Below are 288,358 nucleotides of genomic sequence, written 5' to 3' on the forward strand. Positions count from 1 at the left end.
ATCGTAGAATTGTCAATATTTTGGATTGCATAAACGATATGATCACAGAATTACCACACACTACCGCTAGAAAGTTAGCGGCCTTTATAGGTAAAATTATTTCCTTGCTACCTGTAACTGGGCAGATCGCACAGTTGAGAACTAGATTTTCTTCAATTGCTGTTGCCTCATGCAAACACTGGGACAAAGAAATTAATCTATCCACACGAAATGATATCATAAAAGAACTGTTCTTCTGGAGAGATAATGTGAAGTCTTTAAATGTACGAAATATCTTGCATTATTCTATACCACAGATACTTGTCTTTTCAGACGCCAGCCACATCGGGTGTGGAGCTTGGTCAGCAGAGTGTGGCGGACTCAAATTCCAACACATCTGGTCAGAAGAAGAGCAAGGTAAAAGTTCCACTTGGAGAGAACTTAAAGGTGTTGCACTGGCAGTACATGCATTTGGAAAGAGTATAAGAAACCAGACAGTAAAGATATTCACCGATAATACTGGAGTAGAGAAGATCATAAAGAAGGGCAGTATGAAAAATGATCTTCATCAGCTGAGTATTGACTTAGCAGATTACTGTAATCAAATGAATATAGTAATGGAGGTACAGTGGATACCGAGAAATCAAATTCAAGAGGCAGATGCCTTGAGCAGAGAAATAGATTTTGATGATTGGGGTGTTTCAGAAACCTTTTTCTCTTTTATGGATAAACTTTGGGGACCACACACAGTTGATAGATTTGCAGACGATCACAACGCTAAGATTCCGAATTTCAATTCCAAATTTGCATCCCCTAAGACTAATAAAGTAGATGCATTTTCAGTGTCCTGGGAACATCACAATAATTGGTTAGTTCCCCCAATCAAATTGGTGCCAAAAACTATCAGATACACTAAAGCAAGCAGAACAATAGCTACTCTTGTGGTTCCTAATTGGCCTTCTGCACCCTTTTGGCCTTTACTTTTCTCAAGAAATAGTAAATTTTCACGCATTATCCGTCAGATCATCAAGTTTTCTGATCCAACTAAAATTTTCGTTCAGAGTCGAAATAGAAATACAGTTTTCGGATCCGATAAATTCAAAAGTGGAGTAATTTGTCTACGTTTAGACGGTAGATAGAATGAGTGACAGAATCTCACTGGAGATGATTATGAATGACACTGTCTCACTGGAGAATGTGTAAAATTAAACACTGGTTTTCCTTAATTGTGAAGTGTTGTCTGATTGCATCTGCACTGGCAGTAGCAACATGGATATATATATATTATTGGTGATTGCACTGGCAGTTTTTCATGGAAAACTCATCTTCACAGAGGAGGATGTATCCTCTTTGCTTTCATTTTGTATTTTATACAGGACATTGACTTCAAAGACACACTCACGAGAGTTTTAGAAGCTTCCCGGGCAGAGAGCACGGTCAAGAAATATAAACGTGCAGTAGAAGCATGGAATGCGTGGTGTAGAAACAGTGGCACGTCATGTCAAGACTTATGTCAAGAAAGCATTGCAAGGTACTTTATATTTTTGTTCAATGGAGGATCTCCATATAGCAAAATAGAGACAGCTTTTTATGCTTTAAAATGGCAAGTTGATTGTTCAATTAATACAAGGAACAGAAGTAACCCTTGTGAATCTAAGTTCTTGAAATTGATTTTAGAAGGGATCAAGAGGATCCTAGCAAGACCGGTGAATAGGAAAGAACCTATTACCCCTGACATGCTTTTGAGTATCGTTCATAAGTTTGACTCTGGATCTGTGAAAGATCTTCCTAATTGTTCTATGTTATTGTTAGCATATGCAGGTTTTTTAAGATTCGATGAACTTTCCAACATTAAGCTTAGTGACATTGAATTATTTGACTCTCATATGAAAGTTTTCCTTGAGAAAAGTAAAACTGACCAATTTCGAGAAGGAGCCTGGGTAATCGTTTCTACCACTGGAAAAGCGACATGTCCAGTTAATATGATGCGCAGATATTTAGAGAGTACACAATCTGTATCTAGAGATGAAAATGATTTTGTGTTCAGGCCTCTTACCTTTTGTAAATCTCAAAATTGTTACAAACTCAGAAAAGGAAAGATGTCCTATTCGAGATGCAGGGAGATTTTCAAAGAAGTTCTAGAAGCTATCGGGGTAAACTCGAAACAGTTTGGGTTACATAGCCTGAGGGCGGGTGGTGCTACGGCAGCAGCCCAAATCGGAGTACCAGATCGCCTATTTAAAAGGCACGGCAGATGGGCATCAGATTCTTCTAAAGACAGATATGTAAAAGAATCTCTTAAAAATAAGATGTTTGTTTCATTAAATTTGGGTATTTGAAATTTATGCAAATCATTGTAATGTTTTAAAGTTGATCTCAACATATCATTCCAGCATTGATACCCCAGTAATAAATTACTGGATAACTTGATAATTTTGTTTAATGATTATTTATATGAATTAAGAATGAATAACTAGCAATATTGATATCCTTTATACAACATACCCGTTCTTTAGTCTTGACTTAGAGAGAGCAGAGAAAATGTCTTGTCCCTGCAGCTGAAGTACGGTGCCTCTCAAGGTAATATAATTCTAATTTATTAATTATATAATGTATGTTTCTTTTGCAAAGAAAGAGGCTCAATAGGAAAATATTTATTTCCGGTTGAGCTAGCGAATTAGGAAATAATGATGTTTCCTATTGTTGGTTACGTGCTTTGCATTCCAAGTATGCAAATCAGTTGGAGAGGCGGGAAAGTTAAACTGTGTGCAGTCATGTAAGAGTAGTTTGAATCATTGACCGTTTTCAGCACGCAGCGGACAAGTCACGCTTCTAAAAAGTCATTTACAATTTCCCTTCAGTTTTTACACGAAATTCGTAACATTTGAGTGAGTACTGATGAATTGCAGTTACGTGGTTTGTTATTGCTGCCGAGATCAACTTTAAACGTATTTTTCCACAAAGTAGTGGATAAATGAATGAGCCTTATTGTGTAGAATGACTTCTTTAAGGTAACTGGAGATATAATTTTTATGTCAAAGAACATTAATAAACCCATGACTATGAATTAACCATTTTTGATAATCCAGATATATAACTTCCTTTTTTCTGATTCCTGTTTTATTACAAATGTAAGTCAAAGAAGAGAGAGAGAGAGAGCAGAGAAAATGTCTTGTCCCTGCAGCTGAAGTACGGTGCCTCTCAAGGTAATATAATTCTAATTTATTAATTATATAATGTATGTTTCTTTTGCAAAGAAAGAGGCTCAATGGGAAAATATTTATTTCCGGTTGAGCTAGCGAATTAGGAAATAATGATGTTTCCTATTGTTGGTTACGTGCTTTGCATTCCAAGTATGCAAATCAGTTGGAGAGGCGGGAAAGTTAAACTGTGTGCAGTCATGTAAGAGTAGTTTGAATCATTGACCGTTTTCAGCACGCAGCGGACAAGTCACGCTTCTAAAAAGTCATTTACAATTTCCCTTCAGTTTTTACACGAAATTCGTAACATTTGAGTGAGTACTGATGAATTGCAGTTACGTGGTTTGTTATTGCTGCCGAGATCAACTTTAAACGTATTTTTCCACAAAGTAGTGGATAAATGAATGAGCCTTATTGTGTAGAATGACTTCTTTAAGGTAACTGGAGATATAATTTTTATGTCAAAGAACATTAATAAACCCATGACTATGAATTAACCATTTTTGATAATCCAGATATATAACTTCCTTTTTTCTGATTCCTGTTTTATTACAAATGTAAGTCAAAGAAGAGAGAGAGAGAGAGCAGAGAAAATGTCTTGTCCCTGCAGCTGAAGTACGGTGCCTCTCAAGGTAATATAATTCTAATTTATTAATTATATAATGTATGTTTCTTTTGCAAAGAAAGAGGCTCAATAGGAAAATATTTATTTCCGGTTGAGCTAGCGAATTAGGAAATAATCAGTTCTCTCTTCTGGGACCTGTCTAACAGAGTTGCATTTGATCTGATCAACCACAACTATCGACGGCCAGCAACGTCAACATCTAAAATACATGTTTGTTCATAATATTTTCTATATACTGTATATCTACAATATTTATCATTGTCTTCACAAATCAGTGTGCTTCCTCTTCGTTTGCGAAGGACATTTTTCAGTCATAGGCCCGTATTCTGAAGTCAGGTTTAAAGTTGTGGTTTAAGTATGGAAAGCCAATTGCTACATAAATCACTAATAGTAAAGATATCATAATCAGCTCATTTGGCTCTCGAATCATTCATAATTGTCTAGGAAGTATAAATAGATGATTGTCTTCACCATTGAAGAATCAGGAAAGAGCACAGTGAAAAATTAGAAACATACAACTTAATAAAAATTTTGTCACTTTTGGCTTCCCATAATTTTAGCACAGAGTGAGACCATGGTCTAAATTAAACCTGACTTCAGAATACGGGCCAGAAAAAATTATGACATGGATGGATTTCCATATAGTTGAGGTTGATTGGATCAATCACAACTCTTTGCAAGACAGTGTAATGTTTGGTCTTCAGACAGAACTCTGTATTCAGACCAAACCACAAAATATGGCCATTCTGTCCCATAAGTCACCACATTAGCGTTTTGACAAGGCCTGTTGCAATAGAGTCCACAACAACAAGCTTGGAAGTGCATTCCTTCAAGAATACAATAATTTCATATTACAAGGCCCTGTATAACCTTTTCACTGCCCTTCGTGACCGCGTACTCCAGTGGTTGATGACGGAGGTGTGACACCAATAACCTAACACCTACAACCAGTTCGAACTACCAGTCATCGCTATTCAATGTCTGTCAAGAATACAATAGATTCATATAACATAGTCCTGTATGACCTTCTCAATGCCCTTCATAACTGTCGGTGTGTAGTCCTCCAGTGCTAGACTCAATAGAAGAGGCTTGGAATGGGTCTTTAATACATGTTTGGCAATGTTCCTTGCAAAGACATGCATCACAGGCTGTTAAAAAGAGAAAATTAAGAACAAGACATTTAATAGATGCTCCGGCCTGAAAATATTCATATGTAAATAAATGGAATAAAACTCACAGCACAAAATGCTGAAAATGTCATCAAAACCTGATAACAAATAGCGAAGTTATTGAATTTAAAAGTTAAGCAATATTTTGTGAAAACAGTGATATGCACATCATCATGAATATTCATTAGGTGGGCTGATGATGTCACATCCCCACCTTCATACTAGTATTTGAAATCATAATTGTTCCATCATTTCATACATGTGTGAATGATATGTCTCTCTTATAAAGAAATAAGTTGCAGTAATGAATATCTAATGCACTTAATCAATTTTCAATCCAAAAGTTCATGAAGGAAAAAAATATTGAATAAACCTAATTTCATATCATGAAATACAAAAGAACAAGTGGGGATATGACATCGTTAATTTGCCCATTGGATATTTTATTTGATTCATTGATTTCTGTTTCACAAAATAATTATGATACATATAACATAACAAGGTCAAAAATACTGCAAGACATAATAAAATGTATAAGTAACACAATCTTAGATTTAAGGAAACCAGTTCAATAAATAAAATTACCTAAGATAAAATTTGTTTTAAAAGTAAAACGGAGGGTCTTGCCGAAAAAAATCAAAGCTTGTACAAAAGACAAGCCCCTGACTCAGTTTCATTACAAAATTACGACAACAAAACAATATTGGGTCGTAATGATATATAGAACTTTTGTTCAAATATATATACAAACAATGAATACAAACAATATTCTTGAAGACAAGCCTTGAACTATTTCAACGGAATAATGCAAAACTTTAAAATGTCATAACTTTGTTATTCCTTGTCCGATTTTGATAAAATTTTCAGTGTTTTGTTTGTCTGATTTTTATTTTTCTGTTCAACTCATATTATACTCAGTCTGGAGTATCTCTTTAAATAAAGTCTGCAGGAAAGAAAGTATAACTGCAGGACAAATCGGCAAGGGCAAAGATAGAGGCAAAGATGACAATGTTCTTAGATTTTATATGAATACTCCATGCGCAATTCTCAAAATTTAGTGGGATGTGCGCCCCTTGTGAGCCTGCCACTGATAAAGATGTCTTCAGCTCTTCAAATGTGCATAGAAAATTAAACTTTTATTTCATTATCAAACTCAGAAATAGATTTATCACAGAAATGAATTTGTGAAAGTATGATAATGAAAACATTGCTGTAATCCATTTCAAACCATTTTTATCGAGATTTTCCTGCTTCTGACATGAAAATTCATGCCCATCGCCCGTTCTCTTCACATGCTAACTAATGAGCTAGACTTCATCCCAGTATGATCATCTCATCAATGCTATTGACCGTGTTATATTGTTCATCTCTGAAGAGTGGAGGATTAAAATTGAGAGAATATTGCATTCATTCTCCTTTAATGCCCCCATTACACCTAGTAACAGGGCTGTAATGGGGTTTTGTGTGACAAAGTGACCCCCCCCATCAAAAGCTGGTAGATGCTTCAAGAATGTTAGGGAAATGAAATAATCTTTTCATTCTTTCATGGAACCATGTAGTAAAAGGATAAAAAATACATGTATATGCACACTTAAAGGGGAAGTTCACCCTGAAAAAAACTTTGTTGTGAAAATAGCAGAAAAAATAGTAAAATATGTTGGTGAAGGTTTGAGGAAAATCCGTTAAAGAGTAAGAAAGTTATTAGAGTTCAAAATTTTGGATTTGTGACGTCATAAACGAGCAGCTGCCCCATGTGTTATGTAATATAAAATGTATGAATTTCAAATTTTGTATGGTTCCTGATGACTTAATTTTGTTTTCTTTTCATGATCGGGTATGAAATGATTTGTCTATTGATATACAAAAGTTACAGTGAAAACCATTTTCAATTTTCTGAGAAAATGACATTTCATTGATATTTTACCATTCGCTATGTAGGAATGCTGCTCAATTTTTCTCAAACCTTCGGAAATTTTTATTATTTTTTCTACTATTTTTACAATAAACTTTTTGTCAGGGTGAACTTCCCCTTTAAACGATTAAACTCTAATCAAACTATGCTTTTTTCCACGAAAAACTACTTGTAATAATAATAATATGGTCCATTTATATAGCACATCTACTCTATTTGCAGATTTTTTTATACTCTACTGCACTTGATACTTGGTTGGTATCATATTATTACCCCGGCTGAGCTGAGCCGCCATATAGGTGCTAAAGCATTCAAGGAATAAATCCTACCAGAGGAAAACATGTCATGGCTGGGATTCGAGCCCACGTCTAACGTCCCTCTGATTGAAAAACGAATCATAACCACCAAACAACGATGCCCCCCGGACTTGTAGGACAATGACAAAATGTATGCCTATCAAAATTACTTTAACTTTCATTTATTCATACAGTTATGTACCCGTATAAAAAAAAACACTGTCAAATGGATTATTCTGAAACATCTCAGCAGCAAATGGACCTTGTTTAAAGGACAAGTCCACCCCAACAAAAACTTGATTTGAATAAAAAGAGAAAAATTCAACAAGCATAACACTGAAAATTTCATCAAAATCGGATGTAAAATAAGAAAGTTATGGCATTTTAAAGTTTCGCTTATTTTCAACAAAATGAACGAGCCAGTTACATCCAAATGGGAGAGTTGATGACATCACTCACTCACTATTTCTTTTGTATTTTATTATATGAAATATTGTTATTTTCTCGTCATTGTCATGTGAAATGAAGTTTCATTCCTCCCTGAACACGTGGAATTCCATTATTTTAACATGTTGTGCTTCAGGCAAGGAGGTCCTAATCGTCAAATTCGTAAAAAATGAAATATTGTATAATTCAAACAATAAAAAACAAAAGAAATAGTGAGTGAGTGACATCATTGACTCTCTCATTTGGATGTAACTAGCTCGTTCATATAGCTATTTTGTTGAAAATAAGCGAAAATTTGAAATGTCATAACTTTCTTATTTTACATCCGATTTTAATGAAATTTTCAGCATTGTGCTTGTCTAATTTTTCTCTATTGATTCAAATCAACATTTTTCTGAGGTGGACTTGACCTTTAAGAGGCCAACGTAATAAATGTCAAACTAAAAAAACTTAAAGAAATGTGTACCTCATCATTTCCAAGTAAGACCTGGGTTGAGTATGTTTCTTCCCTCTTGTCTAAGGGGAAATTGTCTCTAGTAACATGTACCTACATACAATGAAAATGCAGAAAAAAGAGTGTAATAGGCAGAATCCATGCTCATGTTGTCAGTCTCTTGTCTCTGTAACTCAGAGTTATGATGAAATAGAAGTAGTTCATACATACAGAGTACAATTGAATTCATTTATGACTTATATAGAAAGTAATTGACATTGTAATTGACAAAAGCAACTGGTAATTGTAATTTAAAAAAAAATAATTTAATTTGAAAAGTAATTGTAATTAAACATTTCTTCAATTACGTAATTGTAATTGAAATTGAAGAGAGTAATTGAGCCGAACTCTGGTGACATCAACTGCAAACGACCTTTCTGAGTTAAGAAAGAAGAGCATATTCTTCATTTTGTAGATAGTTTCAAATTAAATCAAAACAATTTCAAGGAAATGTGGAAAATAGATGGGCAATTCATGGATGTAAAGATGTGAAATGTTTAAATTTCAGAAACTTCCTGGGGAAGGTTTTATTTTATTTTCTTCCCCACCGGCTAACCCAGAACCCTAGCTTATTAAATAAAAGTGCCAAACATTTTCAAAACACAAAGACTCAGCTCCAGATGTCAAAGAGATGACATTTCTGATAATAAACAAAAACCCACTTACCAATGTTCCAAGCTTTTGATACTGGGTAACAATGAGTAACAATCTATCTTCAAATGTTGTCATGGCAACATCAACATGCTTTCCATTAAGTAGAACAGCTCCCTAGATAAAGTAAAAAAAAAGAAGAATATTTTCTAAAGGAAAGCATTACAGACAATTCATATATTCACAGAGTAAATAACAGATTGTAAGACAAGATCTAGAAAATGCTATATGATTTGTACGTAGGCTTAAGTAAAATGCAAATCACATAGAGGATAAAATAACAACCCCTGCCGGATCTTGCCAGGCCTTGCAGACAGTTGATCCACAAAATAAAGAGAATATCTACATTTTCCCTACAAAAAAAAAATTAAAGGTCAAGTCCACCCCAAAAAGTGTAGATTTGAATAAATAGAGAAAAATCACACAAGCATAATGCTGAGAATTTCATCAAAATCGGATGTAAAATGAGAAAGTTATGACATTTGATTTCAAAGTTTCACTTATTTTTCACAAATAAGTGAAACAGTGATATATGCACAACTCAGCCTTATGCAAAAAGATGGCTGATGTCCCTCACTCACTCACTCACTCTTTCTTCTTCTTTTTTTATTGTTTGATTATATGCAGTTTTGATTTTTTACAGATTTTTTTTTTTTTTTTTTTTAAACGTTTTTATTAAGTATAACCATCTCATACACATCACAAACAAGTTTAATAACAATATAAAATAACAATGTACAGTATGGATAAGTTACATTTTGATAAAAAAATACATACAAAACCAACAAAAGGAAAAGAAAAGAAACATAGAAAAGCAATACAGGTCTGTTCGTCTACATTACCCAAAATCTAATAGATTCCATTTTTTAACAAATCTATACATAGAAGTGTCCCTAGATTTGACAATTTTTTACTTTGACTGAACATGAACCATATAGTATCGAACAATGCTAATTCCTCATGCTCAGGGAGGAATTAATTGTTGTTCCACTTGATTATGAAAAATATTTTTTTTTTTTTTTAAATATATGAAAGATATTTCGTGTTTCATAAAAACAATAAAATAGACCCTAGACTAGTCTACAAAAGAAAGTGTGTAGATGACGTCATCGGTAATGTCAGTCTCCTCCGGATGTGCATAGAACTATTTTGTGAAATTAAGCCAAACATTGAAACGTTATAACTTTTATTCATATCAACTTTCTGTTGGGGTGGACTTGTCCTTTAATGTCATTGAGCTTTCATTATTTTCAGTTTCTTTAACATGGTTAAAGGTCAAGTCCATCCCAGGAAAATGCTGACTTGAATAAATAGAAAAAAATAAAACTAGCATAGTGCTAAAAATTTTATCAAAATTGGATGTAAAATAAGTTAAGTCAGTCGATGATGTCCATCACTCACTGTTTCTTTTGTTTTTTATTGTTTGAATCATACAATATTTCATTTTTTATAGATTTGACAATAAGGACCAACTTGACTGAAACATAGCATTAAACAATGCTAATTCCACATGTTCAGGGAGGAATTAATTGTTGTACCATCTGACAATGAGGAGAAAATCAGAGTATTTAATATTTCATATAATAAAATACAAAAGATATAGTGAGTGGATGATGTCATAGTCTCCTCATTTGCATACAAGCCAGGATGTGCATTTTTTATAGGTTGTATTGTAAAATTAAGCAAAGATTTAAGATGTCATAACTTTCTTTTTACATCCAATTTTGATGAAATTTCACTGTTATGCTTGTTGGATTTTTCTCTTTTTATTAAAATCAACTTTTTGTTGGGGAGGATTTGTCCTTTAAACTTGGGTGATTTAATTTACTATATCTATCTGAAAATATTCACTTTAAGTTAACCTTGATGTTGGGCATATACAGTATTGCCCCTAGATCTAGATCCATTCTAGAGCAAAAAAGGCACAATGACAGCCAAAATCACTCATCAGTGACAGTGACATAAATAAATTGCTAAATCAGCAGATCTGCTGCTTGGTTATCATCATCATCAATTTTTTCATCAGCATCATTGTCATACTCATAATAAAAAATGTCAATGAACATGATGAATCATATATATTCACATATATTTGGTACCTGTATTCTTTATTTCACGAATCACGTAGACCCAACTAGATCTACATTAACCCAGGGAGCCCAGGGGCTTACCGTGCATTTGACTATACTCAAGGGACTAGCGTGATTTATGGTCTAAATATTTCTCCAAATGAATTCTGAAAATAGAAATTATGCACTTACCATGATTATATGGATGAAGGTATAACGAGTGGCAGTTTCCTGACATCTGGGCACAAACTGGAACCTCAAAAAACCGATAAGTTCTCTCCTTCAACCCCTGTCTCGATCGGCCATTTTTGTTATGAATCATAACTAACAAAATGGCCGATCGAGATTGGGGTAGGAGAGAACTAGTAGTTTGTGTCCTGATGTCAGGAAACTGCCACTCGTTAGACCTTCATCCATATAATCGTGGTAAGTGCATAATTTCTATTTTCAGAATTCATTTGGAGAATTATTTAGACCATAAATCACGCTAGTCCCGTGAGTATGGTCAAATACACGGTAAGCCCCTGGGCTCCCGCCCGCGGGAGATCCCTGGGATAGATCTAGCCTAGACCCTACATGAACAGAGATGCTCAAGTTCAAAGACCAGCTATGCGTGAGATTTTCTGTGAATCTGAGTGAGATCACAGACATTGTGTACAATGTATATGGGGATAGGCTGTGATAGTTGTGTGTATAAGCTTGTAACCGATTTTGCAATCGGCAACCGATTCCATTCGATTTCACAACAATCGGCGATCACCTGCCGATCTTCGATCATGCCCCTTGAAGGAAAAAATCGGATATAAAAAATCGGCGTAGATCTAGTTACAGCGCAGTCAGAACATATTTCAAGATTGTTCTATTTAGAGCTTGTTAACAATGGAATAGTTCGAACAATCAGATTCCTGGAATGTCAGAAAAGACTCGCAACAAGTTGACCTACTTATGACCTACCGGTAGCTGCGCTGACTGGTATGGTGGGAGTGGAACTTTAGATGAATGTATTGTATAATACAAACAAGGAACATGTACTTGTACTGGGATTGTCATTTATCCCGCCCATGAGTGCACACAAAGGCCAATAGCAATGAAGTTTGAGAGCTGTGTGTGACCGCATGGGTGCATGAATATTACATGCATTATGTATGCTAGTGCTTATGCTGATAAATCCCGCCCATGAGTGCACACAATGGCCAATAGCAATGGAGTTTGAGAGCTGTGTGTGACTACATGGGTGTATGACTGCATGAATGTGTTGTACGCATTATGTATGCTAGTGCTGATAAATCCCGCCCATGAGTGTATACAATGGACAAATAGCAAGGGAGTTTGAGAGTTGTGTATGACCGCATGGGTGCAAGAATAAAACATGCATTATGTATGCTAGTGCTTATGCTGATAAATCCCGCCCACGAGTGCCCACAATGGCCAATAGCAATGGAGTTTGAGAACTGTGTGTGACCGCATGGGTGCATGAATATTACATGCATTATGCTAGTGCTTATGCTGATAAATCCCGCCCATGAGTGCACACAATGGCCAATAGCAATGGAGTTTGAGAGCTGTGTGTGACCGCATGGGTGCATGAATGTGTTGTACGTATTATGTATGCTAGTGCTTTCGCTGATAAATCCCACCCATGAGTGTATACAATGGACGAATAGCAAGGGAGTTTGAGAAAAGTGTATGATTGAATGCTGTGTTGTATATATGCTAATAGGTCCATGATGCTAGTGATTGCCCTGCTTAAATCCCGCCCATAAGTGCACACACGACCAAGGGACGAATAATTGCAAGGGAATTTGGGAGCTGTGTGTGTATGGGGCGCCAAGTGTCCGCCAGTATATTCTGTGCAATTCAAGCAATTCCGTACACAAAATGTGTTTTTATTCAGACAAAAATCTTTTCGTCATGATGCTGTTTTATTGCGTACACGAAATTTATTTTGTGTCACACAAAATTAATTTTGTCTCAACGAAAAAAATTTCGTCTAGACGAAATGTAATTGCGTCCACAAACTTTTTTTGGCGTGCCATACTCCGTCCAATTCACGCCATTCCGTACACAAAAGTTTTTTTGTTCATATGAAAATGATTTCGTCATGATGCAATTTTATTTCGTATACGAAATTATTCTTGTCACACAAAATAAATTTTCGTCGAGACAAAATGTAATTTCGTCCACAAAATTTATTTCGTACACACGAAATGAATTTTGATCTAACGAAATGGCACCCCAAGTGTTCAAAGGAAAATTCTGTAGGAAAATTTGTGTTTCACTCCAACGAAATTCATTTCGTCATGATGCAGTGTGATTTCGTATACGAAATTTATTTTGTGTCACACTTATAATCAATTTCGTCGAGGTGAAATAAAATTGCGTCCTCAAAATTCATTTCGTTGCGATGCGAATATCTATTCCGTCGATGAAATGATTTTGTGTCACATCACAAAAAATTCCGTCGACGAAATGATTTTGTGTCACATCACAAAAAATTCCGTCCATGTAAAATAATTCTGTCTCCTCTTTCTGGCAGGGTATATGAGATCGTCGCTGATTGGCTGCACCTTGCTCAAGCCGATCTTCGATCGATCGATATCCGGCCGCGGGACGGTCACACTCACAGGTCGGCATGTTGGTGAACCTTTCCTGTTTAGCTTAGATTTCACGTTATCATGGTTATTCATGCCAACAAGAGCTGCAAACAACTTCTCTAATTAGTAGAATGTGGACGGACATTGCATTCGTAAGTTCAGCTATGTTTGAATTACGTTGAAAACAAAATGGGAAATCGTAGTGGTTGCCATACGTGCTACTTTCATTTGCAAGAAGCTGTGTACTGTAAAAATTATAGTCCCATGTATTCAAGTTTGTGTACTGTAGTCAGACAAAGGGGGGGGGGGGGGGATTGGTCTTTTCTGCACACCTAAAATGGTGAGGAATTATACAGGCTGAAGATATTTTGGCCTAGAACTTAGCAAATAATGTAAAATTCATACAGAGCAAAATGCTGAAAATTTCATTGAAATCAGATGACAAATATATTTTTTTTAATTTGAAATAACAAATTTATTCAACAGTTTGGGCATGTTGGGCGGGCTTGGCCGCAACTTGGCGCAAGTTTACCCAGCCTCACTAACCTCGTACCCCGGGGCCGGGGCACTTGAACAAAAAAGTGGTGGGGGTGTGCCGCAGGAGAGACAAAAACGGGGGCCTTGGGCTTGGAGCGGGAGTATTGTAAAAAGGAGGGTCCTCGGAATGGGGTTTGGAACTAAAATTTTGTGAAATGGGGGTCCTTGGAAGTTGGAACGGATCGATCGCCAGCGTGTGAGTACGTGCGTATGCATCCCTATGGAACGGGCATCCGTGATGCAGCTAGCGCAGCCTCCGCCGGGTGCGCTCGCTCAGAGACGATGGTCGGACAGCGCTCTGTGGCCGCTTTTCACCAAAATTGCAGCAGATCAATGGGACCGGAATGGCGTAACGAAAAATATGCGAAGCTTTGGAGCGAATTTCTTCTTTTTTCTAGATAAGAACAAAATGCTTTGCCTTGGAGCAGCTTTCTTTGTTTTTTTCTCAATAAGACAAAAATGCTATGCCTTGGCTTGGAACGGAAATTTGGGTGTAAAAATGGGGGTCCCCTCCGCGGCACATACCCACTATGCATTATATACTGAGTGCCCCCCCCCCCGGGCCTCGTACTAGTGTGAGTGCCCTAGCCTAGGCTACTCCACTTACACGTATTGCGATGTTTCAGTCTTGATTCAGGCCCTCTTCAAATTCAGCTCCTCTGTAATTATGCTCTCGCAGACAAAGTCTGGAGGGGGCATTAAGCGTTCCACCTGTCCATTGATTTGCCTGCCTCCCCCCCCACCCCCACTTGGTTTCAGTGCAATAAATTGAAATATATTTGATTGTTTTTTTTTAAATTTAGGTGTGTTGGTAGATGACACTCTAGGCACCGTGCCTATTAATTCCTGTGTTAAAAAAGTGAGTGCACGCGAATTAAAAGTTGGACTTAAATTACTAGATTTTAACATGGAACTCCATTAAGAAAACTATTTTTAATTAGTCCCTAGATACTACTTCTTTTCTTGGGGTATTGAAGCCTATTCGTCCAGAACTTGCTCAACTTTTGCGACTAGCCTTGTCGCCATAGGGTTGTACACATCCTCGTTTAATACTGATTGTCACGTGACACGGCAATGTGTGTGTGTGTGTGTGTCGTTAGGCTGTTTGGCCTGTATTCAAGGCGTTCTATCCGTTATGATTTTATATTGAAGCAGAATACATCAGGTATAGGCCCATGTCAAGTCAAATCGATACAGGGATCGAGGAGGGGGGAGGGGTAGAGCAAAAAATTCCCAGTCACATGGTATGAAAATGATATTTTTTAATGATTGTTCATGCATTAGGGCAAACCCCTGTGTGGCAGGAGCATGATGAGTAAAAAAAATGAAATAGTAGAAAGAAAGAGGCCGAAACATATGGCACGTGGGAATAAAGTTGCTTTATATGTTCCAAGCGAATGAAGCAAGCGAGAAAAAACCTTTCGTGCAAATCTAAATTTGAGACAGATATCTTACCTTACACTTTTCCTAATTTTGGTTTCTTTAATTCCCTTCATTTTTTTATATCTTGGTTGTACGTAGAACATTCGGGGGGCATGCACTGGGCATAACCCTGGCTTGTGTACCCCAGTGCTAAATCAGCAGGTGGGTTTTGATATCTCTGGGTCTTTAGCAATTTTAAAACTTTTTATAGAATGGATGAGAAAATCCCTGCAATCTGATTGGTTGAGAGCAATGCAAAAATTTTACTGGGCTGCATGAACGATATCCCGATAATCAAAACGCAACGATATCCACTGTAAACAAGCAATCGCCCGAAAAGGTCATTGTGATGTCATCGCGCATGTACTGTTACCGTCACTTGTTTACGTCAAAATTTGAATTTCGATCAAAGCAGAATGAATCAAAGGATGCAAAATGATCTGTAAGTACAAATACGGTACCGTAATTGTCATTGGGATTAAAACTGCCCACATACTCGTTAGTTGAGAAGTCCAGACATACATGTACGATCTAACGTTAGATCTATACTGCCCTGGGCTGGCTGTGCACAGCGAAATATCCACTGCAGGCCCAGGCAGGCGCTGGCCCCCGGCGCGGCCCGCATACACACACACAGCTACATGTATTGGAGGTCGGAGGCTGCCTCAACTGCTCAAGATATAGTCAATGCAAAGCTGTATCTGGCATTTTGGGTATAACAATATCTTTGTGGCAACATTATCCAGTTAAGCCCATATTTATGTTGTCCAGGGTTATCAAAGTGTCTGCGCTCTGCATTAGATTTTGGAATTTTCATGCATCGATCCGGTAAATAAATCATGCGTCCAGTAAATAAATCATGCCTCCGGTAAAAAAAATCATGTGTCCGGTAAATTAAATTTACCGGACGCATGAAATTATCATGCATCCAGTAAATCATTAATTTTTGTGGTTTATTAAAAAAAAAATTCCATTCTATAAAACAGATGATGCATGGATTTCTTTCGTGGGTCAGTGGAACTGTGTGCATGTGGTTACCCACTCATTCAATGAACAAGGTTATAATATAACCTTGTTCTCAGTTATATCTCCATGTGTGGCAAAATAAGGGTGGCAATGTTTGGCTTATTTTCTCTTTTTCTTTGGGGCAAATGCTTGATTTTTTTACACTGACAGTTTTCATTACATCTATTATTCATACTACTTGGCTCTTATTTCAATTTGATTCTTTAAATAATTTTTTTCTTAATTAAAAATAGAGATCAAAAAATGAAAATTTTCTTGCCATATTACTTTCCACCAATAGAGGGCGTACACAAAAATATGCCCAAAATTCAAGTTTTTGAGCGCTCTGGTGAATACAAAAATTATTCCCAAGTTACTAATGAAAAACAAATTGAAACTGTATGAAAATTAGTAATTTTGGTCACAAAAGTGATATTTTAATGATTTTTCAAAGTGTGTGCTCTGTACAACATTGGCATACCATAGTCCTACCTGTAGATTCACCACAGGCAGGGTGGTAACAGTGAACAAGTGTGGTTACCTTGTACACAGAGTTCCTACTGACCCACTCTAACGCATCATTTGTATATAGATGGCTACTATTTTTTATTAAATCGCGAGTGTAGACCTAAATGTAATTATAGAAAAACATTTCGTTAAGGTTTTTATTTTTTTGACCCCCCCCATAAAAGAAGGAAAAACAATTATAAATGAAGTTATAATATACACCCCTTTAATGATTTCGCTTTTTCTTCTCTCTTTTCCCCTCCTTTTTTTTTGGGGGGACCTTTTCGTTTATTTCCCAGTCTTCCCTTTCTCCCCCCCCTCTCTCTTTCTTTCTTTCCTTTTCTCTTATTAGGAGTGGGCTATACATGGGTCAAAAATACTTTTTTTGTAATTTCAATATGGGAACAGTTTTTTTTTATTCCTTGTAATGTATCTCAACATGAAATGACAATACTTTTTGTCTTGGGTCCGAGAAAAAAGTGTGCCGGGCCAAAATCCAAAATGGCCGCCAAAACCACCCAAAATCACAGTTTTGGCCACAACTTCTTTATTTGGTGGTCTTTTTCTTTGGTTTTGGTGTCTATTCATATGTATTTGGGGGCAGGCAATTTGTTTTTCCTATAATTGATACTTTTAAACCATTATTTGTAGAGTTAAAAGGTAATTATACCTAATTTTTTCAATTTTTATAGCCTTTTTTCAGCCAAAAAGTAGATTTTATCGTCCTGGGATTCTTCAATATTAGATGGTACGAGGTCAGCAATAGCAAGCAGCTTCATAGAGCTATATTGCTTTTATTCCTCTACTGAGGATTTACGGATATTTGTGAAATATATCTTAAATAAAAAAAAATGTTAATTATCCATAGCGGCTATACAGTATACAATGTACTGTACATGCTGCACTGCATAAATGCATTGGCCACCATGACAAGGCATGTATAAACTATAGTGTTATACATGTAGAAATCAGTGAGCTCTTAGGTTTAGAATTAGATGCCTTAGAAATTGAAGATATGCTTTGTCTCAGAAACTGAGGACATGTTTTGTCAAATATGCTAATTTAGGGGGCGGAGAAAGGTAATTAACCCCACATCATGGCATTTACACTGTAGATATTCTGGGTCCCGTTGCATAAAAATTTACCATTATGTTAACTTAATGGTAACTTACATGGAATCCTTGGTTCTGATTGGCTGTTGATCAACATTACCATGATTATATAGTTACCTGACCCTATAAACATACGCCAGTTAGACACCACAACCAGGTAAAAAAGCCTCCAAATGAAGATATGGCTACATGTAGATATGTGATGTACGTATATGATATGTGATATTTTATGTGCATTCACGTTGCTGGTTTCATCATGTACATCAGCTGACAAGCAATCAAATTCACAATTCACAATCTAATTTTAAACCTTAAGAGCTTATTTCTATGACACTATAGTTTATATACAGGCCTTGTCATATGTCATGGTGGTCAATGCATGGAAATATGCAGTGAAGTATGTACAGTAACAGTACTTGTATACTGTATTGCCCTATGGATAATTAACATTTTTTTATGTTATAAGATATATTTCAAAAATATCCGTAAAACCCACAGTAGAGGAATAAAAGCAATATAGCTCTATGAAGCTGCTTGCTGTTGTTGACCTTGTACCATCTAATATCCAAGAACTCCAGGACGATAAAACGTACATTTGTCTGAAAAAAGGCTATAAAAATTGAAAAATTTAGGTATAATTACCTTTTAACTCTACAAATAATGGTTTAAAAGTGCTAATTATAGGAAAAACAAATTGCCTGCCCCCTAAAACATATGAATAGACACCAAAACCAGAGAAAAAGACCACCAAAAAAAGAAGTTGTGGCCAAAACTGTGATTTTGGGTGGTTTTGGCGGCCATTTTGGATTTTGGCCCGGCACACTTTTTTCTCTGACCCGAGACAAAAAATATTGTCATTTCATGTTGAGATAAGGTAAAAGGAACACAAAAAAACTGTTCCCACAGTAAAACCAAAAATCACCCATTTATAGCCCACTCCTACTCTTATCTGGATTTTTTTTCCGGTGAAATCCACTAGGGATCAAGGGCCAGCCTGCATGCCCCTGCAGCGGTTTACGCCTCTGCCGTGGTATACGCATGATCTTAACCCTAAAAAGACTGAATCAGCCCCCCCCCCCTCGACATTTTTCGTGATAAATCCGCCGCGCAAATCTTTTTGACCGCGTTGCTCGCCAACTTTTTACTTTCAAGTCTCGATCGCACAACTTTTGAGACCAAAATTGTGACCCCCGGGTACACAGTTTCGAAAGTACGCAACATTTCGTTCGTGCATGCAGACCCAAAATTACTCAAAAACGTGAATTTGTGTACAAATCCAATACAAATAGTGTTTTTAGCCAAAATTCATAAATGTATTATTATTTTTCCTTTTACTGCTTAAAATCAATTTATTTTATCTTTTTCATGGTCAAAATAAAGTCCCTGACAATTTCCATTGAAAAAACAATGAAAAACAAAGTCGAAAAACAATGAAATACATAAGAAATTTAGAAAACAATAGAATACATAAGAAAATAAACATGATGTTGAAATTTTTTTAAAATAAATTTGATCAGATGCCTATCTAGAGTAGGTGAAACAAAAATTAGCATTTCAGGGGCATTATTTTATTAATTAGAGCAAACTAATGATTTTACGCAAAAATTAGCATAATTAATGAAACATGAGATTTTTTGCATAATTTGATGTGATAATTTGGTAGATTATGCCATGGGTAATGTGTGCCAATTTTCGTCGCGATCGCGCAATCGACGTCCGAGATCATAAGGGGGCGCTGAATCAGCCCCCCTCCCCAGTCTTCTTAGGCATCGAAATAGCCCAGTCTATTTAGGGTTAATCATGATTAAAACTAGAGGTAAATCCAAGATTTTCCAAAGTAGGGGGGGGGTGGGGTGAATTTTCTCAAGTACAATTAGACAACTCCCAAAAAAGGTTCTCACTTAAAAAAAACCGGTCATTTTGTCTCACGTAAAGTGATGGTCACTAAAAATGAAAGTCATTTCGTTCGCGTGATATTCGGCAAGCTCCCCCCAAAAAAATAAATAAGAAAAGGGAAAGTCATTTTGTCCATGTTATATTTGGCAACCCCCCCCAAAAAAAAAATTAAAATTAAAAAAAAGGTTTTAACTGTAATAATGATCGAAGGTAATTTTGTCTTGCGTAAAATTTGACAAATGAAAAATAAGATTGTCACTAAAAAAATGAATGTAATTTTGACCCACATAAAATTTGGCAAGCCCCCCCCCCAAAAAAATGAAAAGGTTTTAACAAGCAAAAAAAAGGCTAAAAAGAGAAAGAAGAGACAAGAATATGAACGAAATATATCCCCATTACAAATAATGCTGTGATCATCATGAGGGAGGGGTCGCATAACTAATATAATTCCAAAATATTTACTATAAATCTCAATAGGGGGATCGTGTAGAAATGCTCACCAACAGTGAGCATTAATATAATCCATTTTAATTTCAACTAATTTTATAAAGTATTAAATGTCTTCCCACCAAATGAAAGTCATATCGCATAACTCCAATTTGTATTAAGGCGTACATTTACCAAAGTCTTGGGTTTGAAATCAGATTCAGAACAGCATTGTCCAACCGGCAACCCATATTTTGGGTAATGTCGCCTATGAGGTCCAAACATTAACATTAATCATTGGTACTAGGAGTGTGTGTGTGTATTTGAGTTTTTGACAGACGTATATCAATCAGGTTTGATTATTTACGTCTGGGACCGACCTTTAACGTCACAATCCGAAAGACGTGATCAGGGCTCGAACCTCTGCATCAATGTGTAACTTCCCCACAGCTTGGAGTGGGTGACACCATAGGAGTGGATGACACCATAGTAATAATAATAATAATCCACATATTTATATAGCGCTTAATGCATCGGAACGACGTCTCTAAGAGACTAAGCGCTTTCCAGACTCAGTATTACCATGGTCATCAGAACCTTGTATGCCTGCGTACAATGTATGCACCTTCTCCACTCCCTGGGGAGCACTCCAACAAGAGTTCCAAGACTCAATTGCTAGGCATACTACATTATACATAGGCTTTCACATCCTACCAGGTACCCATTTAACACCTGGTGGAGAGTGGCAAAGTGGATTAACGCCTTGCCAAAGGACGCTAGTCCATGGCGGGATTCGAACACACGACCCTCTGATAGTACAGGCCAAGTTTGAATTTGGAGTCGGCAGGTCAAAACACATTAAATATGCAATTTAGTTTCCGCATGATAATGTCTTTTTTATGAGTTATGAAATATTCTACTTAATATTTGAACAAATTTGGGTGTGTAGGTAGATGATACCAATACAGGCTAAGTTCGAATTCGGAATATGCTGGTCAAAGATCACAGCTCATTAAATATGCGAGTTGGATTCCTCACGATATCTTATCAAAAGTCATCAGATTTTTTTAAAATTTGGGTGTGTTGGTAGATGATGATGCACAGCATTTATATAGTGCCATATATCTGTTAAAGACATTCCAAGGCGTATTGGAGGAGCCAGCCAATCTGGGTCGCCTACAAGGGTGCGCACACAGAACTGTGACCCGCAGGTATCTCCTCCCAATTACTGGTTGGGGGTATCCGGGTGGACCACTACACTGGGTCATTAAATATGCGAGTTGGTTTCTTATAAAATAACATCAATATGAAATAATCACGTAGGCCTTATATAAAAAGTGCAAAGGCAAGCAATTTTTTTCTTACTTTTTTTGGAACTTTTATATATGTATTTAGGATGTATTTTGTCCTGAAAATTTAACATTCTAGGCACCGTTTGTGATCCTGAACAAGATGTGTGTGTTCTAGATAATTACTGAGAATGCCAAGCACGAACATAAATTTTAATAAGTGTTCTAGCATGATCCTGTTAAGGACTGTTTAACCATGAGGATGGTACATATTTCAATAATGGGAATGCGAAGCACGAGCTGAAAATTGTTGACATTCCGACCTAAAAAAAATGGTCATTTGTTCTATGCACTAGATCATAAAATGATAGGTACGTAACTAAATAATTGATGCGAGTGCAAATTGGGAATTTGAGTGTGGCAAACTGATTCTGTTTGGTTCTGCTTGCGTAGACTGGGGCCCGTTTCTCAACACCGTTAAGTCTTCTAACTTCTTAACTAAATTGGAAATAGTTAGCTACCTGTTAGCGAACTGTTTCACGAATCCCTCTTTGCCAAGATCGGGGACAACTTGACCAAATAGTTATGACATCTCCAAACCTGTCATAACTTACTTCTTTCTTAAGGGTCAAGTCCACCTCAGAAAAAATGTTGATTTGAATCAATGGAGAAAGACCAGACAAGCACAATGCTGAAAATTTCATCAAAATCGGATGTAAAATAATAAATTAATGACATTTCAAAGTTTCGCTTATTTTGAACAAAATAGTTATATTAACGAGCCAGTTACATTCAAATGAGAGAGTCGATGATGTCACTATTTCTTTTGTTTTTTTATTGTTTGAATTATACAATATTTCATTTTTTACAAATTTGACAATTAGGACCTCCTTGCCTGAAGCACAAAATGTTAAAATAATGTAATTCCACGTGTTCAGGGAGGAATGACACTTCATTTCACATGACAATGACGAGAAATAAAAATAATTCATATTTCATATAATAGATTACAAAAGAAATAGTGAGTGATGTCATCAGTTTCTCATTTGCATATCGACCGAGATGTGCATAACTGTTTTGTGAAATGAAGCGAAACTTTAGAATGCCATAACTTTCTTATTTTACATGCAATTTTGATGAAATTTTCAGTGTTATGGTTGTTGAATTTTTCTCTTTTTATTCAAATAAAGTTTTTGTTGGAGTGGACTTGTCCTTTATGTAGTGATATCATGTGGATAGACTGTGACATTCAAATGAGCCTCGAAATTTGAAAATTTTATTACGTAATAATTTAAAGAAAAATGAATTATATAGCAAACAAGTGGGATAAATCATTCAATAGTAATTGTAATGCACAGAAATTATAACAAGTGTTAATTTAAGGTAGTAAAATAATTGAATTGACAAAGATTCTACCACTTCAGGTCATCCATAATTGGACTCGTTTTCAGACCCTTATCAAAATTTTAATAAATTCTTCCTCTAATATACGCATAGCATTCATAAAATTGTGCGTTTAGGTATCTAAAGAGTTTAACAATCCATGATAATATATTTTTTGATGATGTTTGGAATCCTGAAAATCTGTTTGATTATCATCATGTTAAAGGCAAAAAGAAGCTGCTGAAAACTGCTTATCTAAAAAAAAAAGAGCCAATGGAGTAAATTAGAGAGTCAAAAGGGGGCCTAAGCTTTCGATCCTAGCAGAATCTTCGTCGGAGGCAAAATGACAAACATATAAAGTGGAACAACCATGATATAGACCACAAACATCCAACAGCAACACTAGAAACCATCATGTTAGGAAGAAAGCCTTATGGTTTACTTACGTAAACTATTCAAATTTTATATCTTGGGATAAATATCTCAATGTCCACTTACATGTGATTTTTTTTATCATGATATGAATTAGTGTTAATTTCATTTCCTCAGAAATTTAATGCCCATGTCTGCATGTTTAAGTACTTTTTAAGCATATTTTGCCTCTATTTTTTGCAACTTTTGGAAAATTTGCTATTTTGTGACTAAGGCTACGTCTGGTATGTACTTTCCACCAATAGTATCAATATGATATTAATGGATTCTAGTTAATCCTTTTGGGTAATTTTGGAACTAATTCTGTGTTTGGTAGATAAATAGGACTAACTTGTCCAGGTGTTGAGAAACGGGCCCCTGCTGATGAGTAGGCCTAGAGTTTTTATGCCCCTGCAGATGAAGCCCGGAGGGGGCATTAAGTGTTGCCCCTGTCAGCCCCCCCCCCCTTGGTTTCCGCGCAATAACTTGAAAAACATTCAATGGATTTAAAAAATTTGGTGTGTAGGTAGATGTCACCAAAATACAGGCTAAGTTCACAGCTCATTATGCAAGTTGGTTCAAAATTTATTTTTTTTATTATATTTATATGCGTATTGATTTCTGCATGATATTAAGTTCAATCATATTGAATGGATTTCTGATCGCGTTAACTGGGGCCCGGGTTGGCACGTTTTAACCAGTGTGTTTTAAAACACATTTTTTTACTTGTGTGTTATAAATAAATCCTCTTTCTCTTCCCCCCTTTACTCTTTCTTGATTGCTTTGTCATGTTCCTCTTCTCCCTGTTCAATCTTGCACAGCAATCAATATTAAGAATATCATTTTAACAAACAAATCTATGTGATTAGCTCACTTTTATCTACAATAAATTCGTAAACATGGCAGGGCCACACAACATTCAAGACTATTTTTGGAATGCATGCATGGTTACGCAGTTATGATATACACAAGTGCATATTATCAGATCCCGAATTGCTTAAAAACTTGATTTCATGTACAACTCAATGTGAGTCATTGCCAAAATTTGTATCTGTATCATTATTTTCAGAAATTGCTGAAAATTTCTATTAGTAATAAATTTGAAAATCTGTACATAAGAAAAATGAAAAAGTAAAAAAAAAAACATTACCAGTAACCTACATAGACTGGGCTATTTCATTTCCTAAGAAGACTGGGGGGGGGGGGCTTTATGATCTGGGCAGTCAATCATGGGATCACAGCGATGATTGGCAAACGCATTACCCATGGTATATTCTAAAAAACTATAATCAAATTTTGCCTAAATCTCATTGCTAATTTATGCGTAAAATCAAAAGTTTGCTCTAATTAACTAAATAATGCCCCTGAAATGATCACTTTTGGTTCACAGACTCAATATATTTCAACATCACACTTATTTTCTTATGTGTTTATTGTTGTTTCAATGGAAATAGTCGGGGACCATATTTGACCGTAAAAAAGTTGAAATTAATTGATTTTAATCAGTAAAAGGAAATATAATGGCACATTTATGAATTATGGCTAAAAACACTATTTCCATAGATTTGTACGCAAATTCACATTTTTCCAGCAACTTTTGGTCTGCATGCACTTCCAAAATGTTGTGTAATTTCGAAAGCACATACCAGGGGGTCGCAATTTTGGTCTCAAAAGTTGCGCGAGACTCGAAAAAGTGAGTGAGTGATGCTGTAAGTCTGTGAGTGATGCGGTAAAAAAAATTGTGCAGTGGATTTATTGCAAAATATGACAAGGGGGTAAATCAGCCCCCAGTCTCATAAGGGTTAAAAACATATAGGCCTACTGATTGTTTTTAATATACATTTGATCAGAATTCCTGAATTAAAAAAATAAGTAGTTCAAGGGCTATATTTATAGGTTTGAATTGAATTTGTATTTTATGCCCTAAAATTGGTATAATTAATTCAAATGAAATAAAGCATATTGATTTACCCGAAATGAAATTAAGCTTTGAAACCCAATGTATATCAATTTTTCCATTGTGCAAATTCTCCTCGCCCCCCCCCCCCTCGATTGACAAGACTCAGGACACCTAGGGACAACACGTATATAATCATGTATTAGGAATGAAATGTCATATTACTTATAAAGTGTTTTTTTTTGTAGGCATTCAATTTCCATGATTTAGTAATTTGGGGGGAAATATCAACTTTTCTGTTCAAAATTCATAAACAAAATTGTGGTAATCTCTTATTAAAACATCAAGAACTGAAATCTTATTTTATTTAGTGTATAGTTTAATTGATTTACAGAAAATTGCATCATAAAACAATAAAAAAACATTTTGTACTACAATTCTGCGGGGGCATCTGTTTCCTTTGGACACGTCAAACTTTCTTAATTATGTGTAATTGATTCTATGACATGTGTTTACATTTGCTGCAGATTCCCATTCAGCCATTGGACTGAACCGGTACCAAGACCGGAACTGTAACACAGTAAGGATGGTCAATATGAAGCGAGCTTCATTGAATTCCTCCAAGAGCTCTGTACTCTGTTCTGATCATTTTGAAGATGCTTGCTTTGACCTGGGCAGACGATACGTCTTAAACAGGATGCTGTCCCAACCATATTTGATTTCCCGCCTCGTCTTCAGAAGGTACAGTGGATCTATATCATACATGCGTTCTAAAGAAATATATATTCTGTTTTATCTACCTTTGTTTTGATAGAACATTGCTTTAATTATTCAATTTTCAGTAGCAAAATAGAGATGAAAATTATCCTAATCAGGAGGATAACCATGGACCGGGGCCTATACTGTGTATTTACAGTAAACTACTAAATAAATATATTTTTTAAAATTTGGTTTAACTCATAATCCTGGGCTACTTTGAGATTGCATAGCCCAGGGAGGGGGAGGTGGGCTTTTTTGGTCCCCCTCTTCAGATCTTGCCTCTGATCAAAACGAAAACCAATGCACACATCAACATCAATGTAATCTGCAAGCATGGAACTAAAGGTTACAGAATTCATTAAAATTTATTGTTAATAAATTATTTATTGTTAATAAATTAGTAATGCTAATTTATGCGTAATAGAGAATTCTTTGTTTTAAAGGTTAATCTCTAAAGAATTCCCGAAATTCTATGATTTCTAACAAAGTTGCTCAAAAATAAATGGTAAAGACATTTCTAATCTTATGTATTTTATTGTTTCTATAATTCCATATGTATTTCTTTGTTTTGGGGCCTTATGTATTTTATAGTTTTTTTAATGGGATCTGTTCATGGCACTATTCTGATTATAAAAAGCAAAGATTTGATTATTTTCAACCAATAAGTGCAAGAATAATGATAAATTTGTCAATTATGACTGAAAATAGAATTTCCATTGGATTAAATGTGTATACAAAATAATATTTTTGAGCAATTTTTGGTCCGACATAAACTCATAAAATGTTGCGTAACTGAATATCCGGGTGTCTCAAAAGCTCTGCAGAATTGACCAAAAAGTAATCATGGTACCTCATTTCTCATTGTGGACTTATCATGAAAAATGTGGATGGGGAGGGGAGCTTATTAAGCCCCCCCCCCCGGGCTAGATAGGGTTTATATATCATCATGTATATTTTTAAAAAAATTATCTTGTTGCAAGTCACTGCAAAAGGTTTGATTTCTAAACGAATATTGTTCTTCATGGATAATCGAATATTTGATTGAAAAATTATCTTTGAATAGTTATCTTTTCATTCTTGTATCTGTTTTTGTTCAATATTCTTTTTTCTTATTTTTTATTAATTCGTCTCCTACAGAATTCACCCAAACCAAGGTATTTCCCAAAAGACTTTTCGATTCAGCAAACAACCTCCCAGATACTGCAAAGACACCAGTGCCAAAGTCTTCAGCACCTTAATTTCTCGAAGACCACTCCTACTGAATACCAGAAAGTCCAAGAGGGGTAAAGTGGAAGTCAACAACAATAATGGACTGTATTAAAACTTGGAGAAGAGGCTGAAAACCACACAGAAGTCCTACCTTATACATTACTTGCTTTTAAGTTTGGACAAACATTGATTTGCACAACTTTACAACAAAAAATTTACGCTGTGTGGATTCTGATTATTTAAAATAGCTCAATGAAAACGTTTATCACTGGGCATGTAACAAAAATGAATTCATTGAATTTGAAGATGTCTTACAGTATACAGTATATTCATTCTGATTTGAATGTCAGAAGAGAAAAAAGTTTGTGAAAAGTAGGAATGACGGCAAGCTGACAGAAGAATAGAATACATGTAGGATAGAACAAGGCCACAGTAATAAATGAGCTGTTGGATAGAGACAAAAAGATGAATTAAGAATGGGGGTGATAGAGAAATAGAGACAGGAATTGGGGAGCCTGTGATGAATGCCTGAGAAAGTAAAAATTACCATATTTTATTTTTTTAAGGATTTGAACAGTCAGGAAGAATGTGGTCTTTTTTCTGTTGTTATTTCTCAAAATACTGGTATGTTTTGTGTACAGAAAGGGGTATAATCCTTTGCAATAATCACTCTCACAGAAAATATTAACTAATCAAAAGAAAAGTCAAATATTTCACTGATTTACAATTGTTCGGTCACTCTCATATCTAAAGTTACCCCCCCCCCCATCATTTCAAGGTATTGGAGAGAGAGGTTGGGCAGGACATGGCTGTCAGCAGAAAAAAATGCAGGGTGGGGCAAAACAATTTTGGGATATGTGCGAGGGAGCGAATGCGACAGAGCAGAATTTTGTGGGGGGGATATATGCGAGAGAGCAAAATGACAGAAGGAAAATGCAGGGGCCAAGAGATTTGAGGAATATGTAAGAGGGAGCGAAGTGACCAAGCAGAAGAAATGTAGAGGACAACAAATTGTTGGGTATGTGAGGGAGCAAAGCAACCAATTAAAAAAGGAGGTTAGTCAAAACGTTCTTGAATATGAGTAAGGAAGCAACTTGTTCACTTCCGAGCAGTAGGACTCGTTTTAAAATAGCTTAGGAAATATGTGTTTCCTAAGCATGGTAAACACATATTGTAGGCCTATAGTACAATTTAGGTGCTCTAAGAGTTAAATTCTGAATGAGCTGCATTTGCTGGTAAATCATGCGCAGAGGATCTTTGTCTTTTATCCATTTCTACACTTTTCTTTAGATTTCAGTTTTAAGGCGGGAAGGATCCCACCCTCCTGTGGATGCTAATATTTTGACTGACCCTGGGTAAATAGAATAATTACAAAAACAAAAATGATGTTTTAATATGAGATTTTTTAATGCCCCTTGAAAGTCCACCATCTTTCTCACTCTCCATCTTTGTTTTTATTCATTTTAACTTTCCAATTCTTTCTCTCTTGATATCTATAAAGTTCAGGTTCACCCTTTTAACTTGCACTATTCCAAGCCCCCAACCAATTGGCATCCACAGGAATGGGGGAGTGGGGCTTCCCCCTAGAAAATAAAGTCAAACAAAAGAAAAATGTGGAAAATAGAAATGGATAAAGACAAATAATCCTCTACGCATGTCTTACCTACCAATACAGTTCATTCACAATTTAATTCTTGCAACACCTAAATTCTACTATGAGTTTACCATACTTAGAAAATGCATATTTCCTATGCCATTTTTAAACAAGTCCCTATCGCTGGGAGTGAACGTGTTGCTCACCAGCACGAATTCGAAAATATTTTGATTGACCTGGGGCCCGTTTCATAAAACATTTGCCGCAGCGGCAACTCCCATTTTCTGCGGCAAATCTCAAAACAGTGGCAAATGACAATTTCTGCGGCAATATTTGATGCAGCTATTTGAGCTGCGTCAAATATTTGCCGCAGATACTTTCAGGGGCAAATGACAATTTCTGCGACAATATTTGATCTATTTGAGTTGCGTCAAATATTGCAGCAGAAACGGCTTTTTCATCAAAATATCAACAATTTGGAGGGCCTAACAACCATATTGCTAAAGTTTTTGATGATATTGAATTGATAAATTGCTTTTTGTCATTCTAAATAGAAAATACAGGTATTTTCACTCATTGACAAATAAAAGTAGATATTTATTGAATCACTAAATTTATTGAATTGAATTTACTGAATTTATTAAAGTCAAATTTATTTCATTAAATAGATACATAGGAACATCCATTGTGTTCCTGCAAATTTACACTTTAAAAAAGTATTTCTTTATCCTGTAAAAGAATGAATAATTGTCTCAGTTTGTCAAAGATGTTGCGTCATTGGCTTTTGAGTTTCAATTAGATTCATTTCATTATTCATAAGTGTTTTTTTTGCTGCTGTTGGTTTTTTTCTGATGTGTTTGTTGAAACTCCAGCTGAAGCTGTGGTTGCTGTTAACGTTCCCGGAGTGCTTGTTGGACACCTTGATGTTGTTGAGGTTGCCAGTGTGGTTTTTGCATCTCCTGCAGAAATTGTTGATGCTGCTGTAGTTGTTGCTGTTGGTCAATGAACTGTTACATCTCCTGTGTGTTTGCTGCTGTTTTTGCTCCTACTGTGCATGTGATTGAAGTACCTGAAATAGTAATTAATTTATAATGCATATGAGCAAGATACTCCCGGGGGGGGGGGGCACTCGACCAAAAATGTGGTGGGGGTGTGCCGCGGGCGAGACAAAAAACGGGGGCCTTGGAGCGGGCTTATTGTAAAAAGGAGGGTCCTCGGAACGGGCTTCGGAACGACAAATGTTTGTGAAAACGGGGGTCCTTGGAACGGATCGCCAGCGTGTGAGTGCGTATGCATCCCCACGGAACGGTCATGCGTGCATGATGCAGCTAGCGCGGCCTCCGCCGGGGGAGCTCTGCGGCCGCTTTTCACCAAAATTCGACTCGTTCAATGCGATCGGAGCGGCGTAACGAAAAATATGCTAGCTTTGGAGCGGATTTCCCTCTTCTTTTTTCTCGATAAGAAGAAAATGCTATGCCTTGGAGCGGCTTTCTTTGTTCTTTTTATCAACAAGGCAAAAATGCTATGCCTTGGAACGGAAATTTGAGTGTGAAAATGGGGGTCCCCTCCGCGGCACATACCCACTATGCATTATATACTGAGTGCCCCCCCCCCCCCGGGAAGATACTAAACTTATTCCTAATTTCAATTTCATTGTTAACCCTTAATAGAGTGGGGGGGGGGGGGGTGGAGGCACCTCTTGGTACTTTGCAAGATTTATCCAAATGGACAAGATCCTCAGGCACTCCCGGGATGACCTACCAGAATAGCCTCACAGTAAGGTGTATTAACAGGATTTTGTACTCAACATTCAGTTGATTTTGCATGAACTCAATTCATCAAATGAATGTAAAGGGTCTACCAGTAAAAAAAATTCTGTGAGCTTTTTCGGGTAATCTTTCTGAGTCCTTTTACTCCTTTAATGAAATATTAATAATTAAATACATGATGAAGTGAGTTTGACAGTTATTTGACATGTTGCATCTTATGTGCTAGTGGTGGGGTCAATCATTATAGAAATGCAGAATATACATGTACATGTACCAATTTGGCAAGAGAAAGCAAGTCACATTATCGACCAATGATTGATATTGGTTTGTTACTTTTGCAGCTGAAAAAAAAATCATCAACACCTCAAACTAAGAGTTTAATTCTAAAATTTGGATTCCTGACAAAGAGCAAATCAAGAAGACAAAAATAATTCAAATTGTTATTATGACTTACTTTCTATGCCAAAATGAATCAGAATTATAAATAAGTTTAACTTACCTTTAAATCACATTTCTCGGCTCTTTATCTGGCTCTTCAAACCCTTCAGTTGTTGATTCTGGCATGACTTTCTGATACTATTTTGTGTCCTGGAACTGTGGACAAAACCTCACCTGAAGGAATAAATTAAAATTTTCAAAAAATGTTTGGCACTATAATTTTTTTTCTCACATGTATATCAAAAGAAAAGAAAAGAAAAGGAAACTTCATTTGACTATTAGGTTTTTGTCAGGGGGGGGGGGGGTAAAGGGGTCAAGATGGGTCAATATGATGAACAAAAATGCAATAGTAAATAATATATAAGGATCAATCTCTGGTTGAAAAACGTCACTTCATGCAATTATTCCTCATAATTCATCTTGCACACACATATACACATAGTGAGGATGGGTGAGAGAGAGCGAGCATCGTCATCGTACATGCAAAAAGTATTAAATCCATCACTGATGTATAGATGGGGGCCATGCCCCCCAGTCAGACTGCAGGTCCCAAGAGAGTGGCTTCTTTCATCCAAATGATATTCATGACTTGAGATGTTTTGTATATTTAATGAGCTTGACGCGGACCATAACACCTTTTCATTCGGTCATTGCTGCTCTAACTGTGCATCGAATTTCATGAATTTGGTACCATTGTAAAGAAGAAGAATCATTCTTTCATGTCATATGTTTGGATTTATTCAAAGATTTTGTACAATAGGTTCAAAGTTTGATCTAAAATATGCTATAAAATAAATATTTTCACCAGACAAAAGTTGCTATTTTCACACTTTATTTGTGTTTGAGCCCAAATGATTTTTATATCATGATAAAGCTGAATATGTATGCTTTGAAACGATATAGGTTTCAAAATAAGAATTGGTTTAATCGGGTCAAGATCACACTTTTCATTTGCCAAGTACATAAAGCAGTTTGAAAACAAGAATACTGCATTCTGATTGGTCAAATAGACCACCCAGTGGCAAATTCCAACGGTTCCAGTGCCAGGGTTCGTAGGAAGGTCACACTTCCCATGTGGTAATCTCCTCAAATACCCTGTGCCTGTTGTTCTGTGAACCTTATCCAGCCAATCAGAACTCTGGATTTCATGCAAGTACAAAATTACAGAAATCTCGTATTGTACCTTAGTGGGAAAAGTGTGATCTTGACCCGATTAAAAGGTGCCGCATATCAAGAGTGGCATTGTGAGAAAGAAAAGAAGTTCAGCTTTATGGTGATATGGATATCATTGAGGCTCAAAATAAAAAGTTTGCACAATGTGCAAAAGAAAATGGAAGAAGAAAATTAAGTTTTGAGGCACACTTTCAGGCCAGAAATTTACTTATTTAACAAAATATTGTATACAAAATAAATGACCAATATGAAAGAGTAACTTTTACTCTATCTGATAGTGCAATAATATTTAATTTAACTTGAGGTTAAAAAGAAATGCCAGTAGTTGCAGTAAACACTGATTTCATGAGAAAGTCTGGCTTAATTGTCAGTATATCATCGAGGATCTAGATTTGGTAAAGTTACATAAACTGAACTTTGTGAAATCTTGAAATCTACGCTGAAAAATGTTCACACTGAAGATCACCAACACAGATAGGCACACGTGGGACAGTGTATTATTATTGCTGGAATATGAGCTTATTTTGCTTATTTCTCAGCAATTACACAATTTCTTCCAGAATCCTTTGGCACATATTTTTTATTCATACAAACAGACACTTGGGTGGTCATTATATTAGATTCTGTAAAAAGTCATTTTGAGATCGTTACCAATACTGGAATTTCTCTTTAAAACAGGTAAATTCTTAGACTCGAGAAAGAAAATCTCATGAATCACAAGATTTTGCAAGGATTCAGCCACGAGATGATTTGGATGTATCTGGACTTTTTGCTCATTAGCATAGGGACCTGCGGTCTGACTGCCCCCCCCCCAATGTTTAACGACCAAGAAAGAAAAGGAGAAAAAGAAAGAAAGCGAACGAGAAAGGGTGAAATAGAGAGTATTTACTGGATATTATTACGTCAAAATCTTTCCAAATTTTGATTTCTGTATTAAAAAGTTCTAAAATTTTGCACACTCCCTTCGCTCTCTTTGGAGAACTTTTGTTCCATTCGCCATATTTAGCCCTCTCAAAATATTTGGCTCATTACGCCACTGAATTCAATTGTAAGAATTTTATGTTTGCTTAATGTAGACTTAATCTAACCCTAATAAGACTGCCAGGGTATTTTGGAGGCAGGAAAGATGGGCGGAAGGGGAGTGGGGGCCCTCAAGATTGACCGTTAATTGCGCAATTGTGAAGAAATGCAAAATGCCTGCCACAGATGAAAAAATTGTATATTTGATCATTCTAAAATTATTTAGAATTATATGTTTTACTAAATCATGCATGAAATTAGAATTTGGCTGGAAATCTATAAACACAGACCTTGAAGTTTTTGTTCAGACACATAAAAATTAATTGATATCACATACCTTTCATATGTATTTTTTTCCTTTCTTAAGTATTTCTTTGTTTTTTTTTACTTTTTTTATATTGTTGACAAAATTTTCTGATCATAAGCACAATGAAATTAATAGATTTTAATCAGTAAAAATAAACATTAACCGGTACGATACAATTATGAATTCTGGCTAGAAACAGATTTTGCATTGGATTTGTCCATGAAATCACATTTTAGTGCAATTCTGACATGTGTACTTACACAATGCACAATGTTGCATAATTGCAGAACCGGGTACCCAGGTGTCACAAATTTTGTCTGAAAACTCATAAACTTTTTTTAAAAAAGGCTTTATAATGACGCGGCACAATCTTTCACGTTGTGGATTTATCGTGAAAATTTTTGGGCTCCCACGGCCTTTTTAGGGTTAAATCAGATAGCACATCATGATGGGTTTTACTGATATTCATTCTGCAACCCATATTTCAAAGACTATCCATCATATCTGACATTGATTTTTACCTGTGGCAGTATGTTAGTCTCTGCATTTCTACAACTGTGGCCAAATATTCTACTACTAGTTCATTAGATGGGCCCATGGCATTTTTCTTATTGTAGGAGACTGGCAAGCCCTGGCTTTGAAGTTCCTGGTATATCCTTCTCCAGCTGCAATATCTGGTCAGTTGAGGACTTGGGGGCTTTGTGTCAGGAGTGGTCTTGGTAATGGCGGTGGCAATGGTGATGGCAGTGACAGAAGCAGACTTGGTGGTGGTGACTGCAATTGCAGCATTGTTGATGGTGGTATATGCCTCATCACGACCAACATTAGCTCCTGCTGCCATGCTGCTGGTCTCCATCTATTATGTTTTAAATAGAATAAAACATTAAAACAATTGATTATTAACACATCAACTTCAGAACACTAGCATATTGATAATAAAACTTGTAGATTAGCAGTCAAAGCATAAAATGAACTTCCACAGAAGAGTACATGTACCTTCTAATAGAATTTCAGACCACCTTGAGGATGTTATGCTCAAAGCAAGGTTTTTATTTGACAACATTGGTCAGAGGGACATGGATTTAAATGTCAGAATACAACTGGTATCATTGGTTGATCAATCATACTGTACAATACCCCATTTAGATATATGTTGCTGTTATCTTCCACTTTACCCCTCTTAGATTTTTGGCATTGAGTAGTAGTCCCAGGGAAGGTGCTGAAGACTTTGGTACAGGTGTCTTTGCAGTATCTGGGAGGTTGCTTGCTGAATCTAAATGACTTTCTTTCGAGGGTTTCCCTGGTTTGTGTGCATTCTGTACGAGAAGAGTGAATAAAAAAAAAACATTAAAAAAAGAAGAAAAATTGAATAAACCGAGATGCAAGAATGAAAAAATGACTTTAAATTTGTCAAATTAATATTCAATAGTACATTTAGAATAATATTTGTTTAGAAATGAATCCTTTTCAATGGACTTGCAGCAAAATAAACATGTTTAAATATTCATGATGATTTATTAACCCTATCTGGCCCCAAAGGAGGAAGGGGGGGTCTTAAAGGGATGGTCCAGGCTGAAAATATTTATATCTTAATACATAGAGTAGAATCCACTGAGCAAAATGCTGAAAATGTCATCAAAATCGGATAACAAATAATAAAGTTATTGAAGTTTAAAGTTTAGCAATATTTTGAGAAAATAGTCATATCATGAATATTCATTAGGTGGGATGATGTCACATCCCCACTTTCTGTTTGGTTCATAAAATCATAATTTTTTCATTATTTCATACATGTGTAAATGATGTGTCTCCATTATGATGAAATAAGTTTCAGCAATTAATATCTAATGTACTAAATCAGTTGTCAATCCAATTTTTCTAGTTCTTGGAGGATAAAATTTAATAAACATAATTTCATATAATAAAATTCAAAAGAACAATTTGAGATGTGACATCATCAGCCCACCTAATGAATATTCATGACGACCGTTTTCACAAACTACTGTTATAAACTATCAAATTCAATAACTTGATTATTTGTCATCTGATTTTGATGAAATTTTCGGCATTTTGCTCAGTGACTTCTACTCTATTTATTAAGCTACATGTATAAATATTTTCAGCCTGGACCATCACTTTAATAAGCCCCCCTCCACATGTTTTGCAATAATTCCACAGTTAGAAACATGTCCTCATATTTTTTTTGTTGGTCAAGTCTCGCAGAAGTTTAGGGACCAAGTTTGCGGCATCCGGATACGCAGTAATGCAACAATGTATGAGTTCATGTCGGACCTAGAATTGCTCAAAAACATTATTTTTCTTACAAATCTAATCCAATGGAAATTCTATTTTAAATCATAAATGACAAATGCATCATTATTCTTGCACTTATTGGTTGAAATTATAAAATCTTTGCTTTGTCTCAAAATATTATATCTATATTTTGATATTAATAGATGCTCTAAGATCTTATCTTTGAAATGGCATTTAAAAAATAAATTCATGCTTGAGCGAACACGGGACGTTTTATACTTTTAGACTTTTGGCTAATCAGCAGACTTATAATATATTCATTATCTTTGCCATAATTTTCGAAAAATGCTGTCAAATTTCACTAATAAATTTATTCATTTACCTGAATTACATTGGTTTTAATTTGAACTTCTTTTACCTTTGAATTTTCCTTCATAAGTAAGAAGAGACTTTCTTGTCAACCCAAGTGAGAAGATTTGCATTTTTAATTGGGAGAATTTGTAATCATTCAAATCCTTTTTATTATGTGAAACAAATTATGTTATGGTACCTTTGATAATAATTATGTGAAACAATTTATGTAATGGTACCTATAAAAGACATGAATCCTATTTTCAAGGGGTCATTGAATCCTTCACCAAGTTTAATTATGTGCTTGACAGGACAAACAAGAAAATATTCATGTCTTTCAATGGCAATGGTGTATTGAGTCAATTTTGAAGGAGGAAGATATGGCAGATCAGATAAATGCATTAAAAAGTTGTGAAGCGAGCAAGCAAAAATTTCCAGTTTTTACTAAAATATCCAATTTTGTGATTTTGACATAACATTCAGAATAATATCATATTTCACTTTCTATGTTTTCTGTTATTTTTCTTTCCACTTTTTTCCTTGGTCATAATTTTGTATTGGGAGGGGGGGAGCACCCCGAGCCCCCACCCCTCAGTATGCCACTGTTCAAAGGCATCATAACCTTTGCAGAACACAATGAAAGGATTCGAAAAAAAACACGCTCTACCATAATTTGGTTTAAAAAAATGTTCTTGCCTAAGGAAGGAATATTCAAAACTAAAAGAGAACATATTAAAAAGGAACAACACCACAACTATCTAAATAAATAAGTAGATTTGGAAATGAATTTTGACTGCATAATTTGAAAATTATGGCAAAGATAATGAAAAGGTTAAGAGGAATTCTGCTGATAGCAAGAAGTCCGACCATCATATTATGCCATTTTGGCGCAAGCTTCCTTTTTTACCCCAGACAAAACAAAAATTTGTGTTTGCGTAAGCACGAACAAAACCAAATTATTTTAATAGCATTTGAAGGATAAGACTCCATAGCATGTATTGACACCAAAATATTGAGATCATAATTTGAAACAAAAATTTTATAGACTTTTCAAATCTATCCCATTTTTTCATACGCACTGTAGAACTTGGGAACTTATTTAGAGATTTACTTAACTGTACAGCAGAGAATTCTCTATTTATGCATAAAATAATTTATCAAAAATGAATTTTAATAAATTATGAAAAATCAGCAATACACCCTTAGCTTTGCAATTTCAAAGAAGCTCATGCTAATTATGTAGGGCTAAACCAAATTTTTAATTTGTTTGATCATTTAGTAAGCGTTAACTTAAAATACACAGTCCCCTGGTACACAGTATAGGCCGAGGTCCATGGTGACCCTCCCGAATAGGATAATTTTCATTTCTCTTTGGCTACTGAGAATGGAATATTCAAAACATTGTTCTGTCAAACCAAAGGTAGATAGATAATACAGAGATTATATTTCTTTAAAACACATGATATAGATCTACTGTACCTTCTGATGACGAGGCGGCAAATTAAATGTGGTTGGGACAGCATCCTGTCTTAGACGAATCGTTTGCCCAGTCCTGTCAAAGCAAGCATCTTCAAAATGATCAGAACAGAGTTCAGAGCTCTTGGAGGAATTTGATGAAGCTTGCTTCATATTGACCATCCATACTGTGTTACAGTACCAGTTCAGTCCAACGGCTGAATGGGAATCTGCAGCAAATGTAAACACATGTCATGAAATCAATTATATATAATTAAGAAAACTCTAGGCCTACTCAGCAGCGGCCCGTTTATCAACACCTGGACAAGTGAGTCATATTTATCTACTAACCACAGAGTTAGTTCCTATCTTTAGGATTTTTTACAAGAAATAATCCATTAATAACGTTATATTGAGACTATCGGTAGAAAGTACAAGAGATGTAGCCTTAATCACATAATAGCATAATTTTCAAAAAGTTAAATCATGATAAAACTTGCAATTATTGTGATAAATCAGGAAATACATCCAATCAAAAAAATAGCAGAGCCAAAACTAGAACAAAAGCTTCAATCTCTGTTAAAGGGGAATCCAACCCAAATAAAAACTTGTTCTTAGGGGAATAAGAAAAATCAGTCAAGTTGATAGGTGAAAGTTTGAACACTATCTGACAAATAATAAGAAAGTTATTTTTTTAAAGTTGTGAATATTGGTAATCCCTAGATCCACGAGACTGCAAATTGGCCACATATGTGATGTCACAGTGATGTAAGGCAAGGACTACTCTTCCATGTACTCCAATACATAAAATGGCTAATATGTCATTTTTTCAAATGTTTTACTTCAAATTTTTATTTTTCTTTCACATGAGGACATAAAACAATATACTACCAGGGTTATATTTAGATTACTGCCCCAGGGGAAGGGCAGTTAGGAGAAAAACACAAATCCCTGATAATTAAGTACATGGCCTATGGGAAAGTTGTCCTTGCCTCTTGTCATAATTTACTTACCCAGTTGCCACTTTGAAATCTACATAATCATAGGGATTTCAATTTTAAAGCAGCCATAACTTTCTTATTGTTGGTCCGATTTCTTTCAAACTTTCACCATTCTGTTTTATCTAATTTTCTCCTTTCCAACACTATATTTTATGACCAAGGCTGGATTCCCCTTAAGTGTAAAGGCATCCGGCCGAGCGTTGTTGGAGCGGTCGTGGAGCGGAGAGAAAAAAAAATCATCACTGCTCGCTACCGTTTACCATTTTCAAGTTCGATTTTAGTTTTTTTTGTTTTCGATTTTTTCCCCCATTTTGAGAGAAAAATTCTACCCTCTTTCCCTACCGCTCCAACAACGCTCGGCCGGTGTGACCATGCCTTTATGTTGGTTGTTCAGCTGAATTTCGTTGGCTTCACTCACCAAATACAGAAAAAGATATAAAAATACTCCTCGAGACAGAGGGCTGCCAGCTGTCTACTAAAGGCAAAACATGCATCAAACATAATTAAACCATGCAGACTTGGGGATTAAAATGCCGAGAAAAATGAAATCGTCACTAATTCATTTTGAACATGACTAAAAAACAAGGCAAAAGCAATTTTTGTCTCGCCCACTTATGAAAATAACCAGAAATATTGTGATTTGCGAGGGCACGCAAGAATTATATCGAAACTTCATTGTGAAATTACTGGGATGGAATAACACTTGTCATACCAGCCTTGCACGTAAACTTTAATATTGACCTGAAAATGACCTTTGACCTTACCATGTGACATCCGACTGCAGCATAAGTCTGCAAGTTTGGTTGAAAAGTGACTTACGGTTGCGGAGTTAGGTGTCATAAGAGAGTCTTGCATGTAAACTTTAACCTGTAGATGACCTTTGACCTTTCCATGTGACCTCTGACTGCAGCATAACATGCAGGTCCCCCAAGTCCATCTACCATCCAAGTTTGGTTGAAAAGTGACTTACGGTTGCGGAGTTAGGTGTCATAAGAGAGTCTTGCATGTAAACTTTAACCTGTAAATGACCTTTGACCTTTCCATGTGACCTCCGACTGCAGCATAACATGCACGTCCCCCAAGTCTATCCAACATCCAAGTTTGGTTGAAAAGTGACTTACGGTTGCGGAGTTAGTTTTCATAAGAGAGTCTTGCATGTAAACTTTGACGTTGACCTGAAAATGACCTTTGAACTTATCATGTGACCTCCCACTTCAGCGTAACATGTGCAGGTCCCCCAAGTCCATCTACTGTCCATGTTAGATTGAAAAGCGACTTACATTTGCGAAGTTAGGTGTCCTGCATGTAAACTTTAATGTTGACCTGAAAATGACCTTCGACCTTACCATGTGACCTCTGACTGTAGCATAACATGCAGGTCCCCCAAGTCCATCGACCATCCATGTTTGATTGAAAAGTGACTTATGGTTGCGGAGTTAGGTGTCATAAGAGTCTTGCATGTAAACTTTAACCTGTAAATGATATTTTACCTTACCATGTGACCTCTGACTGCAGCATAACATGCACGTCCCCCAAGTCTATCCAACATCCAAGTTTGGTTGAAAAGTGACTTACGGTTGCGGAGTTAGGTGTCATAAGAGTCTTGCATGTGAACTGTAACGTTGACCTGAAAATGACCTTTGACCTTACCATATGACCTCAGACTGCAGCATAACATGCAGGTCCCCCAAGTCCATCTACCATCCAAGTTTGGTTGAAAAGCGACTTACGGTTGTGGAGTTAGGTGTCATAAAAGTGTTGCATGTAAACTTTAACGTTGACCTGAAAATGACCTTCGACCTTACCATGTGACCTCTGACTGTAGCATAACATGCAGGTCCCCCAAGTCCATCGACCATCCATGTTTGATTGAAAAGTGACTTATGGTTGCGGAGTTAGGTGTCATAAGAGTCTTGCATGTAAACTTTAACCTGTAAATGATATTTTACCTTACCATGTGACCTCTGACTGCAGCATAACATGCACGTCCCCCAAGTCTATCCAACATCCAAGTTTGGTTGAAAAGTGACTTACGGTTGCGGAGTTAGGTGTCATAAGAGTCTTGCATGTGAACTGTAACGTTGACCTGAAAATGACCTTTGACCTTACCATATGACCTCAGACTGCAGCATAACATGCAGGTCCCCCAAGTCCATCTACCATCCAAGTTTGGTTGAAAAGCGACTTACGGTTGTGGAGTTAGGTGTCATAAAAGTGTTGCATGTAAACTTTAACGTTGACCTGAAAATGACCTTTGACCTTACCATGTGACCTCTGACTGCAGCTCAACATGCAGGTCACCCACCAGGTCCATCTACCATCCATGTTTGGTTTAAAAGCGACTTACGGTTGTGGAGTTATGTGTCATTACAGGTTTGTGACGGACGGACAGACGACATTTGGATCCCTTAGTCTCGCCTTCACCTCTGGTGGGCAGGACAAATATGTCATACGGACGTTGAGATATGCCGCGAGAGCTTTTCTCGAAAGGGTGGGTTGAGGAGGAAAGTCAAACAAAACACACCTTTTCGGGACAACCGGGGGAACTTTCCATGAAAGGCTGCATGTGTTTAATATTTTTTCTGAACCAATCGTTTCTATGAAAATTAGTCTTGAAATAACAATATAACAGTAATATAGACACTAGACAGAGGTGCATAGATGGGGGGAGGCTTGGGATGCTCTCCCCCCCCAAAAAAAAAAGGGAAAGAAAAATGAAATATAACATTTTCTGAATATTTTTATGTCAAGCTACAAAATGTGATTTTTTTTAATGAAAAGCTTGCTCGCTCACAACTTCTATTGAATTTTGCCTGATATGACACATCTGACTCCCTCAAAATCTTGGGCTCATTTTGTCTCTGATTATTAGGAGAAAAAGAGAGCTTGCAGTTTTTGTGATTCTGAATAAAATTTCATATCAATGAAGTAATTCTGGACACAAAATAATTACACAAAGCCATATGGAATTATGAGAAATAGTAAACAAATATATCAGGCTTTGAGAAAGTATAGTTGAATTATTTATCCGAGGTTGGTCTGACAATTACTTCCTGAGGGGCGAAGCCCCGAGGGAAATATAGTAGTTTTGCCAGTCCAACCGAGGATTAATAATTCCCACTATGCTTTCGAATGAAACGCCTGATATATTTGTTTTTTATCCAACTTTTTATAATTTATAACCAAAATCTATGTGATGAGCTTGCAAAGTCCGGTTACTTGAGTTGAATTACCTACTTTTCTCTGAGCCATCGTGCTCAGCAGAACGCAGATCAGTGCCTGTGCCGACACATCGCTGGACTTGCCCGGGAGAGAGAGCGCGCTGGCCGGTGTGCCTGAGAGTTTAGCTAGATCCAGTTTTGTGAAATAATGATGTCAGACCTCGATATACTAGTATCCAAAAATATATCGAGGTATGACGTCAGAGTTGAAATATATTCGGTCACATGATGCTACTTGAACCAATAGTACTATACATGATTTACTCTATGTAGGATATAATGTATTCTATTCTATAGGCGTAAGTATTTGCATAGAAGTGTGATGAAACAAATCAGTGGCGAAGTGAGCCAAAGTTTTGAAGGGGCTAGATATGAATAATTGGGCAGATCTTTTTTTTGTGAGCGAGCAAAAAAAATAAAAATATTTAACTTTATAAATATCCAATGAAAGCATAATATTCAGAAAAAATATATTTCACCATTTTCTTTTCTACTTTCTTGGTCATAATTTATTTTTGTAGGAGAGGAGAGGGGGCAAGCGCCCGAAGACCCCCTCGCCTCATCTGTGCACTGAAGAAATTACTTTGAAACTGACTTTCCTTTGCAAGCTGCTGGATAATCTTTATATAATAGTTACCATGCAAGGACGGCTGCACTGCCGAGACTATTGAAAATAAATACATGAAAATGCACAAAATTTGTGTTTTCCCTTCTTTCCTTCCGTTTTGTTTCACCTGCATAGGAGAGTAAAATTATATTATAGGCGCTGTTTTTCTGACGGTGGCGGCATCAACACCAAATCTTAACAAAAGGTTGTGTTTTTTAAATGAAAACTTAGAAACCTAGTTCATGAAATTTGGGCATAAGGTTAATCAAGTATTGCTAAACGTCCTGCCTGAGTTTCAGGTCACTCAGTTGTTGTGTGTCCGTACAGGTTGTGTGTCCACACGATCAATGTTAGAAAGTCATTTGAAAAAAGTTAGAAGCGAAGTTTCATCAAATTTTAGTACAAAATGTTGGGAAATATAAAAAACAAAATAGAAGATGATAACAAGTATTGAATTCATATTTTTAGTGTAATCCAAAGACAAAAAGGAAGGCTTCAAAAAGATTGTTTACATTCATAATTCCGAAGCTTCGTTATTCCGAAGGTTTGGATATTCCGGAGGTTCGTTAATCTGAAAGTGAAATAAGGTTCGTTGTTCCGAAGGTCCGACAATCCAAAAATTGAAATGACGTTCGTTGTTCCAAAGGTTCGTTAATCCGAAAAGGAATAATGAGAGTCATAATTCCGAAGGTTCGTTAGTCCGAAAAAAAATGAGGTTCGTTGTTCATTTAGTTTTTTCGGATTAACGAACCTCATTTCGTTTTCGGATTAACAAACCTCATTTCGTTTTCAGACTAACGACCCTTCGGAATTATCACTCATTATTCCTTTTCGGATTAACGAACCTTCGGAATTACGCCACAAATGTTCGGATTAACGAACCCTTTTTCGATTTAACGAACATTGTGGTTCAGGCAATAATGAATTCACGTGTTTTGGAATTACGAACCTTCTGAATTACAAAGTGTAACCAAAAGATAACATGTCCGGACACTGGACCCCCTCCTATATTAGTTTTGTTTTTAAAGATCGTGATGTTCCATGAGTTTTATATTTCCCCATAAAATCCCACCTTTGTCACTCGGAATATCAGATCGACTTAACGGACACGATGTTCAGCCAGATGGAGCGTATAGTAGTGGTGGTGAAGTGGAGCCGGCACAAACATCGCTCGAAGTAACTAAACTTGTACTAGTAATGAGTGGGGCTAGGACCTAGGCCAAACATACTTAGGCTACCACAACAGGCGATAGGCTTTCTTACCCCTCCAAAGATAACTTCTTAAATTGGAGATAAAATTTTACCTTCTAGGGTGACTTTTTCTTGGACTTGCCCTATACCCTGTACCATGAACCGTTTTGGCAGTGGATATCTAAGTCAGTGGGTCGCGCATGGGATCTCATTCTTACTTCTGGTGTCCATACCACATGATTTTTCTGTGCGCGGTGGCGCATCTTTGGGCCCGAGCCGAGATAGGCCTCGACTCTAACATTAGAGTCTACGGACAAGCCCAACTCATAGTCAAGGGTTCATTACATGCAGAAACAGATCTAGAGGGGGGGTTGCAACCCCCCCAAAAAAAAAAAAAAAAAAAATCTGGGGACCATTTTTTTTAAATCTTATCTTTTTTAAAAAACTTGTAATTTTATTTTATTCTATTTCTATGTATTCATTTAATTTATTATTATTATTTATTTGGGGGGAGGGTTGGGCGAACAAATGTCACATACTGACATAGTCCTTTTTGCCCCCCATCAGCTTTTTTGAGGACACGGGCCACCGCGGAAGTGACAATCTAGGCCAGGGTTGCCGATTCTCATCCCCAAACAAAAATCCCCCCATTAAAAAAAAAAAAATGGGGGATTGCAACTTAATTTTACAAATTTTCATGGGGGTTAATTTGGCAACGACCTCTATATCAAAAATAGTGGTGTTTTAGATGCAAGGAAACGCCATTTTCACACACAGATTTTCAAAAATTTTCCCTACGTGGGAGGGGGGACACCCCCCAAACACCCTCGCTTGCTCCGCTCGCTTGGACTCGGTCGCTACGCTCCCTCACATACCACCCCAACCCCCCCTTTATAAAAGCTGGATCCGCCCCTGACATGCCACAGCGCACAGAAAAACCAAGCCATTACTTAGAAGTGGTGTGTTTAATGCCTTATGGACGTGGACATCACTTGCAGAAGTGGGATCGCAGCAAGCCAGCATGCGCGACCCACTAACTCATTAACTGTCAATTCGAAATCCACTGCCAAACATGGTTCAATGGTTTAATTTACCAGTATTAATACTAACCTCGCAATGCGTGTGGGTGCCCAAGCTAAAGCTGTTTTTAATAATCTAAAAATAAAATCACGTCAATCACTGACTCAGTCTCAGACAGTCAATAATTATATAAAATTTGTCATCCAATGAAGTTTCCAATTTCAACATGCATTTTGCTCTGAGTCAGTCTGAGTATGAATTTTACACCATTTATCAAAATCTAGGCCTAAATATCAGCCTGTATAATTCATTACCATTTTAGGTGTGCACAAAAGACCAATCCCCCCTGGCCTGGCATGGGCATGGTCGACTACAGTAGGACCCTACACAAACTTGAATACACGGGACTATAAATTGCACAGCTTCTTGCAAATGCAAGTTTGGCAACGACTAACGAATTCCCATTTTGTTTTCAACGTAATTTTGAAGTCGAAAACATAGCTAAACTTACGAATGCAATGTCCGTCCACATTCTACCAATTAGAGAAGTTGTTTGCAGCTCTCGTTGACATGAATAACGTGAAATCTAAGCTAAACAAGAAAGGTTCACCAACATGCCGACCTGTGAGTGTGACCGTCCCGCGCCCGGATATCGATCGAGCGAAGATATCGGCTTGAGCAAGGTGCAGCCAATCAGCGACGATCTCATATTCCCTGCCAGAAAGAGGAGACAGAATTATTTTACATGGACGGAATTTTTTGTGATGTGACACAAAATCATTTCGTCGACGGAATTTTTTGTGATGTGACACAAAATCATTTCGTTGACGGAATAAATATTTGCATCGCAACGAAATGAATTTCGAGGACGCAATTTTATTTCGTCTCGAGGAAATTGATTATAAGTGTGACACAAAATAAATTTCGTATACGAAATCAAACTGCATCATGACGAAATGAATTTCGTTGGAGTGAAACACATATTTTCCTACAGAATTTTCCTTTGGACAATTGGGGTGCTATTTCGTTAGATCAAAATTCATTTCGTGTGTACGAAATAAATTTTGTGGACCAAATTACATTTCGTCTCGACGAAAATTTATTTTGTGTGACAAGAATAATTTCGTATACGAAATAAAACTGCGTCATGACGAAATCATTTTCATACGAACAAAAAAACTTTTGTGTACGGAATGACGTGAATTGGACGGAATTTACCATCGGACATTTGGTGCGCCATTTTGTATGGCACGCCAAATGAAGTTTGTGGACGCAATTACATTTTGTCTAAACGAAATTTATTTTGTGCATTTCGTCGAGACGAAAATGATTTTGTGTGACACAAAATAAATTTCGTGTACGAAATTAGAAAAGCGTCATGACAAAAAGATTTTCGTCTGAATAAAAACACATTTTGTGTACGGAATTGCTTGAATTGCACAGAATATACTGGCGTACACTTGGCACGCCATAGTGTGTGTGCATGGACGAGTTGCCTGTTGTACATATTATGTAAGCCATACTTGCCCTGATATCATTAATCCAGCAAGTGAGCTAATTCAAAGAATAGCACTGTCAATCAAACCCACCACGTGAACATGCCAAAAGGTAAAGTAAAGAATTCTGCGCTAGCCCGTTCATGTCTGGGCGGTACCAGTTTTCGGCTCTGCCCCAAAACTATCTTGTATTGTGTGCTTGCGCGCATTTGGTAATTCACTGATATTGTTTAGAGGGTGGGTATACAGAAAGATCGATACTGAGGCGTGACTTAACTTTTTCGAGGACTGATTCGGAGAAATGATATACAAGTAAGCTATTTTCACAAAATGGGTGTACTTTGGAATGGTTTTTGGGCGTGGCTGTAATCACATATTATAATGAGCGAACTGAGCTGAGCTCAGCTTAAAAATACTTTAAAAAGATGTCCCGCCGATCGTTCATTGACCTGTGATCTATGAGAATTATTTTCCTTTGCTCGGAAGATGCGTCATTCGGTTATCTTTCTAATAACAATCACTCATTTTGTTGTAAAGCAGTAACACCTCAAAACCCTTTTAAAACATGTTCCAAACGATCGCGCATGTCGGCGACTTCCATTCCTAAACATTCGTCTTTGTGACTTTGTCAAGAAGATGCGCGCGACCGAGAACAAAAGTTTTATGTATTCCTTTATTTTTAAACATCGCCGATTCGATTTTCGATTCGATTTTAGAAGCTTAACTGCCGATCCGATTTTCGATCTGATTTTTGATCCGATTTACAACATTAGTTGTGTGAGACAGAAATTTGAGATGAACGAGAGTCCAAAATGCTTGAGTCACGCTAGACAGCTGGCAGCTGTCTGTTTCGAGTTTTTTAACATTTTTTATTGTTCTCCTCGTACACAGACAGCTCGCTATCGTGCAGCCACCATTAGGGGACTTGCAATGCAAAATCCCCCTGTCCGGGCTCTTCAATTTTTGTCTTTAATGAATAAAAATTTTGAAAATTAACGCAACAAATATGCAAATTAATATTCCCTCTTGGCATTAAGTGCCCAAAAACAGAGAAAAATCAAGTTAAAAGGAACAAAAACAGTGACTTACCTCGCCCTCGGCTGTCGCGCAAATTCACTTCCCCGTTTCGTTTTATCCAATCTTAAGTACATAAACATATGGCCATCGAGTCCCCTGTACAGATCACGCTAGAATTTCGGTCTCTGTATTTGGTGAGAGAAGCCAACAGAGTTCAGCTGAACAACCATCATAACAGAGACCGAAGCTTTTGGTCTACATGTACTAGTACTCAGAGATGCTAACTGATAGCTCAAAAAAATCCTGAAAACCCAGGCCGGGGTCCAGGGGCCCGCCCAGGGCCCCTGGCGGGGTCAAGGGCGAAGCCCCCTGAAGCTGGAACGTTTTCTTATTCTTTAGAGGGCTGAAATCATTAATCTACAGTAGTACATAACAAATAATTAATGACATAATAAACTTCATATCATAGGCAAGAAAGGTGCTCAAAAAAAAAAAAAATCATGTAACCCGTACTCATTACGGTACGGGTTAACCTGCTGCGGGTTAATATGCTGCGGCCAATGGGTGCGACTCGGGACGGGTGTATGTAGCAGCTGGGGTGCCCTTTTTCACTCACTGTACTCATCAACAAGACAATCCTATACTATTGAAAATCCATAAATCACAATTTCTATCAAAATGATGGATAGTTCACACATATGAATTGATGAATACGCACCAGAGAACACATATTTCATGGTAGCAAATAGGTTTTCAGCTGAAATCCCGCGGCAGACAACCAATCACTCACGCAGCAGCAGGCAATTGCAGCCACACCAGGCCGTGCTTCGAGCGGTTCTACCGGGCGATCGCCCGACTGGGATAGCGCTGACACCCGTATCCCTGCAGGGTATAGGGCGGCGTTTGCAACTGCTACAATGTATTGCTCGCGCGTACCGTGCAAGTACAGTACCAGCTAAACTTCATGCTGCGCACAACGCTAATAATTTTCCGTCTGCGCAAATTGGCCATCCAAAATTGAAATTGCGCTCTCCGTAGCGAACTCCGTGACAAGATTTGGAGGGGAAATTTTTACGGATTTCACTTTGACAATCAATTTTTTTTCCGGAATATTTTTCAGCAAAGGAAAAAATCCGGAATTCCGGAAAAATCCGGAAAATTAGCAACTCTGAGTACTGTAGTAGAGTCACGCATGCCGTGAGACTTGGTAGCTCTGCATGAACTACCATACAAAAGTTAAGCCTAAAAGTGTAAATAGACCAAAATGTAAATGGATTTAACTTGTAGGCTAGGCTTCATTTACTCATGCCATATGGCCAAGGGAATATCGAATAGGCATGATCATAGGGTCGAATCTAGCCTATTTCTATTTCCATTTCCAAGCATAATAATGAATGCACGGGACTGGGGCCCTGGCCTGAGCAATTTCTTGCTCCGACTGTATTTTCAAATTATGGATCCATTTCATTGACTCCTAAGCCTTATTTATCAATATTGCATATATGCCATAATCACTTACCTTTTTAGTAACTGGATACGTTGACTGAACTTCCATCATACGGGCTAAATCAAAGACAAAGACTTTTTAATCCACAGGACTAGGACAGCTGTGTGTTGTACAGTTGTCATGTGCCGTAACTGATTATGGGCGGGCGGAGCCAGTGAAGAGGGAAATCCCCGATCGATCGGCACATGTCAGATGCTCTGGGCTATCAACCATTGGCCTCACCGCCCACACTGCTCCATACATCTATCTTTTGGATTACGAGTTTTTACTGTTTCCCTTGAAACATTACCAACATCATTATTTCTTTCATATAGCTCTCTTGCTTAATAAAGACATTTATTTTCGGAAAACGTGACTTATTAATTTTTGTCAAATGTTGTACATGCATACTTACTATAACATTTCCTTCTTTTGGATTCAAATTTATATTTATCTTCTCTCTTCCAAAGACCTTTCTGAATCTGTCTTTCATTTTTCCAGTTTTCTCTCTTCACCCTTTACTTGTTTAATTCATTTACTTTTTATTTCCCTCCAACTTATCACCCTCGCTTATTTCCTTCAGCAATCTTTCAAATGTTTTATTTCTCTCATTCTTTTCTTTTATATTCTATGCCAGCCCATCAAATATCCGTCTCTCACTAGACAAACTATATATTTTGTCTCCTACCTTGTATTCCTCTACCATGCATTTCCATATTCTCTCTTTCTCTCATATCATTTCAATTTTATATGTCTCTTGCAAGACCATTTTATTTCTTCCTTATATACCTCTCCTAAAGCAAATACCTCCTTTCATTCTCCAATTCATTCAAAATCTTTCTCTATTTCTCCAAGAGACACCCCCGTCTTTCTCCATTCTCTCTAAATATGAAAGGTATATTTCATGGTATACAGGATCAAAAACAAAACATGTTTTTTGTGCGTTTTATCATAGAGCTATAGCTCCATGGTTTTATTGTGTTTTGGAGTGCTTTTTCATATTTCATACCAACTACATGTATTCCTTCTCGAATGCAGTCAGAGGAAAATTATCGGAATATATATATATATATATATATATATATATATATATATATATATATATATATATATATATATATATATATATATATATTTATATATTTTTTTTTTTTTGGGGGGGGGGAATTAGAGGGATGCACAGGTCCCCTCCCTTAATTGGTCTTGGTCATATTGGAAAATAGGACCCAAAGGCTTTTAAATAATGCAGTATTTTCATAAATTCATTTCAATAGAGATAACTGATAAAATTATCTGACCCTCACATGCACACATATGCATAATTTGATACATGAACAGTACAAGTTATATAATAATGGTTAATTAATGCCCTTGAAGTGAACACTGATGAACAGTACAGGAGAAAATTAAATTACTTTGTAAGATACCAACCCGTAAGATATAGAGTTAAACAACTATATTGGTAACTGAATATTAAGCTGATTTGACACCAATCACAACAGCAATATATACACATCAATAACAGTTTCTATCAAATATTATTTCTCCTCTGACACAATATAATCTACAATTTTGCAATTAAAATGGGCAAGCTTTTCTAGAAATGCATATTTAAATTATGATTAAAATATAATGTATATATACATCATATTCTATTTTAAAACACATCACAGCCAAAGTCCATCATTACAGATATCTTATAAAAAAACTATGGCATATGAATTTGGTCAGTGACGTTACTCCAGTGCCCATCTTTGACCTTTTAACCTCAATACAGAAAATATGATATCACCTGGCTTGCTGATAATAGATGAAAATAGATTTAAAAGAAATTGACTGGATACATGAACACTTACCTTAGTTACACTGTATTACTTATTCATAATTATAGAACTATATTTTTTATCCTCATTATGACAGAAAATGTTAGGATATTTCATTCAAGTCAGCTGCATATTGTGTACGCCATGGGTGTACACACACACAAGCTTGCCTAAAATGAATAAATGCTATTTGGATGTAAAACACTGATCTCATTTAGAATAGAGTTTCAAATACAAGCATGTGTCTGAAGTTACATAACAGTGAAGCCAAAAATAAAACAATGGTGTATTTGAGTTTTTGAGATGATCTTAAATTTTTTTCCCATTCCAAATCTTACACAGGTTTGGACAAAACTCAGAAACATGTACCTCTTTTTTTCCTTTTTTTTCACTTCAAGTGACATATGCCTACCTTTTTTTCAAACCTGACTTGATCCTGACTTTAAAAGATCAAAATATTTCAAAATTTGCTTCACCATTCAAAAGGTATCAATTAAATCCCAAGAGGTTGCATAAACACTAATTCCACCTGTAGGTTCAGTTAGGAATCTCAACTTATTTCACATCTTATTATTAAAATATATTATATTTGCTAAATACAAAAGACATAGCAAGTTTGATGGTTCCCCTTTTGCATGCCATCCAGAAAATGTAATTTACATGTACATAATTATTGTTTTGTGGATTATTATGCAAAACTTTATTTTCTTTCATTGTCAGAGTTGAAAATGGTTTTAATTTTCTTTTTTTTATACAAAACAAACTTTTGTTGGGAATGACTTGGTCTTTAGTGCTTAGTAAATGCACATCCATCCTCAAAAAAAAGTTGATTTGAATCAATAGAGAAAGATCAAGCAAGCATAAGGCTGAAAATTTCATCAAAATCGTGTGTAAAATAAAGTTTTGGCATTTCAAACTTTCGCTTATTTTCACATAACAGTTATCAATGAGAGAGCGGATGATGTCACTATTTTGTTTTTTATTGTTTGAATTAAACAATATTTCATTTTTTACAGATTTGACAATAAAGACTCTCTTGATTGAACCATAAAATATTAAGTCAATGGACATCTCACATGATAAGGGAGGAATAATAAACATTGTTTCACATGACAATCAAAAGAAATATATTTTACACATTGAAAAAAAAAATGTGAGCGATGTCATCGGCTCTCTCATAAATCATTTGCATACATTTTGAATAAGCCTAACTGTATTGTAAAAGATAAGCAAAACTCCAAATTATTTTCTTATTTTACATCTGTTTTCTGATTTGATTTTACATCTGTTTCTGATTCAGTGTAGACCCCAGACAGCAATTAATATCTACACCCAAAATTGGTCAAGTAAATCTCTAAAGACATTTGCAGAATGCAAATAGTCATCAAATCTTTAAAGATCTGGAAAATCCCTCACTCCTCTCCCTATACAGGTATCTCTAGTCTTGTTTAACTCGTTCCAAGCAGTAATTCACAAACTTCAGACAAGCAGAAGCATATTCTTGAGGATGTTTCCGAAGATGAGCGACATGATCCGTGTCATCCCACACCACCTCCTGGACATCAAAGCCTTGTCGACGCCTTTCTGCAATCACTCCCTGGATATCTTTGTAGGGAACAATCTGATCTTTCTTTGAATACAAAAACAGCTGGGGACACCGCATCCTGTCCGCAAGCATTGCTTTGTAGTAGGTATCACGGTCTGATACTCCTCTCCTTATATAAGAAATAAATGAGAGCACCATGAAAAAAATCCAAATCCCCAGAGACTTGATGAATTTGATGAACCAGTGTTGTGTTGGAGGCATCGCTGAAACCATTGCCCGGTAAGCAGTGGTGGCTGTTGGATACGAAGGCATACTGTCGCATATGATGCCAACGATCTTCAGCTTAGCATTTTGACCAGGACTCGTTCCATTCACTATCTCGGTCAAGTGCCTGTAGACATATCCCCCACCATTGCTGAAAGCATGGAAGAAGATGGGGTTCTCTTCAAGACCAAGGTCGAAGAATGCTTCCAAGACCTTCAGCGCAACATTACGAATAGCGTTCTTTTTCCTTGAGAAAATGTAGTCGTGCGGCAGAATGTAGCGGATCGTGATGAAGCCTTTAGATTGGTAAATTGACCCGTATTTTGCAAGGTGCTTGTCCTGACATCCGTACCAACCAAGCAGAAAAATTGCAGGAACTGTGTTCATGTCAGTTCTCTTCCGAACAGCAGAAGCATCATCAGAGACTCCAGATTTGCCTTGTGAAAAGTTGGTGGGGAAAATTACGTGGTATTCTAATTCCTCCATTACAGATAATACTTTATCTCTAAATGTAAAATGTCACAAATTGGCAATAGAATTACACCTGTACTAACTTCTAAGATAAGTCAGTAGTATTTTCTTCTATTTTAGTGGAACTGCTATGAATTAGAGGTAGGTCTGACTGACTGTGCTGTATGTGTTACTAATGCATACACGCCCACTTAATAGAGCTCGAGCGCGAGCGCGAGCGAGATCGCATGAATTTCTACCCCGGTGGCACAGGCATAAATTTTCCTAATAATGCGGCAACTGGATCACCGCATGCAGGGCCCAGCTGTTGAAGGCACGCGCATGCGCAGTGTTATGATCTAGACGAGCTTCACGTTTCTTTGGAAACGTACTCGACCGCTGCTTGCCCGGCATCCACTAACTATATTTTGGTGAGTTACGAACCATGCCTAGTAATTCACAGATTAAAATTTAAATGAGAAACAAATAATTTGAATACTTAACTACGAGTTAAAGTATATGCTTCTTTAAGCGAAGAGGAAGGAAACCAAGAAGTCTGCGGATAACCAATCCGAGGTTCGCACAAATGTTTTGAATGTTCGATAGCTTTAACTCGGGATTTATCTCGTGTGTAATTCGGACGATCGTATCATAGTATCGTGTTTTTCATATTGGCAATATGTGCATAAGAATTGCATGTATTGAAACTGTAATAGCGTGCAGTGTTGTCTTGACTTTTATACTGGGCTTGTGTTTGACTGTGATTCAGGCCAGGTTGACCAGATTTCACGAAATGAAATACTGGACAATCGACAATGCACGAGCGGATCAACCAAGCCAGGCCAGGTCTTAATTTTAAAAAATTACAGAGAATGCTAGCCTACACATGTCACATGTCACATTTAATGTTAAAAAATTATAAAGAAAAGGAAGTGAGGGTGATGAATGAAAGAATGAAAGAGATAGAAACTTTCAAGAAAATAGATGAGTTAAGAAAGAGAGAGAAATTAAGAGCAAAAAAATGAAGGGGGAAAGAAAATCAAGGAAAAGTCAAAAGAAGAAAAAATAGAAGAAAGTTGGAATGAAAGAAGGAAGAAAGAACAAAAGAAAGAAAAAAGGTTTCTGTCATTCTTTGAAATGATAAAGAAAGGAAGGAAAGATGAATGAAAGTTTGAAAGACAATGGAGAGAAAGAAAAACAGTTAAAAAAAAGAATGAAGGAAAGAAAAATGTTTTCTTCATTCTTTGAAAGAAACAAAGAGAAGAAAACGGTGAAGGGAAAGATTTAAGGGAAAAGAATTAAAATGAAAAGAAAAGAAAAAGATAAAGAATGAGAGAGCTCTAGGGAGGAAAGAATGAAGGGAGGAGAGAATGAAAGAAGGTAATGGAAGGAGAGAAAGAACGACAAGAAAAAGGAGAGACGGAGAAACTGGAAGCAAAGAAAAGTTTAAGGAAAGAAAGAATGAAGGAAATAATAAAACAAGAAATTTAAGAGAAGAAGGAAAGAAAAATGAAACGATTAGGAAAGAAAGCTAGGAAAGATTGGAACTAAAGAAAGATGGAACAAAAAAGGCAAGCAGGAAGGATAGAATTAAGGATGAAGAAAGAACGATAGAAATAAAAATTAAAGAAAGAAAGGAAAAAAGTTCAAACTTCAAGCAAGCAAAAACATCCAATCCTCTTACAAAAATCTTAATGATATTTTTTTTTTTTTTTAAATATATTTTACAAATTGTTAAAAAACTAAAACGTTTTAGAAATGAATAAAATTCCAAAAGTGACTGTGAAACAACTTAGAAATTAAATAAAACATTACGGCCCACTCACAGGTATCTCTTATCCCATTACAAGTTCGTACCAATCACAACAAGACTCTCTACTAGTAAATAAAAACTCAATAAATTGCTCCTCCGATTACATCACCAAATCAGTATTCAGAGAATCCATAATATAATTGTAAAAATTTCCAGCCGATTTTGTAATGAGTTTGGTGGAAAAATGTTTATCATGGGAGATTGTTTGGACCATTGAGAATCTGCTCGTATCATACAGTGTACATGCCTAGCTAGCTAGTAGCCTGCCACACACGGACAGGAGGTCAGTGCAGACCATGTGCATGCAGCAGTTATACATGTATGCTGACTTTGTGTGTGGGGGGTGTGTCTGTATGTAGATCAACTATTCATTTGCAATATTCGATAGCCAGAAAATATATTGCAAAACTTGCAAAGTTTACAGTAATCAATGTTATTGTTGTCTCTGCTTCGTCATCTGTTATTTGATGAAAATTCTTCACCTTTCTATGTCAATGGTGTCATGGGAAGGGTTTCTTGGGATGCCGGGACTTGCATGTAGCAAAATACAGGATGATCCTGGATTGTGAAGTGAAGTCAAACTCCAACCAGAGGACATTGCCTGCAATTCAAACAACAGCCATGACAGCATTGTAGAATCCTCTCCTGCCCTCTTTACACAGGATTTTCTTAACCCCGGACTATCGCTAACCCCGTACTATCCTTAACCCCGTACTATCCTTAACCCCGTACTTTTTTTTTTCCTTTTCACACATGCCAAATTGTTATTGCTAACCCCGGATAATGAATGCTTGCTTTTTACACACGAAACTCGCTAACCCCGGACTAGTGGTTTTTGTCGATCATTCGTAGTACAAGTGCTTCACTCGTACACTTTTTACACACGCTACAATTTCCTTAACCCCGTACTATAGGTGGGGCCAAATTGCCATTTAGCCCCACCTATAGTACGGGGTTAAGCTTAGCCCACTTTCGTTTTACACATGCGATCTTAACCCCGTACTATTGCTCTTAGCACCACAATTGGTGGGATAACCCTGCTTTTTTGCAGGGCCAAATAATCCCGTACTATAGGTGGGGTTAGCCCACTTTGCAAAAACGCTGTGTAAAACGAAAGTGGGCTAAGCTTAACCCCGTACTATAGGTGGGGCTAAATTGCCATTTAGCCCCACCAATAGTACGGGGTTAAGGAAATTTTAGCCTGTCTAAAAAGGGTATCCTATAGCAACACAGCTTTTTCCCCAAGTACTTGTAGATCTACATGTACCATCTGCTTGCATGTCCTGCCTAAAAAGTGGATTTGGCTCCTTCAACTGACTGAGTCTTTCAGTAGGCACCTGGAACCACCCACCCTCCGTTAGGTGTTAGCTCTCCAGTTGAGATCCATCTTTTTAATACTTGCACTATAGTTTATTTTGTTACGCTGCACCAATTGAATGTGTTTTTGTGATTGCGGCCTCAGTCAAGTATCGTGACGAAAACCTCCATTTGAGAACACTACCTGGTATACCCCAGTTTCCCTCAATCAATTCTCTTCTCCAAGTACGACAAACCCTACTGCCCCAAGCAAGCAATGTAAGTATCAAAACACCTGTTTCTTGACCTTGGTCCGAAGATAACACAACACTAACACTAACATTGAATTTCTGAATACAATATGCCTTTGGAAACATGATTCGAATACAATAATTTCATTCTGAAGGTCCTACTACAGGCAGAGAAGTCTTACGTAATAGCACAGCTGTTGTTTATCATTTCGTCCTTTGCTCAACGCTCATAATCTGGCCTGTGGAGGTGAAATTGAGACAGTTGGGATTTCCTGGCCAAGCAGGGTTGATCAGGCGGGTGTTTCATAAAGCTGTTCGTAAGTTAAGAGCGACTGGTGATCCTGTCTTGTGGTAAATGGTACACACCATTGGCGATGATCACCAGTCGTTTTTAAAGTGGCTCTTAACTTACGAACAGCTTTATGAAAAGGCCCCCAGGGCTTGGAAATGATTTTTGAGATTTACAAATACAAATTGGGGTGCAATAGTAATAGTGAAAGTGAAATTTGACAATTTTATAGACAGTTAAAGGACAAGTCCACCCCAACAAAAACTTGATTTGAATAAAAAGAGAAAAATTTGACAAGCATAATACTGAAAATTTCATCAATATTGGATGTGAAATAAGAAAGTAATGACATTTCAAAATTTCGCTTCATTTCACAAAAACAGTTATATGAACGAGCCTGTTACATCCAAATGAGAGAATCGATGATGTCATTCACTCACTATTTCTTTTGTTTTTTATTGTTTGAAATATGAAATATTTTGATTTTCTCGTCATTGTCACGTGAACTTTTCATTCCTCCCTGAACATGTGGAATTCCATTATTTTAACATTTTGTGCTTCAGGCAAGGAGATCCTAATCATCAAATTCGTAAAAATTGAAATATTGCATAATTCAAACAGTAAAAAACAAAAGAAATAGTGAGTGAGCGACATCATCAACTCTCTCATTTGGATGTAACTGGCTCGTTCATATAATTATTTTGCTAAAAATAAGGGAAACTTTGAAATGTCATAACTTTCTTATTTTACATCCGATTGTGATGAAATCTTCGACATTGTGCTTGTCTGATTTTTCTCTTTTGATTCAAATCAACATTTTTCTGAGGTGGACTTGACCTTTAAATGCTGTTTTTGTAGGAGCCCAGTGACCATGTTCTAAACGAAACATGGGATGAATAAAGCAGAAAAGTGTACAGCTTTGTATTAAAGGCTCTATCTCATTAAAGGATTGTGCAAATTTACTTTTGGTGTTTTAACTGTCAATTCCTTTTAAGACCAATATAATTCGTACCCAAATTTTTACTCTTTGTATACACAAATCCTTGAAATGTATGAAAAAAATCCTGAAAATCCCCAGTTTTTAGTATTATAGAACATCACAAATTATATGCACTTCTGTAAACAGATCACTGATTTGAAACATCCCAAATATATCCAGCACACAGTAATGCGCAGACACACTTAAATACACAAAGTAAATATTGCATTTCTCAAAGCCTGTCTGTCTGCTAATCTATGCTACTGCACCAACCCCTTCTAATGATAATTATCAACCTCACTTTCAAATGGTATGAGTGCAATAAATGTACTTTAAACTTCGTTTAGATACCGGTACCTAATAATTTATATATTACATTACAAACTGGCTCGATTATTTATGGCATTCATCCTTTATATCGAATTCTTGTTTCTTCCTGTAAGGTACTTCAAGAAGGAAATCGACCCATCTGTGTCCACCAGTGAACAGTAACTAACAATATCAACAGGTTGAGCTCAAAATGGCGTCCGCGACTACAGCAACTAGCAACATGCTCTCCTTGCTGAGAGAATGGGATAAAGGGTCCAAATCCGTCCGGGCTCAGATTCTCCAGGAATTTGTACTCAACAACCAGAACAAGACCGGGCCAGAGATCGAAGCTCGCTTTGCTCAAGGTGCAAGTTTATTCTTGGCAAGGTTGACTGCCTGGCTCCGCCTAACGTATCCTTGAAAAACAAAGTCAAACATATTCAAAGAAGTCCAAACATTACACTTGTAAATAGTTCATGCATTACATTCTATTGACCATAATTTATGCAGAATTCATGTATTATGCAATGTTTATTGATGGAAGCATTTTTATTTTACTCAACACTGCTTGTGAATAAAAAAAATCAATAACCTTTTGCTATAAACCTACATAAAGGAAATGACGATGTAATTTTTTTTTGTTTTTGCAGAGATTGATCGTATTTGTTCATATTGTTTTCTAAATGCCCCCTCTTTGCATGTATGCAACATATTGCTGTTCATGAAATTCAATAATGCATTTATTGTTTTTTGAACTTCAAATTCAAGCCACCATTTGTAAACTCTTATTTATTTCTTACAACATCTATCAGTGTGTTATCGACTGGTATATTTTAAAGCCTGTGTGTTTGACAAGTCGAAAACTTCCAGTTTCATTTATTGTTTCTAACCATAAATTCGAAATCAAATCTCTTCCTTACCTGTATGTCTCACACATTACTGTCATACATGTACCTACGAGTATATTTGAGAGACTCCTGTTACCCTGTGTCAAGTAGAAAAATAAAAGATCTCCTGTTTGTGATGCAAAGGCTCAATGCTTTCTTTCATTTTGAAATTCTGATAGATTGGACTTTTTCACTTTTAGTCTTCATCATTACATACCTTGCAATGAATCCAGTCAGAATGAAGTTTTCTCTTAACCAATATTTCAAACAGATATATGGTAGGCACATGTTTAAATCTTCAGCTTCAGGCCATGACTATCTTCCTGTCAGCATCTAGTGGGTAAGTATCTCTTTAATTGTTTGCCAAGCATTCATTAAACATTAAGCTTTTCTCCTTTTTATAAATATAATATTTGGTACCCCTTTTAATTTTTTCAAAATTTTCCTGTAATGGAGAAAAGTGACCTTGACGGAAAAACATTAATATTTGAGGCCTGCAGTATAATTTTCAAGTTTTATATTCTGTATGCAGGCACAACATACATCTGTTTCACTTTGAAATTTTGTTGGCTCACTTTTCCAGAATCTATGCAACGTAAAAACTGAGTACAATACGGGCAGTGACACTTCACTCATCGAAATTTCCTTTCATTAGGTATTCATACATATTATGAAAAGAATTTGTATGTGTTTTTATTATGGCTATAGATTTTAATACTGTGTCCTCTGTTATGATCTCTAGTCGGTACTTTCAGATCTGGTGTTTAATTTGGATTATTTGTCATGATTAAAGAGCTTTATGTTTTGTTCACCCCAAACCAGACCCCCCCCAAAAAAAAAAGGATTTTTTTTTTATGAGGGCTACTTTTTCACAACTTAGTGCCTAAATCTACAGTGTTGAAGATAAGCTTTAAGGCAATGAATCACGATTTTCTTGGGCTCTTTCGATTTTCTAGGGTTTTCAAACATTTCAGGGCCAGGCTAAATTGCTCCAAGCCCCAGTGTAACTTTAACCCTGCCACAAACTCTTATGTACAGTGTATATCAGTGTTTATCTGTTTTAGTCCTGTACATTCTGGGCCCTGTAACAAACAATCATAAAATTAAGCCCTTTTGTAAATCTATGGCAAACCATACACAAACAGGTACACTTAATACTTAAATATCAGTCATATCTCTTTATATGTTGAACCCCCTGCTCTCTCTCCTAGACACAAGTTTCTTGCAGAGTTCTTAGAGGTAGGTGGTGTGATGACAGTCCTTGAGATACTTGGTTTGAAACAAGCCAAGGAAGAAGACAAGACACAAGCTCTTCTCCTTCTCCAGTGCATCGCCAACTCAGGCAGGAAATACAAGGAACTCATCTGCGAGAGTTATGGTAAGTAATTGAGTATTTTAATCACAAAAGGACTGGGGAGTGGGGGGGGGGGTCACGGTTCACCCCCTAAGAAATTTGTTTTGTGATAAGTTTTAGTGCGAGTTTTCTATTTTGCAAAACTGTTTGTTAACGTGATTTTTGATTCGACACCTTTTTGGTGTTGATTGGGTGTGAGGCTACGGAGTTATTACATATTTTTTTCTCATCAGATCAAAGAAATTGTGATTATATTGATAGATGCTGCATAAGTATGAAATGCTAATGAAAACTAAATAATATATAGAAAATCCTAAGCATTAAAGTATAGTACATCCAAATAATCAATTTGGATTTTGGACCTAATAGGTGTAAATGAAATAGTACACAAATTTGATTATTCACATTTTTGTGTGGCATGATATATTGAAATATAAACAAAAACACAAGAAATGTACATTTAGGAAATTTGTGGAAAACCTGCATTTTTTTTATAATGAATCATGCATAATTGAAAAAAAGGAAAAAGGTCTAAATCGTTCTTCCAAGTGACGATATGGGTGCTCTTTGTTGAAATGATTAAAATAATCAGGTGCACAAAACAAAGACACAGGTATAGAGAAAGTGAATCAGTTGTATATCACTATCACATTATAATTATCTCCTTCATACCTCAGTTCAGTTTTTACTCCAAGTCTTGCAACTTTCTTTTATTCAGGCTCTATGTCTAAGAGCACCTGGATATGCTAGTTGTTAGAGCAAACCGAACATAGAACTTTGGAAATTTCTTTTTAATTATTGGTTATCAAAGATTGGTGAAATTCCCTTATGTTTTGAATACAATATATCAACAAAAGATATGCATTTTGTTTGTACCAAATCAAGTATAGCTACTTTCCATTATGATTTTTTTTTGTAGATGGTCTAATTTAAGATATGTTGGTATATTTGGAGTAAAAAACATTGAAAATGAAATTGTTCGGAATAAAAGCAATATAACTTTTAATTAACGTATGTTGGTATTTGAGAAATGGAAGCATGTAGGTATAATTAGGGTAAAAGATGTTAAAAGAAATCGTGAGTGGTTAGCACCAAATATTTTGAATAAATCTGTCTATTCTTCTCAGCTTTCATTTGATTCAGAATATGCTAAATTAAAAAAAAATGTTTTCCTGTTTTTTGTGAAATATGTTGTTTGAAGAAAATTATGTACTCGAATTAAAAAAAGTGAACAAATTTTAATTTCATTAAAAAGTGGAGGACAAATAACTCTAGATTCTTTACCTACAAGAAAGATATATTGTTTATTATGTTCAGAGGTATCAAAAGAATCAGGCATTGTATCTTTTTGGTCTAATCTTTTCTCATTACCAATTTCCTTTAATTGGAACCATGTATTTTATTTTAAGTTGCATTTAATTCTTGATAACAGAATTAGACAATTTAGTTTTAAATTTTTTGAACAAGATTTTACCGTCAAGAGAAAAATTATATAAAGTAGACAACCGAAGAATCAAAAGTATTTTATAATGTCTTTTTGTGGTCATCATTATAAAGGGGAAGTATTACTAATCAGATATATAACTTCACTTTTTAAAATAGTGATTAGAGTTTGCAGAAATCAGCTCTCAAAAATGACTTATTTTCATGGCATATTTCTGCCTTCGTCCGTCCTCTGGCGAGCTCCAGCTGAGTGACGTCACACCAAGAGCAGTGAGCAGCTGAGCTGACAGCAGCCCATTGAAGACGATCTTTCCAATCAGCGTTTCTTGCTCTTAGAATTGTTTATTCCTCACAAGATTGGTCTTATTACATAGATAAAAGTTTGAATTTTCTGAACAGTAAAATGAAATGCACATTTAACATATTTTGGTAATGTAGCGGCACAGCTTTGCAAGACGGCCGGTGGCCGCCCACCGTCTTGCGCTGCCCACGTACAAAAAAAGACGAGAGTCAAAGAATGACAAGTTCGATGAAGTTAAGTTGTGTATCAGGTTTTATTCTAAATCAAAGTCAAATTACATGCTGGATAATAATATATGTCGCATCTCTGGGCTGGACGACCGACGACAGACAAAAATTAAACCGACATGGCCTACGGCGGCAAAACAAATCGGGAACGAAAAACTGCCCCTTGTCAACTAAACACTCCCTTTTTATCCCCTTTTTGGTCAAACACCGCGTGGCGAAAAAAGCCTTTCCCCAAGTCGACCCTCTCACTTTTGGTGTAATGCGCGAAATTAATCCGCCTATAATGTAAGTGTATAAAACGGAACTTAATTATTGTGTACTCCGATTCCAAATTCAAGTTCTTCGGCTTTCCATTATTCTTCCAACTTACGTAACTTTCTTGACCACTCCCCAACTGCTCTCTCGGTGAATTAATCCTCTTTTGCGACTCTTGTCACTTCAGCCACTCCCACTCACAGCTCACTTCCACCAAGGAATTACCAGCACTCCTTGCTTCCACACCTGTTCACATTCTCTCTCTCTCTCTCTAATCACTGAAGAATGCAAGCGAGCCGAAGAACATGAATAAGCAAAGTAGTAAAATAACTGAAGTTCCAATGGACTTCTATTAGTCCTGAACGCCTAGCAACCCAGTCAGTTTGCCCTCTTTCACTTCCACATTCCAATCGCTAGCCTGGCCCAGAAAAACTAGCAAACGAAATCAACACCTTTAAGGAATGTAAACAATGGAAGAAGGCGAACGAACTTCTTTACCCAAACAAACAAATCTCTATTTTCCATCCCGCTATAACTCTCCCCTACTGAATCGATCTGTTCCATAAGATCGCAAAAAATGAGGAAAAAAAGATTTGTTGATACTGACGGTCGTCCATCCATGACACTTAACAATTTGTCATAAACAATATAAACATTTCAACATCGTTCTATATTTATGCCAAATACTGTTATTTCAAAATCTTCCCCTTTTTTGGTAAATAAATTGCATGTATATACATTGCACCTGTACCTTCTTCAATTAAGAATAGGATTTGGAGGGCTTCCATCAGGGGAATGTCAACGTATAGGCATTGGGAAGTGGATGACCCAGGCTTCCTGCTGCTTCATCGATGACATCACCCCTTCAAAGATGAACACTCCAGACCCCTGAAAAAATGAATTGAAAGGTTTAGTTACAAATTCAACCTCTAAACATCAATTAAACCTTCATTATACCTCTTATGCACAACTAGTTATGTCAAAAATACTACAGGTACATAAACATACATGTACAGTAGTAATAATAGCAATGATACATGTGAAAAGTAAAATTATCCATATCCGTATCCACCTTACAAAATTAAAAACAGCAGTAAATCTGGTCATCTTATATATAAAAAAACTATAAATAACCTTAGTTAACAAGTGCATGTTTCATGTCCAAAATGATACTAAAAAAAAATATTTTGCATCAGCGTACTTGTATAATGCCCTAGTAAAAATGTTTATTAATCAATTGAACATTAATCAATGAATGGGTTGTCATTGTAAACCATGAACAATCAACTTCAGGCATTATATATCAACCATGAACATGTATCATAAACAGTAAACAATAAATATTTTGATATTGGACAGCATGCATGCACATGTTAGATATGTGCATGCTCGCTCTGCTATGCTTACAAATAATGACGCTTATTCTGAAAGTTACTATTATTATGTGTTATACTTTCAGAATCATTACAGTGTTTGTTTTTTTTATGTACAATTCATCATTTGCTTCCAAAACAGATGACATAGTGCACCTGTAGGGTAAACCTCCACATTAAAAATATAACAATTGTTTAAAAAAATCCCTTTTTTCATTTGTTCAAATTTTACAAGTCCTTTTACATGGACAAAAAAAATAACCCAAACATTACTTGTTTTCTACCATTTACCAAGACTTTGGGATGATATCAAAACTACCATCAGAGGTGGATATCCCATGCCTCCTCCAGTTCCGTTTGACACCATCCTGCCGTCTGATATGTAGTTTTCCTATAAGGACAAATATAATTACATATTTACAGATTAATTAATATCACAAAATATATTAAATGATCCATGTCGGCAAACCAAACTGGGCCAGTCAATCAATAGAACCAAGCAATCATACATATAACCCATAATCACTGATGTACATCATTCATCCTACAATAATAAAAAAATAATTAAATCCAAAAAGGTGTCTAACAAAAACTTACTATTCTACTATTCTAGGTATAGCTCCTTCCCCCTCTGTCATGGGGTGCATCCGGCAGGGAACGGTGCTCCCAAACCCAGAACATATCCCTATGTATTTGTATTATGTAGCATTCTTTCAAAGTTGAGTACCCCTTCTCCAAAACTTCTCAATATTAGTTATTTACCACCTACTTCCAAATTCATGTTCCTTACCCCACTCCCTACTAATCGCTTCACAAAGCTATGTCCAAATAATAAAACTGTCATCGTCATAAATAATTGAAGGCGGAGTCCATCCCAGAGACCCAAGGTAAATTTTTAATTTTTTACTTATTACTTTATTTTTTCCAATACAGACTTAGGTAAGTTGTATGGATTAGAATGAATGCCTTTATTTTGTCTTTAAGATCTCATCTGGACGACACTTGTTCCGCCTCTGGTACGCCCCCATCCGTACTCTGGTTAGACCAGTACTCTCCCCTACTGTTTCTGTAGTTACTCTTTCTGGTACTAAAACAAATTCATCCTCAAAATCTTTTCTAGAATCCTTGTAGCTAGCAATGATTTTCCTTCTCTCATAACCCAAAATCTTCCATATTTTGGTCAACCACATCTGATTCAGAAGGTACTTTCCTTACTAGCCTTACTAGCCTACGATTCACTATCTTTGGATTACCTCCATTAAGGTCGGATACGATAAATATCCTCAGTAAGATTTATCCAATCAACATATAATTCATCAAAATAAACATTCTCCAACTTGTGTCTTTTACTAAAAGCACACTTCTTTAAGTAAACAAGAGATCCTATGCCCAGGGGAGGGGGACTTGCAGAGATATTTGCATCAGCTCGGGCCTTATTCCGGGCTGCTACCTTGTCAGTCCTTTCTCTGACAACCTTTTGAGCCCTCTCAACCAACTCGGCTTGTTCTTTAACAAAGTCTTGTTCCCATTCTACATCAGACACACCCAACAAATGATCTAAAGGAATACGCTCATTCCTACCAAACATAAGAGCAAAAGGGCTGACCCTCGTAGTTTCGTGGGGAAGATATTGTACATGTAGACAAGATGGGGCAATAATTCAGGCCATCTACGTCTATCACGCTGATCCAGCGATTTGATTAGGCCAAATAAAGTCCTATTGAATCTTTCAGCCTGAGCATTACCCTCAGGATGATATGGTGTTGTACGAGTCTTACGTATACCATAAAGCCTACATAATTCTTTTATCACCTGACCCTCAAAATTACGTCCCTGATCACTATGAATTCTATTTGGAATTCCATAGTTTGTGAACTAGTGCTCTTGTAGAGCTTTAACTTCTGTTGAGGCGTGTTGATTTCTACAAGGGATTGCCTGAGCTAATTTTGTATATACATCTGTAATAACAAGTACATCCTCAAATCCTCCCTTACCAGGATCTAACTTAGCAAAATCAACATGATCAATAGCAATAATTTCCAATGGACTAAATGCCATTAGATGTCTCATTGGGGTTCTTACCCGAGGCTGCATCTCCTTTGCCTTAGCACATTTAATACATCTTTTAACATAAAATTCTATATCACGAGCCATGCCAGGCCAATAAACTCTTGACCTATAGCCAATTGTTCAGTTTTATTTCTACCTCGATGTCCCCATTCATCATGACATCCAACTAAAATACTCTTACGCAAACACTGTGGGAGTAAAATTTGAAATATATTACCAAATAAAGGATCAAGAACCTTCCTTCCTAATATTCCATCTTTAACAGTAAAATTAGACCATTGATATAACCATTGTTTCAAACTTATCTGGTTCTGAAAAACGTGCGGGAAATTCAACCCCCGGTTTCATCTACCGGTTTCCAGTTTGCGCACCCGCGCTCCACCGTTCCCACACAAATCTCAGTTCTGGGTCCATTTTCTGCATTTGAATGAGTTGTTCAGGCGAAAAGGAAGGAAACAAATTAGAAAAAGTGGGACCTAACAAATTTTCTTGGTCAGAAACACCAGACTTCGATTGGATTTCATCGGATGCAGCAGGATAAGGTTTACATAAGTGAACCTTAACAGGCGTAGACTGAGTACATGAACTAATTATCTCTTCCGTGTTCTTCTTTTGTTCTGATTTATTAGACTTAGTTGGTTTTGGATATCGACTTAAGGCATCTGCACAATGATTGTGAGAGCCGGACTTAAAGCGGACATCAAAATTGAAAGGTGCTAATTGAGCTACCCAGCGCATTTCTGTTGCGCCTAACTTAGCTGTCTTAATATGGGACAAAGGATTATTGTCTGTATAAATAATAAAAGATGAACCTAACAGGTAGTCCCTAAACTTATCTACAACAGCCCATTTTAGAGCTAACAGTTCCAATTTAAATGAACTATAATCTGGGTAATGTCCTTCAGCACCCCTTAATTGTCTGCTTGCATAAGCTATTGGGTGGGTCTTCCCATCCACGCCAACTTGCATTAAGCATGCGCCCAATCCTTTTAGAGACGCGTCCACCTCGAGCACAAAAGGTTGGGAAAAATCAGGATAAGACAAAATAGGAGCTTGAGTAAGTGCAGATTTTAACAACCGAAAAGCTTTATCTGCTTCTTCTGTCCAAATAAAATTTATGCATTTTTGTTTCTTCCCCTTAACTAGGGGTGGAATTAACTTAAATAATGGAGCTGCAATCTTAGCAAAGTTTTTAACAAACCTACGATAGTATCCGGCTAAGCCTAAAAAGGATCGTAACTCATCATCCGTCGTTGGAATGGGCCAATCTCTAACCTTTGAGACTTTCTCTTCATCTACGGAAACTCCTTGAGAACTAACGATATGTCCTAAATAATTAACTTGAGACTGAAAAAGGGTACACTTTTTCCCTTTAATTTTCAATCCAAAAGAATGGAGTCTCATGAAAACCTTTTCCAGGCGTTCTAGATGTTCCTGAAAACTAGACGAAAAAACCAAAATATCGTCTAGATAAATGAGTAATTCTGACAAATTCATATCTCCTAAACAATTTTCCATGACCCTTTGAAATGTAGCAGGCGCATTGCTTAAACCAAACGGCATGCGCTTAAACTCAAATAAACCAAACGGGATTCTAAAAGCAGTCTTATGCTTAAAGGCCTCATCCATCACAACTTGATAATACCCATGGGCCAAATCTAAAGAACTAAAATACTTGGCACCCTGCAGAGATTCTAAAGATTCTTCGATTCTAGGTAATGGGAATGAATCTCGTATTGTTTTAGAATTCAGCTTGCGGTAATCTATACACATTCGTAATGAACCATCTTTCTTTTTAACCAACACTATTGGACTAGCATAGGGGCTAATACTAGGTTCGATAATGCCTTGATCTAGCATCTTCTGAACCAATTCTTTAACTTCTTTAACATAATTAGGAGGGATTCTTCTATAAGGTAAGTTAATTGGCACCTCATCATCTGTATATACTTTATGAGGAATCTTGTCACAAAATCCAACATCAAATTCTCCCTTAGAGAATACAAAATCATATTTTTGGATTAATCTAACTAGTTGTTCTGCCTCTTCTTTTGTGAACAGAGACAATTGTAAGTCTAGACCGAGGGGTAATTCATAAGTATCGCCATTACTGAAGACAAAATTTTCACCCTTAGTCTTAACAACTCCTTCACTCTGTTTATCATTTAGATGGGATTGTGGCTCTTCCGGAGAAAGATCAGTCATTACCGAAAATGTTTGAATATTAATTCCCTGTGTAGTTTCTTCTACATGAACACTAGAAGAGGGACTTACTTGACGCAATTTCGCTATTGTAGTAAAAGGTGGTATCCAAACAGGATTAGGTCCTAAATTAGCGACAAAAACAAATAAAGTATTTTTTTGTACAATAGTACACCCCGGAATAACGTGGATTGTTTCTAACACCTCATCGTCTATATCTAACTCCTCTATTAGTACTAATTTCCCTTCATATTGTTCAAGAGGTTTCCTTATCTTAATTGGAACCTTTGAAACCGAATTAGGTGGTAATCTTGTGCCTAATCTACCAATTCTTAAATTGAAAGGACGATTAGTGGTCTGCTTTGCTTTAGATGGAGAATGTGATTGTTTCAAACATTTAAAAGCAAGGAGCCACGCGTTTGCATCTTTATCCCCATTATTGATAGGAGTGTCTATAAATTTGTTTAAGATATTAGCACCAATAATTACCGGTGTGGTTGCCATTCCCTGTTTGAAGTCTTGTTTGACGATAAGAAAATGTCCTATTTTAGAAACTTCAAAAACTTGCATAGGAATTTGTACATAGCCAACAATTGGAAGTTCAGTTCCGTTTATGCCTACAATTTGAACATGATTATCTAATGGGGTAGCCCGGATCTTGTGAGCAAGAAATTCATTAAAATATACTTCACTAATTAATGAAGTCTCTGCACCGGTGTCTAAAAGACACAAGGTTGGAGTTTCAAATAAATTAATTGATACCTTTGGACTCTTACTAACTAATTTTCCCCAAATATCCACGCCCTGAGTGTCAATTAAAGCCGAGGCCTTAGCCTGGATACTCTCATCCTCCCTCACCTGGCCTACAACAGTGGGGGAGGTAGCCCGTTTCCCGGTCTTTGCCCCCCATTCACAGAAAGCTGTCTATAAGCTGGACAATCTATAGAAATGTGTCCTGCCTCCCTACACTTGTAACAAATTACAGATGGACATGTTCGTTTTGAATGACCGGGTTCTCTACAATTTCCACAAACAACCGTTTTTTTAGTTTGAACTAATATATCTAAAGTATTCTGAATTTTATCAAGCGTAGCGAGCAGCACAGAATCAGTGGCAGGCCTATCGTGAGAACACTTACCCGATGTCCGGGTCGGTGCCTCTGATACTTGGCAAACCTCTAATTCCCGGACTGCCCGTCTGGAGCTCAAGGAATCCAATTCCCCTAATAACTGACGAGCCTCTTCCCTCATCTCTTCGAATGTATTTACTGTACGAGAGAGATGTAAGCGTTTAAGTTCTAACCTAACCGACATGCTCCGCGCGCCAGCTACGAACTGTGAAATGAGAGCTTCTTCTCTAAGTCCCCGCAAAGATGACGTTTGAGTTGCATTTCCTAACCTTATTGCTTTATCATAGAGGAAAATAAGATCCCTACTAAATTCCATTAGCGACTCGCCCTCCCGCTGGATTCGATCATAAAAGGCTTGCTGCAAAGATTGCACAGTTTGTTTCTTCCCAAAGTGTTTTTGAAGTAGTTCAATAATACTTTTAGTATCCAATGTCCCCGAAAAACAACTAACTTCTTTACGTGCTGCACCTTCCAAATTTGCTCTGATTATGCCGCACTTTTGAGTTTCAGAGATTTGATATTGTTCACAATAAAGATCTACCTCTTCTAACCATTCGGTAAGGGAAATGCCACCTTGTCCAGAAAATCTCTCAAGTCTGGTACTTCTACCACTAGGGGTAAACCTACACCCTTGTAATGCTCCGGTTAAACCGGTTACTAAATCTTCCACTAACTTTTCAGCCATAATTTTACTATGTATATGTGAATACTACTGAAAGGAGATGCAACCTCAACTACGATAAACCTTCAGTTATAACACTTATTAAATAGTCTACTATCTAACTCTGGGAGAGAAAGGTAACCAATCGAACCAGACGCAGAACCTAGGAAAAAAGACATTTAGTTAAAATTGTGACATGTGTAAGTCCAGACCACAATAAACATTGGGGGTCTGATATAAAGGTAAGCACAAAAGACTGCAAATTCTATATAGATTTTCTGAAGATGTATTTTCATGTGTTGCCAAAGAACACTAACAGAATTTAGATTTTTACTATTATTATTCTATCTAGTGGTGTATTTGCAGAATTTATTTGTGCTATCTCCTTCAGATCCCAATGCACACTAATGCAAAACAGACTTAATAACAAACTGCATAGCTACACACATATCTTAACACATCGTCATGTTGAGAAGATAACGAGTTCATATCTTTTCAGATACATTTCAAGCATATCTTATAGTTTGTAATATGAGAGTCTACATTAAATGTGAATGACTGTTCTGGAAAAATCTTAACAAGGGCTTCATTACATACCAGCGACTCCTGCTGCTTCACTCGCCAAGGCTATCGGCTTCCAAACGACAGTGCCAGCTTCCACCGTCGAAGATATCGAAGACAGGGTCTACCACACCACGTCGATGACGAAGATGAAGGGCCGTGTCGAAGCGTTGGTTGGAAGAACGATGTCTCGGAGCTCCTCGATAGCGTCCAACTCCCCGAGCCGGACTAGCGCCTGCGGCCTTCAGTACCTAACCTCAATCCATCCTCATGAGACGACCAAAGGAAAAGCAATCGCCCTGCTGAGTTCCTTTACAGCCCCTTCCAAGACGATTCTCGCGCAGTTAAACGACTCCTCTCACCGCAGTGTAATGTGAAATCACCAGACTTCGTCGGTACCAACTAATCCGGAGGGTTTTAGTGGAAACCAGCTATGCTACCCCGTCAGGTCTATTTGCAGTGGTTTTCACAGGTCCCTCGACTCCTCGCTACAATGCAGCCAGGCGTGAGTCCCAGGACGAAGGGTTCTTTCTCCTGAGCTCAACGGCACATGTAAGGTCCCAACGTCGAAAACCCGGGCGATGTGGGGGCTCAATCCAACCCCTGCAGCTGAATTTCTCTCTCCAACGTTAAAGTTAAAATAATATCAATTCACATCCTCGAACAAAAAATAAGCCGGAACCGGTGACATGAAGTGAAGCTCTCCTTGTTGAATTTATATCAATGTCCGATAAACATTGTGTTTATGCGTAAAACCAGACTGAAGGACTAAAACGTTCCCCGAACATGCTGAAGATGACGGTCGACCGACCCCATCCGTACTACCAATTTTGTAGCGGCACAGCTTTGCAAGACGGCCGGTGGCCGCCCACCGTCTTGCGCTGCCCACGTACAAAAAAAGACGGGAGTCAAAGAATGACAAGTTCGATGAAGTTAAGTTGTGTATCAGGTTTTATTCTAAATCAAAGTCAAATTACATGCTGGATAATAATATATGTCGCATCTCTGGGCTGGACGACCGACGACAGACAAAAATTAAACCGACATGGCCTACGGCGGCAAAACAAATCGGGAACGAAAAACTGCCCCTTGTCAACTAAACACTCCCTTTTTATCCCCTTTTTGGTCAAACACCGCGTGGCGAAAAAAGGCTTTCCCCAAGTCGATCCTCTCACTTTGTGTAATGCGCGAAATTAATCCGCCTATGATGTAAGTGTATAAAACGGAACTTAATTATTGTGTACTCCGATTCCAAATTCAAGTTCTTCGGCTTTCCATTATTCTTCCAACTTACGTAACTCTCTTGACCACTCCCCAACTGCTCTCTCGGTGAATTAATCCTCTTTTGCGACTCTTGTCACTTCAGCCACTCCCACTCACAGCTCACTTCCACCAAGGAATTACCAACACTCCTTGCTTCCACACCTGTTCACATTCTCTCTCTCTCTCTCTAATCACTGAAGAATGCAAGCGAGCCGAAGAACATGAATAAGCAAAGTAGTAAAATAACTGAAGTTCCAATGGACTTCTATTAGCCCTGAACGCCTAGCAACCCAGTCAGTTTGCCCTCTTTCACTTCCACATTCCAATCGCTAGCCTGGCCCAGAAAAACTAGCAAACGAAATCAACACCTTTAAGGAATGTAAACAATGGAAGAAGGCGAACGAACTTCTTTACCCAAACAAACAAATCTCTATTTTCCATCCCGCTATAGTAACCGATATTTAGCTTAGAAAAAATTATTTGTTTTCAAGAAATATACGTGAATAAACAAAGCATATTTTCACTTAGAAATCATGCTTGCACCACATTGATATTATTATCAATATAAAACATAGACATTCGTCTTCACGACTGAATAAAAATTATGAAATTTAATTACGTAGCAAGTTCAGGAACCACAAAAATCACGGCAATATCCATCGCGAAATGATTGGAATTGCAGTTGGATTGCCGAAGCATTGCGAGGCAACAGCAGCGAACGCACTTTGTATATATATATCATTATGAACCCGGGAACGAAAAAGATACTCTCTGTGGACAAATCTGTACGCACGTAGTTTTTTTGTGAGTGCGGGGATCCTGGTTCGAAACTCTTTGATTTTTTTTTGGTTCGGGATTTTTTTTTTTCAATTATATTCCTTCCCCGTTCCTACCAGCTCTTTTTTCTCTTTTTATTTTCATGTGAGATTCTGTTCAGTCCTGTATTTATTAAATCTTACTTAATTGCTGCTTTTTATTTTCAAGTTAGATTCTCTAGGGCCAGGCCTACTTTGGGCAGCGACTCCCTCACGGTAGTCACTTAAGAACCAAGTCTGAAAGGACACTCGTAAAATTACGTCACTCTCGCCGATGAATATTCATTAGATCGTGGTCGTGCGTGTTCAATACAAACTCTCTGCATGCATGCACTCAGTGTGTATTGAACACGCGCGACCACGATCTAATGAATATTCATCCGCGAGAGTGACGTAATTTTACGAGTATCCTTTCAAACTTGGTTCTTAAGTGACTACCGGTACCCTGATCACTCACTGACTTGAGTGGAGCAACACAATGATGAATGCAGTAGACAAAATCGGTCTTTACAGTCCACAATTCAATAAAAACGGGCAAAGGAACACAGTTCTGATTCACGTTTGGTCTGAAGTAACGTTGTCGAAAACAGAAATTGAATGTCACATAACATGAAGAAAACGGTAAATTCGGAAGATATTGAACAGGTCAGTAAGGTGTTTCAGCGCATGATGCACAGAGAGCTGATGAGCTCGTCGATTGTGTGACGTCATTATTCTCGACCGTTTTCGGCTGCGTGATTGTCGGTCTGGGGGGCTGAGAAGGGTGTCTAATAATTTAATTTCTTGCATTTCCACGACATCTATAAGACTTTTTAGTGATATATTTGTGTATAAAAAGACAATACCTTTCCATCCATATATAATTTGTCTATAATCATCACTTTCGTGAATTTTCTTCGTGTGTATCCTTTAAGTGGCATGTAGTAGAATATAACACGTGGAGAAGTTGATACCACTTTCCATTTTATACTGTATGGTATTAAAATATGTTTTTTTTTTATTTAGAATTATAGAAAGGTTGGTATTTTATACTTTCAAGATTACTATTTCTATAGATGAAAAAACAATTATAGGCTATGATCTACAAAATTCAAGCAATGTTATGTGTAATCTATTTTGTGTTATTGCTCAATTTTTTATTTATCGAAATTACATAAAAAGCATATTAAAAAAAAAAGGGAATTCTTTATGAATTGCTATGAATATATATTTAGAAATTTTATGTAAACAAAAAAGCAAGTTTGAAATTCTGAAAGAATGTGATATTCAAAAAATTATTGCATTATTGAATTGATTTTTTTTGTTTTTAATTGTTGAATATATATGTCCATGTTATTGTGAATAAATACCTCGATTAAGAGGATAAAAGAAAGAAAATGCTTGCACCTGTATTCACATCACTACATGATATTTCATCCTCATTTCATTTTCTCCAGGTATTCGAGCTGTTGCTGAATGCCTGGCTAGGTCCAAGTCAGAAGAGACCCAAGAATGCGCTCGTAGTCTTCTGCAGAACCTGGCCCAAGGGAATCCTAAGTTCCAGTCCCAGGTCTATAAAGGCCTGATAGCCCTCTTGCCGTGCAGCTCACCTAAGGCTCAGCAGATGGCTGCACAGACTCTTAGGATAGTACAGGTATAGAACATAATTTATTCAAGAACTTCATGTATATGAAGTATGAAAATTACCCTATGGATGTTTCATGATGCTGTTTGTAAGTTAAGAGCGACTTGAAAGAAAACCAAAATTTAAGATGAGAAGCAATCTTATTGGACAGAGTAAAATGAGAGAAACAACTTAAAACAAGTTTCATTAAAATTGGTTGTGAAATATGCAAGTTATGGATGTTTAAAAAGTCTTGTCATACTTTCTATGGGTATCCTCAAATTGGCAGACATGAGCACTTCAAAATGGCTGATTTTGTGGACAACTCTCCATCGGTTTTGTAAAATAATTTTTCAGGTTTTTTCCCTATTATCTTTAAAATTGCATATTGCCACATTCTGAGCATAACATATGTCATGGGAAAATATACTTCACACCACATTTGTTAAGGTCAGGAGGAAATGATGTGAAATATGTAAAATAAGGGGGAAATCTGAAAATTTGTGTACAAAACAAATGGAGGGTTGCTTCTCTTTGTGGGTTTTGGTTTCCTTTAAGAATGTGATCCTTTCTTATGGTAATTGGTTTATTCACTGGCAATGGTTATGCGCGTGAGAAAGATTCACCAGTCCTTCTTAAAGTTGCTCCTAACTTACACTTACTTCATGAGACGGCCCCCTGAGACCAAAAGATTAGCAAAGTTTGTGTGCTACACTAGGTCATATTAAAGCAATCTATGTTTATTTTCTTATTACCCTCACACTACAGCATCCAGATCATGTTCAGAAGGGTTGCTGCGAAGCTTTTGCTAGTCAATGTACAATGCCTTTATTGGTTGATCTGGGGCCCGTCTTACAAGGAGTTGCGATTGATCCGATCTATCGCAACTAAGGACGACCAGCAAGGTCAACATCTATTATGCATGTTTGTTCAAAGTACATTCTAGCTATGATGTATATTCCTGCATTCATCGTTTTCTTGAAAAATCCCTGTGCCCCTCTTTGTTACAAAGGACATTGTGCATATTTCCTAAAGAAAAAGTATGACACTGATGGATTTCCATAGAGTTACGATTGTAACTCTTTGAAAGGCAGGGCCCTGAAGTCATTATTTTAGATTGGAGTATAAAATGAAGTGAAAATGTGTTGCCATCTTGTAGATTTGAATATAAAAAAAAACATTCCTGGTGGGTGTTTCATAAAGCTGTTTAAAAGTACACATGACTTTATGCTTGGTTTTATGCACAACTGGTACATGTTCTTAGGTGGGAAGTCAGCTGCCTTGTGATATATCATTTAGCACAAGAAAGGGTCACCAGTCATGCGTAAAAAGGTCATCTGTAAGTAACATCTTCAATGAGACACCTGCCAGTTCTTAGTTTTTATATAAAAAATGACATTCTAACGATTGTGGTTGGAAATGAAATTTGAATTGATTTTCCAGAAAATCGTTGGTCATGCCAATCCTAATATTGTGGAACCCACTGTAGCACTTTTGAGGTCCTATCATCTAGAAGTACAATTTGAAGGTAAGTGATTGACTTTATTTCATCTCATTATTCTGTAGGTTCCAGGACTTCTACTCTTGATATTTCTGTTCTACAAACTAGACGGTCATGGGGAGATCGCGCAGTTGCATCAACTGCTCCCCATCTATTGAACAATCTTCCAACTAAACTAACTGCCCTTTCACACAGTTAAAAATTGAAATTAGAGTGATGATTCTAGTGAAAATTAAGGCTAATGACGAATATTTAAAGGCTTCATAAAAGGCTGTAGATCAGTAGAACATTTCAAGACCTGTATTGTATTGTAGTTGTCAAGTGTATGTAATACTAATATAATTGTAAGCGCCTTGAGCACCCTTAATAGGGTGGCTATGTTTTTGCACGAAAAAATCTTAATGTTCTATATTCTGAAGGTCAATATGTTCCTCAGTCCGAAGGTTTGTTATAATCCCGAACATGAAATAAAGTTTGATATTTGAAAGGTCACTAAATCCAAAATAAAACAAGGTCTGTTATTTTGAATAGACTGAAAATAAAGTTGGGTCTGTAGTCCATTACTCATTTTTGTACTATCAAACATTATTTCATATTTGGACTTTCACCTGGTGTAATGATGAAGTGAAGAGACAATTATCTCTTACCTCAGAACCAGTTTGAGCCCACTTGGACTCTCAGTTTGGTCTAATTTCCGTTTGGACCAACCATTAGTTGGTCTAACACTCAATTGGTCTAACACTCTTGGTCTAAGTCTCATTTAGTCCAATGCTCAGATAATCTAATTTCCTCTTCATCTACTATTTATATTTTTTGCACTTAGTCATAAAAAATTTGAATTTGGTTCATAAAACAGATCATCTAATAAGATAGATTTAGTGGTGTTAGATCAAGCGGATATTAGATGAAAAAAACAGAGCCTAATTGGAAGATAGACAAAGTAGCCAATTGCCTTAATAAAAATTAGACCAAATGGTTAGTAGACAATCTAGGATTAGACCATATGGGATAAGACCAGGCAAAAATCAGACAAAGTGGGTGTAGTGCTCACTAGATCCAGGAACGAAGTAAAGATCATGGCCCAGATGCATAAAAAGTAGCAATTGCTTATGCTAGGCTTTTGTTTGGCTAATGCTTGATTCCGTATGCAGTCCTGCCAACCATTGCGTTTTAGGCGTATTAAGTACGTTTTTGCAACCAAAAACGGCAGTACGTTTTTTCTTTAAAAAATTTTTTTTGTAAAAAAAAAAAATATTTTTTTTACAAAATTGTAATTTATTAAGAAAAATCATTTCTATATGTCTGTATTTCATACAACCTACACAAATATGGTTATTAGATCAATGTAATTTCAGGTAATTTGTTTTTTTTTCAATCATTTTGTTAAAACCAGGTGAGATATACACATGTTTCAATGTGTTTTTTTTCATCTGCAAGAGCAGTGTGCATTTCAGCTTGCATGCAGCTTGAGTGCCGCGATGAGCGAGTGCGTCAAGCATTATATTTTTTTGGGAAAAATAGTTTTTTCATTCCCAGAGGTTGGCAGGTCTGCGTATGCATAAAAATAGCGAGCAAATGCTTTTTCTAGTAAGTTTAAGCAATTGCTAACTGACTGCTAGTATTTCCTTGATGATTAAGCTATTGCTATAAAGTGTATGCATAAAGCGAACATTTAGCTTGTGCGTCTAAGCACTTGGATAGGTTTTTTCAAGCTCTGTCAGAGCATCTTGAGCGTTTACTTGATCCAAGGCGTTTGTGTTTTAGTCATGTTTTTGCACCAGAGAGAAAATCCCAAGGTGTACCGTAGCCTACATGTACATGTTTTATTTTTGATAAGTGCAAACAAATGCCAAATATATAAATTTATCAAAAAGAAACATTTTAGTTTGACACCATGTCTGAGGAAAAGATGTTATAGGAAAGAAGCGATAATTTGCACTGCCACACCTTTGCGTTTGAGTCCTGCCTTTTCTGTGAGTTGTGTTCGCACCAACGTGATGTCACTATTGTTGAAACCACTAGCAATTGCTTTCTGAAGGCAAGGAAAGGGTTCTAGGACTAGCAAAGTGTTATGCATGTAGAATAAAGCAATTGCAGAATCAGGATATTTTGCTTGGCTGGCTATTGCTTGTGATAGAAGCATCCAGCAATTGCTACTTACTATGCATCTGACCCAATGCCATGATGAACTTCATTACTAGTCTTTTGTAATACAAGAGAAATTCAATGTAATGGCCTTAAGACTATAAAATCTTGAAACTCCATCCCTGTCTAGGTCAAATGCCTGTTTTATCATTTTGATATCTAACCCACCCCTCCCCCTCCTTATCTGCCTCACAACACACACACCCACCCACCCACACAGGTACTGAGTTGATCAAAGACTTGATGAATTATGAGATCCAGGACCAGCTATTAACCAACCTTGTATCAGCGCTCGTCCCATCCAGAGAAGAGATCCTCCAAAGACCAGAAATTCTCGATGGTAAGAGTCAATATTCCATTTATCAGCTTCTATTCTTTTGAGAATACTGGTACAAAACCATGGATTATGCATATTTCTTGCATTATTGAACTTTATTTAAGCATGAATTTAGTGCCCCTTGCCAAAAGCATGCATTTGTTGTATCCCCGGAACAGAGATCGGAGGAAATTTGGCCTCGTCGCGCCGCCGCGTCCGCCGCAGAGATTTCCTTGTGAGCGCTCTATCAGCTGCATTTCTTCTCCAATCGTCTTCAAATTTGACCTGAAGGTTGAGTATGGTATAGCGAAGAAGCACATCGATTTCGGTGTAGGCGGAGGTCACGTGGTAAGGTCAAAGGTCATTTTCAGGTCGACAAAGTTTACATGCAAGACTCTCTTATGACACCTAACTCTGCAACCGTAAGTCACTTTTCAACCAAACTTGGATGATAGATGGACTTGGGGAACCTGCATGTTATCCTGCAGTCAGAGGTCACATGGTAAGGTCAAAGGTCATTTTCAGGTCAACGTTAAAGTTTACATGCAAGACTCTTATTACACCTAACTCTGCAACCGTAAGTCACTTTTCAACCAAACTTGGATGGTAGATAGATTTGGGGTACCTGCATGTTACGCTGCAGTCGGAGGTCATATGGTAAGGGCAAAGATCATTTTCAGGTCAATCTTGAAGTTAACATGCAAGACTCTATTTCTCCGCATCCATAAGTCACTTTTCAACCACACTTGGATGGTAGATGGACTTGGGGGACCTGCATGCTAGGGTCATTGTCGCCATGATAATTGTATTTTTTTGTCAAATTTCTGTGTGAGCTCTATATATCGCAATGACATATGACGCGGTGGGTCGGGGGATACATGTGCTCGGCTGCGCGACCCACCGAGCATCTCTAGCTGGACTTTTTTTAGTGTACTCAATGAAAAATCATTGTTGCACTCATAAAACCTGCATTGTCTAATGTTTTGTACCATTGTATAATAGAAAGCTCTCGACAATATGGGACATACTATTTTCTGCACAGAGGACTGATTTAGAATGCTGTTGCACCAACAAGCATTGATATAATGCAACAGCTTATGGGCATGTCATGGTCAAGTGGTTCTGACTCTCGTCTTTCAAACAGACAGAGGGTTGTGGGTTCAAATCCTAGCCATGGCATGTTTTCCTTGCATGCACTGAGCTCTTTATAAATCCAGCTATTATGATTAGTATTAATTCACTATCGTGATGCTTTGTATTCTTAACACAATTATTTGACTGTATCTGTTTGCATTATGTATTCCTGCTGATTAGAGAAGTTTGACCATCAAAGTATTAAAGTGCATGCATTCAATATGCATGATAATGAAAATTTTTATTGATTCACTTTGATTTAATTTATAAGATCCAAGTGCTCCAGACCTAAAGCGCCCTCTAGCTGTATTTGTACAACAGGCATCAGCATCCAAAGTTATAGGGTGAGTAGATAAGTACAGATGATCTAATGATAAAAATTCCTTTCAATCATTTGAAATTTTAGTTCATCAGACAAAACCAAAGAAATCAGGGATATTTTTTATACTTTTATTTTATTAGTCCTGTCAGGGTAAAGTCAGGGAATTTTGATTTGCCCCAAAAATCGAAAATAGACAGACTATGTTGGGAAATATAAAGCTCCCTAATTACTAGAAATAACCCATCACAGGGGATGTCATTTTTCGGAAAAGTCTGAATTCAGACCTATTCAATATATTTTCTGCCATAGAAAACAACCATTTTATATATAAAAAATCAATTCCAAGTGGCATCCCTGCATAATGTGAAAGTACTTGTTGCCGAGCTTGCAGCTAGGTGTAGGTCGGCTGAAGATTGATAATAAATCAGAAGCACTTGAAAAAAATTTACCACTCAACATATAGATAACCTGACCAGAAAGATGGGTAAAGTTTACTTGTAAATTGTACATTTTTAAACATTTTATAAACTACAAACTTGTATTCTTGATGTCTGTACTCTACATGTATTTATGAACAAGATTATGAATTCTCTTCGGACATCCTGCAACAGTCCTTCATAAGGTCATCTGGGGCCTGTAACACAAAGGTTAGCAATGAATCGTACGCTTGATTTTCATGATTGATTGTACATTGTCAATGTAATCGATGGTAGAAAAATGTTCTACGATCATTTCTTAGCTTGTTGTTATGGGCCCGTTGACCTGTACCATAAAGCATAGTGATCTAGGGCTCGGTTTCTGCTATTGATTGCATAGATTATTGTGTAGGACCAATCAGTCCCACAATAAATTGCTATGGTCTATGTTACTTGGAACGAGGTCTTAAATAGTAAATATAACACCTGATTGTAAATTTGTTTCTCCTCTTCATCTACTGTCACATCAGGCCAGTCATTTAAACCAGTATTCTCTATATCTTGTAGCATTTTAGCGAAGGAATCCCACCAGAATTGTGAGAAACTGATTCAACTCAGAGTAGTACACAATCTCCTTATAGCAATGGGTAATGAGGATCATGCAGATAGCCAGAGACAAGCTAGTATCACATTAGAGGTTAGTCCCACTTATATGTTAAAAATAAAAGGTAAAAGGAATTCATTCTTGATATAAACTGATACCCCCCTTAAAGAACAAGTCCACCCCTACAAAAAGTTGATATGAATAAAAAGAGAAAAATCCAACAAGAATAACACTCACCTGAAAATTTCATCAAAATTGGATGTAAAATAAGAAAGTTGTGACATTTTAAATTTTCACTTATTTTCACAAAACAGTGATATGCACAACTCAGTGACTTTCCTCACTCACTATTTCTTTTGTTTTTTATACAGATTTGACAATAAGGACCAACTTGATTAAACCACATAGTATTAAACAATGCTAATTCCACATGGTCAGGGAGGAATTAATCGTTACCTTGACATTGAGGAGAAAATTAGAATATTTTATATTTAATATTATAAAATACAAACTGTTTTGTGAAATTAATCAAAACTTTAAAATGTCACAATAGATGATTTTTGTACTAAAATAACTACTCATTTTAAAGAGTTCTATTGGTGAATAAATAGTTCATAAAAGAATCCTTTTCAAAAGCATATTTGTTCATTTATTTGCACTAAATGCTAGCAGAAAGTCAAACCTTTATTTGTAGTAGTAGTTATAGTCTTACTTTTGTTTTTGTTATCAGTGTTATTTAAAACTCAATTTTGGCTATTTGTATGTTTTCCCATCTTTCAGTACCTTGTCAGTACATTTCCTATTGTAGATGAAAACTGCAGAGAAGCAATGGGGGACACACTATATCAGATGTTTATGGTAAGCTTTAGTATTGTTTGTTGGTATTTGATATACTGGTATTTTATATCATGTTTATCAAGTAATTCATCCATCCATTGAGTATTCGGTATAGTGCCTTTTTTGTGGTTACAAAGTGTCTCACAATGACAGCAATCTGGCAATATTACAAGCATCATTCTTGACTGCATACAGTTGAGACTCCATCTAGTTCCATTATTTCTTTTTCATTCATTGATAATTGATTTATTTTGTATTATTTAGTTCTATATATTATGTATGTTTTATTTTGTCAGTATATTTTGTTGTCAGTCTATGGGGGGGGGGTGTTCAATTGTGTTTACCTGTAAATTATTTTTGTAGGCTGAAAGTAATAGAAGAGTGGAAAAAAATCACCCTCAGCTTACTTTAAAAAATAGCGACTCCCCCAAGAAAAGAGAGCGGGAGATTAAAAAAAGAAAAGAGAGAAAGATATGAAGTGGGGAACTTACAGGATGAAGAAAACGATTAATAGAAGGTGGATAGAAAGTCAATAATTAATAATAATAATATGAATATTACAGCTTGAATTAGTGCACTTTAATGCCCTCAAAGCATTTTGATTATTATATTTTTTAGATATTATAGTTTCATGTTATCACCCAAATGAATCATATCTAAAGAATGATTTCAGATGATATCTAAAGTGCATGGCATTGTGCTATTTCAAGATGGTGGAGGGTTGCCAAAGAAATGTAAATACAAGTCGTTTTCAGAACAATGTAGGGTTTTGACCTTTGTTTGTCTTGTTATCAGTTCATAGTACTCTGATCCTTGTGACTTGTACAATGTAAAGTCTTGATGGTGCAGAAATCTCAGTATACTAGAGAAACCACAATAGTTTGATTCGATGCAGAAATTATTTTGTAAACAATCATTATAATACAGTGGCGATAAAAGTTTGTGAACCCCACCAGAAAATGCACTCCTTCATGCTGAGTGTTGATTGGACACCACAATACAATGTTCGGCGAGCCCAGAGAAACATAGTACTTTATTGAATGTAATATTTCATTACCTGACTTCACCATTATACATGTATATCTATAACATGGCAGAACTTGAACACTTGAAATATGTTCATTTTCTGGGGTGTTCACTAACCTTTTCGTAGTTTTTCCTTTAAAGTTAAAATGACGAATTGCAGTTTTGCAGAACTATGTCTGAAATGACCAGATCAAAAAGCTACCAAAAACTGGGAATGATTAGTAATTCAATAACAACAATTATTATGAAGGTCATCATGCATCATGCTTTTGGACAACTTCCCATTTATGTAGTGTGCTATTTTGACAGTGATTGATATGCCTTATCTTTTCAAAAACTTCAATTAATCAAATCAAACACAGTGACATATGATATCCATCTTACATTTACCCCATTGTATGAAGATCATTCAACTGTGATGAGAAGAGTTTGTGATGACAGAGTTTTGAAGTGTTGTATTTGCTATATTTATAAGAACAATGCATTTAACTGACTATGCATGGATTGTACTCAAGATATGTAATGGACCATTTGATTAATGTATGATACAAAAGATAACAGTGTGCAATTTTAATTCCAAAGATTATTCTGTAGAATTGAAGGTGTATGAATGTTATATAAACAATGAGGGGCTTGAGATATTATGAGGAAAAGGAGATAAGAGCCAATTATATCAAATTCAGCCTAATGAAACAAAAGATAACTTGTTCCCATTCTTCCTCTGTTCCACTTTAAATATGAAATTCAGATTCCTTCTCAGCTTCAGATTTTTTTTCAATCCATAATGCAAGTTTGCACAGTTGAAATTCATGTTCTTTACTCAAATGCAAAATTGATAATTTTCACATTAATACATACATTATTCATCGTAGTCTAGCTTTTCGCAGTTTTCGGTTATTCAATTTACATCTGCAAAAGTATTTTATACATGACAGTTTTCAAGTGATTGCGAATGAATGGATTAAATCTAGATCAAAGCTATTGTACAGTTGTGGGAATATTGGCTCTGTGACAATTTGTAACTGTTTTGTCAGAGCTCTAGAAAGAAATGACTACATGTACATATTGATGTATGATCTAGGATAGTTTGAATATTCAGTTATGGCTAAACATTGTAAAATATATAGAATCATTGTGACTTTTACATGGTATTGTACCCAAGAATGACTTTTGTGCAAAAAAACAGTATTTATCCCTTCAGTATGGTAATTCATCTACACATAATTTGTACATTTCATTCTGTATGGTTTTTCAAGGCGGATTTATGTTTTTTTAATGTCATAATACAGTATGCAGTTGCAGGAAACATTTGAAAAAGTCTTTGAAATCAAGCTTAATTGTCGCCATATTATCGCAGATCTAGATTTCATACATTTGACTGAACAGTCATCCAACTGAAGATCGGAGATATGGAACAGTGTATTACTATTCATTGCTAGAAAAAAAAGAACCAACATTTGGCAAGAATGTCATGCTTTTTAGTTGTTTCTCAGCAATTACACAATTTTTTTCCAGAATCAATTGGCACATAAAGTGTATATCATATATTTTTGACATTTAAACATTCAAATTCTTGTTTGGTCATTTTAGGCGGCTTGTCAAAGGTGTGCGTGCGTTTTTACCTTTATATTCTGCGGCGAACCCGCTCAGCGTGCCATTGTCCATTTTTCTTTCCTACGGGTCAGTGCTCTTGCCATTTAAGACGACAGCGTTCCCTTTTGCAGCGAAAACGGAAGCGTGCGCTTTTATCTTTTCTTTTGACACCCCCGGTTGGCTCTTCGATAAGATGTTTCTGCATGAGCGCCCTCTATGTCCACGATATCGACGTCTTAGGCAAACTATTAAACGAGCGATCTCTAGTCACTGATCTGGATATCGTTGTGTCCTTGTATCGGTGTGCATAGTTCAGTGGGGTATATATCTTCAAAAGTTACGCTTTCACATTTTTTTGATAATTTTTCGTTTTCGGGTTTCAGTATATGACAAAATTCAATAAGATTTAGATTTCATTTCTTTAATAGAACAATTAAGCTTTAGCCCTTTAGCACGAGCGTGTTGTTTTATTTTGAAGAACATACCGTTAAGAAATTGAATTTCTGAAAGTAAGTGTTCAGGCGAGGGTAAGATTTTTTTTTCATCACACTGAGCCCGCACAGTCAGCATTGTCGGGTGAAAAGGAAAGATATGGAATTGACCTTAACATCTTTGTAAACAAAATGCAAAACCCCACGCAAAAGATGCAATATAAATCATACCTGGGTCCAAAAATGATGGCGTTTAAAGCAATACACTGAAACGCTACTGTGAAAAAAAAACACTAAAAACATAAAATGCAAACGTTTTTTTTTTGTGGAAAAAAGGCTGAAAACTAAGGGCAGCGTTGAAATTCAAATTTGAGCTTAACATAGGTCTATGTTTAATTTAGCCCTCTTGTCAATTTGTTTTTGCTGTGAAATGTCATTTTTTGAGGACTCTTTTGGGGCGATTTTGCCCCCCCCCCCCTTGTGGAAAATCCTAGGTACGCCACTGCATTTGTTTAAACATTTGAATTCTAGAAACTTATATATTCACACATAATACAGATGCCGTGCAAAACAAACGAATAAAATATAATTTATTTGAACTTTAAAAAATAAATTGGATGCTCAAGCTGTCATATCGGTCATTGTAGCTTAAATGCACAATTCTTGAATTTCATTGCCCGAAATTCAGAACAAGAAGTACTTTCGTTACTTTTTAAGACCATTACAAACATCTTTACCTTCGAACGAAATCAAAAACACTTAAAAATGAATATTGAAGTTATCAAAGTTGAGGTAGTCTTGACCATGAATAGTTGAGTGTTTATAAAGGAATTATAGCGTCTTCTATTAATCACATTCTTCACTTTAATGACCGATGAAAAATATCGCGTGAATGAAAATGCAAGTTAACACATTTAAGTGACTCCGACATGATATTGGACAGGAAAATCTATAAAATCTTTTTACCTGGGATCCGTCTTTATTCTCTTATATAAATTTCCCCTGTGATCTAGAGTGCTCTGTGACCTAGTGTTCTTGATTACCATCCTGGAGCCACATAACCGAAGGGGGGTCTGGGGCTGAGGCCTCAACAAGTACCATGATTTTATGCATGGTGACCCCACCCCTTCAAACCAGTCCGCTGGGGGGAGGGGATTTTCAAATTTCTTTCAATTTTCCTGTTCTACTTATAATATTCAATTTTGTCAACTTAATTCTGATGATTCCTTTTTTCATCCAACTTTATTTCTTCCTTTGATTTTTTCTAAAACTTTTCTATACCTGTTCTTTTTTAACCTTCATGTTTGACTTGAACAATACGTGTATATTGCCGTTGATTTCTTCTTCCTATCAAATATTTAAATTAATCTGCAATGTGTGTATGTCAAATTATTGCAAATTAGATTCCCAGTGTCTAAGGTAAACATAATTTACCGACGTAAAGTTAGTAATACGAAAGCCTCTTTGGCCTAGTTTCCCTTCCAACTTTGTACTTCACCTGTTAATCGTATAGCTGCATTCTGTATAGCTTGCATATTTAAATATGCACCAAAAAATAAATTAACATACAGAAAATGGTAATACCTCGGTCACATTTGCTCTACGGCGGCCATACAGCGAGTCGAAAACAGCCGTTTTATTCATTTTATTAAAACCTATATTTAGCAGGTCCAAAAACTGTTAAAATGACTGTTTTCGACTCGCCTTAGAACAAATGTGACCGAGGTATTTAGCATACTAGATCAACAAGAATGGAGTGCATGCTGGTGCGGATCCTGCCGGAGTAACACAATACAATCCAATCAGCGTCGTATTTATTTTGAACAATAGTTGGGCTCTCAAAAGTATTGTGGTCTATTTTGTGACCTCTACTAAAAGAAGTCAGTGGGTCTATACGGGGGTCTATATTCTGCACATCAGAGGGTACAGTTATGTAGTGAATCCCGGGGGGGGGGGGATCATCCGGTCCGTGTGCCCCCCCCCCTTGAGAGCCTTTATCAAATTTGTTAATGTAAATATGCCATTTTTACACAAGTGTGTCCCCTTTATTTGAAACTCACAACATGTATTTTAATGAGAACATGTCGTTCATACACAAATGAGGACCTTCACTTTAGCCTGGTAAACAGAGAGTTGGTAGGCAATAAATATAACTCAAATGTTCACATTAAGAGTAGACCTATAAAGAGGGAAGTTACATGGTTAATCAAAAATGTGTTGATAAAATATCAGTCGAACGCCAAATAGGTTTTATGTAATATTGCTCTTTATAAAGGCAAGCATTTAACTACATTAAATGTCGAAATGTTAAGAAATATAATGGAAACCATATCAAAATGCACATTACGAAAAGAAACAAAATCAGGGTTCTAGTATGGGGACAAAACGAGAACAAGAAAACTACCCATTTGATGCTCATTTTAATTCCCCGAAAGCCGGACGTTGAAAATGACATGGGCCAGCGCATTGCAAGCTGTATTTAACGGCTTACCCCCATTGACAAGGTAGATTTAAATTACCCCATTCTTGATTGGGGAGATTAACGTATATTCTTGAACAGAGAGGTGGTCTGACGGGTTGCGGATTTCAATAGAAAGATGACCTCTTGATTGGTAGGGGTATGTCAAGGGGAGATTATCACTTTGTCAGCGCGGGTGACTGTCTTGATACTTTGATGTTCCCCGATGTGCCTTCTATTCGAAAACCGTGTTTGCAACTAATCCCAATTATGAGACTATTTGGAATCAAAATGAAAGCCTAACTGCACCCTTTTCATAGATTTCGTTTGAAAATAAAATACTTACGTTTAAGGTAAAATTGGAATATGAGAAGGCGCTTCATAATATGTAAACCAAATAGTGTCACTTTTAAGCTTTATTCTTTTAAATCAAATGTAAAAATATATGTAAAATAATCTCACAAGCTTAATCTAAATAGTGCGAGCACGAAGCGCGCGCTAATTTTTAATTTTTTATTTCATGTATTTTGTCCTAAAATAGCATTCTGGCAATGCTTGTGATCCTAAACGAGATGAATGAATTAAGTACGTATTGATCGTTCTGATAAAAAAGAATCTGTTAACGGCTACTTTTAATTATCTGTAAATGAAAACGTTACATATTTCAACAATCAAATAATGCGAGCGCGAAGCGTGAGCTGAAAATATTTACTTTTCTACCTGAAGAATAGAAGTTCTAAGCAATCTTTGTAATCATGAAAAAGGTAAATACATAACTAAGCAAGCGAAGCGAGCGCGAGGAAAATTTGAGATTTGTAGAATTGTGAGTGGATATGGATCACAGTTAAAAAGGAACATATATGATTCATTATTATTACTTTGAGTTTTGACATAGGGCCGGGATATTCTAAGAGGGGACAATTTATCAATAAATTAATTCATTAATCTAATAAGCCTAATCAGAGCGCGAAATCTGTCAATATTATATATTTAAAGCACTTTTGTAATTACGAATAAGATGCCTGAGTTGATATATTTTTAACAATCAATGTGCGCACAAATCGCCAGCCGAAAATTGTTGATAAACTGTCATAAAATGGAGATTTTAAATTAGTTTGTAATATAATTAATATTGAAATTTTCATAACTCACCAATCAATATGCGAGCGTGCAGCGCTAGCTAATATGTTTTACAATCTGACATGAATAGGGATATTCTGATAACTAAAATGGAATACAGGAAAATAATAGGTACCTGACAAATCAAATTTTGTGAGCGTGCAGCGGGAGCAGAAAATGTTGATATTCAGACAATAAAAAAATAATTTTTTACAGAACACTTTTTGAAAATGAAAGTTCGATTTCCGAGTTGAAATATGTTATGTATATTGACTTCAAAATTTGATATTTTGAGTAACATATGTGTATATCACCTAAAAGGCAATGCGAGCGTGAAGCAGGAGCGAAAATTTTATATAATGACATGACATAATTTTTTTTAATTGTTTTCCCCTCATCTTATTTATTCAATCGTTTTCCTTCTATGTTTTTTTCTCCACTCTTTTCCTCTTTTTGTCTTTCTTTCCCCGTTTTGTTTTTGCTCCGCAAATAGAGGGAGGAGGGAGGGGCGGGCCCCATGCCCCCCCCCCCCTAGATCCAACTCTGGAACAATCTAACAGAAAGTATTAAACAAGCAGATTCAAGAGAGAAATTCAAGTCAATGTTAAAACTTTTTTTTTTGGGGGGGGGGATTAAATAGCCTTTCCCTCCGCATACGAAGCCCCATATCGTTTACAGCCTACTGTGAATTGTGCAAATACTTTAAATTTTGGTGAAATTCATTCTCTCTTTCTATTTGTTCCGTAGCGTTTAGATACATATTTTGTGCTTCACTTGTAAGTGGTATACAAATAATGTAAATTACTATTAATGGCGTGCGTTTCCCGATCTCCTTATCGAAATCAATATTAATGAGAGAGCACAATATCAAAGTTCTAATTACCACCATCATCATCACTGTTATCATCATCATTCATTCATTATCTATTTCCAATCGTTCTCCAGTATCAATTTTATAGTTTATATAATCCCAGGTGAGGTGAATGGGTACCCGGTAGGAAGAAATTCCTCGAATGCTCGAGCGCCCGATCAAGGTAGCCGTGCTAAAGCCGGGGTAATAATAGCAGGGCCCTCTGGGAGAATAGTTTTCGGAACTGAAGTGGCTACCCTGGGTAAATATGCCGCTATTATTATTATTATTAAAAAAATGAAAGATAATGGTAATGATTATGGTGATGTTGGTAATCATGAACATTAGATCCGTTTTGTGAGATAATTTATGCGATTTTACACGCTAATCGCTACTCGATGATGGTGAAAGAAATCTTTTAAATAGCACAACAGAAGTCGGGGCGGTAGTTACTGCATACACATACTTTAATACACTACATTATTACAAAAGATTCCCCATCGGGCGGGCCAACGGTCTTTTGAAGTAGGTTTATCTATTGAAATTACGACAATAATCACGGCAGCGGATATGGGGAATTCAAGACTGAGCTTCTAGCTCTCCCATTGTTTTTTTGTGGCGAACCCGCTGAGCATGCTATTGTCAATGATTCTCTACTAAACGGGTGACTGATCTTGCTTTTTCATGATAGGCCAGGGCAATGACTAAGAACAGTTCGATGAATATCAATGCCAAGCAATCCTGAAAGGTCAATAATGTTCAATTCTCTTGATGGAGAAGCTTATATCATGGCCCTATTTGCTTTTAGGCCAGTAAGTGTACTAACTAATATTAATAATAAATAATCACATTCCATCTATTTTAGAGCACTGACCTAATGCTAATATCACTGCCCACCTGCCCTTCTTATACGTCTCCTACTGCTTTTCCTTCGTCCTTCTTCTTTTTCTTCTTGCGTCTCCCTTTTTTTCTCTATCTTCCTTTTCCTCTCCGTATCCTTCCTCATCTCTCATTATTAATCTCATCCCTTTTTACTGCTCCTCCATTCTACATGTACGTCTGCTTCTCCTTGGTAATTCTTCTTCTCCTCCTCCTTCTCGCACCCCATCGATTTATGATGATAAAATTATAATGAAATAATAGAAATGTTAACGAAGATAATACTTATAATAGAGAAATGAAGATGATTGCGATAGTAACAGCGGTGATGACGATATCGATAACTATGGGAGGATATAGACCATGTACAGCACAACGTATCAGGCGCAATTTCAAATATGATTACATGACGATTTCGATACGAAATATTCATCATAAATCTAGACCTAGTACATTAATATACACTTATCTTTGTAGAATAATGAAATCGCCGCTCAATATCGATAATTCTGATGATCACTAAAACAGAAAAGCATACGTGGACAGTGTATTATAACATTGCCTCGAAAAATACCTGACATTTGATGGAATTCTGTGCTTATATCGCTCATTTCTCAGCATTTTTACGACTTTCTTTCACAGGGCTATTTGGCAAATATTTTTCATTTATACAAACACTTCGTTGGTAAATTTGATTGGATTCTGATTTTCAGATCGTTACCACAGTTGGTATTTATCTTCATTTCCGAACATTACGTTTAATACGTTAAACCAATTAAATGAAGTTATACTTTAGTCTGTCATATGTTGTTTTTATGTTGTACTCTCATACCCCGAGAGGGGATCGATAGGGTGAATAAAATGTAAATCTAAATCAGGGGCGGATCCAGCCTCCGCCAATAGGGGGGGGGGGGTGATTTTTTTTCACCCATATTTTCCCCGATCGGCCGCCCAAGGTTGATATTTAATTATTTCTTTGAATTGGTTGTCCCAGTGGCGTAATGATTATTAAAGTTATTTAATAAGTCTTCGCATCATCTTATTCACTCGCCTTCCTCCTTTTATGTTTTCCTCTTCTTTTTTTCTCCTCTCTTTTTTCTTTCTTTCCTTTTTTTTTGCTCTGCCAATAGGGGGGGGGGGCCTTTGTAAATGTAAATCCAACCAAGAATCGGATCTATACAACATAATGTCTAAAGGTCAGGGGAGGATCCATGACAGGGGGAAAAAAGGTTCCGCTTTTAGGGGGGGGGGGCCACTCTTCTGTTTTGGCTGCATTTTGCATTACAAATTCTAATTGTGCCTCTCATAATGGAAGGGGGCAAGGGCGGCTTCCCCCCCCCCCCCTAAATCCCCCAGTGATAGAAGGGTACAGGAAGTTTGAGGATGCTGATTCATTCATGGCATACAATTTTCGAAATAGACGACCACAATTTCGTAAATATCCAGTCCACGCGCATGCGTACTCTCATTCCGAAGACGCAAGTCATAAAATAATTTCACCCCCACCTGATCACGGTTTCTGCGAGGACACAACACTGCTTTCTCATGAATATTGATTTCGATGCAGAGGCAGAAATCGGGAGAACCCCTCTCAAATTTTCGAGTTTTTTCCACTCTTTCAACTGTATTTCCTCCATTTTTCACCCTTCCTCTTATTCCATCCAAATATTATTTTCTTATTTCTCTCTGTTTCCCCTTCCTTTTCTCTCCCTTTGACCTCTTAGTTTCTTTTTCCTCTTTTCACAATCCCTTTTGGTCCCGTTTCTTTAAAACATGGAGATAAAGAAAATTAAGAGATAATATGTTATCCTGGGGAAATGGTTGCCGTCAAAAATATGAAAAAACTATTTAAAACAGTTTCTAATAAATCTTTGTAAATCTTTTATCTTTCTATGCCTAATAGCCATGATAGCGCTAAGCTGTTCCGGTCATATTTATTTTATCATTCTATTTCCTTTTTTTTTTTGGGGGGGGGGCGTTCTCGACACCTGTTTGAGATGCGAGTAATAATTAATATTCCAAATCGACGTGAATTCTACGAATGGCTTGGGCCTACGAAACGAAAATATGTGGAATCTTATTTTCCCACCTAAAACATGAATTGACTGTCTTCCAATTGCAAGAAAAGAGGTTTTCATGGTTATTGCAGCAAATTCGAAAGATCAGTAACGATTTTTGACACATGCGTGATTTTTTTTTAAGCTACCGTGGCTTTATGAATGCACCCGATAGATGCGAACCACAGTTCAGAACAGTGACCCGAACTCTCGATCCGACAGTCAATATGAACATGATGAAGGCACACATTTGTTTTGGTCGTAGAGGGAGCTATTTAGAATAGATTCTTCGGCCTTTCGACAGAAATTAAGACTTGCAGGAAAGACAAACAAAAGAACGGTGGCATTAAAGGGCCTTTGATGGCGGCCGTTCCTTTGAAGACAAGGGAACGTTGGGCGGGAAAGCCGAAGCGAAAACCCGGATGCGGGAAGAACGATGAAGAACGGTGCATGGACTTTTGACAAGCTACCTTATGGGATTCTGTTCAAATTCATTTGGAGATCTTTAGTATTTACTACAAAGGGCATTTACAGGCAGGTGCTGCATCACTCTTTAGAAGCACTTGCCCAGTCCGGCAAGTAAATTTTGAAATAATTGGAATATACTTGCCCCAAAATTGATTTACTTTCCCGAAAAAATAATTGAAAAAAAAGTTTTCCCTCCAAAAGAAAGTTTTGCAGTTTTATAAACCATTGACCCTTTTCTCTCTTTTGACATGAAGTGATCTACTTTGTTATAGCATTTATTTTTCCAAAGTAATTTTATCTTGTGTGCCATGACCAAAATTAGGGTCAATATATCATATCGACCCTACTTGTGGTCATTCTACTGTGAGAATTCTGCTTGCCCAATCCGGGCAAGTAGTTTGGTCTTTAATAATTATACTTGCCCAATTCTAACTTTTTCTTGGCCCGGGCATCGTGCAAGTGCTTACATGTATGTAGCACCCTACATATATCTTTATTTGTATTTTTGTGTTCTCCCCCCCTTACAGTCTAACCCTGAGAGTCTATACATGGTCATGAGTCCAGTGCAAGCTGATGTACTTCGCTCAAATAAGGTCAACATACCAGGAAGTAGGTCAAATATCTTGTTTTGGTTCTTAAAACCAGTGTTTGATATTAAGGAGTTGATTCATTGTTTACATAAGAGAGGAAATATACATAAACAAATGAATCATTGTAGATATAAAAATACTGAGTTTGCTACAAAAGTAAAATAAATGAAACTTGTCCTCATAGGAGACATTCTAGGTGGTTTCAAACAGCCTCGATTATAAGAATTCCCGTTAAATTACAAGAATTTTTTAAGATAAAAATAATCATTATTCCTGCATTCACACCGCCCCGAAACATACCTTTTGGGATAAATTCCTGAAGTTACGAGCATGCGCAGTATGATCTGATAAGCAGGCAAGGCGTGAGATTCAAAGTCACTAGCCCAGCAGCCACTCACGCCTCGCCCAACAACACGCTGGGCTAAAGGTTCCCGTAAATTGCTTTCACATTGCCAAAATACCTGCGACCTTGGAAATCCTGCGAAAGTTCTTGTAATTTTGACAAGTATCTACTATTGGGTGGGTATTTTCTTTTTGGGAGATTATGCGTTATTTGCTTTCACATTGCCAATATTACCTGGTATTTTCTGATCGGGGTAAATTTCCCGATCAGAAAATACCTTGAACTGACGAACTTCGAGGTGGTCTGAAACCACCTTTTGACTCGCAAAAATGTATTAAATAGAAATTATATACATGTATGGAGGAAGGAATTGTTTTGTCAACAAAAGTTACTAGTAAAATGAACTTCAAGGAATCAGAACTGTTTTTTTTGGCATCGGAAATGGAAATGCATTATGTAATTTCAATATCTATAGTGATGATTGATTGTATGTAATCCAGGGAGTATTTCTTTATTCTTTATTTTATTTCAAACTATCTAAAGCCAATAGAGACTCAGATTTTTATAGTTATAGTAATGGTAATGATGATAATGCAAATGATAATAATTATGATGGTAACGATGAAGACAATGATAATAATAATGATAATAATCGTGAATATTAATCCCATGAATATTAACAATAATAATTTCTCCTCAAAAGAGAAGTGTGCTGGGGGTATTGTATCATTTCCTTAATTTCCAGATGTGCCAAGAAAGTGAAGAATATAAAAAAGTAATGAATATAAAAATGATGAAAAGAAATATCGCAAGTTTGATCTGCTGTTTCCAGTGCTCGTTACATAGAAGTCATTATTATGGAATGAATGGCAAAGCCCCAACTTTAAGACTTCTATATTTCTCTTTCTACCCTTTACTTTTCATCAGTTGTGGACGGTATGGATTAAAGAAAACGAGTGCCTCGCAAGAGATGGTCCGTCCAAGTCAGGAAAGTTAAACATCATGCATGTTCCATCTCCATCATCAGTTATGGACTATGATATCACATCCCATTGCATGCTGGGTATCTAAACTTATAAAACAGATTAAAGCCAACAAGTGCCTCACAAGAGATGATCCATCCAAGTCAGGAAAGTTATGCATCATGCATGTTCCATCTTTATCATCAGTTATGGATTATGACATCACATCCCATTGCATGCTGGGTATTTGTGTTGGAAATTTGAACACTAGCTACTTCCACCTCACTGAACCTCCCCCCCCAAAAAAAAAATCCTTCCGATTTTTTTTGTGTCTCATATTCTTTAAAATTCATTAAACAACAGGTAATTTTGCTCTGACATCTGTTATAAGCTACTGAAATCCTTGCATCTGATTAGCTCGGTTCAAATTAGTCGGTTTAAATCAGTGACTCTCTCTCCTGTGTTCTTCCTTTGCTAAGAACGGAGATCAACGGCACTGTTGGAAGGGCTGCAATTCATTGAACGCTCGAAATTGCAATGAAGTTCATTACTAAGTTTTCGCGAGTTTTGGGGAGGTTGTGTAGGAAATATATAATAAGCATATGACTGTGTGCTCCAGGAAGCACTCTCCTCAATTGAATTTGGTCACCTTATAAACAACAAAAACAAATCACTCTGTCAAGGAATCGAAAATGAAAGACTAAAAAAGTGAATGAATTATTTTCTTGTTGATAATAAAGCATTCAGAGATTGTATTGTTACTTCATATTTGGTTTAGAATAAAGTAATTGTATGTCTCTAATTCATGGCTAAAAAAAATTTGTTCATATTGATATTTTGTCAAATATTTTCATAAATTTGAATGCCAGTGCCGTAAATCCTATGAACATGGTCAGTGATAAACCACCTTATCAAAACCGTACTTGTGTAAATTCATGCTATTTAAAGGGAATGTTACACATGGGGAGTGTTTCATCAACATTTTTTGTCCAACAACAGATATGACAACTTTACTTGATTTTGATTGGTTAGAAGCAGCAGTACTATGATAACTGTTTGATTAAATGTCCGACAAGTCCTTTCATGAAAGGCTTACTTGGATTTTAGCCAGCATATGTCAAAGTTCAGGGGAGCGTTTCATCAACATTTTTTTCCGATAAGTATTGTCAGATCAGACAACTTCCCCTGAATTTGACAGGCTGAGAACCACTGTTACTATGGTAACTGTGAAATAAAATGGGATTGTCAAATAAAACGTCCAACAAGTCCTTTCATGAATCCCGCCCCTGTACACGTGGCGAGCTGTGCTCTCCTTTGATAAATTTCATTTTCTCGATCACTCCTTTCTTGAATTCAAGAATTGCACTTTGTGAACATTAAGCACACAAGATACCAAGAATTCCAATTCTTTATGAAGAAATCATCTTGTGCTGTTACCACAAGGTAGTTCTTGTTATCAAGGATTAAGAAAATGGCTTGCCGGACATACACTATTATAAGGATTTTTGCAATGGCGATGGGGACAGATTCTACAACATAGAAAATCTATTGTCCAAGGCCCATCGTGATAAAGCAGTCTTTATCGAAAATCTGTGAATTAAAAAAGCAGTTCCATCCTGGACTCTGGGCAAACGACATATTGGCAATTTTTCATTAGCTCAGAGTCTTACGACCATGAGTTGTCCCGGTTCACCAATTTTCGACAAAGACCTCTTTGCTGTTCATTGTGATTTGACTGGCATATTCAATAGATTGTTTATGTTGTAGAATCTGTCTCTGTTGCAATTGCAGAAATTCACTGTTATTCAGGTGTGACAGCCCAATAACCCATTGTCATTCTAGCCAAGTTTACAATATGATTTCAGTGATTGTATGACTACATTTACATGCATTGTGCTTGGTTTTTATCCATGTTGAATTCTGACTGCATGAATGCTCAAGGCATCAATCTCTTGGAATGTACATGTATATCATCTTTTTTTCATGAGAAGTCACCTGACTGTGCATGAGTTGTAGATTTCACAACAGTTTGGCTCGATTATTTTCATTAAAAGAAACAACGAATTCTGGGAAGTATCTTATGAAAGGGCTTGTCAGGTGTTTGATCCAACTAAGTCTCTTCATTATCTGAGATACCATAGTAATAGGCAGACAATCATATTTCTATCTAAATCACACTCTCATTAATGATTAAACGAGTGTGTGTTCCAAGAATTTTTTTTTACCTTGGTTACATTTACTCTATGACGGCCATATGGCAAGTCGAAAATAGCCTTTTTATTTATTTTCATTCAAACCACTTATGTATAGCTGGTACAAAAAATATGTTAAAAAGGCTGTTTTCGACTCGCCGTACGGCCGCCATAGAACAAATGTGACCGAGGTATCAGATAATTTTGTAATTTTCATAATGGATTAAATATAATCAAAGAATATTTAGCAGAAGGCTATTATTACATCAGCCTGGTATATAGGTATTATTTCTAGTGATTGCATACATACATGTAAGTTGTTGTACCCTGATAAATAAAGTTTGAAGGGGTTACATACTATGAGTCAGTGTGTGGTTGGACTGGCTGTCTGCTGGTCAGTAGCAAATTGTACAAATAGTACTACTTCCCCAGTTTTTGCCCAATGCTCATGAGACTTGTTACACACTTTGGATTAATGACACGCAATACCCATTTTATCCAATGTGCTAGAGCTGGGTAATTCATTGACATGGTAATTGGATATTACGGCAATAAGTCATGAAAGATTATTGCTAAGCAAACTGCTTTCTTAGTAATCATTCATTGCTCATGAGACTTGGTAGACACAGCATGTAAGCTATGATGATGATGATGATGCTGTTAGAGAACATGTTACTTTTCTTTTTATTAAAAACAGATTTATTAAATGGTATACATAACCATTCATTTTTGTAAATATGTAAATAATTAAGTTTATAAATATATTATAATTATTTGTAAAATATTTATATTGTGAATAGTTTGTTCATATTTCTTTATTAAATATTGAAAGGAAAGATTTACAGACAATGTTTAGTTCTTGATTTTTCTCATGTCAATAGTATTATCTTCATGTAATCACTACATGTATGTAAATTGTCTAGAGTGGGATGCAGGTCTTAAAACACATTATCTTCAAACAAATCCACACTGATATGCTAAAACATGTTCAAATCTTTGGTAAAGATTCAATAATATGACCTTTTATTGGACTAGCTGTATCCTTGTAATCTTCTCATGATAATATTCCATTAATTGTTCTGTTTTGGAAATGTTATTTTGACAGCTTTATTGTCCTTTCCTGATCAAAAAGCTATTTACAATGATTGCCCTTGAATTTTAGTTTTATAAAAAAAAAAGATTTAAGACAATATTTGGAGTAGGCTTTGTTAATTTCGACAGTTTGAAAATGCGAATATAAATATGACATGCTTTATTTATTTGTATAAAATTGTTTATGAACTTCGATTGCTTCTTTCATGCAGCATATGTTTTGTGGCATTTCATCAAACAATGAATTCAAACTATAAAACAAATTATCTTTACATTTCACAAATCCCAATATAGTCTTTAAATAAAGCTATAAAGCAGGCAAACATATTAAGTTTTGAATAATTAAACTTGAAAGAAGTTTCGAAGCCTCTTTAGTTTTTCATTTATCGTGGCAATTCATCCCACTGCCAAGCATGTTTACTGGCTTAAATTCAAATGATGAAGTTATTGTTTGAACAAATGTTTCTCTCCTACCCCCTCCCCCCCGGTTGAATAGTATGATGTCATGTATTTATGCCACTGAAAGCAAGTTGTCTGATGAAGTTGATATTAGCTGGTTAGGTCTACCTCCTGTTGTAAATATTGTAGGTTTATATAGATCACTGTGAAGTTAGTAGTGAAAAAGACAAATTAATTTGGTTGAACTGAAATGAAAAAGAAAAATTGTTGAGAGGTGAGGAGGTGAGAAAGTATAGTACATTTATTAGAGATTGTTGTGGCCCAGTGAATTAGTCTTCTGACTTTGATAAAGGGTCATGGGTTAGAATCCCAGCCATGGTGTTATTTCCTTCAGCATGTAATTCTTCCACTCTGTGCTTCACTCAACCCAGGAGAGATGAATGGGTACATGTATCTGGCAGGAATTCATTCCTTGAAATGCAACCGCACTGTAAAAGGCTGCGGAGCTAAAGCCAGGGTAATAATATCCAAGTCCTTTGGAAGCATGTAGGAATGTTATATGTGCTATACAAGAACTACCGGTACGTTATTTTCATTGTTTGAAATGAATATTCCCGAGTATAAAAAGGTTTAGCTTATTCCAAGCATCAGTCATTTTATATTTGTTTTACATTTCTTCCACCTGTGTCATTCCTCATCACATCATATGAAAAAGAAGAAAGATATTTAATACCTTGCTTTAATTGAAAATGTTCACCTAACTTACAAGTGAGCTTACCGTAGTTGGCAGCCAAGTGAACCTGCAGAGTACTAGTATTTTTGCCGTGCAATGGTGTAAACCTACTTGTACATTTTATGTTTGTATGTGATTCTAACTAGTCCAGTGGATGATCTACTTGGAGCCAAAAAGAAGAAAGATAAAGACTGATAAAAGTCATATGTTAGGAGAATTATTTATACTGATCAACTAATGAATTTAAATCAAGAGCAAACTAGAGAAATAGAGTGCATTCCAAAGTGAACAACCTTTATCACTTTTTTGAAATACTAATTACTATTTTGAAAGTTGTGAATAAATTGAATCATGATATTTCAAGAGCATTAAAATTTTTGAATATGAACTGAAAAGCTGGGGGCCGTTTCATAAAGCCGTTTGTAAGTTAGGAGTGACTTTAAGTATGACTGGTGATCCTTTCTTGTGGTAAATGATATTCACCATTAAATGTTCATGGGTGATTATTTAGCATGTATGAAAGGATCACCAGTCATTCTTAGAGTCGTTCTTAACTTACAAACAGCTTTATGAAATGCTTACCAGATATGAATTCTCATTGGAATGTATATTTAGGACACTGTTCTTAAATCTTGCAATATTAACAATAAGAGATCAGAAGAAATGTATGGGGAAAATGTTAGAAATGAAGGGACTCATTTCCAAAGCAGTGCCCACCAAAAACCTCAAGTGAAGTAGACTTACCTAAAGTGACGTGTGCCCCAACCTGTTCACTTAGAAAAAAAAAATCACGATCAGTTCATTGGTTTGTTTACCCATCACCATTGTTTTACATGGATTGTTATCTAGCCCTGGGCCACTAACCTTGTTTTGACAATGATTAAAGGGGAGATCAAAGTCTGACCTAAAGATCCTAATGATGATGATAATTAGTCAGCAGTGATCTATCTCTGCTTAGGAGATGGCTACTGGTTCTTTGGTTTCTTGTTGCAAAGTTATTTCCAGACATGGGATCTTCGAAAACTGGCATCAGAGAGTTAAAGGTCTATATTAGGGAGGATGTTTTATTTCAGAGTATACCCCATTTTCCACCCCAATATTTGGATCATATTTAAGTTCATATCTTGAAATTAGCAACATGTTGCTTTACCTCTTAAACTCGATTCAATTATAGATATTGTTAAAAAAAGATAATAGAGGATTAATTCATTGACCAGATATTATTTTGCTGCTAATCCAATATCTGGAATCTGATGAGAGTCCAGTTGCAGGAAGTGATGCTATCAAACACAACTCAACAAATTTTCCACCAATCAAAAAACGCATATTAGGGAAATGGCCTTCTTCTCTTGAGTTGCATTCAAACTTGGATTCATGACATTTGCTCTGCTGTGAATTCCACACACTTATGGAATCGCCAACTTCAACCTGGGATTTAATACTGCCCTATCTTAAACCTAGAATAAATCCCTATATCTTTTAAGAAATTAAGCCCGGAGCAATGAACACAATTGTGTCACCTTCAAACTCATCTTTTTCTGAAACAGGCTCCAGCACTTACCCAGGAGTTTATTTGCATAATCGTGTTTTAGCTTCATGTTCTGTAATGTTCATCTTATTTCACCTCCATACAGACCTGGCTGTTTTTAAATATCTACCTTTCTACATTGTACCTTCCACCTTTATATTTGAAAAATATTTATCTTCACATGTCAGCCTTTGAAATAAGATGCCTGTCGATCTCCCAACGTTGCATAAACAGATAACTTCATTGAGAAGAGCACTACAAGGAGAGTCAAAGTCCCATCCCGTACCGGAGGCAGAACTCTTGAAGTGAATGTGAACTGCCCTCCTTGCAAATCCAATACTGACCTGTTAACATCATGCTATCACTTACCTCCTTATCAGTCAGTCTGCAACCGCACGTTTTTTCGAGTAATTATCAGCTGATGCACTTGCAAACCCAAGTGTCTGCAGATGTGATTTCATTATTCTTTTGAGATATTGACTCAAGTCTAAGTTGTGAATATTATTTATTATCCAACCTTTTACGTTGGAAGTGGAAATATTTCTCTCTTTACTTGAAGGATGTGATGACAATGTTTGTCCACCCAAGAAATATGAGGAATATAATCCTATTTTTGCTTACTTTTCTGGCCTTTATTGCCTCAGGATTTGGAGGGAGATTCATTCACACGTGTGGTAAGTTGAGAATTTTAACCTGGCAGTTGATAGGCTATTTAACTTGTTGAGATCTCTGGGCTTACGATCATGTAATTCAGTATCTGATTCAACTTAATGCAATGCAATTAGATTCAATTACACATTAAACAGGGCCTAACTTTTTTCTTAGTGGCCCAATAGGTTTACCAAAATCATCAATTTCATATCGTTGGTGGACCTAAAACATTAGAACACATTACAAACACTTTGGTAGCCCGACTGGGCCACCAAGCGTGGGCTCTTACAGAATTTTGGTGGCCTGACTTTCATTTTAGGTTGCCCTGGGCCACTGCTAATGTCGAGCCCTGCCTTAAAGAATCAGGAATAATATTACTCCTTCAGCATCATTCTAGATTTAGATTCAATGTCAAGTCCACCTCAGAAAATTGTTGATATTCAAAAGAAAAAATCAAACAAGCATAATGCTGAAAATTTCATCAAAATCGGATGTAAAATAAAAAAGTTCCGACAATTTAAAGTTTTGCTTGTTTTTCACAAAAAAGTTATATGCACAACTCAGTGACATGCAAATGCGAGAGTTGATGATGTCACTGTTTCTTTTGTTTTTTAATTGTTTGAATTATACAATATTTGGAAATAAGGATCAACTCAACTGAACCATAAAATGTTAAGACAATGTCAATACCACATAATCAGGGAGGAATAAAACTTAATTTCACAGGAAAATCGAGAAAAAATTAGAATATTTCATATATTAAAATACAAAAGAAATAGTGAGTGAGTGATCCTCTCATTTGCATACTGACCATGATGTGAATATAACTGTGAAATTAAGTGAAACTGAAAAGTGTCATAACTTTCTTATTTTCATTCGATTTTGATGAATTTTTTAGTGTTATGCTTGTTGGATTTTTCTTTTTGTTATACAAATCAACTGTTTGCTGGGATGGACTTGACCCCAAATGTGAAATGTTCATTGGGTTAAAAAGTGCAAGAATCACATGGGTTAATGCATATTTGATGAGGCAACTTGTTGGAAAAAAAAAGTCTTATACATGATAGGAATTGCTACATTTACTAATACTAATATTCATTATGCACATGATATTGGTTGCAGCATATTTCTTGTAATATATATATATATATATATATATATATATATATATATATATATATATATATAGCAAATATAAGAGCCAGTTTAAGTATACATGTCTTTATTTCTTGTAACATAAATGTTAAATATTTGGAATATAAATGTAAAGTTGTTTTGTAAGTTTGTATTCTTTTGTTTGTGCATGATTTATTCATATTATTTTATATGTCAGCCACAAGATGACTTTTGTACCTTATTTCTTTGTGCATGACAATTATTCAATTCAATATGAATAGTTTAAAAGAGAAGTATAGTACAGAAAAGCCTGTCTTAGCAGCCACCCGTCATGGTAAAACCCTCTGATAGCCACAAAAAATTATATCCCATTTGAAAAGACTATGTACCTACATAATCGCCCTTTTTGTCCTTTAGATGGCCTTATTACTGGTAAATAGAGCCTATTTTAGTTCTGATAAGTCGCCCCAAAAGTGTATGCCATTATGCCAGACAGTACCCAATTGATGATGTCACAATTTTTTTAAATTTTTTTTTTTAATTCAAGTCAGGAACCAGGCCAATATTACCTTGACTTCAATGGGGCTAATTACATGTATTCAAATCAACACTTAAAACTCATCTTTTCTCATAACTTGCTTTCATATTTTTTTCATTTTTAATGGATTGACTGTGTATTATTCTAATCTGCCAACCTGTGCACTTTGTAACACCGGTACAAGCGCCCTACAAATGTTATTAGTATTATTATGTATTCATGAGGTAATATATCAGACCCCCATGGACCGGTTCGCACCAAATTTTGGTAGTGGAGATATTTCATCATGCTCTACCAAAATATGGTATATAAAAAATGCTGAAATGCAAAATTAGAAAATTGACGACGTCACACTTTGGCACTCCATTTCATTACTAGATGATATTAATGCCCCGAAACAGTTGTGGTGTTAAGGATGTAAACCAGAAATGTGTTTTATTGGATGAATTTACTTATTTTACATCAGAATTTAATTTTAGCTGTTGCACCTAATGAAATTGGAATCTCAGTGTATTTTTGTAATTTTTATGTAAAAACACATTCCATAATATCTTAAAAAGTTTATGGATCTGGTTCATTAAACTTGGACATGATTGAACACATGATCAAGATCAAATTAAGGCCATTTTGGGTCAATGAACTCATGTTGGGGAAATCAAAACAAAATCTTAACCAAGGTTTAGTTTTTTAGAAGTCATAACTCTGAAACTTGGACATAAGAGTAATTAAGCATCAGTGAACATCCTGCCTGAGATTCAGGTCTCATGACCAAGGTTAATGGTATTTGTTTAATTTGCCATTGAAATGAAAGGTTATGGATCAATAGTTCATGAAATGTGGGCCTAAGGCTTATCAAGTTATTTGTGATTGTCTTGCACAAGTCTTCGGTCACACGATCAAGGTCGAATGTCATATATACATGTAGGGTCAAAGAACATATTATTTTATCATCATGTAAATGTTTTTTTTTTGTGCATGATTATTCTAGAGTCAGTTTCAAAGTCAGCACTGCTGTTATATTGAATTGTGTAATGCAGGCAAGACTGCGATAGGCGCTCCACTCATTTTCCCAGTAAAAAAAATAGGATAACGTCTGATTAATTACTGTGTAAGATAATCATTGATGAAACCTGATCCATTAGCAGGGAGACATACATGTACTATCCAAACATGTATGAAAACCTGAAATAATCATGATTTCATGTATTGCTATATCACTGTGATTTATCATACGGGTTTATGAATGAGATGAAAATGTTGTCCATTACTTTTCTACAGATGGATCTTATAATCTAGCATGTGAATACAGATACCATTACGATGGCCAGGTTCTCACAGGGCTAGACGGAACAGAGACTAATGACTACTCCGGTCTTAAGATTTCTGCTGACATCAAGCTCACACCACGTCCTGGAGAGCACGTAGTTATGCAGGTAAGAAGGGGGTACTATTATGTCAGTATTCTCAAAAGAGGTTTCAACTGTAAAATGGTACAACGCCATGGAGTATGCAGAGTTCTTGTTTCATTTAAGCATGAATTTAGTGCCTTTCGCCAAAAGCTCACATGATAAGACGTTTCTTAATGTATGCAATGAAAGAAGCAGAATGCTGTTAGTGGCAGATCTAACCAGTTTGAACACAATACCATTTCTAAAAGCCATATTGTTTTCGCAAAGTAGTCGGCTTCTCGGAACTGTTGTGTCTAATCCGGTTGGATTTGCACCTGAATGTATACAAAATCTGAATTATCCATGGTACCTTAAAGGACAAGTCCACCCCAACAAAAAGTTGATTTGAATAAAAAGAGACAAATCCAACAAACATAACACTGAAAAATTCATCAAAATCGGATGTAAAATAAGAAAGTTATGACATTTTAAAGTTTCGCTTAATTTCACAAAACAGTTATATGCACATCCTGGTCAGTATGCAAATGAGGAGACTGATGACGTCATCCACTCACTATTTCTTTTGTATTTTATTACATGAAATATGAAATATTCTCATTTTCTCCTCATTGTCAAGTGAAACCATGATTAATTCCTCCTTGAACATTTGGAATTGGCTTTGTTCAATACTCTATGATTTACATGATGAAAAACTTCCATTTGAGAACACTATACCCCAGTTCCCCTTCTCATCAATTCTCTTCTCCAGCCGTAACTGCCTCAAGAAAGCAATTTGAGTATCAAAACACCTGTTTCTTGACGTTGGTCCAAAGATAAAACAACAGCCCGGCATATACAGTCACAGCAGGGGGCCACACACGATGGGATGCATGCGCAGCGCTGAGTGCGGTCCCTGTAAGCATGCCGTCATTTTTATTCGCTTACTTTCCTTATTCCGAGGTAGATTTTCTTCGTTCGAAATTGAAAATGGACTAACATTGGGTTACTGAATACAATATGCCTTTGAAAACGTGATTAAATATGGAATACAATAATTTCATAGTTGTTCATCTTTTCGTCCTTTGCTCAACGCTCATATACTGGCCTGTGGGGGTGAAATTGAGACAGCAGGGATTACCCCTGGATTCCTTGGCCAAGCGCGGTTGATAAGGGCTTGGAAATGATTTTTAGGAGATCCAAATATCGTTTCAAAGGGAAGTTTGACGTAATGAGTCAACTTGGTCCTTATTATCAAATCTGTAAAATTTGAAATATTGTAGAATTCAAACAATAAAAAACAAAAGAAATAGTGAGTGATGGATTGATCATTGACTGACTCATTTGCATGACACTGAGTTGTGCATATCTCTGTTTAGTGAAAAATAAGCGAAACTTTAAAATGCCATAACTTTCTTATTTTACATCCGATTTTGATGAAATTTTCAGCGTTATGCTAGTTTGATTGTTCTCTATTTATTCAAATCAACATTTTTGTGAGGTGGACTTGACCTTTAATGTCACAAATGAAACCCTTTTCAAGAATGCAGGCCCTAACTCTTGATTTTAACACCTGCGAGTCATGCTTAATATCATTTTGGCATTTTTATCCTCCAGTTCCACATGGCCAAATTGCTTTAATGCGTTTCAAGTATTTAAAGAGGATATGATTGATTGATGGTATTTATTTCATTCATCATAAAAGAAACAAAGCAGAACAAAACAAGGAACATTCAAAGTTAACATACATTACTTGGAAAATTGTAAGATAATACAAATATTGATCAAAATCTGGAAAATGTTTAAAGAAAAATAGTTCACTTGACTTGTTATGGAGATGATAATATGGAGTATATATTCACTTGTAGTCTAGGATATAGGGGGCTTTATTCAGAATTTTTGGTGGGGAAGATTTGACAGGCTTATCAGGGGTAAAATTGTGTGCTGATTCCGAAAATGTCAGTCTTATCTTATTGACCGTACTCACGACATTTTGGCCATTTTGGCAAATTTTTGACCAAAAATGACCATTTTGACCACTCTTTGGAAAATGGTCCCTTAACAGAATGCTTTTGTACCCACATCCAATTAAAAGGGTCTATCCTAAGTAGAAATGCACCGAGATTCAGATAAAGTGGTTTCATTCGCCAAATCGAAATGGAAGTGGTCATTTTGGCCACGTTTTGACCAAAAGTGACCATTTTGATGATTTCTTTTGTTCGAAATGTGTTACAAAATAGATCAGAACTATGATTGGATGTCTTTTGAAATCCACATTTATTTTTAAAACGTGTGCGAGATCATAACTGTACTCTTGTGCACATGTTCTACCATCTGGTTTTATGGAAAAATGTTAAAAGTTCATTGGACGGTTTATTCTTTTTTCCGCAATCTTTGTTTTGTAAATTTTACATTGAAATTGTAAATAAAGTGTAACCACATTTTCATATAGATCAGATTTGAATATTTATTTTGTCTGGTATAATTTGCAGGACTATTCTATTTAACCAAAACTTTCTTAGACATGTGTTATCCAATTTTGTTAATGATTCTTTGATCAGCTGACTAATTATATGTTATTTTTTACTTGCCTACATTCCATTTTGTATGAACTGAATATTTATTTTTTGTTTGTCTATATTCTCTGTTGATATTTTTTTTAGATGAACAGTATATCAATAACGAGATTACAGGATGAAGTCAACAATCCTCTACAGCTTCAAGATCCTGCTTTGTTCCTACCTGTAGAGGGCGCCGAGGCCCAACGTCTCAAGGAAGAGTTACGCCAGCAAACAGACTTCTCATATGACATGGGCCAGGTATTTGTGCAGTAGAGCTAAACCATCTACTGAGGTCACCAAAGGGAAAGGTGGCCTGTATAGACAGGTTCTGTTAAAGGAAACAAAAACCCAAGAAGATAAGCAATCTCATTAGAAAGAGTATAATGAGAGGAACAATAAAAAAAAAAGTTTTATCAAAATTGGTTAAAAAGTCATGTCATGTCATGAGAAAATATGATTCACACCACATAAGGAAGTCAGGAGGAAAGGGGAAAATCTGAAAATTTGTGTACAAAACAAAGGGAGAGTTGTCCACAAATCAGCCATTTTGAAGCACGTTTGCCAATTTGAGGATCCTCATGGAAAGTACTACAAAACTTTTTAAACGTCCATATAACTTACTTATTTCATAACCAATTGATTAAATTTTGTTTAATTGTTCCTCTCATTTTACTATCTGCAATGAGATTGCTTATCTTCTTGCCTTTTGGTTTCCTTTAACACATATTCGTTTCATATTTTGATGAAAACTGTTTTTTGCCATAGACAGGTTTCACTGTTATTTGGTTTTGTCTTCTAACAATGCATTTGTTACCTTATTTTTTTTTGGCGGGGGATGGTTTTGTGGTAAAGGTTGCCATATTTTTTAGTTTATGGCCCCCAGTTTTTAGGGTTACATAAATGACTCAAGGTGCTGGTCATGACTTTAGAAATTTGATATTCTTGACTCAACTGAAATCAAAAGTTAAGTGACTTTTTACAACCCATTTTCTGGGGTGGTTTTGACCTTTAACAGCAGTTAGCAGTACATAAACATAATCTGCAGAGTATTTTATCAACATTTGTCATTCAACAAGTTATCACATTTGACAACATTACTTGAATTTGATTGGCTTAAAAGCATTGTTACTCTGGTATATGTCAGGTAAAATAGGACTTGTCAGATGAAATGTCTGACAAATCCTTTCATGGAATGCTCCCCTGAGGTACGCATGACCTTATTATGACGTCACTGCTGTGCATTTACATGTATCCTGAGAGATTGGTTGATGTCATTGTACACAACACCATGCTTTAATAAAAATATTAGTAAATAAGGGCGGAAATCTGTCTCCGAGGAAGGAGGGATCAGGGGCTGGAAAATTTGACAAGCAAAATAAAAAAAAGGTTATCACCCAATAAGTAAGGTCATCTCGTCCAAGATACACGTTTTATTTCAATTTCTTTCTTTCCATCATCATATAAGGCCGAAAATATTAGGGGGATATTTGATATTGTGTCCCACCTATTTTGGGTAGGGGGGAGGCGTCACCCTGGGATTTCCGCCCATTTTAGTAAATGACGAACACACATTGCTCATTTACAACATATGATACTTTTGTAACTTGCTTCCTTTTGCCAAAGTATGACGGCATAGGCTGTCTGTAATAATAACACACTCAACATTCACTCTGCAGAAATTATGTCACCAAGAAAACAAAACAAGTACTTTTCTCCCAAAAGTATTTTAGTTTGTCTAAACAAATGAAATTATAGTCTAATTTATTCTCAGTATAATCAATAAGTTATCTCAAAAAGATAAATTTGAGACTGGCTATTTATAACACACAGTCAATGACGGAGAGACTACACAATAGTGTTTGTCACTTCACTCCCTCTTTAAATGCACTGTCATCATGTATTGAAGCTTAATGTAAATCTTATTTGATTTATCATTGTCTTATTGTGGTTTAGGTTGATGTCATTTTCCATCAAAAAGACGAGTCGCTGACTTCGGTGAACATCAAACGGTCCATCATATCTCTCCTTGTCCTTGATCTGAAGGGCGAGTCGGATCCAGATTCTACGTTAACCGAACAAGGCCAGAAGACACTCTACACTGTTATGGAGGTTAGAAATCATTTGTTTGATAATTGGTTAAAGCTTTATTTGTTTTTATTTTTTTCAATTGAATTGTTGTGTATGGGCCCAGTGTTATTTAGATGAAATGCATGGATGAGGAAATACTTGAGGAAGTCATAAAGTTAAAATCATGAAGCATTTATTCATTGTTGAAGCAGAAGATCAGCGATGCAGTTCTCATATTAACGCAGTTACAAGTTTAATTTTAGTAGATATCAGCAAAGATTCAAATAAACAGGAAGTGATGATTATAAAATTCTGAAATTAATTTATGATCAGTAGACCACCTTTGTAATTATTACTTTTCAATCATTCTCTAGTTAAATCTAAAACATCTATCAGTTTATGCATTTTCATTATTCTTTTATAGAAATTTTGGAATTTCAATAAACACTGAGTTCGATTATTTTTTTGTAATTAGTATGTCATGTAACTTTGTGCTACGGGGAGGGGGGGGGGGGGTGATATGCTTCCGAGCAACAAATATAGGCCTATGTTTTTATCACCCATGACCACCGTGTAAGACTGCTCCATTCTTTATTATTTGTTTTTACCATGTATAAAAGTCATTTATGTTTGTATCATGATTTGATGAAATAATGATAATAATAATGATAATAGTAATAATAAAAATAAATTAGTAATAATCTGTTTCTCCAATAAATAAAATATCATTTTAAACATTGTATCATTAGTTTTGAGAGGTGTAACAACATGGGTCAGCTGTGCTCTCAACATACATGTATGCCCTGATTGGTCTAGTTTAAAACTGTCTATCAAACTCTTTAGTATGGTCAGTTCCCCCATGTCTGCGCGGTCTCCCAAGTCTGCGCACCCGCGTATCTGCGCGATTCTAGTAAAAGAAGATACGCAACGGGCATGAACTTTACACATGCAATACATAGGCAGGTATTCATTAAAAAATCCGACTCAAAATGGTGGAAAAATAATGAATTCAGGGCATTTCATGTGACGGCCTCAAAATGCAGCCTTTGTCATCAAAATCTCTGAATCGTGTGCAAAGTGAATGAGTGCGCAGACATGGGGTACCATTTTTTTTTCAATCTGAAAATGACTGCCCGAGGTTTTTTCAAGAAAATCTTATATTTTCTTTCATTTTTTAATGAGAAATTTGGTACACTTACTCTTAATAATGTAAGGAACACTATTAACCAAAATATTTTGTGAAATAAGAAGAAATTCATGTTAAATCTTAACTCAAATTGTTAGGTGCGCAGACTTGGGGCCCACCATCATATACATGTAAGGGATGAGGTGATGGTCATTGCAAGTGACTAGGGTTGCTATGAATCATAAATTATATATAACTCTTGTCCCTCAAGGTAGCTGACTCACTCAGCATCTTTAAGTGTAGCAGTTGCAATTATGGCTCCATTTTGTGACCATGTAAAGCAACTTTGGTTGAAGTATTTCAGTAATGAACCCACAATTGTTTTTCCTCCCTATAGGCCGGGGTTGCAGGGGAATGTGAGACTGTATACAATGTGAAGCCTTATGATGTGGAGGCCAAGCTCTTGACCAATGATATATTACAAAGTAAGTGATTTTGAATGTTAATTATGAGAGAGGGGAAGACAGGGAGACACAGTGAATGACAGATGAAGAGACAGAGAGATTCAAACATTTGTTTGAACCATTCTTTCTGAATTTTTATCTGATCAGATCAACAGAAAACTTTCTATTTTCAAAGTGATGATTGTCATGTAAATCATTGTGACTAATCTAGATCTGGGAGTGTGAAAGTGATGGTATCAGGTTTGAACCATTCTTTCAAAATCGTTTATCAAATTGAGTGAACAAAACATTATTTCCGTACTAAGCAATGTTCTGGAAACTGCGCTTATACAAGGCCTCTTGGCTGTATTCATGCAGTTACCCATTTCATATTCATTTTCACTCTTGTACATAGTTTCTCGTATCTTGCTTTGTATTTGTTTTTAACAAGAATGAAATAAATGCAAATTGAACTGGATTGAACTTTTTTGTCAAGACGGGTACTGACCTGTATCGCAGAATACTTTTATTGCAAGAATGCAATACCTTTCTCCATTTGCTGAATCCTTTCCCGTATCACCTTATAGGTGGTCAGTACAGACTCAACGTCACCAAAACCCTTAACTTCAACAAGTGCCGTGAAAGACCAGTGCAGCAGGGTGCGTTCCTTCTGAGTGGGTTTTCATCAGATCCAAGACTGAATGCAACGCAGAACCTGGTAGATTCCACCAGGGAGGTGTCATATTCTGTAACGGGTGATCGCAAGGGATTCTTGATCGACTCTGTTACCAGCCATGAGACTCACTCGGTTAGACCTTTTGGTGTTGATGGACCAAGCTTCTCTACTTATATAAGGTTGAGCATTGTTGTTATTTTATCCCTTCATATCTGCATGTTAAAGGTGAAATAAAGTAATTGCAGCAAAAAATTATTTCATGAGAAAGCCTTTAATATCAAGGTTAATTGCCATCACATTAGCATAGATCTAGATTTGGTACATTAAAACGGATAATTCTGATGATATCTAATATAAAAAGGCATATGTATGTGGGACAGTGTATTGATATTGCTTGGAAATATACCCAACACTTTATGGAATTCCATGCTTATTTTGCTAATTTCTTGGCAATTACACATTTTTTTACAGAGCTAATTGGCATGCACTTTGTTATTTATATCTACAGAAACTTGGGTGGTCATTTCATTGATTTCTGTTCAAACTCATTTGAGATAGTTTCTACAACTGGTCTTTATCTTTAACTTTACACTATGCTAGGTTCCAATTGGTTCAGATTCTGCTCTAGGCAGTAATCGTTTTAGTAAGAAATTTATCCACTTGTTGCTCTCTTGGTGAAGTAAATTGAATGGGATGCTGGAAGGAATCAAGATTTTTATTCTTAGAAATGCTTGACTGCCGCACTTCTAAAGCTAGGGAAGTATACTAGAATGGTCTGCTACTTTTAATTAGACAGTCTTCATAATGTGCCATAGAAAGGCATTGAAACCCAATCATAGTTTATATTTTCAAGATTGCATGATTGTGCACAATTTATTTCAAAGGAAAAAGAACAAATTATATGTATAAGAAACAATAATGATTATGATGATAATGATGCAACTCTACCAAATAGAATGCTTCGTAACTTCTGATAAAGTTTTCATGCTTTGTAAGTGTTGGGTGAAGAAAACTTATTGGGATAATGTGATATGTTTGAAGCAAAATGTGCGATGAATGGCCTGCTAAAGAAAGGGCAATTTTGAGGTCAACTTAAGCCTTAGATATCACACTTGGGAGAGTATGTCACAATAAGTTAAGTGTGAATTAAGTCTCACTTAAACTTCCATGTTACTTGTAGAACATAGGCTTACAGTTCATGTAAGACATCACCTCATTGGTCAGGTCCCGCTAAACATCTAATCATCGATGAGATTACTGAACTGTTTTATGTGTATTTAAGCTATACTTGAGCCTTTATACCCAAATCATATCAATGATGAATATTTCATACTGCTGGAAGGAGATAGTTCATCTTGAAGTTGGTTGAATCAATGACAGATCAAATGAAGCATTTGAGATCGTGGGAAGGGGGGGGGGGATGGGGGTGGTGCCTTGTACAAGGGGTAAGAAGTCAACTTTAGACATACTTTCATTTCCATGTTTTTTAATTTCATTCCTATTTTTTAGATAGAGGAAAGGGGGGGGGGTCATTGACATAAAACCAGTTTAAGCTAGACTTTTGACATCCCTTTATTTCCATGTTTTTGAATAACATTAAAATTTTCATTTTCTTCAGGCAAGATCTGCAGCACACTCGATCCAAGGTAGTTAAGAATGCGGACAATAGGGTTCCACCTTTGACGGCTTCTGAGCGGCTTTTTCCTAGACTTGTCTTTAAGTTTCCATCAAGTGATACGACTGAATTCACTAACCAAGAGCTCGTGCAAGTCTCCAATGTGGTAATTATCAAACCCTACCTCTAGCTTTCATTTTTTAATCGTCATTTACATGAGTATGAATTAATATGTGAGCATCATCAAACATATGCCAAGCTTACAAAATCCCTTATAACTAAAATGCAAATTGGGAACTATTTATTAAACTTTCTTACAATTGTAAATCATTTGACTATAATATTTCAAGCTATATCCTTGTTCATTTGTTTAAGTATAAAAGTGAATAGAATATTAAATGATTTTTGCTTATCTGAATAGCAAAATCAGATCAACCAGAACTTTATTAATGCTGAGTACATGTACTTTTTAGTTTTTCGAAAATTGCAAACCTCAAATTTATGCTAATGCATGTAGATTTCATGGAAAGTCAGACAATTAAAAAAAAAGGAAATATCAATGAATACCCTACCATCAAAAACACAGGAATTGTTGACAGCCCAAGAAGAATGCAATCACACAATTTATCGCATGCAACTGTACTGTGTTCTGCAATAATCTTAATTGTATATGAATCCTGCTTCGTATTTTAGGAAGAAATATTGGTCTAACTTTTGCAATCACACAGTTTATCGCATGCAATTGTACTGTGTTCTGCAATAATCTTAATTGTATATGAATCCTGCTTCATGTTTTATGAAGAAATATTGGTCTAACTTTTCCACAGATCGCCACCCTTGTCCAGGGCATTGTTGATGGCCTCGGAACAGAATTTATTTCCAATGACATTCCTGGAAAGTTTGCTGACTTGGTAGAAATCTTACGCAAGACGCCTTCTTCCAAACTCTCAGAGTTAATTAGCTTCGATACCCAGATGAGGGAAGAACATGATAGGCAGAGGTAATATTGCAGTTCTCCTAAACAATTTTTGTAGGCTTTTCAGGGAATAATTTTGCTTTACAAATTTGAATAGCATTTTTGGTCATAAGAGAAAAGCTCTCAACTAAGTAATGTACAGTTCTATGTAAAAATACGCTATACAAAAGACTTAGAGCATAGTAGTCTTTCAAAAATGTGGAGCAAATTGAGATGCAATACCAGGAAAAATTATTCCCTGCTTTAGCTAGAGCATGATTTGTTGTAAACTTAAGATTGATATCAACCATAAGACCAATTATGTTTTTATGTTACAAGACAGATACAATATATAATAGTTTTTAGGCCTATTATAAAGGATGGAATGAGATACCAGAAATATTCCACAAATCCAGAGAAGATGAGTGCAATATTGGCCCTAACGAGTGGAATATTTCCTGCTTTCCCATGAAGAAGAGCCATCCAATATTGATACCTTCATTGTTCACTATTGATTAGACTGGGCAGTACGGCAAGAATTATTGCCCGGAAAGTTTTGTACATAAGCCTCATCAAATTCATCAAATTTTGGTTCATTGTGGAATATGTTGTGTTATTGCCCAGGCTAACCACAAATCTGTACGTGCCTTTCGATGCACCATTAAAAAGGCTCCCTAAAGATATATGTTCAACTAGGTCATAAGACCAATTCAAAATGACCCCAGTATTACCCTCCTGGAAGGAAAACTGTGTCACACCATGTTTCACTACATTTTCACGGTGTGTTCACAGCATACTCACACAATGGACCTTTAAATGATGCTGATACACACTGTTCAAAATGTTCTCCAGTAGGGTGTGGTCATTTTTACTCACACTGTGAATGGTGGAACACAGTGTTCTCTCTAGTAGGGTGTGGTCATGTATACCCACACTGTGAATGGTGGAACACAGTGTTCTCTCCAGTAGAGTGTGGTCATGTTTACCAACACTGAATGATGTAACACAGTGTTTTGTCCAGTAGGATGTGGTCATGTACATGTATACCAACACTGTGAATGGTGTAACACAGTGTTCTCTCCAGTAGGCTTTGGTCTTGTATACCCACACTGTGAATGGTGGAACACAGTGTTTTCTTCCAGTAAGGTGTGGACATGTACCCACACTGTGAATGGTGGAACACAGTGTTCTCTCCAGTAGAGTGTGGTCATGTTTACCAACACTTTGAATGATGTAACACAGTGTTTTGTCCAGTAGGATGTGGTCATGTACATGTATACCAACACTGTGAATGGTGTAACACAGTGTTCTCTCTAGTAGGCTTTGGTCTTGTATACCCACACTGTGAATGGTGGAACACAGTGTTTTCTTCCAGTAGAGTGTGGTCATGTTTACCAACACTTTGAATGGTGTAACACAGTGTTCTCTCCAGTAGAGTGTGGTCATGTATACCCACACTTTGAATGGTTTAACACAGTGTTAAACACAGTGTTTAACACAGTGTTTTCTCCAGTAGAGTGTGGACATGTTTACCCACACTTTGAATGGTTTAACACATTGTTCTCTCTAGTAGGGTGTGGTCATGTATACCCACACGGTGAATGGTGGAACACAGTGTTCTCTCCAGTAGATTGTGGTCATGTTTACCAACACTGAATGGTTTAACACAGTGTTCTCTTTAGTAGGGTGTGGTCATGTTTACCAACACTGTGAATGGTGGAACACAGTGTTCTCTCCAGTAGGCTTTGGTCATGTATACCCACACTGTGAATGGTTTAACACATTGTTCTCTCTAGTAGGCTGTGGTCATGTATACCCACACTTTGAATGGTTTAACACATTGTTCTCTCTAGTAGGGTGTGGTCATGTATACCCACACGGTGAATGGTGGAACACAGTGTTCTCTCCAGTAGATTGTGGTCATGTTTACCAACACTGAATGGTTTAACACAGTGTTTTCTCCAGTAGGGTGTGGACATGTTTACCCACACTGTGAATGGTGGAACACAGTGTTCTCTCCAGTAGAGTGTGGTCATGTTTACCAACACTGTGAATGGTGTAACACAGTGTTCTCTCCAGTAGATTGTGGTCATGTTTACCAACACTGAATGGTTTAACACATTGTTCTCTCTAGTAGGGTGTGGTCATGTATACCCACACTGTGAATGGTGGAACACAGTGTTCTCTCCAGTAGATTGTGGTCATGTTTACCAACACTGAATGGTTTAACACAGTGTTCTCTTTAGTAGGGTGTGGTCATGTTTACCAACACTGTGAATGGTGTAACACAGTGTTCTCTCCAGTAGAGTGTGGTCATGTTTACCAACACTGAATGTTTTAACACATTGTTCTCTCTAGTAGGGTGTGGTCATGTATACCCACACTGTGAATGGTGGAACACAGTGTTCTCTCTAGTAGGGTGTGGTCATGTATACCCACACTGTGAATGGTGTAACACAGTGTTCTCTCTAGTAGGCTTTGGTCTTGTATACCCACACTGTGAATGGTGGAACACAGTGTTCTCTCTAGTAGGCTTTGGTCTTGTATACCCACACTGTGAATGGTGGAACACAGTGTTTTCTCCAGTAGAGTGTGGACATGTTTACCCACACTTTGAATGGTTTAACACATTGTTCTCTCTAGTAGGGTGTGGTCATGTATACCCACACGGTGAATGGTGGAACACAGTGTTCTCTCCAGTAGATTGTGGTCATGTTTACCAACACTGAATGGTTTAACACAGTGTTCTCTCTAGTAGGGTGTGGTCATGTTTACCCACACTGTGAATGGTGGAACACAGTGTTTTCTTCCAGTAAGGTGTGGACATGTACCCACACTGTGAATGGTGGAACACAGTGTTCTCTCCAGTAGGCTTTGGTCTTGTATACCCACACTGTGAATGGTGGAACACAGTGTTTTCTTCCAGTAAGGTGTGGACATGTACCCACACTGTGAATGGTGGAACACAGTGTTCTCTCCAGTAGAGTGTGGTCATGTTTACCAACACTGTGAATGATGTAACACAGTGTTCTCTCTAGTAGGGTGTGGTCATGTATACCCACACTGTGAATGGTGGAACTGTCAGTGTTCTCTCCAGTAGAGTGTGGTCATGTTTACCAACACTGTGAATAGTGGAATAGTGTTTTCTCAAGTAAGTGTAGTCATGTACACATTTAATACGTTCACATCTACTCTAGATCAGTGAGTGTTTTCTCAGAGTGCTTCATGAAATATCTGTATGTATTTGTTTATAATTTTTTATTCATTCATTTATTTATTCACATCATTTTATAATTCATTTATTTGATTATGGGTTAATTATATCATCTAATTAGAAGTAGAGAGTGAAGAACACACACAATCATAGAGTAATATATACCACTGCATTATTATGGTACATTGCAACATGATAATACAGAAAAGAACCGGGGTGAAACTATTTATTTACTTATGTACAGTATGCCTTTATTCATTTAGTTTTTTTATTTGGTTTAAAAATATATAAATAATGCAAAGGTTCAAGGACTAAAATAAACATGTTTACTGTAATTACAACATGATTGGAGATGAAAATTAATAATAGCCACCAAACAAATTATTGATTTTGAACGTTAAAACTTAGAATTATAAATACATACATGTACAACAAGACAGCGTAATTTTGTCAATGATTTTCATTCAATTAATTGATCTAAGCCGATCAGGTGCAAGGATTTGAGGTCAATTTTCATGAAACGTTCCTCAAATGACTGGTCAGTGCTGACACTAGTGACTCATTCATTGAAGGTTTTGAGTCTGAGACAGTCCCAACCAAGACCAAGGCAGAGAAGGGGACCGAGACGATCTCATGCATTAAAGCAACCAGTGTCCAAAATCAATGGAGGCCAGCATGAGACAAACGATACATAATCGTTGCCTCAAAATCAATACATGTGATGATGATCCACAGCATTTATATTGCGCCATATTTCTGTTGAAAACATTCATAGGCGCAGGCTCATCCAATGTCCAATACATGTAACATGTGTCAAAGAATTGAGTAAAGCAGTCATTACCTTGTCAAACTTGATCGTTTATTTTTTAATTCATAAAATATGTGACAAAGTATGTTTTATCTGACAGTTACCATAGGAATTGTGTTTCTCAGCCAATCAGAGTCAAGCGAAGTCAGATCTGACAACTTGTCGGACAAAAAATTATTAATGATACAACGTTCTCTTGATCTGCATCCTTGATTGTTGGCTGAAAATGTATATTTGATATATTAAACACATCATTCTACATTTTCTGTCATACAAATTACCTTTCTTCAGAGGCCCCATTTTCTGTTTCTCTTGGATTTCACAATAGGAAAGTGATTGAGGATGTCCTACCACTTCTTGGCACGGAGCAGTCCGTAGCGATCATCAAGCAGAAGCTAGCCAATGGTGAGCTTAGTGGTGAGAGAGCATCTCAGATTGTCAGCATGTTAGGATTCCATACAACCTTTGAAAAGTCCTTCTTGGATAGTGTAAAGGTGAGGTTACTTCTATCAACTTCCAAATATCCTCCATGTTTAGATAGTTTAGTGTCTCTTGGGTGTTAATTAAAACCTTGTTTCTCAAAATGAGAGAAAAATTTAGGAAAGCTAAGAAAAAGCAAAGGTATTGATGTAACCTAAACCCTTTTTCGGCCTAGAAAGAGTTCTCTGCATGAATTAAGAGACTCTTTTCAGACAGTACTAGTTTGCCACCATTGCCATATTTTTACATTTTTTTTTAGCTGCCCTTGAAATTTTCTATTTCGAGATTCACGGTTTTAAGACCCCAGCAAGGTTATGAGTTTAAATAGATGAGTTCTTTCTTGATTTGTATTTTCTTTGTGCAACTTGCAAGCAATACAAGAAATCGAAGAAATGTGAGTGTTGTTAGGCACTAGGCTTCTGCATATTCTCTAGATTTACCCTTTCTATTAAAGAAGAGAGTTAACTTCTTGTAGCTAAATATAATGGTCCCTTGTACTCATCACAGTGGTCAATTATTGGGAGTGTAGCAAGTAACGTATTTGTATTGATGAGAAATATTTACTTAGATTAATATGATACGATTGGCTCATGCTTGTAGATTGCTAGATACCTTGAAGTACACATATATGAATTAAGATATTGAAAACATTCCTTTCATAAAATTGCAAATGAATTAATTTTTGTGGGTTATTGAACAGTTTATTTTATTGGAATGAAATTAAGTAAATTTTAATCTAGTTGCAGGTTATCGTGGAATTGTCAACAAGTTACCATAGGCTTTTAGTTTTTTCTGGGCGAATTTTTTATTTTTATTTAGGATCTGTGTGAGAGCACCAGTAAGCATGAATGTTGGCTGGCCTATGGTTCACTTCTCAACAAGGCCTGTGGAGAAGGGAATAGCCAAACGTGGTCATGTGATGGTAGTGTGCTCACAAGCTATGCAAAGGTAAGTTCATTTATTATATATCTGGTAATATAATGAACATAATGGTTATTGCACAATGATGGTGATCCTTATAATGGTAATGATTTTGAAGAAGAGGGTGGTGATGATGATGATAATGATGATGGTGACGGTGGTGATTGTGGTGATGATGATGATGATAATGATGATGATGATGGTGATGATTGATGATGTTGTTGATGGGATTGATGATAATGGTGAAGATGAGGGTGATGATAATGGTGAAGTTGATGTTAATGAGATTGATTGATGAGATTTTTTTGATAGTTTTTTTTTTCATTACAGTGTTTTTATAAAAAAAATAATTTTCTACTTGCAATAATGTTTTCTGTCACCTGTTAATGGGCGCGAGAATACATAGATCTTATCTCAATTACTCTTCCGGCCATTTATTAAAACATTGTCAGTGCTCTACTGCATAAATCGAGCCAAAGTTCTTTCCAAAAATCCCAAACCCTTCGATCATGTATCCTCATTACATACAGATGTACATGTACATGTTTATAGACTCTCCATATGCAGTCAATGTAGCTGCAATGTATACAAATAGCAAATAGGTATGAGTGCGATTGTGCGAGATTTCGCATGAGTTGAAAGAAAAATGCTCTATTCAACGAGGCATTAGCTGAGTTGAAGAGAGCATCTCTTTCTTTCACCAAATGCGAAATCTCACACCATTGCACTTATAAGAATATTCGCTATTTGTGTTGTAAAACTCCTTGGAATTTAGCGAAAAAAAAGAGTTTTTCCCTGCAGTAATCTATGAAAAGGGAGCAAAAAAAATTAAAGCGAAAAGCAAAATCTCTCAAGCGCACATGACCTTGGGCAGCATTGCGTATTTGGCCAGCAGGCTTGTACGCATACTGCACCTTAATTTTTACTGAGCGCAGTGAATTAAATCGTATTGTGACGTCACCTCCTTGTGTGCATCAACAGTAAAAAATGTTTGACATTCAGCCTCCCATTTGCTCGCATACAACAAGCTAAGTAGGCATTGTACAATATGAGCTTATAAATACCAAGCCATACTGCACTTTTAATAAAATAAATCCCAAAGCAGCAAATTTTCAGATAAGCAAATAATTTTTCACTCTTTTACTTGATACAGTGTGCCATTTTTAATTCCATTCCAGCCTCTTTACAATGGGACAAGTGCCATGTTTCCTATATCTAAACGACGCACTTTCCTCAAGGCTCTAGGCAACGCTGGACTCAATGGTCAAGCTCAGTATCTCAAGGATTTAATCAACGATCCAAATGCTCGATGTGAGCTGAGATGCCAGGCTCTCTACTCTCTCAGGAAACTCACAGGGACCACCTCAAGGAAATATGTAAGATACCATAATAATAATAATAATAATAGGCATTTATATAGCGCCATCTATCTAGAAATTTTCTATTCCGAGGCGCGTTTTTTTATTATTATTATTACCCCGGCTTTAGCTCGAGCTGCCTCTCAGCGCTCATGCATTCAAGGAATTAATCCTGCAGGATACCCTCTTACTTGCTGAGATTTTAGGTTATTTTAAAATTCTCATTTGCGTTTACATTTCATATATTGATTATTGAACGATGGCACCATGTAGGGAGCAATAAAGTGACTGCCCCAACCTCCTATGATTTAAGAAAAAGAGAAAAAAGGAGGATGAAATGGAAGAAATGAGGATGAATGGTATTAAAAAGGGATGATAAGCCTGTAGAACTGCATTTTTATTGAAAAAAGCAATGTTATCCCCCCTTCCCCCATTAAAATGTTAATGACCTTGTAATAGAAATACATTTTTTTCCATATAAAAGGGGTTGTGTACATATTATTCTATGAATTTCTATAGATTTTTTTTGTTAAGATTAATTTTTATCACAGTTTTGCTTACTCTGGTAAGACAAATAATCTAAACTACCCTGCCTTTGAATATTAGAGCTGCATCATCCTTCTCCACATTTAATCTGTTCTCAAGACCCATTTATTTTCCAAATAATGCTTATCATGCTCAATATAGTATGTTGAATATTATCTTTTTACATAAAGGTTGTAATTTTCATGTGTTGACATTAATTTGTTCTTATTTATATAAAATATGTTAGGTTTAATGTTTAGATGAAATGTATAACTCAAATTAGGTTTAATGTATAATTTGTGTAATTAGTGAATTAATATTTGTACAGCGCAGTGAGAATATTTGACTATTACGTGCTATATAATGTAGATTTCAATAATTATCATCAAGTAAGGTTTAACTTGGAATTGTTTTTAATAAAAAAATATTAGGCTAATTGAATACTTTTATTAAAACCCACAGGTCATCCAACTGTCCCTATCCGTCTTCACCAACAAGGAGAACAGTGCTGAGGTGCGGATCGCTGCCTTCGTTTTGCTTATGGATGCTAGACCCGATGCCACCGTCATGATGATTGTAATGAACAGTCTGGAATCCGAGACTAGCGCTCAGGTCTCGAGTTTTGTGTTGTCTCATTTTGAAGCCTTGAGCGACCCCAGCATGCAAGTCCCAAGTAATGTGTAAGCCACGATTCAATGAATTGAAGTTTTATTTAATGAAAATATTGAGGAACAACAATTTCTTGTCACTATGATGTAATACACCATAGAAATATGTAATTTATAATTTATAAATATGTATGCGATGCCTCGTCTTCATAGCTCATTTCGAAAACCAGTCTCATCAAAACTTTGTACAAATAATTCCTGTATTCTTTAGCAATACATTTATGTCTTGCATGGTATAATCTTACTGTGGCCTATTTAGAATAGAGTATTAAGAAGATTTCTCTCACAAGAAGTATAAACTTTTGATTGATAGATCCATGTGGGAGAAACCAAATTTTCACATAGTTAGAGACATATAATAGCTTGATATTGCCATATTTTGTTTCTGTTATTAGTTCAAACCTTGCTAGGACCCTCTTGAATGAAGCTCCTTCAACCGACTATGGCATTCAATACTCTAAGAGTTACAAGATGGGCTTTGAGTCAGGTAACCATTAGTATTATAGGTTTCTTTTGATCAACCACTCATTAATTCTTTACACTTCCTTTGGAACAAATAATGATGTGCAAATTAATATTGTTCGTCTGCACAAAACACTGAATGAACTGGCTCCCATTTATTTTATTTACAAAAACAAGCAGTAAAGGTTAAGTTTCTACATGTATGTCCCATATTCTGAAGTTCAGTTTAACTTAGGCTATGGTGTAACTGAGGGCTAAAATTATGATAAGCTAAAAGTGCCAATATTTTGTTTACATTTGTAAGCATCTTATGAACATTTCTCTCCCCACGCAATCATCGTGAAGAAAACTATTTAAGTTATTATTCCTAGACAGATGTGAATGAATTGAGCACCAAATGTGCTCACAAATTTAATTTGTACTGTGGAGGTCAGTGTCTTGTTTTGCTATCTATAGATAAACTTTAACTTTAGATCATATATTTAATTAAACACTAATTCATAATGTGTGCCTACAAGTCTGTCTTTATTACATTTTAAACTTTCTAAAGCACTTTTCATTTTAGCCGGGATCTTACAATTACATGGAGGCTAAACGTGGGTGATTTCTAAAAGTAGCTGGTCACATGAGCAAAGAACTTCATTTCAAAAGATGGTATTATCATCCCATCCCCCCCTTTATAAATCTGATTCTTAGTGGAAGATGAACTTGGAGTTTTTGCCAACTTGAAGTACATCATGGATGAAGAATCACCATTTACCTCTGGCATGGCAGCCAAACTGAATGCTCATCTGATGGGATTTAGTCTTAATCCTCTGGAGATTGGATTCAAGACGGAAGGGTTAAGAATACTAAAAAAGATCTTCATGGGCGAAAGAATGAGAGAGAATATTGATCCATTCCTCGAGGACATAGATGAACAGGCAAGTGATTAATTAGATCATCTTTGGTAAATGATAGGAATGTGCCACAAAATACATAATTTCTAATTAGATGGCACTATATAAATGCTTATTGTTATTCCTTGTGATAATATTATTAATAGATGGGACTGTTATCATTAAAAGATGGGAGTTGCCCCTTCCCCTGTTTGGCGTTTGATTAAATGATTAAAGGGATAGAGCCACGTCGATCTGGTGCCGCAACGTGGCTGCCAGGCCCACAATCAATTGGGCAAATTAAGTCAATTTTTTTAGTATTTCATTTCATGTCTATTTCAAACAATAAAATATGGATTTTCAAAGACTTTTTTTCATAGATTGTTATATCTATTATCTTAAAATGATATTTTATTGGTTGTAAAAATTGTTCATATCATTGACATGGACTAAATATTCAGTACCTGTATTTTTGCTCCTGTTTTTTATTCTCCAAGTACATTTATGATGTAAGTACTTATAATAATAATAATAATAATGATAGTTATGATAAAATTAATAATAATTTTTTTTTTAATATAGCGCTTCATCAATATACGACTACTCAAAGCGCTTCACAATTATTATTACCCGGTCACTGGATTAATAACTTTTTTCGCAGCCTGTTAGGCACTATATAATTGCTAAACCAAGGGCAATGACTAAATTACATTTTCATATTTATTCTTATATTGCTAGTAGTATTATATAATTTACAGAGCACATCTTAACAATATCTTCTATTCTTTTATGTGACCTTGGACATTGGCTAGTGTTCCCTATATGTACAATATACCACCTTTCATGAAAATAAGATTTATAAACAGGGATGTAGCCAAGGCCAGCCTCGATGACAAAGTTTGTCGGCCTTGGTCTTAGCGTCAGGCCGAGTCATGGTTACAAAGTCTATGGGCGAATATTTTGTCTGCCGGCCTTCTGACTCGGAAATTCCAGCCATGACAATATCCCTGTTATACCGTTTGATGTTTTGTTAAACATGATTTTAATTTCCAAAAAGAACGACACAATATAGATTTTAATTCAAGAATAAAGAAGAGAACATAACATTTTAATGAACGGAAAATTATGAATACAGTCATTGGTATTCACACTGTGGATATCAATCGGGTACAATTGAAAAATGTAGGTTTATGAGATTACAAGGGACTATATGGAGCGTTGTGGCCCAGTGGATTACATGTAGTTTCCGGACTTTGAAACAGAGGGTCGTGGGTTCGAATCCCAGCCATGGCGTGATTTCCTTAAGCAAGAAATTTATCCACATTGTGCTGCACTCCACCGAGGTGAGGTGAATGAGTTCCTGGCAGGAATTTATTCCTTGAAATGCATGTGCCCTGTAATATTAGTAATTACGGCTGCCAAGCTACAGCTGGGGTAATAATATCCAAGTCCTTTGGAAACGCATAGAGACATTAGTCATAATTGTGATATGCGCTATACAAGAACTGTGTATTATTATTACATGTATATGATACTGAGGGAATTCAATTGAAAAGAAGGGTCGAAATTGGATGCTATGTCAGTGATCAGACCAGTAAGGGGATGGTTTGATTAAAAAGACATTTTGTGATTGTATACCTGATGGTTTAGTTGGGGCAGCCTCCATTTGATAAGCCTACTTCGACTTTTACTTGAAATTCAGTTTGGGCAATGTCGAGAATAATTTTAGTTCAAATTTCCGTGAATTTTTGTTGCAGCTCAACATGGTGTTCCGTGGAGATTATGATCCTTTGGTTAGTCTCTACATGAAAGCTTTTGGAAGGGAGATCAGAGGAATGAATATTGACAAGAGTTCTATTTCATTCATGAACCGAGGTATGAATAAACAATAATTGTACCCTAAGATTTTGCAATGATCATTGAACTAATTTATACATGCAATCACATAGACCACAGTGTTTTACTAATCATCCATATAAAGCATAATATCAATAGCAAAGCTTTGTGATAGGCATTCTATGTCTATTTATTTCCATATCTTTTTGTCAATGCAATTATGATTTGCATGGCTAAATAAATACAGTAAACCATCTTTTCTTCATCTGCCCTTCTTTCTCTATATCTCTTTTTTGTATTTTTTTCAAATCTCTTTGACTTTCCCTTTCTCTTGTCATTCTCTCATCTTCCTCTCATCTCATGTATTGAAGGAGAATGATACCTTTGGAAGAAGAAAGCTTATGTAAAAACAGAAAAATCAAAGAAACAGATCAACAAAAGTTTGAGAAAAATCAGACAAATGATAAAAAAGTTATGAGCATTTGAACATTGCGATCACTAATGCGATATAGATCCTCACATTGGCAATGTGACTAATATATGTGATGTCACTTGTGAACAACTCTCCTCATTACTTTAGTTTATATTTCACTTAAACTGCCTCTTTTATCACATCTATCGATAGATAATGTGTTCTTTCTGTAGAGGGCTTGTAATACAGATTTTCAAAGAAATATATCATAGATAAACAGTTTGTATCACCATAATAAAAAGCAAAAAGAGACATTTTTTTGGTATTTTATAGTCCATCAAATGAAAAGTTGTTCACATGTGACATCACACATCCTTGTTTCATTGCCCATGGGAAGATCTCTATAGCATTAGTGATTGGAATATTCAAATGCTCATAACTTTCTCATTATTTGTCTGATTTTTCTCAAATTATTTTTGTTCTTATTCTTTGATTTTTCCATTTTGCCAGAAGCCTACTCATTGCAAAGGTTCCATTCCCTTTAAATGTTAATGACACTCTTTTGATACTCCATAATTAAACAGGGAGCTCTTTCATCAGGCTTCAAGAACTGATGACCCAACCCCACATCTCTTATCAGAAGGCCATGTCCCTAAGTGAAGGACACCTATGTGTCCCAACCTCCTTTGGTGTCCCGTTGACCTTGAAACTCTCCAGCTCTGCCGTCGCAGCTCTTGATGGGTCCGGAACCATCACTCTGGATCCTCCACTTGAAGACCTCGTCCCCAACATCCGTTTGCCAAATGCAGTCAGTATTGAAGGATTTTTTAATCCCCGGTAAGTCTTGTACATAACAGACCAACCTTCAGAGATATCATTGTGACAGTGCAGGAAGCACTGTTTTATTATCATTGTATTGTGCCTATTTTAGGAATTCATCATAAAAAAAAAAAAATTCTCTTACCTTTTTTTTTCTATGCATAAACCTGTTCATATTTTTGTATCTGTAGAAGAGTATAAAATGATGATTTGATTGTTGTTCTGTCAAATATAAAAAATAAAAAATAGATAAAAAGGTCATGTGACATTTTCAGCCAGTTGTCTAATCGGCATAGGACTGCAAAACCCATAGGAAATGCCATAGTAAAAAGAGATTAAATGTTACTAAAGTATTGCTTTTTAATTTGTGAGAAACTTTGCAGACCACACCTAAACATGTCACTACTCAGCTACAGTGAAGAATGAAATAAGGATACTGATGATAGACTGATGTATTAGGCTAATTGGATTGAAAATCATGTACCATGTGTTACACTGCCTCATCTTAACTCAGCATTTTCAGACCAAGGTTTACGGGGGGGGGGGGGGGGTAACAAATGCACCTCCTATAGACTTTGGCTACAAATCACTTCTTGTGAGCCAACTTGGAACTACAGAATGTGCAGTTATTACCCCCCCCCCAGAAATGTGCTAGACTTGGAAGAACAGGATCATCTGATGGCACATTACCAGTTGGTTTAGGATCTTATGAATAACAAAAGAACTGATTGATGAATTAATTGCCATTAATTTGTTATTTTATACCATGAATCCCTATTGCTCTTTAATACGGCCACTCTTTAAAAGTCATTCCTATGTTGCTATTCCAGTCTTGCCGTTGAGACAGTAGGGGACATTGGATTGAGCCTCGGTGAATCAATCAAGATGGGAACTGCACTGAAGGTATCTATAAACTCCTCTCTATACCTTGATGGATCCATCAAGGTTGATCTCCAGCGTCAAGACTATTCAGTTAATCTTACCACTCCGCCAGGGAACCGACAGCTGTTTTCATTCAAGAGCAAGCCGTTTACCTACTCGGATGTGACAAACTCGATATTTGAAGAGGTGAGCTCAGGAGGAGACTAATTTAATTCGTTTTCGACACTCTGAAGTCAATGTTTTTCAAGAACATGTTTTTGCTTAGAAATTATTACAAATAAATTGCAATCTGTAGCTACATGTAATATATGTTTTCCATTGTTATGTAAATCATTAACATTGTTTCTCTTGGGAAGTTGTCTTAAGCAAGGTTTCCACTTTCGCGAGTTGGAGTTGCGAGTCATACGCGAGCTCTAACTCGCCATAGCTCGCACAAGCTCGCGTGAAATTTACATTTTTTCCTGGAATTTGCTTCAGTGACAAAAGACTCAACATCGAGTTCACTACGCTCGCTGTACGAGTGAACCGAGCGCGAAACGAGTCAGGCCGAGCTTAGTATGAGTTGCGGTGACCTTTATACGACTTAAAGCGAGCTATGAACGAGTTATCAAGATTTTGTTACGAGTGATAAGAGTTTCATACGACCAAGGGACGAGATATGCACATTTTTGGCACTCAAAGATGGATTCCGGCGGCGGTGGCGTCAACACCAAATCTTAACCGAAGGTTAAGTTTTTGAAATTAAATGGCATCATAACTTAGAAAGTATATAGACCTAGTTCATAAAACTTGACCATAAGGTTTATCAAGCATTACTGAACATCCTTCTTGAGTTTCAGGTCACAAGAACAAGGTCAGAGGTCATTTGCGGTCAATGAACTTAGACCATGTTTACTGAGGGAATCAACATCAAAATCTTAACCTACGGTTCAATTTTTGAAATGTCATCATAACTTAGAAAATATATGAACCTAGTTCATGAAACGTGGACATAAGGTTATTAAAGAATATAAACATCCTGCTTGAGTTTCAAGTCACATGACTAAGGTCAAAGGTCAATTAGGGTCAATGGACTTTGGCTAATTGGGGTATTTGTTAAATTGATATTATAACTTTGAACGTTTATGAATCTGATTCATGAAACTTAAACATAAGAGTAATCAGGTATCACTAAACATCCTGTGCGAATTTCAGGTCACATGTCCAAGGTTAAAGGTCAATGAACTTTAGTGATGTTAGGGTGATCTGTTGAATTACCATCATAACTTAGAAAGTTTATAGATCTGATTCATAAAACTTGGATATAAGAGTAATCAAGTATTACTGAACATCCTGTGAGAGTTTCAGGTCACACGACGAAGGTCAAAGGTCATTTAAGGTCAACGAACTTTGGCCATGTTGGGGGTATTTGTGGAATTACCATCATAACTTTGAAAGCTTATGGATATGATTCATCCACTTGGATATTAGAGTAGTCAAGTATCACCGAACATCTCATGCCAGTTTCAGGTCACATGACCAAAGTCAAAGGTCATTTAAGGTTATTGAACTTTGGCCATTTTGGAGATTAATACTATATTGCTGTCATAACTTTCAAAGTTTAGATACAGTTTATAAAATGTGGATATAGGGTAATCAAGTATCACTGACAACTGAAGTCTTAGGTCACATGATAAAGGTCAAATGTCATTTATTGTCAATGAACGTAGTATTGTATCATTGTATGAATGGTGTTTTGTGAATAATTATTTTATAGTAGTTTTTAAAGTCAGCACTGCTACTATATTGGATAGCGTGATGCAGGTTAGACTGCCAGAGGCGCTCCACTTGGACCTTGTCTAGTTTGATGTCTTGTTCTTTTACCTTGGCTCTGCTCGTCATTGAACTTTTCTTCCGTTTCAATTGTCTCTTCCTGCACTTCTTCTACCCTTGTTTGAATGTCATCTTCATTCGCTGTTTCCCTACCTGAATGGCTACAACTCTTGGGTCTTTTGGATCGAGGCATATTTCTCTCCTTATTTTGTTGAAAGTTGTAATAATGCAGCCTTTTAAAAAGTAATTGTACATTGCGTGGGTCAGTTAAAATGTTCACTTTAAGATAAACTCCCTCCTCGGTTTTAATAAATATCAATTGTTATTAATATCAATGATTAGATCATCTAATTTTCTTTAAAATGATACCCTACATGATATGATTATGGTTCACATGGAGGTGCAGTGCCTTGAAATGTGGGGCAAGGTCAAAATTAAAAATTAAGTTGCAAAGTGACACAATAATGAAAGTCACTGTTCCTTTTTCCGTGGTGATGAGTGAGTTTTTTAAGCGGTTTCTATTGAGTTTGATCGGTAATCCCGCCTCGGTTTTAGTAAATATCAATGTTAAATTAATATCAATGAATAGTTCATTTAATTTTCTTTAAAATGATACTTTCCATGATGTGATTTTGGCTCACATGGAGGTGCAGTGCCTTGAAATGTGGGGCAAGGTCAAAATTCAAAATTTGCAAAATGACATAATATTGAAAGTCACTGTTCTTTTCATCCATGATGATGAGTGAGATTCTCAGCAATTGTTTTCATGCACCTTAACACCAACATTCAAATGGAATCAAACCTACCTCCGCGCAAGCAAACACACAACAAACAAACATAAACCACAAGAAAACATTATGAAATGAAAAAGCAGGGCCAATGGATTTTCATCTGTATTGACACAGACAAAAGAATCATGTTCTGTATTGACCCTCCATGATTATTTCTGCTCGTTTTGCAGCTTTTTACTTCAGACCTCATCCAACACTTTTCAATTTCGCTCTTTTTTATGACATGATCATAACAAGCATGGGATCATTTTAAAGGGAATCAAATGATCTTTTGAAAGATATCAAATATGCATTGTGTAAAATTTGGAGTCGGGAGAAATTAATGGCCAAACTCAGATTTCCAAACTTTTTTGCTCGTTTTGCAGCTTTTCAATTCAAACTTCATCCAACACTTTTGAATCCTGCTCTTTTCGTGATGACATGATCATAACAAGCATGGTATCATTGTAAAGAAAATCAAATGACCTTTTAAATGATGTTAAATATGCAATGTGTAAATTTTGGAGTTGGGAGAAATTAATGGCCAAACTCAGATTTCCAAACTTTTTTTTTAGGGGTTTATATGTGGGGAAAATATAGATCACTGGACATTTATCATTCAGTCGGCATGCCTCTGAGCCCTTGCCACGCACTCGGAATAAACTCATTCGAAACTCGCTGTAACTCGGGGTGCTCGATCTAAAGTCGCGCTAATCTCGTGGGCACCTCCACTTGACTCGTAAAACGATCGCAATGCTCGTATCTCGCTCTTGAAAACTCGGAACGCCCTCGCGTATACTCAGATGTGGCGAGTTATTACGAGTTATTGTGAGGTTATCTCGAGCTTCTTACGAGTTATTACGAGTACTGCGAGTATACAACGAGTTTAGGTGAGTTCAGCACGAGTTACAGCGAGTTAGCAAAATTTTTGAACATGTTCAAAAATTTTGAAACTGCTCACGACTTCAAGGAGAGTTGTCCCGAGCTTGAACGAGCTCCGCCGAGTCATGCCGAGTTGTCGCGAGTTATCCCGAGTTTCATGGTGAGCTTTATGCGAGTTATCGCGAGTGCCTCATTTTGGCAACTCGCTATAACTCGCCATAACTCGCGATGTTAACTCGCCAAAGTGGAAACCTTGCTTTAGACCCTTTGAATTACGTAGCAACCATGCGCTGCCAGGTTCTAGTAGTAAATGGGTCAACACTTTGTTGTTAATTGTTAATTGTGCATCTATTGTGATTCGAATTCCAGACTGGCCAATCTCAATTGAGTATTCGAGAAATATCGAGTGTGGCAAAACCAAATCCATCTAAGGTAAGTTTTCATAGTATCAAAATATGCACGAGCATGTGGGGGTATGTTCTTTTTCTTTATAGTTCAATGTTCCGAAATCGTCGTCATTCAGTATTCTGCACAAAGACATTGGACGGAGAAGCAAATATCAAATACATACACACTTTGTCATTTTGATAGTGGTAAACAAAAAACACAAACATTTATGTCTGCATTTTTACTTGACATTAGCATAGGTACTGGTGCCTTGTCAGGATGTATATTGACTGAATTTCCCCTAGGTTTTTTCTAAATCCCCAAAATATACTGTTGATTGTGGGCAGCATTTGGATATTTTATTAGATGGGAATAACCCAAAACTGAAATAACATGTGATTTATTTTTCAAAGAAAATGGAGGGACTGTTTTATAAAATGAAAAAACATCTCTTTTCCTTTTTCTCCTCGTTATCTCTTTTCTCTTATTTTTTCTTCATATTGTATCATCACTTGAATAGTATGGTAGCACATTTGCCCCCCCCCCCCAATCTTCCTCCTCCCCCATAGTGTTCCCCTTACTATTAGTCAAGTATGTGAGAGCTTGGCTGCTTTCTCTAATTATTGTTTTATTCATGCCTTAATACCAACAGTTCAAAATAGATGCTCTTGGAGTAGGAGTTGGTGTTTCATTCTTCCATCCATCAGACAGGCTCTCTCCATACTGCCTCCTGAGGGGTCCAATGCAATTTAACATCAGTATCCTATCGGGAAAGACCATGCCCGAAGAGATTCAGCTTCATCTGCGCATCAAAGACAAATATGAAATGGTTTTGAAAGATCCCCATGGTGAAAGATATCATCATCATCATGACTCTCCATACATGTGGAATTTAGGAACGGCAGAGAGCAGATGGATGTCACTTAACCACATCAAAAAAGTGATAAAAGACCATGGTCTTCATGACAATTACCACCACGGTCACCACAGTGGAAGCGATGAACATCATGGACTTCTGGGAGATTATCATCATGGTCACCACAGTGGAAGCGATGAACACCATGGTCTTCTAGGAGATTATCATCATGGCCACCACAGTGGAAGTGATGAACATCATGGTCTTCTGGGAGATTATCATCATGGCCACCACAGTGGAAGTGATGAACATCATGGTCTTCTGGGAGATTATCATCATGGTCACCACAGTGGAAGCGATGAACATCATGGTCTTCTGGGAGATTATCATCATGGCCACCACAGTGGAAGCGATGAGCATCATCATCATCACTCTGAATACAATGTTACAAAAGTTGAGGAAACACACAACCACACCTACCACGTACATGTTGATGGCAACATTGAAACAAGAACATATGAGCACACCCATCCTGTTTACAAAGTAGACCCAGTTCCTGTAAGAAAAGCAGGATTAGATGAACATCATGGTCTTCTAGGAGATTATCATCACCATCACCACAGTGGAAGTGATGAACATCATGGTCTTCTGGGAGATTATCATCATGGTCACCACAGTGGAAGTGATGAACATCATGGTCTTCTGGGAGATTATCATCACGGTCACCACAGTGGAAGTGATGAACATCATGGTCTTCTGGGAGATTATCATCATGGTCACCACAGTGGAAGCGATGAACATCATGGACTTCTAGGAGGTCATCATGGTCACCACAGTGGAAGTGACGAACATCATCATCATCACTCCCAATACAATATAACAAAAGTAGAGGAAACTCACAACCACACCTACCACGTACATGTTGACGGCAACATTGAAACAAGAACATATGAGCACACCCATCCTGTTTACAAAGTAGACCCAGTTCCCGTGCAAAAAGAAGGATTAGATGAACATCATGGTCTTCTAGATTATCATCATGGTCACCACAGTGGAAGCGATGAACACCATGGTCTTCTAGGAGATTATCATCATGGTCACCACAGTGGAAGTGATGAACATCATGGTCTTCTAGGAGATTATCATCATGGTCACCACAGTGGAAGTAATGAACATCATGGTCTTCTGGGAGATTATCACCATGGTCACCACAGTGGAAGTGATGAACATCATGGTCTTCTAGGAGATTTTCATCATGGCCACCACAGTGGAAGTGATGAACATCATGGTCTTCTAGGAGGTCATCATGGTCACCACAGTGGAAGTGATGAACATCATGGACTTCTAGGAGCTTATCATCATGATCACCACAGTGGAAGTGATGAACATCATGGACTTCTAGGAGGTCATCATGGTCACCATAGTGGAAGTGATGAACATCATGGACTTCTTGGCGGTTACTATGGTCACCATAGTGGAAGTGATGAACATCATGGACTTCTTGGCGGTTACTATGGTCACCACAGTGGAAGTGATGAACATCATGGTCTTCTAGGAGATTTTCATCATGGCCACCACAGTGGAAGTGATGAACATCATGGTCTTCTAGGAGGTCATCATGGCCACCACAGTGGAAGTGATGAACATCATGGTCTTCTAGGAGGTCATCATGGTCACCACAGTGGAAGTGACGAACATCATGGTCTTCTGGGAGCTTATCATCATGATCACCACAGTGGAAGTGATGAACATCATGGACTTCTAGGAGGTCATCATGGTCACCACAGTGGAAGTGACGAACATCATCATCATCACTCCCAATACAATATAACAAAAGTTGAGGAAACACACAACCACACTTACCACGTACATGTTGATGGCAACATTGAAACAAGAACATATGAACACACCCATCCTGTGTACAAAGTAGACCCAGTTCCTGTCAAACAAGCCTCTGACATCAATCATCATCACAGCCACGAACATCATCACGCATATGATACCTTTAAAGGGTTATTCCCAGCTGACCTAGCGTCTGTTACAGAAGCAGTCTTGAATAAAGTCCCTGATAGACACTCTTGGCGAGAACATATCAGAAGTTACATATATTACTGGTTTGGTAGATCTGAACAAAGTGGAAGCACAAGACCCCCAACGCCAACTCTAGAAGACAGTGTTACCTCAAATCCTCCAACCAAGGATAATGCATGGCTGCAGAGGGTAGTGGATATCGTGAATGATAGATTTGGATTGTACCATTTCCAAAACCATCAAGATCATGACAGCCATGAGCATGGGCACCACACCCATCACCATACAGATTCCAATCATAGTGTTCACCACCATAGCCATTACCACAATCCTCTCACACTGAAGGAAGCTTTTGACCGGGTCTTTGGGAACATGGATGCTAGCAAGTACTCCAAGATCATCACCAGGAACTTCTTCTTGAATGTAAGTTTTCTTTCTGAAGCCTCATTGATATAAGGATTAATTTCTTTATTTCAAACTTCAGTACATCAAGATTGAGTAAAGGTTTATCTGACTACAGCTAATTTAAAAATAACATAAAATATTCTAAAACATCAGTATCAGGTTAACATGTTCATTGTACATGTATGATATTTGAGTCTCTTAATTGGATGACTATGGTACATGTATGACTACTAAATCGATACAAAATCAAAAGAAAATTGGTGTTCATGCTGTACTTATCTCTCCAGGTTTTGTATTGATAATTTCATTGATCTTCATACTGCCGATATACCGACAAATTATTTAAGTTCCAAAATTTGAGTCCATTGAAGTCATACATGTAGGTTTATCCTAAGTATGCTGCAGATCATTTCTAATGATGGAATGAAGAATCTGAATAAATTTGTCATGCTGTTTGATGTCCCTTGCTCTATAGATCACAGCTAAAGGTCAGAACTCCAGCAATGACCGCACAGTCATGGTGAAGATCAATACTGACCTTCAGGGTCGCAGCCACAAGTCTGTCAACATGCAAGTCTTTCCAGCTGTCCAGTTTCCTACAGAGGTGCAGGACCCTCAGAGACCACTTCCTTACAGTTCTCATTACCACCATCACCACAACGACCATCATTTTGAAGACCAGAAGCAGGTAAGTTAGAAGTGTGTTTCTTATATCATTTTTTTAACCAAATTCTACCGTTAACTTTGTACTGTAATATTTCCTTTTCTGCCTAACCCCGGCTAAGGAATGCTTTCTTTTCTCACACAAAATCCAGTAATCCCGGACTATAGTGGTGGACATTCATAAGTCCTTATTTCTAATTGGACAACAGCTCTGGCTCTGTTGTCCGTAGGGCATGCATCTTTGGCTTGGACTAGTCTCTTTTCTCACAGGGACTCCTAACCCTGGACTTATGTGCTTTGCACTGCAATTGCTCTGCTAACCTAGCTTCTTTGCTTGGCCAAATAATCCTTCAATATACATTTGGTGGGTGTGGCTGCCTCTATACAAGAGGAGTTTCCAATAATATACGACGAATGATGACAGTACGAGCTTCGATTACGATTTAAGAACTCTTTAATATAGATGATTGTCGATTATTGATCAGAAGAATAATTTTGTAGATTAAGCGTTGCAGATAACATTCTGAAAATTATAAATCAAATATACAAGAATCATAAATAAACAGACATATTATCTTCTCATTCACACATTAGATTCATACTTACATAATTTAGTTAATCATCATCATTCACATTAAAACAACATTCATTCATCATTAATCTCGTAATAAATATTTGGTAAATAACAGAGTGCAATTAATAATACAATAAAAGTAATCAAACTTACCAAATATGGCTTTCTGTTTCTTTCTGTATACTGGACACATCAGCCTTTTCCTTTTAACGGTAATACTGAAACAATGACATTTATTGATAACACGCGCGCAACTATTATGATTATTATTATTATTATTATGCGCAAATATACATGGCAACCATGACGTAGCAATAAAGATTAAAAAATGAAACTAATTACGTAACAATTAATGCGCGCAATGCGTCGCAGTAACATGGCTCCTTTAACTGATTATCCAAAACAGTTACTTGTATATATATATATATATATATGTATACTTATAAACGTCAACTAAAATATCTATAGCGCTTATATAAATAGAATAATGCTATAAATCACTATTAAAATATCAATAAACAATCAAGTTTTCATGCTTTAGTATTATGCTTGCATCCTCTCATCACATTTTGATAAGTGAATAATTCTAATATAAAATCGAAGTTTCAAGTGTTCGAAAGCAAATTCAGGTTAAAACTATACGATCAAATCATAAAATTATGAATAAAAGAATGCATAATACAATATTTTTAACGATATCTGAAAATAAAGCAAGCCTTTTTTTTCAAATGCATTTCTTTTGATCCAATTTGATTCTTGAAACATCGATCAAGAAGATAATATATTGAATATGTATATGTATCATGCCAAAAATGCATACTGCAATATAAGCAATGTTTCGCTCATTTTGTTGAGCAACACAAAAATGAAAGATCACAATATTCGAATAGCACAGAAATAATTTTCCAAGCTGTCAATAACTTTGCATATCAATCTGCTCATTGCATATTGATATGAAAATAAACGATAACAATATAACAGTCTAATTTTTCCTGTGTTTGGCTCCTTGCGGGGGAATCCCTTAATGTCTTTCGCGTGGATTATAATCCCATGTGAAAAGAAGTCTCTTTCTGTAGGTTGATGTCAATAGTGTCAGTATCACATTAAGAATAAATCTAGTCATCTGCTAGGATCAAAACGAGCTTATGTATGGGTCTTTCCAAAAATCTAGGCTCATGCTTACGTTTACCGTCTTTTCGGAGATCGCGATCAGCCATGATCAGTTTCACTTTACGAACTCGGCCGTCATCACATTTGTAGGCTTCTGTCACTCTTCCTAGTGGCCACTGACTTCGAGTATCGCTACAGTCTTTTACAATGACGATGTCGCCTATCGCAAGGTCACGCTTTGGATGGACCCACTTCTGTCTCGTTTGGATGTCTTGGAGATATTCACGCTTCCATCTCATCCAGAATTCGTTAGCTAGATACTGTACACGACGCCACCACTTCCGAGCATATACGTCTTCTCGCTGAAACTTGCCTGGGGGAGGCATCACAACTTTTGCCTTCATGGTTAGAAGATGGTTCGGAGTCAACGGTTCAGGGGCATCTCCGGCACATAGATTAGCTGTAGACAGTGGTCTGGAATTGACAACTGACTCCACTTCAGTAAGGAACGTCTGGAAGGATTCATCATCTAGTTGTGACCCTGAACTCATGAGGAGGGGTTCAAGGACTCTGCGTACTGTACCAATCTGACGCTCCCACACTCCTCCCATGTGAGATGCACTCGGCGTGTTCATCTGGAAGGGTATCCAATCAACTCCATTTTCTAGTAGATACGTTTGGATAGATTCCTGGTCCAACTCTCTCATTGCTTCCCGCAACTCGTTTCTAGCGCCAACAAAAGCAGTCCCTCTATCAGATCTGATCTGTCTGACTGGTCCACGACGAGTGAGGAACCGCCGGAGGCAGTTGATGAAGCTACTACTTGTGAGACTATTTGCTGCTTCAAGATGAATGGCTCTTGATGCCATACAAGTGAAAAGTACTCCATATCTTTTCACAATGCTTCTTTTTTCTTTGATGTTGAAAGGTCCAAAGTAGTCCACAGCACAGTATGTGAATGGGGGTGCCGGTTCTAGGCGATCTTTTGGCAGATCTGCCATCTTCTGTTGCTGCAGTGGTCCTCTCATTTTTCTGCACAAGACACACTTTGATATGATACTGGAAACTGCAGAAGAACCACCAATCACCCAGTATCCATTTTGTCTCAGTTGGTTATGTGTGATTCCTCTTCCCATGTGGTTAACCTGCTCATGCTTGTGTCTTATGAGCAATGTCGTCATATGAGAATTTCTCGGCATGATAACGGGATGCTTGATTTCGTCAGGTACGGCAGCTTTGTCGATTCGTCCACCAACTCGCATGATACCATCATTGCCAATGTATGGATCTAGACGATATAGAGAACTGATTGGCTTGATTTCACTGTTTCTCTTTCTTGCTGTTTGTCTGTCCTTTTGCTCACCAGAGCCTAAGTTGCGAAGTACCATCAATTCGTCACGAAAATGTTCTATCTGCAAGATTCGGATTATTTCAGTTTCTGCTGCATCGACTTCTGCTACCGTCAAGATAACTCGTTGGAGTGGACGGTTCAATTTAGGGCTTGTCTTCCTCTTCACTTCTCTCTTTCGTAGTTTACTTATGAACATCATACATAGTGCTACCACTCTCTTGGCACGTTGCCAGTTTGAGATATGCTGTAGGCGACTAATCTCGAAGTGATTGGCTTTAGCAGTCACTGTAGACAAAGTAGACACATGTCTAACTTCTGGGTCATCTTTCTCACAACTGGCTTTATACTGCTCTGTAGAAATCTTGAATTCTCCTTTCTCATGAAGAAACTTCGGTCCAACCAGCCAGCGGCTACTTTCAACGAGCTCCTTTGCTGTCATCCCTCGAGATGCCTCATCAGCAGGGTTGTCTTCTGTGTTCACATAGAACCATCTTTTAGGGTTTGTTTCGTCATGTATCTGTTGCACCCTATTTGCCACGAAGACATGGAATCTCCTTGCTTCGTTACGAATGTAACCCAAGACCACTTGACTATCTGTCCAGAAGAATTCTTGAGGTTTAGCCACTGTCAATTCTTTCCTTAGAAATGTACTCATCTTTGCTGATACAGTGGCAGCCGTCAGTTCGAGTCTAGGAATAGTCATCTGTCTGAGTGGGGTTACTCTTGATTTGGCTGTCACGAGAGAGCAACACACTTTGTCCTCTTCATTCACCAGGCGAAGATAAGAGCATTGTCCGTAACCATCGAAACTTGCATCTGAAAAGTGATGTAACTCTGTACACTTTACCTTGCCGAAGTTTGGAGGCTTGTAGCATCTTGGGACGTTTAGTTTCTCGAGTTCACTTATTTCAGATCTCCATTTCTCCCACTGTGTTCTGACGTCATCGGGTAAGGGGCTGTCCCAATCTAGCTTCCTTCTGCAGAGGTCCTGGAGTATCTGCTTTCCTCTTAGAGTCACTGGACTTGCAAGGCCGATAGGATCATAAATTGAGCCAACAGTAGATAGAACTCCCCGTCTAGTAAGAGGGCGATCTTTAAGCTCAATTCGAAACTGCAATGTATCACTTTCCACGCACCAGAATACACCTAATGCTCTCTCTATTGGTAGTGGATCAACTTCTAGGTCCAAGTCAGCAAGACCCTTAGCTCTGTCTTCGATGGGAAAACTCTGCAGAACCTCTTTATTGTTAGACATTATCTTGTGTAATCTCAATCCAGCTTTACTGCAGATTGCTTGGCTTGCTTTCATGACACTCACGGCTTCATCTGGGGTTGCGACTGACTTAAGTCCGTCGTCGACATAAAAGTCATCTCGAATATATGAAGCTGCATCGGACCCAAACTCAGCTTCGCCGTCATCTGCTGCTTTCTTGAAGCCATAGTTAGCACATCCAGGTGAGCTAGTAGCGCCGAATAGGTGAACCTTCATCCTGTATTCGATCACGTCTTTGTTTGGGTCACCATCTTCCCACCACAAGAATCGGAGAAGGTCCCGATCTTCCTCTGACACGAAGAATTGGTGAAACATTCCTTTGATGTCTCCAACGACAGCAACTTCTTCTTGACGGAACCTGCACAGTACTCCAAGTAAGCCATTTGTCAAGTCTGGGCCTTGTAGGAGGTTGTCATTGAGTGAGATTCCTTCACACTTTGCTGAGCAGTCGAAAACCACACGTATTTTCCCTGGCTTTTTGGGATGATAGACACCAGTATGGGGTACATAGTTTACCTTTCCTTGTTTGTAGTTAGAGGGAGCCCTTTCAGCACATGTTTCAAGCACATCTTTCATGAATTCTATGTAGTCTTCCATAAACTTTGGGTTCCTTCTAAACCTGGCATTAAGTTGCTTCCATCGGTTCTCTGCTACTTTGCGATTGTATGGTAGCGATGTGTTAGGCGTCTTGAGAGGGAGGGGCATCTCATAATGTCCGTCTGGTCGTTTCCTTATTCCTTTCTCCATGATTCGCAGGAACTTCTTGTCCTCTATTGAGAAAGACTGCCCATCCTTGTATTCATCAGCAAAGTCCTTCTCGAGAATCGCAATGACTTTCTGCGGGCAGAGGATTTCTTTCGCTGTTGACGGGACTGCAAACTTCACGCTCTCACAACTTGCTGTTTTGTTGCAAACAAACGCACCTGAACTTTCAGATGTCAGGCAGACTTTTCCAATAATTCCCCAACCTAGGAGAGATTTTTGGGCATAGGGATCATCCTCCCCTCCAGTGATTACTTGTCGTGGCCGGATAGCTCTTGGGCAATCGTTTCCGATCAAGAGTGACACATCAATGTTTCTATCATAGGGTATCATTTCATCCGCAACTTGACGTAGATGAGGCCAGTGATTCACCACCTCCTTCTTGGGTATTTGTGACCTGCTGGCTGGTATTTCTTGTCTTGCAAAGGCCACTGGTAGTTGAATTACATGCTCCTTATTATAGTCTTGTATCTCCAGACCCTTGATTTTCTTACTTTCGATGTTAGAACTTCCATGCATTGTTGTCAGCTGCAGATTTGTTGAAGCTCCCTTTACGCCGAGTTTGTCACACAGTTTCTCTGACATGAAGCTTACATTTGACTGATCATCAAGCACTGCATACACAAGGCACTCTTTACTTGGATTTTCTTGATGTCTCACCCAGACTGGAACAATCATACTATGATCTTTGCCGTTCTGATCCTGGATTGAGCATACTGTAGTACAGTTGGCAAACCCTGCATGCTCAGTCTTCTTGGTAGCATAGTGTAGACAGGACAGATGGCTACCGCCACACTCCTTGCACGATCGTCGATCTTGGCACTCCTTGATACGATGACTATCTGTCATCCCACATCCCATGCACAGTCTCCGCTTGAAGAAAAATGCCTTCCGGTCATACATAGGCTTGGTGACGAAATCATCACATTCATCTAGGGTATGGTCTTCCTTACACCAAGGACATTTTGCATAGCTTCCATTTTTTGACCATTCCGATTTTACCCTCCTTCCATCTGTAGCGAAGGTTCTTGCTTTAGGACCCAATGCTCCAAGACTTCTTGAGGTTTCTCTGAGGCCTGCAAGTTCAGGGATGTTGGCCTTGTTAGCTGCCTTTCTCACAAACTCTTCGAACTTTGAGAATGATGGATATTCTTGTTGGTCGATGTTTTCTCTCTGACGGTCAATCTCATCTCTCCATCTTCCTTCGAGGTATACAGGTAGTTTCTCCAAAAGTTTGGCATTCTCCTGTGGATAATCTAAGATTCCAAGAGATTTTACTGATTGCTTTGCTGCCTTTACTTTTCCTAAGAAATCTGCAAACTCCATCAAACCGTTGGAATCCTTTGGTCCTATCTTTGGCCAGGCGGCAAGTTTATTCATATAGGCTGTGCTAACGATGCTTGGGTTTCCATATCTCTCACTTATGAGACTCATCGCTCTTTCATAGCCATCTTCACTTCCTATTAGCATGAAATGCTGGACGACATCCTTTGGTTTTCCTGTTACATAATTATTCAGGTACATCAACTTGGTGGTAGATCCCATTGGCTTGCTATCTATCATACTTATGAATGCATGCTTCCACATTGGATAGGTCATGGGGTCTCCATTAAAGATGGGAATGTCTATCTTAGGTAGCTGAAGAGATGCCGACATTTCCTGATTAGCGGTACACTGTTGGAGACTTACGTTGCCGAGCTGAGTAACACATCTTTCCAGTGATTTGGCAATCTGCTCCCATCCTGACTGTTGGGTAGAAGGTACTTGGAAATTCTGCGGCGACTGCCCCGCTACAAGATTTGGAGGAGGCGTTACATCTGCCTCGCATGACTTCAGAAATCTTTCCATATCAGCCTCTTTATTGACATCAAGTCCTTCCAATAGGGATGATTTCTCCAATCCATTCTCCTTTCCAAATTCTTCCAGCACTTCTAACTTGGCTTCGTTTTCTGCGAGTTCTATCTCGCAGACTAATGCATCTTGCATCTCTTCGTATGCTTCTTGTGCCATCTTGGCTTTTCTTTCCATTTCCTTTACTTTCTTTTCCTTTTCTTTGAAAGACAATTTTGCTTGCATGGCGGCGGCCTTCTTTTTTAACTCCAACATTTCCAGCTCTACAGAGACCGCTAGACTTACTCCGGTCCTCGTGGAACTGCACTTTGACTTGAGAGATCCGCATTCTTCCTTATTATGCTTATCTTTTCTCTCCATCACGTCCATTGTCAGCTTTTTGAATGTTATTCAGCTTGGTGCTTAATTTGAATGTTATTGTGGCTGCCTCTATACAAGAGGAGTTTCCAATAATATACGACGAATGATGACAGTACGAGCTTCGATTACGATTTAAGAACTCTTTAATATAGATGATTGTCGATTATTGATCAGAAGAATAATTTTGTAGATTAAGCGTTGCAGATAACATTCTGAAAATTATAAATCAAATATACAAGAATCATAAATAAACAGACATATTATCTTCTCATTCACACATTAGATTCATACTTACATAATTTAGTTAATCATCATCATTCACATTAAAACAACATTCATTCATCATTAATCTCGTAATAAATATTTGGTAAATAACAGAGTGCAATTAATAATACAATAAAAGTAATCAAACTTACCAAATATGGCTTTCTGTTTCTTTCTGTATACTGGACACATCAGCCTTTTCCTTTTAACGGTAATACTGAAACAATGACATTTATTGATAACACGCGCGCAACTATTATGATTATTATTATTATTATTATGCGCAAATATACATGGCAACCATGACGTAGCAATAAAGATTAAAAAATGAAACTAATTACGTAACAATTAATGCGCGCAATGCGTCGCATTAACGGTGGGTTTAGCCCACTTTGCAAGAATGCAGTGAGAAAAGAAAATAATAAACTGAACCCCATACTGCAGCTGGGGCTAAAATTTGCCATCTAGCCCCACCTATGCTACAGGGTTAAAAATTTCGCATATGAGAAAAGGTTATTATTGATTAATTTTTTTTCCCCAGTGTAGATAAAAAATATCCTGTTATTTCCATATTAACAAAGCTTTGGAATTTCTTTGGGTCTATTGGAAAGTAGGTGTTGATGAGTATGAACCTCTTTCCAATTGCTTATTATATTTCGGATGCTTCATGAATTCAGACAAGTTAACTTCATTTCATTCATCAGGTAATCAGGATTCGAATATGCCTAATGACGACGGAATTCAAATTCTTTACTATCCACGATGAGCCGTAGAAGTTCTTTTAGTTAAGGTTGACACATTTTATTTTCTATATTGTTAATCTACAGGTATTCTGCTTGCAGTTTGATGCTGATATTTCATCTTCAAGGTCCGAGGCATCCAGCCAAGGCCCAGTGCCACTCCACCATCATGACTCTCATGGCCATGATTACCATGATGTCTTCCACCATGGTGTCAGGAGTGGGAGACCTGAACTAGATTCGAATGACACCACCCCAGACGCTCTCCATCACCACCACTACCATAGCCATAGTGACGAGCACCATGATGTGCATGTCCTTGGAAACCTTCAGCAGGATCATCTGCACCACCACAGCCATAGTGACGAGCATCATCATGGTCATATCCATCCAGCCATCAATACGTCAGATCCCCATGCCCTCCATGACTATCATCATCACGATCACAGTGATGAACACCACCTTCCACATGACCTTCATGACGTGCCATACCATCACAGCCATAGTGACGAACATCATGACTATCATCACCTCAATCCATCCTCTAATGTCTCCCATGGTCATCCACTACCGATCCTCCATGGACATGGACCTGGGGCGCAGAGTGGACCTCAGGCATTATTTTCTTTGAAGATGGGCTGGGGTAGAAGCTGCTCTATGGACAAACAGGTTCAGTTGAAGGTGGGAATCAAAGAGTTATTTAAGAGTCATTAGTTACAACTATTGTCAGGGTTATAATGTAATAAGGTTTCAAAGTATCAGATTGTGAGAAAACCCTTACAAGATCGAGAAGGTATATCTCTATAATACTCATTACCCCATCAATGCTTCATCTTAGTTAAAGGGAAGGATGCCACCTTCTTGCCTAAACACTGGTCTTTGCCATTAACAGTACCTTACTCGCAATTCCATTTTAAAACATTATAGTTACATGTAGCCAAGCATTTTTCAAATCAAAGATTCACAAGCCATAATCTTATGCTTCTCTTGTCATGAAAGTTGAATTTTGTCTTGGCCAAAGCCAGGCATTGCATGATTCTGAGGGTTTATTCATTGAAATTACCTTCCCCATATCAGCTTATCAGGACTTGCCTCTAGCAAGCTATTGTTATTGTTTTTCTAACAGGCCCTTTTTGAAAGAAGTAAGAGCCAACAAAGTGCTTTGCATGCAGATTCTCCATCTCCTAAGTCAGCTGCTGACATGAAGGAGCTTCGAGCCATGCATTTCAGCTTTAGTCATCAACATGTAAGTTCTTGTGTCATAGGTCAAAGTTCTAAAACAATGTTTTAGTGAATTAGTGCAATGCTAATAATCTACACTTATGAAGAGGTCTTCACCAGTGCTGTGCTCAAACCCGGAAAGCCAAGGCCATGGCCATTTCAGGCCAAGGACTGACTGCCTGAGGCCAATTAATGCTTAGCACAACAGAACTCCCGAGACAAAGGACGCACTAGGCCTAGTACTGACAGCCTGAGGCCAAGGACATGGTCAGCCTTGGCTTAAATTTGAGGTGCACAACGTTGTCAGAATGATGCCTCTTATCATTTTGCAGTGGTGGATTCAGGCAGGACTCATTGGTATTTAAAAATTACCCATTGATTGAGCATTGAAATTGCTAGTTAAACTGAGAAAGTTGTCATCTGCACCCACTCAATTTTCAAATTCACTATCTGTGTCCCCTCTACTGTGCATTTCTGGAAAAAGGTCAAGTTGGTAAAATGTGCGCTTGATAGAATAAAATGTTTTTAAAAGTAATTTTTTTCCACTGAAATGATGATAGAAAATTAATGTCTTAATCGACCGCACCATCAAGATGTCCTCTCGTTTGCACACAAAACGGGCAGCATGGAGGGATTAAGGATATCTTGGACAGCTCATCTTACCATTGCCAGATCATTACACAAAAATCATCCACCTCATGTCAAATTGGGCCCTGCAAATATTGTGAGTTAATCCATGGCCTTAAGCAGAATTTTTTATGAGGGTTTTTTTTGGGGGGAAGGGGCAGAACACTTTACCCTTTTTTGAAAAGCTAGAAAGCGAGGGAGCGAAGCGACCAAACTTGTCATTTGGATGCTTTTGCATTTTGTAAAATGAAATTGAAGGCTTCCACAATTTTTGTGAATTTTGTTTTTGATTTTTTTTTGTAAATAAATGTAATTTCTCCAAATTTGTGGGGGCTACTGCCTTCCGACCCCAGCCCCCTCTCCCTGCACACAGCAGGGGGAAATGGAATGGTATCACCTTCTCCAACATTATTAGAGATGTCAAATGGTCAGAGAACTTCCCTCAAATTCAAAGGAGTTCTGCTTTAAAATAAATTTCTCAGTGATCCATACATGGATTACATCTATTGGTGTAAATTATGGTGATTAAGAAAGATTTGCCTTATTTCTCATCAATAGTTTCAACATGAAAAGCAAATTGGCCATTCTGTGAAAGGATAAATGTTTCCATGTCCAACCTTCAAATTTTCTCCTTTATATTTGCACCTCACAATACCTGCTCAATCAATTGATAATATGAGATCTTAAGAACTTATCATACGAACTAGAAAACAACAACACATCATTGCTGGAAGATCCTACTCAATGGACGGGCATACTGCAGAATTGCCCAAATGCTAAAGGTAGTAGCTCTGCGATATACCTGTTTGGTCAATACCATTTTATATTTTTATTTTCAAGCTCCCTTATGATGTGCAGGCTGGAATATCTAATGCCATTGAGAATTTGAAGCATGCCATATGGAACAAGGCTGAAACAAAGACTTCTGATGGTACAGACCTACATGGACAGGTAATAATGATGATAATATGCTTTTATATATTTTCTATGTATTGCACTGTACATACTACTGGAATAAATACTTAGGTTTTTAATTTTAGTTTGCAATTATGTAAAGTATTGAATTCCTGAAATCAAGGGGAAGCTTAATTGTTCCATAGTTATGTGGCTGATGTTAGAAATGACCAAACATTTAATAATAATAATAATAGACAGTTCTTGTATAGCGCATAACACATTATAAATAACGTCTCTATGCGCTTCCAAAGGACTTGGATATTATTACCCTGGCTTTAGTGTTGCTTTAGTCTTGTGTGAGGGTATACTTGCATTGTAACTATTTCTTGTGTGGTACAGAGGTGATGGTAATGAGATCAGGATTTTAATTTCAAGAGTTCTGAAATATAACTTGGATTCTGACCATTACGACCTTTAAGACATTCATTAGAATCTTAAATATTATTCTTAGATATTGCAGGTTTTCGATAATGGATGCAAAAGAACAATTTTGTGGATGTACATATATTCTACAATGTATAGCAGAGCTGCCAAGAAGTACCGATTTTCAATATTTAGTACTGAAAAATAAGCTGGTTTCATGCAAAATACTGATTTCTAAAGTTTCTGTCTTATGTGTTGTCTTATGGTATTTCATTGAAAATACTGATGTCATCATCAAAATACTGATTTTCATCTTTAAAAATACTGAAATGACCTTTTTCAGGTTGGCAGCTCTGATATAGGTTTATAAATCATTCACAGTTTAAAAATGTTTAGGGACTTTACAATCACATTCATGCACTCACTCACAATTAACCAGTCTCCATTTTTGAATGCATATTCCATTAAAGGAGCTTATCATATGAAATACAGTCAAATTTATTCATTTCATTTCTCATAATGAAATATGAACACCAACTACATACATGCATTCAAGTAATAAGATTAAAAACAGTTGAAGTTACCGGATAATTAGTCATTCACACAAGTTTTATTAAAGTGGAAAGGGAAATATTGGTGAACTAGAAGGTTACATAAAGTTTGAATAGGAGCCATCCAAGTATGTTGTAATTACTATTGCAGAAAATAAGATATGGTTCGCTAAGTGTGAAAAAATCGCATTCTGATATAACTTGTCTTAGAGAACTCCTAAACAGCTCAACCTTATACTGGATATAAATATCTGTAAGGTTCCTTTCTTTAGAATTATATGAAGCTACAATTTATTAGGTTCATTTTGAATGCAGATAAATATAAACTTTGCTTATTTATTGTGCCTTTTTTTCACCAGGGGGGTGTTTCACAAAGATTTAAGTGTAACTAATGGCGACTGCACACCGTACGATTGCATGGTCTGCTACTCAATTTTGGAATAAGACGTAGGAGAATTTGATGCTAATATTGAGACTTGAAATATCTTACTGTGTAATGTTCGAAATCATTGTACGAATCCCTATGTTCAAATCTGTGACGATGCTATCATCCTTCTTAGAATAAAATCAAATTTAATATCCAGTCGTAATGACGTCATAGCAGTCATACGATTGGCAACAATTTGAAACTAATTTGGCTTTTTCTCCAAAATAAAGGCTTGCAATCTTTCAAAATTGTTATACTAGTATTCTTTCAACTAATATTAACCTCAAATACAATGATATGTTCCATTCACATTTTCAGAAAATGAGCACAATGCGACTTGTTCCAAAATTGGATCATGAACAGTCGTAAGATGTGCGGTGGCCTTAAAAGTCACTCTTGAATTCCCACTTCATCATCGTTTGATTAGATGATGTGCATGGGATGCACACTACCACGTATTCACTAAGAAGATTATGTGTTAAAGATAAATACCAGTTGTGGTAACGATCTCAAAATGAGTTCGAACAGAATCCAATGAAATTACCATCAAAATGTTTGTATGTATGAATTAAAAATATGTGCCAAATGACTATGGAAGAAATTTGCTGAGAAATGAACAAAATAAGCAAGGAATTCCATCAAATGTTGGGTATTTTTCGAAGCAATATTGATACACTGTCAAACATATGCTTTTCTGTGTAAGTGATCATCAAAATTATTGACTTTGAGCTAAGATTTCATGATAAAACAAAGAAAAGTTTACATTAATGCATCAGATATAGATGTATGATAATATTTAGACAATTAACCTGAAGGCTTTTGCATTAAATGATTTTTGGTGCAACTACTGTCTTTTACCTTTAAAAAACATTTGCATGTTGGTGTTAAACACTTAACAAGCCAAGGACACATTTTTGTGCAATTGTGTGTATCGTCTACACAATTGTAGTTATTCATTTACTATTTAATGACAGTACAAGCTTTGCAAAACAACAATGCCTCTCATGTTGTGTATTTAGAATAATTTCCAGTCTATTACACCAGGCAAGGCTTTTCCATATTTTCATAAACTTCAAAATAGAAATCAACTATATTTCAAAAGAAATGAATGTGGTATGTTAAGAGTTAAGCATGACTTCAAGTCACACTTACATGTAACTCTTTGTGAAACATCCCTAGATCTTGCTGTCAGCTGTTCTTGACGACTCCTTGGAGAAGGTCAACTTTACCATGTCTGAACCTCACGACCTGGTGAGATTCAACAATGTCAACCTCCCTTTCAAGGTCACCCCATATAATATCAGGAAACCCTACTTTGATGCAGTCATGAGCACGGCAATGAAGCAGCCTTTCTCTCGTAAGTAATTCCGTCAGATTTCTCTAGTTGAGTTACATTTCAAATTTACTGTAGGAATGCGGGCCAATAGTTTACCCTAGCTGTCAAGGTCTGCATTGATAATATAAGCAGGCTTTGTTTTTTAGTTTGAAGAATGTACTGTAATTAGACCAGATGACCTGGGGTCTCTCTTGTAGAATATGACTGGAACATGACTGTTATATTGTTATTTATATATATACATGTATGCATTCCATTTTCTTGTCTTCATATGACTAGCAATAATAATAATAACAATAAACAAAAGCTCGATTTATAAAGCACTTTTTGCCTGAGGATGCAAAGCGCTGCTACTATTAGCCCTGCTTTAGCTCAAGCTACCATCACTGGTGCTCAGTGCATGCAAGGAATGAATCCCGCCGATTAACCATTCACCTTTAATACCTGGGTCGAGTGCAGCGCAGTGCGGAGGAATTACTTGCTGAAGGAAAACACACTAAGGATAGGTTTAAAACCCACGACCTTCTGATTGAAAGGCAAGAGTCAGAAACATTAGACCACGATGCACCCACAATATATTTAGTGATCAATAAATTTATTTTCTAAATGGATGATGCATTTTTAATAGTAAGAAGCAGTAACCAATCCCCCTAAATGTTTTAATAGCCCTTTGTTTCTTTTCTGCATTATCAGTCCCCAATGGCACAAACTCAATCCCTCCCAATCTTGGATAAAACCCTTTTACCTTTATCCGTGACATCTGTGTAGAGTAATATATCTGTACTTTTTGGTGTTTTAATATTATAATTGTGTTCGTACAGCAAATGATCATGCTGCAGTAATTCTTTTTCTATATTTTCTGAGTATTAATTGTCTCAGTAACAATCAGAAATACTGATTACTTATTTTTCGTTTCAGCCATATGTACCCTTTCAACTGATGGTCAGATAAGCACATTTGACAATGTTAGCTACCCATATGCCTGGTCTGAATGTGAACATGTGGTGGCTAAGGATTGCTCTGTACAACAGAGATTTACAGTACTGGCCAGGAAGCTAGGTGATAAGAAGGTATGAACACTGAAAAGAAATTGAGTACTAACTTCAGGGGTGTTAGAGTTCAGAACTTTAGCTGATTTCAGATTTTTTGTGTTTTGATTTTCAGCTCAATTTCAGCTTATTTTTGGCTTTCCTCTGTATAAAAAGTATAGGAGCTCTTTCTATTTCAGGCTTTTTCAATGCTCTTCAGCATTTTTTAGATCTTTTTATTTGTGACCACGCACACCCCTGTAACTTCTTATTTGACAACATACATATGAAATAGAAAAATTTAATGTACTTTAAAACATTGTTACTTCGTTAACATTTGTCCTCAAAGAATTATTTATTGTATTTTATTAGAACGACTTCTATGTTACTCAGTTGACTCTACTCTGTTTAGATAATTGTCAGCCAGAGTACTCCGTTAGCAAAAAACACTGTGTGTCAGTGAGAATCCTACACAGTGCATTTTGCATTAACCCACCCTCCTTTCAGCATACACAAAAGTGGGGATGCAGGAATGTCATTTTGAAAGATGATATGCAGTGTCTAATTACCCTGACAAACACTCTATAATTTCAACATAGACCAAATGTCAGATTATGCAAGAAAACCTCTGTGAAAGACACTGCGGGGGAATCACTTCAGCACCTTTTTTATTGTAAAAAACTCCCTGAAGCATATTCGAAAGAATTTGAGACATTGAAATCAAATGATTTGCATGAGGTACTAGACCCAGCACAGACTTTTGGTGTGATGGCTCAGTTAGTAGAGCGCCTGTCTCACAATTGGGAGGTGTGGGAGTTCAAACCACGGCATTGTCAAACCAAAAGATGGGAATTGCTGCAACTCTATTTGGCATTCCCCAATTCAAGCGATAGAGCACAGTCGATCTGGTGCTGCTTAGAGTATTTCTGTTTCAGATCCATTTTCAATCAATATATGGATTTTCAATTTTTTCCTTCATTTTTTCAAGAGCTTAATGAGCTTTGCCCTTACAAAATAAACGACCATTGTGTACTTGCAGAAAAATGTATCTTGCCATGACTTCGTGTGAAAACAGATAGTGGCTTCAAAAGAAATGGAATGAAAAAAAATTGTTAGGAGGGAAGATGAAAACAAATAGGTGATTGAAAGTGTGTACACAACTGACATGAGATTTAGACACATAGACATGAAAGGTAAGATAGGAAAGTTGAAACTGGTAAATGCATTAATACCGGAATAAGGAAAAGGTGAAAATAATGATAATTTTAGATAGGTTTTATAATATGCCAAATCCACTCGTTGATAATGTAAATTGTACCAATATGAATTATAAATGTATTTCTGTTTATGAATTATTTTCAGGCAATCACAATCTTTGCAGGGGATAACAAGTTAGAGTTGACTCCATATGAGCAGTCTGCCCTCATGAGTATCGTTATCAACGATGAGATTGCTACGCTTTCCAAACGTTCCCAACTTATCTTTTATGATGATGGAACAAATGTTACAGAGGTTTTGGAGGAAGGAAAGGATCTACGAGTCAAGGCACCACGCCCTCAACTGATTGATGCGGTAAAATACTAGTGCTTCTTGATCTATGTCATAATATGCGATAAATCACTGGTTTAATAGCTATTATTATAAGCTACCAAAATGATTTTTCATTTTTTTATTTATTTCATTTCCAGGCAAGAAAACATGACAGCAATAGAAACATTACAACAGAAATGTAAAATTGAGCACCAGCCAATGCCTGGGATCACCTAAAAGAATTGAAAATTCTGTCGAGTGGTTCTCCACATTGGCTGGTGTCTACATGGAATAACACAAAATAACAATAAATTCAAACATGTAGTTTCAATACTTCTGTATAAATTAACCTTCTTCATAATATGAATAGAGAAAAAAAAAAAAACAAGGTTAACAAATTAATACTTATAGAAAAAAATGCAGATTGGGTCAAATCAGGAATTAGTCATTTATCAAATTGGAGACAGAGACAACATGGTAGGTCAATTTATTGAATTTTAGAGTCTGAAATGAATTGTTGTACAGTGTATATGACATTTGTCATGGTTATGTGCTGGTTTAACAAAAATAAAAACAGCAAAGTATATAACAAATGATTTTAAAAAAAACATAAAAAACAATCAAGATTCATACTCAAAGTATATTCAAGGAAAAGACTTCTTAGATATCAACTGAATTTAAGCTACCATAAAGTAAATAAATTTATGTGTAACAAAAAAATTAAAGAATATGAAGAATGGGTAAGTATGGAAAAGCATTAGAAAATCAAATATCAAATAATCAATCATGAATCAAACACACATTGAAAGCACTAGTCTGATGTGACATGAACTATGTTAAGAGCTTTACATGAAATGGGGAATGGTAATTAATTAATTATAATTATGAAGGTGTAATAGAGAATTTCAGTTGATTGAAATACACGAACAGCAAATTATTAGAAAACCAAACAATTAATCAAGATACAAACAAGAGTGTGACATTTAGAAGGGAAGACAATAATGATACTGCGTGAGACTGTACAAATTAAAAATGGTTCTAGCGTTATTAGGGTATGGGTGCTAGCAAATTAATATGCTTCTACTAGGGGAGGTAATTCAAAGAGGAAATTTTGTAGCACATTGAGGAAGGTGAAAACGTTTGTTCCTACACACAAGTCTCTGTCTGCCTCTGATAGATGCTCCCAGAATCTGGTAAAAACATGGAAACAAGTAAATCTTAGACAATTTGATCTTGCAAGTTGATGATTGAAGACGAGTGTGTGAGTTCGTCTATGGCTAAGGGTTGGTAAGAGAGAAGTAGGCATGTCATAATGTCTATGCAGGCACTTTATTACAAAAGACATTGACAGGTAAATGAGTCTATTATAGAGAGGGGGTATGTTTAGGAGGGATAGGCGTTCCGTGTAAGATAAGGAATTGGCTTCGTACAGGAAACAAAATCTAGTGAAACGCCTTTGCACACCTTCAATGGGGGAGCCATGTTGGAATACCATACTCAATCACAGGTCTGCATAATGAGCAGAATAGTTTTGTGAGAACTGTAGCGTTTCTACATTTCACTGTGCGTCACATAAAACCACAAAGCATGGAACATCTGTTAACAACATGTTGAATGTGGTCTTTCCAACTCAGATCTCGTGTGAGTTTGAGTCCAAGATATTTATAGGACTCAACTTTATCTAACTGCTTTTCTCCAAGGAAATAAACAGTGGTCACTGGTTTACGGGACCTGGTTTTATGCATAACTGTACATTTGGATGAATTCAGGACCATGTCATTGTTAATGCACCAATAAAGTATGTTGTTCAGGTCTGTTTGCAACAATTTAGAGTCATCATGGGTATAGATTTCCCGATACAAGACCGTGTCATCGGCATATTGAGGGAGGGGGGAGGGGACAGTGTTCGGTAATTCAGCAGTAAAGTGATTAAATAGGATTGGTCCTATAACAGAGCATTGTGTTATACCGGGGGGAATTGTTATCCACTCTGATTTTATCCCTTCAAACAATGCACACTGTTGCTGATCTGAGAGGAAAGAACGTATCCAACACAGCAATTTTCCACAACTTCCATGATTATGCAACTTTTGGACTAGTTTGAAATGGTTAACCTTGTCGAAGGCTTTGGACCAGCTAGTCCAAAAATATTGGAATATTTGTTTGAAAGAATTGATGTTTTAACCAAAAAATTAGCACTCTACAACTTTTAGAAAGTGAGTTAAAGTAATAAACAATACCCCAAAAACACAAGTTACCTAACAGTCCTGAGTCACGTCTGGCTCTACATGTATACACATGCGCACATTTTTTGCAGCTATCGCACTATCAGTGGCCAAGATCTTTTTTAACCCCTCCCACCTGTTAATCCTAGTCTGAAAAGGTCTAGTTAAATTAGAAAAGGCAAAAATGGTAATCTTTCATTAAAGAGAAAAAAAAGAAGTATAGCTTAATTTCATATCAAACAAAAGCTCTTAAGTACTTTTTTCTACTATTAAACTCTTTCAGACAAGGAGATACCTTGAGTATGTAGAAGAGAAGGCCAAGCAAGAAGAGGAAACAGCTCCTGCAGAGGAAGGTAGAACTGTCCATGAGATCTTGACTGGTCATTCTGAGGATGTCCATACTCCTGACTCTTCCCAGACCGAGAGTCACCATCACCATAGTCATCATAGCTATGATAGAGTATGTCTATTTTGAAATGGAAGGCAATGTACCCGAACTTGCCATATATGTACATTGTCCGAATTGCATAAATCATTGGTTTTTGGTACATTAATATTCCTTATTGTTCTGTATGAAAAAAACATTTGTGTCATGTTAATAAAGAAATCCATATGTTATGCTCAAAATGAAATCTGAAGTAGAAATGCCCCAAAAATTATTTTTGCCCAGTTGATTGTGGGCCCTGCAGCTACTGTTCAGCGCCAGATTGATGTAGCTCTATCCCTTGAAATGTTGAATGCCAAACAGGTAGTAGCAACTCTCATCTTTTAACGTCTTTTGGTCTGACACAACTAGGGCTTGAATTCCCAACCTCACGGTTGTGAGACGGATGCTCTGCCAACTTAGCCAACACACTGGCAATTAATGAAAGTACCTGATGAAAAAGCTCTTAAATCATATTACCATATTGTCAATAAAAACCCACTTCCTTTGTGTTTATGTGCAATTCATTGTGTAAATGCTACGTATATGGTGAGGATAAGTGGATGATGTGTATGTTTGGGTTTGATTTAATTTTCTGACAATTATCAATTGGATATGATTACCGGTATTGACATCAGGAACTGACTGTTAATCTCACCACCCACAGGACGTGGTCATGGATCAATTCTCTATTAAACCTCTGCATCAATTTGTAACTTCCGCTTATGTAGTCTAGATAAAAGAAGAAGTTGACAAGTTATTTCCTTTGTTCTACAAATGTGTTAGGATGCAATAATTAGTGTTTTAAAAGTGGTTTCTTAAGATTTGTGCTTCATAACAGAGAAACCCTTTCATCGAAGTGATCATTACTAGACAGTCTTGCTTGTATACTCTGATAAAGTTTGATTTAAAATTTTAAATGCCAAAGAAAAGAATTAGTTGCCCTTCCTTTGAATATGAAGTTGATATTGAGATAGCTCTGTTACATGTACATGATTTCAGTGTTACAGCAAAAAGAAAAATGTGGATGCTCGAACCCTTTTTATGATTGCTTTAGTCATGTCATGAAGATAAAATACCCATCTACAACCAGAGATGGGTATAATTTCATAGCATTGAGGCGCATGTGGTCAAGTGGTTCTAACTCTCATCTTACACAATCAGAGTGTCAGGGGTTTGGTTCAAAAGAATTATGATTCGTTTTCTTTCATCAAGAAATTTACCTACACTGTGCTGCACTCAACCCAGGTGAGATGGATAGAAACCCAGCAGGATTATTCCTTAGAAGGTACGGTGCTGGAAACTGCAACTCGAGCTTCTCCCAGTGGCAATGGCACTGTGCATCAGATTTGATTATTTCTGAAAGATTTCACTCTATAAATGCTTAATGATATAATTATCATACTTATACTATTCTACTTGCTCTCTTCTTTCATCACTTTGATGTAGTTCCGTAGTGACGACCTCTACTGGGGAGGTCTGACCCGCTATGTGGAACTGGCCCTGAACGATGAGGAACAGGACTTTGAGAGGTTCTACCAGCCCCTCTTGAATGGATCCACGGATGCCCCTCCTCAACCAAAAGAGACCCTTCGTCTTCTCAGGATGGAGAACAGGTACCTTGTGATTGCCAAGAATGAAGGACTTGCTGTGCTCTTCAATGGCTCCAATGTTAGAGTTCAGGTACCAAGACTGTTTTCAGATTTAACCCATCCACTACTGGGACCAACTGGTCCCTGTACAAATTCTATCAATGGAAGTCGTATCTTTCAGTGGTCAACAGATCAACAATGCAATTCTTTTCCAAAGATGAATATCTGTAGAATACAGAAATCAATTTTATTTAGGCAAAATGTGATTAAAAAAAGGGTAGATTTAGAATGGTCTCTGTATTAATTGTATGGGAGTCATATCTTTCAGTGGTCAACAGATCAAGTATCCAACACTTCACCCAGGATGAATTTCTGTATAATACAGAAATCAAATTCATATAGGAGAAATGTGTTTTGAAAAGGGGTACATGTAGATATAGACTGTACAAATCCTATGGGAGTCATCTTTCAGTGGTCAACAGATCCAATGCTTTGCCAAAGATGAATTTCTGCAGAATACTGAAATCAATTTTATTTAGGAGAAATGCTTTTTTAAAAAGGGGGTTGATATAGACCAGGGGCCCATTTCATGAAGGACTTGCAACTGTTGTAACTTTGCCATGATGGCAGCTACCATGGTAACGTGGCTCAGCAACCAATCAGAATCAAGTTTGCCATGGTAGTTGCCATAATGGCAATGTTACAATAGTTGCAAGTCTTTTATTTTACAGGTACTTAGTAATCATAAAACAAAAAACATTTGCTGTCTTCTGCATGGCTCCAATGTCAGAATTCTGGAGGGTGTTTCATAAAGCTGTTCGTAAGATACAAATGACTTTACACATGACTGGTGATCCTTTCTTTTCCTATGTGATATCCATATGTAACTGAGTTATGACCTAAGAACATGTTCCAGTCGTGCGTATAGTCGTTCGTAACTTCACGAACAGCTTTATGAAACACCCACCAGGTACCGTGGCTGCTTTCAAATATTACATCTAATTTTATCTAATTTGCCGAAGACTATAATCACATCTCAATGCAGAAAAAAAGGTTATCTGTAATGCTCATTCAATCACTGTCATGTTCCTTCACTCAAATGGAGACTTATAATATTTCTTTCTTGCAATGATAATAATAATATGCATTTATATAGCCCCAAAACTACTTCTATATATTCTATTGCACTGCAAGAGCTTTTGAATAGATATGTTTTCAATTTTAACTTGAAATTATGTAAATTTGTTGAATTCCTAATGTCGAGGGGAAGTTTGTTCCATAGTCATGGGGCTGACGTCAGAAATGACCGATCTTCGAGTGTTGCTTTAGTCTTTTGTGGGGGTACTTGCAGTGTGAGTGTATCTTGTGAGCTACATAGGTGATGGTCATGAGATCGGGATTCCTTATTTTCTATCTTATGTATTTTTTTCTTCTTGAAGTGCTCTGGGTCATCTTTGGGAGTACATGTAGTACATAAAAAATAGATATAAATTTCATTTAAAAAAGAAAGAAATCAATTAAACTTCGGGTAGCAATTTAACACATTGGCCCCATCTTACAGAGAGTTGTGAGTAATCCAATCAATCACAACTATGGAAAGCCAGCAAAGTCAACATATAAAATAAATTTTTGTTATAAAAATTATAGATATGAATGTATATCCATAAATTCATTGATTTCTTGACAATTTGCTGTTCTCCTTCGTTTACAAGGAAATTTTGCAAATTTCCTGTACAAAAATTATGACACTATTTGATTTCCATAGTTATGTCTGATTGGATCACTTGTAACTCTTTGTAAGACAGGGCCCTGGAATGAGATTGATAATACCTGCAGGAGTGCCCTGTTAAAGGCCGTTAGCACTTATTACCAATATTGGATTAGAACCTTTGACCTAGTTTATGAGTCTAGTGACTGAATTCACTAGACTAAGATACATTCACTCATTTAGAAAGAATATAAAGACTGAGTGTGAATTCGTTTGTCAGATTGCTCGTCGCTACCAGGGACTCCAGTGTGGTGTCTGTGGTGACTTCAACGGAGATCCTAGACCGGATATGGAATTCATTGGACCAAGTAAACAAGCCTATTCTAACGGGCCTCAGCTTGCTAGATCCTATCAGATAGATACACCGGAGTGTGCAGGAGGTAATGGGTTTACATCAGTAATTTCATCCGCATCTATTGGGACGTTCAATTAAAATCAATCATAAGTTGCAAAATCTAGCATAATGAGGTGTTGCATGAACGTTTATTTGCAATTGAATGCAGATCATCTATAAATGTGCCTTTAATCAAAGGACTGGCACTTGATTCTGAATTTAATGTTAGTTTCTGCAATGCCCTTTTCGGGACTGTTCCAAATAGCAATTTTGTTCTTTTAGTAAGCTTTTACTGTTTCCCTTTGGTGGCTTTAATACTTTAGGTTTGACTGTATATTTGGGTATTTATGCTCTACATTTATAAAGGTACATACATGTACCTGTACCTAGTTATTTACATTAATTTCAGAAGTAAATATTTTTTCACATCCATTGTCTTAACGTTGCTGGATGAAGGTTTTTCACAGAGCTTTTCTTGATCGCCCATTATTTTTGTCAATCCAAAAAAAAAAAAAATCAGAAAGTAAAAGGGATTCATGCTCTCATCCCTTTCTCAGCCAATATGGCCAATGCCTTGAGCTTTTTCTAATAAAGCTCTTTATAAAATATAGATAAAAATTAGATATGTAATATTTCCCTGCTTCTTAAACATAACTAAAGCTTGAATACATTGTCAGACCAATTGAAAGATTATGTAATATTAAGCTGTTCGTGCATGAAATACAGAAAAAATAGGAAAAAAAATTGCACTAAAAATTTCTTGAATAAAAATCCCTTCCAGAATTAACCAGTTCTACACATATTCTTTTCAAATAGAAGACAACTTTGGTGGCCATTGGAGACGACAAGACAGGTGGCTGCAATGAAAGGCTTGACTGTTGATCTAATATAGCCTGTTTTTAGTTAGATATAAACTCTCTGAATGTAATTCCGTTCACAACTTTTCTTTTGCAGGAGATAAATGCGTTCCTACCCTGACAACCGTGACTAAAGAGGACATCGTTCTTGGAGACTCTGAATCCTACACCTGCACCTCGTCAGTCCCGCGCTGTGATGAGAGCACGTGCGAACCAGTCGGAGTCATCCCTGTTCCCGTCAAGTTCAGTTGTAGCAGAGAAAAGTGCAAGAGTTCAAAGTGCGTCACTTTCACTGAAAAGATTGAAGGTTCCCTTGATATGCACACTGAGTGCATTCCAAGGTCATAGGTCATTCCAGTGATTGAAGCGTGTAAAAAACTTCAATAGTATTCTAATTTCAAATAATATTCTAATAGGGCCTTGCCCACTTGAGTTATTATATTACTTTGTAAGTTTTTAAACCCATTGAAAAAACCCCCCCAAAAAAATACTAACATGGAGGTAAAATGGGTTAACATCAGCCACATACAGTATTTGAAAATAAAATCCCATTGAAAACAATATGATTATGTGTGTACAAATTGGATTTAGAGGCTTTGTCAACCCCCCCCCCCAAAAAAAAAATAATTGAAAGATGGAGGTAAAATGGGTCAACATCAGCCACATACAGTATTTGAAAAAAAAATCCCAAAAGGTTGGAAGTTTTGCCTCTTTTTGAATTTGACAAGCTAAAAATTGAAATAAGGTCATCAACATTTTCCTGGGCCCCGTCTTGTAAAGAATTTCAATTAATCCAATCAATTGTAACTCTGTGGATATTCATCAGTGTCATCATTTTTTCTACAGGAAATACAGTATGCAAAATGTCCTTTGTAAACAAAAGAGAAAACACCACATCGTCAAGAAATCATTTAATTTACAGATATACAATCACATGATCTAGAATTTTTTTTGGAACAAACATGCATTTTATATGTTGACTTCGCTGGCTTTCCATAGTTGCGATTGATCAGGGGAGCGTTTCATGAAAGGACTTGTCAGACGTTTTATCCGACAAGTCCTGTTTAATCCAACAGTTACTATGGTAACAGTGCTTCTCAACCAATCAGAATCCAGGAAAGTTGTCAGATCTGACAACCTGTCGGACGAAAATATTGATGAAACGCCCCCCAGATCAATCGCAACTCTTTGTAAGACGGGGCCCTGATTTCTTTGTAGTTTTCCAGTATGGGAAAGGTTCCGCAAGTACCCAGTGATTCTGTAGTACATGTGGCCTTGCAGTATAATACTCATTTTCAATAGATGCTATTAAACCAAAGATATCTAAATGAAATAAAAGAAAATTTAATACTGTATTCCAATTTTTAGGAAAAAAATGCTTTCCAAGCTCCTGCTTACTTTGCCTTTGCTCATATTCACACAAAATACTGATATACCAGTGTTCTCTTGAGATTGCATAATGTTTCATTGTCACAAAAAAAATAGTGCTGCACTAACTTTTGAAAGGACAATATGTTAAAATAAATATCAAATTGAATTTCATTTGATCAATTTATGGGGTTTCTCTTAAATGAAATAAAACTACCCTGCTGAAACCCCACAATATAACAGCAGATAAAGATCTTCGGAAGTAGCCAAAACAAACAAATAGTGCTTGAAATCAGAATAAGCTTATTGAAAGAGAAACTAAACTGTTAATATATGAATAAATGAAAGCCAAACACACAGGAGTTTCTGGAAGACTTTTTTTTTTGCAAACTGCCAGTGTGTGAGACATTAATGTTTAAATGATCTCAGGGCCCTCTTTTGCTCTCTGAAATTTTCAATCAAGTTTTCACATGGGCTTAAGTTAATCAATACTGAAAAGTTATCTAACATTTTCATTCTTAGCATCTGCATTTTTTCCAAATTATATTGAAAAGTCTAAACATTAATTCTTTTAGGTCAACTTACAGTAGCATTAAGACACCTAGTAGATTCAAATTAGTTTAGTTTTTTTCCATTGAGTTGGCTAGTGAGATACCTTTAAAGTAGTTGGAATATCTGTAAAAGTCATCACTATGCTTTAAAACCAGAATATATATAGTCATGCATTTTGATCTCTATTGTGTATTAGGCCACCAACAGTAAAATCTTAAAATCTTGCATACATCTGGAAAAACATTTATCAGCATTTGGTATATAATGTTTAATACATGGTCTATGGGAAAACTGAACACTTAGAGCGCAACAATTTTTATTTAGCTACTCATTACCTGATGGTTAAAATTGTATAAGGTTGCATCAAAAGATGCCTAAGACCTTGTGCTATATACTGGTCACAGATTATATTCAATATGTACATGTAGGGATGCTAGTTGGAATTGATCAGAGGACCTGAAAATCACCTAGAATACAATATTTTTTACACAAAAATGCTAAAACTACATGTATGGCCTGAAAACAAACTGCCAGAGCCTGAATTCAGGCTTTTGCCTGAAAACTGGCATCCCTGAATATGTGCTTATTATTTTCAAACCATTCCATTTATTATTATTGTAGAATTATCTTTTAAAAATCCCTATTTCACTATTATGCTGTAACAATTTTGAATTTGCATGTTTCCCCTTTATTGCATCGGTTTTATCACACACAAAAAAAGGATAAGACATATATCAGAATTAATCCATTGTGTATGAAGAGTAGTCGTATGCCGGTCTATGTGTTTTTGTTTTCCATTCTCAAACTAGTTAATTCTCATAAATGAAACCAAAATATCATTTCATTTCCAGAGTATTAGATGAAATGCATTCCATGTCTCTTTATATTGTTCTTTAAGCTGCATTATTTTCATATATGCCATTAATTTGCCAACAAACCATGCAGTGCATGAAATTAAATATTGCAAAGCAAGCAGTAGAGAACTTGAATATTTATGAATTCAATGGCTTCAGAAAAAGAATAATTTTAGTGGATTTGGACTATGTTGAATGTAATAGGACTAATGAAGTTGTTGAATATTAATTTTTGAAAATTTATTCTTCAACCATTTTCTTTTCTGAAAGCCTTTCTTTGGTCATTGTGTGAATATTAATCGTTTATTAGAAATAAACTAATTCAAGGGAATAATCAACAAAGAATCATTCTTTCTTTTTTGTTTGTTTTAAAGAAAATGTGATATATGTCAGTTAAAGGCTAGATTATTTTGAAATTAGTAAACATTTTCATAGATATTCATGTTATCCAAGAATCAACATGTTTTTCTGAAGCATGCATGAGGTGTTAATTCACAAGTCTCTAGCCACCAGTGTCCTCTTGCATTAAAGCTACTACTATAGTAAAGCCTGATTCACACCTCTGCGTTTTGGGCTTGCGTTCATCTTCAGCTTCGGATTGCCTGAACGCTGACAAACGTATACGAATGCAACACAACGCAATGTAACAAGGCATTGAATACAAGGTCAATACTCAGACTAGGGCAGAGGCCTTTTGTTGTAGCTCGGATGTCTTGAAAAGTTTTCAAAACATCCACAAACCAAATGCAACAAAAATTTATACGAGCGAAGACAAGTGGCAACGAGCAAATGCGAGCAAGGACAAGAATTCTAATGAACAGTGAGTGGCTAAGGCAGGCATTATTTGAGCGTAAGAGCGTGATTTTTACCTGAAGTTACCTCGCTTTGGCTTGCTTTACTGTTTGCAACTCTGTACGATATCCAACAAGCTCATAGGCCCTATTAAGCTCTAATTTGCTGCTAAGTATCCTGCACTGGCCTGAATGTTGGTTTTTCCGGCTAACACAGCAATACCCAGCCCCAAAACGCAAAGGTGTGAGCCAGGCTTAACTTTGTCATCCAACAGTATCATATGTGTATTTGGAATTCTTGATTTTGATTAGCTGTTGAGCATTACTGCCATGGAAATTACCACTGGATGGCAAAGTTACCATATAATAATGATAATAAAAATAGTCAGTTCTTGCACAGCGTGCTTCCAAAGGACTTGGATATTATTACCCTGGCTGTACATGTAGCTCAAGCAGCTGTTACGGCATTTCAAGGAATAAATTCCTGTCAGGTACCCATTCACCTCACCTGGGTTGAGTGCAGCACAATGTGGATTAATTTCGTGCTGAAGGAAACTACTGGTAAATTTTAACAGTTAAGCCTGTCTATACATGTATGTTTAAAAACAAAAACAAACAAACATTGCAGGAGACAGGGAACATAGTCTTTATAGGCAAGTTGTGGTCTTTATGAAAGCATTCAGGAAACCAAAAGAAGCATTGATTATCAGAATAAGAGACAAACATAGGTCAATATACTCAGAATTGTAACAGTTTCTATAATGAAATGTATACAAACATAATTCATAAATTCAAGTAATCATTTTCAGCTAGAACAGATGGATTTGAAAAAGTCATGTTAAGTGCATACTTCATAAATCATGAGGAATTTCAATTTTTTTTTTAAGTTCTCATCTCATGAGGTCTGAGTTACTGTGATAGTATACACCAACTGCCTTCCCACCCTATATTCGAACTGTCACTCAGTGTATTTACCATTTTAACTACGGTACTTCCTTTTTAGGTCAGACCCATTTCATTAAATATCCACTTGGTCCAACACCATTTAGTCTATATGGTTCACTGGTGCAAATCTGTGCGCCACACTGTTCAAGGGGGGTGGCACAATAGATCACCCCCCCCCCCCCCCGAACAATAGGTTCATAGCTTGAATTTGCATCAGTGATATGGTTGGATGAATTGTTAAAATGTTTATTTGACAAAGTAAAAATAATCAGCTGACGAAGTGGAAATTATTCCAACTGGGAATTACAACAAGTGGAATGCCTCTGGCCGTCTCACCTGCATCACGCAGTTCAACATAGCAGCAGTGCTGACTTTGAAAACTACTATAACTCGCACAAGATGTTCAGTGATACTTGGTTACTCTTATTTCCAAGTTTTATGAACTAGACCAATACACTTACAGCTCTAGATAGGATGGTAATTCAACAAATACCCCCAATGTGGCCAAAGTTCATTGACCTCACATGACCTTCGACCTTGATCATGTGACCTGAAACTTGCACAGGATATTCAGTGATACTTGATTACTCTTATGTCCAAGTTTCAAAATTCAGCTCAATAAACTTGCAAAGTTATGATGGTAATTCAACAGTTACACCCAAAACGGCCAAAGTTCATTGACCCTAAATGACCTTTGACCTTGGTCATGTGACGTGAAACTCATGCAGGATGTTCAGTGATACTTGATTACTATTATGTCCAAGTTTCATGAATCAGATCCAAAAACTTTTAAAGTTTTGATTGTAATTCAACAGTTACACCCAAATCGGCCAAAGTTCATTGACCCTAAATGACCTTTGACCTTGGTCATGTGACGTGAAACTCATGCAGGATGTTTGGTGATACTTGATTAAGCTTATGTCCAAGTTTAATGAACTAGGTCCATATATTTTTTAAGTTATGATGACATTTCAAAACCTTAACCTCAGGTTAAGATTTTGATGTTGATTCCCCCAACATGGTCTAAGTTCATTGACCCTAAAAGACCTTTGACCTTGGTCATGTGACATGAAACTCTAATAGGATGTTCAGTAATACTTGATTAACCCTATGGCCAAGTTTCATGAACTAGGTCCATATACTTTCTAAGTTATGATGTCATTTAAAAAAATTAACCTCAGGTTAAGATTTGATGTTGACGCCGCCGTCGGAAAAGCGGCGCCTATAGTCTCACTCTGCTATGCAGGTGAGACAACAAATAAGAATTAGACCAAGTGCAGCCCAAACAACACTTAGACCAAATGGCCTGAATTCACAAAGGTGGTTTTGAAAACCCACAGTTGAATCCTTTGTTTATGCAGATTTCCTTAATAAAATACACTTAATTTAGCGTGTATCAGGCGCGTGTATAAAAAATTCTAATGCTGATGCGCACTTGTGTCACAGTGCACCAATTTGACGCCTGTTACCATGATTAGATACGCTATTGCATTCATGAGTCCACTGTTTGAAGAGAGAACTCATTATAAAATCAGTGGACTCATGAATAAAATAGCGGGGATAACTACGACAACAGGCGTCAATTTGGCGCACTGTGACAAAAGCGCGCATCAGCATTGGAATTTTTTAATATACGCGGTAAAATGAGCGTATTTTATACAGGATATCTGCACAAACCATGGACTCAACAGTGGGTTTTCAAAATCACCTTTGTGAATTCAGTCCTTTTGGGTTAAGCCCAAGTAGAAATAGAATATTTGAGGAGACTACTGCTTGTTAGATCATGTGCATACCAAAATTGTAAAGGAACAGTACCAAAAACAATATTGATGGCTGCCATCTCTTATGTTTAAAATCATATCTTGTACGAATTGAATGTGAAAAAAGGGCATGTATATTCTCTTTATTTTATTTCCAAATACCCTTAACACTAAGAAAGAGAATAGTTTGCTATTTGAAATTTGGCATTGTTTTTATTTGTTTTTTAAGAACGATAGCTTTAACTGGTTGAAATTTCACTTCCTCAAAAATTTGTATCCGAAAAATATATGAGGTCAGTTTGGAGATTATATAAACCATCATTTAAAGAAGTGTCTGCTTCTTGATACTTAATGAGATAATTCATCTTGCAGCTCCAAAAAGCTAAACTGGAATTAAGTTTGCAATATGTCATGAAAGATTTGTGTCATTTTGAAGATCTCTATTTTATATTAAAAGGAGAGTGCATTGTGCAAGGAAAAACCTGGATACATCTTAAAGAACAAAAGATCCGGTTGGAGGCTGCAAATTTCTAATAATCAGAAAGTCTTGTCCCTTATACCCATGTCGCACCTTTTTCGGCATGTTTGTCTATCACCAAATACAGTGCTATACATGTATGAATAGTTGCGGTGCACTTCTTTGATTTAGATGATGAGTATACATGCTGTGATTTCTATATCGGCCTCTTTCACCAAAGGCTGGCAATACTAGTATCATCTAAAAAAAATTATAAAGCTGATGTCTCCAATTTCAGAAAAATAAAACATTTTCAGGTTCAGAGTCTTTCATCATATTTTCCCTTAATATGGGATATTAGAAAATATCTGAGCAGGACCTTATCTTTACAAAATGTAAAACATTTAGTCAAACTGAAAGAAATTAAATTGAAAATGATGACTGTACATATTTACACACAGAGGTGAATTGTTAGGTTTATATAGGCCTACAGGTAAATTTGCCCAAGTCAAATTTTTAGGGACAAATTAATGTGCTCGAATTAAGAGAAATTGGAATTGGAAGAGGTATTAAACAAAAGTTTCGGCTAAACTGGTCGAAGAAAATTGCTTCGACTCGGGTGAATATTTGAAATATGGTAGGTTCTCTTTAGCAAGTTTACCTGAATTCGGAAACATAAAACATTATGGTTTGTAATTCAAGGTTTAGATTGAATATCTGTATAAAGGACACCGAGTGCTTCTTTGAAATGAGTCAGTTCCTCCTCAATAGCTGCTACTCTGTCTAACGTCGCGAAGAATTCTTGGAGTTTGGGCTGCATGTTCTTTCCACTCTTTTCATAAACTCTGTACATTCGCTCTTCGACTGCGCTGCATGTCACCGCCACCTAGATAGATTGACATTAAAAGAATTAAAATTTATTTTACAGTAAAACATCTTGTGATTGATGAAATATAGAAAATAATGAATGTTAAAGAGAAATGCCAGTCAGCTGCAGTAAACACTGATTTCATCAGAAAGTCTGTAAAACCAGGCTTAATTGTCAGTAAATCATTGAGATCTAGATCTGGTACAGTCACATAAACTGAAGTTTGTGAAATCTTGAAATCTACGCTGAAAAATATTCACGCTGAAGATCACCAACACCGCGCACGTGGGACAGTGTATTATTATTGCTTTGAATGTCGTTGCCAACGCTTGACCCGAATCCTGTGCTTATTTGCTAATTTGTCAACAATTCCACAATTTCTTCCAGAATCCTTTGGCACATATTCTTTATTTATACAAAGAGACACTTTGGTGGCCATTTCATTGGATTCTGTACGAACTCATTTTTATATCATTACCAAAACTGGCATTTACCTTTAATGAGTGCAATGGACACAAGATTTAATGTGGTGAAAGCTTACACAATAAAGTATTCTGTCCATTGCATGAAAGTAAAAAAAACAAAACAAAAAAAACTTTAAATTATTTGGTATTATACACCTAAAAATAAATCCTTGTCATTTGACTTAAATGAATTTTGATGCGAAGATGTATTTAGGACTGCTGACTGTTGCAAAGATACAACATGCTGCAAATGAATGGGTATTTTTACATGTAACGCCGATGGTCTCGGTGAGCGTGCAATGGACAAAATCATATGAATCCAAAATTGCAGGATGAATGATGACGTTAATAGAGGGCTGAATGATTAATATCAAGCAACCAACACCTAGACAAGATTCCATCTATTGGTATTGTTTTATTCAATTTGGTGCATTGTCCAGCTTAAGGCCCCAAAACAAATACCAGAATCAGTACTAGAATTGCAACAGAAATATAAATGTATTTAAAATCTATTTTTATTATTCAAATTTTTCATGTACATGTATTTGCAATCTCTTTATATGATATTCCAAAACACAATCTAGTTTATAGACAACTTTTCAAGTCTGTGGCGCTATGTCTCTTTTAATAGCAGCCTTCCAACATTCCACATTTTTGTGTCTGTCATGCAATGTGAAATATACCGAGTGAGTAAGAAAGAACTAGACACCTCACAAATTCCCAATTTATGGAAAAAGAATTCTCATAAGGGATTTGCAAATATGTTTACTAACACTTGAAGAATTATGACATCATTGGCTTCTGGATTCATTATTGCATTCAAACCTTACTTTGGCACAAATCAAAACTTACATCAATTCAAAGAATACCTACTGATTATCCAAATGTGAGGTCATTACACATAAATATGGTATCAAATTATTTGGAGGATGATATTCTTTCCAGCCATATATAATAATTATGTATTCATGACATTTTTTCCTTAATTTGGGGATTCATGATGTGTCAAGTTTTTTTTACTCACTCAATAAAAATAGAAAGCTGCTTCCAGGATTCCTGCAGAAAAAGACCTGGCTCTGAAATTTGACAAATTGTCTCATTGAAGATTACCAAAATATCTAAATTCTCAATCATTGATATGAGTCACTCTTCTGTGAGTGTAATTAGCAAAGTTTTTTTTTAAGAAAGAGAGAAAACATTTAATTATTGTCATTTAAATATTGATATATTAGCACCTTTTCTTGAAGAGCTTTGCGAAAGTCCTCTAGGATGTTGGTATCTCTCTTCCTTTTCTCATTAATCTTATCAATCAGCTCCTGAGCTTCTTCACTCAGTTCTTCTCTTGATAAAAGAGGTGCTTCCCTGGCCATCTTTTCATCGTTCCTCAGAACCGGACCTGGGTTGCTCAATCCAGCCGCCTGGTGAAAGGCGTCCCCGGATCCATGAGGTTGATTCTGATGCTGTGTGCTTAAAAATTAAATGAAAAGAAAAAAAAGCCAATGATCAAAAAGTTTATTCATCTATTTTTTTTTATCAAAACAATATCAAATTACAAATTACTCAATATGACAACATCTAATGGATTCAATAAAATATGATACAAAAAATACATCATGTTTTAAAGGAAAGCAGAAGTATTATTAATGCATATATTCTTTTATTTATCATGTTAGTGCGCGTTTGGAACTGTGGATCCCCCTATCTGGATCTCCCTCAGAGCCCTTGATATGTACATGTATCTAGAGAGCTAAATGGGATTCTTAAAATATTGCAGATGACAAAGTGAATTAATGAATGTGAATAACATGATAAAAACAGCAACGAGCACCACCTAATATACATGTACATTTCACTCATTAAAAATAATGATACCATTGATAGGGTGCTTTATACAGGTGTTTCAATGTGCACAGGAGGGTTGACAAATTAAACAATGAATCCTTTAAAAAGAAAAAAAGAAGATATATGCTAGTAGAGTTTAAAAAATGAGTTTCAAATGAGGATTTGAACATGTCAATAGAGGGAGCATTTGGAATTACTACAATACTGTACAAACCCAGAAAAAAAATAGATACGTTGATCTTTATGATGCAATCAAACCAATTAATCAAGACTACATTCATGCATCTAATGACAGTAGAGGTTTAATTATGATGATGTTTAATAAACCTAGTATGAGTGTATGACACATCTAGCTATTACTATTCATTCCATGAAGGTGTTGATCTATACCACATACTTATTACTAATTATTACCATCAATTTGTTCTAATTGCTGATCAGTATCATTTAGCCATGGCAATTTGGTCTGTTTCCACTCCACCTTATTACGTTTTACTTCATCAAAATGTGGTTCATAAATATTTCTTTTATCCACAGGCCCTACAGACAAACTGGTGTTAAACATCAAATGGATAATGGATAAAATGGGTGAATGCCTTGAACTGGAAATAAATGGTAAAAGCTAACTGACATTTAGTGCAAAGGTTTGGTAAATAAACTAGTAGTAGATGAGGAAGGATTTATGACTTGAATCAGGGTTTGAACCCACGATGACCTCCTGATTATCAGTCAGGTACCCTAACCAGAATGCCTCGGATATACATATGTAAAAATTGAGATGAAACTAGTCTTTCCCAAAGAGACTTACTTAGAACTTAGGCTAGCCATGTGTGTAGGAGAATAGCCCCCCCCCCCTCCCCAAATAGTAATAAATCTTAACTCCTTAAAATCTAACTCCTCTAAAGGGGGATTCGAACGGATTTCAGATGCCTAATATGGTTCCAAAGATAATGTTCAATGATTATAGACAGACAGGTAGGCAGGTAGGTAGGTAGATAGATAAATAGATAGAAAGAAGGAAAGAAAGATAGATAGACAGATTGATCGATAGATAGATGGATAGATAGATACATGTACATGTATATACTGTAAGTAGAAGGGTAGGTAGATAGATAGATAGATGTAGAATGCAATACCTTTGCAATGATATCTGTGCTGAACACGATTCATTCTTGTATTCATTGATACAAGTATTCCTTGTAGAAGACGGAAAATTGGTTTCTCCACAAATTTCCTTTTGGCATTCCATCCTCTGCAAGTCAAAACAGGAAGGAAGAGGGACATTAAGTTATAAACAAGTACAAACAAAACAAAAGTAATGACAATCTGGACACTGGACCTTCTCTTCCTCCATGTCCAGTTTCTGGTGATATGATAGAATTGGCATGGTCCAGGGAGGGACTTTACATTAGGTTCTAATCAAATTTAAATTGTGCATGAAATTTCTTTCACGAAATCCTCCCTAGGATGACCTAAATCCAGAAGTTGACATTCTTTCCTTCATTGAATAGCATATGGTTACATGATCCCGATTTCTCATTTTGATAACCTAATTTGAGTAATTTCTTTCCCTTGTTTTGTTGTAACCTCCCATTTTCTTAATTCCTATTCTCTTCTTTTTTTCATGACTGCCTTCTCTTGATGGTTGTAAGATCATACTTGTAACATCAGTTGACCTTTCATTTTTAAGGAAAAATATTATGTTTCTAATGCAATTTCCTAAAAACAGAATTAGCAGAGCTCCCAGAGTCTGATGTCACTGTAGCAAAAACAGATACAAATTTGATTTACAGTGACGCTGGCCATTCAATTTTGGCTTTAGATCAAAGATAGATCTAGAATTGAGATTTACCGCTAGATCTACATCTTTTTTAAGAACAAAAAAATGTTTCTAAAAATGTATAAACAAAACTCATTCGAGCAGAACAAAATCGACTCACATATTACTGTACTGTCACCCCGCCATGGTCAAGTCAAGAAATGTAATGTTATACTTTTCATACATTAGGGAGACCTCTAGATTTTCTAACCCTAAAGAGTACCGGTAAAAGGCCTTATTTCATAAACCACTTCATCAGACTGTTTTTTTTTTCAGATCTTGTTGAAAATAGTGCAAGGTAGACATCCTTGAATCAGTTTTTAATAATCAAATGAATTCTGAATGAAATTCAGACAAAACACTCCCAGTGTAGTTTAATTTTGGCACAATACACATACAGCTAAAACACGACACACAAAGTTCAGATATTTTGTGTGGAATATTGCTCTGGGCATTGTGGGCAGTGGGTGAATAAATTAATTCTGATATTTGATCAAATAGGATAGGTAAAACATACCAGTAAGTAGGTCTATTCAATTCAATTTCAACATACCAGTAAGTAAGTCTTGGATTTGCCATGACCAATACCACAGTAACTGGACAGTTTTTAAACTATTAACTCTAGACTCTAGTAACTGTATTAACATACGAGACTCTGAACCTCTTTTTTTAATGCCACACCAAAATTATGGTAGTAGATATAAGTATTAAATAAAAACTAAGTAGGTCCTAGCCCTGTGTTATAGAGGATAGAGGCCTAGCCCATGGTCTTGTCTATAGTATAGATCTATAGACCCAAGAGCTAGTCCATGTACGTTCATCAGAAATATGGGCATTTTTGCATTTTATCAATTGAAATTGATGAATTTTGTACATATAGATCTAGATCTATTTTGGTGAATTTGGTGAAAAATTAGTATAAAAATATATATCTAGATCTTACTATAGTAGATTTTAGAGAAATAGAAATAGATATGCATGGATCTAGATCTAACTTTATAGTTAGGCTGTAGTCAATGGATGGCACCAAATTAGATATATGCTGACGACGTGTCCAAAAAGTGAATAGGTGAGTTGGCCTCAAATTCTCTTTCTATATTTTGAGTGAACAATGTAGTGATGTCTTCTCATTTTCTGGCAGCCAAGTTGATTATCTATTGATCTGACATGTTTCCATGGCTCCTCTTAGAGGCTCACACAGTCTTCCTAAGTCAACATAAAGACTTTAAAATGCTTCTATTATTCAAAAAATAACCACGAGCCCACACAGTATATCTATCATATAGCCTATAGGCCTAGTTTAAAGATGGACCAATAATATGCATAGATCTAGACCTACATGATTTTATGGAGTATTAAGCCTTATTTTTCACTATTTAGGAAATTTTGAGGTAGATCTAGGTCTAATCAAAGATTTAAGCAGTAAGTCCATGATAAAAAAATATGCTAATGTTAGACCTAATAAGGTTGGACCCAGTCTAGGACGCCTGGAGATCTAACTTTTAATGTCTTAGTAAAAATGCTAGGTTTTTTTCCTACTGGCTCTTAGGAATCCACAAACAGCTGAACTTGTTGAGGGAGATCGCGATAAAGCAGACATTTTACTAAATTATTTTTCTACAGTCTATACCACTGAGCCTCCTGGTGATATTCCTATACCACTGCTCTGCACAATATAGTTGAAGATTTTGGTGAAATTGTGGTAAATGAAGATAGTGTTCTTTCTTTGCTTTCCAAACTTGATGTTTCTAAGTCTCCAGGGCCAGATGGGTTCCATCCTAGGACTTTACGTGAAGTAGCTCCAGCAATTGCTCTACCTTTGAGTATCATTTATAAGACCTCTTTACAGAAAGGTGTTGTTCCCTGTGACTGGAAATCTGCCAATGTGAGTGCTGTTTTTAAAAAAGGTGATAGATCGCTTCCATCAAATTATAGGCCGATAAGCCTCACATGTATAGCTTGTAAACTTTTGGAATCCATTTTACGCAATGAGATCCTTGATCATATGAATTCAAATGGATTTTTCAGTGATAGGCAGTATGGGTTTTTGCCTGGTCGTTCTACTATGCTGCAGTTGCTTAATGAAGTTGATGAGTGGTCTAAAGCTCTTGAAGAAAGGGGTACAATTGATGTAATTTATTTAGATTTTATGAAGGCCTTTGACAAGGTACCTCACCGTCGACTGCTTGAAAAGGTCCGTAGTTTTGGTATAAATGAACATGTGGTTAGTTGGATCGAGGCATTCCTTGTTGGAAGGAGACAGAGGGTGTGTGTGAATGGCGAGTTCTCAAGTTGGGGTCATGTAGAAAGCGGAATTCCGCAAGGGAGTGTCCTTGGCCCCGTGTTATTTTTGTTATACATCAATGATCTTCCAGATGTTGTTACTGAAAGTAATGTTTATCTTTTTGCTGATGATACCAAGCTATTCAAGTTTATAAGAGATCAGAATGATTGCAATTCACTCCAGAGAGATCTTGACCATCTGAAATGCTGGTCAGATAAATGGCTGCTGAAATTCAACCCCAAGAAATGTAGTGTACTCTCTATTGGTAACACGCAAGACCAGCAGGAAGCTTTTCCATACACTTTAATGAATGATGCGCTTGAACATGTCACCTCCGAAAGGGACTTGGGTGTTGTAATTGATGATAAACTCAGCTTTGAAGAACACATGCAATCAAAGATAAACAAGGCCAACAGGCTTATGGGCTTGATAAGACGAACTTTTGTTTATCTTGACAAAAATAACTTTGCTCTGTTATATAAGTCGCTTGTCCGACCACAAGTTGAGTATGCCCATGCTGTGTGGAACCCTATACTGAAGAAACATATACATGCATTAGAGAACGTACAAAGAAGGGCAACAAAATTAGTCCCTGAATTAAGGAAGCTTTCCTATCCACAACGACTTAAACAGTTAAAAATCCCAACTCTGGTGTATCGAAGAGTTAGGGGTGATATAATTGAAACATATAAACACTTTAATAGTTATGATCAATGTACAAAACTTAATCTAGAAGAAAAATATAGTGAACATACCAGGGGTCACAGTAAAAAATTGTTCATACCAAGGACAAAGACCCCAAAATATAGGAATTCTTTTTATGTTAGAATACGTAAGACATGGAACAGCCTAAATAATGATGTTGTCACTGCCCCAAGTGTGCACAGTTTTGAAGCTGCCCTGGATAGATGCTGGAAAAATGAGCCAATAAAATATGACTACGAAAGCCCTGTTCCCGGAAGTGAGCCAGCCATCTTGAGGAGGAAAAACCTCGACCTGAATACAGAGGCATAACATGCCTACATTCAGAAACTTCCCTAGGTACCCTAGGTTTAGTATAACTTTTAACTTAAGTTTTCAAAATTGTGCCCCCCCCCCTGGCTACGCCTACAGCCATGAATTGATGTGTCAAAAAAATAGGATAGAATGTTAAACCAGAAAATGGTAACGACATAAATGATCGTGATACATAGGAGTCGGTAGGACTGGACATGTCTCACTCACTTTGAATCTGATTCAGGCCTAGAACAGGCTAGATTCTATATCTAGAATTTGGACTAGATCTAACTTTAGACCTACAATGACGTCACATGACACATGCGCCGAATATTATTACTGTAGGCATAGTCTGATGGCTGTAGCCTGGCCCTATTGAAAATCGGTTAGTTTTATTCTTCAGAATAATGGTAACGATCTAGGCCCTAACTTTGTTGTAAAATACTTGATAAATGGGTGATTTCAATTCCGGTGTTGGCTTTGGTGTTTAAATTTTGAATACTTCCACTTGCTCCACATAACTTACTCAGAGTTTGTAAAACTGATCCAGAACCAGATCACATTATTGACAACAACTACGGTACCAGAGTCTAGGCCAGGGTGACCAGACATCCCGTATTTCCCGGGATCGTCCCATATTTTTCTCTTGTCCCGGCGTCCAGACACACCCTTCCCGGGATGCCTGCCGTATTTGTCCCGTATTTCAGAATATTGAACAAATTCAATAAATTCATTTAAAAGTGACAGATTTTCATGAGATGACCAACAGATGACGAAGAAGAGACAACAATAAAATCGATAATTAAACTGTTGCAAGTTCTGCGATGATTTTCTTGCTAACCCAATACATTGCAAACAAATTCTGCCTGAGTGTGGCAGCGCAGATCAGAACAGATTCTCAATGGTGCAAACAATGACATGATGAAGTTTTCCACCAAAATAATCACAAAATCGGCAGGAAATTTGCATGATTATTATGGATTCTTAGATACTGATTTGGAGATGTAATCAGCGGAACAAGTTATTAAATTTTCATTACTAGATCTATTTGTGTCAGCTTTTATTTTGAGTCTTGCTGTGTATGATGCCGTGATGTTTCATCTAGTTTTTAAATTAACAATGTTTCACTTGAAAATTTTATTCATTTCTAAAACATTTTCGTTTTTAAAATTTTTAAATTATTTAAAAAAAACACCAAATATCATTGTGATTTGTGGTAGATGATTGGATTTTTATCTGCTTGATGCTTGAACTTCTTTCCTCTTTCTTTCTTTCCTATCCTTCTCTCTTTGTCCTTTCTGCTTGCCCTTTTTTGTCCCTCTATCTTTATTTCCTTTCTTTCCTGAACCTTCCTCTCTCTCTCTGTTCATTTTTCTTTCCTTCTTTCTCTTACCTGCCTTACTCCTTACATTACCGCAGAGAACGAGGGGACATGATACAAGTATTTAAAATATTGCATGGTATAGACAGAATCAACCCAGAGTCTCTCTTCATTAGGTCCCAGTACCAGGGAACAAGAGGTCATTCCTTCAAACTGTTCACAACTCACTGTCGGTTGAACGTCCGCAGTAGCTTTTTCAGTAAAAGAGTGATCCAAGCTTGGAATAGTTTGCCTTCAACACTAGTAATGTCCTCCAGTATCAACTCTTTCAAACATGGATTACATTCTTTTTGGTCAAGCAAACATTTTGAAATTGTCTGACATCCACGCCCGCACTATACTGTTTAGACTTTTAATTATGCATCAAGTGTTTACGACCGGGAGATCCACAGGATTACCTACTCTCCCGTACAAATGATGATGATTTATAAATTTTTCTTTTCTTAAATTCCCTTCATTCCTTCAACTTTTGCTTCCTTCCTTCCTCTCCTTCCATAATTATTTTCTTTTTTATTCTCTCCTCCCTTCATTCTTTCCTCCTTTCTTAATTCTTTATTTTATTGTTCCTTTTAATGAAAAATTCTTTTCCCTTATTCTTCCCTTCCTTCCTGTTTTTCTTCTTTGTTTTTTCTTTCTTTCCTTCAAAGAATGAAGCCTTTTGAAGGAAACATTTTTCCCTTCATTTTTTTTCTTTCTTCCTCCTTTTTTCGTACTTTTTTTCTAAGTTTCTCCTTTATTTTGTCTTTGATCAAAATTAAATCTTCCCTTTTCTTTTGTTCTATATTCAATTCAAAGAATGACAAACCTTTTTTCTCTTTTATTTACTTTCATCCTTCTCATTCTTTTTTATATGCGGTTTATTTTTCCCTTCATTTTTTCTTCTCAATTCATTGCTTTTCTTTCTCTCCTTCATTCTTTTGTTCACTCTCCCTTCCAATTCTGTGGAGCCTTGTTTATTGATCTTTTTCATCAATTGTCCCGTATTTCATTTTGTGAAATCTGGTCACCCTGACCCTACCCTGGTCTATATAGGCTCGTAATCGTATTCAGTTTATCTAGTACATCTAGGCCTAGTGGGTGACTTTTCGGGACCATCTTTAGGAGGTCTACCGTACTTAATGTTTGGTGTTATAATCGTGGAAATTGGCCTAACACCAACACCAAAAGGTCAACACTGAACTTGAAATCACCCAAAACGTAAGTTTCCGATCTCGCACATTAGTGCTGAATGGTCATTCGAGCGTACTGTGAGATTGAATTAGCCCGGAAGTCTGGGAGGTGCTAATTGCTATCTGCCGCAGATATGAAACAACTGAACCGAGCAGGCTGGACAAGAGCAATTTTCAGACTGAAGCCTCTCTGCCTCTGGTTGACCGAATTAATTTCACTTAAAAAGTTAAAGTTTTCAGCATTAGAATGCAAACAATCGGGCATTTCCCGTTCTAACTCTGGATTAAGCTTAATATATTTTTTTCATATAATACTAGTTCTGCTTTAGAAAATAACAATGAAATGAAAAAGATAAACACTCACAATTATCCGACTTCGCGGGTACGGTATATATGGTATATATAGCTATACTGTACTCTGCTTGCGCGGCGCGCTGCGCTGGCGCATGGCGCGCGCTGTAGCTAGCTTAAGCTTAGATCAGCCATAAAACGTAGAGGGCCGCATGCAGGTCTTGAACTTCTCCTTTTTTGATCTACTTAGATTTAGAGTTATTTAGTCATATAATTAACAAAATATTTTGTAGCAACCTCGGGAAAAGTCAAAGTCTTTAAGAAAAGAACATACATTTTAACTTCTCCAGATCTATATATATATATATACATGTATATATATATATATATATATATATATATATATATATATATATATATATACATATGTACATATGTATCTATATATATATATATAAACCCCTCAAGAAAAGTTTTGCAACTCAGTTTTGGGGGACGATATCTTTTTGGTTAATGAAGTATAAAAAGATGACATTGGCATAATTGGAAAGCTGAATTATTCCTCTTTACAGTGACCTGCCATTTGCTGTGATTATGTAATCATGGAATATGCAATCACCCTAAACATTGAGAAAAGTTAGAAGTGAAATGTTGCAAAATGCATTGGTTTCTAACAAGAGTCTCCATTTCTATAGCATTTCCACCATGCAGGTGACAGTGAATGCACTCGGTCCGTCCTCGAAACAATTGGAAATTCGCCATTGGAAACATTTAATTTCTAACATTGCTGCGTATTATCATGCCTGTGTATTTCATGATAACACTAGCATTACAAATGACACATGATTGTAAAGAAGAATAATCATGCTTTCTAAAGATATCACTTTTACACATGGTGATGGCACATTCATAAATTCATTAGTACGACATGGCAACAAATTTTGCAACATTTCATTTCTTACATTGCTGCATATTTATCATGTCTGTGTATTTCATTATAACACTAGCACTACAAATGACACATGATCATAAAGAGAAACAATCATACTTTCAAATGATACCACTTTTACATATGATGATGGCACACTAAGAAATTTATTAGCACTCAAAACTTGAGTTGCAGAACTTTTTTTGAGGGGTTTATAAGACCTATAATATCCTTGCAAATTGCTCTGCCTCATTAAAGGAGCAATTATATCCAGTAAGACTAGAATTACTTCCGATGTTTAGATGGTTACTGGTTGTTTGATATGAATGAAATTGTCAATTGAGAAGCAAAGAGAGATTACTTTAAAAAATATTACAAGTTCACAAAAAAAGTAAAGGAAACAATAATACTCGTATAAACCCACATCTACTTTTAAATTGCAAAATACATGTAATGCAACTTTAATTTCTTTTGCACTTCAAATGTAACATCTAAACAATTTTCCCATCACCCGTCTTAAAGACTTCTAATGACCAGGACTAGGAATGCAGGTAACAGTCCCTGCCTTCTCTTGACCATATGCCTAAAAAGTTTGCAAGACCATCAGAAGGACTGAATCAAGCTATCTGAATGTTAAAAAGAATAAGTAATATTAGTGATTTCATTGATCTCAACTCCCAAATGCTCATATCTGCTCTTTTTTTGTCCAATTATTCTCAAACAATCCTTTTTTTCCCCTTTCTATAATACTTACGTCACTAATTTGCTCCCGTCTGTGAACATCGCTCGGAGATCTCCCCCTGCCATTCTTGTGATGTTGCCAAACATTCCTATGTAGTCTTTGGTGGTCTCATCACTCAAGCCAGTCATCGACACGTATAGTGCAAAGGTCTCCACATTGGGTGTCATATCCCTTTTTACTAGTTATCCAGAAAACAAAACCACAAAATCGCAACATACACTTGGGCATAAGTTTGCAGTTACTTATTTCTATGTATTCATGACTGATAATTTTAATTTCAAAGAAATCATTCTATCTTGATTAGAGTAATGGGCTTGATATGGAAGGTTTGTCTTTTTCTACCCTAAAAATGCTAGGATATATTAAGGCTCATCTCACCACTCCAGGTGGGGAGGAGGGGGGGGGTGGAGTTGTAGTTAGAATCTACCTTCTTTACAGTGTAGATATACATGTATATTGTCTGAAATGTGATCACAGATTTTAATGCAAATTGACATGCACATTATGCGTGCCATATTCCCAAACTTTGGTTTCAACAAAAGTCTTTATGAAATGCATAAAAAAATTCTCATTAATTGAAATGATTGAATGCATTCCATTCTAATTTCTATTAATTACTCCAAAGATGAAATTCGTTATAAGTGAATTAAGATGCGAAATTAGGACATAATCTTGTGGAACATTGTTATCAAAAGAGAGTGATGCATTAATTATCTTATGAATAACAATAACGAGATATTTACATTAAGTCAAAATTCAAAATCTTTTATTTCTTTGAGATACTGTTGATCGGATACTGAAGGAATGACTATCATCATGAAATTTCAGAGAAAATTTTGGTAAGTATTATAGGTTTAGAAACAAAAATATCTTTTGTACTCCTTTCTATTTAAATGTTTTTTACTCTCATCTCATGTCAATTTCATCATAAGATCATTCATTTTAATTAGTGAAATATGCCATACAAACATAGTTACTAGATGAAAAATAGAATGCTTTATTTGATGTTATTTCCTTTGCATGAAAAATTTTTTGGGAGTCTTCAGGAATCCTGGAAACCAAGAAATGTCTTTAAGCAAATATTAATTGTACAGCTTCTCGCTTTAGTTTCAAATGCCCATTAACTCTGTCTTGAAGGGAAATATCTAATATTTAAGAATCCAAGAGGAGAAAACAAACCTTTATTCGAAGTTAAAGCATCCCGCATTGCACCACTACCTCTCGGTACCTTGTGTTTCATCTTTAAGTGATTGTCGAGCCGTGTTACTCTTAACTGGCAAATGGGACATTCTTTCTTTCCCTTCTTTGGTGGCTCACCGCCATGAGGGGTCGGCTCCCTAAGAAAACCAATTCATTGTAAACTTCATGTGAAATGATCATTATTCACTGATTTTTTTAATGCTAAAAACATTTGATTGACTTTGCTCTTACAACTATTATATAGATTACTTCACTCATTTTTTACAACTATTAAATCCCCTTCCCCAAACCAAAAAAAATGCCATCTATGTATACTTTTTACCATTAATTGGAACTTAACCCTGATTTTGATGGTTTAGTGATTATGAATATGGGAAACCTTAAAAATGCACCCCCATTTAGCCAGCCTTGCTAATTTGCACTGACTGTATCCTTCATGGATGCTATATATTAGGCCTTCGAAGGTAAAAAAAAAAGTACATGTACATGTAATGAGCACAAGCAATTGATAGCCAAGGCAAGGCAGCTAATATAAGAAACAATTTTATCAACCCTTTTCATTGACTGATTTAAAGACATTGGAAGCCAAAATACTGGAAAGCAAGTTTCATGGATTTCTGCAGCTTACCAGTAGAGTATATCGGTAGGAAAGAACCATCATTGTGGTTGGTTTTATAGCAAGACTGCACCTAACAGGCTGCAAAAAAAGCTATTATGAATCCAGCAACCAGGTAATAATAATTGTGAAGCAATTACATGTAGATTTGATTTGGGCTATAGAAAAGCCAATTATTATTTTTTATTCTTCATTTTATAGGAATATTTCAGAGTGTCTATTTTTGATACACAATGTAAAATGCTAATTATATTTGGTTTAAATGAAGGTTCAAAACCTTACCATAATTCATATCATTGTCTTATTTTCATTGCATTCTAGGAAATCACCCCAGGTAGCCTGTAGGTCCCTATGCTAATCAGCAAATAGGCCAGATGCTTCCAAATCATCTATCTCGTAGCTTAATGCTCCTGCCTACAAAATCTTGTGAATCGTAAGATTTTCATATTTTTTCCTCTAAAAATTTAACCACTTTATCCTCAAGTTTAATTGAATGTCATTTGCACCATTGTAAAGAGAAAGTGTTACTCGTGTATATCGGTCATTTATTTTGTTTAAATCATTTCGATAAATATTTGAATTTCGGTCCTGTAAAGATACCCCAAAATTGATTTTTCTTCCTCTGTATACTTTTGCAAATTGAGCAAAAAACAACAAAAGAGCCGCAATGATATTTATATCACAAAGATGTGAGTCTGTACTTTCTCACAATGTAACTCTTGATACGTGGGAACTTCTAATCGGGTCAAGATCACCCTTTTCCCATCAAGACAAAATTTCTGGAATTTCAGAGTAGCAGGAAATCCAGAGTTTCGATAAGCTGAATAAGGTGCAGGTAGTTTGAAGAGATTACCTCATGAGGAGTGTCACATTGGAGGGGCCGTAGCATGGAAACTATTGGAAATTGGGTGGATGTGTGGTCTCTTTGACCAATCAAAGTGCAGTATTCCTTTTTTCAATCTGCAAAATGTTCTGAGTCTATGAAAAGTGTGATCTTGACCTGATTAAACCACATCTTCTTGTAAACCCGTACATGTATTATCACATTAAATCTTTGATCATCGGCTTTATCATGACTTAAAAAAAAACGATTTGGCTCAAACAAAAATAAAGTGTAAAAAAGGCAAGTATTGTTAGGTAAATATAATTATTTCATCAGTTGTTTTTTTGAACTGCACTAACCTAATTTTCGGTCATTTTCTTGGTAAATTAAGTATTTTGAATATTTGGAAAGATTCTGAAAATTTGTGCTGTTAAAATCTATGCACATGATGTGTATGGTTTTATGAAGTGACCATAACCCCCTGTTTTTTTTTTTTGTAATTAACAGTTTTTAGATGCATACCTATGCTTCATTTTAAATATTGAGAAAATGAATTTGAATTGTAAACAAAATTTTGTGTATTATCTAATGATAGTATGTATGCTTTGATTTGTATAGATAATTTCTTACATGAAGTTTTGAGCACTGGAAAAAATCCATACTTTGAATACGATTATCTCGAAATCATGTTTTGGAGACTAACAGAGGTTAGTGGCAGTTCGTAAAATCGCTGACGATTTGGTTGCATGTTTCGATCAAAAGTTTGACCTACATTACAAATGTTTTACAAAACTCAAACAAATGACTTCAAAGAAATATTTCCTCTTAACAAAGATACCCAAAACACAAATTATGAACAATATTTATAGCAGCAATTTTTTTCAACAAAGTTTGAACATGAGAATTAAAAACAGATGAACAAAAAACGAAAATGAAAATTTGACAAGGAATAACAAAGTTATATGATATTTTAAAGCTTTGCATCATTTCAGTCAAACTTTTCTGTACATGCCCTCATGAATATGCAAGGAACAAGCTGATGATGTTTTATTTCCACTTATTTTTTTTTTTTATTTCTTAAAATTCTGATCACGAAGAATGAAAAAAAAATGAATTAACATATTTAATGCGTGATATGTTTTGTTACAAGAAAGGCATATCATACACATATATATAAAGATATTTTTAAAAACATGATTTCTTGTAATAGGGAAAGAAAAGAGAAAGTGGAGACATGACATCATCAGCCCACCTAATTGTAATATTCATGGTGGCATGCATATAACTGTTTTCACAAAATGATATCAAAATTTAAAATTTCCGTAAAAGTCGCACAAAAAGATCTTTCTATCTCTGTGGGTGAGTCGAAAAATGAATAAGGAATAAAAAAGTTATGTAGCTTTTAATAAAACGTGTTATCAGATGTACATGTTAAAGAGAGAGAGAGGAGGAAGGAAAAGAAGAGAAGAAGAAAAGGGGAGAGGAAGAGGGGGGGGGGAGAAAGAGAGAAAGGAAGGGGAATTAGGATATGAGAAAGAAAAAAAAAGAAAGAAAATCAGATGGGAAACGAAATAGGGAGATGATGACCCGGACATCGATTTGATGTTCGAACTAGGCGGCGCCAAAATGACGTTCGAACTATGGGGCGCCGAACTGGTGTTTAAACTGGGAGGGGGTGCCAAATTGATGTTCGAACTATGGGAGCGCAGAATTGATGTTCGATCTAGCGGGGAACCAAATTGATGTTCGAACTAGGGGAGCGCTAATTTGAATTTTGACCATAATGCGACAAATACATGTTTCAGAGGGGGGGGGGGGGGCAAAGTTATATTTCATATGGGGGCGCCACATTTATGTTCAACCGAGGGCGCCAAATTGACCTTGAACTTAGGGGGCTTCATGCAAATTCATTTTCGACCGGGGGCGCAACATTGCTCGTAATGCCTGTTTATAGTGAAATATATGTCTTGCCCAAATGCTTAAATTAATGCAGCTGAATTAAAATATCCCGTTTTTACGATACTAGACAAACACAATGTTTTCGAGTTTCAAGTCTGTTTAGCGAGATAGATATCCTGTTCAGGGTCACACAAGGGTGATTATCAAATTCAGCTCGCGGCTCGCAATATTTTATTAATGAGGTATTCATCCTCTCCATCAATGCCACATGTAAGTGTTAGTGTTTTTCAAGTCAACATACATAGGCCGATCCAAGGGGCAAATACTTTGTCCCCCCATGTGGCGAAAAAAAGGGATAAGAAACAGAAAAAAAGAGAAAAAATAAAAGCAATTATAATAGGAATTATACCTTAAAAGTGTCCCTCTTAAGTCAGTATATAAAAGATTGAGCTCACGCTGGCATCAATGAATTGTTTAGTTATATACGCATCCCGACCTCACAGTTTTTTTATGCGAACGGAAGCACAAGCTGAAAATAATTGATATTCTAACCAGACAACTGAACATTTTTCATTTCATCATTATAAAGTTTTCAGCTAGCGCTTCGCGCTCGCATTCATTTCTAAATAGATATGCATCGTGTTCATCATAGCAATCATAACATCATAGGCGGATCCAGGGGGCCCAAGGACCCCCTCCCCAGAGCGAATAAATTGGGAAAACGGGAAAGAAAAAGGGTAGAAAAGGGGAAAAGGAAGACGAAACATAAAAGGCGGAAGACGAGTGAATAAAACAAGGTCAGGAGAAGACTTGGAAAACATTTAATGTCACTATATTAATGTTTCGCTCTCGCATCACTCTCGCATTAGATACATATCTTGCTCAATAGGCTGATATGTAGTTTAAAATATCAAGTTTTGATATCAATATACAAAACATCATTCAGCTCGGACATCGATCTTTCATTATTTTGTTTGATTTACTAATTTATGGGTTTTTTTAAAGTGCTCTGGAAAATGTCCGTGTTGTGGTGTGAATCAACATTTGAAACATTTTGTGCGCTCGCACTATTTCTCAAATAGGCCTACCTATTATCTTTTTGTATTTCATTTAAGATTATCTAAATATCCCTTTTCAGGTGTCTCGATTGTAAAAGAATATAAATAAAGGCCTATGAGCTAGCATTGGCGGCGGAAGCCAAAAATGTTAGGAGGGGACAACCCAAGAAAAAAATTTGACAAGCAAAAAAAAAAAAAAAAAAGGTTCTCAACCTAAAAATTCTAGGGGGACGCGTAAGAAAATAAATTGACAAGCAAAAAAAAAAAAAAAAAAAGGTCATCAACTACAAATTTAGGGGGGACCGTCCCCCCCCTCCTCAAATTTAGGGGGGGACACGTCCCCCCCGCTTCCGCCGCCTATGTGAGCTAGCACTGTGAGTAGAGCTGATGAAGAGATGCTGGCTTGAGTCGGCGAGTAGAGATCATCATCTCTACTCGCCGACTCAAGCCAGCATCTCCTCATCAGCTCTACAACTCAAGCTGTTCTCACTCAACATTCCTTCTGGTTTACAGTCCTTTTTAGGACTATTTTCAAGAAAGAATACTCTGCTCTCAAATCTCCACTTTCTCGCCTATCCACTTCTTCTCTTCTTCTATCCACTGTTTCTATAATACTCCACATGGTGTACCGTAAACCACATCAGCAAGAACATTTGTGTCAATCATCCCCCAACCAAGAATACCGATCGACACCCATGCACACACCCCTCCCCCACACACATGTGTGTGTGAGTGTGTGTGTGTGTGTGTAACAATGGAAAACTCAATTGTGTGCCCCCCCCCCTTGAGGAGAGATTTCAGCAACCCCACTGAATAAAATCGTTCCTAGGGCCCTGGCTAATTTTACGTTGCCCTTTCATGGTTCAAGAGTTCGAAAAAGCAAGAAATCAGGTAACGAAATTTGACCAAAATAATAGTGTTCGAATTGCAATTGAGCGATTTCAAATTTTCTCTGTTTTGTCTCATCTAATCTTTGTAGTGTTTACTTTTCAAAGATTCAAATCTGAGTAAAATGAAATAGGTTGATATCAAGAGTGGATCATAGAGTTAATGTTGAGTGAAAACATTAATACTTTGGAGCAATGTCGAGGAAAAAATACAGCTAGTTCAAAAGAGAGTAAATATAAATTTCTATTATCGTCCCCTGTATAGGTTTTCAAACAGTCTCATCATATTTGTTGCTTTTCTTTTTGTTGTGAATATACTAGGTTGCCTTGACTACAAACAAACGTTAGGATGAAATAAAGTTAATTTCGAATTCTGTGGTGCATGAAGGCTTCTTTGCATTATTATAATTGCTGAAAATTTGTATTGCTTCCCTTTCATAAAATATTCACACGCATAAGTAATTAGTATAAATGATTATGTGCCGATACCTAGATACAATAAATTGAAAAGGTCTCTAAAATTGGAAAATATCGCTCTTTAAAGGGATGCTCCGGGCTGAAGATATGTATATCCCACTAAATAGAGTAATATTCCCTGATCAAAATGCTGGAAATTAATTTTGATCAAAATCTGATAATAAGTAACGAAGTTATTGATTGTTAAAAATTTGCATTATTCCGGTTAAACAAAAGCATGTCTTCATGAATATTGAAAAAAAATCTACGCGTGCTTTTGCAAGTCTATGTACAAAAAGTGTCGATAAAATTCTTTTCAGCCTTGAAGGCGTAGTGGACGTTCCTTAAAGGAGGAGGTTCGCCCATGGCCGTGGGGTGCTGCGTGATATTTTCCATAGGCAGCAGGGGCGGATCCAGATTTTTATAAAGGGGGGGGGGTTGGGGTGGTATGCGAGGGAGCGTAGCGACCGAGTCCAAGCGAGCGGAGCGAGCGAGGGGGGAAAATTTTCCCTACTGTGGGAGGGGGGACACCCCCCTCCCACAGTAGGGAAATTTTTTGAAAATTTGTGTGTGAAAATGGCGTTTTCTTGCATCTAAAACACCACTATTTTTGGTATAGAGGTCGTTGCCAAATTAACCCCCATGAAAATTTGTAAAATTAAGTTGCATTTTCCTGCAATGTAAGGCCAGTTAACAACACAGATACAAAGAATTGGGGACCTTGGAATAAGCACTGTTAGCCTTTTAAAAAAAATCCTGGGACCATTTTTTAAAAATCTTATCTGTTTTTTTTAACGGCTTATTTCGAAAGGGTGGGTGCTGTCGCGTTAGGGTGCGTCAACGCGAACGCGAAGATTCGTCCAAAGCCCCCCCCCCCCCCGGTTTAGCCGAAAGGGTGCGTCGGGAGCGCTACGTCGCGTCGCGTTCACTGGAACGCGCCCTTTCGTCCAAAGCCCCCCGGTTTGGACGAAAGGTGTTTAATAATAATAAATAAATAAAAATACAAATATTTATAAGAAAGCTGAATATAAGGTATTTTGCCAATTTGCACGTAAAATAGTGGATTTTCAATCATTTAAAGCATTGACAATTTGAGGAAAAGAAAGAAAAGTTCAACTAATAATAATGATAATAATAATAATAATGATAATAATAATAATAATTATGATAATAAAATCAGAAATCCACCCTTGCAATAAGCCACTTGGCGCCAATTTTTCACTCCAAATTCATTTCCATAAATTCACTCTTTGGGGTGAAAATTATTATTATTATCATTATTATTATTAGTTGAACTTTTCTTTCTTTTCCTCAAATTGTCAATGCTTTAAATGATTGAAAATCCACTATTTTACGTGCAAATTGGCAAAATACCTTATATTCAGCTTTCTTATAAATATTTGTATTTTTATTTATTTATTCATTTATTCATTATTATTAAACACACCCTTTCGTCCAAACGGGGGGGGGGCTTTGGACGAATCTTCGCGTTCGCGTTGACGCACCCTAACGCGACAGCACCCACCCTTTCGAAATAAGCCGTTAAAAAAAACAGATAAGATTTTTAAAAAATGGTCCCAGGATTTTTTTTTTTTGGGGGGGTGCAACCCCCCAACTCCCCTCTAGATCCGCTTCTGGGCAGCACCCCCTGAAACTTTGGGAAGGAAATTTCAAGGAAATTTACAAAGATTTTGTAACGAAACCCTTTCTTTTTTCGCTTGTCAAATTTGTCGAGATCAAATATAAACTTCATTTTGTCGTGAAACCTTATTTGCTTGTTACATTAAAAAAAGAAAAAGAAGAAATAAAACATTTGCTTAAAAGCATTGGGAGGGGTGGGCTCAATCTAACACTTAGAATTTCATCAAAAAAAATCTGTAAAGTAGTTTATAGTATTAGAAAATTTACTTTGGTTCCTAAAAAACGGTTATTTCCACATTATGCAAACGATAGAACCGACGAGTGGTGATGACATCACCCAATTTCTATTGTATTTATTTAAAAATATGAAATGTAGCATTGGCCATATTGGGCTAAATGAATACCTGATCTGATGATCACTTCGATGTTTTAAAGCAAATTGTAGTCAACTCAGTACCATTCGAAAGAACTGAATCTATGGGAGAACAATTATTTTGCGCTGCCCTTTCACGCATCAGGACTGTTTTTTTTCTTATTAATCTAGATTGGCAAGAAAATTTCTTCTGGGTCTCCAGACCCCCCCCCCCCACCCCGGGTCCGCGCTTGTAACTTTGTTTTATCTTTTGTTATAAAAGTAATCACCAAGATGACTGGACCAAAACTATTGAAAAAAGTTACCTTTAAAATACATACATAAATACATACATACATACATATACATACACCCACACACATGAGAGGCATACACAGGATAAGGAAAACTGTCGGGTTTGAAGGACAGAATGGGATAAATTTGCCAATAAATTCCACTCGGACAAAATGTTGGTGTCTGATTAAAATTAATGTTGGAGTTTGAGATGGTCACGTGATCATCTAATTGTCATTTCGATGGGAGATGCGCGATGGGAACTGCTCACAGCAGAGGAAGCAGAAGATAATTAGAATACGTCTGTTAGGATAGAAGTCAGTTCCATTCAGACTTCAGTAAAGGTCGACAGTTGATCCGCAAAATAGAAACTCGAAGGTGTGATAATATTCGAGACGTTATCATATCTCGTTCCAGTACATCAATAATAATAATAATAATAAAGCAATATTGACTGGCCTCGGGGCGATACGACATATATCGCCCAAACTAGATTTATATCGCCCGAGTCGCAGACGAGGGTGATATCAATTTAGTGAGGGCGATATATGTCCTTTCGCCCCCAGGCCAGTCAATATTGCTATTATTAACCAAATCAGGCATCTAGAGCAAAAATCGTTAAAATCTAGATATTTGAAAGTTTTAGAATGAGAATCTAGTTTATCATGTTGAGCAGACTGGGCCTCTGAACTTTACCATTGTGACGTAATTGAAATGACGCGTCCCTGGCCTGGGGACGCAGTATCCAGCGTTGTCTTAACTTGATTACCATTATGACGTATAGCACTGCGCGGTTCAAAGACGCGTGCAAAAACGCGTAGAATACCCGGATATTAGCGCTGCTTTTTATTGCCCGCTACATTTCCACGCACTTTCTCATTGACTTTCCTGAGCGGGCAATAAATTGGGCCCGTGGATAAACAATTGGAATTTTATTGACCGGCAATTTGATCCCAATCTTAAGCAGGCAACAATGTTTCAAAGTTGCCCTGCTCAGATGTCTGATACGGTTAATAATATAGGATATTTATATTGCGCACATATCCACCTTGTAGGTGCTCAAGGCGCTCCTATATATTACCCGGCTAAGCTATAGGCGTTCATGGCGCACACAGCTTCTTAAGGAATTACTTCCTACCGGTACCCATTTACCTCACCTGGTTTGAGTGCAGCACATTGTGGATCAGTTTCTTGCTGAAGGAAATTACACCATCAACCGATTTGAGCGATATTATTCCATTGTTAACGGAGTCGTAAAATACATTTTACTAGACTATTATGATATTGAGTTGATCCATACTTTATATATTGAAATCATAAAAAAAAACTTATTTCTAAAAACGGAAACAAAAGTGGGACTATATCTCTTGGAACAGATCCTGAATTGCGTTGTAACCCGTAAGAAGACTTTCATTTTACCATAACGAGCGACGTCAGCCTACAGCCTAGGAGAGACTTTTATTTGATGAATTGGTCACATTTAATTACGAATATATTGCCTCCTGAAAGCCGATTCCATTTCTGAAGTAAAGACAACATAACACCAACAGACCAACCAATTATATTTTGCTGTATTTTGTCGAATCTTGCTGTGGAGTTCTCTCCAGCACTGAAATGGTGAGTCTTTGTTATTTTCTTTCTGTATTTATTTCAAACTATTATTTTGATTCGTATATCTTGATAAGCAATAAACCATTAGCAAATAATATATTATCAAGATTATCATACAAACAGGTTGGAATGGAGGGCTGCTAAAAATGGAGCCTTAGACTGCAGCATCCTTTTTACAAAACACTATCATAATAAATTAAAATCAAGAGCCCACCAAGACCCCTCTCCATCTGTTGGTTATTATTGTCTAATCTGTAAACAATTAAATATTGTGAAATCAAAACAATAAAAAACAATAGAAATAGTGAGTGAGGGACTTAATCGTCTCTCTCACATCGCTGAGTTGTTCATACAAATGTTTTGTAAAAAGTAAGCGTAACTTTAAAATGGCTTTTTTATTTTATACATTCGATTTTGATGAATATTTTAGCATTATTCTTGTATGATTTTTTTTCTCAGCTATATTGATTTAATCAACACTGATTTTTTTGGGGGGCCGGTTTTGACCTTCTAGACCATATTCCTATTTTTTTACTTCGAATCTCTTAAGTTTAAAAAAATTGTACAAAACATATCCTTTGCAAGATCGAAATAATATATTTTCTCTCATTTTATTTTTATGGATAAACACTAATAATCAACATCGATGACAATATTATATATATATTTTTAAGTATGTGATATTGCGAATACACAAAAATAGTATTTCCATCTAATATTCAAGGATTCAATGGGGGCGGTTCTATGAGAGAGGGAAATAAAAGAGATGAGAACTCAGAGAGAGAGAGAGAGAAAAAAAAATAGACAAACATAGAGAGAGAGAGTCCCCCTAGGGGTGGGAACATTCCAGATGATTTTTTTTCGGGGGTGAGGAGGGAACACGGTTCATTAGTGTACTATTTAAACTATTTAATTTTCATTCTTTTGATTGTTTCAATACAGATCGGAAAGGCCAACTTTCTTCAACGAGGTGTCATCCTTGTTTTGCTGACATTTACATGCATGGGTAAGTTGAGATCTAATAATTGTAACAGAGTAAATGTCTAAATGCATATAAAGCTTTTTTCAATACGTTTTAAAGCCGGTGTATTCCTTTTGTACTCTTGCCATTGAAAAGCAGTATTTCGTTCTTGTCATGTTGTTTGTGGTTTGATTTGAAGATATTTGCAGCAATGACACCTTTGACGTTATTTGATGTTAAACAATGACAATGGTGTGTTTTTTTTAATGTTTTGTTGGTTCATTCTCTTAGATAATGCTGTTGATGTAGATTGATTACGTTTGTTTAATGTCTAACCGTTAAAGTGAATTATGTGAAAGGGTTATACAGTGCGTATCAAAAAAAGTTTACACTTTGATAAAGACCTGGGAATTGAACAATATACAACATGTGGGTAATTTTTTCACATATGTTATTGGGTTAGGTCTCATCTATCCAATGGAAGTAAAAGTTTTTACATCATGTTATACTTGAGTGAGCACTCTCCATTTTTGTAAAGCTCGCAGAAATCTGTTTGCTCAGAAATGCCGTTTTCACGCTGTGTCAAGGGGAAAGGGCGAAATCAAACTTACCCTGCAAAACATTTCTCATACATTTCCCTTGTCCTTTTAGTCAATTGAAATAAAACGGATACATTAAAAGCATTTGTAACAATTTTGCCACCCAAACTGGAATTTCAACACTTGGTAAGCACAACCTTTACTTTTTTTGTGCCAGCTGGATCTGAGGACATAACTGAATCTGAAGAAAAGTTTTATTATATCAGTCATCTCCAGCATTTTTTCACTAAGTTTTTATCATTTAAAATGGGTTTACATTTCATTTTTCATTTAATACTTGTTTCTCCATACTTTTCCCAAGCTTGACAATGATAAACAAAATGAAAATCAAGCCTAAGCCATTTCATGTAAATCACAGCTCAGTGTAAGCAAATATCGTCACGATGGCCTGGGTGTTTGGAGGAGCGGGGTGGGGCACAATCCATTCTTCGAAGTGTTTTGAGCAAGGAAAGAAGTTAAAAAGGTAAAAGATATCCTCAAATCAATTTTACTAGCTAAATTCCATGTGTTTTTCTTGATTAGGGTCTACTTTTATTCGCATAACTATTTCAAAGTTCTGCGCAAATCATTTTTCAGTAACTTTTCAAAAGTAAGTGGTGCTCACTCAAGCGGAAATATTTTTCGACAGTTATATCGTTATTTGTTTAAATGGATCTCTACCAATGTGGAAAAATCACCAGGATATTTCCAATGTATAATTTTACAGGATTTTTTCTAAGTGTAAACTTTTTTTGATAAGCACTGTAGAAAGATGGACTCGAAAGTTATATACCTTTATAAATATGACGAAAATGTTGAATAATTGACGGTAAATAATTTACCACTCAAAAAGTAAACCTATCAGCTTTTGAGTGATGCCCTACGTGTAAGTACGAAGTCACGTAAACCTAATTGAAATTTAAAAAAAATCCATATACAAAAAGTTAAAGGGTAAATCCAGCCGAACAATAAGTTGATTTGAATAAAAAGAAAAATATCCAACGAGCCATAACACTGAAAATTTCGTCAAAAATCAAATGTAAAATAAGAAAGTTATGAAATTTTGAAGTTTTGCTTAATTTTACAAAAAAAGTTATATGCTCACCCAAAACATTAAAAAAAGCAAAAGAAATAATGAGTAAGGGACATCATCTACCGTCTCATACGTACGCGTGTCCCAGACATGACTGAGATGTGCATATACCTGTTTTATGAAAAATATGCAAAACTTTAAAATGTCATTACTTTCTTATTTTACTTCCGATTTTGATACAATTCTCAGCATTATTCTATTTGGATTTTTCTTAATTTATTCTAATGAACATTTTCTGGGGTTGACTTGACTTTTGATTTGAAGGGAGAACATTCAAACACGCAGAGCAGTGGAAATGAATTCAAGGATGTGATGCAAAAAAAAATTATAGAATTTTTATGTCCGATGGGTATTGGTAGATACAGCTATGGCTCTAAAGGGGGGGGGGTCATATACGGCTTTTGGATCAGCCACGGATGATAATTAAATGACAAAGATGATGGTATTTATGGTGATGATACTGTTGTTGTAGATGATCTGATGATAATGATAATTATGATGATGATAATGATGATTTTAAAGATGATGATGATATTGATTATGATGATGATGACGATGATAATGATGCTGAAGTCGAAAACGAAAAATATCATATTTCACAGCTCGTAGTGCTGAGAATATATGAAAAATATAATGTATGAGTGATGAAGAGTTAAACTAACGAGTATCTTGGAGAAACTTTTTCAACTTAAATTTAAAAGAATTTAGGCTTTACAAACACCTCCAGGGTGCTGTTGTATTAACCATGATAAACTAAACGATGTTTAGCTGTAAAAATACGAAGTATCACTCTTGAAATATATCGCCTGAATAGAGATATTAGAAAACAATTTAGAAAATTGAAATAGAATGCAGGAGTCGAGGGTATTTCAAAGTAATTGATTACATATTTTAGATTATTAAAACAAGACCATTCTGGGAACTGAAAGTGGTATAAACTCATAATAATTGTTGTGAATTTAGCAAGAGAATATATCTGTGTCTTATACAGGATATTCATGTAGTTTTGATCATAATTAATGATTTTTTTGCTGCATTTTCTGTATTTCACTCTATTCGCCCTTGTTCTTCCTCCTTTCTCTCTCTCTCTGTCTCTTCCTCCATGTTGATATCATTGTCTTTCTATTACTTTTTGCTGTCATGAAATTACTTTTTAAGTTATTACACCAGCCAACCACTGCAATTATTAATTTCATCATTAGATTGTTGTTATTCACTTCAGTGTAACACCCCCCGCCCCCATAGCTTGTGGCGCGGGTACACGAACACAGTGTTAAAAAGTGTGATCGCATAGTGGACAAAGTGAAAATATTCACACTATTAAAATGCTCAACATCAACAGTGTAAATATATTTTTACATGTGGACACTTCGACGGTGTGACGTTTCAAAGCGTGTTCACATGGTTGACCAACACGTTAATGCTCAGTGAAGTTTATTTCATACTGTGACTCACACTGTATAGGGCACTGTATTATTTCCAGTAAGTGCTGGTCAATATTTCATTTTTACTTGTGTAAACCAATTAAATAGTAAACTTTAACGTAAATTTAACAATGCCAAATTATCTTATTGATTTTATTTAATTTCATACCCATTTCGATTTCGTTCCGTGTGGCCCCTTTATATACATGTAGTATTGATGAATATTCACCTGAATTCAAATGATCATTGTATACTGCAAACTACGTGTTTCTCTATTACCATACTAAAAGATGAAATAAACTATCAAATTGTGATTGTATGGGTGTTCATATCCCGCAACTTTCAAATTCGTTCCGCGACCCATCTTATATACAATAGTCAATGTTAACATGGTTAACTGGTAGCGAGAGATGAATTTTCGATGGCCCTCAGAGCCCATTCATTTGTAAATTAATGCCAATACGGCGTTTTTATGCTCGGTCTCTACATTCACTCGCATGAAAGTAACCGACATCCATATTTTTTAGGTCAATATTTCAATGGCCCCTTCATTACTATTATAAATTGTTAATTGTATCATAAGTTTTAAAAACCAATTGAATGTGATACATTTTCTGGCATACCTGTTGTTAAATGTCGACATTGCCACTCATTTTCTGCTCTACCAAAGCAAGTGATATTTGTTGGTTGTTTATATTTTTCCAAGCCTGTTTGGTCTCCTCAAGTGAGATAGAGAAACCCGCCTCTTGTTGTTCAGACGGACTAGGACTCAACTACACCATACCGATGTTCCATGAATGTAAGAAGGAACTCCATCCCAATGGTAGCATGGTGCAGAAGATTCCTAAGATCATCCCTTACACTGCTAAGGAAGCTGCCTGCCCAAGAAGGAAGAGCAAACTCGGGATCCCGCCGGGACGCAGGGTGTGCAAATTCCCATGTAAGTCAAGATTTTTAAAATCTTTTTATTTAATTATAATCATTATTATTATTACCATCATTTTTTTTTTTTGGGGGGGGGGCTGGGCAAACATATCCATTTGCAACCCCCCCCCAAAAAAAAATGACAACTGACTTGAAAAAACTCAATTGTGAAATTTTATGTTGTTTTAAAGAACATTGAAGAGCAATATATAAACTTTAAGGTTGGCAAAAATAGGATTAAACTTTTAGTATTTTCAACTTTTGCTCACCCCTTCCCCAGGAAAAAAAAAGTCCGAAGCGTGAATTCGACACCCTGTTCATTATAATTTGGGGGAAACATTTATCAAATTATGATTTTGAATCAAATGAAATGATTTTTATCAGGTATGTCATCTGAAACTTAATGTAATTGAATTCCATACAAAATGTTCTTCTCATATGTTCTTCTCACCCCAACCTTACGACACGTCCTCATGAATTTTCCTATGGAATTTGTCTGTGACAAATGTGTAATGGTGAGTGCTAGGGGAAAGAAATCATTCGTGAAATTGTGGTGTGAATTGTTAAAAAATGTGTGTTTTTAAAAACTATATGAAGATAATTCTCGTTAATACAGACATGCTTCTGCTCTCCCCAAGTCCTGGTGATTTCCCCTCTGTTATTTGGTTCCTTAGCAACATAAAATGACAATTAATAGGAAGTGATAAACCAAGCGATGTTCACAATCATCATTGCTAAATGATTAATTAGCCAATTAGGTTGGAGTACTTTTACCAATACAACCCTGAGTATTATAAAAAAATATCAACATCACGGCTTACTTTCATATATTTTTTTAACCACTGATAAAAAAAAGATGAAATCCAAGGTTTATATTGACTGTGTTACGATACTGCAACAAATAACAAAGAAGATTTGAAATTTAATTTCCCTTTTTTTTATTACAGGAAATTGATCATGTACTTAAACAAAATAAAACCAAATAATCTTACATCAATCTCTTGAAGTGTCTGATGTACAGTGCGTCCCAGAAAAAACGAAACCGAGATTTAGCGATCATTTATCATTACTTAATCATAAAGCTGAGAATCTCCTCTTTCATCTGATATTACTTAGATTATTTCTCATTCACGCATGAGTGAGCAAAAACAATTTGAAAAAAAGATACCAAAAACTCATTTGGCGGGGGGTATTTGGGTTTCAAAAAGAAAACCACATTTTTGAAAAGTTCAATATCTCCTCTTTAATTTGATACCTAAATTACAGAAAATGGTCAAGAAATAACAAAGTTCTGGTCATTTGAAATAAGGCTTGAATTTCAATAATTTCATAAAATGAAGAGGTTCTCCAGGCTGGCTTTCAAACTCACTCGACACTCTGTTTTGTTGACGATCAGCCATGCATTAAATCTTTTGTTCACCATGCGAAAGCTTCTGTGGGAAACCGGTGAAAACACGTTTATCTCATGAAATTATGGAAATACAAGCCTTATTTCAAATGGCCAGAACTTTTTTATTTCTTGACCATTTTCTGTAATTTAGGCACCAAATTAAAGAGCAGATATTGAACTTTTCAGAAATGTGGTTTTCTTTTTGAAACCCAGATACCCTCCGCCAAATGAGTTTTTGGTATCTTTTCTTCAAATTGTTTTTGCTCACTCATGCGTGAATAAGAAATAACCTAATAGTAATATCAGATGAAAGAGGAGATTCTCAGCTTTAAATTGGTAGGTCATTTGTCTATTCTATTTATGATTAAGTAATGATAAATGATCGCTAAATCTCGGTTTCGTTTATTCTGGGACGCACTGTACAACCAGGGTTATAGTTCACTGTTATGATAGTCCAATATATATTCCAGGTAGGCTGGGAGGATTCCTTATTAATGATGGCGATTATGAAACTGATGTTGAAGTACGATGAATAATAAGAGTCACTGTAATGAGTTGAAGTGTCCGTGAAGACGATGTTGATGATGATTAACAGTTAATTTCAGCAATCCATGGGTTGAAGAGTGTTCATTTAACAGGTTGATGATGTTGATGATCTCGATGAGAACTGAAAGTTCCTCTCTCAAAATAATTGCAAACAGTTCATTGATGGCGTGCAAATATTCCAGGTGGTAATGAAGTATGCTCTGACGTAAAGTCTGGCGTGAAACTCTTAGCTCTGATCTGCTATGATCTGATCTGATGAAGTGATCTGGTATGATGTGAAGATGTCCTTGTAGAAACTGCAGCTTATATATGCACATTTCAACTATTCTAGATCATTCTAGTATTAGATCATTCTAGTATTCACTATTCTAGAGACTTCTTTATGTGGAAGGTTCTAGTATTGTCTTTAAAAAACATTCTCCTTTCAGGAGCAGTCAAATTCCAGAAGACTCTTGAATGACCTCATTGAAATTAACATAGCTAATCCTATTATTCACTGGAATGTAGCAATCTATTGTTTGGCTTTTCCCTATTCAACAATAAAATTCCTTGGCCTTAAAATGGGTAAGGCCTGCATAACAAAAAGCTTTTACAAAGACATTCTGGAATGTTCTTTATCATTCTTGGCTATCCTTTAAGAGGAAATAACTAATAGATGAATGTAATTGCTTTTACAATTCTTCTTATATATAACAACTGAGTTTGGGGCAGTAAACCGGGTGGGGGGCGGAGCACCCTATAAACTTTTCAAATACTGAAGAAAGGTAGGAAAAAGGGGTGAAAAAACGAAAGGTAAGAAATAAGGCAGAAGAGTGTAAATTAAAGTGGTGGGATTCAACTTTGAAAAATATGACTTCATGCTTGGTCGCCTACCCCCCCCCCCCTCCCGTTATTGGCGCCGCCCTTCAACTGAGTTATCACGGCAGCCGCAATTGACTGATAACATATCCGTGAAAAAAAATCTGCAGATAGATTTTTTAGCAGCAGAAGTAGTTGACAAGCAGAAGAATGTTCAATTGTTTTGAATTGTTTTTGTTTTATATCATTTTCAACATAAAAAAATAAAAATGGTTTTATATAATTACAATAACATTTGCAAATGAAACCTTTAAAAAGAATATAATTTGATAGGTACAATATATGATATTTTCCCATTAGGAAAACGAAGTATTAGGAAAAAAAACCCAAATTATCATGAACATTATAAAGATCTGGAAAATGAAGGGATCCACTAAAAAAAATCAATTCAATGCTTGTAGTGAGTAGACATCTTTAAACAATTATTGTAGAATAGCCATTGGAAACAGAACATAGAACAGCAAAGGAACAAAAAAAAAACAGAGAACAAGAAAAGGGAAACAAACACGAATGATATGAAAACAAAATGGAAAAGCAATGAAGAAAGATGATATAAGAGCAGAACCTCAGTGCTGAAAAAAAGAAAGAAAATCAGTTGAGTAGGCCTAAAATGGTAAATTTAATCAAAATTGATGAACCATTAAACACCACATCATCGGTGAAATATCTTTTGGTCTTTTACCACTTGGTCAATTTCTCAGTTCGTCTAATTTACATGATCTAAACCCACTTTTTCTACAACCAGTTCGTCTATTACCAATTTCGTCCTATTTGCTCTTGAATATGGCTAATGACAAGTTTGGCAAAACCATTTAGTCTGATTCCCAGTTGGTCGAACAAAAATGGTCTAATTTCCATTTCGTCCAATTTCCAGATAATCTAACATTCACTTCGTCTACGTGCCACTTGCTTTATTATTTATTTGGGCTACACCCAATTTGGCTAATCATATGGACACGACTACCTATACCCTTATTCTAAATGTCACTTGGTGCAATAACCAGCTAGGCTACTTATCATTTAAAGTATAATTGGCATTATGGTCTCGTGACCGTTTGGTCTAAGCACTCTTGGTCTAATGTCCATTTAGTGTAATATGAATTATTCATTGTGAGTTAATTGATATGATTGATCCTTCAAAGATTCGTGTACTAAAAGCTGTAGACTCTAGAACTTGTAATGACCAGGTTGCATAAGAGGTACCCGCTGTCTTGGTTAATGAAGGAAGACATTTATGAACCGTCTTACAAGGCTGCCATCATTATCAAGCTTATTTCGCTCACGATGGCGGTCTCCTGCATTCCTCTAAATTATCATTTTGTTGAATGAGTATAAGACTCTATTGATATTTACTTATTGCTTGTATTTCAATATTGTATCGTTGTTTCGCTAAATATTAAATTTGTATATGTTACGTTATAATACTCATATCATACTAATACTGATGCAAATGCAAAAAAAGTTACATCAGAATGACCGGGTTATGAAGAAAAGAACGAAAACTCTCATTGTTTTATTTCAATATGATAATGCGATGCATTGAGAGGGGTAACGCAAACATGGTAAAGGTTGTTATTTCTTTCTATGCTAGTCACCAACGAGGAGACACCATCAATTAAAATGGACGATACTTGAACTTGAAGAAGGGCTTTCCCTAAAAATTTATGCAGTGTTTTGTTTTACTAGAGTGTTGATAAAACCCGTTACACAGATATTTTGTGAGCAATCATTCTCCATTGTCTACTTCTTCTTTTCAACTTCTTCTTCCTTTTTTCTCCTTCTTCTTCTTCTTCAACCTTTCATCTTATAAAGTTAGGGCATCCTTTTTTTTAATCTTCACCGTTCTCGTTTCCTCTAAATTATTTAGTCGCTTGTTCTTCATCTGAAATTCACGGCTTATTATATGTATATAATAAGCCGTATACGTAATGAATAAGGCCCGTTCTAAGTATTACACTGATTGTATCACTGATAATAGCTCGAACCAAAAGAAACTCTTTGGCATAACAAAGTCCTTACTGAACATGACAAAGAGTGATCTTGTCATACCTCCTAGTGTTGACAACTATGATTTTGTTAATGGACTAGGAGACTTTTTTGAACAAAAAGTAGTAAAAATTCACTGTGATATTGAATCATTGTTACATGAAGAGCAGATTGGTGTTGATGGTTTGCAGAGATGCTTTTCTGCTTCTAACCAGCACGTACTCTCGAGCTTCAAGTTACTATCACTAAGTGATGTTAGGAAAATTGTTATGAACCTCAGCAAAAAATCATGTTCCCTCGATCCAATGCCAACAAGATTGGTTGTTGAGTGTCTAGATACCTTACTACCTGTGCTTACGAAAATCATAAATCTCTCATTATATGATGCCAAGTGTTATTCGGGTTGGAAGCTAGCGTTAGTTAGGCCTGTGCCAAAGAAACCTAATTCAGAAGTAAACTTCAATAACTTTAGGCCAATAAGTAACCTTCAATATGTGTCGAAATTGGTTGAAGGGGCAGTCACTGCTCAAATTCAGGAACATCTCGATCGTAACAACCTTTCCCCTTAACACAGTCAGCTTACAGGAAGTTTCACAGTACAGAAACAGCCCTACTAAAAGTCAAGAACGATTTACTAATGGCTATGAACCAACAGAAAGTTACCTTTTTAGTACTCTTAGACCTTAGTGCTGCGTTCGACACTATTGACCATAGTATACTTGCTGAAATATTGGAAACTGATTTTGGGATAACAGACTCTGCTTTGTCTTGGTTGCAGTCTTACCTTTCCGATAGGCAGCAACAAATATCAATTGGTGATATTACCTCAAAGAAATTTGACGTTAGATGGGGCATTCCCCAAGGGTCCAGGCTCGGACCTCTCCTTTTTTCCCTCTATTCTAGTAGGCTTTTTTCGGTTATCAAAGCATACTCTGAAAAAATATCTTGTCACTGTTATGCAGATGACACTCAATTATACATTTCCTTCAGCCCAGTCAGGGAACAAGAACAGTCCTGTGTTTTGGCCCTTGAACACTGTCTACAGGAACTTCGTAGATGGATGTTGAGCAGTAAGTTGAAACTCAATGATAGCAAAACTGAGTTTCTTATTATTGGAACACCTAGACAAGTGTCTAAATTAAATATAGATTGCATAACAGTTGGAAATACTGTAGTTAAGCAGACCATGGTTGCAAAAAACCTTGGTGTCTGGTTTGACTCGCAGCTAAACATGGAAACCCACATATCCAAAACATGCAAAACTGCCTTTTATCATCTCTACAACTTACGTCATATCCGAAAATATTTAAGCAGCACATGTATTAATACACTGGTCCATGCATTTGTAACAAGCAAGTTGGATTATTGTAATGGACTACTTTTTGGCTTACCAGATTCTCAGATAAACAAATTACAGCGTGTTCAAAATGCATGTGCCAGACTCATTTGTAATTCCCCCAAATTTTCCCATGTAAGGCCCCTACTCAACGATCTACATTGGCTTCCAGTACGTCAGCGAATCAAATTCAAAATAATGCTCCTAACATATAAGATACTACATGACATGGCCCCCACCTATCTCAGTGAACTCCTTAAATTAAAATCACCCACCCAGTCTTACAGGCTTCGTAGTTCTCATGACACAATGCTCCTCAGTCTCCCACCATGTAAAACAAAGATCACACTAGGTGACCGTGCCTTTATCAGTGCTGCACCCAAACTCTGGAATAGTCTCCCTTCCTCAATAAGAAATGCATCCTCTGTCAACTTATTTAAAACCAAACTGAAATCCCACCTCTTTCAAGATAGTTTTTAAAAAAGAAGTCACTTTTTCATGTTTTTGGTTATGTATTTTGTAGAAATGATTAATCTTTACTTATTTTCTTCGATTAATTTAGCGAACTTAATTTTACTTTTAAAATTTTTGCGTATCCTGTTAATAATTGTTTTTCTGTTTATCTGCTATGTATTGTAATGCGCAGTTGAGTATATCCAAATAGAAATTGCGCAATATAAATTTACAATTATTATTATTAAATTTACAATAAGCATAAAATTCTCTGTTGCTGAGGAAGAGTGGCACATGTTGTAAATTACTTTCCAGATACACAGGAACCCTCGTGCTTGCTGATGACGTAGTACTCCTCGCCAACTGCCCTAGAGATCTACAGCGTATGCTTGATATTGTCTTGGAGTACACCAAACAGTTGCACTACACTATCAATCCATCTAAACGTGCTGTTATGATTTTAGACCCAGGACGTAATTCTGCAGACTTCCAATGGCACTTTGGTTCAGACATCATTCCTGTTCAGGCCTGCCATTCTCACCTTGGTGTCTTGCGCTCCTCCAAAGAGCTGCTTGGTCTTCCAAGGACAACTGCACATGAGGCTATTCCTCTGCTTACAGACATGACAGAGATTGCCCTCCTATCTGGCTCAATTAATCTCCTACATCTGCGTCTTCTGGGAAAGGTTATTTCAATTTATCATGACAGAATGAAGCACAGGATATTTTCGAGTGTTGTCTGACAGGAGCCTACCATTCCTACCATTAAAGTCCTCAAGGTTCTTCTAGATAAGTACAATCCTCCAGCTCTACTGGATCTCCTGCAGCAAGGTTGCTCGTATCTGACATGGAAGAAGAGAGTAACAAATGCAGTGGAAAGTTAAAGGCCCTTGCATATCTCTTCTGTTTCATGATATTGACTTGGTGCTTCCCAATCATGTATTCCCGTCCGCCATTCACCTTGCACATCTCCGGGTAGCCATCAATATGAAAGCCCAGCTTCTTACCGGCACTTATCTCACCTAAAGTCGACTGTGCATGATCTCCAGACTAGTTTCCGACCCAAGTTGCCCTGCTTGCCATGGATCTGCGGAAACTGTCTTTCACTTTTAGTTAGTTAGTGAATGCATAGCCTTTACCCATCTTAGAAATTATCTTCCGAAGCATTTACCAGAGAATGCCATTAAAGTGCTCTCAAGCCTTTCAAAAAACAGACTCCTATCTTCATGTGGCACGACCAGACTTTTCCTCCTTGGTGTTATTGGCAATGTCTTGTTTCAGTTTCAGAAAAAGAAGAAGAAGATGGCTTATGGCTTAATGGCTTATAGATGGGGGTGTGGGCCATTCCCTAATAAGTTCATCGACTAAGAAAACGAAAAGAAAGAACAAAAAAAAAGGAAAGCGTAAAATATCTTTCCATTAATGTAATTAATATATATATATATATATATATATATCGAATTTTTTTACCTGACTGCTAAGAAAGCACGAATGCCTGTGAGCAAGCAACCAGGGGACCGACGGCTTAGGGTCCTCTCCGAGGGACCTGGTAATGAGGATAAATAGCTTACCAAAGGGCACTAGCGCTCCACTTGGGAATCGAACCCGGGTCACCGGAATCCGAAACCCCCGCTCTACCGACTGAGCTATCGCGTCTCCTTTATAATGAATATAATGCCAACATTATTTTATCACCACGTTATATTTTTATTCAAATAAAAAATAAACAAATTTGCTCGCTCGACTCGCTCACATTAGATGACAATAATTTTTTTCACAGACGCCATTTAGTGCCCCCTCATGCTCCTGGAGAAGGCCTATATAATAACTTCATTTCGTATTCTTTCTTTCTTTCTTTCTTTCTTTCATTATCTATCTTTGCAGATTGTATTGAAGATCGCTGTAAGAACGGCTGGTGTGAGGAGACAATGAAAGGCTACAAGTGTCACTGTTCTCACGGGTATAGAGGAAGTGACTGCTCTTCACGTAAGAAATGAATATGATTATCATTATAACGTGGTCCAAATATACTCTGTGTAAATGCATGATCAATTTTTCCTTGGAATTTGTTTGATGGTACAGTAAATTTATTTTATAGTAAAAATATAAAAAAAAATCTTGATGAACTAAACCCTGGCTACGCTGTATCTACATATACCATCCTCTCAATTATATAATAGAAAGCACCTCGCAATGTATATGTCCTTGCTCTTCACAATTATAATAAATAAAACAAATCAAAACAAGTCTAGTTAATCAATTCAATTCAATTCTTTTATTTCATTTCCATTCAAAACATAATACAAAGTAATATAAAACAATACAAATCAAATACAATTTTACAGAAGGGCATTCTTACTTCGTAAAAAAAAAAACAGTATTATATACAGCATAAATGGAAATGAGGGGATCCACTAAAAAGCAAAGCTTGTAAAATTGTGGATCCCCTTGGAAAAGAAGAAATTATAGTCGACTTACTATATGCGTACATGCATGTATTACAGGAAAGCAAAAGAGAAAAAGAAATCATATTGACAATCATTTTGCCAATGAAGTGTTTATTGATAAAGATAATTTTTGATTGGCAAAAGCTAGATTGTATTTGTTTTGTTATCGATTAAGTCAATACGTGATACTATTATACAGTGCGTATCAAAAAATAGTTTACACTTAGAAAAATTCCTGTAAAATTATATATTTGTAATATCCTGAATATTTTTGCACATTTTAACATTGGTACAGATCCATTTAAGCAAATGACGATATAAGTTTCGAAAAATACTTCCGCTTGAGTGAGCACCACTTACTTGTGAAAAGTTAGTGAAAAATGATTTGCGCAGAACTTTGAAATAGTTATGCGAATAAAAGTAGGCCTTAATCATGAAGAACACGTGGAATTTAGCTAGTAAAATTGATTTGATGATATATTCTACCTTTTTAAACTTGTTTCCTCGCCAAAAACACTTCGAAGAGTGCATTGCGTCCCACCCCACTCCCCCACACGCCGAGGACATCGGAACGATATTTGCTTTACACTGAACTGTGATTTACATGAAATGGCTTAGGCTTCATTTTCAATTTTTTAATCATTGTCAAGCTTGGGAAAAGTGTGGAGCAACAAGCATTAAATGAAAAATGAAATTTAAACCCACTTTAAATGATACAAACTAAATAAAAAAAATGTTGCAGATGTCTGATATAAACTTTTGTCCAGATTCAGTTATGTCCTCACATCAAGCTGGCACAAAAATGTAAACTTGAAGGCTGTGCTTACTAAGTGTTGAAATTTCAATTTGGGTTGCAAAATTGTTACAAATTGCTTGAATGTATTCGTTTTATTTCAACTGACTAAAAGTACAAAGGAAATGTATGAGAAATGTGTCACAGGGTACATCGTGAAAACGAGCATTTCTGCGCAAACAGATTTCTGCGAGCTTTACAAAAATGGACAGTGCTCACTCAAGTGTAACATTCTGTCAAAACTTTTACTTTCATTAGATAGATGAGACCAAAACGCAAGATTATACGTGAAAAAAATACCCACATCTTGTTTTTTTTTTAATTCCCAGGATTTTTTCAAAGTGTAAACTTTTTTTGATACGCACTGTATATATACAATATATTAATCCGTGGTCTAAACATCTTATAGTTTCACTTATTGGCTGAACTTAACTGATAACCAACAAAACAAATCCAGAGAATGTTTATTAGCCTTAAATTTTCGTCTCGACGATACCCTTCGTCTTCTTCATGTCTTCCTCCTAAAGAAGACGAAGGATATCGTCGAAAAGTTGAGGCTCACAAGCATTTGATTAACAAAAGCATTAACTGGATATGTTATGTTTTATATGTATTATCCACATTATATATTCCTTTTCCCTTCCCACTACCTCACACCCCCTCCCACTCTCTTTCCATTAAACATGTAGAATTTTATCTAATGCTTTATGTTCAGATTCAACTTCTTCACTGGCAGACAGACCTGTGCCCCCGGCTGATTCAACTCCACATTGCCCGAAGATAACTACTTTTACTGGTAAGAATCTTTTCGCTAACTTTGGTTTGTGCATTTAATACAACCGTTTCTTTTTTGTATCCATGTATTGCTTCCCCCTGTCCAACAGGCTTACTAGTAGTGATTTGGCGGGGATATAGAGGAAGGGACGCAAAAGAACAAAGTTCAGGAATTTAAATTGCTATAAATGTATTACATTGCGTGCAAAATGTCATCATTTCATCGTTCTTTTTACATTATTTGTCAGAATTAACTTCCACCCAAGACGACACGACAACAACAACCGATTCTACACTCTCTACGACTGCCTCTAACTCTGGTAAGACAGCATTCCCCTCTCATGCTATTTCCTTCCCTCGATCCTGTGTTACTAATAAAATAACAAAAATAACATGATTTGGTATAATCATCAAATCCTTAAACTCAACGGCAAGTGATAATGTATATGTAATAACGATCATGTAGTTTATTTGATTTGAATCAATAGTGAAAAATCAGACAAGCATAATGCTAAAAATTTCATCAAAATCGGATGTAAAGTAAGAAAGTTATGACATTTTATAGTCATTTCACAAAATTTCATTTCACATTTCCCGAAATTTCATTGCACAAAAGAGTTATATGTACAATTTAGTCACATGCAAATGAGAGAATCGATGATGTCCCTGACTCACTATTTCTTTTGCTTTTTATTGTTTGAATTATACAATATTTCAATCTTTATAGATTTGACAGAAAGGACTAACTTGACTGAATCCTATAGTATTAAACAATGTTCATTCCACATGTTCAGGGAGGAATTAATCGTTGTTTCACTTGACAATGAGGAGAAAAATAGAATATTTCATAATACAAAAGAAATAGTGAGTGATGTCATCAATTCCCTCATTTGCATACTGACGGGGATGTGCATATAAATGTTTAGTGAAACTAAGCATGACTTAAAAATTTCATTACTTTCTTATTTAACATCCCATTTTCATGAAATTTTCAGTGTTATGCATGTTGGTATTTTCTCTTTTATTCAGATCAATTTTTGTTGGAGTGGACTTCATATTATGTTCCACACTGAAAACACACCATGGCTCACACTGCGGGACATTGTGTTCTTTGCAATAAGGTTACTCTACTCTTGCACAATTATTGCGTTGTTCTTTTCATATTATTTGATATTATATTGTCACTATTTGTCAGAATCAACTTCCACCCAGGACGACACGACAACAACTACTACTACTACACTCTCTACGACTGCCGCTGACTCTGGTAAGACAGCATTCCTCTCTCATTCTCTGTCGTGTGCACTCCTTCCCTTTTCCCTGATGAAATAATACACTGCAAAAACTCTGGTGTTGCTTTAACACCAGCCCGGAATCTATATATGTCCACACCAGAGAAGTGTCAAACAACACCAGTTTGGTTTTGGTCTAACACCAGATATGTGTTTATACAACACCAATTAGTATTAAAACAGCATCGGTTTGATTCCAAACTGGTGTTTCAATACTTCTCTGGTTTTGACATATATAGATTCCCGGCTGGTGTTAATTCAACACCGGAGTTTATGCAGTGTACGTAAAAATAATTGAATGGCCTTTGCTGGAAAGAACACAGTGTCATTGTGATCACACTGCAGTGTTTTCACATCGTCTATTTGAAAGTATACACGTTGTAAAATGCGCAAATTCAACATTGTAAACATATGATCACATATTTTCACACACACACTATATATATATATATATATATATATATATATATATATATATATATATATATATATATATATGCTTTGCGTCAATACCAGAGAAGTTATAAATGAGGTAGGTTCTTCGAAAGAACTACTTAATGATAAAGTATCTATGATGCAATATGGAAATATAGAAAATGTCATAGATACAAATGTCATTATCCTCTATAGAATAAATTCAGCGTGCAAAAAACAATGTAGATCAAACATCGGGTAATTTCCTCAACTGACAACCCATTATTTTAGTTACTTTATGCAAATGATATGAGTTAAGGTTTTTGGATTGAATTGTTTCTGCATTAATATCAGTTTCAGACGGAGAGATCACCACGGAAGGATCCACTAATCCACAATTTTCTCCTGCTCGTAAGTATAACTTATAGCGTCATGAATGTAAAGGGAATTAAGATGATTTTTGGTATACGGCTCGCGGTTCAATGCCAATTTGTTCAATGACCAAATCGGCTACTATAGTACTATCATTCTGTAGACCATCAGTTCTTCCATTAAGCACAGGGTCTAATTGCCAATTCGTTCACTCACAATTTCTTACCGGTTAGTCCAGTAGCCATTTAGTCCATATAGCAGTTGTGCTCATTGGACTAATATAAGTGTTACTTTGGCGAAATTAATGAAAGAAAATGAGTGCTAGACCAACTGACAAAAAATGTCCCTTGTGTGTGTTTATTTGAAAATTAATTTATTGTAAAACTTTCTACAGAGCAGCCTGATAAGTTACATGTATGCATACAAAAATGTGTCAAATTACAAAATATGTTCAACTGAAATGTTCATAAAAATCACTGGGCTTCCACTTGGCTCTTCATTGCTATCTCCATACATAATCCTTAATCTTATCATATTAGCTGATGTGTATTTGTATACATATGCATCGTCATTTTTCTCAAATTAAAGAACAAAAAAAAATGAAAAAGAAAGATGTGTTGATAAACCATTTTTATTAACATAATTGTGTTTGTACAGACTAAAACAAAAGAAGAAAAGATCGAATCAGCAAAGCTGTTTTTTAAACGATGTGCTGGTAATTAGAAAACCATTAATATGCTTATTAACTTTCTTGATTGCGATTTATCTTTTCAATTGTGGCATTTAGCTCCAGGATGGAAGTGCACATCTTCTAAATGTTACAGAATGTATGGTGAACAGCTACGAAACTGGTCAGATGCTAGGACATTCTGTTCTGAATTAGACCCGGTTAACACTCCGTATGGATACAGATCGCCATCTCTACTCTTTCTGAACACTAAAGAAGAGGCTCGTGAAATTCTGGCCCTTCAACTCGGCTTGGCTGCTTGGATGTGGATCAACTGTAACGACCAATCAACAGAGGGAGACTTCGTCTGTGACGTCGATGGTAATGGAACTCCATCAAGTTCATTCTGTAAGTATTAATCGACCTCTTGGTGATAATGATATAACAGGTATGTACACAATATATCGAAGACAGGCTAAACCTTAACCCTTAAAGTACCATTTAGATTTATCGTCGTAGCCGTGGTTAATCCATTATAATCGTGGCCGTATATGCAATAGATCGACGATCATATGTAGATTTGAAATCATATGTCGTTAAAGGACAAGTCCACTCCAACAAAAGGTTGATTTGAATATAAAAAAATCCAACTTGCATAACACTGAAAATTTCATCGAAATTGGATGTAGAACATGTAAAATAAGAAAGTTGTGACATGTCGAAATATTGCACATCCTGGTCGGTATTCAAATGTGGAAAGTCATGAAGTCATCCACTCCCTATTTCTGTTTTTATTTTATTCTATGAAATATGAAATATTCTAGTTTTCTCCTCATCGTCAAGTGAAACAACGATCAATTCCTCCTTGAACATGTGGAATTAGCATTTTCTAATACTATATGGTTCAGACAAGTTGGTCCTTATTGTCAAACTGAACAAAAATCAAATATTGTATAATTCAAACAATAAAAAGGATAAAACAGTGAGTAAAGGACATAATCGACTGTCTCATTTGCATATCACTGAATTGTGCATGTCACTGTTTTGTGTAAAAATAAGCGAAACTTCAAAATGTCATAACTTTATTATCTTACAATCGTTTTGATGAAATTTTAAGCATTATGCTAGTTTGATTTTCTTCTTATTATTCAAATCAACATTTAGATGGGTGTACTCGACCAATTATAATGCTAAAAATGGTAGCAAACTAGCACCTATCTATAATCTTAAAGCAAACCAAACGTAAAATATCGCAACTAGATTAAATTGCATGATATGCATATTTTATACATTTCACATGCTTTCTTTTCCGTGTACACTCTAAAACATATTGGGTAAAAGTGCTCCATGACTGGAAGGAATTGTGTTTCCAACCGACATTGGGCACTTTTTATTCATCCATTGTGATGAAAAAATTTTGCCCATTCTAAAATAATTGCGGTTTATTTTTTAACCTTACTGGACAATATGCTTCCCGAATTGGGTTCATCTTCGTCAATCTGGCTCACTCAACGCCTTTCCAAGAGACGTGCGGGTGAAACGTCCTTTCCTGTGATTGCTGCAAAACTATGGAATCATCTACCAGCTGCAGTGAAGATGGCCACCTCTGTTGAACAATTCAAGAAGGCCATTAAATCCCATCTATTCTGCTAAGTGGACAATTAATTGCAAGGACTAAACTGATCATTCGGAGGTGTAGAACAGTTGTTTTAGTGGCCAAAACAAATATGGAGTAGTGTATGTGCAGCGCTTTGTAACCGAAAGGAAAAGGCGCTATATCAAATGACTTTTGGATTGGATTGGATTGGGTAAAATACTGCCTCAAATTGTGGAGCGCTGTGGCCCAGTGGATAAGTCTTCTGACTTTGAAACAAAGGGTCGTATGTTCGAATCCCAGCCATGGCGTAATTTCCTTCAGCAAGAAATTTATCCACGTTGTGCTGCACTCGACCCAGGTGAGGTGAATGGGTACCCGGCATGATTAATTCCTTCAATGCATGAACGCTTAAAGGCAGTTCGAGCTAATGCCGGGCTAATAATAATAACAGAGCGCCTCGGAAAAGAATATTTCTAGATAGATGGCGCTATATAAATGCCTATTATTATTATTATTATTATTATTATTAAACACATAATTGCCCTCGTGGCGGTTAAAATTTTACCCAATATTTTTTTCCAGTGTACAGCATGTAATTCAAATATGGTTACTAAATAGTTATAGATATATATTTTTTTGCAGTAAATGTTATTACAAAGTTTTAAGAGTTTATAGGGATTTCATATCTAATTGGGAGAAAAATATCTTACATATTTTATTCATGTATTTTCAGTTTTGGCAGAGATACAAATTAATGAGTAAAACAATAAATCTATAAACAAAATAAATCCGAAAGTGCATATTATCATGATCAATATTTTGAATACATTAGGGGACTAATTATTGTTTTACGAATAAAAAAAATAAAGGGGGGGGGCAACGAAGCAGAAAAGAAACGCTGGTCAAGACACTGGCATTACTGGCATTATTCATTTTATTTCTGCATTCACATCATTTGATTCCAAGAGGGATCCACACTTTACAAGCGATGCTTTTTAGTGAACCCGTCCCCTTATTTCCTTTTATGCTCAATATTATACTGTTTTTTTTTTTGGGGGGGGGGGTTACGAAGTGAAAAAATTTGTCTGTAAAATTGTACTTGATTTGTATTACTTCACATTACTTTGTATTATGTTTTGAATGGAAATGGAATAAAGAATTTAATTGAATTAAAATATGATTATACAACATGACATACACAAAGGTATAACAAAACGAAAATACAATGGTAGTTTTATACATGTAAGCATTGGCGGCGGAAGCCACAAATTTTAGGAGGGGACAACCCAAAAAAATTTGATAAGCAAAAAAAAAAAAAAAATTTCAACCCAAAAATTTTAAGGGGGGACGGAGGAAAATAAATTGACAAGCAAAAAAAAAAAAAAAAAAAAAGGTCATCAACAACAAATTTAGGGGGGACCGTCCCCCCCTCCTCAAATTTAGGGGGGGACACGTCCCCCCTGTCCCCCCCCCCCCCCCCCGCTTCCGCCGCCTATGCATGTAAGCAGTGAAAATAAATAACAACAAAATCCATTATTCATTGAACAAAATGATAATTTAGAGGAATGCTGGAGAACACCACTGTGAGCGATTGGAACAATTCAGTCCCATTCTGTTTTTTAAATCTTATCTGAAACTGAAGCTATAAATATAAGTTTTTTTTACCAGGGTGGAAAAACGGAGAGCCTAGCAATTCAGGAGGACAAGAGGACTGTGTAGCAGTCAACCGCGGGTGGTCTGAACTTCTCGAATGGAACGACGTACCATGCTCACGGAATGGATACACAATGTGTCAGTTTATAGTCGGACAGCCAGAACAGTAAGGGCAACCTTGGCCCAGACAATATCATGAAGTTTAGCAAATGATGGCGGGTCTTATTTCTACGATTGATTACATTGATTATTGTGTATGATCAATCGTTGAAAACAAAACAGAAATGAAAGTTAAACCAGCAACAACAACAACAAACAGCCCAACAGCAGCGATCAATCGCTATGGTCTAATTGATGTTGATGATGTGACCAGGTCCATAGAGTCATTACATGGGATGATGATGTGACCAGGTCCATAGAGTCATTACATGGGATCGTTTCCTGGAGGTTCTCAACATTTTGGACATTATTGTAGTTCATAGTTAATGACCCATGCTTTAATCAGCCAAGCAATTGTAAAAACTGTATTAGTATAAATTTATCAAATTTTCTTAAGTAAATAATCAATTTGTATGTGCGTATGCGTGCGCCTGTAAATATGGCACCCGTCAGAATTCTCTCTTGTAAGTGGGAAATGTATATAATGTTAAAAAACGTTATATAAGCGATTATATTTATATATGAAAACTGTAAGAGTAGAGATTACGCTCACGTAAGTGGCAATGTTGTCTTTCAGAACTGCTTCAGTTTATGTCAATCTCATAAATGTTCGCTAACCTCAAATCTGGCCATGAAGTTCTATGATGATATTTTTAGAATAGTTCGTGAACTTTGTGTATATACCCTATGCTATCGAAAAAAAATTGTTAGTATTGCATAGATTGAGATTCAAAAGGCATACGCCATGCAAAGAAAAATGGATTATATTCTACATTCTAAAAAAAGATTTGCACAATATCAGGTTAAAACGATGTTTGTTGGATAATTTACGCTAGTTTTTACGCAATATTGTTTGAAAATTACCAATGAAACGTACATTTTGTTACAAAACAAGCACATTTCTTGAATATTGGGTAACTTTTTACTCATTGTTACGGAGAAGCTATTAAATGAGAAATGTTTCAGATTTATTCTACTAATCGAACATTTCTTATATTTTTGTTAATGTGTGTCCCGATCGAACGTTCTGAGTAATTTTTTCAACCGTGAACATATATATCTAATCAATAGATGCGAGCGCTGCAAAACACGGGCAATTTTTGATTGTTCGACCCAAAACTGGACATTCTAAACATTCTTTGTGATTATGAATAGGTTGGGTGTCTATCTACAATATTTAAGTTAGAGTGAAGCGCGAGCTCAAAAATTATAATACGCTGACCTAAAATTTAGACATTCTCAGCACTATCGGTATTCATTTACTGGATGGGTATCTAACCAATCATTTTATGAAAGCGCTAAGCGGGAGCTTATATTCTTTGATATTCCGACCCAAAACTTGACATTCTAAGTGCAATTCTTATTCATGAAAAGGATGGGTATCTATTCAAACCAGTGTTTGAGCGCAAAGCGCGAGCTGATAAATGATATTCCAACCTAAAATTTGGACTTTCTAAGCACTTTTGGTTATCATGAAAAGGATGAGTATCGAAAGAAACATTTCATGCGAGCGCGAAGTGCGAGCTGAAAATATTTAATATTTCGACCCAAAGTTAGACATTCTAACCATGAACAGGATCGTCACCTTACTAAACAATTGATCCGGGGTTGAACATCAATTTGGCGCCCCCACCATGTCGAACATTAATCCGGCGCCCCTATGTCGGACTTCAATTTGGTGCCTCTAGGTAAAACTTCAATTCGGCGCCACCCCCTTGGTTGAAAATTAATTTAATTCAATTCAAAAGTTTATTGATATAAGATCCTGACATTTAAGGATCATCATCAAAAACAAAGAAACATTAATTCCACTCACCAAGGGCGGACATCAATTCGGTACCCCCATATGATGAACATCAATCCGGCGCCCCTATGTCGAACATCAGTTCGGCGCCCCTATTTAGAACATCAATCCAGCGCCCTTATGCCTGACACCAATTCGCCGCCTCGAGGTAAAACTTCAATTCAGCGCCGCCCCCAAATTGACCATTAATTCGGCGCCCCTATGTCGGACATTAATTCCAACCCAGCCCCCCATGAGATAAACATCAATCCGGCGCCGCTATTCCAAACATCAATTCGGCGCCCCCATGTCGGACATTAATTCGGCTCCCCTAGGTCGAGCATCAAGTCAGCATCCCTATGTCGGACATTGATTTAACGCCCCAATGTCGAACATCAATTCGGCGTCCCTATGTCGGTCATTGATTTAACGCCCCTAAGTCGGATATCAATTCAACTTCCCCGCCCCCATAGGATGAACATCAATCCGGCTCCCCTAGGTCGAGCATCAATTCGGCGCCCACCTAGGTCGAACTTCAATTTTCGAAAATCAATTCGGCGTTCCCCTTTCCCTCTTTTTCCTTCACTTTTTCGTTTCACTTTTTCTCTTTCTCTCTGTCCTTATATTTTCTTCCTCTTTTTGGCGCCCCCTTTTCATCTACCTGGGGGTCGGGCCCCCAGAATACGCGCATGGTATATTACCAATTCCATGATTTAGGTTTCCTATCATGCTTGTGGCTTGTTATGACTTGGTAGATATTTTATTAAGTGTTTAAAGAAGCATAAGTGAAACAAATCAGGAATTGAAAACAGAAATTTTGTTTTGAAACATGTATTTATAAAAGAAATTAAAAAACGGATAGAAATGTACAACATTGCTAGTAAAAAGACCAAAAAAAAGAGATGAACTGCCCAAGAGCTTGTTACGATTCATGTAAGAAAACCTATGTAACGTAGATATGACTTTAATAATACTTATATTTTTCATGATTTATGATTGTGTAACCTTTGATTTGAATGTGACTTATTGTGTAACCACTGATTTTGATGTTAATAAATCCTCTAATAGAGGCAAAAAAAAAAATAAGTGAAACAGTTTGTCAAATGTTTGGCCTACATATTCCTGTAACGAACAGAGAGATAAAAAAAATCAAAATGGTCTAAGCAAAAATAAAGAAAGTCTGTATTCAAGTCAGTGAAGTAATAAAATGTGATCCATGTTGATGCATTTCCGTCAAACCATTTTTGTCTAACCTGCATAGCAGAGTGAGACTATAGACGCCGCTTTTCCGACACCAATTCTTAACCGAAGGTTAAGTTTTTGAAATGTCATCATAATTTAGAAAATATATGGACCTAGTTCATGAAACTTATACATAAGATTAGTTAAGAATTACTGAACATTCTGCCGGAGTTTCAAGTCACATGACTTAGGTCAAAACTTTGGCCATGGTAGGTGTATTTGTTGAAATAAAAAAAATAACTCTGTAAGTGTATTGGTCTAGTTAATAGAACTTGGACATAAGAGTAAACAAGTATCACTGAACATCCTGGGCGAGTTTCAGGTCACATGACCAAGGCCAAAGGTCAATGGACTTTGGCCATGTTGGGGTAAATGTTGAATAACCATGATAACTCTGAAAGTGTATGGATCTAGTTCATATTAAACTTGGACATAAGAGTAATCAAGTATCACTGGACATCTCATGAGAGTTTCAGGTCACATGACCTCAGTCAAAGGTCAGTGAACTTCGGCCATTTTGGAGGTGATTATTAGATTGCTGTCATAACTTTGAAAACTTATAGATATAGTTTTTAAAATGTGGATATATGGATAATCAAGTACCACTGACAAGTCTTAGGTCGCATGGTCAAGGTCAAATGTCATTTATTGTCAATGAACGTAGCATTTTATCATTATATGAATGGTGTTTTTTGAATAATCATTTTATAGTAGTTTTCAAAGTCAGCACTGCTGCTATATCGAATCGTGCGATGCAGGTGAGACAGCCAGAGGCGCTGTACTTGTTTTTTTATCTTTATTTCATTTTGATATTTTTATTTAAATCAACTGACAACCTCTCAGCTCTAGGAAGGTGGGGATTTCTTGGCTTTGAGCTATACACATCCTACGGGCAGACCCCCCCCCCCTCTTCCGACCTCTCGGAAGGTGACCGAGCTCTCGCAGCGGAAATCGGGTTATCTTAAAACACATCAGTCAAATTGACTAGACCTGGTAGTCAGCTGGGAGCAACTGATGTGGCAATCACTGATATTCACATTTCTGACGTATATTCTAGTCAGAAATAACTCTGTTCTAGTAAAATATGACTAGAAAATAGGTCAGTGTTTCAGAATGACATTTTTTTTCATATGTTTTCATCGACGGAAACAATAGGACCGTAAGCATAGGACAAACTTATGAGCAAAATGAGCAAAATAAGGAACAACTTTACCAAATTGTTTATGGCATTTGTGTCGAACCTAGGGCGCACCACCATAATAAGAATACATAAACTATTTTAAAGAAGCATTCTAATGTAATGAGAAGCACCCGCTCTATTTTGACAATTCTGGGGCTTGTTCCTTAAAATCTGCGTTTAATGAAACACAAATCAAAACTTGTGTTAAAAATACTAAAAACAATTCGTGTACATACGTTGAAGTGAAAATGTGTTATTGTGAATAGTCGATGATATTTGTTTGCGACTCATTGTAAAAAAAAGAGAATGTTTTTGTGTGTTTGTGAATATGTAGGGCCTATATATTAAAAATTATAGGGGAAAGTTTACCTCTATGAAATGAGAAAAAATATAGGTGAGGGATCTATGAAAATCCATTAGAGTAAACAAATTTATGACCTTTTTAAAGTTCTTGTTTTTATGCCTGCAGTTTGTAATACATGGACCTTTGAAGCGGGGTTGCTGGGGGTGCTAGCACCCATTTTTTTGGGGGGGATGCTGCATTATTCCCCAGATGATACACCCCACGTTTTCTGGAAGTTGTGTAAAAAATAAATAAAAAATGTTCATTTTCTGGTGAAACCTTGTTTTATTTCATTGCAATTTTTTCGGGACCAGTTTGACCTCCATTATGTAATGGATTTACATCACCACCCCAAGTAAAGAATAATTAAACTTTCCCAGTTCCCAGTAGAGATACATCATTTATTTCTATGAATATCACTTTAAAATTGATTATGATGAAAAAATGTTAACCGTATAAAAGGCAGTATGAAATTGTATGTATAATATGTCCATCCTAGAAATAAAATCACTCCCAATTATTTTAAAGATTATTAAGATTTTCTTTTTATATTGCAATATTGCACAAAATAAAGAGCAACTGCTATATAGTCTGTGATGTCACAAAATCAAATGTTTAGAATGTCACAATTACTTTATGTTGTTACGGATTTCCAGCAAATCTCCACCGACATATTTCTCTAATTTTCTGGTTTTATTAGACCCAGGTTATCATCGGGGAGAACTTCCTTTTAATTTAAACCTTGCTATCGGAATATGAAATTTTAACCAACGTTTAAATATGACCACATTTTAGACTAGGGTTCAAAGGAATCCAACCCAAATAAAAACTTGCTTTTAGAGGAAAAAGGAAAGTCAGACAAGTTTGATTGGTGAAATTTTAAATAATATCGGAAAAAAATGATAAAAAGTTATTGATTTTAAAAAAAGTTATGAATGTTGGTAATCACTACACTATGGAGATTTCAAATTGGCCAGAAATGTGTTTTCTACCATCTGCGATTGATTGTATTCAATAAATATCTAAAGTATTCTATGACTGATGTCTTGTCATTTCGTAGCATCACTGTGTTAGATACATAGGATGTATTATATTGGCAATGTATAGACCAATTTCACGGCCGGTTTATGTATTTGGCCCTCTATCGGCGACGCCATTGCTGCGGTGGGCAAGTGCGCTGACCGCGATTGGCTCTGTGTACAAATTCAATGGAAGATTACAGATAAGCTCTGATATTGTGTCATTAACTTCATCATAAAACAATAAAATAAAGCATGGACACCTGGGTAGACGATGTAAGACAATGGCCATATCTGACCGATGAAGGTATGATGAATTTTTGCACTTTGGCTACTTTTTCCCCTTAGTTTTGTCAGTAAAAGTGAGTTGATGACCAAGAATCGCTGTTGGTTTTCATCAGGGAGCTCACTTCTTGTTGCTAGTAAATTGTGCGGGAGAGTGAACGAGACATAGAGTGAGAGAGGATGAGAGAGAGGATGAGAGAGGGGAGAGAGTATGTGTGAATAAGAATTTTCTTTGGAGGAGGTTTGACAAACTTAACTGGCATGACTGGGGTAAAACTTTGTGCTGATTAAAAAATGTCTTATTGACCGTCCTCACGACATGTTGGCAAATTTGGGCGGAAAATACAAAAATCCTAAAATATCCAGTTTGACATTCTCTTTGGAAAAAAGGCAATTCAACAGATTGCTTTTTGTAACCACAGACCCATATCGGTCTGACTCCAAACCATAGAGTTAGAATACCCTTGAATATAACTCAAATTTAACAAGATGGAAAGGAAACATCAACAAACTGAAGAGATCTCGCTTTGATCGGTTAGCTAGGGTAGTATGACTGAGGCTTCAAGGTGAAGAGATTGGAATGACGACTTTTTAATGGACCCTAGACCCCATAACGATAATTATAAAGGTGTCTCCTTCTTCTCCTTCTTCATCCTCTGCTTGCTTGTTGTTCTTCTTCCCTTTCCTTCTCTTCTTTCTCTTCTTCTTTTCTTTCTCCATCCTCCTCTTCTACATTTTGCTTTTTCTTCTTTTCCTACTTCTCCTCCTCTTCCCCCTTCTTCTTCCTCGTCTACCTCTCCTTCTTTCCCCTCCTTTTCTTCTTGCTGTTTCTTCTTCTTCATCTTCATGTTCTATTCTGCCCGCCCATGACAAAAGGGAGTATGGGACAATTTTTTCAAAATTCACTTTTTCATCCCAAACTGTTGTAATAGTCATGTTACACAACCTGCACCATATTGCAACCCCCTTAATACCATAATTAATGAGTAATTAAGATATTAAAAAGGAAGTATCTTGGGTTTTCAGAGTTAAACCCATCACAGAAGGGAGTATGGGACAAGAGCGAGTTAACGGTGGCTTACAATCTCAGCTTATCCCCTGAACAAACAAGAGTAGGAAGCCTGAATGCACAGACACAATACCATGTCATCTTTACATACTTGTAATGAAGAGCTTAGCTGTCTTGTTTGCAAAGAAAAACCCATGACAGATGGAAGCAGAGCTTGAGTTCAATGCTACTTTATGCATTGCTTGATTATTTAGCTTTTTCCTGAACCATGACTTGTATGCAGTGCATATTAATTATAATAGGTTGATACAATTAATATATAATTCTAAAATCTCTATCATACTGGATTTTATGAAGACGGTTCTATGTGGTACTTGCACTATGCAGTACCAATCGACTTCATCATACGATTTGGAAATTGGCGTTTCTCGTTTCCATGGCAATTATTAAACTACCAACCCCCTATTTCTATATCAAGAGTTTTCAATAATTACACTATTGTAGTTCTCTGCCTGAAAAATAGTGAGAAATACAGCAGACCAAATACACGATATATACACGTGTCCATGAACATGGACTCAAAATACATATTTACATATTTATGATTGAGGGTAGCCAACAGTTACCATTGATATTTTAAAAACATCTTAATTTTGTTGTCTTTTGTTTTGGGGTTAAGATATATTGCTGTTTGAGCATTTCCCACAAAAAGGAGACCCATTTTGAATATTTGCTTCCTTTTGTCATGGTTAAAGAGTGGGAGTAACTTCAGGAAACCCAGTACAAAAGGAAGTATGGGACATTTTTTCGTAAAATATGCCGGGCAACCACAAAATTCATAAGTGCGCCAAATAGTACACCGGACTGACTACAAAACTGGTACAACAGCTTTGGATCAAATTCAAACACTTCTTGGGGCTGTTGAAAAAACACGTTTTGCTTCATAAAATGAAATCACTGTAATGTCCCATACTTCCTTCTGTCATGGTTGGGCAGTATTAATACCCCTTTCATACTACCCTCTTCATTTTTTACCGGCGAACTTATCCGCCTCGCATTCCTCACTTCCCCGGCAAAGAAAAAATGTACCCTTTCGCACTAACATTTCTTCCCAGCGACAGTCAACGGGCGATTGCAGAACAAACGAAAGAAAATTGTAAACATTACTTCTTACCTATTACAAAAGGTAACAAAACAATAATTACAACACATTTTGGAAGTATTACGAGGAAAACAAACAATATTACCATGTTTTTATATTTTAGCGCATTTTATACATGTAAATAATGCTTTATAATTAATAATGTTAGTAAAAAATATACTTATGTTCGAGGGTATACTTGGCCATAGCATTCAGATGAACTTGTAACTATCGCGCGCGGAATCTCGGTACCTCTGACGTCATTAAAGAGAATTTCTCCGGTTTGCTTTCATACTGGCCATTTTCGCTGGCGAACTTCGCCGGTGAAACAGTTCTCCACCTCTTGAGGTGGAAAGTTCGCCGGCGAACTTCACCGGTGAAGTTCTCCTGTGTACCTTTCATACTGGACACTTTTCCCTTCGCTGGCGAACTTTGCCGGTAAAAAGCGCAATATTAAGAGGTATCATTATTCTTCTTCTTCGCCAGCTGAGCAACCTCGGGAAAATCAAAGTCATTTCAAAAAGAGGGCAAATATTCAGTTTCTCTACTCTGAATCCATACTGCTAAATAGTTAAAGGGGGAGGAAAGCCTTGATATAATTATTGTGCTTGTGTGGAAAAAGAGAAAAAAATATCAAAGAAACTTTGAGAAGAATCGGAAAAATAATCGCAAAGTTATGAGCATTGGACTATTGCGATCAGTAATGCTATAGAGATCCTCCTTTTTGCAAATTCGACAAATATGTGTGATGTCACATGTTAACAACTTTCCCTTTGATGGACTTTAAAATACCCCCAAAATGTCTGTTTTTTTTTCTTTCTTATGGTGATACAAACTCTTTGTCCATAACCTATATTATTTGAAAATCTGTATTAAATGCCCTCCTATATAAAGAATTGGAGATTTACGGATAGATATAATAAAAGAGGCATTTTAAGTGAAATACATACAAAAGCAATGGGAAAGTTTTTTCACATGTGATATCATGCATCTTTGCTGCTTTGCCAATGATAGGATCTACATTACAATAATGATCTAAACTTCAAATGCTCATAACTTTCTTAAAATTCATTCTTTTTTCTCAAACTTCCGTTGACCTGTTTCTTTGATTTTCTGTTTTCACACAAGCTATCTTGTTCCAAATGTTTCACTTTCCGTTAACTATAAATATTTTTATGTTTTTTTTTGCAAACATAAATTTGCAATGACTTCAAAATACGTGAGGTTCAAAATAAATTAATTCTGAATAATGTAGGTCGAACAAGATGGCTTCCACTCATTGGTATAATTTCTGAAAGTTGATTCCCTCGTGTATATTTAGATCAATATATGATTAGCATAATAGACAATGTACCGATACACAAAGCTGCAAAGCTCTTTACAGGTATCAATTATTAATAATTGCAATATCATTTATCCAGTGTTAGACATACTTGAGTGTGAAAAGAAGCTGCGACTGAAATGACAGTTAATAGTGGTGTAATGGTAAAAACCCCCACTACACTACGACGCGCCAACGTAGCTAGGTCCCTTTTGATAAGAACTATTTCACCAATAATCTTTTTGACAAGGTTTTTATTGTTTTTACAGGTCCATTGATTCAACCCACTGAATCTACTCAAGCTTAATTTTACTTTGCCCTGTTACAACCGATAATGTCGCACCAACGCAAAATGTCGCAGCAACGCATAATGTCGCAATCTGCGACATTATGCCAAGAGCGTCCGACGCATAATGTCGCAGTCAACTCATAATGTCGTAGTTTTTCTAACGCATAATGTCACATGTCGCAACGCATAATGTCGCAGCAAATCCACAACGCATAATGTCACATGTCGCAACGCATAATGTCACAACAGTATTTTCTTGAGGACTCGAGCTACAGATAAGATATAAAACATGCTTTTACTTAGTATTTTGAGACACGAAAAAGAGAATGAAATTATTTTGAAATTAGGATTACTCTTTGTATGGATATTTGTCGCTTTATTGCCATTTCGTCTACTGCCTTTTCCCCACTATCGCAGGCATGGTCCGATACCATTTCGTCTACCATTAGTTAGTCAACTATCAACATAGTCCAATAGCCATTTCGTCTAATTACCATCTCGTCTAATAGCCAGTTGGTCTAATAGCCGTTGTGTTTATCATCATTTAGTCTAATATATATTTTTTTAAGTTGGTCCAATATCCATTTTGTCCAATATCATAACGTCTATTACCTTTTGGTCTAATAACCACTTGGTGTACTCTCATTTTCGTCCATGTTCCATTTGGTCTTACTTCAGTTAGCTCGCTATCACTTTGTCTAAACCCATTTCGGCTAACAATCATTTGGTATCATTGCCATGGGTCCAATCACCATTAGGTCCTATCACCGGTTCTAGGACAATTACCCCCCAGAAAATCACCTTCCGGACAACCACCCCTTGACATTTAGACTCCGAGGACAATTACCCTCCCCCCGGACAATTACCCCCTGAGGACAATTACCCCCTGAGGACAATTACCCCGAGGACAATTACCCCCAGACAATCACCCCCTGGATAATTATTTCACAGACAATTACCCCCCCAGCAAATGCCCCCGAAGACAATGATTCCCCAGACAGTTACCGCCAAACAATTACCCCCGCTAATCTCCCCCCCCCACCTTCTCTCTGGCATCGAATCAAGCGTGACCCCCAGGGGGGAAGGGGGCACTCGACCCAAAAAGTGGTAGGGGTGTGCCGCGGGCGAGACAAAAAACGGGGTCCTTGGAACGGATCGCTAGCGTGTCAGTGCTGATGCATCCCTGTGGAACGGACATCCGTGCATGATGTAGCTAGCCCCGGCGGCACGTCCGCCGGGTGCGCTCGCGCAGAGGTGATGGTCGGACAGCGCTCTGCGGCTGCATTTCACCAAAATTGCAGCTCATTGTAGCAGATCAATGCGACCGGAACGGCGTAACGAAAAATATGACAAGCTTTGGAGCGGATTTCTTTCTTCTTTTTTCTCGATAAGAAGAAAATGTTTTGCCTTGGAGCGGCTTTCTTTGTTCTTTTTCTCAATAAGACAAAGATGCTATGCCTTGGAACGGAAATTTGAGTGTAAAAATGGGGGTCCCCTCCGCGGCACATTATTATATACTGAGTGCCCCCCCCCCCCGGGCGTGAATCATTATAATGGTCTGGGTCGGTGGCACAGGTTTTCAATATATTTTCTACTTTATCTTATGTTAATAACTTTCCCTCTTATATCGCTCTCTCTCCTTTTTTCTCTCTCCCTCTCTCTCATTTTTCTTATTTTTCATATTTTTTCTTCCTTTTCCGCCTTTTTTCTTTTTTTTTGTTTAGCAATGCCTTCTGCATCATGAAAAATGGGGGTGGGGGCTTGCGCTATATAGCTACGCACATGTACATCAGAAAATGTGTAAACTGGCCCACATACTAAGTTTTCATAGAACAATTGAACATTCATGAAAAGACACGATTAGACATAATAATCACAAATGCCTAATTTCTCTGATTCCAACTGATCTGATTTTTTCTTGATTCATTTGGGGTTTAATTTCAGGAAAAAATCAGATCTGATTTTTTCTTGATTCATTTGGGGTTTAATTTCAGGAAAAAATCAGGAAAATAGATAAAACATTAAAAAGACACCTTCACGGGTAGAAAGTCGGTAACGCAAACCATCAACACTACTATTGACAAGAAGAACCTATAAACCTGTTATTTTAAAACAATTCATCTAACAAGAAGCTAAGAATTATGAAACAATTGGTGCACATTCCAGATTAAGATGTGGCTTTAGTTTTAATACAGTAAGCAAAAAAAATATGCAAAGATAATATACACAAGAACGCCTTGTAAGTTTACAATTTAGGCCATAACTCTGTGCACTCCCATTGTCTAGGGGGTTATGGTCCCCGGGGCAGGGTAATTGTACTCTGGGGTAATTATCCGGGGGTAATTGTCATCGGGGGTAGTTGTTCAGGGGGTAATTGTCCGGGGGAAATTGCCCTAGGGGGTAGTTGTCCGGGGGGGGGGTAATTGTCCTCAGGGGGTAATCGTCCTCGGGGGTAGTTTTACAGGGGGTAGTTGTCCGGGAGTAATTGTCTAGGGGGTAATTGTCCAGGGGGTAATTGTCCAGGGTGTAATTGTCCTCAGGGGGTAATTGTTCTCGGGGGGTAATTGTCCTCGGGTGGGTAAACTTTTCAGGGATTAGTTGTCCGGAAGGGTGATTGTCCGTGGGGTATTTGTCCTAGAACCAATGATTGGACCTATTGGTGATTGGACCCGTGGCAACGATACCAAATGAGTGTTAGCCGAAATGGATTTAGACAAAGTGATAGCGAACCAACTGAAGTTAGACCAAATGGAACATGGACGAAAATGAGAGTACACCAAGTGGTTATTAGACCAATTGGCTATTAGACCAAAAGGTAATAGACGTTATGATATTGGACAAAATGGATATTGGACCAACATAAAAAAAAATATATATTAGACTAAATGATAATAAACACAACGGCTATTAGACCAACTGGCTATTAGACGAGATGGTAATTAGACGAAATGGCTATTGGACTATGTTGATAGTTGACTAACTAATGGTAGACGAAATGATATCAGACCATGCGATAGTGGGGAAAAGGCAGTAGACGAAATGGCAATAAAGCGACAAATATCCATACAAAGAGTAATCCTGATTTCAAAATAATTTCTTTCTCTTTTTCGTGTCTCAAAATACTAAGTCAAAGCATGTTTTATATCTTATCTGTAGCTCGAGTCCTGAAGAAAATACTGTTGTGACATTATGCATTGCGACATGTGACATTATGCGTTGACGATTTGCTGCGACATTATGCGTTGCGACGTGTGACATTATGCGTTAGAAAAAACTACGACATTATGCGTTGACTGCGACATTATGCGTCGGACGCTCTTGGCATAATGTCGCAGATTGCGACATTATGCGTTGCTGCGACATTATGCGTTGGTGCGACATTATCGGTTGTAACAAGCCCTTCCACGGCCAGAAATTAGGTCAGGAAATTCGACCAAAATGATGTTTCAATTACAATAGAACGCTGTTAAATTACTGTGTCTTGTCTCAGCAATTATTTGCAGTGTTTACTCTTTAAAGAGCAAATTTGTGTAAAATAAAGTAGAGTGGATCATATAGTGGGCGCGTTGTGGTCTAGTGGTTCTGACTCTCGCCTTTCAAACAGAATGTCGTGGGTTCGAATCCTAGCCATGGTGAGCTTTCCTTCAGCAAGAAATTTACCCACACTGTGCTGCACTCGACCCAGGTGAGGTAAATGGATACCGGCTGTGGTAATAGCTGAGGTAAAAAGAGCGTCTTGAGCACCTATCGAGGTGGATACCTGCGGTATACAAATCCTTTTTTTTTATAATTTGTATTATTTATAAAGTGAATGTGGAGTGAAAATATTAATACTTTGGATCAATGTTGGGGGAAAATTACTTTGGACCAATGTTGGTAGACAAAATTACTGTTACTTCAAAGGAGAGTAATAAAAATTTCTACTGTCGTTCCATCTAGGTTTTCAAAGAGTTTCACCATATTTGATGTTTTTATTTTGTTGTGAATACACTACATGTAGGTTGCCTTGACTACAAACAAACGTTAGGATGAAATGAGTTAATTCCGAATTGTGTGGCGCGTGAAGGCTTCTTTGCATTATTATAATTGCTGGAAATTGGTGTCGATACCGTCTCATCAAATATTTATACGCATGAAATAATATTAAGTGATTATGTGCCGATATCTACATACACCGACAATGAAACTTCTTTCCTACCATGTCATATTTTACCTTGTATTTCGTTCAAAGATCTCTATTACTGGGAAACAAAGCTCTTTGAAGGGAAGCTTCGAGCTGAGGGCATATATATCTCTCTAAATAGAGTAGTATTAACATAGCATAATGTTGAAAATTTGATCAAAATCGGATGATAAATAATAAAGTTATTGAATTTTAAAGATTTGCATTATTTCGGTGAAACAGTTCTAGGAATGTCTTCATAATACTAATGTACCAGTAGAAAACAACGAATTAGTTTCCGTTTTTAACAATATATTTCGAGCAAAATAATGAAATTCGCCATTACCCAACTAGACAAATTAACTTTTACCACTTGCCAAGGACTCGTACAACACAGAACACTTTCAATTCAATTCAAATTTATTTCCACAATTAAAAATATACATATATACAAATCATTGACATTGAGAGTTATATTACACGTGAAGGGGTCAAAGAAAGGATAACTGCTTGTATAAATTGGCCCCCAAAGTAAGAATTAATACGTGTAAAATAAACAATAACAATGATAATCATAACATACTTACAAATAAATCTAAGAGAAAGGGGGGGGGGTGAAAACAAATCATTTCAAAAAATGGAAAGCCGAGTTGAGAAGTGTTTTGAAGACATGCACATTTAAATTGATTTGAATATTTTGATAATTTAACAAAATTTGGTAATGAGTTCCAAAAGAGTGGTCCAAAATAAAAAAGCAGATCGTCTAGTTGAAGCTATGCGTAGCATAGGAGGGTGGTAACTGTTACAATTTCTAAGTTGATATGAGTGATCCAAATTATTCATTTCAAAATAATCTTCAAGAGACTTACATGAAGGTAACATATGGTTGTGGCATTGGTAAATGAATAAACAGGTCTGTAATGAAATGATATTCTTTCATATTCACTGTCCCAAAGTTTTTTAAGAATTCTCTTCCTTTTGATATAAGAAAGAGTTTAAGCTTGAATACATTTAAACTTAAAATAAGAAAATCTATTTTTACCTCATACTCCCAACAAATCTCCTCGAATATTTGATAATTACACATATCCCACCGATGACCCTTTCCCCCACTTTTTTTTATTTTAATCTCTTTTCGTTTTTATTGTTTTCCACTTTCCCCCTTAATTTTCTGTATTTTATTTGTTCTTCGTGGATTCCCTACCCGATTCATCCTGTTTAGTCATGTTATTTGTTTTAATCATCCATGACAATTCATTTATCATCACTAAAATCCAATACCTGCATACTCGCCTATAATCTCCTAGTTACCATGTTTACGTTTCCATGTTATTTGCGTTCTGTTAGAGAGATCAGCGTCACACAAGCCTCGCTTCTCAGCTTATCTCTATTTTTCATTTCCTTTCTTTTTTTATCATACATAAACAACAATGTCTATACTTTAATTACTTTCCGAATGTTTTGATTTATCAATGATATTTGTGAATTGTATATGATCTTATTGTTACTTCTAATTTGAAAGTGTATAGCTTGATTTATTTTTATATCGATTAATGTAAATTTTCTTGTATTAATATTTTGGTACTTTTTGATTTCTATGTTTAAAAAGGTAAATATATGAAATGAAATAAATGAATTAAATTCAAATGAATATTTATTAGATGGGCTGAGGGATTTATTGCCATTAGGTCTACTGCAATTTTGTCCACTTACACCATGGTATTATGCCATTTCGTCTACCATCAGTTAGTCCACTATCCACATCATCCATTTATTTTTGTCCAATAGCCAGTTGGTCTAATAACCATTTCGGCTATTATCATTTGGTCTAATTGCATTTTTTGGCCAATCGGTATAATAGGTACTATGCCCATTTTCATTATGCCTATTAACATTTTAGTTATAATTTTTCATAATGGAGACATAATCATTTACTCTTAAACAATGCGCCTTTGACAGTTTGTACAAGTCGCCTATCACCTTTTCGTCTTAAACAATGCGCCTTGGCGAGTTTGTACAAGTCGCCTATCACCTTTTCGTCTTAAACAATGCGCCTTGACGACTTTGTACAAGTAACCATCACGCCTTCTCGTATTAGACAAGGCGCCTTGGCGACTTTGTACAAGTCGCCATCACGCCTTCTCGTATTAGACAAGGCGCCTTGGCGACTTTGTACAAGTCGCCATCACGCCTTCTCGTATTAGACAAGGCGCCTTGGCGACTTTGTACAAGTCGCCATCACGCCTTCTCGTATTAGACAAGGCGCCTTGGCGACTTTGTACAAGTTGCCTATCACCTTTTCGTCTTAAACAAGGCGCCTTGGCGAGCCGCCTTCCGGGCTTTTTGGCTAGAACAAGGCGCCTTGGCGAGTTACACAAGCCACCTTGTAGGTGGCATTTTTAAGCTTCCGTAGTTGAGGGCAATAAGTTGATATCAAAATCCCCGAGTAGAAAAATATGTTTGTTTTCATCCCCTATTTTATAAAGAAACTGATCTAGTTCATCATGAAAGAGGTTTGTATTTGAATTAGGGGGTCTATAAACCAATCCAATGATAATGTTTTTGGAACTAGAGTTTTCGATCTCTATGAACAAGGATTCTGCATGAGATAATTTTGCATGAGAACGAACTGTGAATTTAAGATTTTGTGAAATAAATGGCAACACCACCACCTCGTCTTTGTTTACGGTCTGTCCTTATCAAATTATAATCAGGTACATTAAAAATATCTGGGGAATGTTCATATAGCTATTTTTCGGTTAAGCCGACTACGGAAAACGGAAAGTTGTTTTATGAGTGTATTAAAGAGGTTAACTAAATATTCCAAGTTCTTAACGTATGTTTGAAAATGGGATATATTATATGAAGTATTATTTAATTTGTTGTTAAATTCTTGGGGAGTGTAATATTTCCTATTTTGTGAATTCTCAATGATAATGGGGTAAAACTATGTGACTTAAACAGGAGGGGGGGGGTGACAAAGTAAAGTATCGGAGGTTTGGAGAGAGGTCAACTGCAAGTGTGCAAGTGGTGCAGGTGAGTGTGTACGTGCGTAGAGGTGTGTTCATGTTGAAAAGTGGTGTTCGTGTATCAGCAATTGAACATAATATACAAGTACAAAATGAATAAGACCCATTTTGGTCAATAATGTGTAGGCAGAAGAGCAAGCCCGACGACCCCCCCCCCCAAAAAAAAATACACTAAAACAATTTCAGAAGCAAAACTTAGAATTTATAACGGGGGAATTGAGACAAGACATAATAAAAAAAAAGTGAGCCTAAAATTGGCTATATAATGTATAGAACATTTGATTATTACAGAGGTTTCTACTGGTTAAAAAAAAATGACTGTTTTTTTAAGAACATGAGTTGGTATACTTTGAGAGATGAATATCAAGAAAAATGAAAAGAAAAAAAGCAAACATGACGTCAGATCCATTAGCCAGAAACGATTATTTTTCTTACATTTTAGAAAAGTAAAATACTTCTCAGACAGTCATAAAGCAAACAAGTAAAATTTGTTTAAGATTGCGGTCAGGCGCACCGGAACGTTTTCATTTTTTTTTTTTGGGGGGGGGCAAAATTCCAAAGGGGCAAAATATTTTTGACAGCGTGAGATACCGAAGCGATCGAGTGGGAGAGGGTGTGGGACCCTCCCCCCCCCCCTCCACGGTAAGGACTTTGTGTAAAAATGGAGTATAAAAGTTGCGTTTCTAAGAGCATTCAAAAATAAATTTCTTGAGAATTAAACAGTCTTGGAGTTCTTTTTGCTCCTTCTGTTTCCTCCCTTCTGACCCAGACTGGTGTTTCTTCATGATCAGGGTCGCAGTTCCATCAAATGACTAGCCTTATTGCAAACGAAATTGTTTCAAACCAATGTAATATAATAATAATAATAATAATAATAATACCAACATGCTATTTCATATAGCGCATATCACTGCCAAATGCGTCCCTATGCGCTTAATTTGATATTATTACCCTAGCTTTAGCCTCGCAGCCTTTTACAGCGCGATGGCATTTCAATGAATAAATTCATGCCAGTTACCCATTTACCGCACCTGGGTCGAGTGCAGCACAATGTGGATGAATTTCTTGCTGAAGGAAATTACGCCATGGCTGGGATTCGAACCCACGACCCTCTGTTTCAAAGTCCGAAGACTAATCCACTGGGTCACAACGCTCCACATATAGGCCATATATATAGGCCTTTTAAAGACATTAAGATGACAAACATGACCGTACGCAGCCAGGGGCCGTCGATCGAGAGGGCAAAATTAAGAAAATTCACCAAAAGTGTGCACGAAGTCCTTCAATTTTATTCTAGAAAATGCAAAAGCTCCCCCATCACAAACCCCTTCGCTGTTAAGTTTCTTCGAAAATTTAGGTATTGCAGCCCCACCCCCCCCCCCCATTTTTTTTTCTTTTTTTTGCATACGTTCATGAATAACAAAAGCTGGGATGAACCAGAGAACATAGTTGCCATCTCGATCTGATTAGTAACAGGTAATGGGAAGAAGTTTTGGATCTAAAGTACATAAGTGCTATATGAGTGCTATATAGTGTCATATGAACTGAAATAGTATCAGACAAACGCCTGGCAATCATGCCAATGAAAATGAATAGAGGAAAATACGGGGCTGTGAAAATATGTTAAGATTGTTTTTTATAGTATAGCAGTGCTGTAACGCTTATTTTTTCGTTTATATTCTTTATTTACATTTTTATTAATATCTCGGATAATATGAGTCGGGTCAAGGAGACACTTTCACAGATGATTTTATTTTTTTCATGTCTAAACATTATCTCTAAGTTGTTTTCGATTGGGATTCACCATTTTCACAAATTACGAATTATAATCCTCTACACATGATTATTCTGTGTGTAACTTTCTGATAACATGTCTATATTGAGTTGAAATGACCTTGGTATTTTCTTTAGGGCACTGACTTGTTATCATTGTATTAACTCAATTTATATTTAGTGAAAAATAAAATAATTGAAACAAGTTTTCATAATTTAAATCTGTGTCTTTATCAAACTATACTTATTATTTCAGGGATGACTTACTCAGGCAGCAAGTATATGAGATAATGACGATCTCGAGTTGTTATGGTTTTGGGGCTTGACAGCTATGACATAGATTCCATATGTTGCTCGACTCAGAGTAACTAGTGTTCACGCGCGTTTGTGATATCGGGTCCGGTCTGAGCGTTTCTGTTCGACCGCGCGTTTGTTAGCCGACACAGCCAGCATCATAGAGTTATAAATCTATGTACTCATGTACTCATTAAAAGGTTAAACGTTATCACACTGTAATAAGATGGAAAAGGGGCTTATGAAAAGTATGTTTCTCAGAGGAACATGTTCGTCAAAAGACGCGAATGTTAATATAATAATGTAATTGTCCCGTCAGCCTGAGGGGCGAAATTCTTTCATTGCAGAAAAGTGCCTTCATCGTTTACTTTTGTCCTTAAATAATTTATAATTTTTCTACTTTCAGGGGGGCACATTGGCGGGCAAAATCTCGTTTTGCCCCCCCCCCAGAATTATCGGGGGGGAAGTGCCCCCCTGCCCCCTCCCCCGCCGCCCTTGTCTACCCCCCTTACTTCTACCCAAACTCTCTCCCTCCCTCCCTCTCTATCTCCCCCTTCCGCGTTCAATTCAATTCAATTCATCTTTATTTCACAAGCCAATTAAAAAGGCTCTTTTTAAAAACAACATACATACAGTATAAACAGTTCAAAGAAAAAAATATAACAATGAAAAGTAGCTCATCGCAGGATATATAAATGTTCCATAAGGCATTGTGGTAAAATACAATACATGTTGACTAATTATTAAAATATAAGGACGTGTTCAGAAAATAAAGGCTTGTGAGGCACACCTAAAAAGGCCTAGAGGCCTGCTGGCAAGGTAGCCTGAATAGGAAAAATTAGCTATAAATAAAAGAAGAGAACACATAGTTGGAGCAGGAAGCTTAGAAAAAAAAGAAGAAAGGGGGTACAAAACAAGAGAAGAGATAAGAGAAGGGGGTAGATGTGGAAAGAAATAAGAAAAGAAAGAAAAGAGGAGAAGTGAAAAAAAATGAGCTCCAAAATAGGGAAGATGAGCAGGAGAGATTGGATAGAGATATGCAAGTATATAGAGTAGACATTCCTTTAGACCAGACAAACCCAGCACAAAAACAAAAATACCTTGATGTAATGTACATATGCTATTATTCGATGTGAGCTTGTAGAAAAGACTTGTAATATTTTTTGAAAGTATTTAATGAAGGTGAGTTCTTTAAGTAGGATGGCGTATTATTCCACAGCTTTGAACCATTCACTGTGATCGAATTTGAAGAAAGTACGTTTGATTTCATGAATGGGGTGCGGAGATGTTTGTTATGTCTTGTGTAGTAAGGATGAAGGGAGTCTGCAGTGGAGAACATGTTGTCAAAAATATGAGGTAAAATTTGCTTGTGGTATTTATACATGAATAAAGCCGTTTGGTATTTAACAATGTCTGGAAGTCGTAGGATATTCAATTGCTTATATAGAGGGGGTGTGTGAGCACGGAAATCTGCATGCGTGAGGATGCGAATGACCTTCTTTTGGAGGATCAGTGTACGGTTCAAAGCTGTGGGAGATGCTCTGCCCCATAATATGTTACCATAATTTAAGTATGGCAAAAACAAAGTATTATACAGTACATGAAGTGTTTTTAAAGGTAATACATGCGACAATTTATAGATTATACCACAATTTCTTGATAAGATTTGATTAAGACTGTCTATGTGACTTTTCCAATTTAAGTTTTGGTCAATAATCACACCAAGAAATTTAATACAATTGACTCTCTCAATAGTATTCGAATTAAGAGTTATATCATAATTTTTTATCAATTGTTGATGAAAGCCAAAATTCATGAATTTTGAGTTTGTTAGCTTGAAGCCATTCTAATAAATTGGCAAGATTATTGTTAATATCCTCTGTGAGTTTTGCAGAATCTTTGTTACTAAATATTAAGTTTGTGTCATCTGCATATAAAACAGTGTCACAATGTGTTAAGGAATTATTAATATCGTTCACGTATAAAAGAAAAAAACAATGGGCCAAGAATTGACCCTTGCGGAATTCCGCACTTAACAGATAACAGAGGGGAGGAATAAGTATCGACACAAGTGAATTGTCTCCGCCCTTTAAGATAACTTTCTATAAGATCCAGGGCGGTACCTCGAATACCATAGTAATACAATTTTTTCAACATGATATCAAAGTCTAGATTGTCGAATGCCTTGGAGAGATCAATAAAAATGCTTGTACAAAGTTCTTTTTTGTTCAAGGCATCCGACACCCTATTTATGAAATATAAAAGTGCATGTTCAATGGAATGATGTTTACGAAAACCGAATTGGCTTGGATGTAATAACTGGTTTTTTTTTCAATATAGAGTGATAATCTTTTATAAATAATTTTTCAAGTATTTTGGAAAAGAATGGCAGGATAGAAACAGGTCTGTAGTTATTTACTTCATGTTTATCACCCTTTTTGAAAATTGGAATAATTTTAGAGACTTTTAATTTATCTGGAAAAATACCTTTCTTTAAGCAGTGATTGAAAATATAACATAACAGATCGGCTATGGAAAAATTACATGCTTTATGAATTTTGACAATATACCATCAAAACCACTGGAATTGCTATTCTTCATGCTTTTTACATGTTGAATTATTTCACTGGGGCTAGTAGGGGAGAGGAATATTGAGTTGGGAAAATTTGTGTTCAAATAATCGTTAAAACATTTTTTTGGAATTGGAATATTTTTATTGAGTTCTGGACCAATATTCTGAAAGTGTACGTTGAATAAGTCGGAAATTTTTTGTTTATCCTGGGTTACATCACCATTACATTGAACATAACTAACATGTGAACCTGCATTTTTGTTGAGTGCATGGTTTATTATTTTCCAAGTCTTTGTTGTGTTACCACATGCAGTATTTAATGCATTATGATAATATTGGCGCTTACTGAGTCTAATAAGTGAGTTTAGTCTATTTCGGTATGATACATACTTCAACCGTTTCAGGGTGGTTGGCTTTTTCAAAAATTTGCGGTATAAATCATTCTTCTTATTAATTGATTTAATAATGCCCCTTGTAATCCACTGTTGTCGTGGACATTTACGATTTACAACATTCTGAAGGGGCAAAAGTTTATCATATAGCTCCTGAAAATTAGAAAGAAAAATATTGTATGCTTCATTTGGGTCTTCAATTCCAAAAATACCAGACCAGTCATGCATGCTCAAAATTGACGAAAAGTGGTTAAGGTTGTCGACTGATAAATTTTGTTTTTGAAAATTTGTTTTGGGTTGATTTTGTAGTTTAGATTCTGAAATATGAAATAAAGGAAAATGGTCAGATATATCGGAGTATAAAACGCCATTGTTTGATTTTTTATTACAGAGATTGACAAAAATATTGTTAAGACATGAAATTGAAGTAGCTGATACACGCGTTGGTTTCGTAATAAGCGGTCTGAATGAGAAAGACGCAAGTGTATCAGAAAAAGTTTGAGTGGATGCATGATGAGGTCTGAGTAAGTTGAAATTAAAATCACCCATGATATATATTAGTTCCAGTGCCATTTTTGTTTAATCTTTATTGTTACGACCGTTTGGATCTGCATCCACATATTTTTGCCATTTCATGACAATGTTATATACTGTAGTGATCGGTAAATGATATATTATTCCAATCTCTCTCTCTCTCGATCCTATCTATCTAATGCTTGTGTGTTTCTTTCTCTCATTCTTCCCCTGTCTTACTTCTTTTCCCTATCTCCCACTGTCTCTCTCTATCTTACTGTGTACCATATGAATGCTTTCATCGTTGTTTTAATTTATTTATAATGTATTTTAGATATTTAATGTTATAACCGCTATATTACTGTATCTTACAGCAATATGATAATGTATCATGATTGTAAAGTATAATGTACTCTGATTTATGTATCATGTAATAATGTAATTTAACCTGCCGGCCAACCTGATAGGTTGCCGGGCCTGTTTTTTTTTTTTTTTTTTGCTATGCTTGATCTTTAATAAAGACACGATGTACTACTTAAGGTGTTCTCTTTTTTCCTCCAAATTTTTCCGCAAAACATCAGAGTTTCACAGCAATTTGCTGTTTATATCTTTCACTTTGAAATCGAAAATCAGCTCTTGCTTATTTCTTTCTGGTGCCTTTTCTTTAGAATATTTTCGAATATACTCTCTAATCTTTATTCAATAAAGCACTAAAGCAATGAGTAATTAGAAAATACATTTCTGTATTGCTTTTTCCGACTAAGAATCTCATTTTTCATAGTAGAAACATTTTCTTTATCATAACACAAAATGTTATTGAATTTTCAGTATATGAAGGACCTCGCTTCACTTTTTTCCACTCAGGTAAGCAAGGTTCCAGAATGGTCTGGAGTTATAGACTGTAAAATGTCACATTCCAACACCAATGTTTCAACTTCTTTTGATATTATCCAATAATCTAGCCAACTTTGAATATGTGGTTTCTTCTGTCTGAAAGTAAACTGAACTGTTGTTTTCCTGGATATATTTTTTCCTCCAGATATCTATTAATTGAAATTTGTCCATGAACTCCAAAAATGTTGTATTAAATCTAGATTTTACCTGTATGGTTGACCCCATATTATCTAATTAGTCGTCTAATATCTTAAAATCACCACCTAGTATAATAACATGACTGAGAGGAAATATTTTATTCATAATTAATGATATTGATTTTTCAGGAAATCTACTTGCTCATTTGCTTTGTTCCTATAGTTGGAAAATAAACATTTACAATTATCATTCTAACTCCATCTAATTCACAGTGGAATATAATTTATCTACCATTGTTATCCCTTTCCATATTCATTTTCCTTTTCTTCTTCTTTTTCTTATTATTTATTACTTTTCCCCCATCTCTTCCTCCTGCCAATCAGAATTACCTATAACTATCCTAATTTATTCTGAATGATCTGGGTTGACCATTTATTAAGAAATGCGGTTCAGCTTGTTTGCCCCCCCCCCCCTGTTTCATATGAGTATTTTGTCAACTTTGTATAGGTATTCTTGTTTTCATTCCCTGCTTATTCTTCATATTCCGTTTTCCTTCTTCTACTGATTATTTCCTGCTTGTTTTGGTATTAATGTACAGTGTATATTGTTACATATTTCTCACCAGTTTTTAAATATTTATTTCATATGTAATTGTGTATTTAATTGTACTTCTTTGCATTGTCAATAATCAAACTGTCATGGTTGCAATGAATTAATAAATAAATAAATAAAAAATTAAAAAACCCAAATAAAAACTTATTTTAGAGGAAAAAGGAAAATCAGACAAGTTGATTGGTGAAATTTTAGATAATATCGGACAAACAATAAGAAAGTTATGAACATTGGTAATCACTACACCTATGAAGATTTCAAATTGGCCACAATTGTATTTTTCTACCATCTGCGATTGATTGTATTCAATAAATATCTAAAGTATTCTATGACTGACGTCTTGTCATTTCGTGGGAGCATTGTGATAGATACATAAAGATGTATTATATTGGCAATATATACATCTCTGTGGATATACGATTTCTAAAAATTCTAAAAAGTCGAGAGAATTTTTTAAATCTATATAATAGACCAGTTCGTAGTTACTTCATGGGCAATTTTGGTCAAATGACCTTTCATTTCTTTCATCATGATAGGCAGATTTCAAAGCAAGATATTACGTAAGCTTGCCTTACATAGCAGGATGAAGAAATTGAATAGACCAGGTGACTAGAATAGCACACCAATGAACACTTAATGAAGGTATTTGTTGCATTCCTACTTTGAATGCATATTTTAGCATGTTGCACAATGTACTTGACAAACTGTGAAATACCAGTCGTTCGTGGAAGCATTGTTGTTGTTTTTTGTGGATGTAAATGAAAACGACAATTCAAAAGAATATATGAATAATCAAGACATCAAAGTTGGTGCTTATCTCATTAGATTTTAAAGCACCATGTCACTTTAGTACAAATGACCTTCTTCTGATCATGCGTAGAATCTTTTGATCATGCGCAGAAAGGAACTACGAACTGGCTTATTAAAGGCGACCGCACACCTTCCGACTGATCTGCGACCCGATTTCAGAATCAAATATAGTAGAATTTGATGCTAATATTGAGATTTGGTTGGAATATCTTACTGTGCAATGTTCTAAATAATCATACGAATACCTATGATCAAATCGGTGACTATATATGCTATCATCCGTCTTAGAATAAAAGCGAATTTAACATCCAGTCGTAATGACGTCATAGCAGTCGTACGAGTGGTTACGATTTGAAACTAACTTGGCCTTAACTTCAAAATAGAGGCTTGCCGTCTTTCAAAATGGTTATAATATTATTCTTTCTATTAATTTTAACCTTAAATAAAATGATATGTTCCACTCACATCTTCAGAAAGTGAGCAAAATGCAATTAGTTCCCAAATCGGATCGCAAGCAGTCGTAAGGTGTGCGGTGGCCTTAAGACATTTAATTTTTTATAATAATAGTTAGAAAGTACTTATATTCAGAAAACAATATCCTATTTTGGCCCAGTTTGCTTTACTTTAGTTTCTCATTCCTTTTTCCTGTTTTTTGGTCGTAAAGCTTTTGAAATGGGTACAAGCCTATGTACTGATCCATGCATGGGGAGTCGAAAAAGGGAGAAGAAAAGGGAAAGAAAAGAATGGGGAAGAGATAAAGAGAGAAAGAGAAGGGAAAAAAATAGAGAAAGGGAGTGGGGGAAGAAAAGGAAGGAGAAAAAGAGGTTTGAAAAACTTAACTGGAGTAACATTTTGTGCTGATTAAAAATAAATGTTTTATTGACCGTCCTCGCCACATGTTGGCAAATGTTGGTCCAATAATCCGAAAACATCTAGTTTGACCATAGAGCTTTTAACAGCTCCATGGTTTGACCACTCTTTGGAAAAAGGGTAATTCAACAGATTGCTTTTGTAACCACAGACCCATATCGGCCTGACTCCGAACAGTAGAATACCATTGAATATAACTCAAATTTAACAAGATGGAAAGGAAACATCAACAAACTAAAGAGATCTCGCTTTGATCAGTTAGCTAGGGTAGTGTGACTATAAGGCTTCAATGTGAAGAAGAGATTGGATTGATGACTTTTCAATGGCCCCTAGAACCCCCATAAAAATAATTATAAATGTTTCTTCTTCTCCTCCTCCTTCTTCACCCTCTTGTTCTTCTTCTTGTTCTTCTTCTTTTTGTTCTTCTTCTTCTCCTCCTACTTCTCCTCCTCTTGCTTTTTCTTCTTCTTCTTCCTCGTCTACCTCTCCTTCTTCTGCATCTTTTTCTTTTCCTTCATCTTCTTCTTATTATTCTTCTTCGCCAGCTGATTAACCTCGGGAAAAATCTAAGTCATTTAAAAAAGAGAGCAAATATTCATTTTCTCTACTCTCAGTCCATATACTCCTAACTAATTAAAGGGGAATGAAACCCTTAGAATAAATGGGCTTGTGTGGAAATAGAAAAAAATAAGATCAACTAAACTCTTAAAAAATCGGACAAATAATGAGAGAATTTCGACAATTTGGATATTGCGATCACTTATGCTCTGGACATGATGGAGATCCTCCCATTGGCAATGCGTCAAATATGTGTGATGTCACAAGTAAACAACTTTTCCTTTGATGGACTATAAAATACCCCAATCTTTTTTGCCTTTGTTATGGTGATACAAACTCTTTATCCATGATGTATTCTTTAAAAATCTGTATTACATGCCCTCCTATAGAAAGAAATGAAGATTTACTGATAGATGTAATAAAACAGGCATTTTAAGTGAAATATATACAAAAGCAATGGGAAAGTTATTCAAACGTGATATCACACATCTTTGCCGCATTGCCAACAGAAGGATCTACATTACAATAATGCTCTAAACTTCAAATGCTCATATTTTTCTTTAATATTCATTCCTTTTTTTTCAAACTTTCGTTGATCTCATTCTTAGATTTTTCCGTCTTCACACAAGCTAACTTGTTCCAAAGGTTTCATTTTTCTTTAACTATTCAAATATTTTTAATAAAAGTTTGTTTTTGTAAACATAATGTTGCAATGACCTCAAAATGCGTGAGATTTAAAAAGAATTAATTCTGAATTATGTATGGCATGAAGGCTTCCACTCATTAGTATAATGGCTGAAAGTTGATTCCCCTCGTGTACAGTTAGATCCATAAATGATTAGCATAAGAGACAATGGACCGATACTCAAAGCTGCAAACCATTTTACAGGTATCAATTATTCATAATTGCAACATCATTTATCCAGTTTAGGTGCTTGAGAAAATGGCAGTTAGCAGTGGTGTAATGGTCCAAAAGATGAGGAGCACACACTTAACTATATGTGTGGTAAAGTTCAGTGGGGACACAGCGTGGTGTGTGTGGCAAAGTTTATATATCAAAAATCCCGATAAAGGGAGCAAAGCGAGCGAGTAAAAAAAAATGAATTTTTGCAAAGTGAATAACGAATTTTGTGCTATATAGATTCTCACACAATTCCTGAAAATAACATCATGATTCACCGTTTCTGTTTTGGGTTTTGTTCCTTCTCTCCCTCTTTAATTGGGGAAGCCTACAAAGAGTTGACATGAGTAGAGAGATAAAACAAAAAATCAAACAAGCTTTGAACTAGAAAAAAAAACATTAATGAAGTAAAATGATGAAGTTATCACTAATACTTTCGAATAATTTCACAAGTTACACTGGACGTAATATTCCCAACGTGTTGGGGTGGATTTATTATTAATTCTATCGTAACACGTGAAATGTAGTACTGGACTGGTAAATATTCATAACGCTGATTTATAGGTTTCATTTCATGAACACCATTTCACCAATAATATTATCGAATTTCCACAAAAGAAACGACCTTTGTCAATCAACTGGAAATTTAATAATAGTCTTTTAGATGATGAACAGTTTCGTGTAAAAATGTCTGAAAATATAGACAATTGGATAACCGAATCAGTTCAATTTGAAGACATACGTATGAGATGGGAATTTCTGAAATATAACATCCGTTTATTCTCTAGGAAATATAGTATGAATAGAGCTAAAATTTTAAGAGAGCAGAAAAGGGAGTTAGAAGTGAAATTAAAACATCTTCAGATTTTGGTGGATAAAGATGGTGAAAAATATGTTGACGAATATGAAAAGGCTAAGCTAGATTATGAAGTGCACATGGACCGTATAACTCATGGTATGATAGTCCGGTCCCGCGCAATCAGGGTAGAATATGGAGAAAAAAACAGCGAATTCTTTTTAAACTTTGAAAAGGCCAACAAGGCAAGATCAACAATAAACAGACTAAAAGTAGGGGATGAAATTTTAACCGATACTTTGAAAGTGAATACTCACATTAAGAATTTCTATGCAAACTTATATAAAACAGAAGACCCCAAATTGTTTAATAACTGTAAGTTTTTGGAGTCAAACTGTATACCCAAGTTATCGCCAAACCAGCGTGACTTATGCGAGAAAGAATTAACTCTTTCGGAATGTACTTCTTCTTTATTTGCCATGGCTAAGAACAAATCACCCGGTAACGACGGAATAACCGTCGAATTTTATTGTCATTTTTTAGCAAACTTGGACCGTTGGTCGTAGATACTCTTAATTACAGTTTTGAACGAGGAATGATGTCTAAGTCCGTATCCGGACATCTACCCCCTGGACATCTACCCCCCGGACATCCACCCCCCGGACATCCACCCCCCGGACATCCACCCCCGGACATCTACCCCCGGACATTTCCCCCCGGACATCTACCCCCGGACATCCACCCCCCAGACATCCACCCCCCAGACATCCACCTCCTTAGGACAAGTACCCTCTAGGACAAGTACCCTCTAGGACATCTACCCCCGGACATCCACCCCCCGGACATCCACCCCCGGACATCTACCCCCCGGACATCCACCCCCCAGACATCCACCCCCCAGACATCCACCTCCTTAGGACAAGTACCCTCTAGGACAAGTACCCTCTAGGACATCTACCCCCTGGACATCTACCCCCCAGACATCCACCCCCCGGACATCTACCCCCTGTCATTTTTTTGTCAAATTGCTCGTTCGTTATGATCGCTCACAGACGAGCAAAAATATATATCTTATCAATTCAAAATCAATTTAAAGATGAGGGGGTAGATGTCCGGGGGGGTAGATGTCCTAGAGGGTACTTGTCCTAGGGGGTACTTGTCCTAAGGGGGTGGATGTCCGGGGGGTAGATGTCCGGGGGTGGATGTCTGGGGGGTAGATGTCCGGGGGGTAGATGTCCGGGGGGTGGATGTCTGGGGGGTAGATGTCCGGGGGGTAGATGTCCGGGGGTGGATGTCCGGGGGGTGGATGTCCGGGGGTGGATGTCTGGGGGGTAGATGTCCGGGGGTAGATGTCCGGGGGTGGATGTCCGGGGGGTGGATGTCCGGGGGGTGGATGTCCGGGGGTGGATGTCCGGGGGTAGATGTCCGGGGTAGATGTCCGGGGGGTAGATGTCCAGGGGGTAAATGTCCTAGAATCGTCTACGTCACAGAGGCAAGGCATAATTACACTTATAGCAAAAAAGGGGAAGGATAAAATGTTTATTGAAAATTATAGGCCCATAACTCTCTTAAATGTTGATATCAAGATCGGCTCCAAAGCCTTAGCACAGAGACTGAAAAATATTTTACCATCTATCATTCATCCTGATCAAGTAGCTTTTGTTAAAAATAGATACATAGGTGAAGCCGTGAGAACAGTACTTGAGACAATGTTCTATACTAGGCTTAAGCGTTTGGGCGGTATTTTATTAAGCCTCGATTTTAAAAAAGCATTTGACTCATTGAACCACCAATTTTTGATAGAAGTTTTGAAATGTTTTAACTTTGGAAATAATTTTTGCAATTTTGTCAATGTTCTTTACAAAAATATTGAAAGCTGTGTGATGAACAATAACGTCTCAACTGGATATTTTACGGTAGGAAAAGGAATACGACAGGGGGATCCTTTATCTCCATATCTTTTTATATTAGCTATAGAAACGCTAGCCAAAAAACATACAAAAATGAAAACATTCAAGGAATAATTTTAAAAATACTCATGAAATTAAGTTGTCTCTGTATGCCGATGACATAACAGTTTATTTGTCAAACTTTGAGTCGTATCATCACCTCACGGAAGCTCTAAATGATTTTCAATTATGTTCATCACTCTCACTGAATTACGATAAGACGAAAGCAATGTTTATAGGACAATTCAGTTTGCAAAAGCCATCTATACCAATAGATATAAAGTTTTTTAACGTTTTGACAATTCTTGGAATTGACATCTCTTACTCTTTTGAGGATAGAATGGCGCAATTACAAAGAATTTTATCCAACATTAAATCACAACTAAATTTATGGAAAGCCAGGAATTTATCATTATACGGGAAAATCCAAATTGTAAAAACTTTTGCTACCTCTCAGCTGTTATATGCAGCCAGCATATTATCTATACCTTATTCATTTATTCATAAGGTGAACACATTACTGTATGAATTCATTTGGGGTGGTCCTGATAGAGTAAAACGTGAAGTTTTGGTTAAAGAATACGATGAAGGGGGGTTAAAGATGACTTGCCTCAAATCGATTATTCAAGCTCAGAAAATGAAATGAGTTTCGAGACTTTTCTCTTCAACTTCGAAGGGCTGGAAAGGTATATGTTTAGAATTGTTGTCACCTGTCGGTGGAGAATACATTTTTTATTGTAATTTTGATATGAAATATTTGAATATTGAAGTGTCAAATTGGTTGATGGACATTTTACAAACATGGTGTTTATTGGAAAGGAAAATAGATATTACCAATGAGTTTATATGGAACAATCAATATATCACATTTAAAAGAAAATCTATCTATAGACCAAACATAAAAGAAAAGGGATTCAACAAAATTACTGATATGTTAGATGAATTTGGACGCCCACTACGCTGGAGGGAAGCGAAGGAAAGGGGGTTAAAGTTTACTGAGTATTTTGAATTGTTAGATTGCTATAAAATAATGCCAGGGAAATGGAAAGTTTTCTTTTTACAACAAGACTACCATCATCTTGTAAAAGAACCTGAGGATTTCCCTTCTCTTTTCTGTGAATCTGCATTTAGACAAATTCAGAATATATCGACAAAGCAATTTTATCGCACTTTTTTAAACATTAATAACTCTGAAACCTCCAAGGTGTTTACTCACTTTAATCAACTTTACAACATCGATAGGCAACAGACTTCCAAATTGTTCACTCTTCCATTACGAATCACTATTGACACCAGACTTCGAATCACACACTATAAAATTTTAAATAACTTAATACCTACAAATGAATGGCTCACAAAAATAGGAAAGAAGACCAATGCATTATGTTCTTTTTGTAATGCGACACCCGAGACATTGGATCATTTGTTTTTGTATGCCCTAAAATAGCATCCTTTTGGAATGCGTTGCGTATGAGAGTGACTGACTTTAGTCCTAATTATTTCCTTTCACGAGAAACTGTTTTATTTGGATTACTAGAACCACTTACTCCATCTACCTTAGCATTTAATTTTCTAATTTTACTTGGTAAACAATTCATTTTGCGATGTAAATACCAAGAGACTCTCCCTAGTTTAAAACAATTTAATTATTATCTTTTATCTTATAAAGTTACCGAAGAAATTATTGCAAAAAAGAAAAACAAACTCAATAAACACAAGGTAAAATGGCAAAACATAAACAAGTATTTTTCCATTGCATAAATTGTAACCACTGTAGATTCATATTTTGTGTTATCCTTTTTTGTGACTTTGTTTTATCTTCTGTTCATGTTGTAGTGGTGCTTCCGGTCATGTTAATAAATGAAAATGTCATAATTTTTTTTTTTGGTTGCGCTATACCCCGGCGATGCCGCCAGGTCGACTCTGGACCGTTAGGTATGGCCGTACCCTCCTTTTTTCGGTTAATGGATCGTCCTGTCGGCAGCGCTGGGGTACAATTTTCTTGTAAATTAAGATTATGTTGTATGTACTTATACAATGTTCTTTTTTTATTGAAGTGCAACGATATGTTTTGTATATTTTGATTATTTTTTATGACGAATAAAAACTGCAAAGATAAAAAAAATATTTTTTACAAGGACTTAAGTTTGTTTTTACAGGCCCATTTGGCCCACTGAATCTACATGTACTCAAGTTTGATTTTACTTTGCTCTTTCACGGCAAGAAATCAGGTCAGGAAATTTGACCAAAATGATAATGTTAAATTACAATGGAAAGGTTTGAGATTACTGTGTCTTGTCTCAGCAATTCTTTGAAGAGTTTACTCTTTAAAGGAGTGAAAGCATTAATACTTTTGACCAATGTTGGGGAAAAATTACTGTTACTTCAAAGGAGAGTAATATAAATTTATATTGTCGTCCCATTTAACTATATTGGATGCTTTTCTTTTGTTGTGAATATACTAGGTTGCCTTGACTACAAACAAACGTTAGGATGAAATAAAGTTAATTTCGAATTCTGTGGTGCATGAAGGCTAATTTGAATTATCACTATTGCTGAAAACTGGTATTGCTTCCCTCTCATAGAAAATTTATACGCATTAAAAAATAAGTATAATTGATTATGTGCCGATGCCACATACACTGACAATAAAACATCCCCCCCCATGTCCAATTATAACTTGTATTTCGTCAAATCTAAAATTGAAAAACATAGCTCTTTAAAGGGATGCTCCAGGCTGAGGATATTGATATTTCACTAAATAGAGTAATATTCACAGAGTAAAATGCTGAAAATTAATTTCGATCAAAATCTAATAATAAATAACGAAGTTATTGTTAAAGATTTGAATTATTCCGGTGAAAAAAGGCATGTTCAAATTTTTCTTCGCGTGCAAGCCCGCCCCCGCCCCACTCAGTGTTGTTTAGGGTACGCCTATGTTCCCTCCCTTTGAAAGCACCCCCTATCTCATATCTGCCAAAATTTCTGACCCCCCCCCCTTTGGTTGGCTTTTCCTACCTTGGAGACCCCCTAAATCCGGAACACTGCTCAATGAGTCGATGTACCCCCCCCCCTATCTCGGGTGAGCTCTCATTCCGACCCCCTATATATATCTCAGGACAGACAACCCCTCCCCCTTCATCTCAGGTAAGCTGTCATTACAATACTGGTTCCATGATGTCACGTTGGAGGAGCTTTCAAAACTAGCAGGAATTTCAAAAAATTGATCCCGAAATTTGATTAAGTTTTCTATGACTATTCAAGATATTTTAAATAACCCCTGTTTTAAAATTATTAGGAGTCCAAAAATTAAGAAAATGAGAGAGAAAAACAAAACTTTTTCATTGTCCCGCGAAAAGTACCCCTCTACCGGACATTTTGGGAACACGCATGTTGTCCCTCCGACCCCGGAGTGGGGGGCAGGGGGGGGGGGTCGGGGTGCAAGTCTACAAAAAGTGTCGACAAAATTATTTTCAGCCTTGACGGTGTAGTCGACGTGTTCCTTAAAGGAGGAGGTTCACCCATGGCCGTTGGGCGCGGGGTGCTGCGTATGTTATTTTCCATAGGCAACACCCCTTGAAACTCTGCGAAGGAAATCGAAAGAAAATTACAAAGATTTTGTAATGAAACCCTTTCTTTTTTCGCTTGTCAAATTTGTCGAGACCAAATTACCTTCATTTTGTCGTGAAACCTATTTTGTTTGTTAGATTTACGTCAGCATCCTCTGTTAAAGATATAGAAGGAAAAACAAGGTTTAAAAACGTGGGGAGGGGATGGGGTCAATCTAACACTTAGAATTTCATCCAAAAAATTGATGTAAAGTAGTTCATGGCATTAGAAAATTTTGTTTGGTTTCTTGAAACGGTTATTTCTATATTATACCCTTTAACGCATCAGGACTGCTTTTTTTCTTATAAATCTACATTGGCAAGAAAATTTCTTCTGGGTCTCCAGAAATCCGGGTCCGCGCTTGTTACTTTGTTTTATCTTTTGTTATAAAAGTAATCACCAAGACGACTGGACCAAAGTTATTGAAAAATTTTATCTTTAAAATACGTATACATACATACATACATACATACATATACATACACCCACACACATGAGAGGCATACACAGTATAAGGAAAACTGTCGGGTTTGAAGGACAGAATGGGATAAATTTGCCAATAAATTCCACTCGGACAAAATGTTGGTGTCTGATTAAAATTGATGTTGGAGTTTGAGATGGTCACGTGATCACCTAGCTGATTGTCATTTCGATGGGAGATGCGCGATGGAACTGCTCACAGCAGAGGGAGCAGAAGATAATTAGAATACGTCTGTTAGGATAGAAGTCAGTTCCATCCAGACTTCAGTAAAGGTCGACAGTTGATTCGCAGAATAGACGCATGAAGGAGTGATAATTCGAGACGTTATCATCATATCTCATTCCAATATATAAATCAATTTATTGTTCACAGAATCGTTATATAGATGAAACTAGACTGTATTAGTACTGAGTCGATCTATACTTTATATTTTGAAATTATCGAGAAAAAGACACATTTTGGAATAAAATTGAAAAGTGGGACTATATCTCTTGGAAAAGATCCTGAATCGCCTTGTAACCTGTAAGAAGACTTTCATTTTACCTATAACGAGCGACGTGATCCAACAGCCTAGGAGAGACTTTTATTCGATGAATTGGTCACATTTGAGTTCGAATATATATAAATAAACATTGCCTCGACGGGCCGAGTGCCGATTCTATTTCTGAAGTAAAGGCAACATAACACGAATAATACCACCAATCATATTTTGCTTTTTTCGTCGAATCTTTACTTTTGAGTTTCCTCCAGCACCGATAGAAATGGTGAGTCTTTATTTTCTTTTGTTTCATTTATTCCAAACGATTATATTAGTACGTACATCTTACTATAAGATATAAACACTTAGCAAATTTATTTATTAGCTATATAATCAAGATTTTAATACAAGCAGGTTGGAATAGAGAATAGGTCGTTATAATTATATCCCAAGTTTCATGATCTATAAACTTTAAATTTATGATGACAATTCCACAAACACCCCCAACATGGTTAAAGTTTGTTGACCCGAAGTGACCTTTGACCTTGGTCATGTGACTTGAAACTTGGGCAGGATCTTCCATGATACACTATCACCCTTTAACCTTGGTTAATATTTCGACATTGATTCCCCAAAACAACAGATAAAACATTTATAATTGTTTTAAAGCGTTTTATTTTTCTCCAAAGAATGATACAATCTTCCATAAAATCAATTAAGCCTTACAGTCTGTTTTAAGTTATTGATGTCTTAAAAAACATTTGAACAAGACTCTGGAGATGACTACAGCTTTTTTTTAACTGACCATCTAACAGAAAATTTCTTATTTTCCCCCCAAAATACAAAATCATGGAAATTGAACCCTAAATCATGGAAATTGAACACTAAAGTGAGTGGACATTTTATAACTGTATCCCTCTTACATGGATATACATGCAGCAGTACTGGGGCATTTTGAGTCTTGTCAATCTACACAATGGAAGAAACTGACATAATCTATGAATTTTCAAACCTTAATTTGATTAATCCAGGGGCCTCGGAAGAAGGGGGGGGGGGCTTCAGTCCCCATTTTTTTCCAAAACCGTGTACAAGAAAGTAAAAATGACCATATGATTGGGATTTTTGCATGGTCAGCCCCCCTCCCCCACTTTGAAAACCATTCCGCCGCCCCTGTAATCATTATGCTTCATTTCATTAGAATCAATTGCGCCAATTTTAGTTAAATCTATGAAGAAAACCTTTGCACTGCCTATTAATTTTCATGGGGGAATTTCGATCAACACACATTAGAAAAAAAAATAATATGAAATGTATTTAATGTAATTTATCTGTTTTTTTCCATTTCTTATGTACATTTCTTAAATAGTTTTTCATAGTGTTTTTGAATAAAAAAAATATTGGCAATAATTTTACAATCATTAACAGAAAGTACAAATAAAGGTACAGATACGGATATTGGCGAGAATTTACAATTTGCTCTATACATGAATCACATTTTTAGCAATTCAGGGGTCTGAGAAGCACTTGCTGTGTAATATCATAACCGCATCCATAGTCTTGAACAGTATGGCGTAGCCCTGTCATGTTTACGGATTTATCATATAATTTTTTGAGGGGCAATTAAGGCCCCCTGGGATTGTTAGGATTATGGTTTGCTGGCTGATTTTATTCTCTTTAAGGTGCTTTTCTTCATCTTTACGTAGTGCAATGTTTCACCTGCTTTCGTGTGTACCTCAAGCATGTCAAGAGTATCCTTGTGCAACAGTTCCATTTCATTCAACATGTTCAACTATACGTGTATGTATTTGAGCTTATTTTGAATAGTGTTTCTGTCCCCTGGCCAAAACTGAGCGCAACACTCAGATATGCTTGTTAAAATGAGAACATTCTTTATATGGATTGATGTGCAAAACTGAACAGGGAGAAAAGGAACATGACAAAGCAATGGAGAAAGGGAGAATAAAGGGGGAAAGAGAAAGAGGAGAAAATGAGTGGTATTGAGAAAGAGTTTTGATTAATTAGAAAAAATAATATACCACTTCAGAAAAAACATTAATCTAAAATCACATCCATGCAAATTTACAACATGAGAGCCTACGCGGTGTTTTAAACATGTTTTTTTTTGTAAAAAACGGGTGTTTTAAAAATACGTTTTAAGACATGTTTTAAAACACACCGATTAACACTTGCCAACCCTAAACGGAGGGCCTGCTAAAACGGAGCCTTTAGAGTGCAGCTTCCTATTACAAATCATTCTTATAACAAATTTAAACCAAGAATGAAAAAAAAAATCAAACCAAAATTGCATTTACTTCAAGCGTTGTTACATGACATGCATGAACAAAGTAAAAAAAGTACAAGTGAAAACCCAACATACAAATTCAAACTGGTATCAAAATTTTAACGAAAGAAATATGTTTCATTTTGATATTGACATGAACATGGGCTAATGTGGTTTAATGAACCATTTTGGTAAAATTAATATCTTGTATTATTATGAATGTCTAGAATTTCCTGGAACGTTTCATAACTCGGCTCTTGGTTTGCCCATTGTTCCGTTAATAAATTTATGTTCAATCAATATACATATAGGATAAGAGATAGCATCACCCACTCACTGTTTCTTTTATGAAATATGAATTTTATTTTTCTCCTCATTGTCACGTGAAAAAAGGTATATTCCTCTCTCAACACGTGGGATTACCAATGTTTTAACAGTTTTTTGGTTCAGTTAGGTTGGTCATTATTGTCCGTATATAATGGAATGTTGTGTAGTTCAAACAATTAAAAGTAAAACAATTGGTGAGGGACGTCATCGTCTCTCTCATTTGCATATCACTGAGTTGTGCGTATAAATGTTTTGTGAAAGGATCAGCACAGCTTTAAAATGTTATTTCTTTTACATTATACGTTTGTTTGGTTTTTCTCGAATGATTAATTACCTTTTTTTGTTGGGGTGGACGTGACCCTTAAGACTATTTCTATTGATTTTAAGGTTTTTAAAAGTTTGCGAATATGTTAACTTTTTCAAAATAGCAGAAAACACATCCTTTGCAAGATCGAGTATACTTACGTTCTCTCATTCTATTTTTACGGATAAACATTAAGAATCAACATCGACGACAATAATATATTTTTTTCACTAAATATGTGACCGTGCGAATATACAAACGGGTCTAAGAGACTGGGAAATAAAAGAGATGAGAACAGAGAGAGAGAAACAGACAGAGACAGAGGAGGGGGAGAAGAAAGAGAGGGAAGGGGAAGAGGCGGGGAGGAATAAAAGCGAAAAGGAAAGAGGAAAAGGGGTGGAAAGAAGAAAAAAAGGATAGAGGAAGAGGGGGAAGGAAAGAAAGAAAAGAGGGATAGAATAAGAGGGGGAAAGAAGAGAAGAAACGAGAGAGAAGAGGAGGAGGAGAAGAGATAGAGGCAGGGGAAAGGAGAATAACATTTCCACGTAATGTTTTTTTGGGGGGTGAGGAGTGGAGAGATTCGATAACCTTACGTGTTACAAACACGGTTCATTACCATTTTAATTCTTTTGATTTTTTTTTCATACATATCGAAAAGGCCAACTTTCTTCAACGAGGTTTCATCCTTGTTTTGCTGACATGTACATGCATGGGTAAGTTGAAATCTGATAAAATATGATATGCCTTGATGCATGCAATGTTTTCAAATCAATTTAAAAGCCGAGGTCTTCCTTTTTGCATGCACAATTGCCACCGAAAAGCAGTATGAAGAGTTGATTTATGTTATGTTTGTGGTTTGATTTGAATTTATTTGCAGGAATGCCAACTCTCTTATCTACATCGTTTATATTTCTATATTTAGACGTTATTTCATGCTATGTTTTTTAAAATGTTTGCTTAGTTCATTCTCATTGATCAATGCTGTTGATGTATAGTGATCATATCTCTTTATTGCTTATCGAATAAAGAGTACCACGCGAAAGGGCTACAAGAAGATGGACTTCCAACTTTATAAATTATGAAAAAAAAAAATAATTGAAAGTAAAAAAATTATCAGTAAAAAGATAACAGCTTTCGTTTTATTCCCTGCGTACAAGGACACGTAAACCTTAATTCCATAAACAGAAAGTTACATTAATGGTAGGACATTCAAACATGGATACCCCTAGAAATACATTCAAGAAAAGTTATACCATTTTAAAGTTTGATGAGTGTTTTTGATTAATTCATACAATGTAATACAACAAAAAGTAAGACAATCCTAGAATCCCATAATGGACATAGCCACGATTTGCCACTTGTAAAGCACTTTCATTTTATCCTTCTCACCTCTGAAAGTTCACTTTGATAATATTTTTTAGGAAGAATATAGCCCATGTTTTGTCTACCAATAACAGAAGAACCACTCTTAACAAAACTAAAATTGTAGACAATATAATTGTCCAAACAGTGTTGCAAACTCAATACCATTTGTGACATGTTGTAACGTATCATCTAACATGTCTAACAGTCTAACAAATATTATTTGCGTCACTGTTTTTTATAATAATATCAGTGCCCATCGTTCTTCAATTATTATTATTCCTCAATTTCATTTCTTAGTTTTTACTTAATTCTATTGTTTCATACAAGTGTAGAGAGATATGATTAGTTATGCGTGTTATGTTAATCTTTATGCTGATTATAATTGTTATTATTATTAGCATTATAGGGAAAACCACTTAAATTACTGTTATCATAATTATTTAATAAACTACCATTATTATTATTGTTATATTAAGTAGTAGTATCATCATCATTATTATCACTTTCTTTATCATTGTCATTATCATTATTGCTACTGTTATTATTATTATTCATATTATTATTACTATTTTGGTCATCATTATCACTTTTTTATTAGTATGATTGATATCATTATCATCAGCAAGTTATGTGCTGTGTTAGGTGGGTGCCATTTTTCCTTTGCTGATAGCGTATAAAGTGGGAATGAAAAGGTCAAAATAAACCAATGTAAACGGATGTCAATGCATCAATGTGTAACTACCTAGTTTTTCAATAAAATCCACATAATCGATCGCAATGCAAATAACTTATTTATTAAAAATTCATAAAAGTAAAAAGAAATTTGCGTTCTCAATGATTAAGTTAAAATGATGTTCATTTATTTGATCCCATCCAGTTCTTGCGGATTATGTACATAACGACGTCTCCTGCCCTAAGAAGATCTCTTGTCCTTCAATTAAAGCACCAGGTTCTGATGATGTCATCCAACTGGTGCAGAAGAGGGTACCACGTGATCATCCTATGGCAATCCGTCCACAGATGAAAGGAATTGATCTGAATATTGTATGCTCCATACCAGGTACCACTAGCTCATGAATACATAGTTGTATATGCAGTCGTATGTGTGTGTGTGTGTATATATATATATTTTTTTTTCATAGATATATATATATGTACACACACACATCATCCCACTCAATCTCTCTCACACACAAACACACACACAACGATGTCCCAAGAAATTATTTGTACATTACATACCACAAATTAGTATATAAAACAAGTCATTATTTGGTTATTAATATAATGAATAATGTCCTAACGAAAGAGCGGCAATGCATGTCTATTGAAGCGTAGCGCACCATGCTTCATTGATTAAGAATTATATATTTTTTTGTTCTGAGTGATTTAGAGATGATAGGTTTTCATCTGATATCCAGATCTGAGTATTTCAATCATATTTCGCACTTCGCAAAAGATTTTTGGCGAACTGATACCTGACTACGGTTGCCTCAAGGTCCTTTGCAGAGATCTACAATTAATTTCTTGTCCATATTTCATTTGCTGTTGAAATTTGTTAAATAAAATGAACAAGTGGAATGCCTCTGGCCGTCTCACCTGCATCACGCGGTTCAATGTAGCAGCAGTGCTGACTTTGAATACTATTCTAACTCGCACAAGATGTTCAGTGATACATGGTTACTCTTATGTCCACTTTTTATGGACTAGACCAATAAACTTACAGAGATATGATGGTTATTCAACAAAAAACCCCAACATGGCCAAAGTTCATTGACCTTACATGACCTTTGACCTTGATCATGTGACCTGAAACTCGCACAGGATGTTCAGTGATACTTGATTACTCTTGTGTACAAGTTTCATGAATCAGATCCATAAACTTTCAAAGTTTTGATGGTAATTCAACTGATACACCCAATTCGGCCAAAGTTAATTGACCTTTGACCTTGGTCATGTGACCTGAAACACGCACAGGATGTTCAGTGATATTTGATAAACCTTATGTCCAAGTTTCATGAACTAGGTCCATATACTTTCTAAGTTATGATGTCATTTCAAAAACTTAACCTCAGGTTAAGATTTGATGTTGACGCCGCCGTCGGAAAAGCGGCGCCTATAGTCTCACTCTGCTTCGCAGGTGAGACAAAAACGAAGTTTTGCCTTTGTTTTGCACATAATTTCAAATTGTGATTAGTCATGCATAAAGGATGATATTGTCAGACCTTGGTGTGATAATTATAGCTTAGCATTATGATTATGACTTATTTCATTTTCCCTCTACAGATGAGCTATCACTTCATTTTCATTTTCTAGCATTTCAAAGAAGTTTCGAACATACATTTAGGTCTAATACCATTGACAGCAAGTTTACTCAACCAACTAATTGAGCATAATAATAATAATAATAATAATAGCAGTACACGTAGTAGCAGTGTGGTAGTAGTTGTACTAGTAGTAGTAGTAGTAGTAGTAGTAGTAGTAGTAGTAGTAGTAGTAGCAGTAGTAGTAGTAGTAGCAGTAGTAGTAGTAGCAGTAGCAGTAGAAGTAGAAGTAGTAGATGGGCTTTGTGATGCTATGGTTATCTAGCATAAGAAAAAGAAGATTTTTTAAAAACATTAACATTTTTATTGATTTCATCTATATTATTCCTTATAGTTGAAATTCAAGTGAAGTTAAGGTGTCCTCTATTACACGAAGAAGGAAATATGAGTGGTTACCCATAATGTGATATTTTTTCTTACTGTTTTCCTTCTTTTTTTCCATTTTATCTTGGTGGTGGCAGGGGGCGGTGGTTCGGTCTCTCTTACTACTATAGTTATGCCACCAGGGCCGTATGTTATAATAATATTAATGATAACAATAACATTCAGTTCTTTTATAGCGCATAACACATACCTGCGCATGTCCCTATATATGCATTTGGAAAGTAAGTAAAGAGTGTTGGGCACTGCATTCATTAATGTTAAACATTTACTCTTTTAGGGAAGTCTTAAACTTATCTAAATCATGTATATTTCTCATACAATTAGGAAGTGCATTCCACAAGACGTTATTACATTCAATCAACCAGAAACGTTTGATTTTAATAGAACCTCCCATATATTGTTAGTATACATTAATAGAACATTAACCTTTGATTATTCTTCCCACAGCTTGCTTGTCTAACCCTTGTCTACACGGAGGTACCTGTAATGAGACCAGTGATGGATATGAGTGTCACTGTCTCTTTAGCTTTACTGGCAAACGATGTCAAGGTAATAATAGCAACTAGTAGCATACAAATAATTTCATTCTTAAAATAATTTCATCCTACATTGGATTTGCCTGAAATATCAATATTTAAAGGAGAAAAATTTGATGTTCGTAGATACTGTAAGATTTGTTCTATAACACAAAGACACCCCACCCCACACACCATACTACTGGTGGGGCTTGGGAGTGATGTCCCTCCACGTTTCTCTCTCTCTTTTTCAGTGAAAAATCTTGGTTTATTTGTCAAGTTGAAAATCAATGCTGGCTGAAGAATACATTGTTCGTATTAAAAAAAACAAATTGTAATAAAAAAGATTAAAACCGAGTAGGCCTGCATGCCCGTGTCTCAGAATTAGATAGATTACATACCCCTCCCCCTCCACACACACATACTGTTACTATGCAGATTCAGCTAATAAAAAGACAAGTCCACCCCAACAACAAGATGTTTGAATAAAAAAGAAAAATCCAACTAGCATAACACTGAAAATTTCATCAAAATCGGATGTAAAATAAGAAAGTTATGACATTCTAAATTTTCGCTTAATTTCACAAAACGGTTATATGCACATCCTGGCTTGTATGCAAATGAGGAGGCTATGACATCATCCACTCACTATTTCTTTTGTATTCTATTATATGAAATACGAAATATTCTAATTTTCCCCTCATTGTCAAGTGATACAACGATTAATTCCTCCCTGATTATGTGGAATTAGCATTGTTTAATACTATATGATTCATTCAAGTTGGTCCTTATTGTCAAATCTATAAAAATGAAATATTGTATACTTGAAATAATAAAAAGCAAAAGAAACAGTGAGTGATGGACATCATCGACTGAGTCACCTAGTTGTGCACATCACTGTTTTTTGGAAAAATAAGCGAAACTTCAAAATGTCATAACTTTCTTATTTTACATCCGATCTTCATGAAATTTTCAGCCCTATGCCAGTTTGATTTTTCTCTTTTTATTCAAACTACGGGAAAGGAGTGGAAAGACACATTCAGAGCGTGAATGGAAAGAAGAAGGAAAAAATGTAGATTCGAGTTCATTATTTTCAGTGAATTTCATGAGATAAATTAATTAAGGTTGCAATAATTGGTTTCTTATTCTGAGTATTTGAATACTTTAATCAACCGAAAGTATGTATGTGCGCGTGCACACGTGTGTGTGTGGGCGGGGCAGGGGCGGGGTCATTAATGGTGGTGTATATGTGAGGTGAAATCTGGAGCAACACATGACTGATGACTACAATCTTAGAAACGGAAGAATTGTCTTCTTCAACATTGTCCGTTTTCATGCAATTATGTCACGTCCAGGCTAAAAAATATAAAAATCAATCTATCAGGACTACAATTTATCATCGATTTGGCAAGGTAATGTTTTAATATTGTTTCTTGTTCATAATTTAACAAAAACAACAGAATATAATGTACATTTACACAACAAGTAATGCTCAAGTTTATGTGTGTTAACATGTCACACAGGCACTTTGCAAGCCCAATAAGTTATGTAAAAAGTAATGAAATAGAGCAATTACATTTTATTGAAAATTAATCTTAAAGGGAATGAAACCTTTGGAACAAATAGGCTTGTGTAGAAACAGAAATATCAAAGAATAAGAATAAAGAAAGTTTGAGAAAAATCGGACAAATAGTGAGAAAGTTATGAGCATTTGAATATTGCAATCACTAATGCTAAGGAGATCCTCATATTGGCAATGCGACAAAGATGTGTGATGTCGCTGATGAACAACTTTCCCTTTGGTGGACTATAAAATACCCTCAAAATGTCTCTTTTTGCTTTTTCTTATGATGATGCAAACTCTTTATCCATGATTTATTCTTAAAAAGTATGTATTACATGCCCTCATGTAGAAAGAACAGTATGATTTATGGATAGATGTGATAAAAGAGGCAATTCAAGTGAAATACGTACTAAAGTAATGGGGAGAGTTGTTCACAAGTGACACCACACATCTTGGTTGCATTGCCAATTTGCTATCTCCATAGCATTAGTGATCGCAATATTCAAATGCTCACAACTTTCTCATTATTTGTCCGATTTTTCGCAACCTTTCGTTGATCTGTTTCTTTGATTTTTCTGTTTTCACACAAGCTATCTTGTTCCAACGGTTTCATTCTCCTTTAAACAATGTTTGTAATAAGTTGAAAGCACTAATTTTATTCTGTTACCAATGTAGTAACTGCAAACATGCTAGAATTGCAATGATAGACTGATTTTTTTACAGATACAGGCATAAGTTGGAAAGGACGTGTGGCAGGACGTGACACGTGTGAATGGATAAAAAATAGATCGCACAATGTAAATGCACGTAGACCTATTTCCTTTAGAGTGACATGACTGTACTGGCCTTATACATGTAAATCGTGCTAATTATGATAATAATAGATGGATCCATTGTTAAGCGTAATGATTTTTGCATATGGTTGATGAAGCATTCCCCCCCCCCCTAAAACCTCAGAGATTTGATAACACTCAAAATGTGAGCGGAAAATGTCACGTTCTGGCCCTAGTTTTTATTGGCCTAAAATTCATACTTAAGATGTTCCTGATTATAGAAATAGAATTCATATTCAAGGACAACTCATAATCTAAAAAAAAATAAAACTGATGCGTGGGCTAAACAGTGTTTATTTGGGAGCTTTAAACATTACATTCAAGACATGAATATGATTATCATTATAACATGGTCCAAATATACTCTGTGTAAATGCATGATCAATTTTTCCTTGGAATTTGTTTGATGGTACAGTAAATTTATTTTATAGTAAAAATATAAAAAAAATCTTGATGAACTAAACCCTGGCTACGTCGATTGCTTTATTCCCGCTATATCTACATATACCATCCTCTCAATTATACAGTGCGTCCCAGAATAAACGAAACCGAGATTTAGCGATCATTTATCATAACTTAATCATACATAAAATAGACAAATGACCTACCAATTTAAAGCTCAGAATCTCCTCTTTCATCTGATATTACTTAGATTATTTCTTATTCACGCATGAGTGAGCAAAAACAATTTGAAGAAAGGATACCAAAAACTCATTTGGCGGGGGGTATCTGGGTTTCAAAAAGAAAATCACATTTCTGAAAAGTTCAATATCCGCTCTTTAATTTGGTACCTAAATTACAGAAAATGGTCAAGAAATAAAAAAGTTCTGGTCATTTGAAATAAGGCTTGTATTTCCATAATTTCATGAGATAAACGTGTTTTCACCGGTTTCCCACAGAAGCTTTCGCATGGTGAACAAAAGATTTAATGCATGGCTGATCGTCAACAAAACAGAGTGTCGAGTGAGTTTGAAAGCCAGCCTGGAGAACCTCTTCATTTTATGAAATTATTGAAATTCAAGCCTTATTTCAAATGACCAGAACTTTGTTATTTCATGACCGTTTTCTGTAATTTAGGTATCAAATTAAAGAGGAGATATTGAACTTTTCAAAAATGTGGTTTTCTTTTTGAAACCCAGATACCCCCGAAAAATGAGTTTTTGATATCCTTTCTTCAAATTGTATTTGCTCACTCATGCGTGAATGAAAAATAATCTAAGTAATATCAGATGAAAGAGGAGATTCTAAGCTTTAAATTGGTAGGTCATTTGTCTATTTTATGTATGATTAAGTAATGATAAATGATCGCTAAATCTCGGTTTCGTTTTTTCTGGGACGCACTATATAATAGAAAGCACCTCGCAATGTATATGTCCTTGCTCTTCACAATTATAATAAATAAAACAAATCAAAACAAGTCTAGTTAATCAATTCAATTCAATTCTTTTATTTCATTTCCATTCAAAACATAATACAAAGTAATATAAAACAATACAAATCAAATACAATTTTACAGAAGGGCATTCTTACTTCGTAAAAAAAACAACAGTATTATATACAGCATAAATGAAAATGGAAATGAGGGGGATCCACTAAAAAGCAAAGCTTGTAAAATTGTGGATCCCCTTGGAAAAGAAGAAATTATAGTCGACTTACTATATGCGTACATGCATGTATTACAGGAAAGCAAAAGAGAAAAAGAAATCATATTGACAATCATTTTGCCAATGAAGTGTTTATTGATAAAGATAAGATTTGATTGGCAAAAGCTAGATTGTATTTGTTCTGTTATCGATCAAGTCAATACGTGATACTATTATACAGTGCGTATCAAAAAAAAGTTTACACTTAGAAAAAAATCCTGTAAAATTATATATTTGTAATATCCTGAAGATTTTTCCACATTTTAACATTGGTACAGATCCATTTAAGCAAATGACGATATAAGTTTCGAAAAATACTTCCGCTTGAGTGAGCACCACTTACTTGTGAAAAGTTAGTGAAAAATGATTTGCGCAGAACTTTGAAATAGTTATGCGAATAAAAGTATGCCTTAATCATGAAGAACACGTGGAATTTAGCTAGTAAAATTGATTTGATGATATATTCTACCTTTTTAAACTTGTTTCCTCGCCAAAAACACTTCGAAGAGTGCATTGCGTCCCACCCCACTCCCCCACACGCCGAGGACATCGGAACGATATTTGCTTTACACTGAACTGTGATTTACATGAAATGGCTTAGGCTTCATTTTCAATTTTTTAATCATTGTCAAGCTTGGGAAAAGTGTGGAGCAACAAGCATTAAATGAAAAATGAAATTTAAACCCACTTTAAATGATACAAACTAAATAAAAAAAAATGTTGCAGATGTCTGATATAAACTTTTGTCCAGATTCAGTTATGTCCTCACATCAAGCTGGCACACTCAAAAATGTAAACTTGAAGGCTGTGCTTACTAAGTGTTGAAATTTCAATTTGGGTTGCAAAATTGTTACAAATTGCTTGAATGTATTCGTTTTATTTCAACTGACTAAAAGTACAAAGGAAATGTATGAGAAATGTGTCACAGGGTATAGCGTGAAAACGAGCATTTCTGCGCAAACAGATTTCTGCGAGCTTTACAAAAATGGACAGTGCTCACTCAAGTGTAACATTCTGTCAAAACTTTTACTTTCATTAGATAGATGAGACCAAAACGCAAGATTATACGTGAAAAAAATACCCACATCTTGGTTTTTTTTTTAATTCCCAGGATTTTTTCAAAGTGTAAACTTTTTTTGATACGCACTGTATATATATAATATATTAATCCGTGGTCCAAACATCTTATAGTTTCACTTATTGGCTGAACTTAACTGATAACCAACAAAACAAATCCAGAGAATGTTTATTAGCCTTAAATTTTCATCTCGACGATACCCTTCGTCTTCTTCATGTCTTACTCCTAAAGAAGACAAAGGACATCGACGAAAAGTTGAGGCTCACAAGCATTTGATTAACAAAAGCATTAACTGGATATGTTATGTTTTATATGTATTATCCACATTATATATTCCTTTTCCCTTCCCACTACCTCACACCCCCTCCCACTCTCTTTCCATTAAACATGTAGAATTTTATCTAATGCTTTATGTTCAGATTCAACTTCTTCACTGGCAGACAGACCTGTGCCCCCGGCTGATTCAACTCCACATTGCCCGAAGATAACTACTTCAGTTACTGGTAAGAATCTTTTCGCTAACTTTGGTTTGTGCATTTAATACAACCGTTTCTTTTTTGTATCCATGTATTGCTTCCCCTTGTCCAACAGGCTTACTAGTAGTGATTTGGCGGGGATATAGAGGAAGGGACGCAAAAGAACAAAGTTCAGGAATTTAAATTGCTATAAATGTATTACATTGCGTGCAAAATGTCATCATTTCATCGTTCTTTTTACATTATTTGTCAGAATTAACTTCCACCCAAGACGACACGACAACAACAACCGATTCTACTACTACACTCTCTACGACTGCCGCTAACTCTGGTAAGACAGCATTCCCCTCTCATCCTCTCTCATGCTATTTCCTTCCCTTTACTAATAAAATAACAAAAATAACATGATTTGGTATAATCATCAAATCCTTAAACTCAACGGATTTCAAGTGATAATGTATATGTAATTACGATCATGTAGTTTATTTGATTTGAATCAATAGTGAAAAATCAGACAAGCATAATGCGAAAATTTCATCAAATACGGATGTAAAGTAAGAAAGTTATGACATTTTATACTCATTTCACAAAATTTCATTTCACATTTCCCCGAAATTTCATTGCACAAAAGAGTTATATGTACAATTTAGTCACATGCAAATGAGAGAATCGATGATGTTCCTGACTCACTATTTCTTTTGTTTTTTATTGTTTGAATTATACAATATTTCAATCTTTATAGATTTGACAGAAAGGACCAACTTGACTGAATCCTATAGTATTAAACAATGTTCATTCCACATGTTCAAGGAGGAATTAATCGTTGCTTCACTTGACAATGAGGAGAAAAATAGAATATTTCATAATACAAAAGAAATAGTGAGTGATGTCATCAATTCCCTCATTTGCATACTGACGGGGATGTGCATATAAATGTTTTGTGAAATTAAGAAAAAATTGACAATGTCATAACTTTCTTATTTTACATCCCATTTTGAAGAAATTTTCAGTGTTATGTATGTTGGTCTTTTCTCTTTTATTCAGATCAATTTTTGTTGGAGTGGACTTCATATTATGTTCAACACTGAAAACAGACCGTGGCTCACACTGCGGGACATTGTGTTCTTTGCAATAAGGTTACTTTACTCTTGCACAATTATTGCGTTGTTCTTTTCATACTCTTTGATATTATATTATCATTGTTTGTCAGAATCAACCTCTACCCAGGACGACACGACAACAACTACTACTACTACACTCTCTACGACTGCTGCTGAATCTGGTAAGACAGCATTCCTCTCTCATCCTCTCTCATGCAATCTCCTTACCTTTACTAATTAAAGAACAAAAATAACATGATTTGGTATAATCATCAAAACTCAACGGCAAGTGATAATATAATGTAATAACGATCATGTACTTTATTTGGTAACTTATGCGTGAAAATTTTGCAAAAGCTTTAGACCTTCATATCAAGAAATAACTTTTCGTGGAAAATAAGGGAATGACCCCTGCTGGAAAGAACACACCTTCACACAGTGCGATAAAAGTGTGAATATTTCACATAGTGGACTATGAAATGAAATTGTCAAATTTAAAGGTCAAGTCCACTTCGAGAAAATGTTGATCTGAATCAATAGTGAAAAATCAGACAAGCATAATGCTAAAAATTTCATCAAAATCGGATGTAAAGTAAAAAAGTTATGACATTTTATAGTCATTTCACAAAATTTCATTTTTTTACATTTCACGAGTAGCATTTCACATTTCACAAAATATTTATATGTACAATTCAGTCACATGCAAATGAGAGAATCGATGATGCCCTCACTCACTATTTTTTTTATTGTTTGAATTATACAATCTTCACATTTTTTACAGATTTGACATCAAGGTCCAACTTGAATGTACCAAACCATGTTATGGTAATGGTAATTTCACATGTTTAAGGAGAAAAAAATCGTTTCGCAGGACAATAAGGAGAAAATTAGAATATTTCATATTTCATATACAAAAGAAATAGTGAGTCATGTCATCAATTCCCTCATTTGCATACTGACGGGGATGTGCATATAAATGTTTAGTGAAATTAAGAAAAATTTAACAATGTCATAACTTTCTCGTTTTACATCCCATTTTGATGAAATTGTCAGTGTTATGTACTATGTTGGTCTTTTCTCTTTTATTCGGATCAATTTTTGTTGGAGTGGACTTCATATTACGTTCCACACTGAAAACAGACCGTGGCTCACACTGTGGGACATTGTGTTCTTTGCAATAAGGTTACACTACTCTTGCACAATTATTGCGTTGTTCTTTTCATACTATTTGATATTATATTATCATTATTTGTCAGAATCAACCTCTACCCAAGACGACACGACAACAACTACTACTACACTCTCTACCAATGCCGCTGACTCTGGTAAGACAGCATTCCCCTCTCATCCTCTCTCATGCTATTTCCTTCCCTTTACTAACAAAACAACAAAAATAACATGATTTGGTATAATCATCAAATCCTTAAACTCAACGGCAAGTGATAATGTATATGTAATTACGATCATGTAGTTTATTTGATTTGAATCAATAGTGAAAAATCAGACAAGCATAATGCGAAAATTTCATCAAATACGGATGTAAAGTAAGAAAGTTATGACATTTTATACTCATTTCACAAAATTTCATTTCACATTTCCCGAAATTTCATTGCACAAAAGAGTTATATGTACAATTTAGTCACATGCAAATGAGAGAATCGATGATGTTCCTGACTCACTATTTCTTTTGTTTTTTATTGTTTGAATTATACAGTATTTCAATCTTTATAGATTTGACAGAAAGGACCAACTTGACTGAATCCTATAGTATTAAACAATGTTCATTCCACATGTTCAAGGAGGAATTAATCGTTGTTTAACTTGACAATGAGGAGAAAAATAGAATATTTCATAATACAAAAGAAATAGTGAGTGATGTCATCAATTCCCTCATTTGCATACTGACGGGGATGTGCATATAAATGTTTTGTGAAATTAAGAAAAAATTGACAATGTCATAACTTTCTTATTTTACATCCCATTTTGATAAAGTTTTCAGTGTTATGCATGTTGGTATTTTCTCTTTTATTCAGATCTATTTTTGTTGGAGTGGACTTCATATTATGTTCCACACTGAAAACGGACCGTGGCTCACACTGCGGGACATTGTGTTCTTTGCAATAAGGTTACTTTACTCTTGCACAATTATTGCGTTGTTCTTTTCATACTCTTTGATATTATATTATCATTGTTTGTCAGAATCAACCTCTACCCAGGACGACACGACAACAACTACTACTACTTCTACACTCTCTACGACTGCCGCTGAATCTGGTAAGACAGCATTCCTCTCTCATCCTCTCTCATGCAATCTCCTTACCTTTACTAATTAAAGAACAAAAATAACATGATTTGGTATAATCATCAAAACTCAACGGCAAGTGATAATATAATGTAATAACGATCATGTACTTTATTTGGTAACTTATGCGTGAAAATTTTGCAAAAGCTTTAGACCTTCATATCAAGAAATAACTTTTCGTGGAAAATAAGGGAATGACCCCTGCTGGAAAGAACACACCTTTACACAGTGCGATAAAAGTGTGAATATCTCACATAGTGGACTATGAAATGAAATGGTCAAATTTAAAGGTCAAGTCCACTTCGAGAAAATGTTGATCTGAATCAATAGTGAAAAATCAGACAAGCATTATGCTAAAAATTTCATCAAAATCGGATGTAAAGTGTTCTTTGCAATAAGGTTACTCTACTCTTGCACAATTATTGCGTTGTTCTTTTCATATTATTTGATATTATATTATCATTGTTTGTCAGAATCAACTTCCACCCAGGACGACACGACAACAACTACTACTACAGTCTCTACCAATGCCGCTGACTCTGGTAAGACAGCATTCCTCTCTCATTCTCTGTCGTGTGCACCCCTTCCCTTTTCCCTAATGAAATAATACACTGCAAAAACTCTGGTGTTGCTTTAACACCAGCCCGGAATATATATATGTCCACACCAGTAAAGTGTTAAACAACACCAGTTTGGTTTTAGACTAACACCAGATATGTGTTTATACAACACCAATTAGTATTAAAACAGCATCGGTTTGATTCCAAACTGGTGTTGTTTCAATATTTCTCTGGTTTTGACATATATAGATTCCCGGCTGGTGTTAATTCAACACCGGAGTTTATGCAGTGTATGTAAAAATAATTACATATGATCACATATTTTCACACACTATATATATATATATATATATATCATACAAATAGTGTACAATCTATTGTACAATATACTGGATTATATGTACGACAAATATAAAATTATCCCGAGTGCAGGTTTATTTCACCGAGGCCGAAGGCCGAGGTGAAATAGGCTTGCACGAGGGATAATTTTATATTAGGAGTTCATATAGTCCAGTAATATTGTATGATAGAACGTTCACTATTTATTATAGTAAATAGATCCCTCAATCTAAGCCCCCCATCATGGATTTTACCATAGTCTAGATCTAGATGGCATACGTTCTTCTTACCTTATATTTGTGAAATTCCAATTGAACACGATGAACTCCTAATTACATGTAGCAACAAATGAACTCCAAACAGTCGATGAACTCCTAGGCCAGTTGAATGAACTCCAAACAATTAGGCTAACTCCAAACAATGAACTCCAAAATAATGAACTCCAAATAGACAGTCTAGATCCATAGATTCCAATCCAAAAGTTTAGAATGACAGAAATATTTACACAAGTCTTGGTCTAACTTAGACAGTTTAGGCCTAGACCTAGTCTAGTAAGTATGTTGAAAGTTAGTTATTTTTGATTACATACAATTTTGACCTTACAATTGTTGAAGTGGAGGTGCATTCTAGAAGAAACTGAAGAGTTGATATTGATAGGGGAGGAAGTCGGCTGACTGTTTACCACAAGTTGTGATGACTGTGCATGTTCCTGTGGTGGTGAAGGCGATCGAGGAACGTTGCTAGTAGTGGCAGTGCTAGAGAACCTGACAAACTTAGAAGATCTAAGTACCTCTCTGGCAGAGTCAGAGGTTGAAGAACATGTTGCTATCTCTTCATTGTTACTGGCGATGGTTAAACTCATTCTCCTCTTTTGACTCTCTCCAACTCTTGAGTAATGTTTGATGCTGTTCTCGGAGCGATGGCCAGAAATTGCCATTATGTGGCGAGCTTCAAAGCCAGCATTATCAAGTTTGTTGATGGCCGTGGCACGGAGGCAGTGATTGGTGTACACTTTCGAGCATTGTGCTTGTTTCGATATCACTGACATCTTGTTTCCAAGTGTATGTAAACCCACAGGTACATTGTCATACCAAGGGCTAGCTGACTGAGCAGGCCTTCTTGCCTTTGGTCGCTGCCATAGTGCATCACAGTTTTCATTCAGGTGAGAGAGATATTCAAGAAACGAGTTTACAGGGCAGTCAGACTTACCAGTTGCATACATCCGTCCACCCTGGCTTTCTTCATCGTGATTAAGTTCGCCGCGATGGTTCTTGGTAATCATATCTCGAACAACATGGACATATCGTTGATTAGCTGAATCTGTCTGTACAGCGAAATCATCTTTCTTCATTTGTCGAAGATTCTCCCTGCCCCGGTTGCAGAGATGCAACATGAGGTCTAAGAACACCTTATTCTGCAAATCCTTTGGTACGGTCAGGTCAAAAGACTCCCTGATTTTATTCATGTCCTCAGGTGTAACCGGGTCCTTATGTCGAATTGCACCTTTTCCCTCAGCCTTCAATTTGTGGAGTATGGCTTTGAACATTTCGTTACATCCATCGAATGCAGCATCTTTACAGATATCGAATTGACGGTGCTTCAAAAAGTGACGCTGCAAACCGTACCGAAGAGTGATCATCGACCTCTTCGCATAAGACTCCCCGTTACCTTGGCGGAGCTCGGCGTAGAAAGACCGTAGAAAATCGTTCAGTTCTGGGGCACTGCATCGCTCAGTTAGTACTGCAAAATCCACTTCTTTCTGCCTACAATACGACCTCACGATGTTCAAAGAGTAGCTTATTACTCCTTTTGTCCGCGTGGAATCCTTGTCATCCACAATGGAAGCAAGATCCTCTTCCGTAAGGGAAGGAAATCGGAAATTATTATCCATTTTGCAGTTCTTCGCGAAATTGTTCGCCGGTGAAGAAATGACAGAAAAAGTGTCCGATAATTTTCACCTACGATAGGCATGATAGCTATCGATACTCAAAATTTGTCGTCTGCTGTAAGGGGCTAAACCACGTAAATTTGTATTTTTATCTGCGATCGGAAATTATAAAAATGCTACTTTGGGAAATCGATATACAAATATATCGATTGAAAACAAATTAATCGATATTCTCCCCATTCATTTAACACGGGTTTAGCCATCCAAAAATCGAAAGTTATATTGTACATATGTACAATATAACTTTTTGAAGGGAGGTCACGTGGTACCAATCCAGCCAATCACAGCTCGTATTTTACTACCACTATTTAATATATATATATATATACAGTGCGTCCCAGAAAAAACGAAACCGAGATTTAGTGATGATTTATCATAACTTAATCATAAATTAAATAGACAAATGACCTACCAACGTAAAGCTTAGAATCTCCTCTTTCATCTGGTACTACTTAGATTATTCCTCATTCACGCATGAGTGAGCAAAAACAATTCAAAGAAAGAATGCCAAAAAATTATTTGCTGGGGTGTTTCTAAATTTCAAAAAGAAAGTCACATGACTAAAAAGTTCAATATCTGCTCTTTTATTTGATACCTTAATCACAAAAAATGGTCAAGAATTAAAAAAGTTATGATCCCTCGAAACAATGCTTGTTTTTCCATAAACGTGTTTTCACAAGTTTCCCACAGAAGATATCGCACGGTAACAAAAGAGTTAATGCATGGGTGATCGTGAACAAAACGGAGTGTCGAGTGAGTTTGAACGCTAGCCTGTAAAACCTCTTCATTTTATGAAATTATTGAAATTCAAGCCTTATTTCAAACAACCAGAACTTTGTTATTCCTTGACCATTTTCTGTAATTGAGGTATCAAATTAAAGAGCAGATATTGAACTTTTTAACAATGTGGTTTTCTTTTTAAAACCCAGATACGGCCCGCCAAGTGACTTTTGGGAATATCCTTTTCAAATTGTTTTTGCTCACTCATGCGTGAATGAGAAATAATGTAAGTAATTTCAGATGAAAGAGGAGATTCTAAGCTTTAAAATGGTAGGTCATTTGTCTATTGTATTTGTGATTAAGTTATGATATATCATCGATAAATCTCGGTTTCGTTTTTTGTGGGACGCACTGTATATATATATATATATATATATATATATATATATATATATATATATATATATATATATATATATATATATATATATGCCTTGCGTCAATACCAGAGAAGCTATAAATGAGGTAGGCTGTTCGGATGAACTACTTAATGATTAAGTATCTATGATGCAATATGGAAATATAGAAAATGTCATGGATACAAATGTCATTATCCTCTACAGAATAAATTCAGCGTGCAAAAAACAATGTAGATCAAACATCGGGTAATTCCGTCAACTGACAACCCATTATTTCAGTTACTTTATGCAAATGATAGGAGTTAAGGTTTTTGGATTGAATTGTTTCTGCATGAATATCAGTTTCAGACGGAGAGATCACCACGGAAGGATCCACTTATCCACAATTTTCTCCTGCTCGTAAGTATAACTTATAACGTCATGTAAAGAAAATATTAAGATGATTTTTGGTATACGGCTCGCGGTCTAATGCCAATTTGTCCAATGACCAAATCGGCTACTATAGTACTATCATTGGGTAGACCATCAGTTCGTCCATTAAGCACAGGGTCTAACTGCCAATTCGTTCACTCACAATTTCTTACCGGTTAGTCCAGTAGCCATTTAGTCCATATAGCAGTTGTTCTCATTGGACTAATATAAGTGTAAATTTGGCGAAATCAATGAAAGAAAATGGGTACTAGACCAACTGCTATCCAAAAAATGTCCCTTGTGTGTGTTCATTTGAAAATTAATTTATTGTAAATCTTTCTCCAGAGCAGCCTGATAAGTTACATGTATGCATACAAAAATGTGTCAAATTACAAAATATGTTCAACTGAAATGTTCATAAAAATCACTGGGCTTCCACTTGGCTCTTCATTGCTATCTCCATACATAATCCTTAATCTTATCATATTAGCTGATGTGTATTTGTATACATATGCATCGTCATTTCTCTCGAATTAAAGAACAAAAAAAATGAAAACGAAAGATGTGTTGATAAACCATTTTTATTAACATAATTGTGTTTGTACAGACGAAAACAAAAGAAGAAACGATCGAATCAGCAAAGCTGTTTTTTAAACGATGTGCTGGTAATAGAAAAACCATTAATATGCTTATTAACTTTCATGACTGCGATTTATCTTTTCAGTTGTGGCATTTAGCTCCAGGATGGAAGTGCACATCTTCTAAATGTTACAGAATGTATGGTGAACAGCTACGAAACTGGTCAGATGCTAGGACATTCTGTTCTGAATTAGACCCGGTTAACACTCCGTATGGATACAGATTGCCATTTCTACTTTTTCTGAACACTGAATAAGAGGCTCGTGAAATTATTGCCCTTCAACTCGGCCTGACTGATTGGATGTGGGTGTGGATCAACTGTAACGACCAATCAACAGAGGGAGAATTCGTCTGTGACGTCGATGGTAATGGAACTCCATCAAGTTCATTCTGTAAGTATTAATCGACCTCTTGGTGATAATGATATAACAGGTATGTACACAATATGTCAAGGACAGGCTAAACCTTAACCCTTAAAGTACCATTTAGATTTATCGTCGTAGCCGTGATTAATCCATTATAATCGTGGCCGTATATGCAATAGATCGACGATTGGTCATATGTAGATTTGAAATCATATGTCGTTAAAGGACAAGTCCACTCCAACAAAAGGTTGATTTGAATATAAAAAAATCCAACTTGCATAACACTGAAAATTTCATCGAAATTGGATGTAGAACATGTAAAATAAGAAAGTTGTGACATGTCAAAATATTGCACATCCTGGTCGGTATTCAAATGTGGAAACTCATGAAGTCATCCACTCCTTATTTCTTTTTTTATTTCATTCTATGAAATATGAAATATTATAGTTTTCTCCTCATCGTCAAGTGAAACAACGATCAATTCCTCCTTAAACATGTGGAATTAGCATTTTCTAATACTATATGGTTCAGACAAGTTGGTCCTTATTGTCAAACTGTAAAAAAATCAAATATTGTATAATTCAAACAATAAAAAGGATAAAACAGTGAGTAAAGGACATAATCGACTGTCTCATTTGCATATCACTGAATTGTGCATGTCACTGTTTTGTGAAAAAAATAAGCGAAACTTCAAAATGTCATAACTTTTGATGAAATTTTAAGCATTCGTGTGATATGCATTATGCTAGTTTGATTTTCTTCTTATTATTCAAATCAACATTTAGATGGGTGTACTCGACCAATTATAATGCTAAAAATGGTAGCAAACTAGCACCTATCTATAATCTTAAAGCAAACCAAACGTAAAATATCGCAACTAGATTAAATTGCATGATATGCATATTTTATACATTTCACATGCTTTCTTTTCCGTGTACACTCTAAAACATATTGGGTAAAAGTGCTCCATGACTGGAAGGAATTGTGTTTCCAACCGACATTGGGCACTTTTTATTCATCCATTGTGATGAAAAAATTTTGCCCATTCTAAAATAATTGCGGTTTATTTTTTAATCTTACTGGACAATATGCTTCCCGAATTGGGTAAAATACTGCCCCAAATTGTGGAGCGCTGTGGCCCAGTGGATAAGTCTTCTGACTTTGAAACAGAGGGTCGTATGTTCGAATCCCAGCCATGGCGTAATTTCCTTCAGCAAGACATATATCCACGGTGTGCTGCACTCGACCCAGGTAAGGTGAATGGGTACCCGGCAGGATTAATTCCTTCAATGCATGAACGCTTAAAGGCAGTTCGAGCTAATGCCGGGGTAATAATAATAATAACAACGCACCTCGGAATAGAATATTTCTAGATAGATGGCGCTATATAAATGCCTATTATTATTATTATTATTATTAAACACATAATTGCCCTCGTGGCGGTTAAAATTTTACCCAATATTTTTACAGTGTACAGCATGTAATTCAAATATGGTTACTAAATAGCTATAGATATATATTTTTTGCAGTAAATGTTATTACAAAGTTTTAGAGTTTATAGGGATTTCATATCTAATTGGGAGAAAAATATCTGACATATTTTATTCGTGTATTTTCAGTTTTGCAGAGATTACAAATTAATGAGTAAAATAATAATTCTATAAACAAAATAAATCCGAAAGTGCATATTATCATGATCAATATTTTGAATATATTAGGGGAGTAATTATTGTTTTACGAATAAAAAAAATATAGGGGGGGGGGCAACGAAGCAGAAAAGAAACGCTGGTCAAGACACTGGCATTACTGGCATTATTCATTTTATTTCTGCATTCACATCATTTGATTCCAAGAGGGATCCACACTTTACAAGCGATGCTTTTTAGTGTACCCCCTCCCCTTATTTCCTTTTATGCTCAATGTTATACTGGGTTTTTTTGTGTTTTTTTTTTTTTGGGGGGTTACGAAGTGAAAAAATTTGTCTGTAAAATTGTACTTGATTTGTATTACTTTACATTACTTTGTATTATGTTTTGAATGGAAATGGAATAAAGAATTTAATTGAATTAAAATATGATTATACAACATGACATACACAAAGGTATAACAAAACGAAAATACAATGGTAGTTTTATACATATAAGCAGTGAAAATAAATAACAAAATCCATTATTCATTGAACAAAATGATAATTTAGAGGAATGCAGGAGAACACCATTGTGAGCGATTGGAACAATTCAGTCCCATTCTGTTTTCTAAATCTAATCTTAAACTGACGTTAAAGATTTTTATTTCTTTTACCAGGGTGGGACAACGGACAGCCCAACAATTACGGAGGACACGAGGACTGTGTAGCGGTCGACCTCGGGCGATCCGAACTTCTTAAATGGCACGACTTACAATGCTCAACGACAGCACACACACTTTGTCAGTTTATAGTCGGACAGCCAGAACAGTAAGGGCAACCTTGGCCCAGACAATATCATGAAGCTTAGCAAATGATGGCGGGTCTTATTTCTACGATTGATTACATTGATTATTGTGTATGATCAATCGTTGAAAACAAAACAGAAATGAAAGTTAAACCAGCAAAAACAACAACAAAAAACAGAAGAACAGCAGCGATCAATCGGTATGGTCTATGATGTTGGTGATGTGGCCCAGTCCATAGAGTCATTACATGGGATCGTTTTCTGGAGGTTCTCAATATTTTGGACATTATTGTAGTTCATAGTTAATGACCCATGCTTTAATCAGCCAAGCAATTGTAAAAACTGTATTAGTATAAATTTATCAAATTTTCTTAAGTAAATAATCAATTTGTATGTGCGTATGCGTGCGCCTGTAAATATGGCACCCGTCAGAATTCTCTCTTGTAAGTGGGAAATGTATATAATGTTAAAAAACGTTAACATATAAGCGATTATATTTATATATGAAAACTGTAAGCATGGTAAGAGTAGAGATTACACTCACGGAAGTGGTAATGTTGTCGTTCAGAACTGCTTCAATTTCTGTCAATCTCATGAATGTTCGCTAACCTCAAATCTGGCCATGAAGTTCTATGATGATATTTTTAGAATAGTTCGTGAACTTTGTGTATATACCCTATGCTATCGAAAAAAAATGTTAGTATTGCATAGATTGAGATTCAAAAGGCATATATACATGTACGCCATGCAAAGAAAAATGGATTATATTCTACATTCTAAAAATAGATTTGCACAATATCAGGTTAAAACGATGTTTGTTGGATAAATTACGCTAGTTTTTACGCAATATTTTTTGGAAATTACCAATGAAACGTACATTTTGTTTCAAAACAAGCACATTTCTTGAATATTGGGTAACTTTTTACTCATTGTTACGGAGAAGCTATTAAATGAGAAATATTTCAGATTTATTCTACTAATCGAACATTTCTTATATTTTGTTAATGTGTGTCCCGATCGGACGTTCTGAGTAATTTTTGCCAGTGGCGTAGCTAGGATTTTTTTCCTGGGGGGGGCACTGGGGGGTCCTTGCTTTTTCAGGGGGGGGGCACCGGCCATTTTATCCGGTGTGTGTAAGTGTCACAAGGGCGGATCCGACTTTCGCTAATAAGGGACGGTGCCCGAAATTATCTTCACCTATATTTTCCCCGATCAGTCATTTTTTTAGTTTTATTCTTATAAAACAACATAAACATGAAATAATCTCATAAGCCTCATAAAAAGTGCGAGCGCGAAGCGCGAGCGATTTTTTTTTTTTTTATATTCATGTATTTTGTCCTGAAAATTTAATATTCTGGGCAATGTTATATGTGATCCTGAACAAGATTTGTATGTAACTAGATGGTTACTGCGAACGCCAAGCATGAGCAGAAATTTGTATTAATTATTCTAGCAATATCGAAAAGGGACCTGTTAAGGACTGCCTACAGTTACCCACGAAGACGGTATATGTTTCAATAATGCGAGCGCGAAGCGCGAGCAATTTTTTTTACATTCCAACCTAAAAAATGGTCATTCTAAGCACTTTTTGCATAAATAAATGGGATACGTATGTAACAAAACAATTGATGCGAGCGCGAAGCGCGAGCGGAAGAAAATTGAGATTTTAGACCTAAAAACAGGAAACTCTATTCATATTTTGTAAATCATAAATATGATATAGTTAATTGGGTATCATTAATAATGCGATCGTGAAGCGTGAGCAGACAATTATTGATATTCTGATGGTGAAACTGGATAGTTTAAGTACACTTTTAAATAAAGAACCGTGATGCAGGCTATCGCGCATGTTTTAGATTTAGATTTAGACCTAGAATCTGGGCATTCTGAATACATTCATTTAATGGAACATTCGTTTAATGGAATTCACATAGACAATATGAACTTGGCAAATCAAACACAATGTGACCACGCAGCGTGAGCTTAAATGCTGATATGTAGACCATAAAACGGACATTTTACAGAGCACTTAAATTTGTATATGAACAAAAAAAAATAATGAAAGCTCGATGTCCGAGCTACAATATGTTTTGTATATTGACTTCAAAACTTGCTCCATATCAGTCTATTAAGCAAGATCTCATCGAACAGGCAATTCTGGCGCGAAGCGCAAGCAAAAATTGTATATAGTAACATGAAAGATTTTTTTTGCAAATCTTCCCCTAACATTATTTCATTCACTCGTCTTCCTCCTCTTATTTTCCTCTTCTTTTTTCTTCTGTCTTTCTTCTTCTTTTTACTTTTTTCTTTTCCTCTTTCTCCCTTTTTTTGCTCTCCCAATTTTTTTCTGGGGGGGCACACCAAATCTCAGGGGGGGGCACGTGCCCCCCCCCAGGCCCCCCCGTAGCTACGCCACTGATTTTTGCAACCGTGAACATATATATATCTAATCGATAGATGCGAGCGCCGCAAAACACGGGCAATTTTTGATTGTTCGACCCAAAACTGGACATTCTAAACATTCTTTGTGATTATGAATAGGTTGGGTGTCTATCTACAATATTTAAGTTAGAGTGAAGCGCGAGCTCAAAAATTATAATACGCTGACCTAAAATTTAGACATTCTCAGCACTATCGGTATTCATTTACTGGATGGGTATCTAACCAATCATTTTATGAAAGCGCTAAGCGGGAGCTTATATTCTTTGATATTCCGACCCAAAACTTGACATTCTAAGTGCAATTCTTATTCATGAAAAGGATGGGTATCTGTTCAAACCATGGTTTGAGCGCAAAGCGCGAGCTGATAAATTATATTCTAACCTAAAATTTGGACTTCCTAAGCACTTTTGGTTATCATGAAGGATGAGTATCGAAAGAAACATTTCATGCAAGCGCGAAGTGCGAGCTGAAAATATTTAACATTTCGACACAAAGTTAGACATTCTAACCATGAACAGGATCGTCACCTTACTAACCAATTGGTCCGGGGTTGAACATCAATTTGGCGCCCCCATCATGTCGAACATTAATCCGGCTCCCCTATGTCGGACTTCAATTTGGTGCCTCTAGGTAAAACTTCAATTCGGCGCCACCCCCTCCCCCACCCCCATGGTTGAAAATTAATTTAATTCAATTCAAAAGTTTATTGATATAAAATCCTGACATTTAAGGATCATCATCAAAAACACGTATATTCTAGTCAGAAAAAACTCTGTTCTAGTAAAATATGACTAGAAAATAGGTCAGTGTTTCAGAATGACATTTTTTTTCATATGTTTTCATCGACGGAAACAATAGGACCGTAAGCATAGGACAAACTTATGAGCAAAATGAGCAAAATAATGCACAACTTTACCAAATTGTTTATGGCATTTGTGTCGAACCTAGGGCGTACCACCATAATAAGAAGACATTAACTATTTTAAAGAAGCATTCAAATGTATGGAGAAGCACCCGCTCTATTTTGACAATTCTGGGGCTTGTTCCTGAGAATCTGCGTTTAATGAAACACAAATCAAAACTTGTGTTAAAAATACTAAAAACAATTCGTGTACATACGTTAAAGTGAAAATGTGTTATTGTGAATAGTCGATGATATTTGTTTGCGACTCATTGTAAAAAAGACAATGTTTTTGTGTGTTTGTAAATATGTAGGGCCTATATATTAAAAATTATAGGGGAAAGTTTACCTCTACGAAATGAGAAAAAATATAGGTGAGGGATCTATGAAAATTCCATTAAAGACTAAAAAAAATTATGACCTTTTTAAAGTTCTTGTTTTTTTGCCTGCAGTTTGTAATACATGGACCTTTGAAGCGGGGTTGCTGGGGTGCTAGCACCCATTTTTTTTGGGGGGGTGGGATGGTGCGTGCATTATTCCCCAGAGGATACACCCCCACGTATTCTGGGAGTTGTGTAAAAAATAAATAAAAAATGTAAAAATGTTCATTTTGTGGTGAAACCTTGTTTTATTGCATTGCAAATTTGTCGGGACCAATTTGACCTCCATTTTGTAATGGATTTACATCAGCACCCCCAGTAAAAAATAATTAAACTTTCCCAGTTCCCTGTAGGAATACATCATTTATTTCTATGAATGTCACTTTAAAATTGATTATGATGAACAAATGTTAACCGTATAAAAGGCAGAATGATATTGTGTGTATAATGATATGTCCATCCTAGAAATAAAATCACTCCCAATTATTTTAATGATTATTAAGATTTTCTTTTTATATTGCAATATTGCACGAAATAAAGAGCAACTGCTAGTCTGTGATGTCACAAAATCAAATGTCACAATTACTTTATGTTGTTACGGATTTCCAGCAAATCTCCACCGACATATTTCTCTAATTTTCTGGTTTTATTAGACCCAGGTTATCATCAGGGAGAACTTCCTTTTAATTTAAACCTTGCTATCGGAATACGAAATTTTAACCTACGTTTAAATATGACTGCTTATTACCACATTTAGACTAGGGTTCAAAGGAATCCAACCCAAATAAAAACTTGCTTTTAGAGGAAAAAGGAAAGTCAGACAAGTTGATTGGTGAAATTTTAAATAATATCGGACAAATGATAAAAAGTTATTGATATTAAAAAAGTTATGAATGTTGGTAATCACTACACTATGGAGATTTCAAATTGGCCACAAATGTGTTTTCTACCATCTGCGATTGATTGTATTCAATAAATATCTAAAGTATTCTATGACTGATGTCTTGTCATTTTGTGGTAGCACTGTGATAGATACATAAAGTTGTATTATATTGGCAATATATACATCTCTGTGGATATACGATTTCTAAAAGTTCGAGAAAAATCGAGAGTTAATGTTTTTTATCAATCTGTATAATTAAGACATTTGATATTTATAATAATAGTTAGAAAGGACTAATATTCAGAAAACAATATCCTATTTTGGCCCAGTTTGCTTTACTTTAGTTTCTCATTCTTTTTTTCTTGTTTTTTGGTCGTAAAGCTTTTGAAATGGGTACAAGCCTATGTACTGATCCATGGGGAGTCGAATAAGGGAGAAGAAAAGGGAAAGAAAAGAATTGGGAGAGAGATAGAGAAAGAGAAGGAAAATGAAACGGAGGGAAAGGGGGTGGTGGAAGAAAGGGAAGGAGAACAAGAGAAAGGAAAGGAAACAAAAAATGAAAGGAAGCGGGGAAAGGATATGAGGGGAAAAGCAGAAGGAAAAGAATTGAAATGGAGAGGGGAAAGAAAAAGAGCCAGTCGAAGAAAAGGAAGGGAAATTGTTAGGTACGAAGAGGAAGGGTATAGGGAGAGCAAGAGGGAAAGAGAAAGTAAAAAAAGGGGACGGAAAGAAAAATAAGAGCTTGAACAGAGGGGGGGGGGGAGATGATAAAAAGCATGACTTGGGTAAAACTTTGTGCTGATGAAAAAAATGTCCTATTGACCGTCTTTATATACGACATGTTGGCAAATTTGGGCCGAAAATCCAATAATCCAAAATATTTAGTTTGACAACTCTTTGGAAAAAAGGGCAATTCAACAGATTGCTTTTGTACCCACAGACCCATATCGGTCTGACTCCAAACCATAGAGTTAGAATACCATTGAATATAACTCAAATTTAACAAGATGGAAAGGAAAACATCAACAAACTGAAGAGATCTCTCTTTGATCGGTTAGCTAGGGGAGTGTGACTAAGGCTTCAAGGTGAAAAGGAGATTGAATTGATGACTTTTCAATGGACCCTAGACCCCCCATAAAAATAATTATAAATGTTTCTTCTCCTCCTTCTTCATCCTCTCCTTAATTTCCTCCTCCTCCTCCTTCTTCCTCTTCTACCTCTTCTTCTTCATCCTCTTCTTCTTGTTCTTCTTTTTCGTCTTCTTCTTCTTCCCCTTCTTCATCATCATCATCATCATCTTTTTATCCTTCTCCCTCTTCAACCTATCCTTCTTCTTCATCCTCTTCTTATTTTTCTTCTTCTTTTTCTTCTTTTTCGTCTTCTTCTTGCTACTTCTTATTTTTCTTCTTCTTCTTCGCCAGCTGATCAACCTCGGGAAAAATCAAAGTCTTCTAAAAAATAGGGCAAATGTTCATTTTCTCTACTCTGAATCCATACACTCCTAAATAGTTAACCATTCAAATATTTTCATTAAAAGTTTTTTTTTTGTAAACATAAAGTTGCAACGACTTCAAAATACGTGAGGCTGAAATAGAATTAATTCTTGATTATGTAGGGCATGAAGGCTTCCACTCATTAGTATAATTGCTGAAGGTTGATTTCCCTCGTGTATATTTAGATCCATAAATGATAAGGAAAATGGACAATGGACCGATACTCAAAGCTGCAAACCCTTTTACAGGTACCAATTATTCATAATTCCAATATAATTTATCCAGTATAAAGATATACAAGTGTCTTTTAGGTGCTTGAGTGTGATACAAGTTGTGACTGAGTGACAATGGCAGTTAGCAGTGGTGTAATGGTCCAAAAGATGAGGGGCACACACTTAACTATACGTGTGGTATAGTTCAGTGGGGGCACAGCGTGGTGTGTGTGGCAAAATTTCTTTATTCAAAACCAAGGGAGCAAAGCGAGAGAGTAAAAATTGCCCTTTTACAAAATGAATAACGAATTTTTTGTTACATTCTCAAACAATTTCTGAAAATAACATCATGATTCCCCGTTTCTATTTTTGATTTTGTTCCTTCTCTCCTTTTTTATTGAGGAAGCCTGCACAATTGCTGATATGAGTAAAGATATAAAATCAAACAAGCTTTGAACTAGGAAAAAATAATAATGAAGTAAAATAATTAGGTTATCACTAATACTTTAGATTAATTTCACATGTTACACTGGGCGTAATACTAATGAGAGAACGGATGACGTCATCCTTTCACTATTCTCAAGGAGTTGGGGGTAGATTTATTATTGATTTTATTTTAAGATGTGAAATTTAACACTGGTCAATATGCATTACGCTGATTTATGAGTAAACAAAAAAATGAATAATATAGGATTTGTACAGCGCACGTATCTACCTTGCAAGATGCTCAAGGCGCTCCTATATTACCCCGGCTAAGCTAGTCCACCGATTCTGGTGCGCACAGCTTTTAGAGGAATTACTTCCTGCAGGTACTCATTTACCTCACCTGGGTCGGGTGCAGCACAGTGTGGATAAATTTCTTGCTGAAGGAAAACAAGCAATGGCTAGGATTCGAACCCACGACCCTCTGTTTTAAAGGCGAGAGTCAGAACCACTGGACCACGACGTGGGTTCGAATCCAAGCGATGGCGTGTTTTTCTTTAGCACCTAGCAAGGTAGAAATGTTGCGCGATACAAATCCTATATTATTTGTATTATTTATAGAGTGAATGTGGAGTAAAAACATTAATGCTTTGGACCAATGTTGGGGAAAATTACTTTGGACCAATGTTGGGGGAAAATTACTTTGGACCAATGTTGGGGGAAAATTACTTTGGACCAATGTTGGGGGAAAATTACTTTGGACCAATGTTGGGGAAAATTACTTTGGACCAATGTTGGGGAAATTTACTTTGGACCAATGTTGGGGGAAAATTACTTTGGACCAATGTTGGGGAAAATTACTTTGGACCAATGTTGGGGGAAAATTACTTTGGACCAATGTTGGGGGAAAATTACTTTGGACCAATGTTGGGGGAAAATTGCTTTGGACCAATGTTGGGGGAAAATTACTTTGGACCAATGTTGGGGAAAATTACTTTGGACCAATGTTGGGGAAAATTACTTTGGAGCAATGTTGGGGGGAAATTACTTTGGACCAATGTTGGGGAAAATTACTTTGGACCAATGTTGGGGAAAATTACTTTGGACCAATGTTGGGGGAAAATTACTTTGGACCAATGTTGGGGGAAAATTACTTTAGACCAATGTTGGGGGAAAATTACTTTGGACCAATGTTGGGGGAAAATTACTTTGGACCAATGTTGGGGGGAAATTACTTTGGACCAATGTTGGGGGAAATTACTTTGGACCAATGTTGGGGGAAAATTACTTTGGACCAATGTTGGGGAAAATTACTTTGGACCAATGTTGGGGGAAAATTACTTTGGACCAATGTTGGGGGAAAATTACTTTGGACCAATGTTGGGGGAAAATTACTTTGGACCAATGTTGGGGGAAAAAATACTGTTACTTCAAAGGAGAGTAATAAAAAAAATTTCTACTGTCGTCCCCTCTGATGTGAATATACTAGGTTGCCTTTACTACAAAAAACAATTTAGGATGAAATAAAGTTAATTCCATATTCTGTGGCGGATGAAGGCTTCTTGGCATTATTATCATGATTATATTTGATGAAAACTGGTACTGCTATCTTCTCATGTAATATTTATACGCATGAATAATTAGTATAAGTGATTATGTGCCGATACCTACATGTGCAGACAATACCTTTTTTCCTGCCATATCCTATTACTAGTATACCTTATATTTCGTTCAAATGTCTCTAAAAAAGAGATGCTCTGACATGGTCCTTTATGACCATTATCAGGTATATAAGTTAATATATTGCACAATAAAATAGATTAAATTCCCTTTGTTCATATAACATGTACTATGAGACCTACTATACCTTTTCACACAACTTTACAAATGCCCACTTTTTAAGAGTATTCAACACGTTCTTTCCGTTATAAAAGTTAAGTTTTCATCATGATGATCTCATTGGTCTGAATAAACATGGTTATTGTTTATGAGAGTCAGAGACAGATCACCTAATTCGTCCTCATGACGAATTAAAATAATATTTTTTTTCTTTTCACCATTTCGCACATGGTGCTTGATGATCGTAACTAGGTATAAAAGTGAAAATATTGCAAAATAAAATAGATTAGAATCCTTTTTTTTCATATAACGTGTAGGTGTGTATTACCTATATTATTTCATTTTCACACAACTCTCTCATTTCCCGATTTTCAACAGTTATCACCACGTTCTTTTTCGGAATAAGAGTTCATTTTCATCATGATGGTCATAGGCCTATTGATATGAATTAACATTGTGATCGTACAAACGATCATGAGAATCAGAGACAGATCACCTTATTATTTTGTCCTCATGACGAATTGAAATTCTAGTAATTATTTTTATATTAATAAATAGAAATCTTATCAACTCTCCATCAACTGTTAATGGCAGAAAGAAGCTGCTGAAAACTGCATATCTAATACTCGATTTAGTATCATATTACCAGCCATCCCGAAATACTAGATCAAGCTCAAAAGCATTATTTGTTGTTCCCTGTCTTTACAAAGTCATATGGTGAGCGTGCTTTTACTCATGCCTCTGCTGTCCTATGGAATGCTTTACCTAATTCAATGAGATATCAAAGTGATTTATGTACTTTCAGGAGATCCCTCAACATGCTCAAAACATATCTTTTCAATTCATAAAATACCAACTTAAATATCTTGATTACTTTATACTTACCTTTCACTATTTCTTCTTTAAGCGCATAGGGACATGCTATGCTATGTGTGATGCGCTTTACAAGAATTGAGCATTATTATTATTATTAATAAAAGAGAGCCAATGGAGTAAAATGGAGAGTCAAAAGGGGCCTAAGCTTTCGATCCTAGCAGAATCTTCGTCGGAGGCAAAATGACAAACAGACATGCAACATCAACACGAGAAACAATGAGACAAAACGGCATCAGACAGATGTGATGACCAATCAGGTTAGAGAAGGGGATGAAAGCAAACGTGTTAATGCACAGAACCAATAAAGGGGGTAGACCTCGAGGGGTAGGTCTCTTTGTCAATCACCTGTACATCAACTGTATTTATAGGTTTTACATTTTTCCTGAAGTCATTATTTAAATTTTATTTGTATTAATTGTTTTCTTTTTATTGTTCATATAGATATTGTATGAATTCCTGATCATTTTCAATGGATATGAATAAAATGAATTTGAACTTGAATTTAAAAATCTCCCCAAGAAGCAAGGTGGTAGGGCTTGTTACAACCGATAATGTCGCACCAACGCATAATGTCGCAGTCAACGCATAATGTCGCAGTTTGCGACATTATGCCAAGAGCGTCCGACGCATAATGTCGCAGTCAACGCATAATGTCGTAGTTTTCTAACGCATAATGTCACATGTCGCAACGCATAATGTCACAGCGGTATTTTCTTTAGGACTCGAGCTACAGATAAGATATAAAATATGCTTTCACTTAGTATTTTGAGACACGAGGAACAGAAAGGAATTATTTGTAAATCAGGATTACTCTTTGTACATGTTGTATGGATATTTATCGGTTTATTGCCATTTCGTCTACTGCCTTTTCCCCCACTATCGCATGGTCTGATATTATTTCGACTACTATTAGTTAGTCAACTATCAACATAGTCCAATAACCATTTCGTCTAATTACCATCTCGTCTAATAGCCAGTTGGTCTAATAGCCGTTTTGTTTATTATCATTTAGTCTGATTGTAGTTTTTCAATTGGTCCGATATCCACTTTGTCTATTATCATTACGTCTATTACATTTTGGTCTAATAGCCAATTGGTCTAATAACCACTTTGTGTACTCTCAATTTCGTCCATGTTCCATTTGGTCTAACTTCAGTTGGTTCGCTATCACTTCGTCTAAATCCATTTCTGCTAACAATCATTTGGCATCGTTGCCATGGGTCCAATCACCAATATAGGTCCGATCACCTGTTCTAGGACAATTACCCCCCCCCAGACAATCACCTTCCGGACAACTACCCCCTGACAATTAGCCCCCGAGGACAATTACCCCCCCCCCGGACAATTACCCCCTGGAAAACTATTCCCCATCAGACAATTATCCCCAAAAATTACCCCCCCCCCCAGCAATTGCTCCCGAGGACAATGATTCCCCAGACAGTCCCCCCCCCCCCAAAAAAAAAAAAAAAAAAAAAAAAAAAATCCCTTAATGTGGGGACAATTTCCCCGGAAAATTCCCCCACCTTCTCTCCGGCATCGATGTTAGAATCAAGCGTGACCACCGGGGGGGGGGGCACTCGACAAAAAAAGTGGTAGGGGTGCGCCGCGGGCGAGACAAAAAACGGGGTCCTTGGAACGGATCGCCAGCGTGTGAGTGCGTATGCATCCCTATGGAACGGGCATGCGTGCATGATGCAGCTAGCCCGGCGGCACGGCCACCGGGTGCGCTCGCGCAGAATCGATGGTCGGACAGCGCTCTGCGGCTGCATTTCACCAAAATTGCAGCTCATTGTAGCAGATCAATGCGACCGGAACGGCGTAACGAAAAATATGCCAAGTTTTGGAGCGGATTTCTTTCTTCTTTTTTCTCGATAAGAAGAAAATGCTTTGCTATGGAGCGGCTTTCTTGGTTCTTTTTCTCAACCAGATAAAGATGCTATGCCTTTGAACTGAAATTTGAGTGTAAAAATGGGGGTACCCTCTGTTACGATATCAGTATGGATATCTAAGCACTTCATACACCTCCCGCAACATGGATACCATGCCTGTTGATTGACCTGCCTAGCTGGCCTGTATTATATAAACCTGTATATACGTTCATACCAAAGTCTCCACCAGAGTCCTTTGTATTGGATCATGCTGGCAGCTGAAACCAGTGATCGCCTTTGAAATGACAGGGATCAAGTAACCAGATACTGTATTGTTGGGAAGTAAACTGCATGTCTTTTTACCGAAATTCGCATGCTTCATAACCTACTTACTACCCAACGGGTGCCCGCTCGCCCCGGCTATCGCATCGCTACTGTACCGTACCGTACTGTGCATACCCAATGCACTGTCACAGCAAATCACACAGTGTTGTGAGAAGGAGCGAGATGCTAACGGTAACTGTAAACAATCAAATTTAGCCTGAATAAGTTATAACTGTGTTCAATCACTGGCACAGAGGTCTGCATCATAAATCAACATACACTAAAAGTTGATAAAACCTAAATTACTTAATTTTCTGGACTGGAGTGTGAACAATGAATTAATATTTTCCTAATATTAATTGTAAATCTGGAGTGTGAGAAGTGAGTGGGAGTGATCAGCATTTTCACTGCATGAAACACCTAATGACATTCACACAGGGCTGTGAGTGCGTTACAGGTATCATCACCAGTCGACCTGTGACTGTAAGGAGCGTTCACACGTGGATATAATCAGACATTAATATCTACACTCATTCATTTAAATACCTAATACGTACAGCGAACATACACAATGAGTAGTGGAAAATATCCAGAAATGAACTGGGAGGCAACAGACCTACCCGAAGAGTTCCAGCTTTTCAGACAAAGAATGGAGCTGATTCTAGCAGACCAAGACATAACTGATCAGAGAAAAATGGCTATAAAAATCAAGATTGTTGTAGGCAATGAAGGCTTGCGTCGAATCAATGCATCGGGGCTATCAGAGACCGATAAAGAAAAACCGCAAGAGCTATGGAGACTATTAGAGGCACAGTTAAAGGTCAATATCAATTTTCGCATACACCGCTTAGAGCTAATGCGGTACAGGCAGAAACCAGAGGAAACGATCGATGAATTCGTTACCAGGTGTAGGGACAAAGCCAAAAATTGCGATTTCGAGGAAGCTGAGTTAAATGAGCGAATCATGGAGCTAGTGATTGCGTCAACTCCAAGTCTCGAATTCCAAAAGTCATTGCTAGATCAACCGAAAGGTTACAAGGTCGAACAAATTTTGGTAGAAGGTCGTAAATACGAGGCAGTTGCTGCGAGCCGACAATGTCTTGAGACACTAGACCCTAAACAGAATATCGATTCGTTCAAGCGTAACCAGGGACGAAAAGCATGTGGTAACTGCGGACGTTTCCACAAACCTCGTCAGTGCCCTGCGTATGACGATGAGTGCCGTGCCTGTGGCACCAAGGGCCATTGGGCCAAATTCTGTCGTAAATCGAAAAATGATCGTAGTCGTAAACAGAATCGTAGATCAGATGACCGAAGATCCGACACGGTATCTGATGATCGTAAACCAAAACAAAACAAATCACGATCAAAGTCGAAAAGTCGAAAGAGTAAACCAATAAGCGAAATGGACATAACACATGATACTACCACAGATCATGATCATTATCAATCTACAGATAGTCCATTCAACGTAGCACAATTTGACACCATACACACTAATGGACCACACACAGTTGTAAATCCAGAAGGTACTGTAGCATTTGCTAACATTGACATAATATGCCCACAGAGAGTAGGTCAACATAAGCTTTACCTAAAAGTGGACTCGGGGGCAAGTGCTAACACTATCACAGTACGTACCGCCAAAGCAATATACGGTCCAAAGTGGGAATCAGTAGTGAAACAAACAACAATAAAACTTGTAGCTTACGGAGAGACACAGATTCCATGTAAGGGTACACTAGACATAAAGTGTAGATACAAGAGTACAAAATGGTCAACACATACATTTTATGTAGCAGATGTCAAGGGTCCAGCGATCCTAGGGTTGTTAGGTTGCACTGACCTTGGAATTATCACAATTCACTCAATGGACAACAAAACACCTACAACCAATCCTAAGCCTCAAACACCTATCACAAGTGTAAGGGATCTCAAACAAGCATATCCGAATCAGTTTGACGCTATTGGTAGTTTCCGAGGGAAGGCAATGCTTCATGTCAAGGATGATGCTAAACCTACCATAGACGCACCCCGCAAGTGCAGCGTACACTTGAAAGACAAAATCAAGGCGGAACTGGACAAAATGGAGCAGCAAGGAGTCATCAGAAAAATTGAGTACCACACCGATTGGTGCAGCTCCATGACCACTGTTGTGAAGAAAGATGGATCCATCAGGATTTGTCTTGACCCCAGGAGGTTAAATGATGCCTTGAAGAGATGCCCGCACAAGGTACCAACCTTGGAAGAGGTCCAACCTGTCTTCGCAGGAGCTCAGTACTTCTCTAAGTTAGACGCGAAGGCTGGTTACTGGTCGGTTCACCTAGCAGAGGAGTGCCAGGATCTCACCACATTCCGTACACCATTTGGAAGGTACTGCTTCCAAAGACTACCATTTGGGTTGTGTACTAGTCAGGATATCTTCCAGCAGCATATGGATAGGATTGTCCAAAATGTGCCAGGCTGCATATGCATCGCAGATGACATAGCGATCGTAGGAAGAACGGAGGAGGAACACGATAGGAATCTCTACCTACTCATGGAGAAAGCAAAGCAAGAAGGCTTAGTGTTCAACAGCTCCAAATGTACTATCAAGAAGGAAGCCATCAACTTCTTCGGTTCCAAGTACACTAGATCAGGTATCTACCCAGATCCGAGCAAGGTAGAAGCTATCACATCAATGCCATCACCCAAGGACAAAGAAGATGTTCAGAGATGCCTAGGATTATTCACATACCTAGCAGCATACATTCCTAACTTCTCAGAGAAGTCAGCGCCACTTCGAGAACTTCTACACAAGGAAGTACCATTCATCTGGGACGATGATCATGAACATTCCTTGAACAGCCTGAAAAGTGCAGTATCGTCAGGTGCATGTCTACAATTCTATGACCCAAAGAAAGAGACAACTCTTGAGGTAGATGCATCGATGAAAGGGCTAGGAGCATGCCTGCTCCAGCAAGGCAAACCAGTTGCATTTGCATCCAAAAGTCTTTCCACTGCACAGTCCAACTATTCCAACATAGAGAGGGAAACCTTAGCCCTAGTGTTTGGTATCAACCGCTTCCATACATATCTGTTCGGGAAGGAATTCACCGTCATAACAGATCACAGACCATTGGAGATGATATGGAAGAAACCTCTTAGAAGTGCACCACCACGTCTACAGAGATTGCTTATCAAAGTCCAAGGATACCGATGTCAAGTCAAGTATCGACCAGGAAAAGACATGATTCTTTCCGATACCTTGAGCCGACTTCCTAATCCCAAGGAAGCACGCGATGTTCCGCTAGATGTCAGAGTGGAATCCATCTGCTCTGAAGCCGAAGATTCGCACCAGATTGACTTGATATACTTCGGACAACACAAGAGAACAGAGCTTCATAGAGAAACGGCTAATGATCCTGTTCTCAGATCACTATGGCAAATAGTCACTCAGGGATGGCCTGAGACCATCCAAGAATTGCCGACATCCCTTCGTCAATTTTGGTCTTACAGAGATGAAATTGGAGTATCACACGGAGTACTCTTCAAGGGAAGTCAAGTCATCATACCGAAGACACTAAGGAATGACATCCTTAGACAGCTTCATCTAGGACACATGGGAATCGAAAGCACGAGGCGACTTGCTCGTGAGACAGTGTTCTGGCCAAACATCAACAAGGACATTGATCAGCTGATAAAGCAGTGTGAAACATGCCAGAAACACCAAGCAAGACAGCAGAAAGAGCCACTGCATCCCCATGATGTACCACCAGCACCATGGACCAGACTGGGAAGTGACTTGTTCATGCTCAATAGACAAGAGTATCTACTCGTTACTGATTACTATTCCAAGTATCCGATCATTGCTAAGCTAACCGATACATCCAGTGCAGCTATAGCAAGACAGATGACGGGAATCTTCAGTCTGTTCGGTCCACCAGAAGAGATTGTGTCCGACAACGGTCCACAATTTGTCGGGAAACCATTCCAAGACATGTGCAAGAAGTGGAATATCAAGCACATCACTTCTTCACCGCACTATCCAAGATCCAACGGATTAGCTGAGAGAATGGTTCGTACAATCAAGAATCTGTTGACGAAGTGTTCTCAAACTAGCCAAGACAGTCAACTAGCCATGATGCACCTGAGAGCAACACCAGTTGACAATAACTTGAGATCACCAGCAGAGATGTTGTTTGGAAGACCCATCCGAACCACATTGCCAAGTCACTATCTTTCGAGAGATTCTACTGCCACCGAGTTTCTCTTGAATAGGCAAGACAAAATGAAGGAAGTGCATGATCGACATGCAAGTTCTGATCTGCCACCACTGCATGTAGGACAGCCAGTGAGAGTTCTGCATCCAAGAGACAACACTTGGATACCAGCCAAAGTATCCAAAGTCTGTGAAGAACCTCGGTCCTATGAAGTTTCAACGCCGAACGGAGGAATCTTGAGGAGAAATAGATCTCACTTGAGGGAAATTCCATCCACCAACCCAACTCCGAAGCGTGTGAGGTTCGAAGAAGAAAACCATTCCACAGAAACTCAACCAGAGGAAGACAACGTCCAACGAACACCAATGTCTAACGCTAATCAATCTCAACAGACACACTCACAAACCACGAGGTCTGGACGCATTATTCGCAAACCAGAGAGATTCATGTTTGAAGATTGAACATTATGAACACTCTAAACTCTCAAACAAAGAAGAGAAAGAGAAGAAAGAAGACAACACTGAAGACATTAGTGTAGTTTTAAGTTTATTATATGCATGTATAAACATTGTACATTATTTTTGGTATGTCAAGATAGTGTTCACGAAATTATCAAAAAGACACTATAACCAAAACTTATTGTTTGGAAATATTGATTTCAGGATCAATCCGGTTATCCAAATTATTTTCAGTTTTGCACAAGATTGAAGTTATGTAAAATTGAAGATGCATACAGTTTATCACAAATTGATATTATTCTCACAAACCAAACAATTTCTATATTACATCTGATAAATCATAACCAAGCCAAATTACCAAAATTTGCAGACTACCAAAATATTGTTTGAAAACAATATCATTGAAATTCTCAATCTTATCAGAAGAAGGGGGATGTTACGATATCAGTATGGATATCTAAGCACTTCATACACCTCCCGCAACATGGATACCATGCCTGTTGATTGACCTGCCTAGCTGGCCTGTATTATATAAACCTGTATATACGTTCATACCAAAGTCTCCACCAGAGTCCTTTGTATTGGATCACCCTCCGCGGCACATACCCGGCCACTATGCATTATATACTGAGTGCCCCCTCCCCCCGGGCGTGAACCATTCGAGAGTCTTAGTCGGTGGCACAGGTTTCAATATATTTAGAATAGTTGTCCAGGAGGTACTTAATTGTCCGGCGGGTAGTTGTCAGGGGGGTAATTGTTCTAGGGGTAGTTGTCCGTGGCTAATTGTCCTCAGGGGATAATTGTTCTCGGGGGTAGTTGTCTGGGGGAAAATTGTTCTCGATGATAATTTTTCGGGGGTAATTGTCCTCAGGGGGTAATTTTCCGGGGTTAATTGTCCTTTGGGGGGGGGGTAATTGTCCTGGGGGTAATTGTCCTCAGGGGGTAATTGTCCTCAGGGGGTAAAATTGTCAGGGGGTAGTTGTCCGGAAGGGTGATCGTCCGGGGGGGGGGGGGTAATTGTCCTAGAACGGGTAATTGGACCTATTGGTGATTGGACCCATGGCAATGATACCAAATGCTTGTTAGCCGAAATGGGTTAAGACAAAGTGATAGCGAACTAACTGAAGTTAGACCAAATGGAACATAGACGAAAATGAGAGTACACCAAGTGGTAATTAGACCAATTGGCTATTAGACCAAAAGGTAATAGTCGTAATGATATTGGACAAGGTGGATATTGGACCAACTGAAAAAATGCAATTAGACGAAATAATAATATAAACAAGTGGAATGCCTCTGGCCGTCTCACCTGCATCACGCGGTTCAATATAGCAGCAGTGCTGACTTTGAATACTACTCTAACTCGCACAAGATGTTCAGTGATACATGGTTACTCTTATGTCCACTTTTTATGAACTAGACCAATAAACTTACAGAGATATGATGGTTATTCAACAAAAAACCCCAACATGGCCAAAGTTCATTGATCTTACATGACCTTTGACCTTGATCATGTGACCTGAAACTCGAACAGGATGTTCAGTGATACTTGATTACTCTAATGTACAAGTTTCATGAATCAGATCCATAAACTTTCAAAGTTATGATGGTAATTCAACAGATACACCCAATTCGGCCAAAGTTCATTGACCTTTGACCTTGGTCATGTGACCTGAAACGCGCACAGGATGTTCAGTGATACTTGATTACTCTAATGTCCAAGTTTAATGAACTAGACCAATAAACTTTCAAAGTTATGATGGTAATTCAAAAGATACCCCCGATTCGGCAAAAGTTCATTGACCCTAAATGACCTTTGACCTTAATCATGAGACCTGAAACTTGCACAAAATTTTCAGAGATGCTTGATTACTATTGTGTCCAAGTTTCATGAATCAGATCCATAAACTTTCAAAGTTATGATGGGAATTCAACAGATATCCCCAATTCGGCCAAAGTTCATTGACCCTAAATGACCTTCGACCTTGGTCATGTGACATGAAACTCATGTAGGATGTTCAGTGATACTTGATTAACCTAATGTCTAAGTTTCATGAACTAGGTCCATATATTTTCTAAGTTATGATGACATTTCAAAAACTTAACCTCAGGTTAAGATTTCGATGTTGATTCCTCCAACATGGTCTAAGTTCATTGACCCTAAATGACCTTTGACCTTGGTCATGTGACATGAAACTCTAATAGGATGTTCAGTAATACTTGATTAACCTTATGGCCAAGTTTTATTAACTAGGTCCATATACTTTCTAAGTTATGACATCATTTCAAAAACTTAACCTCAGGTTAAGATTTGATGTTGACGCCGCCGCCGCCGTCGCCGCCGCCGTCGGAAAAGCGGCGCCTATAGTCTCACTTTGCTTCGCAGGTGAGACAAAAACGGCTATTAGACCAACTGGCTATTAGACGAGATGGTAATTAGACGAAATGGTTATTGGACTATGTTGATAGTTGACTAACTAATGGTAGTCGAAATGATATCAGACCATGCGATAGTGGGGGAAAAGGCAGTAGACGAAATGGCAATAAACCGATAATTCCTTTCTCTTTCTCGTGTCTCAAAATACTAAGTGAAAGAATATTTTATATCTTATCTGTAGCTCGAGTCCTAAAGAAAATACCGCTGTGACATTATGCGTTGCGACATGTGACATTATGCGTTGACAATTTACTGCGACATTATGCGTTGCGACATGTGACATTATGCGTTAGAAAACTACGACATTATGCGTTGACTGCGACATTATGCGTCGGACGCTCTTGGCATAATGTCGCAAACTGCGACATTATGCGTTGCTGCGACATTATGCGTTGGTGCGACATTATCGGTTGTAACAGGGCTAAGGGAAGGCAGAACGGGTGATTGGCAGCTAGCTCCCTTCCGCAAGCTGACGCGATTGTACACCGCATCCGTACTTGTACGAAAACTTGCGGGTAATCGCGATTACTTACGGTGGACGCAAAATGAACGTAATTGGACGCGATGTTTAAAGAAATCACGAATAATCTGCGTCCAAGCTACGGATATTTACGTATATTTACGGATAGTTACGTTTATTTACGGTGACCTGCGTTAGTCAGTACCCGCACCGACTCCCTGCGAAATTCAGTTTAGAAGAGTTACGTCTACTTACGATCCTTCGGATGCCTCCGGATGGCTGCGTTCATGTCGCGTCCACTAAACGTAAGTGACTGAGTGACTGTGGCTTTATAATTTGCCCGTTGTATATAGCCAAAAGGTACGGATGTTTTTCCGCAGCTCGGTGTCAGCTGTTTATAGTGAAACTTTTTTTGGTTGTCAGATTTACTTCAGCACCCTCTGTAAAAAAAAAATCGTTCCCAAGGCGCTGAATTCACCCAAAAGAAACCTTTGCTTAAAAAGATGGGGGAGGGGGGTCAATCTACAACTTAGAACATCATCACAAAATCGAATGAACAGTAATGGCGTTTAACTTTAGTTCTTTTAAAACGCTTATTATGACGTAACCCAATTTCTATTTATTTTGTTTTTGTTATTAAAAAAGGGGGGAAATGTAGCATTGGCCAGAACGAAAAAAGGTATTGAGCTACATTAATACCTGATCTAATGATCACTTGTGTTTTTTCAAGCGATTTGTGGTTACATAAACA

General features: G+C 36.4%; 12 protein-coding genes and 1 long non-coding RNA gene across 25 annotated transcripts in view; 7 read left to right on the top strand and 6 right to left on the bottom strand.

The window, feature by feature from the left end:
• The window catches only part of LOC121424304, a 5,126-nt gene extending 2,308 nt beyond the window's left edge, over positions 1-2,818 (top strand). The window contains exons 3-5 of one of the 4 annotated variants that reach the window (XM_041619935.1): positions 297-396; positions 1,356-1,510; positions 2,496-2,818. In XM_041619935.1, the coding sequence (XP_041475869.1) occupies positions 297-396; positions 1,356-1,510; positions 2,496-2,541 (301 nt within the window). In that variant the 3' untranslated portion in view covers positions 2,542-2,818. Of the gene's footprint in view, positions 1-296; positions 531-1,355; positions 1,760-2,495 lie in introns of those variants that run through there. The other 3 variants (XM_041619937.1, XM_041619938.1, XM_041619936.1) reach the window with 3 other exon arrangements.
• Positions 2,819-4,800: 1,982 nt separating this feature from the next.
• LOC121424070 (proteasome assembly chaperone 3-like) lies at positions 4,801-8,891 on the bottom strand. Its single transcript, XM_041619654.1, has 3 exons — positions 8,788-8,891; positions 8,095-8,175; positions 4,801-4,952 (listed from the first exon to the last, which is right to left on the bottom strand). The coding sequence occupies exons 1-3, from the start codon at positions 8,848-8,850 to the stop codon at positions 4,806-4,808; spliced, it is 291 nt and encodes a 96-aa protein (XP_041475588.1). The 5' UTR covers positions 8,851-8,891; the 3' UTR covers positions 4,801-4,805.
• A 4,477-nt stretch (positions 8,892-13,368) lies between these two features.
• Positions 13,369-27,867, top strand: LOC121423446. Of its 2 annotated transcripts, none has more exons than XR_005971285.1 (3): positions 13,369-13,587; positions 25,848-26,061; positions 27,217-27,867. XR_005971285.1 is itself a non-coding variant. In XM_041618785.1 (3 exons), exons 1-3 carry the CDS (start codon positions 15,830-15,832, stop codon positions 27,398-27,400), a joined length of 405 nt encoding a protein of 134 aa, XP_041474719.1. In that variant the 5' UTR covers positions 15,704-15,829; the 3' UTR covers positions 27,401-27,867. The 2 variants fall into 2 exon arrangements, 1 of the variants encoding a protein (XP_041474719.1); XM_041618785.1 differs by lacking the exon at positions 13,369-13,587 and adding an exon at positions 15,704-15,836.
• LOC121423447 lies at positions 16,315-17,076 on the top strand. The gene is made up of 2 exons (XR_005971286.1): positions 16,315-16,424; positions 16,932-17,076. It is a non-coding gene; the product is annotated as an uncharacterized LOC121423447 (long non-coding RNA).
• A 1,871-nt stretch (positions 27,868-29,738) lies between the features above and the next one.
• On the bottom strand, positions 29,739-45,422 carry LOC121423445. 3 transcript variants are annotated; one of them, XR_005971284.1, is made up of 6 exons: positions 45,200-45,422; positions 37,673-37,878; positions 34,727-34,905; positions 34,111-34,445; positions 31,151-31,263; positions 29,739-29,951 (listed from the first exon to the last, which is right to left on the bottom strand). XR_005971284.1 is itself a non-coding variant. In XM_041618783.1 (6 exons), the coding sequence occupies exons 2-5, from the start codon at positions 37,829-37,831 to the stop codon at positions 31,260-31,262; spliced, it is 639 nt and encodes a 212-aa protein (XP_041474717.1). In that variant the 5' UTR covers positions 37,832-37,878; positions 45,200-45,415; the 3' UTR covers positions 29,739-29,951; positions 31,151-31,259. The 3 variants fall into 3 exon arrangements, 2 of the variants coding, with proteins under 2 accessions (XP_041474717.1, XP_041474718.1); XM_041618783.1 differs by having other exon boundaries at positions 34,765-34,905; positions 45,200-45,415; XM_041618784.1 differs by lacking the exon at positions 45,200-45,422 and adding an exon at positions 41,887-42,277 and having other exon boundaries at positions 34,765-34,905.
• Positions 45,423-50,025: 4,603 nt separating this feature from the next.
• LOC121424279 (transmembrane protein 53-A-like) lies at positions 50,026-53,004 on the bottom strand. Its single transcript, XM_041619906.1, has one exon. It carries the CDS (start codon positions 52,804-52,806, stop codon positions 51,949-51,951), a length of 858 nt encoding a protein of 285 aa, XP_041475840.1. The 5' UTR covers positions 52,807-53,004; the 3' UTR covers positions 50,026-51,948.
• Positions 53,005-53,127: 123 nt separating this feature from the next.
• LOC121423485 (armadillo-like helical domain containing protein 1) lies at positions 53,128-94,150 on the top strand. The gene is made up of 13 exons (XM_041618833.1): positions 53,128-53,201; positions 57,842-58,118; positions 58,866-58,934; positions 59,806-59,972; positions 73,685-73,881; positions 75,295-75,379; positions 77,718-77,837; positions 79,219-79,291; positions 80,253-80,382; positions 81,070-81,147; positions 92,535-92,616; positions 93,868-93,882; positions 94,025-94,150. Exons 2-13 carry the CDS (start codon positions 57,919-57,921, stop codon positions 94,027-94,029), a joined length of 1,221 nt encoding a protein of 406 aa, XP_041474767.1. The 5' UTR covers positions 53,128-53,201; positions 57,842-57,918; the 3' UTR covers positions 94,030-94,150.
• Positions 63,586-71,657, bottom strand: LOC121423486. 3 transcript variants are annotated; one of them, XR_005971294.1, is made up of 2 exons: positions 70,207-71,657; positions 63,586-63,938 (listed from the first exon to the last, which is right to left on the bottom strand). XR_005971294.1 is itself a non-coding variant. In XM_041618835.1 (2 exons), exon 2 carries the CDS (start codon positions 69,631-69,633, stop codon positions 68,683-68,685), a length of 951 nt encoding a protein of 316 aa, XP_041474769.1. In that variant the 5' UTR covers positions 69,634-69,772; positions 70,207-71,657; the 3' UTR covers positions 68,295-68,682. The 3 variants fall into 3 exon arrangements, 1 of the variants encoding a protein (XP_041474769.1); XR_005971295.1 differs by lacking the exon at positions 63,586-63,938 and adding an exon at positions 65,589-66,034; XM_041618835.1 differs by lacking the exon at positions 63,586-63,938 and adding an exon at positions 68,295-69,772.
• A 5,506-nt stretch (positions 94,151-99,656) lies between the features above and the next one.
• Positions 99,657-158,260, top strand: LOC121424084. 5 transcript variants are annotated; one of them, XM_041619672.1, is made up of 31 exons: positions 99,657-100,520; positions 103,430-103,584; positions 106,200-106,355; positions 108,051-108,206; positions 109,688-109,775; positions 110,321-110,588; positions 112,028-112,190; positions 112,852-113,024; positions 117,330-117,495; positions 118,301-118,429; positions 119,581-119,778; positions 120,748-120,965; positions 121,349-121,440; positions 122,112-122,338; positions 124,051-124,168; positions 125,126-125,378; positions 126,191-126,428; positions 130,076-130,138; positions 130,746-132,645; positions 132,751-133,403; positions 133,861-134,073; positions 142,421-143,014; positions 143,460-143,579; positions 145,022-145,132; positions 147,659-147,836; positions 148,734-148,885; positions 150,206-150,415; positions 152,882-153,058; positions 154,472-154,705; positions 156,603-156,762; positions 157,671-158,260. In XM_041619672.1, the coding sequence occupies exons 1-31, from the start codon at positions 100,412-100,414 to the stop codon at positions 157,919-157,921; spliced, it is 7,923 nt and encodes a 2,640-aa protein (XP_041475606.1). In that variant the 5' UTR covers positions 99,657-100,411; the 3' UTR covers positions 157,922-158,260. The 5 variants fall into 5 exon arrangements, with proteins under 5 accessions (XP_041475606.1, XP_041475607.1, XP_041475609.1 ...); XM_041619673.1 differs by having other exon boundaries at positions 130,746-131,766; positions 131,980-133,403; XM_041619675.1 differs by having other exon boundaries at positions 130,746-131,547; positions 132,142-133,403.
• A 5,554-nt stretch (positions 158,261-163,814) lies between these two features.
• On the bottom strand, positions 163,815-169,157 carry LOC121423552 (synaptonemal complex central element protein 2-like). Its single transcript, XM_041618904.1, has 4 exons — positions 169,134-169,157; positions 168,611-168,726; positions 166,868-167,099; positions 163,815-165,186 (listed from the first exon to the last, which is right to left on the bottom strand). Exons 1-4 carry the CDS (start codon positions 169,155-169,157, stop codon positions 164,998-165,000), a joined length of 561 nt encoding a protein of 186 aa, XP_041474838.1. The 3' UTR covers positions 163,815-164,997.
• Positions 169,158-188,882: 19,725 nt separating this feature from the next.
• On the top strand, positions 188,883-204,815 carry LOC121423553. Its single transcript, XM_041618906.1, has 6 exons — positions 188,883-188,927; positions 192,684-192,917; positions 201,354-201,455; positions 203,425-203,505; positions 203,732-203,803; positions 204,679-204,815. The coding sequence occupies exons 1-6, from the start codon at positions 188,924-188,926 to the stop codon at positions 204,813-204,815; spliced, it is 630 nt and encodes a 209-aa protein (XP_041474840.1). The 5' UTR covers positions 188,883-188,923.
• A 42,833-nt stretch (positions 204,816-247,648) lies between these two features.
• LOC121423554 (bypass of stop codon protein 1-like) lies at positions 247,649-261,942 on the top strand. The gene is made up of 8 exons (XM_041618907.1): positions 247,649-247,705; positions 249,235-249,417; positions 251,513-251,614; positions 258,385-258,456; positions 259,531-259,599; positions 260,474-260,548; positions 261,050-261,118; positions 261,818-261,942. The coding sequence occupies exons 1-8, from the start codon at positions 247,702-247,704 to the stop codon at positions 261,940-261,942; spliced, it is 699 nt and encodes a 232-aa protein (XP_041474841.1). The 5' UTR covers positions 247,649-247,701.
• Positions 261,672-263,475, bottom strand: LOC121424096. Its single transcript, XM_041619691.1, has one exon. It carries the CDS (start codon positions 263,364-263,366, stop codon positions 262,047-262,049), a length of 1,320 nt encoding a protein of 439 aa, XP_041475625.1. The 5' UTR covers positions 263,367-263,475; the 3' UTR covers positions 261,672-262,046.
• Between the last annotated feature and the right edge of the window lie 24,883 nt (positions 263,476-288,358).

Source organism: Lytechinus variegatus, chromosome 11 (assembly GCF_018143015.1).
Source record: "Lytechinus variegatus isolate NC3 chromosome 11, Lvar_3.0, whole genome shotgun sequence".
Classification (NCBI taxonomy): Eukaryota; Metazoa; Echinodermata; class Echinoidea; order Temnopleuroida; family Toxopneustidae; genus Lytechinus; species Lytechinus variegatus.

Coding starts and splice junctions, on each gene's coding strand:
- LOC121423553 (XM_041618906.1), top strand. Junction 203,506..203,731: donor GAAGATAACTACTTTTACTG/GTAAGAATCTTT, acceptor ATTATTTGTCAG/AATTAACTTCCACCCAAGAC. Junction 203,804..204,678: donor TACGACTGCCTCTAACTCTG/GTAAGACAGCAT, acceptor ACTATTTGTCAG/AATCAACTTCCACCCAGGAC.
- LOC121423554 (XM_041618907.1), top strand. Junction 258,457..259,530: donor TACGACTGCTGCTGAATCTG/GTAAGACAGCAT, acceptor ATTATTTGTCAG/AATCAACCTCTACCCAAGAC. Junction 261,119..261,817: donor TACCAATGCCGCTGACTCTG/GTAAGACAGCAT, acceptor AATTACATGTAG/CAACAAATGAACTCCAAACA.
- LOC121423552 (XM_041618904.1), bottom strand. CDS start 169,157: ATGAAAGGTCAACTGATGTTACAA. Junction 167,100..168,610: donor GCACAGATATCATTGCAAAG/GTATTGCATTCT, acceptor TTAATTTTTAAG/CACACAGCATCAGAATCAAC. Junction 165,187..166,867: donor GCAAAGCTCTTCAAGAAAAG/GTGCTAATATAT, acceptor CAATCTATCTAG/GTGGCGGTGACATGCAGCGC.
- LOC121423446 (XM_041618785.1), top strand. Junction 26,062..27,216: donor TCCCGCCTCGTCTTCAGAAG/GTACAGTGGATC, acceptor CGTCTCCTACAG/AATTCACCCAAACCAAGGTA.
- LOC121424070 (XM_041619654.1), bottom strand. CDS start 8,850: ATGACAACATTTGAAGATAGATTGTTACTCATTGTTACCCAGTATCAA. Junction 8,176..8,787: donor ATCAAAAGCTTGGAACATTG/GTAAGTGGGTTT, acceptor CATTGTATGTAG/GTACATGTTACTAGAGACAA. Junction 4,953..8,094: donor TCTTACTTGGAAATGATGAG/GTACACATTTCT, acceptor TCTTTTTAACAG/CCTGTGATGCATGTCTTTGC.
- LOC121424084 (XM_041619671.1), top strand. CDS start 100,412: ATGACAATGTTTGTCCACCCAAGAAATATGAGGAATATAATCCTATTT. Junction 117,496..118,300: donor CCTTCTTGGATAGTGTAAAG/GTGAGGTTACTT, acceptor ATTTTTATTTAG/GATCTGTGTGAGAGCACCAG. Junction 130,139..130,745: donor CAAAACCAAATCCATCTAAG/GTAAGTTTTCAT, acceptor TAATACCAACAG/TTCAAAATAGATGCTCTTGG.
- LOC121424279 (XM_041619906.1), bottom strand. CDS start 52,806: ATGGAGGAATTAGAATACCACGTAATTTTCCCCACCAACTTTTCACAA.
- LOC121424096 (XM_041619691.1), bottom strand. CDS start 263,366: ATGGATAATAATTTCCGATTTCCTTCCCTTACGGAAGAGGATCTTGCT.
- LOC121423445 (XM_041618783.1), bottom strand. CDS start 37,831: ATGGTCAATATGAAGCAAGCTTCATCAAATTCCTCCAAGAGCTCTGAA. Junction 34,906..37,672: donor TGCCGCCTCGTCATCAGAAG/GTACAGTAGATC, acceptor CTTCTCGTACAG/AATGCACACAAACCAGGGAA. Junction 34,446..34,764: donor ATGCCAAAAATCTAAGAGGG/GTAAAGTGGAAG, acceptor AAAACATAATAG/ATGGAGACCAGCAGCATGGC.
- LOC121423486 (XM_041618835.1), bottom strand. CDS start 69,633: ATGGCTGAAAAGTTAGTGGAAGATTTAGTAACCGGTTTAACCGGAGCA.
- LOC121423485 (XM_041618833.1), top strand. CDS start 57,919: ATGGCGTCCGCGACTACAGCAACTAGCAACATGCTCTCCTTGCTGAGA. Junction 58,119..58,865: donor ACTGCCTGGCTCCGCCTAAC/GTATCCTTGAAA, acceptor TATTTCAAACAG/ATATATGGTAGGCACATGTT. Junction 75,380..77,717: donor TCTAGAAGTACAATTTGAAG/GTAAGTGATTGA, acceptor CCACCCACACAG/GTACTGAGTTGATCAAAGAC.